Raw genomic sequence first — 268936 nt, forward strand, 5'->3', positions numbered from 1 at the left:
TTTGTCAGTTTTTCTAGTGGTGACTGTGGTAACAAAGGAAAGCCTTAGATCCACAGTGATAAGACAGAGTGGTTATTTTTCTTTCTTGACAGTCAGCATGGACATTTACACTGAGCGTTCACTAAGAAGCATTTTCATTATCTGTGTAATGAAACTCCTCTGTAATGGTGTTTGGAGGCAGAACTAGCTCTCACTGAGACATCCAATCATTCATCCCACCAACACTTTTCCGTCATCTAGAATGTGCCAAATAATTGCTGGACCCTGGACAGTAAGAGGTGAGGAAGGCTTAGTCCAGGCCCTTGAATTCACACAGAAGCTTATTGTATAGGTAACAAATTTCCTATAATTTGGCATTCTGTGGTTAACACCCATAAGCCTATATCTTCATTTCTCCATTTAATAAATATGTCCGGAATTACATCTAAGTACCAAAAACTGTTCTACGTAAGATAGTTGTAAAAACAGACATAACCCCTGTTCTAAGAGTACATAGTTTGTTTGGGACAGACTGAGACAAAAATTGTTAGTTTCCTACACAATTTCCATTCTCCCTTCTTCCTCTTTAAAAGAAACCTGATTCTTGTTGGGGGAGCAGTATGTCCAGTCGCAGACGATGGATCACGATTCGTCTAAGTCCGTGATTTCCAAACGGTGTGCCCAGTCTCCAAGGGTGCCAAAGTAAACTCACTGGGGGGCCATGGCATAGTTTAATTTTCAAGAGAAGCAGTGCAACTCAACATCTGTTGGATAGTGTACAAATTACTAGCTTAGGGTATTAAATCCTTCAGACTGTGCCATACCATTGCAAAGCTGGATTTTCAGTGGTTGCTGTGATTAAAAAACAAACAAATAAACAGGTATGGCATGAAAAGCATGGAGAACAACAAATCGTACTGTCCAATCTGATTCCAATGTTGCAAAGTTGCAGAGTGCCCAATGGGTGTATCTATCCCATTGTAACTCGTGGTTATTTAAACACAGAAAAAGTATTACTTTCTTTCAATTTATGTGTATAATCTATTCAAATGACCACTAAGTTGTAAATAGAGCTTTTATGTATTTCTTTCTTTTGAGAAAATTACTGAGACCCCAAGGGAGCTGTGTACCAAGAAAGTCTGGGATCCTTTGATCAAAGCTAATCATGTTTTTTCAATCCTGCTTCCTGCTTCCCTAGCTTCCTTGCATCTAAAGGTGACTGTATGATCCAATTCCAGGCTAAGCATAAATGCACATGGAGGTGAGAGAGGAAGGACAGTGCTGAGAGAGCATTTGCATTCCAGATTAAAGGGGACAATGCGGGGCGCCTGGGTGGCTCAGTTGGTTAAGCAACTGCCTTCGGCTCAGGTCATGATCCTGGAGTCCCGGGATCGAGTCCCGCATCGGGCTCCCTGCTCGGCAGGGAGTCTGCTTCTCCCTCTGACCCTCCTCCCTCTCATGCTCTCTGTCTCTCATTCTCTCTGTCTCAAATAAATAAATAAAATCTTTAAAAAAAAAAAAGGGGGACAATGCAACAACTCTTAGTTGTCCTTCAAGAGTCCAATTCCTTTAGTAATACAATCCTACAAGTTACGGGTACAGACCACATATTCTAGCCTCCTTTCCAGCTACATGTGACCAACTGACTAAGCTCTGACCAAAGGTACATGAGCAGAAGAGATACATGCAAATTCTGGATCATACTCCTAAAAAGAATGGGCATGCCTTCTACTTCTGTCCCCTTTCTTGCCAGGGCCCAGGAAATTAAACAATTATCCCCAAATGCACATGGATAATATCAAGCAGCATTCTGAGATAAGAATTTTAGGCCTCCTTATTTCTAATCCACTGCTTTTTCTGTATACTATACTCATTGAGGCCTTAGAAATCTGTTATAATTCTATCTGCTATATTTTATATGTTAATATGAAGTCTTTTTGATATATTTTTTATTCAAAATAACAAGATAAATTCACATTATTATAAATGCATAGACCATAGCATTTTGGTTAATAAGTAAGATTTAGTTAGTGGGTCAGCCAAGTTTCTTAACCTGTACAGCTAAGAACTAGACCCTAACTCATGCATGGTAGGTTCCCTCTAGAAGGGGCAGGTCACATGGGATTTGGACAGCTCCTATGGCTAGGAAGATCTGCAAGGCAGAAGTTTAGCCATTGCTTTGTGAATTAGGATTTCTTTCAATCAGGGGTGGGAAGATGAAAAAGTGATTGCTTTTTATTCTATAGAATGCAGGGAGTCCTAGTTCTAGTTTATGTAAACTAGCTGAAGTAAACATGACAAACAGAGACACAAAGACAAATGGACACTTAAGGACAGACATGAATCACAAGATAGTAAAATAGCAAAAGAATTCATTAAAAGATTAGCAAGAGCTCAGACATGACATCTGAGACAGTTGACTTTGTAACTGTAACTAAGTCATTGGGAGTTTTTTAAGAAAGCACCTAGAGGGATTTCAAAACATAATAAAATTCTATTTCTTTAAAAACATGTAACTATTTCTTTTACCATCTGCCATGCTCAGATTCACACCACATACAAAATTATTTAATTCCTCAAGATATAAAAAAATAATGGTTGAGTTCCTAAAAAGATGGTAACGACTGAAGATATCTACAAAGCATACCTATGTCCAAACTACTCCAGGTCGTCTACAAGACCTCAGACAGAACTTTAGAGTGCCTGCAAAGCCATAGTCACTGACTTATAATATTGTGGTGACCCAGGGATCCTTATGTTTCATGGCACCGTCCGTGATGGCTTCTCCCATGAGACCCAACACCCATAGCTTTTGGCTGTGCCAGTGTGATGAGCATTGCATTCTTTCAGTGCATATACCGCAGCTTTGTTGGACTAACCACCCTTAGGAAGAACCTAGGAGAATATAAAGAGGAAGATGATGATCACCAACATTTTAGAAGGGGTATGTTCTTAATATCGTTTTCCACAAACTTTGGGTCCCTAATATCATGTGTGGATGACTTCTTTGTGTAATTAAAACTTTAAAAAAAAAATAAGGTTGAAAATGAATGTATGGTGAGTTTATCTAACATCTAACTGAAGAAACAGGGACATCCTGCCTGTATCTGTGTAAGATAAACATACAAAGAAAATACACATCAGGCTCAATGAAGCCAATGTAGGAAAAATACAAAGGCGCATTAAAAAGAGACACTTCAAGCAAAAAGTGGCTCATTTGTTTAGGTTGTAATAGTCTTAGTGACTCATTTCTGAAAATGGCTTAGTGCATGTGCATTCACTCTCCCAAGTGTGAAGCAACCCCACTAGAATGGAAAAAGGAAGAAAAGTTCAGTAATTAGGTTAAGCAGCAAGAGTATTAAGAAGCTGGAAATCTGATCTACTGAACCTTAATTTTCTGCACTGTCTTTAGTCGTCATTCTCTTTCCAATCCTGTGGATGGGCCTAGACATACTAACACTTCCTATGTTTTGAGAGAGGGGATTCCAGAAGATGGCCTCATTTGTTAATTTAAAAAATTATTTTGTAGTGGGGCGCCTGGGTAGCTCAGTTGGTTAAACGACTGCCTTCGGCTCAGGTCATGATCCTGGAGTCCCAGGATCAAGTCCCGCATCAGGATCCCTGCTCAGCGGGGAGTCTGCTTCTCCCTCTGACCCTCCTCCCTCTCATGCTCTCTGTCTCTCATTCTCTCTCTCTCAAATAAATAAATAAAATCTTTAAAAAAAATTATTTTGTAGCATGTAATAATTCTTAGGTGCCTTTCTTTATGCTTGCTAAACTGTGGCAATCAGTATTTGACAAATGACATATAAGATGAATTCAGAAATGAGATAGAGAAAAAAAACCCATTTAATGATCAAAGAATAAATAAGTACAGCCACAAAGACTTCTTTACTTGTAAATACTGGCTCACATTATTAATAATAATATAATTATTAACTAGTATCCAGGCAACTTATAATTTAGTATTAACAATAGGACAATTATGTAGATAAATATAAAATACGACAAAATATAGGAAGTGAGTATGTATTACAAGGTTTAATGAGAAATGAGATATGGGACTCACCAACCAAAATGTTCTCCCCTTGAGCTCCCATTATCATCCTTTTTCTTCAAACTCATTAGTCTCCAGGCATTGTTTCTTCTACTCTCTCCCTGTTTTTGTCTATCCTCACTCCTTACTTTATTCAGTTCCAACCCATTTTAGATCCTACGGATCATCAATCCAAGTTTTGCTAATATCTCAATTTCCCCTGTCCCATTATTCATGTTACATCCCGTCTGGCTGCCCATACTGGCTTTCTCTCAGTTCTTCATATCTGCTATGCTCATTTCACTTTGGGGCCTTTGCATATATTGTTCCCTATGCCTAAAATACTCTTTCTTGTCCGCAAATGCCTTTAACCCCCTGCTACTTCACCTAGCTAAGACCTCTTCATTCTCCAGATCTCTGCCTATGCTGTGCATCAGAGAAGCCATATTTGATTCCCAGCCTAAGTTTTACCTTTTTAAATAAACATGTACAGATCCTTTTTAAAACATGACAAGTGAAATTAGCTGTCAAGTCTTCTTTTTCGTTAGATTATAACCTCTGCATTGGCGGAGGGGGGGGTGCATTTCTGTTTTAGCCATTGTTAAATCCCCAGGGCTAATTTATCATTTGATCATGTTAGGCATGAATATTTATTCCAACAAATAAATGAAAGGAGAAACGACTCTAGAAACTCAGCTGAGATGATCAAGGAAGGATTTATGGGGAAGGAAGCATGTGAGATAGATTTTGACACACAGTGAGAGGCAGCGGGATTGGTTGGTGCTGAGGCTTGGAACAAGAGAGTTAGTGGGTGCTCAGAGAAGAGTGGGCAGTTCATTTTGTAGAGTGTGGGTCACGTAAGAGAGTAGGAAAGATTAGGCTGGAAAGGAAGGTCAACATAATATGGTGGGGGAAGCCCTGACTTGAAAATCAATACTTAATTTCATAGTTGATAAAGAGACAATGAAGGAATATGGTATACAAGCTAAGTGAAAGGGGACAGAGAGCGCATGTAGGAAACTTGTTCATGACCTCAGTGATAGTCCAGGCAAGAAATAATAAACAACTGAGCTGTTGACTGCAAAAAATAGATGGAAACGAAAACTGCAGTGATAGAAAGAATTATATGTTTAAGGTGGATTGTGTGGAGAAAGACTAAAATATTTAACTAAAATATTCGGGAGAGACAAGGAAAAGAGATAAGCCAGTGTGCCTCCTGATGTTGCGGTGAGAATAACTAGAAACATGGTGAATCCAGGAACGTTGGGATAATCTGGCTTTAGGGATAGTGAGGGGAGGGAAGTGATGGGTTTATTTTGTAACATTATTGAGCTGGATTTTTTTTTTTAATCATCTAGAATAAAGTATTCTTAGGGTGTACACTGTGATCAATGGCTGAAGATTAATGCAGAATTTCTGCTCTAATGAGATTTTATATTTACATTTCTGGTAATTCCCTTAGTCACTTCATAAGCTTTTGTACTGGGGGGTTGTGCTTCAAATAATAAGATAAACACAGTGTGTCTTCTTGGAGAAATAATTGTACAGGAAATTTGAGACAATAAACCACCAACCAACTCAATCCCCTTCCCCAACTTAAAAATATTTTTTTCTTAGAAGTACATTATGGATGAGAATACAAGATCCACATGGATTTTTAGACACTCTCAAATTCAAAGAAATGTCATGCTTGGCAAACTGCTTTAGTGTCTATATTCCTTGTCCCAATCTCCACACCCCTTGGTTGGAGTTTATTTTGCTAAGTAAGTTGTCAAAATAGTTTGTCCACATTCATACACCTGGTAAGTGGCAGAGGAAGAATTTTAAACCAGAACTCCATAGAGCCTGCTCTCTCACCTATTTCATTAAGTTAAATATATACTATTTATATATGATATTCAGCTAATATTATATTTAGCATCACTAACCAAGTAAATGACAACATAAAGCCAAATACTGTCAGCTGGTATTTTTCAATTATGAATTTGCAGGGTCTCCAAGAAGGCGATCAGAGCAAATGATTTTTCACAGTGCTTGGGGGAGAGCGGAAGATGGGATCATCAAAAGCATTAGTGTGGTGTTTCCTAGTTCACTGATGATTAATCAGACGGGTATGTTAAACATTCTTTTAAGGCTCAATCCATCCATCCTTCAAACTTTTAAAACAATGAACTGACATCACCTTCCTATTCAAAACCTTGAAAGCACAGTTTAGAAAGTCCTTCACAATCTGTGCCTAATTATCCTTCAACAATGAATCTCCATACAATTAGCCCCCAATACCCTAGATTTTAAACCATGAGTTAATACAACTAGAAGTCTTCCTAAAAAGGTAACCTTAAGGTTAAGACTTCAAGAATAAGTAAAAGTTGGTCAGATGAAGGGGTGGGGGCACAGCGTTGGGAGGTAGAGAATTCTTGGCAGCAACATGCAGAAACTGCATTATGCAGTAAGAGAAAGCCAGGCCCACTGAAGAAAGCAGTGGGAAACAGTGAAGGGTTGTGAGCAAGGAGTGACATGCTCAGATCTGTCTGCACTTAAGAAAACTCACTCTAGGGGCTCCTGGGTGGCTCTGTGGGTCGAGCACCTATCTAACTCTTGATATCAGCTCAGGTCTTGATCTCAGGGTCGTGAGTTCGAGCCCCGCATTGGGCTCCATATGTGGAGCCTACTTAAAAAATTACCCTAGACGCCACTGGAAATGGTATTGACACACATGGGATTGTTGCTACTCCCTCCAGATATACATGTTCCACTGATGTAGAACCACCTGTTCGACAGGTAAATGTGGAAACTGATTAATGAATTTACCTAACAAAACTGTAGTTTTGAAATTTCATCAGATTTTAAGGTACAGTAATTAAACACAAAGGCTTTCCTCTTAAAGCCTCACAGTGCATGTTACTGTGCTTTTATAAACTTTAGTAGCCATAATAAGCAAATGACTTTGGAGCCTTATATTTTTAAAATGTTGTTCAATGCGCGAAATGTGATATTAACGGCATTCCCAAACCACTTTATAATCTTTTTAAAAAGTGCTTATTTAAATACACAAATATGATCAATGAATACAGAATTACATAATCACCAAGAGAAGTTGCTAATTTTCATAATGGTCTCTTGGCTTTTCCTCTGCTGATATTGGCGCCAAAGAAATTGGGTTATAACTATTGTTTCTCTGTGGCTGAAGAGACATTTCCAAGTACAGAATGAATGGAGTTCATTCAGAGGCCTTGCAAATGGGCTGTGGCCCCTTTTTATGCATGATGGGCCCCAGCAAGGATATTTAGAACGAAACCAACTTTTACTTTTTAACGCATTGACAAGGTCCTCCAATTTTAAAGGAGCTCCGCACAGTGGATTTACTCAGGTTTACCTCTTATGTCATCACAATTTCTACAGAAGAATATTAAGGATGCCAGACAGTCTTCCATTCAGGGAAGGCAGCTGAATGTTCTGTTTTAATAACAGGGTAAATCATATGTTGTTTAAAACTTAAATTACAGAGGACGTAGGAATTTCCAATAGATTAAGCTTGACACAATGACATGAAATAATAACATTTGAGAAAAAAAAAAAAGAGAGAGAGAGAGAGCCTGGTGGAGAGAGCGAGTCCCTGTGGAAGGGAAAAAGGTGAAAAAGTCATGCATCTTTCAATAAACCTATTTTTTTTTTTTTTTTTTTTGTGGTTACTATTGTTCCTGAATACATCAGGGCTGCTTGTATTTTTTTTGAACTGATTTTTTTTTAAAGGCAAGATGAGACTCTACAGTTGGGAGAATAAGAGGTTATAACCCACTTCCTCCACACCCTCTTGATACTTACCATCCACCCTTTGTGTGGTCTTTGGCTTATGCAGTATCCTGTCTCATTATGACTGGACTATAAAGAGTCAAATAACTGTCATCAACAATATAGTATCAAATTGAAGGTCTCATTTTTTAAAAATGTGTCCATTTTGTCAATTTACCTTTTTTTCCCCCTGTTTAAACCACAGAACCATCTCCTGCCAAGTTCACAACTGGCCAAGTAACAGAGAAGTAAACTGTAATCTAATGCTATGGTTTTAGAACAACACGGTCCAAAGATTTTAATATGAGAGGAAAGTAATTTCCAATTATTTGACCCATGAGTTCAATATTTAAAGGTTCACTAGTACTTTTTCCTATCTTAGCAAGGGAACTAATTTATTCCTAAGTTGGCCCAAGGGCGGATCTCTCCTTCTCAAAGTAATTTGTGGGTTGGCCTACAAAGGGCACACAGAAGTCCAATGAAAAAAGAGTAACGAGGAGGAAAGAACAGGGGTTCTTGGCATCTGCTCGCACTGCAGCCTGCATTTCTGCCAAATGGATTGGAGTTTGATGGAGCGCAGAATCCAATGGCTGGCTGAGGAACCTGTCTCCTCCTCACTGCACTCAGCAGCGGGGGACCAGTAAATGCTCCTTCACATCGAGTCCTTGTGAAGCCCTTGTAAGAAACTCTTCTTAATGGAGATATTAACGATTAAAGAACAGTCCTGAGACTGAATCATTCTGAGAGAGAAAAACATCTATCTAAGTCAAGTGACATTATCTCTGACCTAAGTTCTGCTAAAGACAAGACAGCTCCTCTGCGAGAAAGAAGACACACACTCTTCAGGGGTTAAAAGCAGCAGAGAGATAATTGCTAATTAATACTTCCATGGTTTCATTAAGGAAATATTTAACTTACCACCTATCCCGAGCTGCATTTTTATTAGAGAAATATTGTATAATGGCTCTGCATGTACTCTAAGCATTTTATTATATAACAATATTACATAATTACAGCAGAAATAACAGTACTATCTATCTTACCAGGTTGTGGAGAGGATAAAATGAGATAATAAGTATAAAGTGCTCATAAGCCATATTCCTAGTGCCTTGTAATTGCTCAGTAAATGGTCAGTATTATTACTGCTGTTACGGAAACTTTTAATGTAAAGCTTCATTTCTTGGTCCGGCTAGAAACACCTATTAATGGAGATACAAGGGGCTAAATAGTAACTCTGAGTTTAAGCAGGATCTGGGAAAAAAAAGAAATTTTTGATCCAGAGGCATTTATAAGATTTTGAAGCACCCCAACAGTCAGGTTTTCTGTAGTTTCCATAATTCCTGAAGTTTCTAAAGAGATATGCACTTTTAAGAAGTTAGGCTTTCACATTAAATGAGGGAATTTGAATCCTGGCTCCATGACTTAATCTCTCTATATTTTAGTTTTCTCCCGTGCAAAATGGAATAATTCTACCTACCCCTCGGGGCCGTGGTGAGGATTAAAGAAGACCATAAGGGTAAATGCTTCAGGCAGTGCTAGGAATTTAGGAAGTGCTAAACAGATCTTAAATCACTACCATCATTATCACCAAATGGCAGAATAGGCAAATGGGATTTGTGTCTCTTTGCCTAAGATTATCTTTGATTTTCTATTCTCTTTGGTGTGTAGGAGAATTCTAATTTCAATTATTCTGTAGCTGAGCATTCCAAAATACAAGGTCATTACTAACCTTCCTGTTTATAAACTGGGGGGATATCTTAGAACACAAGGGCGGCAAGGAAAATAATCACGCATTGGTAAGCTAAAGAAAAGGAGGAGAACCCAGCAGGAAATGAAGTCACCTTGTTCATCCCTCAGGGACTACCAGGCCAGGCTTGTCCTCATCTTTGCTTTTCTCTCTCAGTGCCCTTAGTTTCCCTGCTTCCTCAGCAAGGCTCCAGTCTTGGTCTACATGACTTTTAAGCCCAAAGTCACTCATCCATTTGTCTGGGGGGTTTTGTCTCTAAATTCACATTCTTTTTTTTTTTTTTAAGATTTCATTTATTTGACAGAGAGACACAGTGAGAGAGGGAACACAAGTAGGGAGAGTGGGAGAGGGAGAAGCAGGCTTCCCGCTGAGCAGGGAGCAGGATGCGGGGCTGGATCCCAGGACCCTGGGATCATGACCTGAGCTGAAGGCAGACACCTAAAGACTGAGCCACCCAGGTGCCCCTCTAAATTCACATTCTTGAGAGAGAATCTTGGTATCTTAGTCTGCCCTTGGACAGATTCCTGTAGTAATACTTGGTTTGGTCTGTTTGCCTCTTTGTTACCTCTCTTTCTACAGCTCTTAATTTCCAATTTCTGATTTTAAAAAAACCCCAAAGAACCTGTTTCCTAATTACACGATTGAACTCTTCAATCAAACTGGTTTAAACATATTCTTAAGAATTTGAACCTTGAGTGGGGGTGCCTGGGACAAAGTGTTCCTGAGCTCCTGATCTGGAGTCCTCAGAATTGCCCTGGTTTCTCACCTCCCTGAAGCTTGCTTGGATACCTTCAAATCTGTGAGCTACTCTAGTAGTTCTCCTTTTTAAAGATGATCTCTGTTTCTTAAGCACTTTTCTGTTTTTTTAGAACTAAAAGACCTTCCATGGCTGAGTTCTCTCTGGGGAGTCTAATCAGCCTCAGTCAGTTAGGGACTTGGGCAAGCCAAATTAAGCTAGAGGAGATGGCAGGTGTAGTAGGCAATTTGACATATCCATCACAGGGAAAAATGGGTTATAACAAAAGAGTCACATTTGTATCAATATCTACCATAGCCCTAGCAGGGTATAAAAAGCCTCATTTAACTAAATTCTATTTAAGTCAATAGGCATTCACTAAATATGGGGGGAGATTTAAGTGGGTAAATCTAAGTCTTTGCTCTCAAGGAATGCCTAGTCTGGCAGGAAGAATATATCCACACATATAACTGTAATATAAGGCAAGGTATCCTGACTACTCTGCTAGATGAAATAAGAATACAGAGAAAAGAATAATTAATTTGGGGTATGGAATTAGTCAAACAGAACAAACCTGTTGAGAGACTCAAATATGTTGCAAGCCGATAGGAGGCAGAGAAGGAGTCCTTTTCAGGAGCCATGGCTCTTTGACATCTAAAGCAATATACAAAAGGAAAAAGACTCCCCAGGCTTATAGGCATTTGGGAGGTTTTATTGCTTTCCCACTCTCAACCTCACTTAGGCACAGGTCTAAGTAAAGGCCTATAGTGTCAGAACTTCTTTCTCCCCAACAAAGTGCTTCTCTCCTTCCTAACCCTAGCCCTAGGTTGGAAGGAATTATTGCAATCCAAGGCTGTTCTCCATGTCCAAGTTACCTCAACAGGGAGAAAATCTGAATTTATGGTCCCCGCACCTTTGAAGTGGAGGTAAATAAGACATTTTTCTCAGATCTTAAATCTGGTATCTCAGCACAAAGTCATCCCCCAACCAGACAGTATCCATTGCGTCAAGGATGAGTTCTGGACACCAGTGTAACCTCTGCCTCCTTACCTTCTCTTCTACACTGGCCCTGCAGGACTGAGATTCTGCCCTGAATGCGGCCCTTTTTACCTGAGAACTGATTTTCCTAATTATTAACAATCATCTCTCTGGTTTATGATTCTGGAGCCTGGGCATTGTATTCTAAACCCTAGTTCAATGAGCAATCCTTTTAGAACCCAAACCCTCCTCCATACTTGAGAGCAGGGGATGACAGACTTTTTCTATCAAGGGCTGGACAGTAAATATCCTGTGCTTTGAGGGCCAGAGATTCTCTATCATAAGCACTCCATGTGCCAGTGTAACACTTAAGCAGCCACAGGTAATACTTGAGTAAATGGGTCGGGGCTGTGTTCTAATAAAACTTTTACAGAAAGAGGCAGTGATTTGGTCTCTGACAGTAATTTGCAGACCCCTGGCTCTTAAGCATCATTACCTATGCATTCAGGATTCCTTAATACCATGATCCATCTGTTGGAGAGATAACTCACCTCATCTTTCCCAATTCCCCCTTTATTTGTAAAGGTCTAGGATAATCCCCCCATAGTTACAACACCCAAGATGTCCATACACTTTACTTCAGTTCCTAGGATACTCCAGAGCCCACAATTAATATTTGTGTGTACTCCATCTTTCCCTCTAGAGTCAAAATGAAAAAAGAGAAACCAGAAATGGAATGGAATGGTGTGTGTATATATATGGATATATATATCTATATATGGCCTAAAAATACATACAATAATAGTAACAACTGCCATTTAGTTAAATGCCAGTGTAGTGGACATTTTTCTGATTTTGCCATCCAACGTCCATTCTCCTTTCTCTTGATAATACTCTCTATATTTTCCTCTGGGGAACCACACTTCCTGTGCTTTCAGTCCTTATGCTTTGAATGCTGCTGAAATTGTCCCTGATTCAAGAGTTGGGTGTGTGATCTAGGTCTGGACAATCAGAACACTGAATTTCCCTGGACCTACAGTTGTTTCAGGGATGGAAACATGCGAAAGTTGATTTAATCAAAGTGAGGCCAGAACTTTTTTAGGTGTTTCTGAGGAGAGTTGCTCTTTTTTTTCTGTTAGATTATCTAGGAAACCTACAAGATGTAAATATGGAGTTGGTAGGAGTCGGCATTAAGAAAGAACTTCTTTCGGGGCGCCTGGGTGGCTCAGTTGGTTAAGCAACTGCCTTCGGCTCAGGTCATGATCCTGGAGTCCCGGGATCGAGTCCCACATTGGGCTCCCTGCTCGGCGGGGAGCCTGCTTCTCCCTCTGACCCTCACCCCTCTCATGTGCTCTCTCTCTCTCATTCTCTCTGTCTCAAATAAATAAATAAAATCTTTAAAAAAAAAAAAAAAGAAAGAACTTCTTTCATAATAAAGCAAATATCAAGAAAAGTAAACCAGAGAAATGCAGGGAGATCAGGTCCTGAGAATAGAGTTGAATGCATAATATTTTAGTAATGAAACCAAAGCTAATTTTTAAAAAAGATTTTATTTATTTATTTGACAGAGAGAGAGAGCGAGAGCAGGAAGACAAACAGGGGGAGTGGGAGAGGGAGAAACAGGCTTCCCGCTGAGCAAGAAGCCGGATGTGGGGCTCCATCCCAGGACCCTGGGGCCATGACCTGAGCCGAAGGCAGACGCTTAACGACTGAGCCACTCAGGAGCCCCCAAAGCTAATTTTTAAAATTATAACCAATTTTCTTTTTTTCTCCCTCCATTACTCCCTTTATTTTTCCTTCTCTCTCTCTCTCTTCCTTCCTTCCTTCCTTTTCCTTTATGCCTGCAACTGAGAGTGCTAATACAGTCTATATTATGTTAGTCAGTATGTATACATTTTCTTTAACTGACAAAATAATCTTACGGTGAACCTAATTATTCTCATCTTCAGGTCAATCAACTGAGGAATTGCATAGTATGCCCATGGTCATGCACTTAATATGCCTCAAAGCTATGATTCAACCTCAGGCCAGTCTGACTCCAAAGGAGTTCTCAGGGGACAGGGCTGTTCTCAGGGGACAGGGCTCCTAAGTGACCAAGCCTTAAGGTTTCAGCAACTCACATCTGCTTATAATTTAGGGGTCATATCTATATTAGAGGCATGATGATAACACATTTGCTCTGGCCTGTGATGTGAAAATAAATGATTTACTTTTGAAAATGTAGTGATCCCTTGACCAAGCCACAGGTGACTTTTAGAATATTCATGAAACAATTATTACAGACAAGTCATTTATAAAAGGTATTTCTTTAAAGCAAATTGCACTTTCCACTTTTAGCCCAATGTCAGATGTATGTCCAAAACAAAACTTTTATACTCATTCATCCTACAACAGACATTGAGAGATGTTGAGACATTTAGAACATACTAGGCACTAAGTCTAGCAATGGAGTAATGATACTAGGATGCCCAGAACAAAAATATGGTAGAGAAAGGACATCTTAAATTAATAAGGCATCTTATGTTCCCAGCATCTGCCTGAAATAGTCACATCCTGAGAGTCTGGCAATGTAACACTTTCCCAGACATGTGAAACTTCATAGGGAACCACTCTTTCTAAACAAAGCATAAGAGTCTGAGATGCAGGGGGCACTTCGTGGCTCAGGATTAAGCAGTGACTCTTGATTTCGGCTCAGGTCATAATGTCAGGGTCCTGGGATTGACCCTGACATTCCCAGGGTCAATCCCAAATTGGGCTCCGCGGGGAGGCTGCTTGAGGATTCTCTCCTCCCTCTCCCTCTGTCCCTCCCCTTGCTCACCCTCTCTTACTAAAATAAACAAATCTTAAAAAAAAAAAAAAAAGAGTCTGAGATGCAGTACTGAACAAACCTCTCCATGCTTCAGTTTCCTCATCTGTAAAATGAGGATGCTCATAATAGCACTATTATTATTTGTACCCAGCCTCTCCTAAGTTCCTCAATTAAATGAACTACTGACTTCCTTTCTACTTTTTAGGCTTAAATATTTATAGATTTTTCATAGAATATGATTCACTTTTGTCTCTTTTGTGCTCTCTCTCTCTCTCACACACACACACATGCTACATAAATCCCCTTCAGAAATGAGGAAGTTGTAATACATGCCAACAGTTGTAATTTAAGTTAAATACTATTTTGTCAGGAAACAACCAAAGATTATTACTCTATAGTACAGAATAAGGAAATATATCAAGAGAGTTTTCATTATAAAAATATATTCTTTTAGGGTGCCTGGGTGGCTCAGTCGTTAAGCGTCTGCCTTTGGCTCAGGTCATGATCCCAGGGTCCTGGGATCAAGTCCCATATTGGACTCCCTGCTCGGCGGGAAGCTGGCTTCTCCCACTCCCCCTCCCTCTGCTTGTGTTCCTGCTCTTGCTGTGTCTCTCTCTGTCAAATAAATACAATCTTTAATATATATATTTTCTTTTAAAATACATCCCTTCTCAAATTTTCTCTTAATGTTAATGTAGCCACATGGCTTATATAAATTGTAACAACATGGAAGCCAATTACCTTGAACCATCTAATGTATGGTTACGTCCGGAGCACTGATATGATTCTCATTTAAATAATGCTATATTTTGTACACACATTCTGTCTTTACAGCTATTTAGAAAAGAAGGAGTAGGCTGAGGCAATAGGAAAATTTTTCAAATAAGTTTGGAAATCAGAGAAATTTCCCTTTATTCCTTTTACCATAATACATTAAGATAGGTCATTGGAATCTAGTTCAAACAAATCAAAAGTCTCCTAGTGTTTTTGAATTGCAAAGACCAAAATGTTGGGGCACCTGGGTGGCTCAGTTGGTTAAGTGTCTGACTTCGGCTCAGGTCATGATCCCAGGGTCCTAGGATGGAGCCCCGCATCGGGCTCCCTGCTCAGCGAGGAGCCTGCTTCTCCCCCTCCTCCCTGTTCATGCTCTTTCTTGCTATCTCTGTCTCTCTCTCTCTCTCTCTCTCAAATAAATAAATAAAAATCTTAAAAAAAAAAAAAGACCAGTGGAGCCTGGGTGGCTCAGTCGTTAAGTGTCTGCCTTCAGCTCAGGTCATGATCCCAGGGTCCTGGGATCGAGCCCCATATCGGGCTCCCTGCTCCACAGGAAGCCTGCTTCTCCCTCTCCCACTCCCCCTGCTTGTGTTCCCTCTCTCACTGTGTCTCTCTCTGTCAAATAAACAAATAAAATCTTAAAAAAATAAAAATTTAAAAAAGACGAAAATGTCTAAATTGTCATCTCAGCAGCAGATAGCTAGATAGCTGAGACAACAAACACACATTTCTTTCTTTTCCCCAGCTTTACTGAGGTATGATTGATAAATAAAAATTGTATATATTTGGGTTGTACAATATGATTTTTTAAGGTATACAGTGTGATGATTTCATATAATATACATTGTGAAATAGTTGTGGTAATCAAGATAATCAACACATCTATCACCTCACATAGTTACCTTTGTGGTATGCATGGTGAGAATGCTTTAAGATCTACTTTCTTGGGGCGCCTGGGTGGCTCAGTCGTTAAGCGTCTGCCTTTGGCTCAGGTCATGATCCCAGGGTCCCGGGATTGAGCCCCCAAATAAACAGGACGATCTGTCCAAGATTGCACGTTAGTCTGGTTCACTCAAGGAGCATTGTGCCTTGGGGAAAATGAAGAGAGACCTTGAAACCCTCTATTGCCATTGGGTCTCCTACCTTCATTCCCCAGTGAGGAATCAAATTGTTCCCTGCTCACCAGGAAGCCTGCTTCTCCCTCTCCCACTCCATGCTTGTGTTCCTGCTCTCGCTGTCTCTTTGTCTGTCAAATAAATAAAATCTTTAAAAAAAAAAAATCTACTTTCTTAGCAAATCAAGTATACAATATGGTATCATTGACTATACTCACCATGATGTACAACTGATCCCCAGAACTTATTCATCTTATAACTGAAAGTTTGTACCCTTGGCCAACATCTCCCATTTCCCCCAGCCCCTGGCAACCACCATTCTATTCTCTGGTTCTACAAGTTCAACTGTTTTTTAGACTCCATGTATAAGTGAGATCATACAGTATTTGTCTTTCTGCATCTGGCTTATCTCAATTAGCATAATGTCCTCTAGGCTTATCCATGTTGTTGCAAATGGCAGAATTTCCTTCTATTTCTATGGCTGAATAATATTTAAATATATAGTATATATGTAATATATGTGTGTGTATAATATATATTTTATATATTATATTTTCTTTATCCATTTATCTGTTGATGGGCACTTAGGTTGTTTCCATATCTTGGCTATTGTGAATAATGTTGCAATGAACATGATAGTGCAGATATCTCTCTGAGAGACTGATTTCATTTCCTTTGGATTTAAACCCAGAAGCGGAATTGTGGATCATGTGGTTGTTCTATTTTTAATTTTTTGAGGAAGATCCAAACTGTTTTCCATAATGGCTGCACCAATTTACTATTTCCAAGAACAGTGCACAAGGACTCCCTTTTCTCCACATTCTCACCAACACTTATCTCTTGTCCTTTTGATAATAGCTATCCTAACACCTGTGAGGGGCTATCTCATCATGTTGTTTTTTTTTTATTTGCTTTACCCTGAGGATTAGTGATATTGAGCACCTTTTCACACACCTGTTATTCATTTGTATGTCTTCTTTGGGAAAATGTCTATTCAGGTCCTTTGCCCATTTTTAAATTGGGTTTTTAGTTTTTTGCTATATTGAGTTGTATGATTTCCTTCAATATTTTGGATATTAACCCCTTATTAGATATATGGTTCGCAAATATTTTTTTCCTATTTTTGTAGGTTGCCTTTTCATTTTTTGATTGTTTCCTTTGCTTTACAGAAGCTTTTTAGTTTGAGGTAGTCTCAATTGTTTATTTTTGCTTTGTTGCTGTGCTTTCTGTGTCATATATATATAAAAACAACAACAACAAAAAAACATTCTCCAGACCAATGCCAACAAACTTTTTCCCCTGTGTTTTCTTCTAGTTTTCTCTATGTTTTATGGTTTCAGGTGTTAGATGTAAGTTTTTCATCCATATTGAGTTGATTTTTGTAGAAGGTCCAATTTCATTCTTTTGCATAAAATATACATTTCTTTTAGTGCCCGTACAATGCTGAATGAAGCCATGTGGTGTAGTTAAAGAACAAGAACATTGGTGCCAGACAACTGTGGGTTCAGATTCGGGTTCTGGATGAGGTTCTTAGATTAAATGCATTGTTGTGTGTAAAGTACTTAGCATGGATACTGGCATTTTGTAAGCACATGCATATGTATAGTAATGTTAGATGTACAAAATAAAAATCTTCATAGAAAAGCTTTCAGTAATAAAGGAAATATTAAAAGCAAAAACCACTACATATCTTTGAGGTTTCTTTACTAGTAACATATAAAAAAAACCATTAAAATAAAATTCTTAATATAGCTTTATGAATTAAGAGTTAAATCACTTGGGCATATACAAAGGTCTAGTTAAATGCCAGGGAGATGCTGTACTAATAGAGAATAATTTTTTTGGATGAGAAATGGTTTATTAAGGGGACTCATAGATAGAAGCATGCCTTGGGTAGCCACAAGACAAAAAGGTTTCCACAACCCCATGACCCCAGCATGAGTCCTAGAGGCTGGGAGTACATGCTAGGGTACCACACAAGGGGAGAATGTTTCAGAATGGATGTGTACCATAGTCATATCTCCAGGGCAGGTCAAGGACATTAGGCACTGAAGGCATACTTAAGGGTGTGGTTAAATAAATGAGAAATAATTTGGAGGTTCCTGTGCTCAAAAAGAGCTGAAGTCACAGAAAGGTCCTCAAGGAAGATTTGTCCAAGGGGTATCTGGGTGGCTCAGTAGGTTGGGCATCTGCCTGCAGCTCAAGTCATGATCCCAGGGTCCTGGGATTGAGCCCTGCATCAGGCTCCCTGCTCAGCAGGGAGTCTGCTTCTCCCCCTGCCTCTCCCCTTCTTCATGCTCACACACATACTCCCTCAAATGAAATCTTAAAAAAAAATAAACAGGACGATTTGTCCAAGATTGCACGTTAGTCTGGTTCACTCAAGGAGCATTGTGCCTTGGGGAAAATGAAGAGAGACCTTGAAACCCTCTATTGCCATTGGGTCTCCTACCTTCATTCCCCAGTGAAGATTGATGGAAATGTTACTTTATTAAAGCCAACACGTATGTGATAGTTTAGAAATCAGTGACCTTCAATGATGTGCCTGTGGATTTCACCAAAGAGGAGTAGACTTTACTACACCATCAGAGAAACCTATACAGAGATGTGATCTGGAAAGTCATGGTTTCATTTCACTGGTACATACCATTAAACCTCGAGTAATGTGATTCTTCCTTTGTGAAGGCCATAAAATTAATGAAATTATGCAGCAACTCTACCCCATGTACACATAACGGAAGCTGACAAACAGAAGAGCATTCTCTGGCCCACTCTGGCTCCTCTTAGATGAACCAGAAGCACAACTGCTCAGGTTCTGACCTCAGGGCTCTATATTGCGCAGGCAGAACCTAAAGCAGAATCTTTAAAAAAGGGCATTAACAAGGACTTATCATGGGACATATCCCAGGCCACCATCCTGCAAAGCTGAGGTTGAAATCTGCTTGAATGTTGCACTGCGTGAACCAAGGTCATTTCAGAGCAGCTTAGGAATGTAAGTGAATAGGGCCATCTCCATCCCTCGGGAGATCAGGTTATTTAAAGTTGGGTTCATATTAATTAATCAAAAATATTGATTAGTAATGGAAAATAATTCTTTTATTACTATGTAACTGTTTTAACTATATTTAACTATATTGCCCAACATCTTATTAGTTCAAATGCAATGTGAAATGCTATATTGTATGTTATTCTACACTTGATTTGCTTAGTTATAGAATTTGGGGTTGTTACTTTTTATGGTTTTTTATATACTTGATAGTGAGCTGAACACTTAATTTAGCTTCAGTTACACAATTACAAGATCTTTTTCATCACACAATTATTCTTTTAAAATTGAATGTGGAAGTACAAATGTCCAGAGTGTAGACAGCTGTTCAAACAATAAGAACTTTATGTATCAGGACAGGTGCTGTTATTATCCTTCAAATCCTTAACACAAGTGTTGGGTTTATAAAAAATTTGGAGGAAAAAGACACAATAAACAAAAAGAGATAAGAGGGAGAGAATAGGGCGCCTGGGTGGCTCAGTTGGTTAAGCGACTGCCTTCGACTCAGGTCATGATCCTGGAGTCCCGGGATCAAGTCCCGCATCGGGCTCCCTGCTTGGCAGGGAGTCTGCTTCTCCCTCTGACCCTCCTCCCTCTCGTGCTCTCTGTCTCTCATTCTCTCGCTCTCAAATAAATAAATAAAATCTTTAAAAAAAAAAAAAAAGAGGGAGAGAGTAGTAAAAGTAACAGATTTCAACTTATTCCATGCACAAGCATCAAAGAATAGTCAATGACAAGTTCACTGAAAAGTATAGGGGATTGTCCACTACTTTGGATACCACATAATAAAACCGAATTGGAATATTTATTGTAGCTAGCAAGCCCAAGGCATGGCTTCAAAGTGTTACTAAGAATCATCTGGCATACTTACAAAACCTGAAGAATCAACTTAATTTACAAATTATTAGACTATGAGTTACTTCAGGGCAAAGTCCAGCTTACTCACCACGGTTTTACCAGTACCTCACACAAACTGGGTAATGACTAAACGAAGGAACACGGCCAACTGAAGGCCACACCTACTGGAAGAAAAGCCATACCGTAGTCAAATGGCACTATCCCATAGGCTGAAATCAAAGGCCAGATGATCAAAAGCTGTGGTTCTCAATTAGGGGAGTTATTACCTCCAGAGGACAATTGGCCATGTCTAGAGTCATTTTTAGCTGTCAATGTGGGGATGATGTCATCTGGAGGGTAGAGGCCAGGGATGCTGCCAAACATCCTATAGGGCACAGGACAGCCCCCCACAACAAAGAATTATCTGGCCCACAATGTCAATAGCGCTAAGGTTAAGAAGTCCTGATCTAAAAGTTAACTGACTATTCACAATAGCATCAGTCCTCCAGAGAGACTCCACTAAACCCTACCTTGTTTAAATAAAACACCTCATTATACAATTCACTACTCATTTTCCAAAAAAGAAAAGCTGCTGAAATGGATGGAAATGTGGAAGTAGAATGAAAAGCCTTCCATTTTCTCTCAGCTAGGAGACAATTTTTCATACAGTAGTATTTATCACTACAGGTGATCTTTAGGAACCAGGGATGAACATGAGTGACAAGGGTATGCTTGCAATAAGCTGTTGCTTTTCTCCTAGAAAATATATTGACTTTTATCAGTGAGACATTTAGAGAGGTCAAATATGGAAGGGCTAGCTTGGTGCTCGATATTGTCATGAGAATACTGAAACAGAAAAGGTAAAGGCAATAATGATAAAGAAGATAATTAACATCTTTTGAGTGCTTTCAATCTGCCAGGTACCATACTAAGCACTTTACACGTGTTTTCATTTAACTGGCAAGATCTATCAATTTCAGAAATGGAAGGTTCCAGAGAGAATATTATTTTCTCATTTACATAAAAATTGTTTCATAATTTCTCTTTAACATGTCCCTTTCCTCCCCTAGACAAAGACCTTCTGGAGGATAGGGTCTCTTGTCTTATTCATCATTTTTCATCATTTTAACCCAAGAACCTGACACTTTACCACAAAACAGGGCATTCGTTACAAGTTTGTTACATGAACAAGGGTATCGCTGCTCAGTGAGACATAAATCTAGAGAAACTATCTGAAACCCTCCAGAGTCTGAGAAGAGAGGTTATCACAAGTCTAGTCTGTGAGCTCCTCCATGAGTAGGATATCTCATTTATCTTTGCATTCACAGTTACTAGAGAAGAGTGTAGCAAATAATAGGCACTTGGAATATTTTGAATTGAATTGATCTGGAGACTGTAACTATTTTCAGAAGCTCTTCCAAGACAGGGAAATGTGATCCACCCCTTTACTCGGATCTTGACTCAGCAAGTACAGTTACTCCTGTTTTTCACATGTGCTTGTTTACCGCTCTTGTGTGGTTCCTGCTTCTTACAGGTTCAGCTCTGATAAAAACAATTAATGGCACTCAGACGAGGGCAAAGGGAGGAAGTATTTCACTTGGGCAACTTCTTCACCCAGCTATATATTCGTCAGTGTGAGGTGCAGAGTGTTTACATAAGTATAAACAAAGGCAAATATTCCTTTCTGAGTCTAACACAGAGCGCTCCGGCTGCCCAATTAGATTGCGGCCGTATGTGGGGAGCCATCCTGTGGTGCTGTGGTGGATACTGTGGGAAAGGGAGGAAGAAAAGAAGTAGAAACAAGCTGAATGTGCTGGGGCAGAAACTCTATCTCTATTTTGGGCATATCCCACCGTTAATCTTACCCTCCTGATGTTTTATCGACAACAGACAAGAATGACATGTCTTCTGTTTCTCAGCCACTCAAGAAAGCTTTCACTAAAGCTCAAAAATCAAGCACACTGGCGTAACAACAACTATAAAGTATTTGTTTGTTGTTCTTTTGTTTTAGAAAAGACTTTTCTTCTCATTCTCTTCGTGAATGATGTTTATGAAATGCTCTCTTATACATGCTTATCTGTCATTAATTGCACAGAGAAAGAAGTTTCTGCCCTCTGAGTTTCTGTATTGCAGGGAATAAGGGAGAGCTGAAAAGGTCAGAGTCCTCTCCTCTAAAATGTCATAACCCCAAATAATATATAAATAAATGTTTATTGTACCCAGGCAAATTGGCAGTAGTATAGATCCCAGCAACCTGAATGGAGACTGTATGCCCTCAGAGCTTGGAGTGGACAAGTAAACATGAAAATATAACACCTTCCAACTGCCCTCAACACAACTTCTGCATTTTGTTGGTTCTGAGATGAGAAAATGAGATTATCTCTTGGATGATCTCTGATCGCTTCCTGTCCGCCTCCAACAGCGGCAGATCCTTTCTCAGTCTCATCCTCAAGGGCTGGGAAGACCCCACCGTGGGGCACCACACACGCACAGCACTTGCAATCCTTCTTGTTTTCTTAGTGTTCCTGTTTCCACTGGCAGAATTCCGCGCCCCCGCCCCTCCAGCCCAAGGCAGGGCTGCAAATGAAAGCAGCTGCCCGAAGTGGAGGAAGTTCAAAGACCAGAGAAGAAAGAGAAGGGAGGTGGGGGTCAAATGAGGAAAACAACTGAGGACAGCAAGAAGACTCTTGGCAACTCTGCCTTGTACAAAAGTCTAAAACATACGGGGGACAGATGGACTGGTGGCAGCCCGTGGGCAAAGTGATGCACCCATAGGCTTTCAAGTGACAACTGAGTATTGTATTTTACACAGACTCGCAAACTTTTAATGCTCCCAGGGCAAGAAATATTTCAAAATATCTTCCTGTGAGCTTCTGGTGGCCACTTTTCAGGTTCCTGTCATATATTCACTCATTTATGTTTCTGAATCGTGCTACAGATGAAAACCTATTTACAATTATTGCATGAATTTCTCCTTTTGATTTCATTACTTAGGGGTTATGGAGAAAATATTGGTATGGTTATTTTGGAATCTGATTTCAGAAGGTCCATTTAGAGGGATTAGTGTATCTCTAGCATTTATTTTTTAACTACAAGGTTTTAGTGCTTCATTAGATATTAATATTTAATCTCAAAATTATTATAAAAGGATTAGTTAAAACATTTCAGTCAGTTGCTTTCTTTTGAAGAACTTAAAAGAAGTAAAATAATTACAACTTATGAGACCTTTTGGAATACATTTTAAAGACAGATTTAAAGAATATAGAAATAAATACCCTACTGTATTTTAGGATTTTTAGAAAACTTTTTTGCAACTTAATTTTATATAGTTATGATTCAGTGTTAATAATATATGAATTCTAGCATGTTGGAATTCCAAAACAGATTGGGAAACTCAATGGACTGCAGATTCTGGGAGACTTGTTTGAATATATTCACAAGTTCAAGCATCTACATTTTTAGCGCATTTTCTATTGCTTATTTATAAAATATATTTACAAAGCAAGGATAACTGTGAAATAGGACCTGGAATGTTTGATCTATGTAGAAATTTCAGGAACGTAACTGCAGAACAGTAAACACTTTCTACAGACAGACTGCCAAATCTACAAGTCTTTTCTTTCAGTAAACACTTTCCCACCATCGTGAGAACCATTTCTCATTAACAACCAAATTGTTTTCAGATGCTGTGCTATAAGGGGTTTCCTTAGAAACCATTTGGTAAAAGACTGTGGCTTTCTTCCATAGAATCTCAAGCAGTGAAAAGGCAGATTTTCTGGCATAAATCAAACCCAATTTCTAGGGTTCACTAAACCCTTTCTCCTCAAAATAATGTTTTGTGACTTGATCTTAGCAGTTAATAGTACATGCAGGAGAGCTGGTGTGAACCAGTTTTGAATGAATTTTATTCCATTTCTTTTGTCATTCAACTGAAATCACTTCCAGGGCTTGTTATACCTTGATGAAGGTTTAACTGTACAATGGATGGACAAAATAGTACATTTTATTGTATAGCAAAATCTGTACATTTTTTCCTACTAAGTCTGCCCAGGTGAATTAATCTTTTTATTGATAGGATAATACCATCTGTTCTGACTTCAGAGTTGTTCTTGCTTATAAATATACTTTTTTAAAAAAAAGTTGGGCAACAAGGACGTTTTTGTACTAAAAATATAGATACTTCATCTGGCCAATATATGCAAACATACATACCAATAATGTTTTAGGGAGTTCCTAGATGCATACAAACTCATAAGAAATACACTGAAAAAAAGCATTTCCATCAATAATTATGTCTCAAGTGTGGACTTGGCAGAATACCTTAAATGGAAATCTAAACTATTACTGGGACGGGATCATGATTTTCCATAACTCCATACCTTTTGCACACATTGTTCTTTCTGCCGGCAATGTGCATCTGCCTCCCAGACAAATCTTATTCCTCCTTCAGACTCTGCTCAACCATCTCCTCATTCATTCATGCAGTAATTTTTTACTGAGCACCTACTATATGCTAGATGCTGGAGAGAACAAGATAATACCCTTTCCTCATGGAGCTGATGGTTGAATCTGAATTGGTCATCTTTCCCTAACTTCAGACAGTTACTACCAGCCATTTAACAAGTATCTAAGAGCACTTACTAAGTACTAGTTCTAGGCACTTGGCATACATATTGCAATCCTTTATTTGTGAATCTACTTCACCTATTTGACTATGAGCTCTTGGATGAAAGAACTTTTACATATTTTTGTATTCCCAATACCTAGCACAGTTTCTGGAACATAGTAGGAAAAAAGTAAATTTTTGTTGAATAAATGACTAAAATAAATGAAAATATTCTAGCTAATAAAACAGGCTTTCTTTTACTTGAAAACTATCAGTAACATACCATAGGTTTATAGAAGTATTGGTCCTGATTTGCTAAAAACTTCAGCCAAGCATTTTAGAGACGTGAAAGATGGAAATCTGAAAAAGGGTCAAGCTGCTCTAAGAAATTTGGCAACAAAGATCCTGTCATATTACCAGGTGAGTCTTTCCCAAGATTGAATTAAAAAGCTTATATGGTGATCCATCTAAGTTCAAAAAATAATTCAAACTAGACTTTGTTTTCTTAATTAGATGACACAAGTCTTGTGGCAATTTCGTTTGATGGTATTTGAATTAAAAAATTCAACTCTTGGGACGCCTGGGTGACTCAGTCTGGTAAGCGTCTGCCTTCGGCTCAGGTCATGATCCCAGGGTCCTGGGATCGAGCCCCGCATCGGGCTCCCTGCTCGGCAGGAAGCCTGCTTCTCCCTCTCCCACTCCCCCTGCTTGTGTTCCCTCTCTCGCTGTGTCTCTCTCTGTCAAATAAATAAAAAAATCTTAAAAAAAAAAAGATCTGGCACCCTGCCCCCACCTCTCCAACCTCATCTCCTACCACTCCCCCTTTTCTACATGCTCTTACCAGACTAACTAACACAACTTGCTATTCTTTGACATCCAAGCAATTTTGCCTCAGTAACTTGGCACTTGCTTCTCCTCCTGTCTGGACAGCTCTTCCTCACATACCTTGAAAGGTCACTTTCTCCTTCTTGCAAGTCTTTGCTCAAATGTCACCTTTTCAGTGAGACCTTCCTTGACATCACATCTCAAACAGCAGGCTTACCTTCTCCACTCCCAAGCACTCCCTAATCCCCTTACCTGCTTTAATGTCTTCATAATATTTACCACCATGTAACATACTACATATTTACTCTTTTTTTTCTTTTGGTCTGTCTTCCCTAGTAAAATGTAAACCCTACAAAGCTAGGTATTTTAACTATATCCTTAGTGATTTAGTAGTGTGCCTTACATACAGACAATACCCTACAAATACTTATTGGGTGAACGGATTTGATTAACCTATCAAAAACTGTGTCTTTAGCATTAACTCTCTATGTTGTACTGTGCTAATAACTGTGGACCACAAATATGGTAAGAGAAACCTCCTGAATTTGTGGATTCAGAATTTACTATTTTGATCTGATATGTACCCTGAAACTGATTCAAAAGCCCAAATGTACCTAGCACAACTGTACCACTGCATTTTCTGCCCCCCAAATCTTCTTGCCTCAAAATCACTACCCTGGAAAAGGCAGTTTCGTGAACACCAACAGATTGATAAGCATTTCCTACCTGTCTATGTGAAAATGGGGATGGAAGTAGGGACATGAGCCCTCCCACAAAGTAGTTTTAATCTAGTTGGGAACCTCAAATTGAAAGTACCATTTCCTCTACAGTGAAATTCTTGTAAGAAAGTTTCAAGCACAGCTAATTATTTCTAAGTGGAAAGAAAAAGCTTTAAATTAGGAATCTAATTTCATTGACTACTGAGGGATCTATTCCCATTATAAAACCATTTATGGAAATGAATCAGTGGTGGTAGTGTGTTTAGTCAAAGTCATCAAATGTAAGAAAAGACTAATTATCATAAAGTTGTCCAGAAAAAGAATATCAAAATTTCTAAGACATTGAAGATGCATTAAAAAAGGCAACTGTCCACATGTTCTAAATAAAAATACCTATTCACCTTTCTTTCCCTATTTCTGATAATTATCTAATACATCTCAAAATTCCCTGTAAAATATTAATGTATTAAGTTAAAAGTAACCAATTATCTGATTTGGGTTTATATCAGATATTATCTTATCCTAGATTCTTCCAGAGATGTAATAAAAAGCATCAAGGGCTTAAGAATATTCTATTAAGTAATTCTCCTAGTTATTAAGCTATTCCTTACTTATTATTATCCAGTTACTACCTTAGTTCTACTGATTTTTCCAAAAATTTTTCATAGCATTTAAGCCTCCTAAAAAAACATACACATATATGTATGTATAGGCATGCAAACACACACAGAAAGAAATCTTGGTCAGACCCTACTTTTCAGCTTTACCTATGACATCATATAACCTTTCACTCAAGTTATTTGGCTTTCTTTCCTGGTGCCCATTTTTTTTTAAGTGGCAGAATGTTTTAATTTACCATCTAGTATTGCTTTTAATTTGAAACTGGCTTGGCATTCTCCCTCGGTACTCATTAATACACTTCAGGAACTCAGCTCTCACATACATTATATCTTTTAACTCTCAAAATATTGAGGAGACCATTAAACTTGGATAAGGTTAACAGCAGATATGTTGAGTCTTCAGCAACAAAGGCTAGAGGTATAGGGGAGAGGTCTGGACTAAGCCAGTGGTAGGATGACCAATTCATTCTGCTTTAGCTGGGATTTTCCCAGTTTACCACTGAGATTCCCATGTCCCAGTAATCCCCTCAGTCCTAGGCAAGCCAAGACAACTGGTCCCACCCTCATGGATGACAGGCTGAAGGAAACTGAACTGACAGGAGCCTGATCTCTTAGTGCGGCCCAGTGAGCTACTTTGAAAGGAATAGTAAGTGTGGATGTGGCTCTGAGAAGAGTCAGGCCAATGGAATCTAATTCAGTTGGTAAGGCAGGAACAGTGATGCCTGTAGACAGACAGCAAGAACTGGAATCTAATAATCTGGTATTGGGTTAGCGTTAACTTATGGGTATTTATGGAGCACAAAATACAAAGCCTGTGGTAGGAAAGCTAGCCTAGGCTCTGATAATCTGGTAATGCTGATGGTAGTAAAATGCTCCCTGACCCGCTGGGAATGAGTTTGCTGGTGGAGAACTTCCAATTACATCTGCCAAATCAGGGGCGCCTTGGTGGCTCAGTCGTTAAGCGTCTGCCTTCGGCTCAGGTCATGATCCCGGGGTCCTGGGATCGAGCCCCGCATCGGGCTCCCTGCTCCGTGGGAAGCCTGCTTCTCCTTCTCCCACTCCCCCTGCTTGTGTTCCCTCTCTCGCTGTCTCTCTCTGTCAAATAAATAAAATCTTAAAAAAAATAATAATAAATAAATAAATAATAAAATAAAAATACATCTGCCAAATCAATGAAACACAGACATGGATGAAATTAAGACTCAAATGTGCACAAGGTTGCATAGCTAGGAAGAGTCACAGCTAAATTTTAAACTTAGATCTTTCTGCCCCCAGGTCTGCTGCTTAGGCATTTAAATAAAGGTTATAATATAAATTTTATTCATAGAAATCCATTTTCTTATAGCAGTTGTGTCCATGCCATTCTCTGTTTTCCAGATTGTTAAATTCTATGAGGGTAAAGACTAGTCTTCATTTACCTTTGTATCCTTTAATTATAAAAAATACTCAGGAGAGAATAAACTTTTGTTAAATGTGGTTAAATTAGGTAAAATTAAATGAGACTTGCACATTCCTACATGTTACCTTTACTCTTCTTGGGTGTTTTTGCTCGCCTTGTGGAATGTCCTTTAAATTCTATTCAACTGTCAAAGTCCAACTTAAGTTCTAGAATCTTTATTTGAGGTCTTGGGGACCTCTCCCTTTTCTGAACTCTATCCCAGCATTTTATCTTTTCATGTATGTAATTCTTACTATTCTCAAAGGTGTCAGTAGCTCATTTGTACCCTTCACTATTATGCTTACAGCAGACAGTCAATCAACACCGGTTACTTGAAATCCAGAAGAAAAAGTCTGTCAATAAATCTGTTCTCCTAATCAACAATTCAAAACAGGAATGAACATTCAAAACAGGAAAAGAATTCTAAACTTCCTAACAGCAGCCAGACTTTACTATAGTCTGGGTGTTGCTATTTAGTGTACAAAAGAATTCCTTTTATCCTTCATGAGGAACTTAGCTTTACCACATCAGAAACCTGGAGACTGTCAGTATATTGATAAGGTTGTTTTAAAAAAGAAGAAATCATTTCCTTATGAAAAGACATTCTCAGTATTTTCTAAAAGAGAAAAATATTAATATATAGTTTGTATAAATGCTGTTAAAAACAGAATGCTTGCAATAAAAACTAATAAAAGGGGGCGCCTGGGTGGCTCAGTCGTTATGCGTCTGCCTTCGGTTCAGGTCATGATCCCAGGGTCCTGGGATGGAGCCCCACATCGGGCTCACTGCTTGGCGGGGAGCCTGCTTCTCTCTCTCCCACTCCCCCTGCTTGTGTTCTCTCTCTCGCTGTCTCTCTCGCTGTCAAATAAATAAATAAAATCTTAAAAAAAAAAAACTAATAAAAGCCCAATTACTGTTGAGGAGCTACATTGCAACAAACCTAGTTGTGAAAGTCAAGTTTATAGCCTCATTATGTCTAAGTGATCAACTGGGGGAAACAGATGAGACCACAAACATATGAGAACTATACCACTTATTAAGTGTAAAAGTAAAAACAATACTTTCTACTTTGAATCCAGACTTTTGCTTACATATTTTTGTTTTGTAATCATTAAGATTCAGTATTACAAAAAGGCTGGATTTTTTTCCTCAACCCAAATCTTTAGTAAATCCATTTTTTCCCCCTCTGGGGCTGGGGAAGCTTAGTTTATATAATTGATTTTTGGCAGCATCAGGTAACTATGAGGTAGGAGTCACACCAAAAACATGTTTCCTGATTCCCATTTTTAGCACCTAAAAATATATATATATATTTTTTTCCAGTTCAAGATTATAGTTCTGAGTGAATAATTCCAAAACCTCATAATTTATCTGTGATATAGAATGATCATACGTTTAAAACACTGGTGGTAAAATCGGAGACTGAATTACTGTGAAGCTAAGGAAGTACAGCTCCAAGGCTCCTTTGCACAGTCCCATTCCAAGGCATTGAGAGGGACTCCAACAATGAATTTAATGATCATATAGTTTTGTACAATTTTTTAAGTGAAATACATTAATTACAATTAGTTAAGACCAGTGTTTCTTTTCATTATGATTTCTGCAGCACCTTTCCTCATGTTAGGGTGTGAGAGTGGCCACATGCATCTTGGGATCCAGCTAAGAGGAGAGTGGCTTAAGAATATGTGTAGCTTGGATTTAGTGGGATAGGCTTATATGGTCTTCAGGGTTTTATGTATAGGTAGATTAGAACTAGCCAAGCAAGTTCAAGACTGGCTTCTAGCAATATGCTACCACTCTGTGAACTGATTCATCCATAAGCAGGACATAATGATGAGTCCAGAGGTCAGATAATGGCATGAATGTATCTTATGATGCCTGGTACTGGAAGTATGCAGCTGAGTCCAAAAGACATTTGAGAGAAGTTTTCTCAAATTAGACAACAATATTAAAAATTTAGAAGAATAGGGGTGCCTGTGTGGCTTAGTCAGTTAAGTGCCTGACTCCTGATTTCAGCTCAGGTCATGATCTCAGAATTGTGGGATTGAGCCCCACATTGGGTTCAGTGCAGAGTCTGCTTGAGATTCTTTCCCTCTGCTACCCTCCCCCCCAAATAAATAAGTAAAATAAATCTTTAAAAAATTTATAAGAACATTATTAATACCAAATTTAATAGTGAGTTGTAAACTAAAAAAAAAAGCTTTTCTTCTAACAATAATAAAAAAATAGGACTTCTAACTCTACTCATGAAGGATTATGCCTTCCCACTGTAGACAACTAAAAAAAGCAGACAAAATATATGAAATGTGGCTTTCAAAAATTGCACAAAAGGCAATGTAGAATTGTGATCTCTGAAAGAAGGGTCATGAATTAGCAGTAGTGCGAAACTATTTCCAGAATAGAGGCCTACAATAACAAGGTTTAAAGGCAAGCCTTGAAAGGATAAAGCCAATGTACTTAATTGCACACTGGAACAAGTCCAATACTCTTTAAAGAAATGCAACAACATCTAGTAACCAACCATAAAATCCAGTACTCAATAGTAAAATTGACAAGGTCTAGCATCTTGTAAAAGTATTAGGCATGCAAAGGAGTGAGAGATTATTACCCATATTCAGTAGAAAAATTAATCAGTTAGAAACAACAGAGACATAGCCATAGACTAGGAGAAAATATTTACAAAAGACATATCAGATGGAAGACTGTTATCCAAAATGTACAAAGAATTTTTTTTTTTTTTTTTTACTTATTTGACAGAGAGAGACACAGCGAGAGAAGGAACACAAGTAGGGGGAGTGGGAGAGGGAGAAGCAGGCCTCCTGCTGAGCAAGGAGCCCAACATGGGGCCCGATCCCAGGACCCTGGGATCATGACCTGAGCCGAAGGCAGACGCCTAACGACTGAGCCACCCAGGTGCCCCTATACAAAGAATTCTTAAAACTCAACAATAAGAATACAAACAACCCAATTTAAAAATTGGCCAAAGATCTAAATAGACACCTTGCTAAATAAAATAGACAGATATCAAATAAACATGTGAAAAGATGTTCCACATGATATGTTATCAGGAAAATGCAAATTAAAACAACGAGATACCACTACATACCTATGAGAATGGCTGAAATACAGAACACTGACAACACCAAATGCTGGTGAGGATTGGGACTCACCAAGAGAGCAACAGGAACTCTCATTTATTGCTTGTAGAAATGCAAAACAATACTGCCATTCCAAAAGACAGTTTGAAGGCTTCTTACGAAACTAAACATACTCTTACCATATGATCAGTAATTGTGCTTTCAACGGAATGAAAATTTATGTCTACAAAGAAATTCTGCCCACAAATGATTACTGCAGTTTTATTCATAATTGCCAAAACTTGGAAGCAACCAAGATGTGCTTCAGTAGGTGAATGGATAAATAAACTGTGATACACCCAGACAGTGGAATGAATTTTTCAGCACTTAAAAGATATGAGCTATCAAGCCATGAAAAAACATGGAAGGAACTTAAATGCCGATTACTAACTGAAAGAAACCAATCTGAAACAACTACATACTGCATGATTCCAACTATATGACCTTCCAGAAAGGCAAAACTATGGAGATGATAAAAACCTAGTTGCCAGGAGTTAGGGTTTAGGGAAGGATAAATGGGCGGAGCACAGAATCTACACTAAATAGTGATACATGTTATTATACGTTTGTCCAAACCTAAACAATGTATAACACCAAGAATGTACCCTAATGTAAACTATGGACTCTAAGTGATAATGATGTATCAGTGTAGGCTCACTGATTATAACAAATGTACCACTCTAGTGGGGTATGTTGATAATGGGGAGGCTATCCATGTTTGGGGACATGAGGTATATGGGAAATCTCTCTATCTTCCACTCAATTTTGCTATGAACCTAAAACCACTCTAAAAAGTAAAGTCCATTTAAGAAAAAACAATTAAACCTAAGTAAACAAACAAACAGAGAACATCAGTAACCTGTGGGACAATATCAAGCAATCTAACCTATATACAATTGTAATCCTAGAAGAAAGTGTGGGACACAAAAATATTTGATGAAATAATGGCTGAAATGTGCCTAAATTTGATGAAACTATAAACCAACAGATCCAAGAATCTCAGTAAGTTCAAATAAAAGAAACATGAAGAAAATCAAACTAAGGTACATCACAGTCAAATTGCTGAAAGACACTGATAAAAAGAAAATCTTAAATGCCCAGCAGAAAAAGACACATTGTATTCAGAGGGACAAAGAGAAAAGAGTCAATTTCTTATCAGAAGCCATTCAAACCAGAAGACAATGGAAAGACCACTTTAAAGTACTGAAAGAAACTCGACATACAATTCTAAACCCAGCAAAAATGTTTTAAAAATGAAACAGACTTTTTTAAATAAACAAAAGCTGAGAGAATTAATCACTAATAGGCCAGTACAAAACTAAATTGACAAAAACAGAAATAAATGAGAACTATTCTGTGCTCATGGCTGGAAAAAAAATATCGTTAAAATGTCCATACCACCCAAAGCAATCTACAGATTCAATGCAATCCCTATCAAAATTCCAATTTTTCACAGGAATAGAACCAAAAAATCCTAAAATTCATTTGGAAACACAAAGGACCCCAAATAACCAAACCAATCTTGAGAAAGAAGAACAAAGCTGGAAACATCACACTTCCAGATTTCAAACTATATTACAAAGCCATTGTAATCAAAACAGTATGGTATTGTCATAAAAGCAGACACATAGATTAATGGACTAGAGTAGAAACTTCAGAAATGAACTCATGCATAGACGGCCAATTAATTAACTACAAAAGAGTTAAGAATATACAATGGGGAAAGGATAGTCTCTTCAATAAATGAGAACCAGACAGCCACATGCAAAAGAATAAAACTGGACACCTATACCAAAAAACAAATAATCCCATTAAGGAATGGCTAGAAGACATAAATATACACTTTTCCAGAGAAGACATCCAGATGACTAACAGACATACGAAAAGATGCTCAACATCACTCATCATCAAGGAAATACAAATCAAAACCATGATGAAATACCACCTCACACATGTCAGAATGGCTAAAATTAACAACACAGGAAACAATAGTTGTTGGTGAGGATTCCCACTGTTGGTGGGAATGCAAACTGATGCAGCCACTGTGGAGAACAGTATGGAGGTTCCTCAAAAAGTTAAAAATATAACTACCTTACGATCCAGCAATTGCACTACTAGGTATTTATCCAAAGGATACAAAAATACAGATTCAAAGGGGAACACATCCTGATGTTTATAGCAACATTATCAACAATAGTCAAACTATGGGGAGAGCCCAAATGTTTATCAATTGATGAATGGATAAAGAAGATGTGGCATATATACACATATATGTATATATATGTGTGTGTGTGTATATATACATATATATATAATGGAATATTACTCAGCCACCAAAAAGAATGAACTCTTGCCATTTACAACAATGTGGATGGAGCTAGAGTGCATTGTGCTAAGTGAAATAAGTCAGAGAAAGACAAATACCATATGATTTCATATTGCCTCATATGCAGCATTAAGAAACGAAACAGATGAACATATAGGAATGGGGGGGAGGAAAAAAAAAAGAGAGAGAGAGGGAAACAAACCATAAGAGAATCTTAATAGAGAACAAACTAAGCATTAATGGAGGGATGTGCATGGGGAATGGGCTAGATGGGTGATGGGTATTAAGGAGGGCACTTGTGATGAGCACTGGGTGTTGTATGTAAGGGATGAATCACTGAATTCTACTCCTGAAACCAGTATTTCACTGTATGCTAACTAACTAGAATTCAAATAAAAATTAAAAAACAAAGAACATGGAATTCATAGAAGGGAGAACATGTCTTGGGGGTCAAGATTTGGGAAATGACCTGCTTGAAGCACAGACCAAGACCTTGAGTGGTGGAAAGATGTGCTAAGCAAAGCTTGGAGGGTGGGGTGACATATGAACTAGGCAGTGGAGAATACCTATGATTTAGACATTGGTGAGTAAAGAATGCTCCAGAAGGAGGTAACTGCTAGAACAGAAGTAAGGGGGGAGCAAGGTGAGAACACTTACAGGGAAATCTAGAGCAGCAATTTTCAGTTACCAAGTAGGGGGGGGCCAACATCAATGCATTCCTGGTCTTCCTGTCTCAGAGAAGAAAGTTCATGAAAGGGGTGCCTGGGTGGCTCAGGTCATGATCCCAGGGTCCTGGGATCGAGCCCCACATCAGGCTCCCTGCTCAGCGGGAAGCCTGCTTCTCCCTCTCTTACTCCCTCCTGCTTGTGTTCCCTCTCTCGCTGTGTCTCTCTCTGTCAAATAAATTAAAAAATCTTAAAAAAGAAAAAAAGAAAGTTCATGAAATATATTTTCAACATACCCTTTCTTGATGAACTGAAATTGCAGACATCTTGAAAGATAACTATGAGATTGTTAAAGCCAAGGCAAGTAAAGTAGTACATTATATTTCCTATTCTGTACCTTATACTTATTTCTAAGGCATCTATTACTTTGGGCTGTTAATAATAGAAGCTATAAAACTATAATAAAACCAATACAATGGAACAACAACTGTACACCTATATTACACTGTACACAAAAATAAACTCAAAATGGATTAAAGACTTGACCATAAGACCTGAAACTTTGTAAAAGTGTCCTCCAAGAAGAAAACATGCCTCTTGACATTGGTCTTGGCAATGATTTTTTAGATTTGACACCAAAAGCAAAGGCAAAGAAAATAAAAATAAATGAGTGTGGCTATATCAAACTAAAAACTTCTGCACAGCAAAGGAAACCATCAACAAAATGAAAAGGCAACCTAGAGATGGGAGAAAATATTTGCAAATCATGTATCTTATAAGGAGTTAATATCCAAACTATATAAAGAACTCATACAACTCAATAGCAAATGAACAATCTGATTTAAAAATGGGCAGAGGAACTGAACAGACATTTTCCCAAAGAAGACCTACAAATAGCTAGTAAGTATATGAAAAGGTTCTCAACATCACTAATCATCAGGGAAATGCAAATCAAAACCACAATGAGCTATCACCTCACACCTGTTAGAATGGCTGTCATCAAAAAGGAAAGAGATAACAAGTGCTGGCAAGAATGTGGAGAAAAAGTCAGAGGGAAGGTGAGTGGGAGGATGGGCAAGATGGGCAAAGGGGAGTGGAAGATACAGGCTTCCAGTTGTGGAATGAATAAGTCACCAGAAGAAAAGGCCCAGCATACGCAATATAGTCAATGATATTGTAACAGCCTCATATGGTGACTGATGGGAGTCACACTTGTGGTGAGCATAGCATAAGTAGAGAGAAGTTGAATCACTATGTTGTACACCTGAAACTAATGTAACACTGCATGTCAACTATACTAAAAAAGAGAAAGTGGAGAAAAAAGAACGCTTTTGCATTGTTGGTGGGAATGTAAATTGGTGCAGCCACTATGGAAAACAATATGGGAAAAAAAAAACCAAAACAACAACTCAAAATAAAATCCAGCAGCCCTATTTCTGGGTATATATGCAAAGGAAATGAAAAAAGGATCCCAAAGAGATATCTGCACTATCATGTTCATTGCAGCATTATTTCCAATAGCCAAGATATGGAAACAACCTGAGTCTCCATCAACAGATGAATAGATAAAGAAGATATGGGGGCGCCTGGGTGGCTCAGATGGTTAAGCGTCTGCCTTCGGCTCGGGTCATGGTCTCAGGGTCCTGGGATCGAGCCCCGCATCGGGCTCCCTGCTTGGCGGGGAGCCTGCTTCTCCCTCTCCCTGTACTGTTCTCCCTGCTTGTGCTCTCTCGCTCTCTCTGTCAAATAAATAAATAAAATCTTTAAAAAAAAAAAAAAAAAGAAGATATGGTATGTATATACCATGGAGTATTATTCAGCCATAAGAAAAAAAAGATTCCTGCCATTTGAGACAACATAGATGTACTGTGAGGGCATTATGCTATGCGAAACAAGATAAAGAAATACAAATACTGCATGGTTTCACTTGTATGTGGAATCTTAAAAAAAAAAGTCAAACTCATAGAAAAAGTGGTTGCTGGGGATAGAGGATGGGGAAAATAGGTAGAGGCTGGGAAAAGGGTACAAACTTTTGGGGCACCTGAGTGGCTCAGTCGTTAAGCATCTGCCTTCGGCTCAGGTCATGGTCCCTGCATTGGGCTCCTTGCTCAGCGGGAACCCTGCTTCTCCCTCTCCCACTCCTCCTGCTTATGTTCCCTCTCTTGCTGTCTCTCTCTCTCTCCATCAAAATAAATAAATAAAATGTTTAAAAAAAAAGAGTACAAACTTTCAGCTATAAGATAAATGAGGTCTGAGGAGCAAATGTGTAACATGGTGACTATAGTTGGTAACACTGTATTATAAAGTTGAAATGTGCTAGGAAAGGAGAACTTAAATTTTCTCACCAAAAAAATTTTAAAAGAGAAATATTTGATGGGATGGATGTGTTAATTACCTAGCTGGTGGAATCACTTCAAAATGTCTATGTATACCAAATCACCACAATGCATACTTTAAATATCTTATAATTTTATAAGTCTATGATACCTCAATAAAGCTGAAATTTAAAAATTATTATAGGTTAACACAAAAAATATGCATGTTATCTTTTTAGAAAAGAGCCTGGCATAAAGGATCCACTATATAATAAGAGTTATTATTGTTGTTCACTCTGGGTAACCTGCTGCTTTTTCCTGAGCTGTCATTTCTTAATCAGAAAAAGGGCACAAATAGATGGCCTTGAAGGTCCCTAAAACTCTAAATGCCAATGTTTATGAGCCATAATATGAAATATAACCATATGTTATCTCAAGATATTGTACTCTATTAAATTTTTATTTAAATCTATTGTTGTTTAACAAAGCCCAAAAGGGTAAACAGTGTAAAAATATTCTAATGAGAAAGTGTTTTATTAAATTCTATTCACTAAACACACACACACACACACACAAAGTTGGGCAACTCTGTACAATAAAAAACTAGAAAGGAAATTTTTACAAATAAATGTATACTATGAATACATTTAGTCTCCAGAGATGTTTATTTATTCATTGCTCTGCATAAAGGAATAAAACCAAATCAAGATCCACAGAAACAAAGTTATTTTATTCTCAGGAACCTTCATTTATTTAAGCTCTCCCCACCTTAGAAGATTCCCGCAAAAGGTGATGTCACACCGAATCCAACCATGCAGAGGCAGAACCTGAAATAACACTTTAATATCATCAAAGCTTTGAACTCCACGTTCCATCACAGACATACACCTCTTGTTATTGGCCAGGATTGAACATAGACACCTTTATTACAAGAACTATTTTTTAGTATGCTTACTCAATATAGTAGGAAATTATAGGTTCTAATCCTGGTGTCCCTAAAAAGATAATCTCTGTAAGAAAACTAAAAAGAAAATTTGAATTCAAACTTGTTGGTTACATTCAATTTTAACTATAGGCGATTCTTTTAGGATTTGTTTTGAAAACAGAAAAGAATCTCTTTGAGAAGTACATGACATCTACAATGTGAAATCAGACAGAACAAAAAACAATGTAAAATAGTGGATACTATTTTAAAGAATGTATGATAAATAACAGTCATTTGTTTCTCAGGCTGTTACTGCAACTGCAAAACAGAGTCTGTCCTCTTATCTCAGAGGAACAGTTGTCCTGTCTCCCTTCCAGCTAACCCCCCACCACTGTCCTTGGTGACCTTCCCTAAAAACTACACTTAAGCTTTAGAGCTCTATCTGTATCTGTGTCTGTTTCTTCATTTCTGAATCTATCTCTATTTCTCTGTAATTTATCACCATATCTATTTTTCTCAATGCAGTTTTGCCTCAAACTACAATCCTGTTTTTCTTTTACTAACAAATTTTCCAGGAATAAAAAAAAGCAGTTTCCACTTTAAATGCTCACTAACTCATTCCTTAGGGCCTTGCCGTATAGCTTCCTACCTCGCTGCATCTCTCAAGTAACTAAAATCCTTTGTACTGGGTTGAATAGTATCCCTTCCCCCTCAAATGTATGCCCACCCAGAACATGTGAGTGTAACCATATTTGGAAATGGGTCTTTGCAGATGTAACCAAGTTATGATGAGACCATACTAGAATAGAGTGGGTCTTAATCCAACAGCTGATGTCCTAATAAGAGGGAAATTTGGGCATAGAGACATAGACCCTCAGAGGGAAGATGGCCATGTGAAGAAGGAGTCAGAAATTGAAGTGATGCAGTTATAAGTGAAGGAATGCCAAGGACTGCCAATAACCACCAGAAACTAGAAGAGGCAAGGAAGGATTCTTCTTTAGAGCCTTGGGAGGGAGCTCGGCTCCACTGACACCTTGACTTTGGGCTTCTGTCCTGCAAAACAGTGAGAGAGTAAATTTCTGTTGTGTGGAGCCACCCAGTTTGCAGGATGTTGTTACTATGAAACTAATACACCCTCCTAATCACAAAATCCAATTGTCCCTTCCTAGTCCTCATTTCCCTTGGTTTAAGAAAGGCTTAACTGTATCTTTTATAGTAAAATTCCTTCACTGGATTTGAAGAGTCCACTAACATCCTCATGAGCTCCTTTCCCTCCTTTTTCACCTTTTTGTGGGCTTTCTCCAAAACTCTGTTCTTTTCATTCCTTCTCCTCTAAGCCCACTCCTACTCTCATGATTTCAACCACTGCTTCAGTATAGATAACTTCCAAACCAAAATCTTCAACTCTGACCTATCTTTAGAGCTTTAAGTCCTATGTTTTCAACAACGGTGATTTTTAAATTCTGTACTCTTCTTTTCTTTTTATTTTTACAGGCAATTTTCTAGTAAAAGTGCATAGCCACCTAATATGTGCTAAGCACTTTACATATGTTAACTTGCTAATATTCACAACAACCTTATGAAGCCATTACTATTATTAAGATGAGAAAGCTGTGTGAGGCACTGAATGGTTACATAACTTGTCCAAGGCCCTGCAGTAAGTTGTGGAGCTGGGAGCCAGACCTACACAATTTTACACAGTGCGGTGACTCTTAGGCATCTTCTTTGAGAATTTGCTGAAAACCGTGGTCATTCTCCACAGAAAAATTGTTTCCCATAAAATTTTAGAGAGTTCAAACATCTCTTAGAAGTCTACTTATTGGGGCGCCTGGGTGGCTCAGTTGGTTAAGTGTCTGACTCTTGATTTCCGCTCAGATCATGATCTCAGGTTGTGAGAAAGAGCCCTGTATTGGGCTCCGTGCTAAGTGTGGAACCTGCTTAAGATTCCCTCTCTCCTTCCCCCTCTGCCTCTCCCCCCGCCACTTGCTCTCTCTCTCTCTAAAAAAAAGAAGTCCACTTATGGATCTCAAGTTAAGAACACCTGTATTGGAAAAAACCAAATTATCACAAACATTAGGAATGAGAAAAAATAACTGGATTCAACAGTCTAATTTGATTCATTAATTTGATTCCCTAGGAAAACAGCAAATTAGTAGATCTTTATCAGAAAGCAAATATTCGGGGCGCCTGGGTGGCTCAGTTGGTTAAGCGACTGCCTTCAGCTTAGGTCATGATCCTGGAGTCCCGGGATCGAGTCCCACATCGGGCTCCCTGCTCAGCGGGGGGTCTGCTTCTCCCTCTGACCCTCTTCCCGCTCGTGCTCTCTCTCATTCTCTTTCTCAAATAAATAAATAAAATCTTAAAAAAAAAAAGAAAGCAAATATTCAACATCATGCTTATTAATTCAACACAAATTAATGAATGGCTCCCAGTCTAGAAGACAAAAACATGTAAACAAATAATCACAATAAAATGCAATAGTTATGACAAGAAAAATAGCTTTTGTGGATCTGTGGAGAATAATATAAAAGGATGGTGGTGAACAAGAAGATCAGATTAAAGAAATCATTTTAATTAGGTTAAAAATCCATGCAGGAGATGATTAAAGAGATTCTATCCTAATGCAGTGGAAATAATCTTTTTCAATGGGCAAAAAGGAATAGATTCAAGGATTACCAATGAGAAAAAACTGTCCAGGTAAGGGGCCAATTAGACACACAGGACGACAGAGACAGAGGAGAATCAAAGACAACTGAGATTGCTAAATAGGATGATTGGGCATAGAGATGCCATTACCTGAGACAGGAAATAAGAGAAGAGAGTTGGGGTGAGGAGAAAAAAATTCCATTTGGACATGCTGGGTTTAAGATTAGATTCAGGTGTCAATGTAGAGATGTCAGTAACTAGAATACAATGAAGAGTTCAGATAAGAGATGGGGTAAATATTCTGGAATCAAAGATATATTACAGACATAGATGAAGAAATGAAATAGATGAATTATTCAAAGCATGATGAATTATTCAAAGCATGATGAATAAATAGCAAAGGGATATGTAATCCATCGGAGTTCCACAGAGAAACAGAATAGGGGATGTGTGTGTGTGTGTGCACATATTTTAAAGAGATTTATTTCAAGAACTGGCTCACATGATTGTGGGGGCTTGGCATTCTGAAACCTGAAGGGTACATAAGTTTGAAATTTTTAGGATGGGCTGGCCAGCAGGCTAGAAACTCAGAAACTCAGGCAGAGGTTGATGTGACAGTCTTGAGGCAGAATTTCTTTTTCTCCAGAAAACCTGTTTTTGCTCTTAAGGTCTTCCAACATTGGATGAGGCCCGCCCACATTATCTTCTTAAAGTGAACTGATTTTAGGTGTTAACCAATATCCAGTAAATACTTTGCATTAGTGCTTGATTAAATAACCAGATACTATAGCCTAGCCGAGTTCACATATACAACCAACCATCACAGGATTGAAGACAGCACCCAACAGTCAATGGGAAAATGAAAGTATAATGACAAGTAGTTAGAGAGGTAGAGAACTTGAAGACAGGGATCACAGAAACCAAAAATAAAAGAGAGTCAAGATGATCAAAAGTATCAAGCACTATGCAGGAGTCACATGAGATAAGACCTGAAATCTGTTCCTCAACTTTGACACTTAGTAGTTAATTGTGACCCCAGTGAGATCTATTTTGATGGAGTTTGGGGGAAGGGGAGAATATTGCAGTGGACTGAAAAGTGAAAGGGATTTGAGGAAGTAAAAGCCTAATTGCAACATAGTAGGAATAATAATTGCAGTGTTCCAAAAAGCATTTTCCCTTCTTCAGCTGGGGCCTCCCCACCACCAAATTATTTGGGTCTTCCCCAAGGCTAGAACCAGTCCCTGTGGGGCCACCCCAGCAACAGGTGCAGACACAGCTGTTTAGATGCCAAGCATTATGGAAATTAGCTTCATGTCACGGATGACAAAGTAGACATTACAATGGAAATTCTGGTAATATTTTTAAGAGATATAAGAGAATCCCTAAGAAGTTCTAATTTTGTGTGTGTGTGGAAAGAAATGCAAATATATTCACTAATAAATATTACTTTAAAAAACCATGGATAATCTAAATACTTTTCTGGTATCAGAAGAGATTCCAAAATCTGTTACATGTCCAGTTTTATTAAGTGGTCATACTTAAAGTTTGGATGACTACAGACAAGCACACTTAATAAAGAGGGCATTTATAAGAAATGGGTGCATAGAATCATTTCATCATGATAGTTAAGTAGAACTTAGGTTGATGTTTATCCAGGTAAGTCTTAGTCTGTCTCAAATAAAGTCAAGGAGAGGTATTACTTGAAATGAAAAGGCCTTCTAAAATATTTGAACTTCACAACTGGTAGAAATTTGTTTGACATATAATCATAATACTTATTTGATAAAACAATAATCTTAATGTGTGATTCTTAACCAAAAACATATATACAAATTATATGGGCCCCCCAAGGCTAAAACCACTCTCTTAAGAGCTTCTCCCAGCATTCAGTAGAAAGACCATTGGATCTATGAATTAAAAACAAAATTCTATAAAATACTTTTTTTAATACTGGTATTGGGGTAGAGGTCCTATACTTAATTTATAGGCTAATCATGATACATATGGTTTTATTGTCAATGAAGACTTTACCTAATTCATAAATATTTCTGCAGACCCAATACGTTCAAATACTTTGATAAATGAGCTGCCTCTTCTATTTCCCATTTAAAAGTAAAAGATAAAAGGCTAAATAAAATAAAATTACTGAAAAAAGAAGAGAACTATTTTTAAAAGGCAACAGTGAAAACAAATTATCCAGAAGCACAACCAAGGGCCAGGCAAGTGCTCCTTAATAAAGAACAGGACACCTTATCAAGTGGGAAGCTGGAGAGATGACACAGGGAGGGCTTTTTTTTTCATTATTCAAAAAAAATTTATTATAAAATTTTAAATTCCATACATCACCCAGTGCTCATTCCAACAAGTGCACTCCTTAATCTCTGTCATTCATTTCACCCGTTCCCCACCCCCACCTTCCCTCTGGTAACCATCAGTTTGTTCTCTATAGTTAAGAGTCTGTTTCTTGGTCTCTCTCTTTTTCCTTTGGTTGTTTCTTTTGTTTAAATTTCACATATAAGTGATATGGTATTTGTCTTTCTCTAACTTATTTCACTTAGCATTATACTCTCTAGTTCCATCCATGTCATTGCAAACAGCAAGATTTCACTCTTTTGTGGCTGCGTAATATTCCTGTGTGTGTGTGTGTTTGTGTGTGTGTTTATCACACTTTCTTTATTCATTCATCTATCAATGGACACTTGGGCTGTTTCCATATTTTGGCTATTGTAAATAAGGCTGCAATTAACAGGGTGCATGTATCCCTTTGAATTAGTGTTTTTGTATTTTGTGGGTAAATATCCAGCAGAGCAATTGCTGGACCGTAAGGTAGTTCTTTTTTTTTTTTTTTTTTTAAGATTTTATTTATTTATTTGAGAGAGAGAGAGTGAGCACAAGAAGAGGAGCAGAGGGGCGCCTGGGTGGCTCATTCGGTTAAGCGGCTGCCTTCGGCTCAGGTCATGATCCCAGGGTCCTGGGATCAAGCCCCGCGTCGGGCTCCCTGCTCAGTGAAGAGCCTGTTTCTCCCTCTCCCTCTGCCTGCCTCTCTGCCTACTTGTGTTCTCTCTCTCTCTGTCAAATAAATAAATAAAATCTTTAAAATAAAAATATTAAAAGAAAAAAAAAAGAAGAGGAGCAGAGGGAGAGGGACAAGCAAACTGCACTGAGCACCGAGCCTGATGCAGGGTTCGATCCCATGACCCTGAGATCACAGCCTGAGCCAAAATCAAATCAGATGCCCAACCAACAGAGCCACTTAGGCACTCCATAAGGTAGTTCTATTCTTAACTTTTTGAGGAATCTCCATATTGTTTGCCAGAGTGGCTGCACCAGTTTATATTCCTACCAGCAGTGCAAGAGAGTTTGTAGTTCTCCACATCCTTGCCAACATTTGTTGTCTCTTGTATTTTGATTTTAGCCATTCTGACAAGAGTGAGGTGATATCTCATTGTAGTTTTGATTTGTATTTCCTTGATGATGAGTGATGTTGAGCATCTTTTCATGTGTCTATCGGCCATCTGTATGTCTTCTTTGGAAAAATGTCTGTTCGTGTCTTTTGTTCATTTTTTAATTGGATTATTTGGGGGGGTTTTTGGTATTGAGTTATATCAGTTCTCTATTTTGGATACTAATTCTTTATGGGATATGTCAGGTGCAAATATCTGACACAGGAAGGACTTCTTTTTTTTTTTTTTTTAAAGATTTTATTTATTTATTTGACAGAGAGAGAGAGCACAAACAGGGGGAGAGGGAGGCAGAGGGAGAGGGAAAAGCAGGCTCCCCGCGGAGCAGGGAGCTCAATGTTATGCTCGATCCCAGAACCCTGGCATCATTACCTAAGCCGAAGGCAAATGCTTAACCAACTGAGCTACCCAGGGACCCCCCCTCCTTTTTTAAGTAGGCTCTATGCCCAGTGTGGAGCCCAACGTGGCACTGGAACTCATGACCCTGAGATCAAGACCTGAGCTGAGATCAGCAACCAACTCTTGATCTCAGGGTCGTGAGTTCAAGTGCTGAGCTGAGATCAAGAGTCAGTTGCTTAACCAACTGAGCCACCCAAGCGCCCTAGGAAGGACTTCTTAATCATAGCTCAAAGTGTCTGAAGATTTCACTATCACAGAGACTAAGACTTGGCCTCCAAAGGAGGAATGTGCGATTTGTTTTTACTGCAGGCCCATGCATTGGCAGGCAAAATGAACTGTTCTTCCTCCCATTCTTCTCTTCGTCCGTGTATGGACACACACACACACACACACACACACATAATTTTTTTATCAAGCAGAATTGACTATTTTTGAACCTTTTCTATCTGTAGTGAGTTAAATATTACTGAATGTGTATCATGTGCAAAATACCATGCTAAATATGGTGGAAAGAGGGAAGAGTGGTTTACCAGGATGAAAAACTAAAATATACTTCTTCTCCTTAAGATATTTTTAATTTATTTTTGTTCCTTTTACTTGAATTCAACCAGGCTTAAAATGTGCTTGGCATTGGAAGTTAAAGAGAAAATTAAGACACTCATCAAGTCCTCTGACTTTCAAGGATTCACACCTAACAACAACTGTTTGTTGATCTGATGCAAGGGAATAGAATCTTAGCATATTGAAGTTGAGGACCCATAGATAGGATAACATAATGGTTTAAAGTTTTGGAATCAAATGCAGCCAGGTCCAATCCCAGATATAAACACTCTGAATTTTAGTTTCCTCATTTATAAGATAGGCAATGTTAAATATATCTCAATTATACGAGAAAATTTATTTCAAAGCATCTTGTATGGTTCCTAGCATATGGCAGATTTTTAAAAGATAGGGATTATTATTAAAATATATAGTCTAAATCTCTGATTTAATAGATAAAACACCAAGACTCCAAAAGACTATCTAAGGCTAGTAAGCAGATCTGCTATGTCTAAAACTAGTGACCAGACAAATTAGGACTAAACCCCAGAATGATTTAACTGTGAGAACCAGAATTTACTCTGAGAACTAAGTATTTCCAGAAACTGTGCTAAGTTTTCACATATTTTACAATAGTCTAAGTATTCAAAAATTTTAATCAGATGATACTACTTTTACTAAGTTAACAATAAGCCACAATTTTCTTTACTGCTTTTTCAAGAACTGCACAATCATAATTCTTTTCTTTGCTTTTCACTGTAATATAGGTTTCATATTTTTTGAAGTTAAACTTTGTAGGAAAATACACCTGGTTCAATATGCTTTCAGTTGCATTTGATTTACTTCCTCTTTTGGCCTTTCTCTGCTTCTCTCCTCTGCTGTATTTTACTGCAATATAGGGACATAGTACGTTGCCCTGCTTTTGAGGACTTTCATTGCACTAACTTATATTCACTCTTCCCCTTGGCCCTTCTCTATTTCAGTATTGATGACTCACACTGGCAGCACTATAACTGAACTACCGATTAATGGGCCAGCCCTTGACTTTCATAGCACTCACAGGGGACGGAGGAGCTACAGAGATTACTCAGAGGCCCAGGTCAGGTGGTGGAAGAGACACCTGAAGGGGCAGCCACGTAGTCAAGATGTCGGGCCTCCCTGGAGTGACTGATCCACCAGACTACTGTATTTCAGCCTGCAAATCTTAACTATGCTGCTTGCCATCCCTTCCTCACTGACCTCTGAAGCAGTGGGTGCTATGCAAGAAGCTTAAATTTTGGAGTCCGTTGAACTAAGTTCAAGTCTGGTTTCCACCACTTCCTAGCTTTGTGCCTTTGATTAAGGTTCTTAACCTTCCTAAATCTTAACACGCTCATCTATAAAACGGGCCTTATCCCTATCATAGGGATTGTGGTAAGGGGTAGCTGAAACAATGAACATAAAACACAACTCACAGCAAAGCTCCTAGCAAGATTTTGATTTGACAGTTAGATGCTGATCTTTATCTGATCTGCTATTCTTTATTTTTTATTACACATTAAAGACAGGTATTTAATTTATGATGAAGGTACATTGGAGAGAATATGATTGGGTTACTGAGAAGTTATTTTTAGATAAGTGCCTTTCCATTAGGAAAAGAAATTATCTTAGATCCTACCACATAACATAAAATGTCACTTTGAAAAATAATGCATAATGTGTAATGGTATATACAGAGGTATTAGTAACTGAAGTGTTAAATAAAAAATTTTGCTTGGGTTAGTTCTAGGGATGTTTTCATTGTAAGTTATGGGTGTGTTGGGTTTTTGTTTTGTTTAGTAAATTTATATCCAGTGAAATACACAGATTTTACATGTAAAATTACATAGGTTTGACAAATATATACACCCATGTAATCCATGTAACCTACTACCAATTAAGGTATCACCCCAGGAAGTTCCCTAGAGCACCTTTCCCATCCAATCCTCATGAGCTCATATCACCAAAATAGGTTTATTTTGCCTCTTTTAAAGTTCCACATAAATGGGATCAAGCAGTATGTATTCCTTTGTGTCTGGCTTCTTTTGGTCAATATGTTTCTGATATTCACCTATCTTGCTGTATGTACCAGCAGTTCATTTTTGAATTGCTTACAGTGTAGTATTCGATTGTATAACACAATTATAAAAATCCATTCTCCTTTTGATGGGCACTTGGGCTGTTTCCAGTGTGAGCTGTTATGAATAGAACTGCTACAACAATTCCTGTACAAGTCCTTTTGTGGGCATATGTATTCATTTCTCTTGGATAAATACTAGGAGCCGAATGGGTAGGTCATAGCATAACCACAAACAGGCCTCTAAAGTCCCCGCACCACTTCACACTCTACTGGCAGCGTAAGAGAATCCAGATGCTCCACATCATTGCCAACATTTGCTGGTGTTAATCTTTTCACTTTTAGCCATTCTAATAGGTGTAAAGTGGAATCGCATTGTTAATATTAGTTTGCATTTCTCTAGTAACTAATGACATTTATACCTTTTCCTGTGTTTAGTAGTCATTAATAAATCTTGGGTGAAGTGTCATCCAAGACATTTTTTTAAAATCGAGTTTTCTTATTTTTGAGTAGTGTGAAATAATAAGGAATATATATGTTGGTTACTGCCCCCAATTCCTGACATAGAGCTCCTAAAACCGTTGTAAAATAGGGATGCTAGGAGAATATTTTGTTCTAATAATTAGTCAAATTTGACTGGGCTTCCTGACACAGACCTCCTAAGACCTTTGTAGTTTCCTGAGTGACAGGGGCATCTAACACTGAGGTCCTAACTCCCTTAGAATTTCATGAGTGATGGGAACATCTTTTGTTCTTTTTTTTTTTAAGATTTTATTTATTTATTTGAGAGAGAGATTGACAGCGAGAGAGGGAACACAAGCAGGGGGTAGTGGGAGAGGGAGAAGCAGGCTTCCCACTGAGCAGGGAGCCCGATGCGGGGCTCGATCCCAGGATCCTAGGATCATGACCTGAGCCGAAGGCAGACGCTTAACAACTGAGCCACCCAGGCGCCCTGGGAACATCTTTTGTTCTAATGAGGTGACACTTGGTGGGCTCCTGGATGGGGGCTGGTCACTAGAAAGATAGCCATGATTAGAAGCTTGGAACATTCAGTCCTACCACCCCCATCTCGGGAGAGGAGACAGGGGCTGGAAATGGAGTTAATAATCCATCATGTCTATGTGATGAAGCCTGCACAGAAATTCTAACAGTTCAGGGTTTGGGGAATTTTCAGGTTGGTGAAGACATCTATGTGCCAGGAGAGTAGCACTCCCTAGTTCCACAGGGCAGAAGTTCTTGAGCTTGGGACCATTCCAGACATCAACCTATGTGTCTCATCATCTAGCTATTCATGTGTAACTTTTATCATATCCTTCACTATACAACACACCAGTAAACGTAAGTGTTTCCCTGAATTCTGTGAGCTGTTCTGGCAGATGACTGAATCCAAGGAAGGAGTCATGGAAACCTTCAATTTGTAGCTAAACTGGACAGAAATTGTGAGTAACCTCGTATGATATTATGATTTATAACAAGAAATATATTTGGTCTTCATCCACTGTTTCTGGCAAATAGCTCCTAAAACTTGTAATTTGCTATACAGTAGTTCCCCCCTTATCCACGGTTTTACTTTCCATGGTTTCAGTTATCCATGGTCAACCTCCATCTGGAAGCAGATGATCCTTCTGACATACTGTCAGGTCAATAGTAGCCCAATGCTATATCACAGTGCCTATGTCATTCCTCACTTCATCTCATCCCCCAGGCATTTTATCATTTGATATCACAAGAAGAAGGGTGAGCACAGTACAATAAGATATTTTGAGAGAGAGACCACATTCACATAACTTTTATTACAGTATATTGTTATAATTGTTCTATTATTGTTGTTACTCTCTTACTGTGCCTCATTTATAAATCAAACTTTACTATAGGTATGCATGTATAGGAAAAAACATACTACATATAAGGTTCAGTACTATCTGCAGTTTCAGGCATCCACTGGGGGTCTTGGAACGTAACCCCTCCTGATAAGGGGGCGCGAGGAACTACTGTATAAGACCCACGGACATCTTTTGTTATACTATTTGCCCTTTAGTCATCAGTTCCTGAAATTCAAGCTCCAAAGCCATAAAGGTAAAAGGAGTGTCTTGTCATTCACAACAAGCCCCCTTCAATCACACCTGAGTTAATGTTTAGGAGCTAACTTTGTAAATCCGAAAGGATGAGGGCCACTTGCCAGGGGGACCAACCATGATTAGAGGGTTGGAACTTTCAATCCCATCCCCCAACCTCCAATCTCCAAAACGGGAGAGGGGCTGGAGGTTGAGTCAGTCATAGCGGCCAGTGATTTCATCAATCACCCCCAAAGTAGACGCTTCAGAGAGTTCCCAGGTTGGTGAACACCTGGAGATGGTAAGAGGTAAGCCCAGACAGCATGGAAGCTCTGTGTCCCTACCCTTGTATGTTGCCCTATGCATCACTTCCATCTGGCCATTCCTGAGCTATTACCGGTTATAACAAACCAATAATCTAGTAAGTATAATGTTTCTCTGAGTTCTGTGAGCTGCTCCAGCAGAGCAATCTAACCCAAATACAGGGTGGTGGGAACTTATCTACAGTTAGTTGGTCAGAAGCACAGGTAGTAACCTGGACTTGCAATTGGCATGTGAAGTGGGGACAGTCTTTTTGGGACTGAGCCCTTAATCTGTGAGATCTGACATTATTTCCAGGTAGATAGATTTCCAGGAGTTAAATTGTAGGACACTCGGTTGATATCCACTGAGAACTGGAAAACTGCTTGGTGAGGGGGAAAAACATGCATCATATCTGGGGACCTACTGCTTGTGATTGGCCTTTAAAGTGCTTGTGATTGGCCTACTGCTTGTGATTGGACTGAGCCCTTAACGTGTAGAATTTGTGCTAACTCTGGTGTCAGAATTTAACTGAATTGTAGGACACACAGCTGGTACTGGAGAACTGGTTGATGTGGGAAAATCCCACACATCTAATGATCGAGCCCCGCATCGGGCTCCCGGCTCCTCGGGAAGCCTGCTTCTCCCTCTCCCACTCCCCCTGCTTGTGTTCCCTCTCGCTGTGTCTTTCTCTGTCAAAAAATAAATAAAATCTTTAAAAAAATAAAAAAGATACTCTTTGTGCCTTTTATAAGAAATTATTTTCTTAAAAATTTTCTTGATTCTTCAGTTTCAAAAAACTTAACTGTTAATGAATGAGAATATATTTCAATTTTAAAGATGGTAAAGGTCAGTAAAATATTGTCTCACAGTTTGCATCGTTTCATTGTTTTAAGATTTAAACACAAGTGGTCAGAACTGAAGGAATTTAAGTTCTATTTCTTTGCCTTTATTTTATTTATTTTTAAATATTTATTCATTTAAGTAATCTCTACACCCAACGTGGGACTCAAACTCACAACCCTGAGATCAAGAGTCGCACGCTCCTCCGAGTGAGCCAGCCAGGTGCCCTTTCTTTTGCCTTTAAATTACTGTCCTATCAAATATTTCAAATCTACTATTTTAACAAAAGACTGTGCTGTCCCTCATGGATTAGAGATACGAGCTACACGTGAAGAAAGCTCAAATGATTTCTAACCATTATGAATCCTAAACTTCTTCTGTAAAGGGCCAGATAGTAAATACTTGTTTGGAGGCCATGCATGGTCTCTATTGCAACTACTCAACTCACCTGTGCTGTGTGAAAACAACCACAGACAATATGTAAAGGAATAAGCGTGGCTGTATGCCAATAAACTTCACTTTGGGACACTACAACTTGAATTTCACATATCATTTTCATGTCATGCAATACTGTTCTTCTCTTGACTTTTTTCAGCCATTTAAAAATGTAAAAACCATTCTTAGCTCACAGGCTGTACAAAACAGGCAGCAGGCAGATTTAGGTATGTGGTTTACTGACCCCTAGTCAAGGGAATGTTTAATTTTTGTTAATATTCCTTGCTGTCCCCCTTTGTAGGACAGGTTTGCATGTAGTTCATCCTTACATTGAAGGTATAACCCTTGGAGTAGAGATCTCTTTACAACAGAGGTCTCTTACTAGGCTGGCCAACTTTGGTAGGCTGTAGATTGTCTCCCACCCTTGGTACCCTGTGTTGTGGAAATAGGGCTCAGGGTCTGAATGCTTTTGCACAAATCCCTGGGGCAAAAGGCAGCTTGAGTGCTACTTTATCTCTCTGATTTCAGGATTTGTACTGCTTTTGGCCTTTGAATTTTTAAAATTTCTTGCCAGCTCAGTTAAACATTTTACCTATCATCGATTGCAGTTTTGAGTAGGAGGGTTAGAGGATTTTGCTTCTGCAGAAAGAGAGATCCTCTAATCACAAATCATTTTTATTCACATTAGCTAAAAGCACTGTGTCATTTTACCCTCTTTCCTTACTTTATCATTTTTTTAAAGTTTTGGAAGCTAAAGTCCTAGGGAAACTTTTAGATTTCTTCCTAGGAGTTATACTTTACTCCAGGCTAAGATCTCTTAATAATAAAGAGTGTCAATATTGGTACAATAAATGTAATATTATTTGACTAAGGTACCTTAGTCAAATGTAGGCAGAAACTTTAACCAAAATTTAATTACTGTTTATAAACAAACCCTGGATCTATTATTAAGTGGCAAATAGAATTTTAAGTTAAATCATTAAGGAATACCAAATGGAGAAAATAACATTTCTAAGTAATGTACATTACTTTGTCTATTCAATCTAACTTAAAAGATACAGGACCCTAACGAAATTTTACAGGCCATCAGCTTTATAAGAGGGATTATTCAAGTTTGATTGTTTATATGCTCTGAACTGTCCACATCAGTGCAATTGCTGAAACATATTCTCTAAATGAAGTTGGTGTAATCTAATTCGGAAGTATATCCTGATTCTGATAAAATTGTTTTGTATGGATAGCCTCTAACAGACCTTGCCAAATGAAAATTTATGCTGTCAATTCAGTTTTTAAGTGTCATCCAATCAGTACATGAATTCCAAATTCCTTGCCCCCCTCCTTTTTTGGTGAGAACATTATAAAGTTGATTGTCTTAGCAAATTTCAATTATACAATACAGTATTATTAACTATAGTCATCATGCTGTATATTAGATTCTTAGACTTTATCTTGTATCTGAAAGTGTGTACCCTTTTATGTACTATTAGCCACCCCTGCCAGCCCCGGGCAACCACTATTTTAGTGTTTCTATGAGCTTGGCTTTTTTTTTCTATTGAACACATGCAGTATTTGTCTTTCTGTTTAGCTTTTCACTTAGTACAATGGCCTCAAGCTCTATCCATGTCGTTGCAAATGCTAGAATTTCCTTCCTTCTTGTGGCTGAACATCATTCCATTACATATATATGTGTGTATATATATCACATCTTCTTTATCCATTTATCCATTGATGGACACTTGGGTTGTTTCCGTATCTTGGCTTTTGGAAATAATGCTGCAATGGACATAGAAGTACAAATATCTCTTCAATATCCTGCTTTCATTTCCTTTGGACCATGGCCCTTTCTTGATATGATTAAAACAAATTCTGGACTACCAACATAATTCATGTTTTGTACGCGTGTTAGTTTTGGGATCCAGGCTTATTTTATTTTAGAGGGCCTAAGGCTGTTGGATTAAGAATGTGGCTGGCCTTTGTCCCTGTCCTGTAAGGTAGCCTCTAAATCCTTGGAATTTCCCTAGTGATAGAAGTGTTGTTGTCAGTCATGGTGGACTCCAAGAGTTTGTTAGTGAGATCAATCGGGATAGGGGCTGGACAAGCCAGAAAGACCAGTCATGTGATTAGAAGGTTGGGACTTTTGAGCCACATAATATCAGCTCAACCACCAGGAAGGAGCGGTGGGGACAGAGACTGAATTGAACCTCATGGCCAATGATTCAATCATGCTTATGTAATGACATCCCAGTAAAAATTCTGGACACTGAGGCACAGATGAGCTTCCCTGGTTAGCGACATTCTATGCACTGTCATACACCAATGAGGAGGAATGTTCTGACTACATGGGGAGAGGACATGGAAACTTCATATTTGGGGCCCTCCAGACTTCACTCTAAGTGTCTCTTCTTTTGGCTGACATGACACGTATCATTTTTTATATAATAAAACTATAATCTAAGTATAGTGCTTTCCTGAGTTCTGTGAGTTGTTCTAGTGAATGATCAAACCTGAGGGATCATGAAAACCTCCCAAATTTGTAACCAGCTGGTCAAAAGTGAGGGTAGCCCTAGGAATTCTCAAGTTTGCAGCTGGTACCTGAAACAAGGGTAGTCTTGTGAAGCACTGTATCCTTAACCTATGAAGTCTGGCCTAACTCTAGGTAGTTAGCATCAGAAGTGCATTACAAAGGCTGGCTTTACTATATTTACTGAGCTACTTTCTGTCTTTAAGTTCTTTGGTTCATATAGGAGTTGTGACCATTTTTAAAGAGTAAACCTATTTTGCATTATAAAAAATTTTTTAAAGCACTGTAATGGTAGATAGTAATGCATATTTCTTAAGTAATCAGAAATCAGACATATTTTTATCCAGCAAATTTTTATTAAGTATATCCCATAGGTAAATTCTAGTTAGCAGGATTCAAAGATAAAATACATAATTTCTGCTGCCAGGGAGCTTACAGTCTAGGGAAGACTCAGACAAACCATTATAGTAGAATTAATCAGTGCTATAAAAGAAACATGAAATAACAAATATGGAATGCCAAATGAGCAGATGAAAAAGAGAAGCAAGAGGCTTGGAAGAAGTGACATCAAGACCGAAGTATGAGAGCTGAGCAGGGAATAGCCAGGAGGAAGAGGTTAGAAGGGGAAAAGAGGGTGGCATGGAAGGTGGAGAGTGGAGTGCTCCCTGGGACTGAGACAAATTTGAACTGCACATAGGAGGTGAGAGTTGTTTTCAGAGAGAAACACAGGGCCAGAACACAAGATGCCTATGCACACTGTGCTAAGAAGTTTGGATTTTATCTTGAATTTGGTGGGGAAGCATTGAAGAATTTCAAGCAGGAGAATAAATTCGTAAGAGATGTGTTTCAGAAAAAAATTTTTGGAGCAGTGTTATGAATGGATTATATATCAGAAGAGACTGGAATCAGTCTTAGGAGGTGATGAAATAGTTCTGGAGGAAAGCAGTAAGGCCTTGGAATTAGGACAGAAAAAAGGAATTAGAACCAAGAGACATAAGATAAAATTGTACTTGATTCAACTGAATTTGTGGGGATAAGCACTGGGGAGACATCAGGGCTTGGTTTCAATGGTGCTTCTCCTCACTAAAGGGAATTCTGGAAGAAAAGCATCTTTGGTGGGAAAAAGGAGAGAGTTTTGCACATTTGAGATTCTGTAGAACAACTAAGTATAGCAGAAACACAGTTGAATGGAGGAGAAGGTAGCTCAGGAGAGAAACTACAAGTGAAAATAAAGGTAAGAGAGTCATAACTTTAAAAGTGATCTTGGAGCCATGGGAAGCAAATAAGATCATTAAGTAGGAGTCTGTAAAGAAAGGGTAAGACCAAGAAAGGAATCCCGAGAACACCAGTATTTGAGTAGACAGAATTAGAACGTATAGGAATTCAAGAGAAAATCATGTCTGCATCCAGTAGCAGACTGTTCCCTGGTTTAATAACATGCAGGTCGTTAGAGACCATGGCAAGAATAGTTTCATTGAAATAGGGATGGAAGTCAGATAACATGGATTAAGAAAATAGAGGGGACAAGGAATCTGAGATGACCTCTGATAATATTTTCAATATGCTTGTGTGTGAAAGGAAGGAAAAGTATAGGGAAATAGCTAGATGGGGGCAACAATTAGAGGAAAGCTGTTCTGATTATTTTTAAGATGTATACATTCTCATAGGCTAAAGGGAAAAAGCCAGCAGGGAGAGAGAAATTAAAATTATGAAAAAGGATAACAGACGAAGCAAGGTCTCTGTGAATGTGGGAGAAGAGATTCAAAGCAATTCAGACAAGGGGTAGAGTGATATACGTTCATCAAACAAGATGAGGAATACTTTATTCTGTGTGGGGGTGGTGAAGAAACAATGGTAGGGAAAGCACTATAAAGAGAAAACTTAAGTTACAACTCAAAGATAAACTATTTACAGCACAAGAAATTCAGGGACAATGGAATTCCAGTGAAATAGCCTGCTAATCTTTGAAAATGATACACAAGTAACAATTTATGTACACTCTCTACAGAGGAGTACCATGCAAAATATCAGGCCTAAAGAATAAGTATTTCCGTGCCATGTTTCCTTTTCCTGAGGATGCCAGGAATTAGCTATTAAAATGAATACCTACGTGGAGATTCCTGTTTCTGCTGAGTACACAGAAAGCATGGCCATACTGTGGAGGGGTATTTACAACATTTTAAACTAGTAATTACTATTCATTTTTCTAGGAAAACAGTTTCATAAAAACAGCCCACAAAAACTGAATTCATCCTCTAACTAAAATTTTACAATAGAACTTTGGCAGTTTGCATAAAGAAAAAAAAAAAAAAAAGCCATACTGAAGTGATGATGTTAGGTAGCTGGCTAGAATCCTCACAAGGTGAGTGACTCATTCCTACACACCAACCCCACTGGGCACCTGATTCACATTTATGCCTCTGCAAAGTACATATTACTTCATGTGATGGACCATTAAGATAGCTTGCAAATTAGAAAATCAAATCCAGAATCTCAAGTATCTATTTCATTCATTTAATAAGGAAATCATTTTGTCCCAGTTGCAAAAATGAAGAGAACACGGCCTCCGCCTTCCAGGAGTACAAACTCTATTGGTGGACCTGAAAACAATGAATTACTGTAACAGGTTATATGCTACTAGGCGTAGGAATGAGAACACAAAAAAGGCAGTGCTTTAGATCTGAGAGTATAAGAAGGGTTTCCTGGAACTCAGAATATATAAACTGACTCTTGACAATGAAGTGGAGTCTACCTGGAGGATGGCTGTAGGGGTTCTCCAGAGAATGGGAATAGCAGCAAAATGGTGACGGCAAGAAAAACCTGACTTCTAGAAAGTGGGTTTAGCATGGCTGGAGTAAAGGATATATAAAACAGGAGAATGGAATAGGATTGGAAAAATAGGGAAAACCTAAATTAGAAAGTCTATATATTAATCTAAGGAATTTGGACTTTTCTATGTAGATATGGCAGAAGGATTGAGCAATTTTAAAGAGATTACTATGAAATTTCTTTTTAGAGAGCACCCTACTGCAGTGTAAAAGATGGGTTGGGGCAATATTTGAGATAGGGAGTCCAGTTAGGAGGCTACTCCATGTGCAGGTGAGAAATAACAAAAGCTAGCATTAAAGTTTGAGCAGTGGACATGGAGAGTACTGGAAAGATATACGAGTTATTTAGCAGCCAAAACTAACAAGACATGAAGAGCAATTAATTAGGGAGTAAGAGAGAGCATTCTTAGTGTTAGTCTATTGCTAAGAAACTGGCATTCTGGGTAACGTGGAACCTCCAGTCTGTAAGGCTGAAGTCCACCTGCAATGCTGTCCCATCTGCAACAAGCTGGGATCCCTGGACAATACCCCATCAAAACAGTCCCCCAAACTGTGACATAAATAAACTGTGGTTATCTGGTGAGCATTCAAACATCCAAAAAGAGCTTCAATGTATTACCTAAATATTGTAAAAAGAACAGCATTAGACCAAGCTATTAGAGCAGTAACCAGTATAATTACTCTCCCCCACCCCGCTCTCCCACTGTACTACTTATACCTCTATTATAGTATGTATCACTGTATATTATCAAGTTGTCCCTATGGAGCACAGCTATTTACACTGTTTTCCCCACTTGAATATAATCTCTAGAGGGTACAGATAGTAACTTACACTTCTCTTTATCCCCGAGAGTACAGAACACATAGCCTTATGCATGAGAGGCATGTAAATATTTTTTGTATTGGAACAGGCACAATTACAGCCAATTAGGTATTACAGGGCTTCAAATTAGTTCTGGAAGGAATTAAGCTCAATCTTTGCATATGATGAACACTCATGAGCGTGCAGAAATCTGTCAAAAATATGATCCTCCAGAAATAAGTCTAGCTCTCAGGAGGCTTTCTGGGAGAGGGGTGTAAAAAATTGCCCAAAGATCTGCAGAAATGAGTAATAACCTCAGCTCCCTTCATGCCTATTCATTCCTGTGTCCAGCTGGTTACAAGGGGGGAGAAAAATCCCCAACTCATTCTAGTTCTGTTGAAATCTCACCATAAAGTGGGGTTTTTGTTTGTAATAATCCAATGTGACGAATCTACAGTCTAACTAGAGAAATAACCTAAGAAATTAAAAGAAATCAAAGGAGGAAGGAAAAAAATTGCAGATTAGGTGAGGTGGGAAGATACCATAGATGAGGGGCTTCTAAACCACAATGTAAAGAGTAAGATTCCTATGGGATAGAGTAGGAAAGGAATATTCCAGGTGAAGGCAACAATACTGAATAGTGGGAGGCCATTAAAGTTGAGACATGGTATCAAATAATTAAAGAAGACTATAAACACTGGGGCATGAATCGCAGCACATGTTGTCCAGAGAATACCATTCTTTAAAGTGCTATTTCAGCATGTAATCATATGGCATGTATCATTTAAAACAAACAAAAAGTTAAGTAACAGCAGATTCAGGGTATCTATCCAAGCAGAAACATGGCAGGTGAAAAAGTTTAAGAAATAGGCAATTGGTCACTGGGCCACCATGATCATTTGAGCAGGCTGTATGGAGTCCATGTGAATGGCACCTCCTAAAGTTGCTCAGTGCCCAACCTGTTCAAAAGTACTCATTGACCCTGACAGTTTCAGACAGGTAAGTACTTAGCTTTTTGGAGGTCTTGCTTTGCAAAAGGAACTCACTTAAGGTGAGATGGAGCTGAGGGCAAGAAATCAAGTCTCTCTCAGAAGACTGAAATCAGTTTTACAGTTTGATCTCCTGAAGTAACAAGACAGAAATGCATGTAGTGATGAACTAATTACAAGAATGCTTTCCATTCTAACCCACTGCTTCCACAGAACAGATACGGAACTCTATCACCAAGAAACACAGGGAACAGAAAGTGAGTAACACACAGAAACACAGATGAACAGAAAGTGAATAAAACATGTTGAGAGATGCCAGTATCAAGATCAGTGTGAATCTGAGTGTAATTTCTATGGCCCCAGAGTATTACCAAGCCATGCCCCCCAAACCAACAATCTACCAATGGAGTTTAACTGGCCATACAACAAAATTATTAGAAACTAAAAAATGTCATCACATCATTATTCAAGAAAAAAATGTTCAAAACTTATTTTTTTTATTAATACCACTTTCTTCTTCCATTACAAATAACATTTCAGCTACATTATAATTTTTAAGAGCTTCAAGCATTATCCCGGAAACCCATGTTTCTGAGTACCAAATATTCTCATTGCAAGTTCACTTTTTTTTTTATGGGGAGGGAGAATGGTTCTGAAGTGTAATTTTACCCGAACACATGGAATTGTGTAAAACCAACTGACCAGAGAAAATCTTTGTTCGGTAGTAATATTAACCAATGTTAATTGGTTACTAAATTGCAGGCCTTTTGACATACACGTTACTCATATATTAATTCCTCACAAAAACCTAAAGACAGGAATATTTATAATGGTAGCTAACATTTACTGAGTGACTACCGAGTACAAGACACTGTTAAACATACTTTATATGGACTATTTCCTCATTTAATCCACATGACAGCCCTATGAGAGAAGAACCTTTATTATCTACATTTTACACATAATGTAATTGAAAATTTGGGAACTTCCCTAAGGTCACTAGTGCTAGTAAGAGAAGCCAGAATTCAAGCCCTATAGTCTGACTCCAAAGCCCAGGCTCCTGACCACAGCTTTTTACTGCTTCTGCAATTGGTATACTTGGAATAAACAATATTTTTGACACTACTGTTAGAATTCCATCAAATATTATTTAATGAATACCTCAAGAGGAACAACAGCCAGAAGAAAAGATATGATTAAAATTGATTCTATATGAGCCCGGGTCCCAATAAGCCATTATTTTCAGAAAATTTTTTTGAATTTTTTTAAAAGATTTTATTGATTTGAGAGAGAGAGAGAGAGAGGGAGGGCGAGGGAGCAGGAGCTGGGGGAAGGGCAGAGGGAGAAGCAGACTCCCGCTGAGCAGGGAGCCTGATGTGAGGTTTGTTCCTAGGCAGAGGCCTTAGGATCATGACCAGGAGCCAAAGACAGCTGCTTAACCAACTGAGCCACCCAGGCGCCCCTATTTTCGGAAAATTTAATGAGCTCTGACAGTGAGTTTAAAAATGCTAAAAAGAAACAATGCTAGGGCGCCTGGGTGGCTCAGTTGGTTAAGCGACTGCCTTCGGCTCAGGTCACGATCCTGGAGTCCCTGGATCGCGTCCCGCATCGGGCTCCCTGCTCGGCAGGGAGCCTGCTTCTGCCTCTGACCCTCCCCCCTCTCATGTGCTCTCTCTCTCTCATTCTCTCTGTCTCAAATAAATAAATAAAATCTTTTAAAAAAAAGAAAAAGAAAAAGAAACAATGCTATTCAAATAAACAACAGAAAATATTACTACAAAACAAACCAAAACCAAATAAAGTCAAGTAAAAATCCAAGGAAATAAGATTAGGGTAAATCATATCCTATGCCTGCCTAGGATTTAAAAAACGCAAATGAAACCCACTCCAAGGAAATTAAGTTTGTGGAACTTCTGCAATTTCACATAGACAGCGGTTTAATTTAGGGTGAAAATGTTTCTAGATTTATTATGGAAAAAAAACCACTCTCTATAAGTATGGTAAGTGACCATACTGCTAAATTTGAATAACTCAAGGTCTACACAGTTTATTAGTATACATATTTAATCACAATTTATGTGGTTTAAAAAATTATATTCTGGTTATGTTAATTTCCAGGCTTAAGGAATTATTATATTGCTCCTTTTCATATCAAATTGTTTAAAAGAGGGAAAGTAGGGAAGGAGGAGGAAGAGGAAGAGACTTACTGTTGGGGTATAGAATAAGTAAAGCAAAGGCCACAAAGTGCAAAGAGCCCAGGTTGATTCCTGATGTAGAATGCTTTCCATTCTAACCCACTTCTTCCACAGAAGGAAGTTTCTGAATCCCATAATATGTGTTAGAAACCATTTAGCTTAAAGCATTCATTTTACCAATAGCAAAATTAGTTCAATTTACATAGTTACTGGTAACAGAGCCAGAAGTGGGCATCCTGACCATGGGCATTCTCTTTGGGGATAACTATATTCTTTAAGCACATGGTCATTGTTGCACACATATTAAGGCCCGTTTAGAAAATGGGTTTAACTTACTTACAAGTACAGATTCAGCAGTTAAGTAACACTGTGGTGCAGGAAATAAATACTTCTCCTTTTAAAAAATAAATTTACTTAGAAATGTTTTCAATTAATACTACTTTTTTCATCAGAACTGCAAATTAAAACCATGAGCTATCACTACATCCCCACTAAAATTCAAAAAACTCACAATACCAAGTGTTGGCAAGGACATGGAGAAACTAGAGCCACCAACAGTTGGCAGAAATGTAAATTGTACAAGTACTCTGGAAAATTGTCTGGCACTATCTACTAAAGTAAAAACATGTATCTTATAACCTAGCAATTCCAATTCCTGCATAATGTTCCAACAGAAATGAGTGTTTGTGTCCAACAAAAGACAGATACAATATTCATAGATTTATTCATATTGGCCCCAAACTAAAACAACTTAAATGTCCATCAACAATAAAAAAAGAGTGATACGTTCATAAATGGAATACTATTCAGCAAAGAAAAAGAATGAACTATGCAACACCAAACGACATGGATGAATCTCTCAGAAATAAAGGTGAGCCAAAGAAGCCAGACATGAAAGAGAACATAATACATGATTCCATTCATAAGAACAGAAAAACTGATTTATGGGACTAGAAGTCAACTAATGGTTACCTTGGCAGGGGGAAGACATTTCCTGGGAAGGGACAAAGGGAACCTTCTGGGATGCTGGAAATGTCCCCTATCCTGAACTGGGTAATGTGTACATGGTTGTACACAAATGTAAGAATTTATCCAATTGTACACTTACGATTTTGAGGACTTTGCTGTATGTAAGGTATATCCCATCTCCACAGCACTCTTTTGCTCAACTTTCTGTAAGATTCATCTGTTCTGTGTTAACAGTAGCACATTCTTTCTCTTTACCACATAGTATTGTATGAATGTACCACAACTATCCTTTTTATTGTTGTTGGACATCTAAAAGTTTTTATAAAAAGACTAATTTTTATTTATTTTATTTTATTTTATTTTTTTAAAGATTTTATTTATTTATTCATGAGAGATAGAGAGAGAGAGGCAGAGGCAGAGGGAGAAGCAGGCTCCCCGCAGAGCGGGGAGCCCGATGCAGGACTCGATCCCAGGACCCCAGGATCATGACCTGAGCTGAAGGCAGACACTTAACCGACTGAGCCACCCAGGTGTCCCTAAAAAGACTAATTTTTAGATACCAAATGAACATCTTCTCTGCTCACTACATTTCATTTACTAAAATATTATTTGCATATTAACCATCTTATACTTTAAGTATCAACAAATTGCCAGGCAACACTTATTTGGTGCTGACCAAGTCTACAATGCTGAACTCTGTGACAGAATGATAAAACCAAAGACAGGTTTTCTCAGAAAGAGCACCTCAGAGTATAACAATGTTTGCTTAAGATGACCTTTTGTGAATCAGTAAAATATGGTATCTAATGGACTGGTCTTAAAAGTAATGAACTCATGGGCGCCTGGGTGGCTCAGTCGTTAAGCGTCTGCCTTCGGCTCAGGTCATGATCCCAGGGTCCTGGGATCGAGTCCCACATCGGGTTCCCTCCTTGGCGGGAAGCCTGCTCTCCCTCTCCCACTCCCGCTGCTTGTGTTCCTGCTCTCGCTATCTCTGTCTCTGTCAAATAAATAAATAAAATCTTTAAAAAAAAAAAAAAGTAATGAACTCATGTAATTATTTCATCGAACTATTGTGAAAAAGGAAAAAGAATAAGAACCAATCTAAGTGGGATGGAGAAGGCTAATTCTCATAATCTGATAGACTCTGTAGATAATGATAAAATTAATTCCAAACTCTATTATTAGTCAACATTTATTGAATCTTTACCAATTGCTGGGCACTATGCTAAGCCCTTTATATGTATTCTTTCATTTATCCTCACAACAATCCAATGAGAGGTGGTACTATTATCTCTATTTCATAGATGAAGCAGCTTGAGATTTAGAAAGGCAAAAAGGAAACTACTGAGTGGAAACTCCTGGACTTAAGCCAAGGTCTCAATGACACGGAAATCTTAATTTTTTTCTTTTTTCTTGTTTTTTAGAGGGAGGGGCAGAGGGAAAGGGAGAGAATCTCAAGCACACTCCCCATTGAGTGTGGAGCCTGATGTGGGGCTCAATCACAACGCTGAGATCATGACCTGAGCCGAAATCAAGAGTCGGATACTTAACTAAGCCACCCAGGCGCCCCTAAAACCTTAATTTTTAACCATTAAGCAAACTTCCCTCTGCAGAGTCATTCCCTTATAAAAAGTTTATTTGTAATTTATTTACGTTATGTAATTAATTTACATATGTAGATGTTCATTCATTCATTCAACATATATCTACTGAGCATATGCCAAAACACTGTTCACATTAGTAAACCAAATGGACCAAAAAAAAAATCCCTGCCTTTATGGTGTTTATATTCTAGTAGAAGGACACTGACAATAAAAATGGACACAATAAATAAGTAAATCACACAGTTATGTTTGAAGGGGAACAGTGCCAAGGGGGAAAAGAGCAGATGAAGAATTGGAAGTGTATAGTTCTTTGTTTCTTTATTTTACCCCCCACCCTAGCAAAACTCAGCTCTGGATGCGTACAGTCTTACAGTTTTTCTAAGAAGTGAGTTCAGAGAAGCAGGGCAGTGGTACAGTAAGTGGGAGCATGTGGCTAATATAGAGCCTGGTAGGTCCTTTTTAAAAATTTTGCCTTTGAGTGAAGGGGAAACCACCCTCCTTCTCCAACTAAGTCTTGGCTAATTGTCATATGCTTCCCTGAATAGATCTTAAAAGGGCACTGTGTAATTGTTTAAACATAGGAAGAGTGAAACTATGCACCCCCAATTCTACCTTTTTATCAACAGACTTTGGAGGAAGGAATCAACAAATATAAATTCTCCCAAAGCAATGCTATCTTTAATTTTCACTATTTGTGAACTGATATAAAATAATGACTATCAATCAATTTGGGGTCCCTAAGCTCTAAGAATATTAATCAAGATTTCCTCTAACAATGAGACAATCTCTGGGAACATGCAGGTTAAAAGGCCAGCTTCAGAGTAAAATAATATTCTCTATTCACAATGAGGTCAGATGGAGTTTACCCAGTAGCCCTGATGTCTTCTTTTCAATAGACAAACAATGAACTCAAATAGGAAAATTGAAGGATGACTTCTTTTAGATGTAAGTTAATTACAATTTGTTCATAATGTAATGCAGTATCTCAACTGTTTTCACTTTAAAATATAACTACTATATGATGTGTTTATGACAATGGAATGGAAAAGCCATCAGTATTAACTTCTTATGACTATCTACATCTTTCACATTTTATGACTACTGCCTGAAGGTCACAGATTAGATATAAGGAAGAATTTCTGACAGTGTGGGTACTAAAAATGAGTTACTGACAAAGGTTATGAAAACAGCTTAAAGATCTTTCAGGAAAAGCATAAATGTTCACCCTCAGGGATAATTTGGTACTCTCCTACCTGCAAGCAGGAATATAAAGAAGAAAACTCTTTAGGCCTCATTTATCCTTGTTATTCTTTAAAATAAAAAGGCTTTCACTTCATCTTTTTTTTTTTTTTTTGGCTCTAGAATCACATTTCTTTATAACCATCCCCCTCTTTTCTGTTAGATGTGAGATTCAAATTTGCTATGACATTTTAAATATGTATTCTGACTAACTGCTTTCATTATCATCAAAATAATGCTACCATATTGATTAAAAACTGAAACTGTTTTAAAGAGAAATTCTCCAAGCTCTGCCTAAATTAGGTGAAGAAATGATATCATTTAATCAGCTATATACTTAGCTATGTTTTGTTAATCTGTTACCTAGATGAGGGGTTTATCTTTCATGCAAAATGCACTCAATATGTCTACTTATGTCTGCAACTCTCTTGGAAATGCATCAAAAAATAAGATGGGTTGATGGCTGGGTGAATGGATAAACATGTGATAAAGCAAACACAGCACAATGTTAACAACTATAGAACTTAAGAGGTGACGGGCGCCTGGGTGGCTCAGTTGGTTAAGCGACTGCCTTCGGCTCAGGTCATGATCCTGGAGTCCCAGGATCGAGTCCCGCATCGGGCTCCCTGCTCAGTGGAGAGCCTGCTTCTGCCTCTCTCTCTGCCTCCCTCTCTGCCTACTTGTGCTTTCTCTCTGTGTGTCAAATAAATAAATAAAATCTTTAAAAAAAAAAAAAAAGAACTTAAGAGGTGACTATATGGATGTTTACTGTAAAACTGTTTCAACTTTTCTAGGTGTTTGAAATTTTTAATAATAAATGATTGGAAAAAATGCAATCATATTTGAAACTGTTTTAAATGGGATGGGAGAAATGTCCAAATCACAAAGAATAATTCCACAAAAAAAGACTATGCAAGACGTTGCTGATTATATTTATTGAGTTGCGGGAGAAAAAGATTTCCACAACACCTTTATCTATCTCCAGAAAAGTCCCCCAAATTTACACTTCTATTGAGAAATGAAGGCAGGTAGAAAGATTTAAGAACTCTATAGGGAAAGTAGTTCCTTTGACTGAATTCTGAAGAGTAAAAACTGAAATTGCTTCTGTGTCTAAAAAGAATGTTACCTTACCTACCCAGAATAACTTCATTTTCAATACAGACTTCCTGAAAGAAGATAAATTACACCTTCTTTTCAATTAATTACTCCTTTGGCACTGTCCTTTCACTGTAAATCTACCTGGAATTACTCAAAACAAATCTGACAAAAACACATAAAAAATGACCAGTATGCTGGAAAATTTACCTACTCAACAGGGTGTATATGAGGTATATGTGAACTGTGTCATAAATCTTTTAACATAATTAACTTTCTGAAGTGGCATGAACAAGGCATGTTTTTGTTTGACATTCCATCAATGACTTTTGGTAGTCATCTAAAACACACCACACCCTGCATTTCATAAAGATAGAAAAATACATCATAACTCAAAGAAATTGCTGAGCTACCAGTGTATACATAATGATTTATTTAACAAACATTTACTGAATACTATGTGCCAGACACTGTGCTAAACCTTAGGGATGAGAATATAAGATATAGGACCTAACTGTATGAAACTGAAGGTTTGGTAAGGAAGATATATAAACAGACAATTACAAAACACTTAAGTTGACTGATAAGTATATGCACAGAGTAGTACTATAATTAAAAGGAGATACCTAACCTAGCATATGGATCTCTGGAAAGGCTTCCTAAACTTAGTCTTTTTTTTTTTTTTTTTTTTTTAAGATTTTATTTGAGAGAGAGCATGCTTGCATGCATGAGCAGGGTGGGGGCAGGGGTAGGGGCAGAGGGAGAGGGAAAGGGAGAAGCAGCCTCCCGACTAAGCGCAGAGCCCAACATGGGGCTCGATCTCAGGACCCCAAGATCATGATCTGAGCCAAAATCAGATGCTTAACTGACTGAGCCACCCAGACGCCCCCTAAACTTAAGTCTTAAAGAATGAGTAACAGTGATCTAGATAGGAGATAATGGGAGAGAGTATTCTATGCTGAGATGGCAGCCTGACTAAAGTCATAGAGACACAAAGGAGAATGTTGTGGGCACAGAAGAGTACTGCTAAAGAAGCTCATGGTATGGAGTGGAGAGACATGAGGCTAGAGAGAGGTCACTCCAGGAATGATCCTGTGGGATATGTTAAAGAGCCTGGACTTTCCCTTGGCCTCAAAAGGATTTTTAGAAGGGAATGACATCAAAGAAATGGAACAAATAATCCTAAAATTTGTATGGAACCAGAAAAGACCCCGAATAGCCAGAGGAATACTGAAAAAGAAAAGCAAAGCTGGTGGCATCACAATTCCGGACTTCAAGCTCTATTACAAAGCTGTCATCATCAAGACAGTATGGTACTGGCACAAAAACAGACACATCGGTCAATGGAACAGAATAAAGAGTCCAGAAATGGACCTTCAACTCTATGGTCAACTAATCTTTGACGAAGCAGGAAAAAATGTCCAATGGAAAAAAGACAGCCTTTTCAACAAATGGTGTTGGGAAAATTGGACAGCCACATGCAGAAGAATGAAACTGGACCATTTCCTTACACCACACACAAAAATAGACTCAAAATGGTTGAAAGAACTAAATGTGAGACAGGAGTCCATCAAAATCCTAGAGGAGAACACAGGCAGCAACCTCTTCGACCTCAGCCTCAGCAACTTCTTCCTAGAAACATTGCCAAAGGCAAGGGAAGCAAGGGCAAAAATGAACTATTGGGACTTCATCGAGATAAAAAGCTTTTGCACAGCAAAAGAAACAGTCAACAAAACCAAAAGACAACAGACAGAACAGGAGAAGATACTTGCAAATGACATATCAGATAAAGGGCTAGTATCCAAAATCTACAAAGAACTTATCAAACTCAACACCCAAAAACAAATGATCCAATCAAGAAATGGGCAGAAGACATGAACAGACATTTTTCCAAAGAAGACATCCAAATGGCCAACAGACACATGAACAAGTGCTCAACATCGCTCGGCACCAGGGAAGTCCAAATCAAAACCTCAATGAGATATCACCTCACACCAGTCAGAATGGCTAAAATTAACAAGTCAGGAAATGACAGATGTTGGCAGGGATGCAGAGAAAGGGGAACCCTCCTACACTGTTGGTGGGAATGCAAGCTGGTGCAGCCACTCTGGAAAACAGTATGGAGGTTCCTCAAAAAGTTGAAAATAGAGCTACCATACAACCCAGCAATTGACTACTGGGTATTTACCCCAAAGATACAAATGTAGGGATCTGAAGGGGTACGTGCACCCCAATGTTTATAGCAGCAATGTCCACAATAGCCAAACTATGGAAAGAGCCAAGATGTCCATCGACCGATGAATGGATAAAGAAGATGTGGTATATATATACAATGGAATATTATGCAGCCATCAAAAGGAATGAAATCTTGCCATTTGCAACAACGTGGATGGAACTGAAGGGTATTATACTGAGTGAAATAAGTCAAACAGAGAAAGACATGTATCATATGACCTCACTGATATGAGGAATTCTTAATTTCAGGAAACAAACTGAGGGTTGCTGGAGTGGTGGGGGGTGGGAGGGATGGGGTGGCTGGGTGATAGACATTGGGGAGTGTATGTGCTATGGTGAGTGCTGTGAATTGTGTAAGACTGTTGAATTACAGACCTGTACCTCTGAAACAAATAATACATTATATGTTAAAAAAAAAAAAAAAGAAGAAGAATATAGCAGGAAGGGAAAAATGAAGGGGGGGAAATCGGAGGGGGAGACGAACCATGAAAGACTATGGACTCTGAGAAACAAACTGAGGGTTCTAGAGGGGAGGGGGTGGAGGGATGGGTTAGCCTGGTGATGGGTATTAAAGAGGGCACGTACTGAATGGAGCACGGGGTGTTATATGCAAACAATGACTCATGGAACACTACATCAAAAACAGATGATGTAATGTATGGTGATTAACATAACATAATAATATAAAAAAAAAAGGAATTGACATTTTCAGACTGCATCTTAGCGAGGTCTCTCCAGCCCCTGAAAGAAATATAAATGTGAGGGAGACATGGTGACCAGCTGTGGGAGTGACATGAGGACCTAAAAGTCTGTGATAGTAGGTATAGTTTCTATTAAGAAAGGCAGATACATCAGATTGGATGCGGGGTAACTTCCAAGAGTCTGGTTAAAGATGATAATGCCTTCCATCCAAAGTAGGTAATATAGAAGGAAAAGCCAAGTTGAAAGGGAAGATGATGGATTCAGCTTTTGATGTGAATGTGATATGCCTCTGGGTTATCTAGGTAATTTCCAGAAGGAAGTTAAATATAGAAGGCTGAAGGGGAGGTCTGAAATGGGAGGCTAAAATTTGAGTCAGCAAAATACTAGAGATAGCCAAAATTATGAGTGAATATTCCCGGTATTATTTTGTTATTGCTTTCAATTTCAGCCATTCTAATAGGTAAGTACTAGTATCTCATTGTGGTTTTAATCTTTATTTCCCTAATGTCTAATGATGTTTAGCATCTTTTCAAAGCTTCTTTGATATTAGTGTATCTTCTTTGGGGATTTATTTATCTTATTCTCTGTGAGATTCTTATTCAAATTCTTTGCCTATTTAAAAAACTGTTTTCTTATTTTTGCCTTTTGAGAGTTATTTATGTATTCTTGATACAAGTCCTTTATCAAATATATGCTTTGCAAATATTTTCTCCCCGTGTGTGGCTTCAACAATGTCTTTTGAAGAGCATATGTTTTATCTCGTTGAACTTCAATTTCTCAATTTTTTCTTTCCTACATCATGCTTTTGATGTTGCACCTGAGAAATCTTTACCTAAGTAAAATCACATGTATTTTCTGTCTAGGAAATTTTATAGTTTTTTGTTTTCCATTTACATCTATGATCCATTTTGAGTTAATTTTGTTTATGGTATGAAGAATGTATGGATGTAATGATACTAGATAGAATCAGTCATGAAGAGTGTATTGAATGAGAAGTGCAAAGGGTAGATGGAACCTAAGAAAAAGCATAAAATTAAGGCATAAGAAACAGGTGTTGGGCAAAAAGGACTCAAGGCATTGTCTTAAAAGCAGCAGGAAAATTCTGAATAATCAACACTGCCTACTAAGATAAACAATGGAAATTGTCTTTTTAATTTGGATGAGGTCACTAGGGACCTTACCAAGAGCATTTACAGTCAAAACAAACCATTCCGATATCAGAACTATATCTAACCAACCACTTTATAGGAATTCCCCCTGTGGAAGCAACTGAAGTTTGAAATTCCTGAGCACTCTTAAAGGTCACTTTTCTAGGCACGGGATCATTGTGGGGGGGAGGGGGGAAAGGGCTGTCTGGGCTTCCCGACATTGAGGATGACTGAGGCATATCCCAGTCACACCCCTTGGGGCACTCCCAAATGACGTCTTGGGGTTGGGACCCAAGCAGCATCGCCCCGCTGGGAAATCAGAATCATCATGATGGCCAGATTTGCTAACCTGACACCTCACCAGGGAGGCAGCTGGTTAAACTGCAGCAGAATGCAAAAGCGAGGGTGGAAATACCTGCGCTCGGGCAACCCCGGGCAAATTAGAAAAGCCCCTCCCACCCTCCACCCGTTCGTGTGACTGGAGTCAAGGCGCAAGGCGTCAGGCTGCGCGGCCCAACCTCGGGTCCAGCTCCTCCCGGGCGAAGAGTTCCTGCACTTACCCTGTCCTAGGATGGGGATATGTAAAGCCACGGGCTAAGGGGATCGCGGGTACTCCTCGTCCTTTCCCAGAAGGCATGCTGGAGGGCTGTGGATGGACTCCCCTAGCCAGCTGACCTCTCCCCACCCCGCCCCAGCAGCCGGCGGGTCACTTCAGGGCCAGTTCTCCCCAACCCCACCCTCAGTGCTCGCCCGCTCCTCCAGCTAGTCGTAAAGTGCAGTAAAGGCACCAGCGTTTTGCGGCACCGTAGGTGAGGGCGGCGGCGTGCGTATTCGCTCCGCGTGAATCCGCCCTTTCGGTACCCGCTTTTTCGGAAAGGCTTCAGTTAGCAACTTGGGGACCCAACTACAGTTTTCAGAGGGTAATTGACTGCTCTTGGTTTGGTGTAACGAGGAAAAGCGGGGTAGGGTTGTTTAAGAACACTCAGTCCAATCCTTATTTAAGAGGCGTGAAGTGAAGTAAGGTTCTCAGGCCTCGTTTGTGACTTGCCGTCCCTGCTTGTGCTATCTTGGTTTTCATTTTCATGTTCGTCGCTAGATTTTACGTATCTTCGGTGTAGTTGACACGTGTTTTTCTTGTTCGCTTCGTCCTGCAGTCTCCCTCCCCCTGGACTTTGAAATGCTTTACCTGGTCGGCTTGGGCCTGGGCGATGCCAAGGACATCACAGTCAAGGGCCTGGAAGTTGTAAGACGCTGCAGTCGAGTGTATCTAGAAGCCTATACCTCAATCCTGACTGTAGGGAAGGAAGTGCTGGTAGGTGCTTAAGGTTCTTCAGTCCCTGGGAAGAAAACTGTCTAACAGCTGATTTTCAGTATACTAAGCTGAACCCCATTTTCAGGTCTGCTTGTTTAAATCCTTTAAAACGCATCCCCTGCTCATTTTGGATCACCAGAATGGGAATAATACAACAACCAAGTGACTTGGAAAATGAAAGGGTGCTTTGTCTTACTTTACACGTCTAATTCTGTGGCTTTCTCCAGTAAATAGAAGAGTTATTTTACACTCCTGGGGATAGTTATCAAAATCCTTTATTTCATGAGCTACTCAAATTTTTTCTGAGTTGAGTGCTAATGAGGTACCGACGTAGCCTTGATGATTTGGTTATATATTCAGAAACCAAGCTGAAAGCTTCTTCCTTTGAAGTGTTTCCATAGGGAATGGTAATTGCCTTTCTGTCAGTATCCTATCCAGAGAGGTCTTAACTTTAAAAAGATTGCCAGTAAGGCTAATAATACACATACTCTTGTGTATATTGAGTGAGCCTGGAACTTAATAACCTTAGGGTTTGTAAATGTATCATACATTTAGCTTGCTCTTGTTAAGGGCTCTACATTTTGGAGGAAGGGTTAAGTAGTTCAGGTTCTTTGTCAGACTCCAACTAGAATGTAAATTAAGATGTAGAGAGTGGTGGACATGTTACAGGAGAAGGGAGAGGATTTTAGAATTGCCTGGTCTACCAAGGCTTCTGAACAAAAAGGTGACCTAGAGAATTTCAGGTCTTCCGTTCTCTCATATTCACAGCCCAGAGAATTCTGGTCTCAGAGTTACTTTAAAAGCTTAAGGAATTAAAGACTGCTACTTGAATTGGCCATGCACTAATGTGGAAGTTGTGGCTAATGGCCAGCTTGGATTTGTTGACTCTGATTTGTTGGGTTGGAATCAAAGTATTTCAGCTCAAGATAATAAATATTCCTCCTCAAGGAAAACTAGAATGAATTTAAATTTGTCTAAGAGAGTAGAGACAAATAACAAATCAGCGTTTTTATAGGATAAGATGTCAGGGCATGGCATAGAGGAAAGTTGGACCTGTCTTTACGCCTTCTCTGTTACATGTTACCATGTCACCTTGGACAAGTCCTTTAACTTTAGTTTTATACTTTGTGAAATGGGGATAATAATGCCTACCTCATAGGTTCTTAATGTAGTGCCTGTAGGAAAAATGTTGAGAAATGGTACTTGTTAATGGACACATTTCCAGATTTCTTTAAACCTTAGTAGCTTCATTTGTGAAAAAGGAGATAGTAACCAATTGGAGGGTTATGTAGGATTTTATTAAGATGATGTATTGGTTGCTATAATTTTTACAAGTTTTTTTTTTTTTCAAAAACGTATTGTTGGGGCTGGGCCCAGCCTCACCTACAGGTAAATTTTGTGTACTTTGTTAAGGTGCTGGAATATCTGTTCCTCCACAATAATAAGTGCTAATATTTATAGAATACTTACTATGCACTGTGCTAAGTGTTTTACATGTAGAACAGGAGTATTACTCTACAATTACTATTCACATTTTACAGGCACAGAGAAACTTGCCCAAGGTCATACAGATAGTAAGTGATATGAGCCAAGACAGAGTTGAGAAGCACCAGTCTTAACATTTATACCATGCAGTGTCTGTCTTAATACTCAGGGATAGATAATAGCTTTACAAAATAATGATTTCAGAGAATGTCCACAGAGAAGGTAGGATTCAAACAAAATGCTTTGTGTATCACAGGTTCCATTGGTCTGCTCTTCATGACCTCCTCCAGGTCCTTAGTTCATGTTTTTCCCTGAGCAAATTGGTGTGCAACATCAGCCACCTTTAATGACTCTTTTCTGGAATAAAGTAAGGTATAAATAAATAAATTCATGCCTTATATTGCCTAGTAAAATCTCAGAGCCACTTTCTCTTCAGTGACTTCCTTTCTATTTCCTTTCATTTCTCTTTTCTTTTTTTATAAACAAATTGATTTTTAAAAATTGTTGACATGTGCTCACACCTATATATACAGTCTGGTCTCAATAACTAGATAATTGTATATAGAGAAAAAAGATTGGAAAAATCTGTTTTCCTCAGTGAATATGTGCTTGTTTTTATCAATAATCACACAAAATAGTATTTTATAAATGGCACACATGGATGTTGCTAAAGAAATCTGGAATTTGGGGCACCTGGGTGGCTCAGTCGGTTAAGCATCAGACTCTTTGTTTTAGCTCAGGTCGTGATCTCATAGGTCCTGAGATGGAGCCCCAGTCATTCTTCACACTCCATGGGGAGTCTGCTTGAAGATTCTCTCCCACTGCCCCCCCACCCACCCATGCTATCTCTCTCTCTAATAAATCTTTTTTTATTTTATTTTTTTTAAGATTTTATTTATCAGAGAGAGAGAGAGAGCACAGCCAGGGGAGGGGCAGAGAGAGGAGGAGGAGCAGACTCCCCGCTGAGCAGGGAGCCTGATGATGTGGGACTCAATCTCAGGACCCTGGGATCATGACCCAAGCCCAAGGCAGATGCTTAACTGACAGAGCCACCCAGGCACCCTCAAATAAATAAATCTTCAGGGGCGCCTGGGTAGCTCAGTTGTTAAGCGTCTGCCTTCGGCTCAGGTCATGATCCCAGGGTTCTGGGATCGAGCCCTGCATCGGGCTCCCTGCTCAGCGGGAGGGCTGCTTCTCCCTCTCCCACTCCTCCTGCTTGTGTTCGCTCTCTCACTGTGTCTCTCTCTGTCAAATAAATAAATAAAATCTAAAAAAAAAAAAAATCTTCAAAAAAAAATTATGGAATTTATTTGTGCTTACATTGAAAACTAGTATTATTTATATGTGCTGTATTATTCAAAAGTTAATTAAAATAGAGACAGTGAAACCAGCAAAGAGTTTTAGTATTACACTTTGAATTTTTTTTTTAGACACTTTCTGTGAATAAATTATGATTTTATGTGCCGTTTTGGTGTAATACACCTGTACTGCCTTATACAAAGAGGTATAAGCTATGATCTTTGTTCTCAAGTGGTTCATGATTCATCTGTGTTATACTCAGGAAAACTTAATAATGGAAGATTTAAGTAACAATTCATGGCAACAGTGGCAGGAAGAAACTATAAAATTATATTGCTGGGAAGAACTTAGATCTTATTTAAGCCAATGTTGTTTTCATGAATTAAATAGTAGAAGCTGTCTCAAATATTAAATAATTACTAGTTATTAATTCCAGTTGAAATACATATAAGAAGATCACTTCAGGTTGTGGTGGCCAGAGAATACTATGGAATAGATGGAATTTGAGCTCTCTCTTAAAATAATGCATCCCAATCTTTTTGTTTTGTTTCTTTTGTTTTCATGGTCTAAATAGAAAATGGTAATATTTATACAGCTCTGGAGGGTAAATAGAGGAAGCTGTTTTGGCCAAAGGGGGCTAACTTTGGGGCTCTAGTTATCCTGTAGAAAGCAGAGATCACTAAGCTCTGCCTGTCTGTGCCTCATTTGGTTTTTTTTTGGTCTTCTTGGTTTTTTAAGTACGCTCCATGCCCAACGTGGGGCTTGAACTCACAGGCCCTGCAACCCTGAGATCAAGAGTCGCATGCTCTACCGTTTGAGCCAGCCAGGCACCCCTATGCATCATCTGTAGTACATGTAAAGTTTTGCGGTCAACCAATCAATCACTTGTTGGTTGTGACTTTGGGCAGTCACTTAACTTTGTGTTCTTTTTCTTATCTCTTAAACAGGGATAAAAATAGAGAGTATCTCATAGATTGTGATGAAGATCAAATGAATTCATATGCATAAGTTCTTAGAACTACACCTGACTCCAGAGTGATCTAATGTAATGTATTATATATATATATATATATTTTTTTTTTTTTTTTTAACAATTGTATTTATTTGACAGAGAGAGCACAAGCAGAGGGAGAGAGGGAGAAGCGGGCTCCCTGCTGAGCAAGGAGCCCAATGTGGGACTCGATCGCAGGACCCTGGGATCATGACCCAGGCCGAAGGCAGCCACTTAACCGACACCCAGGTGTCCCTAATGTAAATGTATTATAAATATTGTTATTATAGATAAGACTTGGTAAAGGGAAGAGAAAGAGATAGTTACTATAGATAAGATTTGGTAAAGGTAAGAGAAAGAGTATTCCTTACTGAAGAAAAAAATAATTGTGAGCAAAACCATGGAGGAGATAAGCACAATAATTTGCTATACTTGTTCTTGGGCATCATGAAAATAACTTTCGTTTTCTCCCAGTGTATCCGTTTCCCTTTCTTTTCTTCCTAATCTGCTTCATCTGGATACCAGCTCACTCTACTTGTCTTCCTATCCAGCTGCAGCTCGCTAGTGGAGGGACAGACTTCCCCCTGAGAAAGATGAGGCAATCATCTGTGACCTTTATTAACTTACCATTTGTCTTTCCCTTAAATCTGAATCTGTCTTCCCCCAAGTCTTAGAAAATGACTTGTTAGATGAGGTTCTCAGCCTGTTGAAGACAACTCTACTAGGTGTGTTTTCTCCAAACCTCTTCCTCTCCCTTCCTCTGAAACCTTATTCCCATCGTTTATTCTTTCTTCGTTATGTTTGATGTATATTAACTTCCTTCTCCCCTCAACCTGAAACCATATTCAAATTTTGTCCATTCTGAAATCTCTCCCCTTTTAAACCTCTTTTCTCCATAGTTATTATTGTTTTTGTCTCTTCTTTATCCAAAGCTTTTTGAAAAAGCAGTGTACATTTATTATCCCCACTTCACTCATAGCTCGGACTCCTGCAAGCTGACTTCCGTTCCTCTGAAATATTTCTGTTTGTTGAACAGTTACTTAGTAGCTGAGAATGCCACAGGATAGTTTTCAATTCTTACTTGTTTTACTTCTTCTGACATAGTTGATCACTCCTTGAAACTGGCTTTCATGACATTACTTTCTCTTGGTTTTACTTGTATTTTTCCATTTTTTTCAGTCCCTTTCGTAAGCCCTTATTTCTCTGTTCCTTCCTTCAATGTTACTGTGGTTGGGGTTTTCTTTAGGTTTTGTTTTCTTGTTTATGTATCCTACTTCTAGGCTCTACTTTTTATTTTTTTACTAGGTAATACATTAAATGGTATAAAATTCAAAAGATACTAAATGATATATACATTGAAAGATTTCTATCGTGGTTCCCCTTCCTGGAGGCAGTTATTGCTAATTTCTTATGTATCCTTCCAGAAATACTCAAAAGTAATTTTAATTTTGATTTTTTTACCCTGTCCCCCTTACAAAACCTGCCTACCTAAAGCAGGAATGAATTTTGAGTTTTGCCTTCATTTTCATGAATGGAGAAGATTAGGGCTGATACTGTACAAAAACTGGCTAATCAGTCATTGAATAATAAATAATATAAATGTAAAATTATTTGTTAAATAACACTGCCTTTTTTAACCCCTCTTCCCTGACTCTTACTAGGTTCCATGCTCTTGTAGCACTTAATGATATGGTAGATAATTCCCCACTAAACATTATAAGCCACAGGACAGGGGCCACATATGTCTCATTTACCATTGTTTCCCAACATCAAGCATAGAATTTGGTGTGGAGATTGTGCACAAGAAGTGTTCTTCAAGTGAGTGAATTTACCAAGTCGGTAAATTAAAAAGAATGTAATACCAGTTTCTTACTGCTTTTGCTCTTTCTTCCCCTTTTTAAGCGCCCCCCCCCGCCCCAAGAGCATCAGCCATTTAGTTATACTGGACTGTTTGGCTATGTGTGCACAGGTCTGCATATGTGGATAAGTTTGTTTGTTTGTTTTTAATAAATGTGTGTTTCAATTAAATAATGAAATGTTTCTTAGGATAAGTGATAAATATAGAGTGATACATGATAGGTCTTGAGGAGAGTGGGGTTTTCTTTTTTAAATCATTTATAAAATATTGGCTAGGATTTAGGATTACTGCTAGCATTAAGCTAGTAACATGTGACTTTTTGATCTTAAGAAATGTTAGTTCAGGAAAAAATATCATTTTCTTCAGTTTTCTATAATCATACGTTTGTCCTCTTAGATATATGTGAATATACATGTTCTACCACTAATAAGTTTTCTGGACTCATGAAATTAAAGTAAGTTATATACAAATTAATGATTAAGAAAAAATTACGGTAAAGGTGAAAATAAAAACATTTTTCATCTGTAAAAACATTGTCATTGGGAACTTCTGGAGCATTATCTCTGAGAAGATATGCAGAAAAAGGGAAGAGATCTTTTTTCACATTTCAGGGACAGATTTTAGTTAAGTATTAGGCAATAATTATCAGAGTTGGAACTATGGCCTTTATCTTCAAGTGCTTAATCATTTGCTTATTTACTCTTTTGCTTGACAGATAAATTATTGAGTACAGCAGTCCTTGTAATGTTTGACATCTGATATAATCCTTAAAACTCAAACTTCTCAGCATGTAAGAAATAGTATTTGTCTATGCATTCACTTTTACTATATTGGAATTACATATTACTCCACAGGAAATCAGTTAATAAGATTCATGACCTTTCATAATAGTTTGTAACCACCACCACATGACCATTAGCACACTAGTTCACTCTCTGTACTTACATGCTGCCACCCCAGTTAAGGTAAACCTCCTGGGTTTATTTGCTAGAGTTGAACTTCAGGGGATTGGTTCACAAAGCACTTTATATGGAGACTTCCTATATGATTAGAATTTTTTTCTTTCCTCTGCAACTCTGCCTTTTTAGCAGGAACTAGGAAATACAGTTTTAAATTAATCTTTCCTGCAATTATATAGGAATGTTTGCTGGCTCTATAGATAACTAAATCCTAATTTTCTATTGTTTCTCATTGAAATTACCTTTTATTTTAGCCAGGGTCCTGTAGGTTTTCCTATGGAAAATTTAATAAAACCCAAATTACCATGTATGTTTATAATTATTATTTAACATATTCTGTATTACTGTGTTTCTGAAATAAAGCTCATGCATACGTGTTCTCTGTTCATTCTACGGTGTTCTGCCTGATCTATTAGACTCAAATTTAGAGGTAAATTTAAAATGCAGAAAGCCTCAGATGTTAGGAGGTCTACCTTCTCTTGGGATATTAAGATAGCCCCAAAGACAGAGTTTAATTGCAACATGATATAGAGTGCTGGCTCACTGAGGAGTCCTATTCAATGATCTGTGTTTGGATGGTTGCCAAGATTTGCACCAGCCCAGACAAAAATTGGTGTGTGTGTGTGTGTGTACATGTGTTGAAATGGTCACCTGCTGTTTCATTTTGATATTGGACTTAAATCTATAGGAAGAGTTTTATGGAAGAAAATTGATTCTTGCTGATAGAGAAGAAGTGGAACAAGAAGCTGATAATATTTTAAAGGATGCTGATATCAGTGATGTTGCATTCCTTGTGGTTGGTGATCCATTTGGGTAAGTCAAAGCAGGTATTTTGAGTTTTAATTTATTTGCTTTTTAAAAAAAAAAATCAGTAAGAATTATTCTGTTATATTTAAAACCTTTTACTTGCCAGGTCCTAATAAAGGACTGTGTTACCTAGGTTCTAAAATTTCATTAACTTTCATTATCTTTGAGATTAATGAAGAAAATCTGTTTGATAAGGATGTCGTCATATGTATCACTTACATTGGTTATTAATTGTCAGTTCTAAAGTTTGTATCATTGCTCCTGCTATTCTTTTAGAAGGTAGCTTAGGGCATCAAATGACTTAACTAGTATGTCATTATTAATAAGTGTATTACATTATCAAGAGTCATACCTACCATTTATTTTGCAGGCAGATCGCAAGCATCTTCTACTTCCTTTGTCCTAGGCTTTTTTTTTCCTTTTTTAATCACCTCATATTTAGCAATATTGTCACTTTACTTGCCTTGAATTTAAAATCTGTCCAGCTTCAAATTTCAATTTCTTATATCCATTGGGAGCACTGTTCTTCCCCATTACTAAAAAGATGGGTTTCTACTTGTCTAGTTAAGTATCATCAATCTCTAATGTCAAGCCAAACAGAGGAGTTCTTTGTTTCCAGCTGGTGACCCAAGATTTATGTCACAGATTTAAGGAACATAAGGACAATTAAATCACTATGAAATCACCACCAAGGATTTTTTTCAAAAGAATGGAGTTACATGTGCATGTGTCTGTCAAAAAAAAAAAAAAGTAATTTACATCAATGTGGTGTGCCAAAGATTGTGTTTCATTATACTTGGTTGCAAATGACATTGTGCAATCACATATTTTAAAATATCCAAATTGTTTTAGCCTCTGACATTGTTTTCTGTAAAAGTAAGTCTTCCTTGAAATTAGCAGTACCTATTTTCCTTTTTTTTTTTAAGATTTTATTTATTTATTTGACAGAGGAGAGAGAGAGCATAAGCAGGGGGAGCGATAAGCAGAGGGAGAGGGAGAAGCAGGCTCCCCACTGAGCAGAAAGCCCAATGTGGGGCTCCATCCCAGAACCCTGGGATCATGACCTGAGCCGAAGTCAGATGCTTAACCAATTGAGCCACCCAGGCGCCCCTCCTTTTTTTTTTTTTTTAAGCCACAAAATAGTAAAGTAAAGGTAATGAAAAATCCTATATATAAAATGTCTTGGAACTCTTGTAGGATTTTCTCATTGCGCTGGATTCTGGCCAAAGTCCCATATTTTTTATAGTGACATCTTCTGAACTCTCCAAATTTCCTTACTTGATGGTATCGCAATTCTTAGAGTTACCTGAAAGAGTAATCTCAGAGTCACTTTTGACTTTCATGGCATCCAGTCACTGACGAAGTCCAATAAACCAGTACTACTCAGTGCGGGGTTTACAGACTGGTGCCAGCCCACAAACTTACTAGTCCATGATGAGAACTACAGAAATTGAGAGTAAGCATTTAGGAATTTTTTTTTTTTTTAAAGATTTTATTTATTTATTTGAGACAGAGAGGATGAGAGACAGAGAGCATGAGAGGGAGGAGGGTCAGAGGGAGAAGCAGACTCCCTGCCGAGCAGGGAGCCCGATGTGGGACTCGATCCAGGGACTCCAGGATCATGACCTGAGCCGAAGGCAGTCGCTTAACCAACTGAGCCACCCAGGTGCCCAGCATTTAGAAATTTTATAGCAGTTTTTAAAAGTAATTTTGTTTCTGCTGTATCTCATAATAAAAATTTGGAGCTTATATTTTCTATTACTTTATATTTTATTTTTCTAATCACTAATTTTACAAAACTATTGTTCCATGACAATTTAGAACTTAAAGTATTAGCTTTTCACTAGTTTGAGAAGCACTGCTTTTGACTTTTTTTTTTACTTATAGTTATTGGTTTATTATATAATAAAGGATATGATAAAGGATACAGGGGCGCCTGGGTGGCTCAGTCGTTAAGCGTCTGCCTTCGGCTCAGGTCGTGATCCCAGGGTCCTGGGATCAAGCCCCACGTGGGGCTCCCTGCTCGGCGGGAAGCCTGCTTCTCCCTCTCCCGCTCCCCCTGCTTGTGTTCCCTCTCTGGCTGTGTCTCTCTCTCTGTCAAATAAATAAATAAAATCTTTAAAAAAAAAAAAAAAAGGATACAGAGGAACAACCAGATGAAGAGGTACATGAAGAGAGATCCAGAAGAGTCCCAAGCATGGGAGCTTCTGTCCTGGAGTTGAAGTAGGCCATTCTCTCAGCACATAGATGTGTTCACCAACCCAGATGCTCTTTAAATGCTGTAGTTCAAGGACTTTTATGGAGGCTTCATTGTGTAGGCATGATTGATTTTTAACTCAATTTCCAGCCCCAATTTTTATATTGTTTTATTCCCTAGTTTAATATAGTAGCCTTTTGCCTGGTCCCAATGCAGACTCTTACTTCATTACCTACGTTGTGGTCAAATTTATATTTGTGAAACCACAATTTGAAAATCTTAGTTGAGCTCAGAATGAGAGTTACTAGGTCCATCCATTGGCCAGATATGAAAAATACTGTTCAACCTTCCCTTCTACCTGTCCTTGTCCTAAAGCCCACACTCATGGCAACCAGTTTGCCCTTCCCTGATCATCTTGCTTTGTCATTCTGTACATCTGGTCAAACTCTTCATCTATAATGCCCTTTGCTATATATCTGATTGTCACAAGTCCAGCCATCTTTTGAAGCCTAACTCAAATACCACATTCTCAGTGATGCAGTCCTTTATTACCCTGATTAGGGTAATAACGTCATTCATACGTTTTCATACATTGCCTCACAATGTATTTTTTTTTTTTATAAATGTACATATCTACTCTCTAGGTTTGTAGGCTGTCCTTCACACTTTTATCTCCCTAGCTTCCTTCACAGTGTAGTAGATATCAATTAAATATTAAGGGAAAGAGTTGTTTAATATTTTGCCTGAGGTCACAAGAGAAGACCAAGCATATCTTGGACTGACGTTTATCCATTCAACAAATATCTTTGGAACACCTATCTCATGACAGACACTCCTACATGCTGGATATATGTTAGATGATAAAACACGGGGTTTATCGTTTAGTAGAGGAGGTTGACATCAGTCAAAGAGAAAATAACAAATTTAAAATTTTGGTAGGCCTGTAAGGGGAAAAAAAAGGACTAACAGGAATAGGCTAATTTCTGTGGGGTTATATGGGAAATCCTTTTTGTTGAGGTAAGATTTAAGTAGGTATCTGAAAAATAAAAGGAATAGCAGAAGGGAAGAGCAGCATTGTAAGCAGAGGGAACTGCAAGAATGTATTCAGGGACCTGGAAGAGCATGGTGAGTGGGCGGGGGGAGGGAGTGAGAAGGAGTTCAAGAGGTAGGCAGGACCCAGATCATGTAAGACCTAGGAGGGGATAGGGATTTTGTTTGAAGTACTCTGGTAGGGACACCTGGGTGGCTCAGTCGGGTTAAGCATCTGCCTTTGGCTCAGGTCATGATCCCAGGGTCCTGAGATCGAGTCCTGCATTGGGCTCCTTGCTCAGCAGGAAGCCTGCTTCTCCCCCTGCCTGCAGCTCCCTCTGCTTGTGCACACGTTCTCTCTCTCTCTCTCTCTCTGACAAATAAATAAAATCTTAAAAAAGATGAAGTACTCTGGTAAATCTTTGAAGGATTTTAAGCAGGAAAGAATCACAATCTGATTGACATTCTTAAATGATCACTCTGAATGCTCCCATGAGTGGATTTTAGGGAGACCAGGTGGCTTTGGTAGAAGAGAGAAAAAGGCTAAGTGGGAAAAGTCAAGGAAGAATGCCAGCATGTATGTAGGTGAGGAAAAGGAAAGAAGCAAGTTTTCCAGAATTCCAGCTTTAGGAACTGAGTAATTGATGGTGCCAGTTCTTGAAAAGATGAAAACTTGTGGGGAAAATAATTGGGGAAGACACGAATTGGTTCTGGAAATGTTTTAAATTTGGGATGTCATGTAGGCAATTTGATATCTGCTGCTGGAGCTCAAGGGAGAGTTACCCTGGATATATGGTTTTTGAAGTTACGAGTATTTATCGGGGGAGAGGGAGAGCTAGGATGTTTAAAGCCAGAGAAATGGATGAAATCACTAGGAAAGAACAAGGGGAAGAGAAGATAAAGCCTTAGGAAACTTGCATTTCATGGTCTGTCAAGAGCCAGAGGAAGAAGAAAACCAAGATAATGTGTTGTCACAGAAGCCCAGAAAAAAAGAAGACTTTAGAGAGGAAAGAGTGGTTAACTCTAATACACTGCTGAAAGTTTGGGCCGAGGATGAGGATAGAACTAAGTGTAAATTTAAAGGCATGGAGTTTGGAGTTTTTCATTTGTGGCTTTATGGAGGAGTTGGTGCTTGAGCTGGGTCAGATTTGTTCTTTTCTCTTTGATTGATGTCGACCTCCTCTACTAAACTATAAACCCCTTATTTTATCATATAACATAGGTGGAAATTGTAGAGGAGGTCAGCAGGGGGTGGGAGGGGGAAGGGGGGGAGAATTCCACATAAATGAAGAATTGAGGCCTGAAAAAGTGCTTCCATGATGTTACTACCCTGCTCAAAAACCTTAAATGACTTTTTCATGGCCTAAATCTTTTAACAAAATCTATCTGCTTTCTCCTTTGGCTACTCTTCTTTTTGACTATGCTAGAGCCCAATTGTACTACTTTGCCATTTCATAAGTGTTTTTGGAGTATTCATCTTCCGTGTCTTTGATCATACTTTTTTTTTTTTTTTTAAGATTTTATTTATTTATTTGAGACAGAGAATGAGAGGGAGGAGGGTCAGAGGGAGAAGCAGACTCCCTGCCGAGCAGGGAGCCCGATGCGGGACTCGATCCCGGGACTCCAGGATCATGACCTGAGCCAAAGGCAGTCGCTTAACCAACTGAGTCACCCAGGCGCCCCTGATCATACTTTTTTCTTAAAATAGACTTTTCTTACCAGCTAACTTACATATATTGTGAAATGATTACCTCAGTAAGTTTAGTTAACATCCATCATACAAAAAAAAGGAAGAAAAAAACTGTTTTTTTCTTGTCATGAGCAATCTTAGGATCTACTCTCGTTAATGACTTTCAAATATACCATACAGCAATGTTAAGTCTAATCCTCCCCAGTTTCTATTTAGTAAAATAGTAGATTCTTTAAGACCCTGTTCAGATGCTACCTCTTCCATGAATCCTCCACTATTTTATTCAGGAGTGAGTGCCTTTTTTTTTTCTTTTCTTTTTTTTTTTTTTTTTTAACTCCTAGGCAATTAATTTGCTCTATGTCATTAACTAATCGTGTGTAATCTTATATTCAGATTTGTGTAATAATTATTATACTATAGTTATTCTTCATTTACTCACTGGATTACTATTGAGATACAGTCGTTGGGGATATAGTAGTTGGAGACGGGATGGTAGGGAATATGTACATTTTAATTGGGCTGGGAATTATGATTTCTATGCATTAAATGGATAAACCAGGAGGAGAATACAGAATGCAGCAAAGCACTAAAATTCTTCCTTACATACAACAACAAAAAGTTATTTGTTTAATTTTAAGCCCCTTTCCACTTACTTGAATAAAAACTTTAAAAAGAAAATTACTTAAATTCTTTATTCTCATATTTTTAAAATTATAGTATATGTCACGTAATATTTACCACATTAGCCATTTTTAAGTGTGCAGTTCAGTGGCATTAAGTAGTGTAACTATCACCATCATTCACTCTTAAATTCCTGAAGAAGGTAATTGAAAGTCAGTTAAGGGCTGACCCTCCTCCCTCTCATGCTCTCTGTCTCTCATTCTCTCTGTCTCAAATAAATAAATAAAATCTTTAAAAAAAAAAAAAAAAAAAAGAAAGTCAATTAAGTCAGTTGATGTAGTTCTCATCTTTTTCCTCTTGTCCAAGTTATTGATGGGAATGTGGACGTTAATCACATAAAGAATGTAAATGACTTTTTAAAAAATACTACATTAATAGATCTGACCCGGTCATGTGAGAGATGACAGTCTTAAGCTTTCTGTCCCCGTAAAGAATAGTTGGACAGAGTCATCATTAAACAAATTTTAATGATGGTTCCATTTTGTTATTCCATTCCTTATTTTAATATGCTCTGTAACTATATATATTTTATAATCATTGAACACATAATTTTTTATCCTTAATGTTGTGTGCCTTTTCCTTCATGGCATACACATACATAAAAATATATCTTTATTCAGTTGTCTTTGTGCTTTTATGTAGGTCATTTGATCGTTTCCATTCCAAGAACTGCATTTGAACAGTACTTGGCACCTAGTAATTACCTAATAAATGTCAGCATTATTATCATTAGTCCATTTATTTTTCCAATATAAGTAAAGCTGCCATGTTTGGATTAATGTATATGATCCTTTTTCCCCTCCTTCCGTTCTCCCTTCCCCACATTTTGGATTTTTTTCCCTCCTTTAAAATCAGTTTATAATACCCAAAAAATCAAAAGTTTTGAATATGGGTATTTTCAAGCGTGTATTGTCAAATTACTTTTCAGAAGGACTGTACCAGGGTGTCTGGGTGACTAAATTGGTTAAGCATCTGACTTTAGCTCAGGTCATGATCTCAGGGTCCTGGGATTGAGCCCCGCATTGTATCAGGCTCCATGCTCAGCAGGGACTCTGTTTGTCCCTCTCCCTCTCCCTCTGCTCCCCCACCCCGCTTGTGCTCTCTCTGTCTTTCTCTCTCAAATAAATAAATAAAATGTTTAAAAAAAAAAAAAGTACTGTACCAATTTATAGGGCTTCCTATCACTTTTACCATATCCTTCCAAATATTAGTGAATTTTCAGATCATAAGCCATACATTGTCGAATATGGCAGTACTATATCTGCAAACTAATGTTATTATAAAATAAAGTTTATTTCATACACACACACACACACACACTTTTCCAGTCACCATAACTGAAGCGTTTTCATGACCCTGGACCAGAAGGAATGCCCAGTATAATGGTTTAAGCTTGTGTTTCAAACCAATTTTTTCTTTTTCATGAAGCAATATACTTTGGGTAATCATGATGATAAAATACCAGTTTTTCATAGCAGAAATCTGAGGGGCTTATTTAATCACATTTATGGCAGCATCACAAAATCAAATCACTTTGCCAGGTCATTAAATCTCCATAGTATACCAACCACATCTGGTCATTTTAAATGAAGTTGTGATAAAGAGAGAGAGAATTTTAAAGCAGGTTTTCTTCCTGCTTATCTATTCAAATAACTCAGCAAGTAACTAATTCAGTTTTCCTTAATCTTAGTGTTAAGTAGTAAAAGTCTATTGAAGATGATATTGAAAACATTCTTTATAACTGGCATTTATATTATTTTTTTTAAAAGCTTACTCTAAATCAAATTAATGATTGTTTTTCATACTAGTTTTTATTTTATGTGTGATTAAAAACAGCCTTCCCTGGTGGGCATTTGTTAATCTGTTTCTGACTGCCTCATGGGGTGAAAGCCCTTGATCTTCCTACTTGGTATGCATTGACCAGTTGACAGGTTCTGCTGGTTTGTATGTAGTTTCTCAAACATGCTAATGTTGTTTTCCCCAACAGGGCCTGGAGTTTTCATCAAGGGGAAAAAAGGCCTTTAATAATGCAGTTCTAAATTGATGGGGGGCTACATTTCACAGTATCCGTATTTATTTTTACATATATTCTCTCTCCTCACAGTCTATCTAATTATAATCATTAGATTTATCTCAAAAAAGGAAAGGCAATAGGCAGGATATGCACGCACATACACATGCACACATACCAATTATATATACAGTAACCAGACTGAAAACAGTTATAAATAAAATCACTGCTAGACAGATGTAAAATCCAACTAGGATTGTATCAGATAGAACCCTAATATAAAGGCAAAGAAGGACAGGCTACAGAAATGTTCTGTACCATCTGCCTTGTATTTCAAAACACAAAAAAGAAACCTTCAAAATAGAGCAGAAATCAAAGAGTAGGTCTATCTGTGCTGTCATTTAGAACTCAGAGCAGTCATTTTAAGAGTTTAAAGGGCCTGTTAGGCCAAAAAGTTTGAGAATTGCTACTCAGGAGTTCACTTGCTGAGCTTACATTCCACAGATGTCTTTGCAGGTATTATCAGGACAAAAGAGCAAGTAAAACTTCCCTTTCTCTGTAGCTGCCAAGGCTGCTTTAGGAGTGTGACAAGTGCAGTTCAGCATTATGAAGGGCATGTGGAGACTTAACACTTTTCATGTCAGAAAGCCCGGAAATTGAGGAAAAGCAGCCCCCATAACCCTTTGATTGGCTAGAACTCATGAAATACTACACCTTTACTGTCTTAAAAAGTCAGTGTTAGGGTGCCTGAGTGGCTCAGTTGGTTAAGCGTCTGCCTTCGGTTCAGGCCATGATCCCAGGGTCCTGGGATGGAGCCCCGCATGGGCTCCCTGCTCAGCGGGAAGCCTGCTTCTCCTTCTCCCTCTCCTGCTCCCCCTGTTTGTGCTCCCTCTCTCGCTGTGTCTCTCTGTCAAATAAATAAAATCTTAAAAAAAAAAAAAAGTCTGCGTTGGTTACTTTAATCCAACTTGACCTTTTCTCACTACAGGGCTACCACACACAGCGATCTTATTCTGAGAGCAACAAAACTAGGAATCTCTTACCGAGTTATTCACAATGCTTCCATAATGAATGCTGTAGGCTGCTGTGGTTTACAGGTAATACTACAAAGAAGGTATTTTTTTAATGGTAGTTAGCAAAAATGTTTTGGAAAACTATAAACTGCAGGTAGATTTTGTTCTATATCATGAATTTTAAGATGTTACTATTTTATATACATTAGTGGGTATGAAATTTTTTAATACTGAATTTTCTGTACTATTTTCCTATAACTTACATCTTTTTTCTCATTGGAATGGACCACTGGAATTTAGCTACAGAAAGATTTTAATCTTATATCCAACTTTTGCATACAAAAACAGGGAAATTTAATCTAATGAAATTGGCTAAGTTTTCCTAAAGCCTTTTCACATTTCTTCCAAATAGCTTATTCTGCATTGCTGAAGCATATTTTTCTACACAGTTGTTATTTGCTGTGCCATCAACAGCATTGTGATGCAGCATTTCTTAAAAGAATCTGTAAAAAGAACCAAAAGCCAGTCATATTAGGCTTTTAAGCCACCTTTGTAATTATTGCTGTATAAAGTTGGTTAATTTTAACCCAACAGTCTTGATTCTGAGGGGTTAAAAGAGTGCACCGTAACTGTTTCCAGGGTTTTCTTCCAAGCTTGAGATTTGTGTTCTAATGTTCGTATGTATATGATCTATGACAACTATGACTGCTCATGGCCAACATTGGTTTAAGACTTAATTGCTTGTTGGACACGTTCCTATTTTAGATACATCATAATAGAAAAAAATGTGCATCCTAGAATCTATGAAATGAAGTGTTCCCCACTATGTCTTCTGGAATGCAGAATTTAAAATTGATATTTATAACACTAAGATACATTAGCATCGGACACCAGTGCTGTGTCTGTAGCTTTAGAGGTTTCTATATTTTCTGCATTACCCAGGAAGAGTATCTCAATTTAATTGACATCCTGGCCAGTCATCTCAGAAATAACTGCCTTTGGTTCTGAAGAATCAGAGAAAAGGTATAAATGATTCACCTTTTAGTATTTGTTACTTGCTCTTAGTTATTAATTTAAATTGGCAAAAAACTTTGCTGTCTCTTTTGTCTTCTAATAAAATGCATACTTTAAAAAACCTTGCCAGTTCAAGTCTGCTTTATACTTTAAAGCCCTTCTGAGCACTTCTGGGTTGGAGTAAGTGAATGGAGTTTCTTCATTCTCAGTCCAGTATTCTTTTTTGTAGACAATGTACTTCTTAAGAACTGATGGTTGCCATGAAAAAGGAAAAAAAGAGAGGAATAAATTAATCTTGTGATAGACAAAGATGTGTAATAAACCTTAAGCTAATGGAATATATATATTTTTCATGTTGGTTTTATTTTTATTTCTGGTAGGGAAAGTTAACCTAGCCCCTTTCCATCATATTTTGGTCTAAATTATCATAACTTATCATTTAGAGGTTTTTGCTTCTTTTTAAGCATAACATTTTTTAAAAGATCCTTGTCTTCATCACATGTATATCTATCATTCATACTGGGAAGAACTAAACTAGAGTGACCCTGTCCTCCTGATCCTCTAGAGTGGTAGAGGGGTACAGTGTTATTGTTCTCATGTTTAAAATAGATGAAGGTATTTGAGAGGAAATTTACTGTGAGAATTGGCAGTCTCCATATAAGCCCTTAAGATCATATCCACATGGTACATAGATTTTTTTTTTTTTTTTAATTTAGCTTTCTCTCAGTCTTATTATATAGGATTTTTCTAGGCAGCCACAAAGCATTGTTTCCCCATCTGGGTTCTTTTCTCTAATCTGGGTATGAAAATGACTTACTACTTGTGTGAAAAACAGGAAGTGCCCTTTTAGGTTCTGTCTTATGTATTTGATGAAGTCTCTGTGAAGGTATACTTTTTGTACCACCCAAGTTATTTATATTCCAGGAGAAAGAGGTAATTATTGATACCTTTTATATACTTTTCTAAGATAAAAGGCATTAAAAATACAGTCATTATATTTATGGCACTTTTAAATTTTAAAACAAATGTTTTGACATTTGACATTTGTTTATGACATCCTGCATAATACATAAACTTTGGCGAAGTTCTCTTCCTTATAATGGCTGCTCTTTTTCTCTTGAGTATTTGGATCCACATTTATGGGAAAAACAATAATCTACACCAGTGGTTCTCAGACTTTAGTATTCAACAGAATTACTTAGAGGGCTTATAAAAGAAATGGCTGGCCTTCCCCTCAGATTTTCAGATAATAGTAGATACGGGGTGGTGGCCTAAAAATTTGCATTGCTAGCAAATTCTCAGGTGATCCTGAAGCTGCTAGTATAGGTACCCATTTTGAAAACCACCAACCTAGACAGATAAAAAATTTCTTAGAAAGTTATAGAACTGTACTTTCTTTTAGCATGGCAGAATTGGAAAAGTAGATTTTAGTTCCCAGAAATAGGCTTGCTAAATGTAGAATGTATTACCTTCCCATGTTCTCTTTCTCAATTTTTGAAAGGGAAGTGGGCACCACTTTCGAAAGACATTCTGTCATCTCTGTGAACACTTTCCCATGAGTTATTAGGAAAACAGCCATCAAGTTATTGAACAGAAGTGCTGTTTTGGGTACTGTGACAGACCTGAACAGTACATGCTTTGTAACTTTTTTTTTTTTTTTAAGATTTTATTTATTTATTTGAGACAGAAAGAGAGAGCATGAGCAAGGGTGGGGGGAGCAGAGGGAGAGGGAGAAGCAGACTCCCCACTGAGCCCAATGCAGGGCTTGATCCCAGGACCCTGAGATCATGACTTGAGCTGAAGGCAGATGCTTAACAAACTGAGCCACCCAAGCGCCCCTGCAACATTTTTACATTAGGTTGAAGAGTAGTAGTTTGAAATTCCTAACCTGGAAATGGGCACAGCTTTTTTTTTTTTTAACTTATCAATTTGTTAGCCCTTCTGAATTTTCTTATTGTTGTTTTCTAAAGCAGCACAGAGAGCTCAGAATTGACTGTTGAGTATTTTTCATTCACTTTGTAGTTTATTAACTAGCAAAAGACTCCTTATTATCACTATTAATGAAGATAACTAGTTGCATAGACTAACACTTCTAAATACACAAAACCAGTTGATATGCATTCTTTTATAGGTATGCCATAAAATAGAATTTTTTATTGCAAACGCCATATTCCTGTGAAAATTTTCCTTGTTAAATGGAATGTGTATTAGTGATTGCCAAGTTAGACATCATTAAGAGGAATAGTGATCCATTTATTCAACAAATATTGTTTGCCTTATTGTTTCCCTACTAAGTGCCTTTGGATACACTGATAAACCTGTCTGAGAAGGTCCGTGCTCTCAAAGAGCTTACATTCTAGTAGGAAGGAGAGGCAATAACACCAACAACAGAATAATGTCAGGTAGTGGGAAGTATAAGAAATTCAAGTACACTGATAAATGTTAGAGAGTTGGCTTTACTGTTGTAGTTGGGTTGTCAGGGGAGGTCTCACTAAGGTGGTGTTATTTAAGATTAGATATGAACCAAGAAGAAACTAGCATATTCTAGTCACAGGGAATGGTTTATGCAAAGACTCTAAAATGGAAATGACCTTGGCTCCTTGAAGGAACCAAAGAAGGGCTTATTGGAGAGTAGTAGGCAGGGAAAAAGCAATCTGAGGTCAGATAGGTAGATAGGATTGGATCACTAGGCTCTCTAATCCAATGTCAGGCGTTTGAATTTTATTCTTAGTGAATTGATCATGTAGAAGAGTATGATTAGGTTTAATTTACTTCCAGACTCTGAAGTCTCTCCTTTTGTCTTGTGAAGAATTAGTAGTCCTGGCATAGATACTAAGTATATGTATGTAAGTGAAAGAAGCATGACACAGAAGACCATATATTGTAGGATTCCGTTTATATGAAATGTCCAGAGAAAGCAAATTTATGAAGACAGTAATTAGTGGTTGGCTGGGAGTGAGAACAGATACTACTTACTAAATGTACATATGGGATCTGATTGGAGTGATAAAAATTTTCTAAAACTACATATGGTAGTGGTTGCACAATTTGGTAAATTTACTAAAAATCACTGAATATACACTTAAAATGGGTGAATGTTGTGGTATGTAAATTTATCTCAGTAAAGTGGTTTAAAAAATAAATTACAAGAGGTTTGCTAGATGAACAATAAGGTTAAATACATCCCCAACAGAGAGAAATGTTCAGTTAAAGAAGAGAGTCATGGAAGCACTTTGGAGCATCTGCATGGTATTACACACACACACCAGTGAATACATACATATGTACCACAAAACCTTGGCTTCCTAGAGATTAGTTAACACAAGATTGTGAATATGTGTGTTGGATAAAAACTGACTATGTATTGGGTAGAACTGGCAAAGGAAAAGTAATAATGGGAAAAGTTCAGAGTTGAACTGCAATTTAAAAGGTCTTGGTTTTACTTTTGCTCAGGCAGTTAACTAAGGAGTCCTCTAACTTTCCTGGATCTGGATAGTCAGGTTTCCTAACTGTTAAGGGGATGAGATGGGGACAGGGAGGAATGCTGGACAAGATCAGTGGTTTTCATATTGTATCAGGATCTATGAAGATGTTTTCAGCAGTTCTGCAGAAAATGAAGTACTTGAGACCCAATAGCAAAGAATAAATCCCGAAGGAGCCCAGTCTTTACCTTTACCCCTATTGATGTGCTGTTTAAGAATTTATTTGGAAAAAAAGATTCGGCAGTAAAAAGTATGAAGAATACTAAACTAGATAAACTTTAATATCCTCTAGAATTAGAAGCCAAAAAGCTGGCCTGTTTTCTAACTTTAGGCAAAGGTTACCTTGACCAAGATACATTAAATACTCAAATTTTCATTAAGTAAATCTTTGGAAGTTTTACGATTTAAATATTAGTTATAAACATGTATACTTTAAAATCACGTTCTTTGAAATTCCTAAGTAACAGATATTTCTGACACTTGTGTAATTTGTATTTTGAAGATTTCTCTAGTCAAAGAAAAATCAATCTGTTTGTGAAGAGCTAGGTAAGTTGGTTGTATTTAGGCATTCCCAATAATGAAAAATCAGGGTTTTTTGTCAGTACACAAAAGGCAAGAAGAACAAAGTCCTTTTCTGGAATTCTTCAAGTTAAGCATTTAGCACCTTAGTCATGCAGAATCAGAATTGCTTTCATTTACCATTGTTTCTGCTTTAGAAGAATTGTTTTAAAAAATAACTTTATTTTCCTTGATAATAAGTGACATATATACTCATAGAAAATTGGGAAAATACAGTAAGTGTAAAGAACATGCAAGCATCTATATAGTTCCACTACCTAGAAGTAACCAAAGTTAGTTACTAGTTTGGTATATTTTTTTTCAGTCTTCAGCTCTTATCTGTGTACATTGACCTGAAGGTGACAAGCCTAATAAAGAAGAAATTACAAATTCTAGCATATTTTCTTTGTGTGGTATTTATCATTTCTTGTTATCATTTGTGTAATAGAACAGATTCTTTTTTTAAACTGTGGTGACTAAAATGTGACTAAAATTGTGTTTGAGGCATTTTAAAGGACAGATAAATGAGACAGTTCAGTGAAACCAGGTAGCAGTGATTTCTGCATAAAAATGGCATTATCAGTTGTAGCTGATTTCAGGGAAAAGGTTGTATAATTTTCTCATCATTATGAAGTGCTTCCACTTTCTCTGTTGCGTGAGTGACCTTAATTATTGCCATATGTTCCTCTGTTTATAGAATACATTTCTACTTTGGAAAAAATGTATATTACTTTTTAAAAAGTAACAACTCATTTCCTTCCCTTTTTTCATAATACAACACTCACTATGATAAACAGCATTGTTTTGGCCTTGTGGTAGTTCTTTTTTTTTTTTTTTTTCTTTTAAAAAGGTTTTATTGTGATCTCTTCTTTTTACACCTAACAACTTTCCCCGAAGGGATGATACATAATCTTTATTCCAAAAGGACATATAGATGATGTACTGATAGCATCTGACCAGGGGTATCATTGATTGTTTCAAGTAAAAATTAAGAAGCTCTTTTTTTCCTTTTCATCCTTGGTGCTGATACCAGCTCAGCCCTTCACTCCTACTTCTTATCATTACTGACGTGATCTGGCTGTACATACGCTCTGATGTCTCTCAAGAACAAGACAGAGGGACTTGTTTGGGATTCCCTTGGACAGGTGCAGCTGGAATATCCAACAGGCTGGGCCTCGATTTATAGAGGTTTTTTTCATCATTTTTTCCCCTTAAATTTAGACTGTTAGAGCCAGATTACTAATCCAAGATCTGTGTTTACCTTCGGGGCTGACAAGCCCCACAGCCTGAGGATCACCTCAGCTAAGCCAAGGCTTCACCATAACAGGGCTCCTGAGCAGAGGTCGGCCTCAGACTTTCCTTCCACAAAGGAAGGGGTCAGTCATCCAGGAGGTCAAAGTCATTTCAAAAGCAAACAGCATCATGTGCCCTGCTGGCTCTTGGAGCTACAAACACAGAGCCATGAGCCTTGCACTTAATTCTTAAAGGACCTGTCTGGGCTCTCTCCTATCTCTGGGCTGACGGGGCTAACGGTAGGCTCCTTGCAATCATCATAACACTTATGCGTCCCCTGGTGCCCAGGGAACACACTGGCCACCTTGCTGCCTGTGTCACATGACCTTTCCTAACCTGCTACATCCTCACCAAAGAAACCCCGACTCCGGGGTCATCCTACTCCTGTTTTTCTCTTATTTGTGCTGATGCTTCAGCTGGGTGTGCTTCCGCAGTGGGCTCTGGCTCCAGAGGCAGAGATGGTGGCTTTGTGAGCTGGGATGTCCCTCCAGCACCTGAGGGGAGCTTCCTGTGTGCAGCTGCTGAAGACCTCGCCTGTCCCAGAGCTTGATTAGAGCCCAGAGGCTGCTGGACACCGGCAGCTTTGCTTGTTGAAGTGGTCCGGTGCTTTGACTTGGCATCTTTAACTGGTTTCGTCCAGACCAGTGCCTCCCCGACCTGGCGGGCAGCTCCCAGTTTCCGGGCCATCTCTACCCTTTGTCCAGGCGGGCGACTTCTGTGTAGGCTCTCTTGGCGTTCTCTGGATCTTCCAGATTGGTCAGGGCCACAGCCAAGAGCATGTAGAGCCCCCCCCATCTTTGGCGGAGGTTGATGGCTGCGTTGAGGGAATGGAAAGCCAACGCATATTGCTGCATGGTCAGGTGGACAAGGCCCGAATTACACAGAATCTTGCAATCGAAGGGAGCCAAGTAGTTGGCTTGCTTCAGGCAGTTGATAGCTGCCATGTATTTCTTCCCGAAGAAACACATTCCAATGTTACTCCAGAGCGGAGGACTTTCTGGAACAGCACAAGCTACAACTCTGTATTTGGTGAGGGCAACATCAAAGTCCCCATGGGTCTGCATCATGCTGCCTGCTGCCAAGATGGCCTTGTAGATGATAGGGTCGTAAGTCAGTGCATTTCCAAGGTGTTCAAATGCCTTCTGGTAAATACCGAGCTGTAAGTAGAGTAGTCCTAAAGTTGTAAGAAGTTCCATATTTTCTGGCGAGAACTCCACTGCTTTCTTGTAGATTTCGATGGCCTTGTCCAAGTCTCTCTCCAGCAAGTGGATCTTCCCTAGCATTATGTAAGTCAAATCATGCCTGTTAAGATGGAGGACATTGTGCAGCTGGTCTTGTGCCTTACTGAACTGTTTCAGATAAATGTAGCAGACTCCCAAGTTGTGACAGATCTCCCAATCTTTCTGGTTAAGTTTAGCTGCTTCATTATATACTTCAATGGCAGCTTTATGTTTTCCCAAAAGAAATAAAGATCTGGCCACCTGCTTGAGGTTATCAGCACACCAAGGGCTGAGAACAGCACACGTCTGAAAGAGTTCTAGGGATTCTTGGATATTTCCTTCCAGGCGAAATATTAATGCTTGGACATAGATAGTATATTCACATAAGCCCGGAGTCTCCGAAGCTGCTCCTTGATAATAGCCTTGTATACCTCATAATCCTTCTGGATATAGTGGAGATGTATCAACCAGTTCTGCTTCTCCAAAATCGGAAACTCTTGAGGTTAAGAAACTGGAAAAATTCCTCATAGCAGCTGGAGTGGTGGGGGGTGGGAGGCATGGGTGAGTGCTGTGAATTGTGTAAGACTGTCGAATCACAGACCTGTACCTCTTTTTTCAGCAGGGGTTTCTGAGATTCAGCAGATGCAGGAAACGGAGTTCTCGTCATGAGTCTCTCCTCAGCCATCTTGGCTCCGCCCACCGCTTTGCGGCCGGCCTTGTAGTAGTTCTTACTGGTAGTTTTCAAAAGCATTGAATTGATTTCATTGTTGTACAGGAACTAATGTGGAAATGATAAAACCTAACCTAGTACAGAGAACACTAAACTAGGTAATAAAGAGATCTGTGCTCTACATTGCTTCGTAACCTTAGAAGAACTCATCTAAGTAAGCTCCCTGTTCTTTTAGTAACTTCAGAATTATTTTGACCACCTGCTGATCATGGGCGTATTAAGAATGCTTTTCTTTCTATTTCCACTGTAACTGTTTTTTGGGGTTTTTTTTTTTGTCTTTTAGATTTTATTTATTAGAGTGCATGAGCAGGGGGAGGGGCAGAGGGAGAGGGACAAGCAGACTCCCTGCTGAGTGGGGTCTGCGCTCACGGGGCTCGATCCCAGGACCCTGAGAGCATGACCTGAGCTGAGGTCAGACGCTTAACCGACTGAGCCACGCAGGAGCCTCTCAACTGTAACTGTTTTTAGTCAATATTTTAATAGCCACCTTACCATCATTCTCTTCCACCTAATAGTTCTCTTTTTATCCCACAGTCCTGGCAAATCCTCATCCTGTACACAATATTCAGTTACTTTATATGTTTATGTGTTGGGCATATTATAAACTTGTTGGTTTACTCATCTTCACATCTTCCATTGCACTTTATCACAGTGCCATGCTAAAAATCAGTATGTGACAAATACTTGCTGAGTTGAATTGCTTATTTATTTACTTATCTTTTCCACCCCACCCCAAGCTGATTTATCTTTAGAATTATGTGCTTTAAAGCTTTGCACAGTGGCAGTATCATAGCCAATGAGGTTTATCTGAGGCGTGATTATTACTAATAGAATTATGTGCTTTAAATTAAAATTCTTTCATTTAATTCATATGTGGATTCTCTCATATGTGATAATATAAATTTTGTGGCTCTTTTGTCTTCAGCTTTATCTGTGTACCTAGTATGTGGCCATGTGCATAATCTTTCTTAGTGTCAGCAATATCAGTGTTACATCAGTGTTAAGAAAAGTGCATGTGGGAATTAAAAAAAAAAACAACTGTAAGACCAGTGTTTTGTATAGAAAACTAGTAACTCTTGAACATGTGGTTTTGTGGTACATTTTTTGACAACTCTACTGGGTCAGCTTTCTTTTACTTAACAGATTTAACTGATCTGATTTAGGATTTATGTTTATATGTAAAAGGTACATGTAGGGCTTCACAAAGTTCTTATAAGTAAGTTAAATTTTCTAATTTTTCTATGTGTGATGAAGATTTTTTTTTAAGATTTATTTTATATTAGAAAGAGTGCACAAATGGTGGGGAGGGGCAGAGGCAGAGGGAGAGGGAGAGAATCCTCAAGCAAACTCCCTGCTGAGCACAGAGTCTGATGCAGGGCTCAATCCCAGGACCCTGAGATCATGACCTGAGCCAAAATCAAGACTCAGATGCTTAACCGACTGAGCTACCCAGGCCCCCCAAGATGTTTTTTAACTTAAAAATCACAAACTATTTTTTATTTGAATATAAATGACAAAAGCATTAAATCCTAATTATAGGGGCGCCTGGGTGGCTCAGTCGTTAAGCGTCTGCCTTCGGCTCAGGTCATGATCCCAGGGTCTTGGGATCGAGCCCCACATCGGGCTCCCTGCTCAGCGGGAGCCTGCTTCTCCCTCTCCTGCTCCCCTTCCTTGTGCTCCCTCTCTTGCTGTGTCTCTTTCTGTCAAATAAATAAATAAAATCTTAAAAAAAAAAAACCTAATTATAAAATGGATTTTACAAAACATCTGTACTTCTGAAAGGACGTATTGGTGGCAGTGAGATGAATTAGAGGTTATTAATATTCAGGCAAGTGGCAATGAGGACTCAAAGTAGTGGTAAAAGAAGTCAGTTCTAGATAAATTATAGAGCTGGCATTGACAGGAATTGTCACATGGTAAGCTTTCAGGAATTAGATACTTGTTAAAAGCAAGTCAGGCAATGGCCATTTCTAGATAATTGCTTAATGCCATGCTAAATATTGCCCAAGGGTTCCCAACCTCTGGTAGGTTGTTCATACCATCGTGCTCTTTCCCCATGATTAACTTCCCCCGTTTTATCCACCCTTTGAGATTGAGCTTATATCCTATTTTCAGAAGTCCTCTTCAGGTGCTTTCCAAGTGGGACTAATGCTCAACTCTTTCAATACAGTCTATATCTCATTTTTTATAATTATTATTTACTACCTAATATTTGTCTTTTTGTGCATTTTCTTGCTTTAGATATTGCCTTATCTGTAATTAAATGGGTCATTTTGAGTTTTTATCTTCAATAGATGAAAACATAATCCACTATCAATTTAGATAAACTGCTTTCTTTATAACTTCAGGTTAAAACCAAAAAAGACCCTGTATTTATCTGCATTCTTAGAAAACAGCTCTTTTTGTGGTCTCTAAATTTAGATTTGCATCAATAATGTTTTGGGGGTAAAATGATCACAGCACAAAGGCTAACATTTATAAGACCGTGCTTAGACTTCTGCGGCCTCATTCTCGTCACTGTATGATTTTACTTCAGTTTCTTTATGGTTTACTGGTATGTCCTTGGATTGTGAAACACAAAGGACTGATCTTTCTGTTCTTTGAGGGACTGACATCTTAAATGGTGAAACTGTTTGCATAATGTTCCAGAATTCATTGAAGTTTGCAGCACAGCCATGAGAATGGTTACAGTCTATAAATCAGGGTCCTAGAAAGCAGTGCTTATGTGAGGCTTTCTTTAATCCCCCCAATTAGACCACTCCAAGAAGCTTTTCCACAGCATGCTGCAGCTAGTGTTTATATGTGACTAGCATCTCAATTTGCTCTTAAATAGAATTTACCTTCATGAGTATATTTCCATGACTCTTAATATATTGAAGACCTATTTAAAGGGTTTATTTATGGTTGCATATGTAATTTTCTTTAATCTCAGTAGTTTTTTATAGAGTAATGCTAATGTTTCAAAATCTGATCAGAGATGCCAAAAATCCTTTTTAGAATGTAAACAGTTAAACTTTTCAGAATCAAATCATACAACAATAAACATCAGCAACAACTATGTCGTTTCAAATATTTGGTAATATTTTTGAGCTCAGTCCAGTAAGGAAAGCGGTTGGATAATAGCAAGACACAGCATTTTAGAAAATTTTCATATTACCATTATAAACATCATTGTTATTATATCATCAAATCCCTAACATTTATTGTTTTTATTATGTGCAGTGTACTAGGCACTCTACACACTTTATGTCATTTAATCCTTTTTAAAAAAGCACATTATTAGGTTTATAGTTATACAGATTTTGCAGGGGAATATCTCTCGAAAGTCAGGAAGGTTACTTGTCCATGATCACCAAGCTAGTAAGAACCAGAGCCATGACTCCAGAGCTTTTGCCTGCTCTGTGAGATATAAGCAAGACTACATTCTACGTGAAGGCCAGAGCTCTGGTTTGCTTCTCACTTTCACACCTGTGCATAGCATAATGCCTGGCACCTAGTGGATGATGTATAATAAGTATTTTTTAGATAAATTTACTTCTCATAGAATAATAACAATGGCAGAACCCTCCAGCAAGGCTAGGTCTCATCCTTGTAGCTTGGGTGAATATATTCCAGGAATCCCACATTAGAACACATTGGAACTCATCAGTTGGATGTATTTTTCACAGAGGAACATTTTATGTGGCAAGAAGACTCAAGACTGAATTCTTGTAGTTACATGGGTCCTTCTACACTGATCTGACAATTCGACTGCCACTGGATGGCGTGGCTTCCATAGACTTTTTAGACAGTTTTCAAGTGGACTTTGGGAGTAAAGCTCATTGGTAGGTAAGTTGGAAGTTGTGGCCATGAAAGGGACATGATGAGCTTTCCCTTGGGAACTCAAAGTCACCATTAAGAGTATTGGCTATAGTTTCTAGGACCTCAGTGTACAAAAAATGAGAAAAGTTGAGCTTTTCTAGGGATGGAAAGATGGAGGACCCTGAATGCCCCAGCTTTTCTGTTTCTTTCTTCCTCCCCCTTACCTCTTTTTTTTTTTTTAAGATTTTATTTATTTATTTGAGAGAGAGAGAATGAGAGATAGAGAGCACGAGAGGGAAGAGGGTCAGAGGGAGAAGCAGGCTCCCTGCTCAGCAGGGAGCCCGATGTGGGACTCGATCCCAGGACTCCAGGATCATGACCTGAGCCGAAGGCAGTTGCTTAACCAACTGAGCCACCCAGGCGCCCTTCTCCCCCTTACCTCTTATAACAGCTTCTTAAAAGTGATTTGAGAAACCTTAGGATGATAATCCCTTCCACAGGCTTAGAAAAGTTCATTGACGTCCTGCAGTCGCACAGCTATTCCAATCACAGTTTGTGGCAGGGGACTAGATTTGATTTCCATGTCTAGAGCTTTCCAGCTCTATTATAAATTCTTTCAAGCACTGTTTAAATTGGATAATTAAATCTTTATGTAACAACTTTATTACTTCTGAATAACTTTTTACATGTTCACAACCTTATGAGTAGGAAGGACAGTATCTTTTTACTCTTCCTGTTTTGGAGATCAAGACTTAGAAAGAGCCATGTCACACAGCTAACAAGTTGCAGAACCAGGACGCAAAACTGGATTTTCTTACCATGAGATCTGGAGTTGGGCTCACTTTAAGTGAACTGTGCAGCCAGACTAGAAGCCAGCTGGAACCAAGCAAGCCTCTTGGTTGTGTGATGGTCAAGTGGGATGAGTGGGCCACTTGGGAAAGGAGGAGGTTTGGGCAAAGGCCCTTTTTACTGAGCTCTCAATGGAGGAAACAAATAGTGGGTAAAGTAAGGGGGTGGGTTTTGAGAACTAGCTGCAATGAGTGTACAACGTGTGAATTTTACTGAGCTGGCAAGGTGGAAAGGAGCACTTCCTTGGACCTGGGTTTGAGTCTTTTTCATTACTCACTAGCTGTGCAACCCTAGGCAAATCAGCTTGATCTTTCTGAGCCTTGGTAGTCTTATCTGTAAAGCGAGGATAACAATATTAATCTAGGGAACCCTGCTCTGACTGCCCAGAAGTCTTTCTTTCTTTGTTTCCTTCTGGGTTCTGTGTCAATCATTTTAGCAGCTACATAGCTGAATCATGACCTGGTTACATACGTTGCGATACTGAATGCTGAAACCCTGGATGCACTACTGGAAGGGCACCAGAGAGACAGACACCAGCTGCCAGGGACCCAAGAGAACATTTATTACTTCCGTGACAGATTTGATCCCCAACCCATCTCAAGTCTCGTTCTCACTTTCTGTTTTGGTGGTTATCTTTGAAATAGTAAGTAGTAAATTGTTCCATTGTTAATTAATGTTTTTATTTTTTCTAGTTGTATAAATTTGGAGAGACGGTTTCTATTGTTTTTTGGACAGACACTTGGAGACCAGAAAGCTTCTTTGACAAAGTGAAGAAGAACAGACAAAACGGCATGCACACATTATGCTTACTAGGTAAGGGTTTGGGAATTGCCTTGAAGTCACAATATGGAGTTGTCATATTCTCATTTTGTTCTGCAGATAACTCGCTAGAGGTAAGAAAGGACCCAGTCTAGCCACTCTGCACGCTACATGTTTTCCCATATTCTCTGGGAGATACGCATTTTCTGCTCCAAACACTGCACGGGTATTTCTTCATGCATACCATAGTGCATGCTCCCCCTTCTTATGTCCTAATGGATCCTCTCTAGCATTCTGTATCTTACCCATTTATCCATCAGGATGCTGTTGTCAGTTTACTGCCATTCAGCAGACCTGTAGTAAGCATTTATTCTTACCAGGTACCATCCTGTATCTTCCTAGAGTTCTTTCAATACTACAGTATTGGTGCTATCAGAATTACAGATCTGAAGAGACTCTGGAGATCATCTTATTGAAGCCCATTTTATAGATGAAGTTGAGGCCCAGAGATATTAAATCATTTGCCCACTGTGTTACCCAGTTTTATCGATGGCACAATTGGTAGAATCAAGATAGCCTGTCATTCAGTTTTTTACTATATCTTGCTGTACTTTATGTTCTTTGTAGAGTTAGGTTTTTTTGGAAACTAAGGAAGTATTAGACATGGGTCCTGCCCTCAGGGTTTTGAAATCTAGTTGCTAAGTACACTAAAGTTTAAGGAACAATTAAGTTCTGTTATATGGAGAGGCAGGAAGGACAAACCAGAACTTCGGCTCTTGAATTCTCTAAGAGCTGCCCCTTTTCTTGGCTTTCCTGGGAAAAGGCAAACAAGATTAAACAATATATCTTCCTTGCTCCATGAACAAAAGCAGGAACAACGTGTGAAGTATAAGATATCATGATTCCAGATCCTCAAACCATAGATCTCGTCATTTAATCATCTGGAATTCTCATCATTTAAATTAGTATATATTTATTGGATGCCTGTTATGGTCCAGACCCTGTAGGGATTAGTGAGAATATACCATGTTAGGAAACTACAGAGAATTTAAAATGTACTTGGAAAGACAAGATATATGTGATACAATTAGAGATTAACAAAATATAGTAATAACTATATAGGTATTTCAAAGAACAAGGGGCTTTTGAGGGGAAGTTAACATAGGTTTTATGAAGGAGTTGGGACGTTTGCTACTTAAGGGGTACTTTAAGATGGGCTGGTGGGTGGGTGGTAGTAGAGCCACATGAATAAATTTATTCAGTAGACATTTATGGAGTATCTACTGGTATTTTGCATTATTCTAGGTGCTCCTAAGGTGAATAGGAGATGCTTATCTTCTAGCAAGTAGAAGTAGAAAGGGAAAAATATTAAGACTGGTCTGGCTTGATTTTTAAATGCAGTTCATTTAAAAAGCATTTATCTGTAAAAATTCTCCCCAACACTCCTCATTTTTAAAACTAGGTTCTGTGGAACATACCATTTAAAAAGTTAAAACATTAAACTAAAAACTTTATTATCACAACATTTCAGAAGCTCAAGGTGAATAAACTAATAAATGTGTTGAATTTTAAAAGATCTTAATAGATTTTTTAGACTTCCGTGTAAAGGAAGTCTTAAGTTGACATACACTTTTAATTGTACTGCAGGCCATTTGCAGTAACCAATATGCATTTTTTCTATGTGCTAGACAAGTAGAAATATTAAATAATTGGTATTTTGAACCTGAAAAGTACATTCACTGCTGGTTCCAAGAACATTTACAAATACTTAGAAGGGATTAACCTCTGCTATATTTTCGTAGGAAACTCTTTTAGTCTCCTTTATAAGAACAACTTTGATAATCACTTAGGAAAGCTGTAGAAGTCTTTCAGAAAGACCCTACAGTTGCACTGTATTTATTTATTTTTGCAAAAGCAAACTTTGGCTGAACCATTTGTTTTTAGCATGTAGAACAGGAAGCAGCTGTTGCTCTTGCTGTTGTATACTGAGTTCCTGTGAGGATGTAGAGCGCCTGTGCTTTCTTACCTTTTACCAGATTGTTCGGCTGAGCATCAGTGGTTAACAAGTGTAAAGAATCAAATATTTGTTACGCTTGCATTTCAAGCGTTAGGGGAACAGAGATTACGTGCCTTCTGGCCCCTGTGGTAGCCCCGTCCCTGGCAGTCAGTGCTCGGGAAAGCCCTTTCATTGAAAGTATGAATGATACTAAAGTGCTTATTTATAAGTTGTTCGTCCTGTCTTACCCATTTGCAAGAAAGTAAAGGTTTCTTTTCAAAATGTGGTGAGAATTTTCTTATTACGTCACATGCATTAAAGCTTACATCCTACTGCCTGAAAAATAGGTAAAGAATAGGAACATAACAAGATTTCTCAGTTGAGTCTATGTGGTTACCAGCTAGTAGAAATGAACACAATGATTTTGATGACCTGTTAGGTAGTGTATATGCCAATATTTATCAAACTCTTTCCTGTGTCTTCTTTTCCAAGAGGAAATTGGATCCTTTCAGGATGGTCTCAGGGCCAACTTCATGTTTGTTTTCTAATGATCTTTGCACACCACAAGCTTCCATTCTTCTCTGTATTTCCATAAAAAAGTGGCTAGATACAAGTGTGAGGGAAGATTGTCATAAGCTCTCAAATGAGCATTTGGGAGATTTGAGAAGAATGTTTCCCAAAAATTTAGGTGACTCAACTGAAGTTTACACACAGGGTTTTGGATAGTTAATTAAAAGAGAACTGTTTTTTGCTTCCTACAGACATCAAAGTAAAGGAGCAATCTTTGGAAAATCTGATCAAGTAAGTTCTTATTCTGAGAATGTTTACATCTATTTTTAATTCCTTAAACAATAAATTCTACTTAAACGACATGAGTTCTAAAGATTGTTGAAAATCAGCTTTCAGGGACGCCTGGGTGTCTCAGTCTGTTAAGTGTCTGCCTTCGGCTCAGGTCATGACCCCAGAGTCCTGGAATCGAGTCCCGCATCGGTCACCTTGCTCAGTGAGGAGCCTGCTTCTCCCTCTGCCTGCCGCTCCCCCTGCTTGTGCTCTGTCTCTCTCGCTCTCTGACAAATAAATAAAATCTTTTTTAAAAAATCAGCTTTCATTAACCGTTAAAAATTAAACACTTAATCCTATGAAATGAGAAAGCAGTGTGATAGGGCAGAAATAGCAGTAGATCTCACAGATTCGGTATTGAGACTGGTGGTTGGCACCTAATAGGCACTCTGTAAATACTTCTGGGATGAATTAATGAATTGGAAGTCAGAAGACATGGATTTGAGTCCTGAGTCTGTCTCTGGTTATGTGCCCTTAGACAAGTTACTTCGGTTTCTGAGTCATGTTTTTTTCATATGTATAATGAGAATTATAATTGCCTATAGGGGCAATGTGGAATAGTAGCCATTACCCACATTTGACTAATGAGCACTTGAAATATGGCTAATGTAACTGAGGAACTGAATTTATAATTTAATTTTTTAAAGATTTTATTTATTTGTCAGAGAGAGCACAAGCAGGGGGAGTGGCAGGCAGAGGGAGAAGCACGTTCCCCGCTGAGCAGGGAGCCCGATGCGGAGCTCAATCCCAGGACCCTGGGACCATGACCTGAGCTGAAGGCAGATGCTTAACTGACTGAGCCACCCAGATGTCCCTATAATTTGAGTATTATTACTACTCAACTTAGTTATTGGAAAAGTATATTTAGGATAACTTTAATATGTAAATCTATGTTTATAACCATGAATTTTATGGAATTTAAATGCAGATTAGGTATGCTAATGAAAATTTAATACTTGAATTAATATGTGCTGCAAGTATGAAATAGCAGATGTTAAAAACTTAGTACAAAAACAGTCTCTTTAATAATTTTTATAGGAGTAAATGTTGAAATATATTTTGGATATATTGGGTAAAAGTTAATTTTGCCTTTTTTTTTTTTTACCTTTTTTAATATGGCTACTAGGAAATTTAAAATTATGTTTGTGGTTTGCATTACATTTCTCTTGGACAGTGCTGACTTTAGAGAATTGTTTTGAGAGTCAGTAAAATATATGAACTGTTTTGTAAGCTACAAAAGCAGTATTTTTATTATGCTTATTGGGCAGACATGGTAGGCTTCAAGCCATCAGAAGTAACACATCCAACCCTCCAAGATTTTCAGATATTTATCGCTTTAGTTTACTTTTCTTAGAGGAATAAGTGAAAAGAGGAATATGTGGCTTAAACATGGTAATAAAAGTGAACACTATAGAACCTGATTAAGCAAGGATCTAGAACAAATTGCCACTTAACTTGAACTGTTTTTGCCTAGGATATCACTTAAATAACAGTAACTTTGACTTGAACATTTATCATTAAGTTGTTGGGCTTTTATTTCTGCCAGCATTTCAGTGAGATGAGAGGATAGTTGAAGTAGAAAAATGAAAAAAGCTTAAACTTAGAAAATTATGGTATTCATGCTTTAGTATGCTTAAAGTGGGTAATGTGCAAATGCTTCAGACAGAATATGGACTGTGGTACTTGACTATACCTGGAGGAATAATTGCATTAAAAATGTATTATGTAAGTTCATGGCTAAGAACAGTGGCATCTAGTTTTATACTTACAGAGGAAGGAAGATCTATGAACCTCCTCGGTATATGAGCGTAAACCAAGCAGCCCAGCAACTTCTGGAGATTGTTCAGAATCAACGAATACGAGGAGAAGAACCAGGTACTCAAGGCCCTAAAAGGGTTCTCATATTCCCTACTGCTGCATTAAGATATGTACCTGATACAAGTTCACATACACACACCCACCCCACCGCCACCGCCACCACCAATGAAGCAAGAGTCAGTGTGTTTGCATTGTACTCTTTCTTGTCATTTTTTAAATCAATTTTAACTTAAATTTCATAGGCTGAAAGTTGTACTGAAGGAAAAATAATGGAGTTCTTCCTAGGAAAATTAATACCATTCCAGAAAGTGAGGATTTTTCACAAATTAACTGTAAATCAGATTTTATGTAAATATGTTAATATGTAAGTATTTAGGTAAAATGCAGAACTTCCTTTTTAGCCTAAATCTGTGTATGGTGAGATCTGTCCTGCAAAAAATACACTTATTCTGCTTTTTCTCTTTCACAACACTGAGACCGAGGATAGTTTTCTTCAGGATAAAAAGAGAATTTATCCTTATACTCTTAACACTTTGCCACAAATGTGTACTGTGGACTTGGGAGGACCATTACGCTCCTTAATTATCACAGGAGACAGCATGCATCCACTGGAGATGGAGATACTAAGTATGTTTTCTGTACCAGACTGTATGTGGTATATAATGAAGTGTTGGTCATCAGTAAATCTTTATTGAGAGGTTCTTTAATGAAACTGTCATATTCTGTTATAAGGTGCTGACTGCCTTTGAGTACCTATCTCTTGATGGAAAAAGATACATGAAGAGATTCTTGAATGACTGTTGCTGATTTTTTCTCGTTAGTAGGCCTTGTTAAAGTCATGAAACAAATAATGTGCAGGGGTGTTCCGTATTCATAATTCCGTACACTTAGGCCTAAACTTGCATGCCTGCTTGTCCTTGTAATATCATTTGCCCCATTTTGATCATGTTCCATTGGGACAGCTTTCCCAAGTAAACAAAACCATCAGAAGGTTGGTACTTAAAAGCATAAGTAATGTCATAATGCCTGTTATTTGTTCAGGGCTCTGTAGTTTACTAAATTCTTTCATGTCTGTTATCTTATCCCTTACAACCACCATTTAAGAAAGATAGTATTCTTGTTTTAAAAATGAAAAAACTAAAGTTTGACATAGCTGATTAGGTGGCCAAGCAAAAAATCAAATCTGTGTATTTATCTCATAATCCCCTTGTTTTTCTAGTATATCTTGGTCAGTGTGAACATATCTCAAGCAACTTATTGAAAATACAGGCAGGTAGTAAACACTGTTCACTCAGAAGCTATTTAAAGACAAATGCTATGCAATCATAAAGAGTATGGATATACATAATTATTTATCAAGTCCTGAAAACTTAAACAAGGGCAAGCCTTTAGAATTCTGAAAGAGGGGGCGCCTGGGTGGCTCAGTCGTTAAGCGTCTGCCTTCGGCTCAGGTCATGATCCCAGGGTCCTGGGATTGAGCCCCACATCGGGCTCCCTGCTCTGCGGGAGGCCTGCTTCTCCCTCTCCTGCTCCCCCTGCTTGTGTTCCCTCTCTCGCTATGTCTCTCTCTGTCAAATAAATAAATAAAATCTTAAAAAAAAAAAAAAAAAAAAGAATTCTGAAAGAGTAAAGTTAGGAAGTACCACTTTACATGTCAGGTAGTTCATATAATTTAGAAAAGCTTTAGATAAATCAATAGGTAATTGGTCTGTAATGAGTGACTCAGGAGATTTAAGATATTTGGGGCTTCTTTAAATGTACTTTTGGTACTAATGTTAGTTTAAATGTCGGGCGGGATAATGCATTTGCTGAATTGAATGGCAGTATTTTTTTCTTCTCTTAATAGCAGTCACCGAGAAGACACTCTGTGTTGGCTTAGCCAGGGTTGGAGCCGAAGACCAGAAAGTTGCAGCGGGCACTTTGCAGCAAATGTGTGCTGTGGACTTGGGAGGACCATTACACTCCTTAATTATCACAGGCGACAACATGCATCCACTGGAGATGGAGATGCTAAGTTTGTTTTCCATACCAGAAAATAGCTCAGAATCCTGTTGATGAACTTCATGAACTTAGACATTTTCTATTGTTAGATACTAATTTCAGTCGTATATGCATATACACATATTTGTAAAATGAACAGTTCTTTTGGTTTACCTAATAATTATAAAGCAAGTGACCAAGAAGAAAGATGTTGATTCAACAATACTTGGTTTCCTGTGGCAGTGAGTTTTTTTTCCCTATAACATCATCAGTTGTTTCTATTTTAGTAGTTTTTCAGGATATACACACATGGAGCAGACCAAGCCTGAAAAGTTGCAGAGACATTCATAAACCGAGTTGTTTAAAAGCAGTTTTTACTTATGAAATGAGTTTATACAACGTGGAACTTTCTTCTTTCTTAAAAAGTCAGCTGTCCTGACGATAAGATGAGTTGTCCTTACAGCAGTTGGTATTAGTGCATATAAGCAGAGGTGGGAAGAATAAGTCCCACCCAACAGTCCTACTTACTTAAAGCTCAGCTGAGCACATGCCACAAAATGACATCCTTCTGAATTGCCTTGTCTTGTTTAGCTGACATCCTAATTATGTGGTTCATATTCTGCTGTATTTTGGAGGTTATATAATTGTTGAATTATAAATGTTCAGCCAGCCATGTACAGTTGCTGTTTGGTTTTAAATAACATCTTTCACATCCAAGTTGACAAATGGAAAACTTACTACAAAATACAGTTTTAAAAAATTTAAATTTGGAGGCAGTGGGTTAGTCAAGATTTGTCATATCACTTAGCTCAGTTGATATGGCACTGTATGTATGTATGTAGTCACATTCTTTCTCCCAGTTATAAATAGCACTCCATTTATTATATTTCATGACTGTAGAGCCTTGTACTTTTTGGTAGTTCATAACAGAAATAGCTTTGCTATATGCTAGTTTAGTTGGTCTAACTTTAACTATTTCCGAGGCTTAATCAACCATAGCTTAACTTTCGTTAAATTCATTGGAAGTTGAATGTACACTTTCCTACTTCCGGGGAGCAGTGATTAACAAGAAATCATTTTGACATTTTTCTTTTCTTAAGTAGTCTCCATGCCCAGCATGAAGCCCAACACAGGGCTTGAACTAACGACCCTGAGATCAAGAGCTGAGCTGAAATTAAGAGTCGGACGCTCAACTAGGGGCCCCTGACTTATTTCATTTGAGATAAAAGATATTTCATATATATATGAAATATTCCATTTTTAGTCTGTTACACAAAAGGGGAGAGAGCCAAGGACATTTAAATGCTAATTCTGTGTTGTTTTCTTCTGAAGCATTAAAGCAAGCATTGAATAAATATTATAAAAGGAAAGATTTCTACCTTTGGTAATGGTGGAATAGCTTGTAATATATAAGCCCTCCCAATTAATAAACGCTGGACAAAATATAACTGTCTAAAGACCCTGAGGGGAATGACCAAAAGCAGGCTGAGACTTATGCTTATATACAGCTTTTTCCCTCAGGACATTTCCCAAGTCTGTCCGGTAAGGGACAGAGAGAAGGTTGCAGTCTTACTGGTTTGAGGGGTCAGAGAAATTGGGGGCTGCTAGAGGACCTCTATATTGAGGAGGAAATTCTAGAAATGAAGGTGGCACTAAAGGAGAAAGAAGCCAGCCTTCCAATCTACATATAAATCTCTTAACTCTTTGGCTAACTCCTGAATTGTGCTTGTACAGGGAAGTCTCCATGAACCTGGTGGAAAGCCAGAGCTGGAAGGCTGAAAAATCTGAGCAGAGCTTGTTGCTCTGTATTGCAAGAGAAAACAGAATTTCGAGTTTGAATCCTGACAAGTTAGAAGGCTTGGTAAGCATCTTAGGCTTTCTGTCAAATCCCTAGAATGGCCATGTATTAGAAAAGACTATGCCCAGGGCTAAGGATTTGCACTGAATCTAAAAAGAAAACCTTTAATGTAATATAAAATCAAGGTGAGTAGTCAGTAATTTAACTGCCTGTTGGAACATATCATAACACTTCCAGGGTGTGATAACAAAATGAGTCTCTTTAGGATATCAACAATGACTAGAATATAAGATAACACATTGAAAGAAACAGGAAAACGTGATCTTTGGTCAAAAGCGGGGAGGGGGAGGGGGGAAGTAGAAAGAGATCCTAACATAATCCAGATCTTGGAATTAGCAGATGGGGATTTTAAAGCAGTTAGCAGAACTAGGCTCAAAGATGAAAAGGATAAATGGTTGTAATGAAGTGCAGATGGATAGAAATTATCCTATCTGAAGAATAAAGAATAAAAAAAGGTTGGAGGGAAGAAAGAAAGCACAGAGCCGCAAAGCCACGTGGGGTGATATGCAGCAGTTCAGTGCATATGTAACTGGATTTCCAGAAGGAGAAGAGAGAGAAAATAGGGCAGAAAAAAGATGAGTTAAGTAAAGGTCAAAATTTTTCCCAAGTTTGTTGAAACTATAAATACGCAGATCCAGTAAGCTCAGTGAACTCTAAGCAGAATAAATACAGAGAAAACACCTAAGACATCGTAGTTAAAACTGATGAGAACCAAAGATAGGAGAAAATCTTAAAAGCCACCATGAGTGGTAGTAGGGAACCCACTACGTACAGGGGAGCAATAAATGTTGCCTGCTTCACCTCAGAAACAATGGAGGTCATGAGACAACAGGAAGAGATCTATAAAGTACTGAAGTTAAAAAACAAAGCCAACCAAACCCTACCAGTCTATATCCAGTAAAAACGTCCTTCAAAAATGAAAGCAAAATAAAGCAGTCTTCATAAAAATAGAATTTGTCACTAGCAGACCTATAAGGAAAGCTGAGGGAGGATTTTTAGGCTGAACATAAATGACATTAGATGGAAGGAAATAGTATGTGAGTATAAAAGACTCAATTTTTTCTTTTTTTCTTTTTTTTTTTTAAAGAGTTTATTTATTTATTCATGAGAGACAGAGAGAGGGAGAGAGAGGCAGAGGGAGAAGCAGGCTCCCAAGGAGCAGAGAGCCCGATGCGGGACTCGATCCCAGGACCCTGAGATCATGACCTGAGCCGAAGGCAGACGCTTAACCATCTGAGCCACCCAGGCTCCCGTGGACTCAATTTTTTCTTAATGTTTTTAAAAGATAACTGAATTTAGCATGGTATACTGGTGTATAGTTAGATTTCAACAGTAATACAAGTTACAGGGGTTAAAGGGTATTACACAGTGGCAGTTCTTACATTTTACTTAAACTGGTAGAATACTGGGATGCCTGGGTGGCTCAGTCGGTTACCAAGCGGCTCCCTTCGGCTCAGGTCACAATCCCAAAGTCCTGGGATGGAGCCCCACATCAGGCTCCCTGCTCAGCGGGAAGTCTGCTTCTCCCTCTCCCTCTGCCTGCTGCTTCCCCTGCTTGTGCTCGCTCTCTCTGTCAAATAAATAAAATCTTAAAAAAATAAAGTGGTGGAATACTAACTATAGACTGATAAGGTTATGTATGTTATGTATTGAAATCCCTTGGCAACTGCTATAAAAAAATAAGGCAGAAGTAAAAAAAAAAAATTAGAGGAATTAAAATTGGATACTGAAGGAGATTTATCCAAAAGCAGGAAATATAGGTAAAAAATATATAGGACAGATAGCAAAATGGTAGACCTAAATGCAACCCAACTAGTAATTACTTAAATGTAAATCAAACACTCCAATTAAAAACTAGATTTTTTTAAAGGCCCAACTATATGTTGTCTACAAGAGTTAAACTTTAAAGACACAAGATGAGGAAAAATAGAACATGCAAACTGTAAGCATAAGAAAACAAGTGGCTATATTAATATAAGACAAAATAGACTTTAAAAGAAGGAGTACACTGGAGATAGACTTTTCATAAAAAAGGGGTAGTTCATCAAGAAGATATAATCCTAAATGTGTCTTCATTGAATACCAGCTTCAAAATACACAAGGCAAAAACTGACAAAGGAGGTACAGACAAGTCTACAATCAGTTGAGGATTTTAATGAACCTCTTAGCAACTGATAAACTAACAAAAATATTGATGATTTGAACAAAAAGCATTTGGACCAAACTGATAACTGCTAGATCACTACATGCAATAGTGGTAGAATAGACATTATTTTCAAGCATGTATGAAACGTTCAGCAAAGTAGACCATATGCTTGGCTATTAACCACAATGGAGTTAAAAATCACTAACAAAAAGGTGTCTAGAAAAGTCTTAAATATTTGGAAATAAAACATCTAACTGAATAAAAACAAAAACAAAATGTGAAAATTTGTAGGATGCAGATGAAGCAGTGCTTAGAAATGTATATCAATTATCTGGGCGCCTGGGTGGCTCAGTGGTTAAGAGTCTGCCTTTGGCTCAGGTCGTGATCCCAGGGTCCTGGGATTGAGCCCCACATCAGGTTCCCTTTTCCACGGGAAGCCTGCTTCTCCCTCTCCCACTCTCCCTGCTTGTATTCCTTCTCTCGCTGTGTCTCTCTGTCAAATAAATGAATAAAATCGTTTTTTTTTTTAATTTTTATTTTTTAAAGATTTTATTCATTTATTTGACAGAGACAGAGACAGCGAGAGCAGGAACACAAGCAGGGGGAGAGGGAGAAGCAGACTCCCCGCCGAGCAGGGAGCCCGATGTGGGACTCGATCCCAGGACCCTGGGACCATGACCTGAGCCGAAGGCAGTCGCTTAACCAACTGAGCCACCCAGGCGCCCCGAATAAAATCTTTTTAAAAAAATAAAATCAATGATCTGTTTCCATCTTAGCTAGAAAAAAAAGAAAAGCGTATAAAAATTAAGAAGGAAGGAAATACTGAACATCACAGCAGAAATCAGTGAAATAGAAAATGGACAATAAAATTAACAAAGCCAATGGAATGTCGAAAATTTTAAAGACTAACAATGGTAACATTTGCAAGGATATGGAGTAACTGAAATTTGCCTGCTGTTGGTAGGAATATAAATTGGCACAACTACTTTGGAAAGTAGTTTTAGTTTCCTATAAATTAAATCCTGTGAACTAGCAAGATCAGTTCTAGGTATTTACCCAAAAGAAATGAAGACCTTGACAAAAATTGTACAAGAATGTTTATAACTGTATATATTTATTCATTCATAGCCCCAAACTAGAACCAAGGATTGTGTCTATCAATAGAATGGATTTTAAAATTTTGCTATATTTTACAATGGAACATTACTTAGCAATAAAACGGAATGAACCACTGACTCCTACATGAATTTAAAAAAAAGTGAAAGAAGCCAGACACGGAAGCGGACTATACAATTCCATTTATATGAAGTTTAGCAATAGGCAGAAATAATTAAACAGGCCTTGCCTGTGGTGGAGAGAATGAAGATTGGCAAGGGACAAAAGGGAACCTGAAAGTAATGGAAATGTTCTCTATCTTGATTGGGTATTGGTTGTATGGATATAAACATTTACCAAAATTCATTCAAATATATAGATTTAGGATCTGTGCATTTTTCTGTATAAGGATTGCCAGATAAAATAGGGTACCCAGTTAAATTGAATTACAGATAAATAATGAATATATATATTCATTATATATATATATGTATTATATATATATGTATTATATATATATACATATATATCCCATTCCATAATTGGGACACATTTATACTAAAGATGGTTATTTATTTGAACTGAAATTTAACAGGGCGCCTTTATTTGCTAATTCTGATGACACTATTCTGTGTATAATTTAACCTCAAGTTAAATGAAATTGTAGGGGTGCCTGGGTGGTTCAGTTGTCCGATTCTTGATTTCAGCTTAGGTCATGGTCTCAGGTCGTGAGATCAAGCCCCACTCTGCACTGAGCATGAAGCCTGCTTAAGATTCTCTCTCTCTCCTTCTGCCCCTCCCCCAGTCCCATGCTCTGTAAATAAATAAATGAAATTGTAAAATGAAAAGTGTGCATTATTCATCAGAAAAAGGAACACTCTTATTTTTGGTCTACTATCATGAAATCCTGGTGTTTGGTAGTTAAATACTCCATTTATTTGTTTAGTAGTTTCTAGCTCTTTAATAGTAAATTCTCAGTCAGTGAAACCACGCCTATAATCTAGACACAAATAGTTTCATCACCAAAAAAACTCCCTCCCACTATCCCTTTATATTCAAGCCTCTACCCATCCACTTTTTAGCAATTATATAGAGTTAAAAGATTCACATTCAGGTTTTTATATGACATGAGTTTTTTTTTTTTTAATTTTATTCTATTATGTTAGTCACCATACAGTACATCATTAGTTTTTGATATAGTGTTCCATGATTCATTGTTTTCGTATAACACCCAGTGCTCCATGCAGTTCCTGGGTTCCTGGGTCATGTGGTAAATGCATATTTGTAAGAAACCCCTGAAACGATTTGCAGAGTAACTCTATCATTTTGCAATCCCACCAGTATTGTGAAAGAATTGCCATTGCTCTGTGTCTTTGCCAGTATTTCATATTGGCAGTATTTTTTATTTTAGCTATTCTGATAAGCATGTTGTGGTATATGTCATCATAGTTTTGATTTGCACTGTCCTAGTGCAATGATGTTAACATCTTTCACATGCTTATTTATCATTTTTAATATCCTATTTAATGAAGCATTCATTCATGTCTTTTAATTTGGATTGTTTTCTTATGCTTAAGTTTTGGGCATTCTTTGCATATTCTGGATACACATTCTTTGTCAGATAGATATGTGATTTGCAAATATTTTCTCCCAATCCATAGTTTGTCCTTTTATTCCCTTAACCATGTCTTTTGGTAAAGCAAAAGTTTTTCATTTTGATGAAATACAGATTATGAGTTTTTTCTTGTGTGGATTATGTTTTGTTACTATGTCTAAGAACCCATCATCGAACTGAAAGACATGTAGATTTTATCCTGTGTTTTCTTGTAAAATTTTTATAGTTTTGCATTTTACATTTAGATCGTTTTAGAGTTTATTTTTGTATGAAGTGTGAGTTTTAATATCAAGGTTCTTTTTTTGCATATAGATGTCCAATTGCTCCAACACCATTAGTTTTTATTTATTTATCTTTATTTTTTCACCATTAGTTTTTAAAAAGACTACCCTTTCTCCATTGAATTGTTTTTGCACCATTGTCAAAAATCAGTTGGCCATATTTGTATGGATCTTTTTGCTGTTTTGTTGATTTATGTTTCCCTTCTGTGATACCACACTATCTTGATTACTTTGGGTTTATGGTAAATCTTTAAAAAAGGTAGTTTGATTCCTCTAATTTTATTCTTTTTTCAAAATTGTTTTATCTATTCTAGTTCTTTTGCTTTTCCATATAAATATTAGAATGGACTAGTTGATATCTATAATAAAGCTCGTGAGATTTTGATTGAAATTAATTATGATGCATTTAGGTGTGGATATTTCGGGGTTTGTCCTTTTTGGAGTTGGCTTATAGCCTCTTGAACCTGTAGGTTTATTTGCCAGGTTGGGAAGTTTTCAGCCATTATTTCAAACATTTTTCCAGCACTGTCCGGTTCAGCATGGTATGCAGAGTCCTTTCTTTCCAGGACTCTGATACCAAATGTTAGACATTTCTTATTATGCCCCAGGTCTCTCAGATCTGTTCTTTCTTTTTTCCCCCAGTCTATTTTCTCTGCCATTCAGAGTGGATAACTTTATTGATCTAGCTCCAAGTTCATTGACTCTTTCCCCTGCTCCATTTTCTGTTGAATCCATTCTGTATGGTTTGGGTTTATATTGTTTGTTTTTTAGTTGCTGATATAAAATTTCTATTTGTTCTTTTTATATCTTCTATTTTCTGTTTTAATATTTGTTGCAAGATTATTTCTGATGGCTTGTTCAAGTATTTTTATAATGGCTGCTTTAAAGTCTTTGTCAGGTAATTCCAATATTGATGTCATCTCAGCCTCATCTGTTGATTGTTTTTCTTCCACAAGTTGAAATTTTTGTGGCACTTTATAGAATAATTTTTTATTGTAGTGTGGACATTGTGAGTATTATGAGATTCTGGGTCTTGTTCAGATTCTATGGAGAATGGCAATCTATTTGTTCCAATAGGGAGTCAACCTGGTTAGGTTCAGAATGTAATTACTAATCTACCTTCTGTGGGCTGTGTCCGTTCAGTTTTCAAGGATTGCAGTTTTCTTTGGATCTATTTCAGGTTGTGCCCCTCAGTAGGGGACCTAGACAGTCTGGGACCTAGCTGATTGGCTAGTTTAGTTCTGAAGATGTTTTGGTATGCTGAGTAGGATCAGATCCAAACATTAGTGACTTGAGGGTTCATAAACAACTTCATGAGGTTGCTTTCCTTTGCCCCTCCCATTCCATGATCTCTCTGCTGCTTCCTGGTTCCCTAGGCTCCCCTTTTCAGTCCTCTGGCCATAAACTTGGGGTTCTTGTTACTCTACACAGTTGCTCTGTCTCATATCTTCATGATTGAGCCTACATCCTGACCCATGTGGAGGGACAGAAAGAAAAAAAGCAGAGGGGCTGGTTCTACCCTTTTTAAACCATAGCTCCACTAAAGAGAGAAAAATTTCCTCCTCTTGTATGTAGCTCTTGTGGGTTTCCATAGTTTTTGGCCACCACTGCAGAATTGCTTGGGGGAAGTCTTTGCTCCAACTAATAGAACTACAAATGTAGTAACTTTGTCTTGTTTTGAAGTTCTGTAGAAATCTATGGCCTGTGTACAAATTATTGCTCAAGGGGAAGTAGTATGACACACATACAGGACAGATAACCCCTGTAAAGTTGAACAACAGTTTGATCTAACTTAATGCCTATCGTGGGAAAACAGTGATGGCTTATCAGACAGATATTATTTTACTTATCATTTTGGAAGTGGTATGATATTTTCAAAAGTCCAAGCCAAATGTTAGGGTTTTAATTGCTGTGAAACTGTAGTATGATTAGATGTGAAACTGAATTTCATGTTTATACAATGTCACCCTTTTAAAATACTATTATCTGCCTACATTCAGGAGATACTCTTTGAATGCTTTTGTTTTTGTATTTTTTGTTTTAGCAGTGGCTGTCTTACAAAAAGAATGCAGTTTACTTTAACAATGCATACAGAACCATTTTCCGAGGAATTAAACTTTATATTAAATTCATCCATTTTTTCCAATAAATTTTGATTGCCTAAAGTGTGCCAGACTCAAAGCATTTGAGTATTATCTTACTGTTACCTTTATTACTTCTCTTGGTTATGGGAATTTAGGAGATAAAGTTGAAATGTACATTTAAATGTTAGTAGCATGTGCTAAGCCTACCTTATGGTAGAGTTGTTTTGTTTTGTTTTTTAAACCTGGAAATAGGGCTGGATGAGCTAATAGATTGTTTGAATGAACTGGAATCCCACTGAAATGCTGTTTTCGTTTTTTTCATTTCCTTCCTTCCTTTTTACAGAATGGAAAATACTAAATTGCTGTCATTCTGTCTGCATCTGTTGGACCAGTTGGTCTCTCCCTGTCTGCTCTTTCTGTGGTCTAGAGTAATGATAAGTTTATTGTCATACTGTAGGTAATGAGATTGGATAAGGAGGAGAGGAAAAGCATTACGAGTTTCTAAAGTTGTTCAGGGGAATTTGTATTTGATGAGCATTATGGAGCTGTTCCAGATTCCTGAGCTGGAGGACTGCAAGTGAAAACTGAGAAGCTTACCTAGTCTGTCAGTACAACATAGGGTGGCTTCTGTGGGGGAGGAAACAAAACTCTAGATAAAGATTAGGTAGTGAAGTATTATAATACATCACTTGCTTAAACCAGACTGTAAACAGAAGAGGCTGCTCTAAGGGGACTGGTGATGGGCCACTGTAGAGTTCCTTAGGCCAGAGGCTAATTCTAGAGAACACAGGAAAGGCAGGTAGTCCCTGGCAGGTGCTCTAGATCTAGCAGGTCAAAGTCCAGTGTGCAGAAGGGCCAGCAGAAGATAATCAGGAAGCCAAGATAGAGGAAATGTTTTCAGAGTGCCTGGGCAAAAGTCTGATTCAGCAGAAATTCCTTGTACTTCCTGCCTAAGGCCAGAATTGTTTGTGCTGATGGTTAGGGGAGGGGGTGCCATGGAGGTGGCTCAAGCCAGGCATGGGAAGCTAGATAGTTCCACATAGTGACTGCGTGCAGTCATCAATGACATCCAGGAATAAGGCAGTGGGAATGCAAAAGGTGAATGTAAAAGATTTCGAAGGAATGAAGAAGGGAAGGACTTTGCAATAGGGAATTTAGGAAATGAAGGGGACAAAGGCAATGTTTAGATTTCCAAGAATTATGTAAGGGATTCTGACAGAAGCTATTTGAGTGGGAAAAAATAATTTTCTCTTTGTTGATTTTGAGATGTTAGTAGTTCTGCCATGGATGTGACAAGAAGTAAGGCACTAAGGGCCTTTAATTAACTTCTATAAAATAAAGAGGACTGAAGCCATATTAGCAGGAGTTATGGAAATGGTTAGAAAGGACACATTCAGACCACATATAAGGTATTCAGCAGCAGACACACCGAATATAAAGCCCTTACCGTGTGGCAGAGATTGATAGTGAAGCGGCTGCTTTGATAGAAGAATATGTTTGAGAAGGTGGGATGAATGGGATCTGGGGTTTTTGTGGAGAAGTTATTTTTTTATTGCTTCTGATTAGAGGGAAAAAAACATCTGGAAAGATAACAGATGCTCATGTTGGTTTTGGTCTTTATTTCCTGTAAGTTGAGGTCATGCATAGAGAATAACGTGAAAGAACAATTTGGGGTTAATGTAAATATCTGGAAGTAAATACTGTGAGATGTGTTTATAAGGTATAATAACGGGTAAGAGCCACAAGGAGGACCTTTCCAATCTCCCAGCATCTCCTCCCTCTGGTGAGTTTTCCCGTTTTCTGGTCCTGAACACCATTCTTTCCCTTTCATTCCTTAAGTCCTCTAGCATTGATTCCAGTAATTGTTAGGTTCACAATGTTCCTTTCAGTTTATCAAACTGATAGACACAATTCAGGTGAAGATTTTGAAACAAATTTTATTGGAAGAATTTTGATACAAGGTTTATTATTTTTAAATACATCTGAAGTTAAAATATATACATGAATGTCTTCAAGTAGAAAAAAAATGAAATATACATGAAGGATTTGTTGTATTATATTAGGCAAATCATAATTGCTCACTTCAGCACATTCAAATCAAATTACAATATAGTCCTTGAAATTTGACGTTCCAATCTAGCCTTGTACTCAAACGTTTGTTTAGAAATGTTTTGGTGCCATAATCTTCATATAGGAATCAAACCCAAATCCAAACATGGCCATGTGTTTAGAAACCATTAAAGACAGGGAGGTAAAGTGTTGTAGGGGTGCTTGGAATATACTGAAAAGGGATTTGGCAATTTTTAACTCACAGTATTTCCGATATAAAAGATCATTCTGTTTCTTGATCAAACTCACAAGTATTGGGGCAAAATATCACTTGTGAAGAAATATCACTGAATTTTTGCTCTTAGAGGAAGCAATGGGATTACTTGGCAAACTCTTGACAGGATACATCTAGTTCAAAACAGAATCTTCATTGAGGCTAACTGATACATGATATGTGGTACCTAAACAAAATTCAAAATAAAGCTTTTTTTTTTTTACTAGTAAAGGGAAATTTTACCGTGGCAGCAGCAATTAAAAGATGAAAAATAAGAAATATAGAGAAGCTCCATTAAAATTTGGTATTTAGAGGGGGGAAAAAAGAAAAAAAACTATTCTAGGAATATTTAAATCACTAAATGAATACATGTAGTGTTTGTTTTTATAGAAGCACCTTCAGGATATACCACTGAAAGAGTTTTGGATAATTATACATCTGGAGATAAATGAAACAAGGTATGTTATACACAGATCCTTAAAGTAATATGAATATGGCAATTTTCCACAGAAACCAAGGAGGCAATGTGGTTTCTCATTTGGTAATACATAATGTAAAAATTCAAGTGACCCAGCTTCCACAGTCTCAGTTCTGCCAAATTTCTATCCAACAACATGGATAGCATCTCTTTGTCTACTGTTCCTGGATTAAAATCGAGAAGCAGCTCACAGGGCTCCTAGAAAAAAATGGCCGAAGTGGATACAAAGTCACTTATTTGTGCAAAAATGCCAAAGAAAAGCTGAGGTGTCTTCTGTAATAATAAATTACTGGTTCTATCTGTCCCCAACTGTTACTTTTGTATCCACTACGACCTACAATATTTACTCACTAGTTAACCAAACATTTACTGAGCATATAAATTCATACTAAGTTTGGGAATAATGGGATAGATGATGAGACAAAGACATTCTTTTTTACAAACTTTCCAACATCATCAGAATTGCAAATACTAAATTTTCAAAGCCATGGGAAGACTTCAAAGTTCAATACTTTTATTAAGCATAGATTGCTACTAATTATGAAAAAGATTTCTTCTTGAAAAGGTGTCTGTAAAATGTAATGTTGTACATCCTCAGATCCCTCTCAAGCAGCAAAAATTATTTGTACTTCTTGGAAGATAATTCCTTCATCAATTATGTTAACCTCTCTTAGCCAGGATGAATTCAGTTTCTCTTTACTTAACACACTGGCAAGGACTCTCTTCTGAGTCAATCCCTTTTTTAAGCAGCTTACTCTGAGCATCAATAAAACTTTTTAAAAAGGTTTTAAAAATACTTAAAGGAGTTCTGATTATTCTTTTTAGACTGCACAGTTTAAATTCAATGGCAAATGTAGGAAATAAGTGTGAGAGAACTGAATGAAGGAATGAGTTTAAGCAATGTATATGTAACAACTATTAACCCCATAATCAATTTTGTCATAATTGTTCACTGATTTTATTAGAGAATCTGTTCAAATCTGCTAAAACTTCTTGGATCTTTAAACCACTGTAGAATGATATACATAAAACAGAGCAGTCATCAGAAAAAGCACTGGATTTAAGGTCAGTGCATTACCACCGGCTATCCCTCAGGCAAGTCATTTAAATTCTCCCACAACAGCTTCCTCATCTGGAAAATACAGTTACGAATTCCTTCCCCAGGGAGGGAATTTGAAAATGCTCTGTCAGTCATAAAAGCATGCAAAATTTCTTCCTTTATTGAAATGTGAGGCTTTCAAATGTGACACCATGGAAAAGGCCACACAAAGACACCCTTTCCGTATAATTTGTAGTTGGGAAATGGTTAAACACAAACCAAAGATGCCCTCATCAAAAAGACTCACATCTATTTGGCCTTTAAATATAACTATACTTCTCTGCAGATACTTGTTTCGATAATTTTTCACTGTATGTAAGTCTGCCTCGATGGTAGAGATCTGGATCACTAAGGCTTCTGGTGGGTCATGTCTTGAAATAATCTTCTTCCATTAATAAAACTTTTAATGAGTGTTCTTCAAAAAATAAAATTTTTTCTTTTTTTTGCCAAAGTTCTCGTGAACTGGAAAATAATTTGTTTTGAAGATGGTGACAGAAAAAAAAGTTTAATTTTATCAAGGTAATGCTTTTATGTTGAGAGTAAGCAATTTAACATTTGGGGTTCTGGTAAGACTTCAAAATTTCACCCTACTGAATTAAAAGACCTGTTTTGTTCTATATTTAATTTAATGCCCAATTTTGTGTGGCTCTGAGAATAAATGTTAAAAATCCAAAAAGCTCCCCAGTAAGTGAAAACTAAAGTATCAAGAGTGAAATGATACGACCTGTAAGAATTGGCCTGGTTTCTAAAAAGTACCAGCTCACAGAATATAAACAAAATAAAGAAACTAAGCAATCCTTAAATTGGATTTAGCCTTGGGCAATTAACAGAAAAATTCACAAGTTAAAAGTATCCAAAGCACAGATGTCATCATATTTTAAAAATCAGGAACTGGTTTCATAAGAGTAAAAAAGTAAGAGTACAAAAATTATATTTTCCATAAAGAATATTCTAAACCTCATAATGGAAGTATGGAAATAATATTCTAAACCTCATAATTACTTATGAAAAATAAGACAATAAAACTCCATTTATAAAGTGCCTTAATGTACCAAAAATGGAGGTCAGCTTTCCTTTATTTACAAATGCTTTTTCATCACATTTACAGAAAGGCAAATATTACACTGGAGAGGCAGGCAGCACAGTAGAGGAGAAAGAACTTGACCTGGAGTCACAAGACCTGGACTCTAGTCTTGGCTTTGCCACTAATTATCTCTGCGACTGTGAGTAAATGACAGCATTTCTGGGCTTCAGTGTTCTCATCTGTAAAATGAGAGGTAGAACGAGACTGCTTTTAAGGACAGTCCCTTAGATGTAAAATTCTATGTTGAGCAATGACATATTTTTGTTCTTAAATCCCAGCATTATATGAGGATGCTACCATAATAATCTCTATAGAATTGATTCTTCCATAGCAGGTAAAAACATTATAGAACTCTGATCAATTGCATCTGGAGTCACTGATTGGGCTGCTTTACAAAGGTGCACAAGTCACAGTATTTTGGTTACTGGGGTCTACACGGAGGCTTTGAAGAACGCTGAAGCACCCGGAGACAAAGGTAGATGCCACTAACATCTGCTGCTACTTCCTTATGCCTCTGCAGAAGACCGCTTGGCGACGACAAGAGGAATACAGAGCTACAGATAAACTACACACTGTCCTTCACAAAAGTGCACAGGGAGTCAGCAAAATAAAGTCACACATATGGTAAGCCCTTTGAGTAATACAATCTAGATTTTAAAACACAAAACTAACATAGGTATATTTCTGTTTGGGGAAATTTACTTAGCAAGGTAAACTTTCCCAGAGCGAAACAAATTTGTTCTCCAGGGAATATTTTGATTTTTAAAATACTAGCAAAGTTATACTCAAAGACGCCCTGCCCTCCCCCTCACCCACCCCAAGAGTTAACCATAGAGACATCTCAAATCTATTACAACAATCAGGTAGTGTTTCTCAGTGAAATTATCTACTTTAGCAATAAATAGGTCTGTGCCAGAAACACAGGTGAGACCGAATATTTGTTAGAACAAGATTGCTTTTTCTCACACTGATTTGTCCACTGCTGCACACACAGGTTTAAGGACATTTAATTAAAGCATAAATGTTAATGCCAACCCACCAAATGATATGAGCTGGAAATCTCTTGTAATAGGTGCAAAATTAGAGTTCCATATCAGTCTAATAATCTGTATGCTCAATGCCTTATCAAGGAAAAAACACATATGCATGCACTTGTGTATTCAGAGTATAGTTAAAATGATGCCAATTTTGACAAAAACTTTACTTGGAATGGAGGGCCTGAGGAAAGGCAGAACTGGACCTTCAAAATGCACTGCTCAAGTTTCCATGCCAGTGCAAATACTGTCTCCATATGTGAACAATCAGTACAATTACATATAACATTAGCTTTTAAAGGCACACATCCAAAATTCCCACCTTCATCTAGATCTGACATTTTCCACAATATGCCAAAACCCACAGAATATCCCAGGCTTCTATCAGGCTCGGAGTGGATGCAAACTTCCAAATAGTCACTTACACTTATAATGAAAAAGTAGTATGTTATCAGGACATTTCCTTTTATACTTTCCCTCCTAAAACATCTCAACAACTGTTTTAGTTAAACACATTCTACTGCAGGAATTCTTAGCTTTAGAACTGCCTGGCAGTAAGTAAAAATGTTTTGAAAATACTGCTTAATCTGCAAAAAGGAGACTGTCAACAGCTCATAGCAATCTGCAGCATTTTAGGAAAGCATTAAGAAAGTAGTCCAGTTTTCCTAATACACTTTAGTTCATAAATTGTAGATCAGAAATAGGGAGAAAGCTACTCTAAAACGTAGACAAAATCAACAGCGATTTCTGCCCCATCTGTGAAAAAGTGCTTATTATTGGTCTACATTCTAAACAATCATTTCCATCCTGCAGAGTTATTTTCCCCAAGAATTTTCAGTTTTTTAAAGTTAAAAGGGAACATACATTGTGATAAAATGAAGAACAATGGGTAAATGTCTATCCAGATCAATATTTCTTCAAAAACACAGAATATTTGAGTGTTCAAGCACTTGTCCTCTCAAATCACAATTTTATTTTTCAAATACACAAAAACCTAGAAATCAACTTGTTTATTAACTTCTAAGACACCTGTTTTATCACAATTGATCTGTATCTTCAATAGTTTAAACTCAATAAAATGCTGCTTTTAGGTTTCTGAAAGCAACTGTATTTGTGCAATGCTTGCACCGGAAAACAAATTGTATGACTTGGCATTTGAAGAATGAAAAAACAAAGTAACATTGTCACAACCATTTCTGCCTTCCCTCTACATTGCCTTTCATTAATAAAATCCATAGGGGCACCTGGGTGGTTCAGTGGGTTAAGCATCCGACTCTTGATTTCGGCTCAGGTCACGGTCACAGGGTTGTGAGATTGAGCCTGGTGTCGGGTTCCATGCTGGGCGTGGAGCCCGCCTAAGAGTCTCTCTCTCCCTCTGCCCCTTCTCCCTCAACTCTCTAAAAAAAGAAAAAATAAAAATAAAACCCATAAAAACAGCAAGGAGACACATAGGGAAGTTTTCACAGACACAGTAGCTTTCAGAGAAATATGGGATTTAGCAGATGTTTTAAGTAAGTCAAAACAATCGTCTATATAACAGATGCATTTGCAAAGTTTTGAAAACACAGTCCACAGAATAATGTGATAATTGAATTTGATTTAAAAAGCAAAATAACACCTTCTATTTTTCGATGAGATAGAGCAATAAGAGGAAACTTTTCATATCTTTAAACCTAGGCTGGAAGTACACACAAAGACAATCTGTATACATCACTTTTAAGAGTCTTACTTCATACAGATTATAGAATTATCCATTAAAAAAACCCATATGCATGACCTTTGATGGTACATTATTATGCTGGCAAATACATTTTCTGATACAAAGGCACTTTGAAAACCCAATATGGTTTGGTTCATAAGTTTGCAAGGTACAAACAATTTTACAAACATATGATTATACTGAAGAATGTCAACCATTGTGACATTACATATAAAATGATTTCTTTTTTTTTTTTTAATAACACTAGTTTTGTGGAAATGAAAGCAGTGGTTTCCAGCAGCTTCAGTGAAGACTGTGCAGATGACTGGAAGCCCAGCATCTGAATTCGGACTCGCTAGGATGACCACTAGGGCTGAGGGCATTTTTGAAAATGGGAAAAAAAAAAAAAAAAAGGTACACAAACAAAAAATAACATCCTGGGACAAAACTACAAACATCAGAAATTAAAATGGTTTGGAGGGAAGAGCACAAAAGACACGACCAAAAGTCCAGGAGAGCTCCTCCTAGTTCTGCTCCCTTAGCTATGAGCTCCTTCCTGGCAGAGCACAAACTGCTGACGCTACCTGGTCTACTTGGCGCTGGGCAATTGTAGTGACAATTTTTCTGTCCTAAAAAGCTAGGTACAACATTTGGGATTGTACAGTACCGGAAATATTAGGTCCCCCAAAAAGGATAATTTCTTTTCATTCGTTACATGGCCGCGAAGTCAATCTGTACATAAAGCTGTCTCACTCCAGCCTGAAAAGTTAAAAAAAAAAAAAAAATCAGAAAATCAATCTAATAGCAGACTATACATTTCAGAAAAGTAATAGAAAAAAAAAAATCTCATTTTTTTGAAAAAGGAAAGCATTGTTTTTCTTTTTTGCCTCTGGAAAATAATTCTCCATTCTTCATCAGAAAGGGCCAGTAATTTTATCTTAGAAATAAGTATTTTCATAATTGCAAAAAGGTCCCCCATTTACCTCTACAGAAGAAAGCCATGCTATTGATTACAAACCATGTCCAAGTGAAATCTGGAACAATGAGGTTACCCATCTACTGTTATTCTACTAAAGACAGCAAAGTGCTTGCCTAACTGGCTACTAAAATCATAAAGCGATCCGGTCTCAATATTCCTGTGACGGACGATGAGCAAATACTTAAGTAGGACCATCTGTTGATTATTTAATTACATTCTAACGCCTCTCTTCAATTCTGGAGATGAACCCGCTATTTAAGGACTGCCTCTCAAAATTGCTCCCAACTCTCCTATTTTATCAATTGTTGTATATATGCTGTCTACAACTCCTTTTCTCTATTCTCTCTTGAATGCATTTCTTTTTTTTTTAAAGATTTTTTATTTATGTGACAGAGAGAGACACAGCGAGACAGGGAACACAAGCAGGGGGCGTGGGAGAGGGAGAAGCAGGCTTCCCGCCGAGCAGGGAGCCCGATGCAGGGCTCGATCCCAGGACCCTGGGATCATGACCTCAGCTGAAGGCAGACGCTTAACGACTGAGCCACCCAGGTGCCCCTCTCTTGAACGCATTTCAACTGAACTTTTGCCACCCACCACTTTGCAAAGGTGTTTGTCAGGGTCACCTCCAAGTTGCTCAGACCAGTACTCACCTGTCAGTCCTCTTAGTACTTACTCTAACAGTGAGGACAAAGGTGCGCACTCTTTCCTACTGAAACAGTTTTTCTCGCTTTGCTTTCAGAGAATACTCACTGGTGACCTTTTACTTCAATTATCAGTCTTCCTCAATCTCCTTTGCTGGTTCTTCCTCCTACCTTTGAGCACTAAGCACTGAAATATGCAAAGGCTCAGTCCTCAGATTCCTTCTTTTTCTCCATTTGTTCCCTAGCTGATCTCATCTAGTATCCAGACTTTTAGTACCATCTACATGCTCACACCTCCCACACTTGTATTCCCCACTGGAACCTACCTACCATCTACTTCACAGTTCTACCTGGACGTCTGACAAGTATTAAAACACTACTTCCTCCCCCCAAGCCTGGTGATCTTGTATCATCTACAACTCAATGCCATCCTCGATGTTACAACTTAAAGACCCTTCTTTCTCTCACACTCAACCCATTAGGAAAACCTGTCTGCCTTACTTTCAAAGTAGCCCAATCCCGAAACCTGACCATTTCACATCACCTCCATTGCTGTGTTTGCTGATGCTCACCTGTTATAATGTTATCTCTACAAAACAAGGATTTTGTCTTTGTTTTTTCATTGCTGATTCCTAGTACCTCAAATAGTGCCTGGCACATGGTAAGTGATCAATAAATGCTTGTTGGATGAACAGAAATTCTACTACTAAATTCCTTCTTTCAAGTAAAAATAACTTTTTAACATTAAAGTATACATAGCTATAATAAGCATCTTTGGTCAGTATCAAAGAATGAAAGGCAAATTAGAGTATTAATGGAAAGGGAAAAAAAATCAGAGTGGGGGATAACACTACAGTGATTTCTAGCATGGCTTTTTTTCCTACCATTCAAATAGGTGGGCTCTGTATAACACTAATGAATGGGTGAGAGGAGCAGGGACCACTCAAATGGGATAAAAAGCTGGGTAGACCCTAGAAACTTATCAGCACAGAAAAGGTTTTAGCTTTCTTGCCTCATTAAAAATAATAATAGTAATAATAATAATAGTAATAATAAAATAAAAAAATCCTTGCTGTGGGCAAGTTAAAGCTCTATAATTCAAAATTGTTATTCCAATTTATGGAAACTACATTTAATAGCAGCCTTTCCTTAAAGAGGCTTATGGCAGAAAAAAGACAGAACTTAATATCTGCATGATTTTGAGCTAAGATTTAAAACCAAACCTCAGTTTTTCTCATTTTAAAAGCACTGATAAATACCAAGTCTACTTATCTCACAAAATTGTTATATGTTCATCCAATATTTGAAAGTATTTAATAAGCCCTTGTTACATCTGAGGTACCACTGTAAGGATTATATGTGAATATATGAGAAAGGATTTCATATGCTATAAAAGGCTAAAGGCTATTAAAATAAATTATTATGATTTGTTGTAAATATATCTGATTTACTCAACCCAGATGGTCTCTGAAATAACTAAGGAACTCTTCTGCAAAATTCTTGTATATCTAACCTTAAGAAAAAAACAACTACTGCCCAAGTAAACTGGCTTAATTCCTTTTCTAACAAAATTGTTAATGAAAGTAAAATGGTCAAAGTAAGTTGGGCTCCTATTACTACCCCTACCACTTCCCTCAGCCCCAGCCCTAATACAGTGAGGATGGTAATAAGAAATGAGGTTAGCCCAAGGCAATAAAAAAAGAGGAAAAACAAAAAGGCTAGGTAAATGGATCTTTGCATAATCATGAGTTAATTACTCAAGCTTATATCTTTCCCCTGAGGGGCTACAGCTTTACATAAAAGCTGTCTAACGGAAAAAGTCATTTTGCTTCATCCCGCTGTCCTGACGGGGACGGCTTCGTTTTCCAACTTCCCATGTTCCTTTCTCAATTTCCTTCAAAGCAGAGAGAAAAGAAGAATTTCCAAAGACTCCTAGGGAGTCAGCTTCTCCCTGAATACAAACCAGGTTTTCTCTACAGTTTATCCACACCATAAAGACAAGACAAATACTCTAGCAGATCAAAACAGGGCTCAGTTGCATCAGACATTCTACCACTGGGATGGCACCGGGAGTCGGAGCCTAGCCTTTAAAAGCCTTGTCTTAAACAAGGGAAAACCATATAATATTCATTGTGTCTTATATCATGAGTCATGTAAACCATAATTCAGTCAACACTTTTTTAAATCGTTAAGACTTGTTTTTAACACATGCGCTCCTAAGAAAATAAATGTTAACCTGGTGCCATAGACTTAGAATATCCTCATTATCAATATTCATTTTGTGGAAAGGAAAACAAATCAGGGGTGAAAAAAAAAGAGAGAGAGAAAAATACACAGGAATATGGCTATAGAAAATTATTGGTTTGTGTTCTCTACCAATTCCACAGAAACTTTCTACTTTAGTTTTTGACTGAACATAGAACATTAATCTTTATCCTTTTAAAATGAAGTCTTGAGGGCGCCTGGGTGGCTCAGTTGGTTAAGCGACTGCCTTCAGCTCAGGTCATGATCCTGGAGTCCCGGGATCGAGTCCCGCATCGGGCTCCCTGCTAGGCGGGGAGCCTGCTTCTCCCTCTGACCCTCCCCCCTCTCATGTGCTCTCTCTCTCTCATTCTCTCTGTCTCAAATAAATAAATAAAATCTTTAAAAAAAAAAAAATGAAGTCTTGAAAACTGCCTTAGTCTTCCATGTGAAACCTAAATCCTCTCAGAATTAGTGAACAGTGAGTGAATATGACATTATAAGTCATGAGCAGTAACTTGGGCCTGGGTTCCTTTTTCCATAAATTGCGAAGAACAGCCCTTGTTTATAAGGAGGCTGGAGTGATGCGTTAAGCAGCTGTTACAGCGCCTTGTGCGCAGTGGGCTCTCACTGAAGGCCCAGCTGCTGTTGCTGCTGCAGTTTCTGCCCTCTACCAGCCAACCAGTGAGGGCTTAACCCTTGTGGGTTAATTACAAACAATGAACCCAGGGCCCTGTTGGCCTCCCATCCCATGGCTGTTTACTCCAACCTCTGAGGAGGTTAGGTTCTGGTACGCATCAAGCACATAGATGAAGAAAATGGAAAGCTGGCTAAGGAGAGTTGCAGAGTTGGCAAGCAGAACTGACGCTTGTGACAGATGAAAACCTTCTACAGACAGGAAAACAAACAAAGAGGGTAGAAACTAGCTAGTCCCCTGGAGAGGGGTAAGTAGCTTCTCCCACTGGCTCCCCCTACCCTTCAGCAGACAGGAGGCTGGGTGGCGTCAGCGGTCAGGCAGGAAGGTATCAGGAGCATGGAGGCTGGGGAGGTTCCTGAAACTTGGGGAACTCCCATTTGCGCATGTGAGGAGGCTTTCTGGTTCCTTCCTGGGTATCAGAGTGAACTGCTATTTTGAGGCTAGAGGCTAGAGCACAAAGAGGTGAAGCAGGAAGCTGGGGGTTCTGGACTTAACATGCATAACAGAAATAGGCAGGAGAGGAGAAAAGATGAAAGAAATCAAGATAGAAGTTCTATCAGGGGGGTGCCTGGGTGGCTCAGATGGTTAAGCGCCTGCCTTCAGCTCAGGTCATGATCCCAGGGTCCTGGGATCGAGCCCCACATTGGGCTCCCTGCTCCACGGGGAGCCTGTTTCTCCCTCTCCTTCTACTGCTCCCTCTGCTTGTGCTCTCTCACACTCTCTGTCAAATAAATAAAATCTTAAAAAAAAAAAAAAAGTTCTATCAGGGAGTAGATAGCATGTTTTAGGTGATTGCCTTCTGTGCTTTGTGGAACCGAAGAGCACAACGAAACAAGCATATTCTAGATTTTTCTTCAAACATTATTTCTAACAAAACAGTATATTAAAAAAATTAACATATCAGCAAGTTTAAAAGACACATAAAATGTTAAATTGCCATCTTAATCTTCTTGTTCATACACTAAATATAAAAAATAAGTTGTCTATTTCATCAGTTCTCAAATGATAACTCATTTTTTAAAGGTAGTGCAGGGGAGAATGGGAGAGAAAACTTTTTCTATGCCAACAGAAAACCTTGTAGTTTAAAAATTGGATTAGCCCTTACCTAATAATTCCTATAGAATCTAAGTTCACCAATTCACTTATTTTACTCTCTATTCAGGCACAGCTTTAGCTGGCTGTTAAAGACTGATACCATGGAAAATGCAAATAAAACGGACATGCCTAATATACAGTTCTAAAGTAGTCATGAAGCTTACAGTTTTATCAATAGAATAGAAAGTTGTAATTCTCAAGCTGACGTTTTCAGTTTAAAGTTGTCTTCATAGATATTTTGACAAGAACTTTTTTAACCAAAAGCTATCACTTAAATTCTGATTTAAGGTCAGTTATAACGGACGCCTGGGTGGCTCAGTCAGGTAAGCGGCTGCCTTTGGCTCAGGTCATGATCCCAGGGTCCTGGGATTGAGCCCCACATCGGGCTCCCTGCTCAGTGGGGAGCCTGCTTCTCCCTCACCCTCTGCCTACTGCTCTGCCCACTTGTGCTCTCTCTGTGTCAAATAAATAAATAAAATCTTAAAAAAAAAAAAAAGATCAGTTATAAGAAAGACACCTGAAAATGTCCTAAAACCAAAAAGTATAACTTATTACTGAGGAAATCCTTCTTTTAGTCTTCTGGAACTTCAATTCTGCATATGTCAGAACTAAAACAATGATCACTAAGAAACTTTAAAATCATTAAAGGTATGGAATAGAAGTCATTAGTAGGGTGGTTCCCCCTCCCCTCTGGAAAAAAATGTATTGAACCATCTTCACTGCAAGGTCCTGCTCTGCAAGGAATGAAATAGAGTGGGCTTGATTGACCTTGGCTGATGAAAAGGCTGAAAATATTTTTCAGAGCTTAAAAATTTTCAAAAAAAATTTCAAAACCCAAATACAGTTTCCAAAACCAAAGAAGCAGCTGAATAAACTTTCAGCTTCAGCCATTTTAAAAGCCAAGATGTCTAAGGTTACCAGAAGAAGCCATCTCCACCTACTTCAGTTACAACTTCAGCAGTTCCTAAGAATGGACACAGCTGCTTGTGCATTTCTAAACCTAGAAACTGCATTCCTTCAGAGGGAAAACCGTGACTAAGTGCCCAAGTCTTAGGAGAGTACTGCGGCATGTCCTGGAGGTCAACAGAAGCTCACATTAGGAGGGTGAAGGACGCAGTATAACTAGGAGAGAGGGTAAAGGAAAGAACGATGATCTAGAAATGACAGTGAAAAAGCAAGGTTATTGCAGCCACATAAGAGCCACTTTTGCCTCTAAAACACCCCCTGTTTAGAATGGGAGAAGATATTTGCAAATGACACTACAGATAAAGGGCTGGTATCCAAAATCTATAAAGAATTTCTCAAAATCAACACCCAAAAAAACAAATAATCAAGTCAAAAATGGGCAGTAGACATGAACAGACACTTCTCCAAAGAGGACATACAAATGGCTAACAGACACATGAAAAATGTTCATCATCATTAGCCATCAGGGAAATTCAAATCAAAACCACACTGAGATACCACCTTACACCAGTTAGAATGGCAAAAATTGACAAGGCAAGAAACAACAAATGTTGGCAAAGTTGGAGAAAGGGGAACCCTCTTACACTGTTGGTGGGAATGCAAGTTGGTACAGCCATTTTCGAAAACAGTGTGGAGGTGCCTCAAAAAATTAAAAATAGAGCTACCCTATGACCCAGCAATTGCACTACTGGGTATTTACCCCAAAGACACAAATGTAGTGAAAAGAAGGGCCATATGCACCCCAATGTTCATAGCAGCAATGTCCGCAATAAGCAAACTGTGGAAAGAGCCGAGATGCCCTTCAACAGATGAGTGGATAAAGACGATGTGGTCCATATATACAATGGACTATTATTACTCAGCCATCAGAAAGGATGAATACCCAACTTTTACATCAACATGGATGGGACTGGAGGAGATTATGCTAAGTGAAATAAGTAGAGAAAGTCAATTATCATATGGTTTCACTTATTTGTGGAACATAAGGAATAGCATGAAGGACATTAAGAGAAGGAAGGGAAAAATGAAGGGGGGGAATAGGAGGGAGAGACGAACCATGAGAGACTATGGACTCTGAGAAACAAACAGAAGGTTTTAGAGGGGAGGGGGGTGGGGGGATGGGTTAGCCCGGCAATGGGTATTTAAGGAGGGCACATACTGCATGGAGCACTGGGTGTTATATGAAAACAGTAACTCGTGGATCACTACATCAAAAAGCAATGATGTATTGTATGGTGACTAACATAACATTAAAAAAAAAAGAATAATCACCAATGGAAAACAAAAATAAAACACCCCCTGTTGAGAGATGTGAGAAGGATTCAGACATACTGTGAAGGTCTTGCATGCCTCATTACAAGAAAGTCATACAGACTTAAGAGTGTCTGTTAAAGAAGGGACCTAGTTATTAAAATTCTGGAGTAAGTGGTACCAGCACAGTGCTTCATAGTAGAGTAAGTCTTGCTGTTGACTACACATAAAATTATTTCATTACTTATTCCCAAAGGAACATAACCATACATTTCTCATTATTAGAGAAGAGAGACATTTAATTTATGCTAAGATCCTGAATTTAAACTGCATATTATATTCTGTTGTCCGTGTCTGAAGATATGATGTATCTGTTTCTCTTCCTCTTCTCCTTTTTCTCTCCTTCTTTCCCTGTGTGTGTGTATCTCTGTCTATATCTCTAATTCTTTATACCATTACCATCTTTTTGTGCTGTGGTTAAAAAGACCAATGGGAACCCAACCATATTTTTCCATACTTAGCACACATAAAGATGGTGTTGGTCAAATACAGATTTAAGAATTTGTTTGTTCAACAAATTTATTATACACGTACATTTTTCTAAGCATTGAGAATGCAAAATCATATTTGGAAGAAACCTGCAGATAAATATGTATATCAAAAGATAAAGTTATGCAGCTTAGAGGGGTCTTTCTGCTTCAGAGAGAAAGTAACAACTGAATTGGACCTTTACATTAGAGTAGGATCTTTGTCCCACACAGAAAAGTAAACAGTCTAGAGGGGTATGAAGTATATGGGAATGAATAGCAGAGGCTTGAAAAGTTAATGGGGTCATGCTAGAAAGTTTGGGTTTTATCCTGGTGGCAATGAGGAGCCTCCAAAGTTTTTGTTTTTTAACTTTTTTTAAAAAATAAAATCACCTATATTCACCAATTTCTAATATTTTGCCACATTTGCTTTATTTCTAAGTATATTTATTTATAATCTTTTTACTTCTGTTGAAACATCTGAAAATTAGATATCCTGATCCTTCGCCACTGAATCCTTCAGCATGGATCTGCTAAGAATGGAGCATTCTTCGGTAACCACAATCCATTATTGCACCCAAGAAATCTAACACCTACACAATTATTATGAACTATTATGCAGTCCATATTCAAATTTCCCAGTTACCCAATAGTTTCCTCTATGCCTGTTTTTTTTTTTCCCCCCAATCTAAGATTCAATCAAGGTAAGACACTGCATTCAACTGTGAAGTTAACTCCACACTGTTTTTCCCCCCTTTTCATGACACTAACACTTGGTAAGAATCTAGGCTAACAGTCTTTTTTTTTTTTTTTAAGATTTTATTTATTTATTTGAGAGAGAGAGACACAGAGAGAGAGGGAACACAAGCAGGGGGAGTGGGAGAAGGAGAAGCAGGCTCTCCGCTGAGCAGGAAGCCCAATGCGGGGCTTGATCCCAGGATCATGACCTGAGCTGAAGGCAGATGCTTAACGACTGAGCCACCCAGGCGCCCCCAGGCTAACAGTCTTATAGAAGTTTCTACAAGCTGGGTTTGTTCTGCTAGTGACTAGAGTCACATTAACCATTTCGGGCAAAAGTACCCCACACTCTCACTGTATCACACCAGGAGGCACAGGCCAGTTTTTAAGCACACATTTTTAAGGCATGGAAACAGTTCCTCATTAGATCTATGTGTTAGGTAATTTTAGCAGCAGTGTCGACATCTAGATTTTTCGCCAAATATTTCCAGCAAACTAGAATGAAAAAAAATTTGTATTCTCTCACTCTTTCCTTAGATGTTCTTGACATGATGTTCTTATTCTCCCAGCAGATACAGAATCATATATATCACTCTTACATTATCAGTCACATGACTATGTCAACTCAAGACAGAATAAGCATCAAGTCAAATGATTTGGCTGCAGGCATGCAGTGACTAATTTATGATTCCAAATACAACAGAATATTAAGCTTTAAACCACACAGAACTATGGCTTTGCTATCACACAAAAACATTAACATAGTCTACTTTTAGTTAAAGCCACTGACAAGGCATTATTCTTATTCCAAATGCTATTTTAGTTCTTGGCTTTAAACAGCATTTAACATGTCTTATATAAGGAGTATATGGTAAAGGAGAATCTACTTTTTCTTAAGAATTCAAATCAGTATAATGAGAGAACAGGACTATCTTCCTTAAGAGTATTAACTAAAATAAGATCTCCCAATTTTGCCTGTATGGTTGAAAAAAAGTACTTTTATGCTTTCCTCATAGTATTGCATGTGTGTGTGTGTGTATATATATATTTATTTACGTACATATTTAACATGTTAAGTAGTAAATATTTTTTAAACTAGTAGATAAGATAAATTCAAAGATCTTTAAGAAGTTAATGAAAAAGTCATACCTGAGTAAAAATATTATGTGTTTGGCTTAAAATCCACCTGGCATCAGCATCAGGGGCTACTACTAATTTCAAGGTCCCAACATAAACATCAGAACATAAGGTCCAGAAGTGCTGCTCTTGTAAACTGTAAACTCCTTGCAACTGCTGCACCTGAAACAGAAAGGGCAAATATTAACATCATAGGGCTCCCTTATTTTATTATGTATGCTGTTTTATTATTATTATTATGCTGCAGTTCACTAAACTGCTATTTAGATTATTAACTGTAATACTATTATTATGCAACATATTCAGTAAACATGGATTCTGTTCTCTAGTTCATTATGTGCCATGGCAGGTGTTTGGGAAATGTGAACGATCACATGCCAAAATTTGTAGGGCACAGCTGAGAGAGCACCTAGATGGAAATTTACACTTTCAAGTACTTTGATCAGAAAACAAGTATAAATTCATTTGCGTTTAGAAACTAGAAGAACAACAAAGTAAACTCAAAGAAATAGGAAGGAAGGAAATAAAGGACAGAAATCAATGGTCCAGAGACTTAGAAACTACTAGAATTCACAGTATCAAAAAACTAGTTCTTTAAAAGATTACTTAAGTAGAGAAGTCAGTGTTTCCCAAAGGGGGCATATTTTGGACAGGACGGTTTTTCCCTGTGTCAGAAACTATAGGACCCTTTGCATCCCCAAGCTCCCCCAAGGAGCTAAATGCCAACATATACTCTTCTCTAAATCATGTGACAACAAAAAAGAGAAGGACGTCTCTCAGTTTTTACAATGGCTCCTTAAGGTTTCCATAGCCTAAGGCTGACAACCACTGGCAAGACAAACTCTGAAGGAGGTTTGGAAAAGAAAAAAAAACAAACAGGAACTGTTTCCATGCCTTTTTCCATGAAAAAGAACAACTACAAATAACAGATTTTAAAAACCATAAAAGGGAATACTATATGAATGTGTAGCTTGTGAATACACAAAGTATTACCACTGAGTGGAATCCAAACATTCTCACCATCTACTACTATCAGCCTAGCTGAAGACAGCATTATCTCTAGTCTGGATTATTATAATAGTATAAGTGTAATAATATAATATTATAGTAACTGGTCCATTTCTGGCCTTGCATCTTTTCCATCTATTCTCATCATAGTATTCCAACTGCGATCCTGTTACTTTAGGTCAGATGCTGCCACTTGGCTGTTTAAAATCCTCCAATGGCTTCCCACCTTACTCTGAATAAAAATCAAAGCTTTCACAATAACTTATATGGGCCCATGTCACATGGCCCACTTGTTACCTAATCACCTCCTCTCCTACTAGGCGTCCCCTTGCTCTCTCTTCCTCAGCTAAACCAGCCTCCTCACCATTGGCTGAAAAGTCTGGCACACTCCTGCCGCAGGGTACTTGCTATTCCCTCTGTCTGAAGTGTACCTTCCTTCCAGATTTCTACTTGGTCCACTTTGTTTGGGTTTTTACTCAGATGTCATCTTCTCAGTAAGCTACTATAACTCCTGTACTCTTGGTCTCCTGTCACTCTATGTAAAATAATAATGTTTTCACTTTTATGTTTCTCTGCTATGTTTTACTTTTTGGAGCATAATATCATACACTGCATTATTCATTCATATTATTTATATTTTTTATTGCCTGTCTCTCCAGCAGAACTTAAGCTCAAAAGGGCAGGGAATTTTTTTCTTTTCTTTTCATGTTTTGTATCCTTAGCATCTAAAACAGTGCCTGGCCCAAGTAAGTGCTTAGTAAATTGTGTGTGTATGTGTGTGTATGATAAATATACATAAACGCACACAAAATAAAAACACAACTTTGAAACAGACAAAAGGGATAAGTTTCTGGAAATATAGAAAATGCCATAATTAAAAAAAAAAAGAAAATGCCACAAGAGAAAAAAATAGAAAATGTGAAAGGACAATTAAAAATTGAGAAGGTAGAGGTTAATGTCCAAAATATAAAAAGAACTCATACAACTCAATAGCAAAAAACCAAACTGATTAAAAAATGGACAGAGGATGGGAACAGACATTTTTCCAGAGAAGACATACAGATGGCCAACAGTGAAACATGCTCAACTCACTAATCATCAGGGAAATGCAGACCAAAACCAAATGAAATACCACCTCACACCTGTTAGAATGCCTATTATCAAAAAGTCAACATCCTTTTCAATTCTGAGATCCTCTGATTTTTAAGTAACCTATTTGGGATATTAATTAAGAAAAAGTTGAACCGAGAACTATCAAAAATTTTCATTTTTTATCAGAATTTGATCAATGTAGGCATTATTTTCTATAAACTCCAAAACAGTTGGTAGGAAATTTGAGACAATACCAACTGTGGCCTTTTTAAAAACTGCTTTTACTGGGAAAAGAGGTCAAGGTGGACTCTTCCTCTTTCGGGATTCTGATGACATAGTGGCTTGAACCTGGTATCACTCTACATGTTTCTGAATGGCATCCTCACGGGATGGTCTACTGTGAATGAAACAACCGAATGAATAGATCTCTTCTACCTACAAGTACTCTTGTAGCTAAGACTAAGGAATGTTCCTATACAAACTGGCTTTAACTCTCCTCAAGTTAAACAATTTGGGGAAAGCGTAGTCACAGATGCTTTTCCTACTCTAACAGTGTGGTATAATAGAAAGGGAATGAGCTCTGGAATCAGAAAGATATGGATTAGAATTCTGGTTCAGCCACTAGCATTTGTGACCTTGGATGAATTACTTAAATTCTCTGAGCCTCAATTTTACCTATGGAAAGGAAGACAAAACTTACCCTGTATGGATATGGTGAAGACCAGAAACTGTATATGTAAAACAATTAGTACAGGGACCAGCTTATAGTAAGCATTCAATAAATTGCCCTTTCCCTTCACAGTTATGATGACTACCCTACCTTAAAATGATAACCACAAATGATAAATGGGCAACACTTCACTTTCCTATCTAAAAAAACCTTTTTACAGCTTCTCCTCCCCCCTCCCTCCCTCCCTTCCTCCCTTCCTTCCTTCCTTCAAGGTTTTATTTATTTGACAGAGCACAAGCAGGCAGAGGGAGAGGCAGAGGGACAACCAATGTGGGGCCCGATCCCAGGACCCTGGGATTATGACCTGAGCTGAAGGCAGACGCTTAACTGACTGAGCCACCCAGGCGCCCCCCCTCCTCCCCTTTTAAAAGATTTAGAGAGCACAAGCAGAGAGGGAGACAGAGTGGGAGGAAGAAGTAGGCTTCCCGCTGAGCTGGGAGGACACAAGGCTTGATCCCAGGACCTGGGGATCACGACCCGGACTGAAGGCGGACGCTTAACCAACTGAGCCACCCAGGTGCCCCTCCTCTGGCGTTCTGCGCCAAAGGAGTGTTTGATTATACTGCCTTATAAATGATAAAATAGAAGCACATAAAAATCCCTTATCCTGTACCACCAAATCCACCAGTTGACCCTCATCTATGTCAGCACTTTCTGCCTCCCCTCCAGGAATACAGTACCCCTGGCTCCCCTCTACACTGAATTCCTCCATACTGCTACTGGTTCTATCCCTTTCTTTTTTTTCTTGAGAGAGAGAGAGAGAGAGCACAAGCAGGGAGGGAAGGTAGGAGGGAGGGGTAGAGGGGGAATCTTAAAGGCTCTGTGCCAACACAGGGCTCGAACCCACCACCCTGAGATCATGACCTGAGCTGAAATCAAGAGTCTGACTCTTAACCAACTGAGCCACCCAGGCATCCATGGTTCAATCCTTCTTCATCTTCTCAAGAACTTCCTTCTTGTAATGACCACCTTTATTACCATATCATTGATTTCTTCCTCTAGGATGGCCTGTTCCTATCAATAACAAACATGCTCTAGAACTGCACTGTGTAATACAGAAATCACCAGACACATGTGGCTATTTAAATAAGGAGAATTAAACTACACTAAAAAATCAATTGTTCTAGCCATACATCAGGTGCTCATTTTGCTTGTGATTTCCATACTGAGCATTGCAGATTATATAGTATTTCCATTATAGGAGAAAGTTCTATGGGACAGCACTATTCCAGAATATCCTATTTTAAAAACAAACAAACAGCCCTGCCCTGATACTATATCCATACTCAGGCTGTCAACTCATTTCTTTGCTCCCTTTAACAGCCACACTTCTTAAAAGAGTTGTCTGTAGCTACTGTCTTTACTTCCGTAATTCATTTTCTCCTTAATCTACTCAAATCATGCTCTCCTCCCCAAACTCCTCTGAAACTGGTCTCATCCAGGTTATTAGCGCTGTTCACGATGCCAACCAATGATCACTTCTCTGTTCCTACCTTGCTTGCCCCACAGAAAGTGGATCACTGCTTCCTTCTTCAGCTCTGAGAGACTATGCTCTTTTGGTTTTCCAGCTCCCTTCCTAACCACTCCCTTTTCTGGCTTCCCACCACCTGTGCTGTAAACCTGGAGCTGAAAGTAAAGCTAAAAAGAATAGAGCTTAATTCTCCCAAGGGAATCTCACATAATCCCAATGTTTATTTTATTTTATTTATTTTATTTTTTTAAAGATTTTATTTATTTGACAGAGAAAGAGAGAGCAAGCGAGAAAGGGAACATGAGCAGGGGGAGTGGGAGAGGGAGAAGCAGGCTTCCCACTGAGCAGGGAGCCCGATGTGGGGCTCGAGCCCAGCACCCTGGGATCAGGACCTGAGCCGAAGGCAGACGCTTAACAACTGAGCCACCCAGGCACCCCCCCCCAATATTTTATTATTCATATATCAATGACTCAGAACTTTTCCTAGGCCTAATCTTTCCTTAAAACACCAGATTTTCATGTCCAACTACTTCACTGACATTTCCCCTAAGAGTATAGAAGGCATCTCAATTTTAACATACCCAGATTAGAACTCTTGATTTGGAGGGGGGGGGGGTGTGGATTTTCCATCCTCAAACCTGCATCAACACAGCCTTAATCTTAACAAATGGTACCAGCATCTACCTAGTTGAGAGTGAACATTTTTTCTCCCCTCCACTAATATAATCCATCTCCAAAAATTTATCCCAAATGTGTCCTTACCTCCATCTTCACTGCTCCCTCGGTAGTCCTAACCACCATTTTGCCCCACTTAAATGACAAGAACCTCATAACTGGTTTTCTTTGCTTTCATTCTCTCTAGAATTTGTTCTCCAATAGCAAGCAGAATAATCTTTTAAAAACACAAGTTTTATGACACTCTTCCTCCCTAAAAACTTTCTAATACTTCCCACTGGATTAAAATTAAATCAAAACCTCTTAGTAAGACCAAAAATCTCTGTATGATCTGGCCCCTACTATTCTCTCCCCTTTCCAGCCAATCCCTTTATTGACTATGCTTTAGCCACAGGGACCTTTTCTTCTGGTCTTCACAACTCTAAATTAGTTCCAGCCGTAGAACTTCTGCATTAGCATAAAGTGTTCCTTTGCCTAAAACACTCTTCTCCAGGATTTTCATAAGGCTGGCTCCTTCTTGTCATCAAGGTTTCAATTTCCTTGAATATGACCTCCTTCGTGAATCTAAGGTAATCATCCATGTCTACTACATCACTTTTTAAAATTTCTGTTATAGTAACTATTATGGATATTTTCTTATTTATCAATTTATTATTTAGTACCTGTTTTTCCCCACTAAACCACAATCTCTTTGAGCACAGACACTGTCTGTCTTGCTTACCCTTATATCCTTAGTACCTTATTAGAATTTCTGGCACAAAGTAGGAACTCAAAAAATATACTGAATAAATGTTTATATCATCTGCTATTTGTATCTATATTTTAAAAGAACTGCTCAAATTCTACATGAGGACAATTTCTACCACATTTTCTTTAGTATAGTTCAATATTTTCCAATGATTTTATTCTGGTTTGTATAAATGGCATTCATGGTTAGCATTCAATCTTGGAAGAAATACTAAATTACACATATGCTACCCATATTTGTAAAAGTTAAAAACCCTAACAGCTTGGAAACAATATAAAATCTAATGGTTTGGAAGCTTTGAAACTTACCCTCTGGTAGCACTGAGGCAGAGCATTTTCTAACACCGGAGGAGTTCTCTGCATTAATATTCCAACAGACTCTCTTAAAAGAGGAATAACACTAAAGAAAAGGAAGAAAAAATTTATTAAAGCCACATTCTGACAATCCCATTCTGTAAGAAAGTAATAATATAACTCTCTATACTAGAATGTATCAAGATTTATCAGAATAATATGAGGAAAAAGAATCTAGTCGTTCTTAAATTTTTCATGTGATCAGTAAGTTATTATCTAAAATAAAAGAGCTAGATAAAATGTACCAATGTATGAAACACTAAACTATACTACTGAATAGTACTGGAGCATCTAAAAATCTAAACATAGCAGTCATTCAACTACTATTTAAAATATGATTTCAACTGGCCAGAATCTTCCAAAGTAATCTCTAAGACATATCATGGTCAATTGGTCCTTAATGTTTATCAAATATTTACATGTATGTATCTGAATAGTACTGTAAAGGAATATACAAAAAAATTAATATGGTAAATTAGTCCATTCATCCAATATTTTTATAACCCAATTATATATCGGTCTTCTTTCATTATTTAAAAAATACAGAAGCCTGGATATAACCACAGATCTAGTGTATCAACACTGTTAGTGATAGGGCCCAAATGTCTGTGTGTGTTGATGTAGCTAGCTCTCCACCAGTATTTGGAAATTACTGCTTTAAGCTATTTGGATGATTAAATGTACAGAAACAACAGTATAATGATAAGGGTGACTCTAATGCAATAGTTCTCTTATTTAGACATCAAATTCACCTTACAGTCTTATTTTCATTTCTGACATATTAAATCAGAATCTTTGAGGGAAGGTCAAGACCATGTTTTTTTTTGTTTTTTTTTTTAAGGCATCTCTTTTTAAAAAGCTCTCCACACGATTCCAGTGAATCAGGGTGGCAAGGCACTGCTCCACAGGCAGACGGAGAGAGAGCTTCATTACACTTAATAGCTTAAGCCAGTGCTCTCTTTTAAACTTGGAGAATCTCAAAATTTCCAAAGACCCCTCCTAATTATAGCTGTCGGAGACAGAGATAAAAGGAACATATATACATTTCAAGAAAGGTAGAAGTTGAAATGTACCTCAAAAATTAGTGATATTTCTTTTTCAAGTTTTATTGTTACTTAAGTAATCACTACACCCAACATGGGGCTTGAACTCAGGACCCCAAGATCAAGAGTACATGCTCCTCTAACTGAGCCAGCCAGGCACTCCCAAAATTAGTGGTATTTCTGACAGGTGGAAAGGAAGAAAAGACATTAAAATAACAAAGACATAGGAAATGGCCACAGGGAAGCAATGACAAGTCCACTCCCACACTTTATGTGCACAGTGATAAGTACTTGGATAATGAGAATAAGACAGGAACAGAGACAACTAGGAAAATTAAACAGATAACTGAGAGAAATAACCCGTGTCTAATTGGATATAGTGAAGAAACAGTGCAGCGACTTGTGTAATCCCCTAACTCTTCTCTTGAGTATGGGCTGGATCTAGTGACTTGCTGCTAATGAATAAAGTACAGCAAAAATGACAAGATGGTACTTCTAAATTTCTAAAATTAGATTAGAAGACTCCGCCTTCCATCTTGTTCACCCTGCTCTCTTGCTCTCTCACTTCTTTGCTCATGGCTGTCAGGCTGTGAGCTGTTCTATGGAGAGGCTCAAGTGACAAAGCACTGAGGGATACCTCTGGAGAGGAACTGAGACCCTCAGTCCAAGAGTACGGAAGGAACTGACTACTTTCAATAACCACTTCAGTGAGCTTAGAAGTGGATTCTCCCCCAAATGAACCTGGGAATAACTGTAGCCCTGGCTGACACCTTGACTGGCATCTTGTGAATGAGCCTGAGCCAGAGAGCCTGAACCAAAGTAAACTATAAGATAATGCCTGTTATTTTAGCTACTAGGTTTCTGTATAATTTGTTATGTATCCTTAGATAACTAATACAACCATTCTTCATAAAACTATTAGACTAATTTATCTAAAATCAGTATCTGATCCTATCCCTTCCCCATTAAAAAAATCCCTTAAAAGCTCCCCAATATCTTGGGGATTAAATGTAAGCTCTTTAACATGGTATATTTTTAGATCTGCCCCACCTAGCTTCGCCTTCTATCCTTGCTTCACATTTTCAGCCCTCTAAATAAACATACTTGCACTTTACTTTTGTTTTTTTAAAGATATTTATTTATTTATTTATTTATTTATTTATTTATTTATGAGAGAGAGAGAGAGAGAGAGACAGAGAGAGCACACAAGCAGGCAGAGTAGCAGGTATAGGGAGAGGGAGAAGCAGACTCCCTGCAAGGAGCCTGATGCGGGGCTCGATCCCAGGAGTCTAGGATCATGACCTGAGCCGAAGGCAGTTGCTTAACTGACTGAGCCACCCAGGCGCCCCTGCACTTTACTTTTGGCTGTTCCTTCTTTTCATGCTTTGCTCATGCTGTTACCTCTGCCTAGAGTGTCCCTAAACTGCCCTGTAGTCTGGCTTCTAGTTCTTCTCTAAAATCTCAAGTGTCGGGGCACCTGGGTGTCTCAGTTGGTTAAGCAACTGCCTTCAGCTCAGGTCATGATCCCAGGGTCCTGGGATGGAGCCCCACGTCGGGCTCCCTGCTCAGCGGGAAGCCTGCTTCTCCCTCTTCCACTCCCCCTGCTTGTGTTGCCTCTCTTGCTGTGTCTCTCTCTGTCAAATAAATAAATAAAATCTTTAAAAATAAATAAATAAAAAATAAAATCTCAAGTGTCACCCCTTCTAGGGTATATTTCCTGATCCCAAATTGTTTTCCAACCTGTATGAAATGTCCTCTCTGGGCTCCTATTAAAAAAAAAAAAACAAAAAAACTGATACCTGTGGTAAGGTTAAAGGGGGAAAAAGCAACTGGAAGTGGGGTTAAGGATTCTGACAGTAAAAGAATATTGGTTATCCCTTCATCTAACCTGAAGAGCAGTGTCTGTTTCTATCTACTGTGCTGGTACTATAAGGTGAGGATTCCCTGGGTTATAAAAAAGGCAAAGAGAAACAAGATGGTAGACTCATAAGGTACAATTCAACCATTATGACACTTTTCTTTCCTCTCTCCATCATTTTTAGGGAAAAGGGAAGGATCAGGAAGGAATATTTTTATATACCTAACTTTACAATTTTCCTACTTTCCTTACTACTATTCAGAAAGTGAGGCACCAAAAGGTCCTCCTAGAATATGAAAAAACTCTGAGAATAAAAAAAGAGGTTTTTTTTAATGCCTCCTCTAGGAGGCACATAGAAAAATTTAGCTCTTTTCATCATTTCTTCTTCAATCTTTATCCTAGGAACTCTAATAATGCCTAAAGATATCTGAGGTTGAAAATGCACTCAACTAGAAACCATGATACCTGGTTTCTAATTCTGCCATTAAATAACTTTGGACAAATTGTATAGCCTTCCAGAGCATCAGTTTTCTCATCTGTAAAATGAGGACGTGGATTAAATAGGCAATTTCTTCCATCTTCGCTTTTCATTCAATAAGAAAAAAATGGTCAAATTACAAAGAATACTAGTGCAAGAATTATTTGGAAATGAAAGAAAATGTTATTTGTATACATCCAAAAAAAAAAAAAAGCGTCACCAAATGAGATGAGATATACTTGGCAAACTGATTTACTCCATCACTAATTAGGTAATCCCACAAATGAATTTTATTAAGCAATTGCTATGAATAAGCAATTATTAAGCACTACTGTATACTCTGCTTGGCATCAGATTTTCTAGAACCAGATGGAATCTAACTCTAGAGTCGGAAATGAAGGTCTAGAACACCAAAGTAACTTGCCTAAGGACACAGCTAGTGAGTAGGAGCGCCAGAACAATAAGACCAAGTCTTTGGACTCTAACTTCAATTTTGGAAAGTTCAAGTCAACAAACATTTATTATATGCCTACTATTTGCCAAGCATGTACTAGGCACTGAAAATAAAAAGATAAATAATATAAAATAGCTACTTTAAAGGGATTCACAACTTTTGAAAAAGCCTATAGAAAGGTGACTAGAAATCAGGCAACAAGCACTTGTTCAGGGCCTACCATTTGGAAGAAGGCACATATGAATGCAAAACAACTAGAGATGACACCTGTACCCATTTTCATTTCCCATGAACTTCTGGTGACGGTTTCCTTTATTATTATGTTGATAACTTACTTTTAAATCTACCTTTAAAATAAAGTGGAAAACTGGAAAAGAACCTGACTCTACTGTAACAGAAGGCATACAATATGAACAATGATACTATTTTTTTTTTAAAAGATTTTATTTATTTATTTCATGGAGAGAGAGGGAACACAAGCAGGGGGAGTGGGAGAGGGAGAAGCAGGCCTCCCGCAGAGCAGGGAGCCCGATGCAGGGCTTGATCCCAGGACCCTGAGATCATGACCTGAGCTGAAGGCAGTCGCTTAACCGACTGAGCCACCCAGGCGCCCTTGAACAATGATACTATTAAGCAACAGGTGTGAGACAGCTTTTTGCAAACAACTTTAAAATACTTAATGTTTTAGAATACCCTAGGCATAGTCTAATTTTTCTAATTTGTGTGTGAGTTAAAACACAATGAAGAGATGACTGAGTCCAAGCTATAATAATCCTTGAAGAGATCAGTCTTCAAACCTGAAGGGCATTCCCTAATACAGTCTCTTAATAAGCCACCCAGAATCATCTACAAATTTATCCAAACCTTTGTTCAAATTTTTGTGTCTATAGTCCATGTATGTTGCCTCCCAAAGCCAGCTACTCCTTGCCACATTTGTTAAAAAAAAAAAAAGAAAGAAAGAAAAAAAAAACACCCAGTATTTTCCCTTTATCCCGTAACATTTATTTTCACATGTGGCCCTTAGTTTGAAGACTGTAGAATTGGTGAAGAATTTCCATGATCACAGATAACAAACTATTAAAAGTAACAGGGAATTTAGAGATCACTCATTTTAACACTCAATTCAAGAACTATAATGCATAATCGTGATGGGCTCAGCTGGTTAAGCCTCCGACTCTTGATTTCAGCTCAGGTCATGATTTCAGGGTGGTGAGATCAAGTCTAGCTGGGGCGTCGTGCTCAGCAAGTGCAGGGAGTCTGCTTAAGATTCTCTCCCTTTGTCCCTCCCCTTTGTGCAAGCATGTGCATGTGTGCTCTCTCTCAAAAACAAAAAAGAATCATAATGCAAATAAACATTTTAATAAAATTAATTTTAAAATAACTTAAATAGGGCGCCTGGGTGGATCAGTCATTAAGCGTCTGCCTTCGGCTCAGGTCATGATCCCAGGGTCCTGGGATTGAGTCCCACATCGGGCTCCCTCCTCGGGGGGAAGCCTGCTTCTCCCTCTCCCGCTCCCGCTGCTTGTGTTCCTGCTCTCGCTATCTCTGTCTCTGTCAAATAAATAAATAAAATCTTTAAAAAAAAAAAATAAAATAAAATAAAATAAAATAACTTAAATAAAAGGTATCATAATTGATATAAGGAAATAATTAGAACAGTGTATTTTTTTGGTAAGGGTCAATGACGTATTTACTGATTTTGCTAGATTATAAAATTCAAAATGGTTGCCTGCTTCAGTGGAATTTTAATAAAATGCTTACATTCAACAGCAGCAAACATTTCACCAAAGCACACTGATGTGTCACACTAATTTTGTCTAACAGTAACTCTGAAATTATGTAAGGATTTCAGCTATATCTGTAAGAGGGTTATGAAACTGTGGTGGAAGGAGAAAGGTGCTTGCTAAGTCGCATGGTGATACAGCAATTTAGAACCAAGGTCAATTTCTATAACAATTTCAAAGATCATAAAATGTAAAAGAAACCTGCAGAAACTTTATTTTTGCCTTTTAAAATTGTGTTTAGCTTAGGAGTTTGTGTCCATATTTTTCTGATTAACTATCGTAATGGGAAATCATAAAAGAGATTTTAGCATGGATCTATCTACCCATAATGAAAGGATATGGGGAAAAAGACAAGCTTAGCAAATTCCTGACTGAGCTAACACTTAGAGTTGCATCCAAACCCAAAAAGTATGCATCTGGAAACAATTAGAGGTTCCCGCTTCTGGTTGACTAACTCAATTCTAACTTTAACAATGAACACCATTTTCCTAGCATATATAAAAGGCATGCGTCATTAGTATATGAATTTACCAGTAAAACAGGGTTATGGTTTTATTCTTCAAAAGCTGAAGGTAAATCAAATTTATAATCATACAGTCATAAACATAAACTTAATGTAGGCTTAAATGCTAACAGATTAAATAAGCAATAGTTATTACTCTTTATTGCCAGTAACTTTGCAAATGAAAATATATTCAGAATTTTACTTGAGAAACAGCTTTTAGTGAAAGTCTCACCATTTCAACACTAAATTATCTAGCAGTAATTATAAACAAGCCAAACAAAAGATAAGGGTATACATTATGAAAACTTGTGAAGAACAGACAAGTGATAATCGTAATGCTTAGCAATAAAAAATTTCAGCGAGCTGAAACTATTACTTAGATCTGAGAATAAACATCTATAATAATAATTAAAACATAATTACTGATTCAACTTTTTGAATTGGCTTATGGGCTCAGTCCTTCTGCCTATTATCAGGGGTTCTTACAATCTACGAACCTAGAAAAAGATAGGTATACTTTTTAAAGAACCCATAAAATTTGAAGGTCCAGTATATGTCATATACTTGAAAGTATAGTGGACAAAAAGCCAAAGAAAACTGACCCAAAGTTGACATATACTCTACGTTTAAACACAGCAGTCCTAGGGCAAGCTGTAAATATGCAGTCATATTTGCATAAATACAATTATTTCATAGTGATGAACAATTACCTATTAACCCAGAATTTCAAGAATCATAATGCAGGGGCACCTGGATGGCTCAGTCGGTTAAGCCTCCGACTCTTGATTTCAGCTCAGGTCATAATCTCAGGGTCCTGAGATCAAGCCCTGTGTGGGGCTAATATGGAAGAGATAACTCCAAACTACAGGAATTGTGATTTACCTTATAATTACACTGAGTTTCAAAACCTATGGTTTAAATCAATGCACATTTACAGAGTACCTACTTTAGTCAATAATGGTGATAATTACATACCCTTAAATAACCCTAGAACTCAGAGCCAAAATCATGAAAAGGTCACCCTTTTCCTTAAACATCTGGAACTTATTTATAACACCTAATACATCTGGTCTTTGGGCCAAAAGCATTAGTAAATAATGTCAAATTAGTAAGTAATTAGTAATGTCTTTGTTTAGACAACACTTAATAGTTTTTAAAGTGCTTTCATAATTTTTTTTCTTATTTGATCCTCACACCAGCCTTAAGTAACCTTAAAACATTCCATTCTGCAATGACAGAAAGTCAGATGTAGGCAAGATTTTAAGAGATATTTAGGCCAACTCCCTCATTTTACAAAAGAGAAAACCATCTCAGAGAGATTAAGACAACTTGCTCTTTGTTATATTCTAGTAAGAGGCAGAGTTGGATGTGCTGATTCCAAAGCTAAGACTCTCTGCATCACACTACAGTGTCTCATCATGATTAAGTCCTCTAGAGTCAGAGGTCATGTCATATTCTTTTTATTCCCAGTGCCTAGCACAGTACTTGGAATACAATAAGCACTTGGCATATGTCTGCTGAATGTATAATCTATTTTAAAATTTCAAACACTCTGGTGCGTTTGAAAGGGTGTTTGAAAGGGTGACTTTCAACCCTTCAAAGTAATAGCTAAATAGCAAAACAATAAAGGTCCCCTCAATTTAGTCACTCCCCAAAAGAATTTTTTTTGAAGATTTATTTATTTGACAGAGAGGGAGATAGCGAGAGAGAGAGAGAGCGCGCGCACAAGCAGGGGGAGCAGCAGGCAGAGAAGGAGAAGAAGGCTCCCCACCAAGCAAGGAGCCAGATACGGGGCTCAATTCCAGGACCCTGGGATCATGACCTGAGCCGAAGGCAGATGCTTAACCTACTGAGCCACTCAGGTGCCTCTCCCAAAAGAATTTCTAATAAATAGAAGCAAAAGTATCTTATCCTCTATTCAAGTACAGGTGAGAAAGAATTAAACTCAGGCAGGAGCAATCATCACTCCCAATTCTTGATTTGAAATTTATTATCTTAATGAAAGCTCTTTTCTTCATTCTCATGAATAAGAAACTAAAATCACACCAGCAATATAGGAAAAAATTATTAAATGATCTATTATGTAGCCATAAAGAACAAAGGTGTAGATAAAGAAGAAAAATTAGTGCAAATTCACACTGATATCCTGTCAAGAGGTAGGGAATTGGGAAGAGACAATGGAATCAATGAAGGAAGAGGGCAAAAAGCTCCATAAAATATATAGTTTTGAGAAGACGGGGCAGGAACAAATTCACATTTGTATTAAATATGGTAACATTTGTATTGAAAAGATAACGAGACCTGGAAGAACCTCCCCACTAGTTCTGTAACCCATTTGAAAGCAGTAGCTAGAAGTAAGATAGACAAAAGCAGGAGATAAAGTTCTTTAAGGAGATCTGCATTTTGAAAACAGTATAGAAGTGAAGACACGGGATCTTGTTTAGAAAAACCAGATAAGATGGCAAGAAATATTTGTCATGACTATCAAAATCAAATCAATTATCATTCAGATAGCTTCAGCGATCACAGGTTTTAACTCAGAACAAAAAGGCCTTGAGGTCAGCAAGAAAAATCCAAAAGGAATGGAACCAAAGTACTGACTAATCTCTAGGTTGAACAAGGTTATTAGGAATCTGGGCTAAACTGTGTCTGTCTGGTGAAAGTTAAAAAATGGTATACGTGGGGCACCTGGGTGGCTCAGTTGGTTAAGCGGCTGCTTTCAGCTCAGGTCATCATCCTGGAGTCCCGGGATCAAGTCCCACATCAGGCTCCCTGCTCAGCAGGGAGTCTGCTTCTCTCTCTGACCCTCCTCCCTCTGATGCTCTCTGTCTCTCATTCTCTCTCTCTCTCAAATAAATAAATAAATAAATAAAAATCTTTAAAAAAAAATGGTATACGTGTAACTGATTCAATCTATGTGGTATTTAAACCATAACATTTCCCCACCATATAGTAACAGAGCTTTGCCTCTAGATGGCTGAGTGTGTTCCTGTGAAGAAATCCAGGATCCAGGAAGGAGAGCAGAGACAAGTAGCAAAGGGGCACTGTTAACATGCAGCAGCTCCTCTGCCCTCCGAAATGGTGGAGGCAGTCACCAACTGACTGTATTTCTTTTATTCTTTCCCTCCTTTCTCTCGCCCTCTTTCTCCCCACTTGATAATGAATGAATGAGGGTCAGTTAATGGGGGGGGAGGGGCATGTGAGAAATCATTTAAGCGAATGGTGCCTGCCTGCCAAAAGCATTCCTTTTGGGAAGGAAGGTAGGCAAGCAATTAACGCTTACACAATGCTTCCCAATCTTTTGCCAATTTGTGCTAGACTTTATGTATCTTAACCCATTTAATCCATACATAACAAATTATGAGGTAGGCATTACTGTTAGCCCCACTCTAAAGTTGTAAAAGTGAGGCATAGAGAGGCTAAGTGACTTGCCCAAGGTCACACAGCTAAATGGTGAAACTGGGATTTGAACCCAGGCACTTTGGCTCCCTAGCAAATGCTCTTAACCACACTGCAATATTTCTTCCAATGAAGTAATCAACATGGCTTTGCTAGTGCTCACAAAGCACCTTTGCCTACAAGAGAGGTCTGACTTTTAGGAAAAGCTGATCTTCAAAGTGTATAGGAAGCCTGAACCACAAAAAGCAATTTAAAAGCTCAGTAACGATATAAATGTTTTCCATCATCTGAGAGCTGACTGGTATTGTCAAGACTTGAATAGAAGCAAATCCCTGACACCTAGTTACCATTGTGGGCCCATCCTCAATGATAACTTCCAAAGAAAGTCACATGTTGGGTGCCTTCGTGGCTTAGTTGGTTAAGCGACTGCCTTCGGCTCAGGTCATGATCCTGGAGTCCTAGGATCAAGTCCCACATCGGACTCCCCGCTCGGCTGGGAGTCTGCTTCTCCCTCTGACCCTCCCCCCTCTCATGCTCTCTCTGTCTCATTCTTTCTCTCTCAAATGAATAAAAAAAATAAAAATAAAAAAAAAAAATAAAAAAAGAAAGAAAGTCACATGTTATGTGAGAAGTAAACCAAACATGGGAAATACAAAGCAAAGGCAAAAGGACCCTTATTAAATTGTTTACCCAAATCAAACTTTTAAAATACCACTGTGAGAACAGACTTTTTACTGAGTATCTGAAGGTAGGTTTCTAATTGCTACGTTACATTGGATGCTGACTATATGAAAATGCTTAGTTGCTGAGATACGGGTAGAAATTATGTTTTTCAAGGATTAATCAAGCAAGAGAACAGAGTAACTTAAGAGCAGGCTATAGCTAGTGGAAGAGTTTGAAATTAATTACACACAACAATGAATATTAAAACTGAAGAACCAAGAGGGACTAATTTTTTTTCTTGTGCAAACAAGTGAAAAAAAGTGAAAAAAAAAAAAGTGAGTCAAAGTTGAAAAAACTTAATATGGTTTCCACCTTTAAAAATTTACATTACTTTTTATTGTATTTTTTAAAAGATTTTTATTTATTTGTCAGAGTGAGAGAGTGTGCACACAAGTCTATTTTTAACTTTCTTAAGAACATCCATATTTTCCATAATGGCTGTACCATGCCATGCCTACCAACACTGCACAAAAGTTCCAAATTCTCCATATCCTCATGAACACGTATTATCTATTCTTTTGATAATGGCCATCCTAATGGAGTCATATCTCATTGTAGGAATTTGCATTTCCCTAATGATTAGTGCTGTTTGAACATCTCTTCATATGTTTATTGGCCAGTTGTATATATTCTTGGGAGAAATGTCTGTTCAAATCTTTTGCCTGTTTTTTAATGAGATTATTTGTTGTTATTGTTGCTTGAGTTGTAGATTTTCCTTATACATTCTGCATATTAACCCCATATCAGATATATAACTTACAATTATTTGCTCCCATTCCAGAGGCTGCCTTTTTACTCTGCTGATTGTTTCATATGACGCACCAATACCTTTTAAGTTCGGTAAAGTCCCATTTATCTATTTTTTATTTTGTTGCCTATCCTTTGGGGTCATAGCCAAGAAATCACTGCTAAATCCAATGTCCTGAAGCTTGCCCCCTATGTTTTCATCTAGAAGTTTAAGAGTTTTAGATCATATATTTAGGTCTTTAATCCATTTTGAGTTAATTTTTGCATGCAGTTATAAGGTAAGGGTCTAACTTTATTCTTTTGCATGTAGGTATCCAGTTTTCCTAAAACCATTTGCTGAAGAGAGACTGTACTTTCCCCAATGTATATAGTCTTGGCACTCTTGTCAAAAATCATTTGGCTATATATGCAAGGGTTTATTCCTGGGCCATTTGTTCCGTTGGTCTATATGCCTATCTTTATGCCAGGACCACACCATCTTTATTACTGTTGCTTTGTAGTATGTTTTGAAATCAGGAAGTGAGGCCTCCTTCTTTCTCAAGATTGTATTGGCTATTCATCGTCCTTTGAGATTCCATACAAATCTTAGGATATTTTTTTAACCAAAAAATGTCATTGGGATTTTGATAGAGATTGCACTGAACCTGCAGATCACTTTGGATAGTATACACATTTAAACAATATTAAGTTCTGATCCATCCCTTTATTCATATCTTCTTTGATTTCCTTTAGCAGTGTTTTGTAGTTTTCAGTGTACAAGTCTTTCACTTCCTTGGTGAAGTTTATTCCTAAGTATTTTATCCTTTTTGATGCTATAGTAAATGGAATTATTTTTTAAATTTCATTTTTAGATTGGTCATTGTTAGTATATAGAAACACAACTGAGTTTTGAGTGTAGATTTTGTATTCTGCAACTTTGCTAAATTCTTTTATTAGTCCTAATAGCTTTTTAATGGCATCTTTAGGGTTTTCTACATTTAAGAACATGTCATGTGTGAACAGGAAATTTTAATTCCTCTTTGTATGCCTTTCTTTTTCTTGTCTGATTGCTCTGGCTAGAATTTTCAGTACTATGGTGAACAGTAGTGGTGGAATTGGGCATGCCTGCGTTGTTCTTGATCTTAGAGGAGAAGTTTTGAGTCTTTCCCCACTGAGTATGATGTTAACTCTGGGTTTTTCATACATGGCTTTTATTATGTTGAGGTAGTTTCCTTCTTTTCTTAATTTGTTAAGTGTTTTACCATTTCATGGCTGTTGAATTTTGTCACATGATTTTTCTGAGCTGATTGAGATAATCATGTCTTTTTTCCTTCACTTTCCATTTGGTATATAACATCAATTGATTTTCATATGACGAACCATCCTTACATTCTAAGTGTAAATTCCACCTAGTCATGATGCAAGATCCTTTTAATGTGCTGTTGAATTCATTTTGCCTCATATTTTGTTTAGGACTTTTATGTCAATATTCATGAGGAATATTGGTCTATAGTGTGTGTGTGTGTGTGTGTGTGTGTGTTTAAGATTTTATTTATTTACTTGTCAGAGAGAGAGAGAGCACAAGCAGGGGGAGCAACAGGCAGAGAGAGAGAAGCAGGCTCCCCACTGAGCAAGAAGCTCACTGCGGGACTTGATCCCAGGACGCTGGGATCATGGCTTGAGCCAAAGGCAGCTGCTTAACTGACTGAGCCACCTAGATGTCCCTTGGTCTATAGTTTTCTTTTCCTGTCATGTTTTTGTCTGGTTTCAGTATACCTGGGTCATTCTTGCCTCACAGAATGATTGGAAGTCTCTTCTCCTCCTTAATTCTTTGGAAGAGTTTGAAAAAGAATTGATGTTAATTCTTCTCTAAATGCTTGGTAGAACTCACCAATAAATTCATCTGGTTCTGTGCTTTTTTGTTGTTGAAAAGTATTTGATTAGTGCTTCAATTCTTTAATTACTGGCTCCTCACTTGTTATAGGTTTGTTCAGATTTTTTTATTTCTTCATGATTCAGTCTTGGTAGGTTGGATGTTTCTAGAAATACATCCATCTCTTCTAAGTTTTCTAATTTGTTGGCATATAATCGTTCATTGTAGTTCCTTTTATTTCTTATTTCTGCGACATCAGTTGTAATGTCTCCTCTTTCACTGTTAACTTTAGATATTTGAATCTTCTGTTTTCTTCGTTTATCTAGCTAAGGGTTTGTCAGTTTTGTTAATCTTTTCAAGAAAACCAACTCTAGGTTTTGTTGTTTTCTATTGTTTTTCTATTCTGTCATTTATCTCTGCTCCAATCTTTATTATTTCTTCTTTCTGCTAACTTTTTAGTTTTTTAGTTTCCTTTTTCTAGTTCCTTAAGGTATAAAGTTAGGTCATTGATTGTTTTTTTTTTTCTTCACAAAACTAAAATGAGATAAAATAAAGTCATGTGAATATGCTGAGATTTTTTTAAAGTCTAGGTACTTGTCACTATGAACTTCCCTCTTAGTACTGCTTTCACTGTACCCCGTAAGTTTTGGTATGTTGTGTTTTTGTTTTCATTTGTCTCTGGATATTTCCTAAATTCCTTTGTAATTTCTTCTTTGACCCACTGGTTGTTAAAGAATAGGTTATTTAATTTCCACATGATTTTGGATTTTCATGTTTTCCTTCTGCTAGTTATTTCCAGTTTCATTCCATTTTGATCATAGAAGATATATAATTTAAATCTTCTAAAATTTGTTACAAATTCTGTTGTTACCTAACATGTAGTCTATTTGGGATATTGTTTTATGTTTGCTTGAGAAGAATGTGTATTCTGCTGTTATTGGGTGGAGTGGTATACATATTTCTGTTAAGCCCAGTTGGTCTACAGTATTGTTGAAGACTACTCTTTTCTTATGGATCCTCTACTTGGTTGTTCTATCCATAAGTGAAAACAAGGTACAATGTCCTTCTTTGTCTCTTGTGGCAGTTTTTGTCTTAAAGTCTCTTTTGTTTAATATATCTATTTTGTCTGATATAAGTATGGCCACTTCGATCTCTTTAGATTCCTGTTTGTATAGAATATCTTTTTTCACCTTTTCACTTTTAGTCTGTTTATATCTGGATCTAATGTCCATCTCTTATAGGCAGAACAAAACTGGATCATGTTTTGTTTGTTTTTTTAGGGGCAAGGGGCAGAGGGAGAGAGAGAGTCGTAAGCAGGCTCCACACCCAGCACAGAGTTGGACATGGGCCTCAGTCTCACAACTCTGAGATCATGACCTGAGCCAAAATCAAGAGTCAGACATTTGACCAACTGAGTCACCCAGCCACCCCATGCTTTTTTTTTTTTTAATCCACTCAGCCAGTCGATGTCTTTTAATAGGTATGTTTAATCTGTTTACATTTAAAGTAATTACTGGTATGAAAAGACTTACTATTCCTATTCATTGTTTTCTAATAGCTTTTTGTTCCTCTTTTCCTCTCTTGCTTTGTGTTTCATTGATTTTTCTGTAGTGACATGTTTTGATTCACTTCCCATTTCCCTTTGTGTATATTCTATAGACATTTTCTTTGTGGTCTTCATAGCATGTGACAAGTTAATCGTGCTGCTTTCAAGATTCTCACTTTACATGTGACATTTTACAGTTTATGATGTGTCTCAGTGTACGCCTCTTTAGATTTATCCTACTTCTTTAAGTTTCTTGAATTTGTATGTCCATTTCTTTTCTCAAATTTGAGTAAGTTTTGGCCATTATTTCTTCAACAGGTTCTCTGCTCCTTTCTTTCTTCACTTTCTGAGACTCCCATATTTGTATGTTGTTGTTCTTGTCCATAAATAACCTTGGGCTCTCTTCATTTTTCATTTTTGCCTTCTCTGCTTCAGTAATTTTTGTAAGTCTGTGTTCAGGTTCACTGACTCTATCTTCTATCTGGTCAAATTCACTGAGTCCTGCCAATAAATTTTCAATTTAGTACTGTTATTCTTCAGTTCCAGAATTTCTGTTTGGCCATTCTTCCTAGTTTCTATCTCTTTGTTCATATTCTCATTTTGTTCATGCATCATATTCCTAATTTTGTTTGTCTATCTATGCTTTCTTTTTAGTTAATTAAGTATCCTTATGATGGTAATTTTGAATTCTTTATCTGGCAATTCATATCTCCTTTTTTTTAGGATTTGATTTCTATAGATCTAATTTATTAGTTTAAATGTATCACAGTTGGCTGTTTCTTCATATGTCTTATTTTTTGTTGTTGGGATTTGGCATCTGAAGCAATCAACCAACTCTCCAAACTTTGTGGTCTAGTTTCATACAAGGATGACTTTCTCTACTAGGCCTGGCTAGAGATTCTGGGGACCTCAAAAGTCTTTTCTGGGTATGTGTCCTCTATGTGCTTTTTGTAGGTAATCTGCCCTGTTTGAAGAGGGTTGCTGGCTTCTACTCAGGAGCTCCTGAGCTTCTACTCAGGAGTTTGTGTCTATAATATTGCAGCCAGCTAGGCTATAGTAAATCCAGTCCTGGGGTTCCATCTAGTGTCAGTCTGTGGTACTGCAGACTCTAATGCAGGCCATTCTTCTCAGGGATGCCCAACCTGGCATTCTGTTTCTATCAGTACTTGGATACAAGCAAAAAAGACACTATCTCTCAGGCAGCAGCCCCCAAAAGTCAGTTGGAGGTATATTCAACTCCTTTCCCTCTCTAGGGATAATGTGGGAGTTGGGGTTTTCCTCCCAAACATTCCACCCTGGGCAGGGGTGGGGGTGGGAGTGGCTCTAATGAGAGAGTAAAAAGTGTCACACATTTCCTATCAAGCCTCCACATGGTTGGCTTCCCGCTAGCCTGGGGTGCAGGAACCTTTGAACTGGTTTCAGGATTTCTACAGATCTATTTTGTAAGTTTGTTGTGTTAAATTTCTATACTCCATGAAGGAAAGAAATCTAGGGCTTCCTAGTCTGCCATCTTGCTGATGTCACCTCTCCTCCCCCAACTGAATTCTTTTTTTTAGGGCTGCACAGAATTCCCTTTCTGATGGACATTTGTGTTCTTTCCAATTTTGGGCTATAGCAAATAAAGCCACAAAGAATAAATGTATTCTTTTATATTTTTGCCAGTTCATCTTTAGGATACAAATATTTCTAGAAGTAGGACTCCTTAATCAAAGATAAATACACAATTAATTATGCTAGATACTGTCAACATTCTTTCTGCAGAGCTGGTACCATTCTCATTTCTGTCAGCAATGTTCTGCCTATTTTACCTGTAGCCTTGACAAAAAAATTATGCAAACTTTTGGATATTTATCCACCTGATAGATGAGAGGTGGTGTCTCAATGTAGTTTTAATTTGCATTTCTTTTTTTATGAGTGAGGCTGAACTACTTTTATATGTTTAAATGTAACTTGTATTTCTTCTCCTGTAAACTAAATGAACTTACACTTTTGCCCATTTGTTTATCAGGCTGTTAGTCTTTTTTCTTTTGGGGAGCTCTATGTTAGGGAGGTTAGCCTTTCATGTTCTAAGTGACAAATATTTATCAGTTTATTATGTCTGTGACTTCCCTTTTAATTTTGCTTGTTTTTTAAAGTCAGAAAACCAATGTTTTATTTCTAAAACTCTGCCATATATTTCTAGGGGGTGCCCATGGTCACCTGCCACCTTCCCACCAGGTTTTCTGTGTAGCTGGCAAACAGAGTCTGGCCATCAGCAGACCAGGCCAGAGAGGTATACTAGCAGGGCTCTGCCTTGCTGCTGGTACCGATAACGTCCTACTTCAGTTCCTCTATAATGATCCTGCCTCCCAAGTCCCAGATCTTGATGCTGGTGCCTGGGGCAGCACAGAGACAGTATCAGTTAAGACTGAAGTGCAGGGCATTGATGATGTTCCCACCATCTAGCAGATAAAGGTGCTTGCCTTCATTGAGGTCCCACAGCACGGCTTGGCCATCCTTGTCTCCAGAAGCACAGAGGGATCCATCTGGAGAGACAGTCACAGTGTTCAGGTAGCCCGTGTGGCCGATGTGACTGGTCTTCAGCTTGCAGTTTGCCAGCTTCCATACCTTGACCAGCTTGTTCCAGCCACAGGAGACAATGATGGGATTGCTGCTACCGGGTGGAAAGCAGACACAAGACACCCACTCCGAATGGCTCTCATCTTGGACAGTGTATTTGCATACACTCCAAGTATTATTCATAGCTTGATGTTTTTATCTCAGGAGCTACTGACAACTTGTCAGTTGTCAGAGAAGGCCATACTCAGCACATCCTTGGTATGGCCTACAAATCTGCGTGTGGTGGTACCGTGGTACCTGTTGTGAGATCCCCGAGATGAAGGGCTCCATCCCAGGAGACTGAGAGGGTGAACTGGCCATCTGAGGAGATGACCACATCACCAACAAAGTGGGAATGACCCTAAAGGGCACACTGAGGGATGCCATCATCAGTCTCATCCCTGGGCAGCTTCCACATGATGATGGTCTTCTCTCAAGAGAAAGACAGTATCATGTCCGGGAACTGGGGAGTGGTGGTGATCTGGGTTACCCAGCTGTTGTGGCCCTTGAGGATACGACCAAGTATCTGCTCAGTTATGGTGGCGGCGAGTGCAGGTGTCGCTGCGGCGACAAGAATGGAGTTGGACAGCTCAAAGAGACTAGCACCACAGCTGCTCCTGCTGAGGTCCTGCTGAGGAAAAGAGCTTGACTTCCCTTTTGATGTTTTCTTTTCTATGCCAAAGTTTTTTCATGTACCTTAATTCATCAATCTTTTTTCTTATTGATTCTAGGTTTTGAGCCATAGTTATTCCCCTAATATTCTCATATTACAAAATAATTCAGACATGCTTTCTCCTAGTATTAGCATGGTCTCATGTTTTACTTTGAGAGCTCTCATCAATTTGGAATTCATCCAGGTATACATAGTATTAGCTTCAGTTCCAAATTTATCTTTCTCCAAATAGCTGTCCAGTTATTAGAAAGCTCATCTTTCCCCCACTGATTTGAAATGCTACCTTTATCCTTACTAAATTTGTATTTGCACAAAAATCTATTTCTGGGGGTGCCTGGGTGTTTCAGTCCGTTCAGTGTCTGCCTTCAACTCAGGTCATGATCTCAGGGTCCTGGGATCAAGCCCCGCACCAGGCTCCCTGATCATCTTTAATTTAAAGAAAATCTTTAATCTATTTCTGGACTTTTTTTTTTTTTTAAGGATTTTATTTATTTATTTGACAGAGAGAGACACAGCAAGAGAGGGAACACAAGCAGGGGGAGTGGGAGAGGGAGAAGCAGGCTTCCCACGGAGCAGGGAGCCTGATGTGGGGCTCAATCCCAGGACCCTGGAACCATGACCTGAGCCGAAGGTAGACGCTTAATGACTGAGCCACCCAGGCGCCCCTATTTCTGGACTTTCTAATCTGCTCCATAGATTTGATTCTTCAGGCACCTCACTATTTTAACTATAAAGGCTTTCTTTACATTTTATATTTTATTTTCCAGGGTTTTCTTGGGCATTCCTCCTGCTTGTTTTTCCTCTTTATAAGCTTTAAAATCAACTTTTACTACCACCCTCCAGAAAAAAAAAATCTGTTGGTATTTTTATTAGAATAGTTTTAATTTTTTAAATAAATCTAAGAATTGACATGTTTATGATGTTGATTCTTCAAAGAGGCTCTGTTCAAGTCCATTTGTGTTTTTTAGAAGCATTTAAAAACTTTTCCTCACACAAGTTTTCCACATTTTATCTACAGGCTGGATTTTGCTTATATATAAAGGGTATTAATTTTGTACATCAATTTTGTATCTGTAACTGTACTAAATTATGCTTGTCAGTTTTTCCATTATTTTCATGAGTTTTACAGAAATAAATTAGTAGGTTTTACATAAAATAACCTCTTCTTTCAAATTTTTAAGTCTCAAACACTCTCTTGTCTAAAGTAGTCTCAAACACTCTCTTGTCCAATAAGCTAATGATCACTAATACATTACCATGCTTGCTCTGCTCTTTCAATATATTTTTTTAAGATTTTATTTATTTGAGAGAGAGAGAGAGAGAGAGTGCGCATGAGCGGGGCTGGGGGTGAGGGGGAGGGCAGAGGGAGAGGGAGAAGCAGACTCTCCGTTGAGCAGGGAGCCTGACGGCGGGATCATGAGCTGAGCCAAAGGTAGATGCTTAACGTACTGAGCCACCCAGAAGCCCCCTTTCCAATACTTCTAAGACTGTCTGCCACCCTTTCTTAACTAGGATTCATGCTCTGAACTACCAAACACACAAAATAATTTGAGTGACTATTTCTGAATTTCCCCAAGGACAGTAACATAACCAGTACTTTTCTAGATGCATAGGTGAGAGGTTAATACTTAAAAACAAATGAATGCCTTAGGGATTCTCTCCCAGAATGCTCACTGAGAAAGGCTGTTAGACTAATCAGTATTTATAAATGCTCTCACTATGATGGTTTTATATATATTTAAAAATAGTTATTATATGATGATGTTCCCATTTATTCAGTTTTACAATATAGACACATACAAACAAGGTAAAATCTTAAGAAACTGCTTGCCTTACCCCAGAAGTATAGTTCATAAATTATAACCACTTGAAAGATGAGTCACAAAGGAAATTATTAGGCAAAACCATATTTGAAAAAAAAAACCCGTTATTTCTTACATATATGACTATTTGAAGATATGGCAGCTTCTTACATGTTTAAAAAAATGCTACTTTTTAATTAATAATTATTTATCTATTTAGTTAATAATTATCTATTATCACAAATAATTATTTAACCAAAGAATCAACAAGGTTTATCAAAATCAGTATCTGGTTCAAATCCTGTATTCATTAACAATGATGATCACCTATGATTTAGAATTTCAAGTATATAATTTTGTTTTCATTAGTGCATATTCTTTCCATTTCATATCTCTATTTATGACCATTACTCTCATTTCTAAAGTCTGTACTTTAGTTTGCCTCTGCAAGTTGGGCTATTTTGTTCTTCAAAACGATAAGAAATAAATATATTTCTTGAAAAACTTTTACACCTAACAAAAAGACGATTTCTTTTGTTTAAAAGTTTTTCTTTGTATTTACAAATGATTACGGTAAAACGGTACAAAGCACCACAAGGTGGTAACTGGTGAGTTGTAGAAGACCGATTTTAAAAAAAATTGCAGCACAGCTTCAAAAATACCACACCAGAAACAAAGCTTATTTCTGCATCCTGTTTATGTATTTTTTCCCATCATGCATAGGTACCTCTTTTATTTCAGTGAATCAAAAATCAAGCTACAGATCTATATAAAGGGCATCCCTTTTAAATAAATCACAATGTGATTCAAAGCTACAACTAACTGTTCAGATTTCTGTATGCTAAGTTATGAATCCACTTTCCATTCCAACTCAACTACTAAGGAAAAAAGGAGCAAAACAACTCTGAAATCTCTTAAAAGAAGTGTATTTTCAGAAGATAAAAAAATGACACTCTCACTGTTGTACTGGATCTCCTGCTTTTCATTTGGAAACAAAATTCATCACAGCACAACTCAGTTTTACTGAGCAATTTAAAGCATCCTTTGCCTGTGTTAGAAAATGTTGAGAGAAAAACTTTTTCTAAGAAATCACTTTCACTGTGAAAGTGAAAATGGGACACTGGGCAGCCTACAAGGGAGAGACGTCTATTTTCATGGCATGTTCCCAATCGTGGAACATTTAGGTCCAGAAAACATATACAGTCCTATTATTTCTTTTGCTCTTGGTGAACTGCAAATACATATAAAATTAAGGGTAAGGAAAATTACTTCTTTATACTCTATTTTATTGAGTTGGTAAGAGTTTCCATGTATTTCCTAAAATCAGTTTTGGCTAACCAGGCAAACTCTTACACAATTTGAAAAACATCTCGAGTGATCTGCTTACAAATATTTCATTATCATATGAACATTTAGTAAATTAAGTTTGCTCTCTTAACATAAAAATAGACAACTGGAATGTCTTTATTTTTGTCCTCTGGAGCTATTACTTTTTTTATTGCCCTCTATTAAAAAAATTATGTTTATGAGGTAAAGTCAGAAATGTTGATTTGCCTTAGAGACATTAGGAAAGAAGCACAATTTTAAAAATGCATCACCCCACCCAAAATAAATATAAAATACAATGGCACCACCCAGAGAGACCTAAATAACATATATGTATATATATGCAATCTGATATTTTCCCGATACATGTAAAGTGAAATATGTATTTTAGATATAGACTCTTTATAATAATGAATCATTCTATGTGTTGCCCTGTACCTTGTTTTATTTATTATCATTGCATGAAAGACTTACTCATGCTCTACCTGAAAACTGGCTATTGCCTGAGGACACTGTTGTCCCTACAGCACTCTTTTCTCTCCCACACTCCACGTACTAGTGGAGTTTGTGATGAGGTAAACGTCCTCACTACTATTTCCAGATCTTAGCTCCACCTACTCCCTCCCCCCCACAAAAAAAGTTCCTTTAAGTTCCCGGCCATCAGATTATTCCACCCTCTACCCATCTTGACTCCCAGTGCTATGACTCTGGATAGCTCCCCTCAGTCACTAAAGAGCATAGCCCTGGGCTTCTCTTTTCACCTCTACCTTTTTCATGACTCTTAGTTTCAACACCCATGTGGGCAGTCCATCCAGCACACAGGCCTCTATCTGACAAGTTTATCTTGGATCCACCCCTACAGCCACACTTGAGACCTGCAGATGCCAAGTTCAAGCCTCTCACAGCCTGCGTATCCCCTACTTGCTGCACTCACCCTCCTGCCAGAGCTCCGACCTACTAACCTTCTCACTTTTCTCCTCTTTTTCAGCCTCTATTACCACCTTTAAATCTTCATTTCCCACCGCGAAAACCCTGCTGTGCTCCTTTCTCACTGTCAGTATTCCTCTGACAACACCCCAAACGGCTCAATCTGTCTATTCCCTACCTTTTATCAAGTAGCTGAGCAAGACTAGAAAAAAATACACAGCGGTGCTGGTGGTTTTCACTTTAAATTAATGACTGCAGACTTCAAAGGGGCCCTCGGCACTGGCAGGCGATCACACTGCTCCCCTTTACAGCAAAAGGCCTTCAAGCAGAGTTGACTATGGTTGCTACTCCCATTTCTTTCCTTCCCATTCTCTCCTGAAGCTCCTCCAAACAGGCTTTCCTCCTCATTACCCTTCTGAGTGTCTTGGCTCAGTTACCAACTATCAGTCATAGCAGCATTTAACAGAGTGGATCACTCCTTCCTGTCTGAAATGCTTTCTTCACGCAGCTCCTAAGACAGTGTGTGTTTGCGTCTCTCCTCCCATCCCACAGGCCACCCTCCTCAGCTGGAGCTACGCCCTGTGCCCTGCCTTTCAGGGTTCAGTCGTCAGACCTCTTCTCCTCTCCACCAGGTCTCCCTCTCCGGGAAAACTCATCCAATCTCATGGCTTTAAGTACCATACATAAGCAGATGACACCCACAGTTTATCTTCCACCCCAACCTCCTCCCAAACTCTAGATACTCTACACTCTGCCCTGTATATTGCACTTCTGTCCTTCTCCCTGCTCCTTACACATGTCAGGCAGCTTCCCATCTGATGTGTTTACCTGATGTTCTCTCTACCAGGAATAATCTTCTTTTGAACAGTCCCCTGCCCCTCTCCTTCACTATTAAGGGCTCTGTCACCTTATGCAGAGGACTTTGCAAGCCCTTCTAAAATAGCACCCCCTTACCCTGCTTCATAGCATTCACCACCCTAAGACATTATGTCATCTATCTGTATGTTCATCTGCTTTATTGACTGTAACCCCTATTTGAATATAAGCTCCGCAGGGGCTGGGTATTTGCCTATGTTGTTTACTGTCTAGCACAGAGTATGCACTAAAACATTTATTGAATGATTTTTTAAAAAGATTTTATTTATTTATTTGACAGAGACAGAGAGGGAACACAAGCTGGAAGAGCAGCAGGCAGAGGGAGAGGGAGAAGCGGGCTCCCTGGAAGGAGCCTGATGCGGGGCTCGATCTCAGGACCCTGGGCTCATGAGCCGAGCCGAAGGCAGACGCTTAACCGACTGAGCCACCCAGGTGCCCCATTATTCAATGATTTTTAGATATGTTAAAGTTTCCTGGTTTATCTTCAAGAGGTGAGATTATGAGAACATTTCCAAGATAAGTTGTACATTTCAGTAATGTTTGAGTTTTTTTTACAATCAAATGTATTACTTTTGTTATCAGAACAATGGAAAAGAACACATAAAAATGTTAAAATTTAACAATAATGAGAAAGAATCAAATTATATGAATTTGAGACTATATATTTATGTAAACTAGTGAGAAGAAGTTTTATAAATAGACTGGTAAGACTTAATAAGGATGATATATAGGTTTTATCTTGAAAGTCAACTGTAGTTGATTGGTTGTGGCTGCTTGAAACACTATACTGAAAGGAACCCTGAAGCTAAACTGGGTCCTGCAGAAAAGAAGGATGTTTTCCAGGAAAATGGAAGGGGTGGGAATTGTGATTCATGCCAAATAAATGCCACTCCATGACTTTAAATCTACATGTGTACTATTTCCAATCCTTTGTACTCAGCTGAGTTCTCCCAAGACTTCCATATTTGTACCTCCCTGCCTATGTGAGATCTCTATAAAAATGTCTAATGAGAGATCTCAAACTTACTCATAAACAAAACAGACCTTTTGATCTGCAGTGCTCTTCAAAAAGAAACAAACATTATTCTTCCTCTAATCCTTCCTCTTTAATAAGGACACCTTCATTCACTAGGTTGCTCACATAAAAACTCTAGGAATTATCCTTGATTCCTTTCTTTTACTCAACCCTGATCTAAACATTCATATCCATAAGCAAATCTTATTAGCTCTAAGCCCAAAGCATTTTCTAACTTTATCTATATCTCTCCAGGCTCTAGGTAAGTACCTCAGACCAAGCCACCATGGCCTCCCATTTCATCGACTCTAATAACTTTCTAGCTACTCTGCCTTTTTGTACTCTTGCCCCCTTATAATTCATTACCTACATATCAGCCATAAGTAATTTTTAAAAATACAAATCAAATAATGTCACTTCCCTATGGTTTCTCACTGCAGTAAAAATAAAACCCATACTCCTAATTCTGGCTCATTTTCCCAGGCCTATCTCTCCAACTTTACCTCAAACCACTCTCCTCTTACTCCCTACACTTCAGCCATATTGGCCAACATTATCTTCTCTAGAGGGTTTTGATACTAGCTGTTCCTTACAGAATGCTCTTCCTCTGACATTCCTGTGACATTCAGGTCAGTTTAAATGCCCCCCTCTCCAGAAAACTTCCCTTATCACTCAGTCTAAAGTAGCAACCCAATCACTATATCCTATGTTAACTCTCTGCATACTACAAATAACTATTTGATATTTGTGTAGTTTATTTATTAATTTGTTTGTTATGTCTCTCTCTCTCCTACTATAATGTAAGATTGTTAAAACAGTATTGTATCACCACTCTGGTGAGAGGGTCTATTTAATAAATATTTGTTGAAAATATTTTGTTAAAAACAAATGTGTAATATTTCAGTAAAAAAGTTGTGGGTATGTATTTATTTATTCATATTTGTGGACTAACTGAATGGGAATAGAACTAAGTAAAAATTCCCTATTTGGGAACAGAGAAAGAAATTCTCCAAGGTTGAAAAAACATGAATTTATTTTGATTCAAATCCAAAATACACAAACTTTTTGCCTGGCAGAGTCCGGTGCTGACTTACAACAATGAAAAAACAACTTGCCCTCATGGAGCATAAGAGAGAAGAAACGGGCTATTTCAATTTGGTAAGTAAATGCCATGAAAGGAATAGTAAAAAGTGCTATAAGTATATTTAACCCAGCCTGAGAGGTGGACGATCAAGAAATGCTTCCTGAAGAAAGGGCTGTTTAAACTGAAATCTGATCTGAAGGATGAGCAGTTATGATGGACATACTCGGAGGAGGAGGAGACAGGCACTCAGTGTAAGAGTACTTTGGGGAAAGGAAATATGGCCCAGAATCCAGACAGCTCATAACATATTTTCAGGAAACTTAATTTATTTTTTATTTTTTAAAGATTTTATTTATTTATTTGACAGAGAAGGAGCGAGAGAGCACACAAGCAGAGGCAGAAGGAGAGGGAGAAGCAGACTCCCCACCGAGCAGGGAGCCTGATGCGGGACTCGATCCCAGGACCCTCGGATCATGACCTGAGCCGAAGGCAGACGCTTAACGACTGAGTCACCCAGGTGCCCCTAAAGTAATTTAATATGGCTGGAGAGAATATAAATTGAGAAGGGATGAGAGAAAGACTGAGAAGTAAACAAGTAACATCATAACGCCCCATTGAGCAGTTTATTCTTTTCCTGAGGGTAAGAAAGTGCCACTGAAGAATTTAAAGCAATATAATATTTCCATGTACCATAATCTTCCTTTAAGAAAGATCACTGTGGCCACAGGGTGGAGAAGAGTTTAGAGAGAGACAGAGAAGCCAAGCTCTTCCAAGCAACAATTGATAGGATAATTAGGATAGTAATAGTGGAGCCAAGGAAAAAAAAAAAAAGCAATAATTAAGATCCAACTCTAAGTATAAGAAGCAACTAAAACTTATAATACAAAACAAAATAAACACTGAACATGCAAATAGAGAGATACACAAGTTACCAAATCTTTCAGGAGTTAAGTTTTATAGAATTCTGTGACATGTAAGCTGAACTTTCAAGGAAGTATAGTTAAGATTTCCAAAGATGGGGGCGCCTGGGTGGCTCAGTCGTTAAGCGTCTACCTTCGGCTCAGGTCACGATCCCAGAGTCCTGGAATCAAGCCCCGCATCGGGCTCCCTGCTCTGCGGGAAGCCTGCTTCTCCCCCTCCCACTCTCCCTGCTTGTCTTCCCTCTCTTGCTGTGTCTCTCTCTGTCAAATAAATAAAATCTTAAAAAAAAAAAAAAAGATTTCCAAAGATGGGGGTGCCTGAGTGGCTCAGGTGGTTAAGCATCCGACTCATGATTTCAGCTCAGGTCATGTTCTCAGGGTCATGAGATCGAGCCCCATATCAGGCTTCAGGCTGTGCCTGGAGCCTGCTTAAGATTCTCTCTCTCGGTGCGCTCAGTCAGTTAAGAGTCTGCCTTTGGCTCAGGTCATGATCCCAGGGTCCTGGGACCAATGACCACGGCAGGCTCTCTGATCAGGGGGGCACTCCGCTTCTCCCTCTTCCTTTGCCCCTCCCCCTGCTCATGGGCATGCTCCCTCTCTCAAATAAATAAAATTTTAAACAAGATTCTCTCCCTCCCTCTCCCCACCACTCACATGCTCTATCTCAAAACAAAGATTTCCAAAGATGAAGAAACTTCCAAACTTTATAAGACTTTTACATAGCAGAGCTGCTTCCTAGTACAAATAATTTGAAGAAACTTAAAAAATAATCTGCATGTTTAAAATGTATAACCATTTTTAAAGGTAAGAACTTCAAAATCTATATTTATGACTATTTTATATAAGATTATAATTCCTCATAATTAAGTATACTCTATTCAAACATAAGCTGTAAAAATCATCATAATCTGCCCTCTAGTTACCATTAGAAAGCAAGTTTTGCTGACAGTAAAATCATTATGGATAAATAAAACAAAAACAGTCAAATCAAGACATATGTATATATACTTAACATTAAATAATTAAGACTGTGAAAGAAAGGCAATATATTATTTCATTATTCTGATAAAAATTAAATCAATAAAAAATGTATTTCAGAGTGTGATAAATATGAGATACTATATAATCTAATGCAGCAAATATTTATTGAGAATTTACACACACACACACACACACTTTACATACATGTTCGCACAATAGAGATAAACTATACTAAAAGACAGACCCTTCCTCAAGAATTTTATAAAACTAGATAGGGAGACAGACACTTATATACCTCAATAATCATTTTTATAAGACTTTTGCAATGATAATGTAACTTTATAAATTAAATAGCTGTAGAAGAGACTTTAACATTTTTTTGCATTTGATAGTGTAAGATATAGAATAAGATTCTAACTATAGTTAATACATTTTACATTATTAGTGTTCTACTCTACAGATAGAATGTTGGATTAAAAAAGATCCTATTAATTTGGATTACAATCCCAAAAGATTAATTGCTAAATACCAAAAAGAAACCTCAAAACCTAGACGAGAAATAAATGGCAAACAGAAAAAAATAGGAAGATGAAAAGAGAAATAATCTACATAGGAATTTGTTAAAGGCCAAAGGAAAGCCAACACAATCATAATTTGTATTATAGATCTGTAATTTAAGTAGCACATTTCTCACTTCTCATTTTAATACCTGAAAGTAACATATAACACTTACCTTACAACTATAAGCATGGCTATCAGGATCGAACAAATAGGATCTGCTATCATTAGACCAAAATTTTGCATCATGATGGCAGAGGCAATTACACCAATACTTCCAAGTGTATCTGCCAGAATGTGTAAAAATACACCTGGAAACAAAGCATAATCAGAATCAAAATAGTATCTTCTGATCAATGAAAAATACAAATATTTCTTAAAACTATATTCTTGACTTTATATATAAAAAACTAAATACCAATCTGGAAATCAGGAAGAATATAGATTCATTGTTTAGTAATGAAGTAAGAGTACTACTTCTGGGAATGGAAATAATCTTTCCTTTTTCAAATCAGCAGGGTTCAAAATATCTGATTCATAAATTATACTTGTTCTTAATGATCCTTAATATTTTGGTATAACATAGATGAGGAAGTAAGTACAGAAATAAGTTGATTTTAAGCACATTCATCTCTGGTTAAAGGCTCCATAAGTTAATTAATAATTTGTTGAAAGAAAATGGCATTAGGCTGAAAGAACTGTTCAAGAAACATTGTAACTACAAATATTTGTACACACAGAGCCCTCTGCTGGTAATTAAAATTATTACTACTTGAGACTAAATTTCCTATGGACTCTAACTCTATAAATCCTGGTATACTTATTAATTATCCTGAAGGTTTTGTTACCTAAATTATACACTAAGCTCAAACCTGATAAGGAAGAAAGTAGAGATCTGAATATTTAAAAGCAAATATAAAATATTTTTAAAACTTCTAATAAATAAATATTAAATTGTTAGGATACTGATATTCTGTCTTGAAACCTAGATACAATATTGTGATACTGTGATTTATAATAAGAAATACATATTTGGTCTTCATCCTGGTTTCTGGAAAACCCTGGGAACTTCCTAAGTGACAGTGACAAAGGTGTCTCTGGTTAATGTTAATATACTTTTGGACCCCACCTAAGGATGGGATACCAGGAGAACCAATCATATGATTAGAGGGTTGGAACTTTCAGTCCCAGCCCCCTCTGACCTCCAGGTATCAGAGAACTGCTTGCTTATGAGAGTACATTCTTCACGCCCCGCATTGGATTTGGGCACAGAATCTTAATTTGTGGTCAGAAGTGAGATCAGAACCAGAACCCGTTAAATATTAACATTTAATAATTGACTGGAAAACCATTAAAAAAATCAAGAAGTTTAAAATATATTATTTCTTAAACAGACTTAAGACAACAAATTATTCAACATTTAGATCTTTAATAGGTAAAATTTACTGTATACAGACATTGTCTTTGAAACAAACTTAAACCACGTTACTAAAAATAGAATATTTTAAAATAGCATTTATTCTATCTGAAAAGAAATAATACATAAAAAGCACATACCTACTTTAGAAATACTTATTCTACTTTATTATTCACTGGACTATTAAAGGCAAACCATTTTTCTAGGTGTAAAACACAGATTTACTAAAACTTGAAAACACTTTCTAATAATTTAAAAACAGACTATTACTGAGTCCAGTCAAATCTTAATGTGCTCTAGGAAAATATGCTTCGATTCATCTTCTACTGTATAATTTTATATCAAGTATTATACCAAATATAATTCATCCTGCAGTACTTAATATACTTTTTCATTCGTATAGATTACTGACATTTATAACTATTCTTCAAAAAGCTAATGGCTCTATTTCCTGTAACAAAAATATTATGCCAAAGCATACTTAGAGGAAACAACTCTTCCTCTAGGGTATTTCAAATAGCAAAGAATTAAACAGACTAGTAAGTGTCAAGGCCACATTAAGTTTAAAAAACAAAACTGAAGAAAAATACCCATCAAAGTAGACTGAAGGGACCTACGCTTCAAAACTCTTAAGTGAAATGTGATTTTAAGCCCTTATATTCTTTAATCAGTGTTTTAGTAGGATCAGACATAAAAACAGCTCTAAATAATCGAAAGGAAAAAGAATCATTTGTTCTTGATTTTTCTTTGACTGAAAAGTCCCTGACTACATCTTATGTGCCAACCTGAAAAGTGGCTTTATTAGCAAATGTCATTAATTACCTAAGCCCTTCTCACTTTCTAGTTAACTGTTTCAAGAAGAAAAATCACTAAAGAAAGAAGTTAAACTAGTATGTTTAACTTACATAAAAGTTGAAAGCCTTAGAAGACTTGGAAGGATACGAATATTTTAACTGCCCAAGAACACTCCAGCCAGAGACTATATATATATATAAAACAAATGTACTACTCTGCTAAGGGATTCTGACAATTTGGAATGCTATCCCCAGGACAGGGGTATATGGGAAATCTCTGTACCTTCTGCTCAGTTTTGCTATGAATGTAAAATTGCTCTAAAAAGTTAACTCTGTTATATTAATATTAAAAGATATATATATAATGCAAAGTGTGACCTTTGTCATATCCATAGGCATCAAATGATGATGGCTAAACAGGAGCTTACATGTCATGTAAAATGATACATTATAAAATTTTACAAAGCAGAGAAAATCAGTTTTGTCTGTGAATTATGATAGTTTCTTTGGGGTAGGAGCCAATCTTTGGCTCTGAATTTCTTTTTTTTTTTTTTTCTAAAGATTTTATTTATTTATTTGAGACAGAGAGAATGAGAGAGACAGAGAGCACATGAGAGGGGGGAGGGTCAGAGGGAGGAGCAGACTCCCTGCAGAGCAGGGAGCCCGATGCGGGACTTGATCCCGGGACTCCAGGATCATGACCTGAGCCGAAGGCAGTCGCTTAACCAACTGAGCCACCCAGGCGCCCCTGGCTCTGAATTTCTATTTAGACTTCATCATCAAAGTTTCCTAACTCCCAGCTCCCCACCTTCCTGCTTTTATTAGATTTTGACTTCAATCTGACTTTCTCAATAGCTTGTGATCCAATCTCTACTGCGCCTATTTTTCTCCACTATTTCTTGATATAGCTCTTGTTTTTTTTTTTCCCCCACTATGAATGTGCTCCTCCATACTGAGGAGTTTATTTCAGGAGGCTTAAATGTGTCCTCCAGTTCCTAGTTTTCCATTTGCAAAATATATAGAATTGGTTTAGAACAGCATTTGCTGAAATAGCTTATAATCATGCATATGTAATGCATCTATATCCAATGCTATAAATTAGCCTTGATAATAGGAGTTTATTTTTAGTTTTGGAAATCATCACAAGTTGAGGGAAGGGAGGTTAGAGCTGCCTTCCTAATTATCTTTTATATGAGCGTTATGAAAATTACTTTATATTTTCTGAGTATCCATCAATTTATGGTGGCTGCAGCAGCCCAGTAGTTAGCTCAAGGATAGGGAAATCTGTCTGGTATTCAAAGTTTCCATGTGGGTACTCACACATGAAAACTGAGTTAACTGAATTTTTCAGTTATTTGCAGCATCTTCAATATGACCTCTGGCTAGAGGAAAGGATCAATAACAACAAAGCAAAGATTTAGAACCCAAATGACTCACATATTAAAATTATCAGATGCAAAATAAGAAAAATAAATTATATATATATATTCTTATTTAGTAATCCTATGGAGGCAAATATATTACTATGGTGTTACTATAGTCATTGGCATGGCTATTATTTATAGTTAAGCAGTACAGTTTTTAACTACCGTAATCTTATTAAATCTAAGGAAATAGCCAAGTGATAGTTAAAAGAATGTATGCTAATATAACTAATAGTATATATTTAAAAAGTCACAAAGAAAGATAATATTTTAGACACAAATACTGTTACATATTTTTCTTAAAGGAAAACTTCAGCTAGCTCAACACAATGAAACCTGTTTCATAAAACTGAGAAATACACAAATTACTTGTCATACCTTGTAAAATCTGTCTGCTGGGTCCTGCTGTTTCTTTTAAGGAGGGACCATCTGTAGAGAGTTAAGTTTAATTATTTTAAAATATATCTTCAATTACCGATTCAATTTTTGCAATTCAGAGAATTTTTCATTCAAATATATCATGAAGGATGCATGACTATACAGCCACATCAGATTTACAAAATTCTTTTTTAAATTTAATACAATAATTTAATGGAGACAGACACGGGCAATTTCAAAATGGTATACAGTACTTAGGAAATTATTATATCAAGCATACTGGTAAAAATAGTAAATTAAAAACATTGTGAAAGTCTTCTACTATTCATAACATACCTTATACTACAGTTTGCTACACTAATTTTACAACTGGAAAACTCAGACAAAACAAATCTACTGTTGAAAGTTACAAGAAATCCAAGAAATAAAGCCAGGACAGCATCCAGGATAACAGACTATGGCAAACAAGAGCTTTCCAATAGCTTCTAGATGGATGTGGCAAGCTTTTCAAACAGAAGAGATAAAAATACTTTTCATTTTGCCTTTATGATGAAAAAAATTTAAAAATACTGCAATTTCTATACTGACTCTGAAGATACTATCAGCTTTAACATAAAGGCAGAAAACATAGGTAAACAAGGTAAAAGATCAGCAATATTGAGATCATCAGGAGGCCTGACAAGCTTTCTGAACATGTCTAACAGAAAGCCTGCCTGGGGTCATGGTTCTTGGCCCATAGTACCGAAGAGCTGACATATCCTTACTACAACTTTGATAGAGCTCATAACAATGCCAGAAGAGGCATAAAAGCCTAAGGCTGCACAGTGATTTCTGTCTGGATATGGCACTGCTATGGTGGGGAGAAAGACATAGTCACCTTAAAAATCATGCTAATTGTCAAAAGTGTTAACTGTTCTAAAAATTCAGCTCCTGATCAAGGGAGGAGATTTGTCTATAAGTAGTAGGTCCAGATAATGACGGTAATTTTGACATAATTATTTGGAAAGGTGTATTCTGCTATATTAATATAATGGTTATGTAAAATAATATAATTCCCACCTATGTAAAATCTGAAAAGTCCTTCTGGATATAAAATTTGTTATCTGTGGTAGACACTAGCTAGTTGTTTATCACCCATTTCTTCTTCTTCTTCTTTGGTAAACAAATAAACTACATTTCCCAGGCTCTCTTGAGTTATATGATATATTTAACAGTATTAAGCAAAGAAATATGACAGGTAGGGCATCTGGGTGTCTCAGTCGGTTAAGCGTCTGCCTTTGGCTTGGGTCATAATCCCAGGGTCCTGGGATCAAACCCTGCATCAGGCTCCCTGTATCAGGCTCCCTACAACAGGTTCCCTGCTCTGCGGGGAGCCTGCTTCTCTCTCTGCCTGTCGCTCCCCCTGCTTGTGCTCTCTCTCTGTTAAATAAATAAATTAAATTAAAAAAAAATAATTATGACAAGTAAACCACTTCTAGGCTCATAAAAATGTCCCATATGATCTTCTATGTACTCTATCTCCGGGTAGATGCAGGGAATCCAGTGGAGGTTCCAAGGGTCAAGAATCCCAGGGATGAAAGGAACCTAGATCCCTAAATTGAATGAAAAACAGCACCCACCCTCCTTTACCCCATCAACCCAAGAGCAAGATATAAACTTTTACTGCTTGAGTCACTGAGATATGAGCAGTTAAACCAAGCAAACAAAAACCAGCTAGCTTTACTGACAGTGTAGCATTTCAATAAATATAGAGCTCACAGCATTTCCCAGTGAGACTATGATGTCTCTTAAGAGCAAAATGGAATCATGGCCCTATTACTTTTGTATCCTCATACTGGCTAATATATACTGAAGGCAGAAATAATAGTAAAGAGAAGATTCTGGAGTCGGATTTCCTTTTTTTATTTATTTTAGATAGAGTGCAGGGGGGAGGGGCAGAGAGTGGAGGAAGAATCTCCAGCAGACTCCCCGCTGAGCAAGGAACCCTATGCAGGGCTCAATCCCATGACCCAGAGATCATGACCCGAGCCAAAATCAAGAGTGGGACACTCAACCAACATAAAAAACTAAGAGGCAGATGCTTCAACGACTAAACCACCCAGGCACCCCTGGAGTCAGATTTCCTTGTGTTTGAAGCCTAACATTTCCTTTTACTAGTTACTATGATCTCCATGTGCCCTGATGTCATATAAATTCTTCCTTGCCACTTATCCTTCTCCCCCTTGGCCAAAAAGAAAAGCTACCTTTCACCTATTTAGAATCTTACTACAGTGCATTGCTCAAGGTATAAAAAAAATTCTAGGGCAACAAACAAGGGGTCAGTTGCAAATATTGGTGGTAATGCTACAAAAGCAACGACTCTACTGACTAGCTGGCAAATCCTTTTGTAAGCAACAGTTTCCAACTGTTTTTAATAGAATGCAAGGATTAGCTAATGAAGCTGCCAATTTATAGATTATCAAAAATAATTTTTGATAACAGATCACTAAGTAATTTTTGGAATGTAATTCTGAAGGTGTTCAAAGAATTCACCGAAACTGCTATAAACAGAATTTCTTCTATTTAAGGTTTCTTAGCACTTGCATTATAAAGCTAGAAAATAGGAACAGAATTATTGCCAAAACCTTTTTTATGCTGATAAGTGTCAGTGTCATTTTTCCATACACTAATTGAGAAAAAAAGAGCTCAAATTATTGCATTAATATATGTATCTTAAGTAAAACGTTGCCTTTTATGATTATACATGCATCAACATTTTAAAAATAGAATTACTTTGACTTTTAGTAATAACTACAATAACTCCAGGGGCGCCTGGGTGGCTCAATCATTAAGCGTCTACCTTCAGCTCAGGTCATGATCCCAGGGTCCTGGGATCGAGCCCCCGCATCGGGCTCCCTGCTCAGCGGGAAGCCTGCTTCTCCCTCTCCCACTCCCCCTGCTGTGTTCCCTCTCTCGCTGTGTCTCTGTCAAATAAATAAATAAAATCTTAAAAAAAAAAAAATAACTACAATAACTCCATCCAAAAGAAATGTTTAAACACTAAGTCTTATGTTTCTAGATAAAAAATTTAAATTTATATACCTATTTTATTGCTAAGAAGTAGAACACATGATCAATTAATAACTTAACCCAAATATAATCCCTTATTATAAAATTCTGTAATGAAAATAAAAATTCAAGGAGAAACAGGATGTTGTTAAATTTATAACTATTTACAAGTTTTGAATGGGTGAGAGTGGGTCTCAAACCACTAAGTTCTTTGGAGTCTAATGAATATATTTCAGAGTAATATAGAACTTTCATTCTAGGGGTACCTGGGTGGTTCAGTCGGTTAAGAATTTGACTCTTGGTTTTTTACAGTATGTTTTTTACAGTTCCTCTAAAGTTTAAAATAGAACTACCATATAATCCAGTAATCACACTACTAGGTATTTACCCAAAAAATACAAAACACTAATTTGAAAGGATATATGCACCACTCTTTACTGCAGCATTATTTACAACAGCCAAATTATGGAAGCAGCCCAAGTGTCCATCGACAGATGGATAAAGATGTGGTGTGTGTGAACACACACACACACACACACACACACGTTGGAATATTATTCAGCCATCAAAAAGACTGAAATCTTGCCATTTGCAATGACGTGGATGGAGCTAGAGTGTATTGTGCTAAGTGAAATAAGTCAGTCAGAGAAAGACAAATACCACAGGATTTCACTCATTCATAGAATTTAAGAAACAAAACAAATGGGAGCACGTGGGTGGCTCAGTTGGTAAAGCATCCGACTCTTGATTTCAGCTCAGGTCATGATTTCACGGTCATGAGGCCAAGCCCCACATCAGGCTCCATGTGCTGGGCATGGAGCCTGCTTATGATTCTCTCTCTCTCTCATTCTCTCTCTCTATGCCCCTCTCCCCCACTCACCCATGCTCTCTCTCAAAAAAACAAAACAAAACAAACGAACAAAGGGAAAAAAAAGAAGACAAACCAAAAAACAGACTCTTAACTAGAGAACAAACTGATGGTTACCAGAGGGGAGGCAGGTGGGAGGATGAGTGAAACAGGTGAAGAGGATTAAGAGTCCACTTATCTTGATGAGCACTGAGTAATGTATATAATTGTTGAATCGCTATATTGTACACCTGAAACTAATGTAATATGGTATGTTAAGTATACTGGAATTAAAAATAAATAAGAAGTAATAAATAAAACATACCAGTATAATAGTTACAAAAATATAGCAAATTTTAGAGACTGATAAATTAGGGACTTAATATTCAATTCCCTTTTCAATTTTCAAATCAAAAGTCTGAGGATTCTATTTGGCAGGTATAGACAATACTTGAGAATATAATTTATTTAAAGATAATCTGACTGTGGTATCTAAGTAACTTCTATTAATCTATACTCTGAGCAGTGGGGAGGGGCAGAGAAAGAGGGAGAAGTAGACTCCCCTGCTGAGGAGGGCCTCAATCCCAGAAGCCTGAGATCATGACCTGAGACAACAGCAGATGCTTAACCAACTGAGCCACCCAGGTACTCCAGCATACAAAGATTTCTAAGGGCACAAGGAAGTATCGGGTGATATTCACCAAAAATTACAATGAAAATATGCAAAACTGAAAACCCCTATTGTATTTTTATAAGCCTATGTAGGACAAAAGGCCTTATTGTACTTAAAAAACGCACCCAATCTTGTCTGTACTTAAAAAATTATAATTTTCATTTGCTAAAATGCAATTGTTTCTCATTCACTGAAGCTCATTTAAAATAGTAGCACATAGTATAATATACTCACTGAAAAACAGCTATATCCTTGGCATTATACTGAGTTAATTTCATTATATACTAAAAATGAACAAGCCCTGCGAACCATTTAGTCTGATTCATTAGAAAGGAAGTTGATTACAAAACCTTTTGAAGAAATTATCTCAACTAAAAGAGTAATCTATACAAAATTTCTGTATATTTGGAAGGCTGTCCATTTGAAAGTATTTTGGCTGTACTTACCATGAGAGTGAAATTGTCCATGTCCATGAGCATGATCATGACTATGTGCAGCACCATGTTTCAGTTCATGACTGTGGCAGTGATCTCCATGGCCATGTGCCTGATCCAGAACACCATTAAAAAGGGAATGACTGTGTCCATGGCCTAAAAAGTAGTTAGAACAAAAAGTATGTAAAACTATATTATATAAATGGTTACAATAATACTGATATCAGTGAAAAGAATTAGCTCTAAAAAGAGATTCAATTAAGTAAAGATCTACTTGTAAAAAGTATTATAGATTCATTAAAACTGATTGAGTTCCTACCATGGAGTATGGGAAGGAAATGAAATATGGAGGGAAGTGGTAGACTTTACTGGAGATGAAAATAAGTGAGAGGTACACAGAAATATTTAGAGATTAGACAATGCCATTCATTCATTCATTCATTCATTCATTCAGGAAATACTTATTTGAAACACACTATGTTAGAGGCACTATTCTAGGCACTGGGGATAACGCAGTGAAGACCACAGACAAAAATCTTAGCTAAAACTTTGCAAAGTACTATTACATATACTATCAAAGTAAAACAAAATGTATGCATACGGTCACTTTGAGGCAGTGGCAGGGAAGGCACTGTATTTGATAAAAGATCAGCAGAATTACATTATAGCAGGTAGAATCCTTAGAAAAAACAAAAACAAAATAATGCAACAAACTTTGAAGGGAGAGGTAAAGTAATGATACCAGAGTCATTATAATATAAAATGTCCAGTTTTCAACAACGACAAAAATTGTAAGACATGCAAAGAAAGATGAAAGTATGCTACATACATAGAAAAAAAAAGCAACCCACAGAAAATGTTCCTGAAGGAGACCCAGATTTTGGACAAAGACTTTATTTAAATCAGCCATTAGAATATGTTCAAAGAAATAAAGAAATCCATGTCTAAAGAATTAAAGTATAACAACAATAACTCACCAAATAGAGAATATCAATAAAGAGAAATTATAAAAAAAGAACCAAACAAAAAATTACGGAATTAAAGAAATATAGTAACTGAAGTAAAATATTTACTAGAAGTGCTCAACAACAGATCTGAGCTACAATTATGCAAACTTGGAAGATGGATCACTAGAGACTGTCCACTCTGAGGAGCAGAAAAGAAGAAAATTAAGAAAAATAAACATAGCCTTAGAGACCTGTGGAAACATCAAATGTACCAAATTAAGCATTAAGGAGTCCCCAAAAAAAGAAGAGACAGAAAAAATATTTGAAGAAATAATGGCTAGAAACCCCAACTTTGATGAAAAATATTAATCTACACATTCAAGAAACTTAGGAAAATCCAAGAATTAACTCAAACAGAGCCATATCTAGAAACACCATAGTCAAACTGATGAATGTCAGAGACACTGGAAGTTGTACACCAAGATAAAAATAACTTAGCATGTATAACAGAACTTGAGTAAGATTAACTGGTGACTTCTCCACAAAAACCATGGAGGCCAAAAGCCAATGGGATGACAAAATCAAAATGTTAGAAAAAGACTCAACTAAGAATGCTAAACTCAACTCTCTCCCTTAAAAATAAAGGAGAAATAAGACATTATCACATAAACAAAAACACTACCTGCAAATGAAATGAAAGAACACCAAACAGTAACAAAAATCCACACAGAGAAATAAAGAGCACTGGTAAAGGCAATTATGACAGAGGATAAATATATTTTAAATTTATGACTCGTTTCTTTTCCTGTATGTTTCAAGAGACAATTGTATTAAGTAATAATTATAAAACTGTATTGATGGACATCATAAAAGCATGAAATTTGTATGACAATAATAGTATGAAGAAGAGAGGTAAACATGGCGGTATATTGGAGCAAAGGTTTTGTGTATTACTAAATTACTATTAATCTGAACTAAACTGTTTTAAATTAAGATGCTACTTGTAAAAGAAACAAGAGAAGTAGAAGTACACTAGAAAGTATTATATTTAAAAAACAGGAATCAGGGAATAGAGTAACAAAAAGGACAGAAGATATAGAAAACAAGTATTATAATGGCAGATGTAAATCCTACCTTAGTAGTAATTACATGAGATGTAAATTGTTTAAATATCCCAATCAAAAGACAGAGATTGTCAGAATGGATAAAAAAAAATATGATCCAGTTACATTCTGTCTACAAGAGACACACTTTAGAGTCAAAGACACAAACAGGTTGAAAGCAAAAAGATAGGAAGAAAAATACACCATGCAAGTAGTTAAAAAAAAAAAAAAAAGCTGGAATGGTTATCATAATGTCAGACAAAATAAACTGTAAGCCAAAAATTACTGTAAGAAAAAAAGATCATATAATAACATATTCAATCTATCTGGAAGATATGACGATTATAAACATATTGCACTGAACAACACAGCTCCAAAATACATGAAGCAAAACCTAAAATAATTGACTGAAAAAATATATAATTCAACAATAATAGTTGGAGACTTCAATACCTACTTTCAATAACAAATAGATAACTTGGCAGAACATCAACAAAAAACTAGAAGATTGAACAACTACGAACAAATTAGACCTAACAGACATCTATAGAACAAAGAGTACATATTCTTCTCAAGTGTACATTTATCCATGCAGACCAAATGCTAGGTCATAAAATAAGACTCAATAAATTGAAAAGAACCTGAAATCCTAAAAAGTGTGTCATCTGATCACAATGGAATTAAATTAGATTATTAACGACAGAAGAAAAATGAAGGACACACTCTTAAATAACTAATGGTTCAAAGAAGAAATCACAAGGAAACTGAAAAATACTTTGAGATGACAAAAATGATATGAAAAAACATGACATACAAAACTTACAGATTATATTTCAGCAGGGCTTAGAAAAATATTTCCCTATGGTAAAAAAAAATCTCAAATCAATAATCTAATTTTCCACCTTAAGAAACTAAAAAAAGAAGAACTAAAGGCAAAGCAAGGAGAAGAAAGGACATAAAAAATATTAAAGCAGAAATAAAATTAAATAGAGAAGAGAAAAACAATGGGAAAAAAATCAATAAAACCAAAAGGGCATTCTTTAAAAAAAAATAAACAAAATTGATAAACTTTTAACTAAATTAACCAAGAAAAAAAATGACAGAAAGCACAAATTACTAACACTGGGAAAAGAGAGGTCTTCACTACTGACCTTATGGAAATAAAATAAATTTTTAAAAAGACATACCATAAACAAGTAAACAAGGTAATTTAGATGGGATGGACAAATGGACAAACAAACATTCCTAGAAATACACAAACTATTGAAACTGACTCCAAAGGAAACAGGAATCTGAACAGACCTATAATACGCAAAAAAAAAAAAAAAGAAAGAAAAATTTAAAAACTTCCAAAAAAGAAAAGCCCAGGCCCAGATAACTTCATACTGAACTCTGCCAAACATTTAAAAATACCAATACTTCACACTCTTCCGCACCTACCCCCTTAAAAAAAATAAATAGAAGAAAAGAGAACACTTCCCAACTTATTACAAAAGGCCAATATTATCTTGATACCAATGTCAACCAAAGACATCAAAAGAAAAGTACAGGCCAAAATTCCTTAAGAATACAGACACAAAAGTTTTCAACAAAATACTAACAAACCAAATGAAACCATATATAAAAAAGATAAACCATGGCCAAATGGGATTTATCCTAAGAATGAAAAGGTGGTTTAATATCCAAAAATCAAGCAATGTAATACATCATATTAATAGAATAAAGGATAAAAACCAACTGATCATCTCAAAAAATGAAGGAGAAAGTTGTGACAAAACCCAGTACCCTTTCATGATAAAAACACCTAGTAGGCTAGGAATAGAAATGAACTCTCTCAATCCGATAAAGGGCATTTCTGAAAAACACATGGCTAACACAGCTAACATCATATTTTTTTTTTTTTAAGATTTTATTTATTTATTTGAGAGAGAGAGAATGAGAGATAGAGAGCATGAGAGGGAGGAGGGTCAGAGGGAGAAGCAGACTCCGCCAAGCAGGGAGCCCGATGCGGGACTCGATCCCGGGACTCCAGGATCATGACCTGAGCCGAAGGCAGTCGCCCAACCAACTGAGCCACCCAGGTACCCGCTAACATCATATTTAATGAAGAAAGACTGAATGCCTTCATCATAAAATCAGGGAAAAAAAGTAAGGATGTCCTCTCTCACCACTTCTATTTAACACTGTACTGAAGCAGGGCGCCTGGGTGTATTGGTTAAGTGTAGGACTCTTGGTTTCAGCTCAGGTCATGATCTCAGCGTCGTGGGATGGAGCTCTACCTTGGTCTTCACGCTCAGCAGGGAGTCTGCTGGAGATTCTCTTTCTCCCTCTTCCTCTGCCCTTTCCCCCACTCACGTGTGTGCGTTCTCTCTCTCTCTCTCACAGTAAAATAAATAAATCTTTAATACTGTGCTGAAGCATACGATCAGGGCAATTAAGGAAGGGGAAAAAAGGGCATTCAGATGGGAAGGGAAGAAGTAAAATCATCTCTATTTGCAGATGACATGATACTAAAAAATTCTACAGAATCCACTGAAGATATATTAGAATATTGAACAACTTCAGCAATGTGGCAAAACACAAGATCAGTATCCAAAAATGAACTGTATCCCTAAACATTAGTAAAGAACAATCAAAAAATGAAATTAAGAAAACAATCACATTTACAATAGTAACAAAAAAAAAGAAAGCCTAATTGTAAAGTTAAGAAGTGTGAAACATGTACACTAATAACTTATAAAACATGCTGAAAGGAATTAAAAAAGCTATAAATAAATGGGAAGGCATCCCATGTTCATGGATCAGAAGACTTAACATTGTTAACATGACAATACTTCCCAAATTGATCTACAGGTTCAACACAATTTCTATCAAAATCCCAACTGCCTTTTTTCTGCAGAAATTGACAAGCGGATCTTAAAAAAATTTTTTAAAGATTTATTTGAGAGAGAGAGAGAGCATGCACACATGGGAGTGAGCAGAAGGAGGGGCAGAGGGAGAGGGAGAGAGAAACTAATGCAGACTGCACTGAGCAGAGCACAGGGCTTGATCTCATGACCCCGAGATCACGACCTGAGCCTAAACCAAGAGTCGGATGCTTAGCCAGATGCACCACCCACGAGCCCATATATGGAAATATAAATATGTAAAATAATCTTAAATTAGTCAGTAATAGGTAAAATAATCTTAAAAAAGAAGAAAGTTGGATAACTCACATGTTCCAATTTGAAACTGCCTTAAAGGTACATTACTTTTTTTTTTTTAAGATTTTATTTATTTGACAGAGAGAGACACAGCAAGAGAGGGAACACAAGCAGGGGGAGCGGGAGAGGGAGAAGCAGGCTTCCTGTGGAGCAGGGAGCCCCACGTGGGGCTCAATCCCAGGACCCTGGGATCATGACCTGAGCCGAAGGCAGACACTTAATGACTGAGCCACCCAGGCACCCCTCAAAGGTACATTAAACAAGTAGGGTACTGGCATAAGGATAAACACAGAGATCAATGAAACAGAGTTGAGAGTCCAGAATAAACTCTCACATTTTTTTTTTTAAAGATTTTATTTACTTATTTGAGAGAGAGCATGAGAGCGGGGAGGGTCAGAGGAAGAAGCAGACTCCCTGCTGAGCAGGGCACCCAATGTGGGACTCGATCCCAGGACTCCAGGATCATGACCTGAGCCAAAGGCAGTCGCTTAACCAACTGAGCCACCCAGCCACCCCTAAACTCTCACATTTATGGTCAACTGATTGTTGACAAGAGTGCCAAGACAATTCAGAGGGGTGAAAATAATCTTTTTAACAAATGGTGCTGAGACAACCAAAATCTATATACAATAAAATATTGGGCCCATACCTCACACCATATACAAAAATGGACTGAAAATGGATCACACACCTAAATGCAGACCTAAATGGATACATTTTAACCATAAAATTTAAGGATGGTTCCTTATAAGAAATCTATCAATGTAATTACAAATTTTAAATTAACTAAGGAGGAAAAAAATGATTACTTCAATAGATTCAGGAAGAAAAGTAATATCCTTAACTTGATAAAATAGTTTCATCAGAAACAGACCATAAACATCAGACCAAATGGTAAAACTTTAGTAACATTCTTCATTGACTTAATGAAGAATGCACATTAATGTCACCTGGAGAGCTTTAAAACATGCTGATGTTTGGGGCTTCCTCCAGGGATTCTGATAAAATGTTAAGTTACTCAGGTGATCATCCAGGTTGACACAAGGATACAAACTAAGTATTTCCAATCAACACTGTGCTAGAGATCCTGGTTATGCAATAAGACAAGCAGGAATAATAGTTTTTATTCTTAATAGTAATAAAAACATCCAACTACCTAAAAATGAACTGACCAAAAAATACGAAGATCTTTATCAAAATAGCAAAGACAATTTAGTAAAAGACATAAAAATTCTTTTATGCATTCCCAGTCAAAATCTCCAAAAGATTTTTCATACAACTTGACAAGCTGATGAAAAAACCAATTGAGCAAGAGAGGCCCAAACAACTTTGAAAGGCAATTTAATATAGGCTAAAAGTGTTCTTTTACCTCAATGGGGTAAAAGGCAGGTTAATAATTGGTGCTTGGAATACTGCTTATTCACACTGAAAAAAAAAAATTAAGTCGTAACTCACTCCATTATGAAAACAAATTACATATAGATGAAGGAACAAATGGATGAGGGAAAAAACCCTGACATTTTAACAGCATTAAAATATAGGAGTATACGTTTATGACTCAGGTACAGGAAACATCTCAAACGTAGAAAACACGCCAGAAAAAATGTAAGAAACAGTAAGACTATATCCAAATTAGAACCCCTATATAAAAGTTTAAAGATAAGCCATAGATTGGGAAAAGTTGTTTGCCACACATAAAACAATTAGTATACAAAACATATAAAAATTATTATAAATGGATTAACAGGAAGACCATAGAAAAACAAGCAAAAATAAATAGACAATTCTAGGAGAGGAAAAACCTGAGTGGCCTAAAAACATACAGAAAGATTTTCAACCTCACTACTAATCAGAGAAATAATAAATAAAATGAGATAACATATTTATCAAAGTATTAGCAAAACAGTTTTAAACCCATAATAATAAGTTTTGATGTAAGTGGGATGAAATTAGTACTGGCATTCATTGCTGGGATAAATGTGGATGAGTCATTTCGGAGGGCAATTTGCCATTGTCTATTGAAACTAAAAACTGTACTTCCTGTGTTCCAGCAACTCTACTTATATTCCAGCACAGTGAAATTCAAAGCACTTTCTGTGATGGACATGTTCTATATCTGCTGTCCAATATGATAGCCCTATGTGGCTACAGAGCACTGGAAACATCGCTAATATAACTGAAGAAGTGAATTTTTAATTTTATTAAATTCAATTAACCATAATTTAAACTTAAATAGCCACATGTGACTAATGGCTACCAAATGGGATGGCACAGCTTAGGAAAAACACTTGCATATATTCACAAGGATATGCTTCATGTGGAAAGGACTTAAAGTCTATACACAGAAGACCAGTTTAAATAAGCATAGTATCTCACACCGTGGAGTTTTATGTTAACAAGAGAAGGCGGACTGACGTATACCAAACAGAAGGATCTCAAAAACAGATGGTAGAATAAATTTCATACCCACATACACTATAGTTTTTAGTAACTAGATTTGTTTTGTGGTTTTTAATGTTTATTTGTTGGTTTTATATAAATGGTGTCATACTAAACAGATAAGCTACAGAGGTCTGGAAGGATCCACACCAAACTGAGAACATGTATAATCTTGAGATGGCACTTGGATGGAGGAACATGGAGAAGTGGGAGTGATAGCTCAGAAAGACATTAGTAAGAGTCTATTAACATATTATTTCTGTTATTAAAAATCAACCCAGGCTTTAATTTTAAAATTTATTAGTTGTTAGAAGTGATAATTATGATGGAAAAGAGAAAAATGAAGAAACAAAGGGTTCTAACCATCATACCAGAGCCATGAGAATGTCCATGACCTCCATGCTTGAAAACAAATATTCCTACTAGGTTTACCACAAACCCAAGAATTGAAACAAGAAGCAGTCTCTCATGGTGTACATCAGGAGGGGCTAATGCTCTCTAGAAAACACATAATACAAACAAAGAGCATTGATATAATTTCTGATTGATCAACTGGTAAAAACAAAAAGCAATCTTTAAAATTTTTTGATTATTTTCAAAATTAAAAGCATTCTAAAAATATATGCCAAAACAGTTTATAGGAAAAAATTAAAAAAAATAGTGCTCACTTACTGCAGACAAGATAAAATTACTATTTTTAAAGAAACACAAATATTTAATAGCATGACTGTTTGGTCTAAAACCTATCCCTCTTTGATATCTTAAATAATATTGCCATTCATTTAAGGTTCATTGATCTTTCAATCTTCTCTTTATTTTTTTTATTATACCAAATATTAAAGTTCAATGGCAAAACTCTCAGATTCTATTTTAAGAACCCTTCCCGACAGACCTCACTCCCAGATCGTGCTTTTACTTTTCACAGAGTCAACACTTCATTCATAACCTTATAAAGCACTTTCATTTAGTTGTTTTCAATTTCAAGTAGTTTCACGTATATTTAATTTTTTTCAACTGTTTTGTAAAGTCCTCTTACATAAGATTTTATCTGACCCAAGATTGTCCTCAATACTTAATAGCGTGAAAGCAGCTCTGTACATGTATCTTTAGTTCATAAACATTTTCATTACAGAAATGTAATTTACTGAGTCTAATCATTATTTACAATACCTCAACTCCTTCTGAGAAAATAAAAAAAGCAGTGAAGATCAAAAATAGGCCATTGACAAAGCCAGCCAGAACTTCCGCTCTAACATACCTAAAGAAGAGCAAAGTAAAAAACTGAATTATTATTTCTTAAAAATCAAATCATTAATTTATACACATTCAGAGATTCTAAACCATATTGTATGGTTATAAGCAGCCAGCAAAGTCCTAGTATTTATAGTATAATTAATGTGTTTTATTCTACATATATTGTAGAAACGAGGAAATGAATTTAATCATAATGAATTATATGTAATAGCACAATACTGCGAAATACATCCATTTCTACAAGCCAATAAAGACCTTCTTAGAGTAAGTAGATTTAGAAAGACCTTTCACAGAAATGTAAATCTCAAGTTGCCCCTGGAGAAGGAATAACTGGACTAGACAAGTAGGCAAAGAAGGAAGGATCTAAAGATAAAAAGTAGAAGAAAAGGACTTGAAAGAGGGGTTTTTCTAACTTATTAATTGCTTCTTTTCTAAGAATTCCTTACATTTTTTTGTTTTGTACCTTTCTGCTTTCAAATATTTGGAAAATGGAGCTTTGAAGGAAAATAAAATTATTTCTGAAGTACCTCAGAGACAACTTGAAATTTATATTTCTATCACTCTTTTCTAAGATTAAGAAATTTAACAAAACTTTTCAATTACCTATTTTTAGAATCAATTCTAGCTTCACATAATACTAATTAAACTATTTTTTAAAATACCTGTCTTTTTCTCCATGGACTTCTGAAGCTTTCTGTTTCCTACCTGTGTGAAGCATGGGGAAAGATTTTATTTTTTCCATAAGGTACTATTTGGCTTAGTTAAAGTTATTAGAAACAACTTTAACTTGGCAGTTTTACATGTCCTAACATTATTCAAAGGGTGCTGACAGCAGTTAATCACTCTGGTCCTTAAACAATATAATAGGAGCATCAAAAACACTGCTTTTTCTAGCTTTCTATGTCAACTTCTAGATAATACAATTTTTACTATAAGAACTGTGTTTAAAGTAAAGAGAACAAACTCTTGAAAATGCACTCTCTTCCGTCATGTTGGAGTTTGCTCTGTCAGTACATTCCAACATAGTACATATTTCTGCACTCAGAAATAATGCATACTTCTACCTTCTAACACATACAAATGAATTAAATTTACATAATATTTGTCAAAGCATATGCCTTTTTATTTTTCACGAGAGAACATTCATTGAATTCAGCTGGCTTTCCATAGTAAACACTTAGGAATTTATCTAATATATCAGCAGGGTTACTAACCTCAAAACGAAAAGCATTTTCTTTTAGCCCACTCTTCTACTCCCATAGCTAATGCTTGATTGAAAGTCCTTTGTCCTTGAGTTCCATTAGATTTCAAGATCAAAGGTAGGAATGTTTTTCAGGCGTCTTTTTGTCTCTAATGCCTAGCTTAGTAGGTGCTCCATAAATTCTGATAAACTGCTGGACTAAAGTGATTTAATTAGGTTAATATATTTGCTAAACTTGGTTGCAGAATTCAAGTGAAAAACTTGTGAAAACTAGATATACTTGCCTTTACAAATGACTACGTTTACTTGAACACAGTGAGTCTTGGAATTAATATACAGCACATTCATGAATGTGCTATTGCCTAATTCAGATGGTATCTGAATTCTTTAGCCAAGGCAAAAAAAAAAAAAAGATACAAGGGTATATACATACATATAAAGGTGTGTACATATGCATGTATCTACCTATCAGACATATATTACTTTTATGCTGGCATTGCTATTTCAAAAAGAGGAGTGTGACCAGACACAAAGATGACTTTTCTATAAAGAAATACTGAGAAGTCTTCTGCTTCTCAGATTCCTCCTTATTTTTCTGCTGCGGTCAGTCTGCTGTTGCGATCATACTGAACTGAGGGGTTAGGGATTCATCCCCTGGCTTAGCCTATTCGGTGTCACTTTGATGTACTGGTATCTACATTTTACTACTGCTGCTACTTATTACTATAGCAACTATTAATAGTTTCAAATGCTGCATCAGATTTTACTCCCTAATTTTTCCCTTCTCAAAAGAAAAAAGCAAACAAGGAGAAAACAAAACAGGAAACATAAAGGTGGCAAGAGTATCACTCCCTTATATAAACTAGTTAAAGTTGAATAGTTAAAACCTAATATGGTACTGAGGTATTCAAAGCTGTTCCTAAAAATCGTATGGTGGGAAACTGTGCATTCTAAATAGGAAACAACAGATACCCTAAGATTTAACAAACTGAGAATTTTTATAGTCACCTACTGTTTATCCTGAAAAATTGGCTTTAAAAAAATTTTTTTCTGAAAAATTGTAGAGTAAAATATCCTAATCAGATTTCTGATGTACAGTATATATGAATTACTAATTTTCCAACACAAGATTAGAACTTTACATGCAATCTTTCTTTAATGATTCAAAATACACTTAAGAATCTTTTGTCTGCATAATGCCATGGAAAATGTTCTCTTCTGAGCTGTTTGGGTTTATAGATAAAGAGATCCCTCGCTGTAGTCAATAAAAACAGTATAATTAGTGTTTTTTGTCTCACTTTTTATAATCTTACAAATAACCACATCACTTCAGTTATACCCCAAATCAGCAAGTTCTGTCACAGAATTTCATCTATCTTTCTTTTGGCACTTGTCACAATGTATAGTTTTATGGTACTTTTATAGCAGTGTTTCCTCATCAGAGCACAAGTTCCTCCAACGCAGAAGCCATATCTTATTCATCCTTATAAGTAGCAAAGAATTAGACTCATAGTGGGCCCTCAATAAATATCTGAAGAGAACAAGAGCACGTACAAGAGAAAGTGCATGCGTGTTGGCTCGAGAACAAAGGCGAAGGTGGAGAGAAAGAAGAAGCAGTGAGGGAACAAGAGTAAAAGAGAGAACAGGAGGCAGTGTGCATAAGACAGCGGATGTGAGCAGGCAGGACATAAGGAGAGACACTATAAAGGAAAGGGAACCTTCCGGGAGGAGGATCAGTGAGAGAAGGAAAGAGACTGGGAAAGGGAGAGAAGAAAGAACTAGGACTAAGAGGTTCAGAGAGAAGGAGGGGGAATAAGAAAGAGCCTGAGAGATACAGCAGTGGAGGGTAGAGAGAGAGAGCAGGAGAAAAGAAAGATAAAAGATGTGTGGAAGAGAGAAAGAGGAAGAGGGGAGTGGAAGGCTGAGGAATAGGGAGAGACCATGAGCACAGGCACAAGGAGCTGAAAAGAAAAACAAGAGAGGGGAGAAGGGAGTTCAGGAGAGATGGCAGAGAGGATGAGGATGGAGATGAGAGTGAGAAAGAGAACAGGTAAGAGTGAAGAAAGGAGAGAATGTGAGAAAGCACTCACAAGGGAGGGGGACAGACAGGAAAGACAGGAAAGTCAACACGTAAGAGGCGAGAGAGGGGAACAGGAAAGAGAAAGAAGGTGGAGAAGACAGAGAAAGAGGATATTACCCAAGTGCTGCTTATACATAAATATAATTACACTGCAAAATACTCTATGAACTCAAAAAGGAAAACACTCAGGCAGAGCCAGTCAAACACTGGACACTCCACTGCTTCTCCCAATCAGAGATGGCAAAAGGCAAACTGCCTCTAAATAGTACTAGGCTCAGAAGTGAGACCAAATGGTCCAATATAGTCTCTCCAGCATAAAAACACTCTCCAATATGAGCAAGAGTATGAAATTTTTCATAAAAGCAGAGCTTGAAGAGGGTAAGTAATATAAAATCGTATTAGGAAATAGTGATTTTAAATAAATTAATAGCAAAATATCCCTCTAAAAAAGAAACATGACCATTTTTGTATACTGAAACTTTCTTCTTCTTCCAAAAAAAAAAAAGTTAAAAGTTCAGAAAGTCCCCTATCTAGCAAAAAATTTCACTTAAAATTTTTTGGTAAAACCAGGATGTCCTACCTCTAAGCAAAAGAACTTAGATACCAAAAAAAAGTACATGTTGTAGATTCCAATTAAATACTGTTCAAAAACAGGTAAAACAAATCCGAGTTAGGGAGGTGGTTATTACTCTTGGAAGCACAGGAAGGAACCAGGAGGAGGCATGGTGGGGGGGGTTTAGGGTTCAAGTTACACAAATGTGTTCAATTTGTGAAAATTCATGTGCTTAAGATTTGTATATTTTCTGTATTTCTTATACTTTAATAAAAAGGTTTTTAAAAAGTCTTACCCATAAGAGAAAGCATCATTATCTCTCCATTTTGAAATAACAGACGCTGCCAATCCAGCCAAAATGGCAGTGCTATCGAAAAACATGTGAAAAGAGTCGGAAATCAAGCCTAAGCTGTAAAAGAACAGACATATTGGTATATTATAATAGTAACCAAATAGTAAACATCCTTCTCTAAATTCTCTCAATGTCCTTCTGCTTATCAGGAACTAATCTTCTAAAAAGACAACCTTGAAATATGATATATAGAAAAATATTAAGGATAAGTTTTAAACACCTGAGAAGGAAACCCTAACACCCCTTGCCCAAGAAAAAAACCCAGCTTCTACTGAAAGAGGGGTAGAAATAAAGCTAGCTGCTACTAGATAAAGGGCAGGAATCTGCCCACCCTCTGGTACTGGCAAAGGTCAGCTGCCACTGAAAGAGAGAAAAAACAACCATCTACCGCTGGGGGCAAGTCTGAAGCCAGGTTGGGCCCAAGATCTTACATTGATACAAAGCAAAGGTCTGCTGCTGTTGGAAGAGGAGTAAGACAATTGTTCCTTCTCTTGATAAAAGGCTGTGGGGAGAGGTAGGAGAAGGGGCAGGAACATTAACAATATCCACCCTGGCTCTCAGGTGTGAAGGGACTGCCTAAAAATAAGGCTCCAGCAGGAGAACCAAATTCTCTCTCCCCCACAACCAAAGCCTTGACTAGAGTACAAAACAATAGCAATCTATCTCTGAGAGCTGAGCAAGAGCACAGGGACTCCCCTGTGGCGAGGTGTGCAGGGCTTGCTGAAAGCTGAGAGGAGAGCAAGATCACTGAAAAAAACCTCCAGGGCCCCAAACCCTACACTAAATAGAAGGTGGTAAAAGCCACTAAAAAAATTTGAAGTCAGTGCCTTGAAATTAACTAGCAACAACAAAACACAAAACCCAGCTAGTCAACTATTGATCAGAGACTCAAAATTCCCACACTAATGGCCTGACAAAATAACAGGTGTGCACATTTCTAGGCATCAGTACTATTAACCTTGGTCCCTATTATTTTTTTAAACATAAATTCTACCAAACATTTAAAGAACAATAAATATCAATCCCTTACAAACTCTTCCAAAGAACAGATGATAAAGAAATGCTACCCAATTCACTGTATAAGAGCAGTTATTACTCTCATACCAAAATGAGACAAAAGACATCACAAGAGATGAAAGAGACTAATCTTTCACAAATATACATACAAAAATCATCAACAAATACTAGCAAATGGAATCTAAGGATATATATTTTAAAAAGTACACACCATGACCAAGTGGGATTAATCCCAACAATGCAAGGTTGGTTCAATATATGAAAATCAATCAATCTAAGACATCATATCGATAGGATAAAAGACAAAAACCACATGATCATCTCAGTAAGTGCCAAAAGAGTTTGACAAAATTTAGCATGCCCCTTTATAACAAAAACACTCAACACACTTGGAATAAAAAGAACTTCCTCAATTCTTAAATGGCATCTACAAAAAACCCACAGCGCCATTAATGGCCAATGACTGAATGTTTTCCCCGAAGATCAGGTAAAAGGTAAGGATGTCCCCTCTCGCTACTTCTATTTAACATTATACTGGAGGATCTAACAATGGAAGTTAGGCAGGACATAAAATAAAAGACACCCAGACTGGAAGTGAAGGAGTAAAACTATCACTATTTGCAGATGACAGGATCTTTTTTTCTTTTTTTAAAGATTTTGTTTATTTATTTATTTGACAGAGAGACACAGCAAGAGAGGGAACACAAGCAGTGGGAGTGGGAGAGGGAGAAGCAGACTTCCCGCAGATCAGGGAGTCCAATGCAGGGCTCGATCCCGGGACCCTGGGATCATGACCTGAGCTGAAGGCAGAAGCTTAACGACTGAGCCACCCAGGCACCCCGACAGGATCTTATATACATAAAATCTTAAGGACCTATTAGAATAAATGAGTTTGCCAAGGTTGCAGGATACAATATCAACATACAAAAATGAACTGTAGTCCTATATAGTAGTGATATAAAAAAATAAAAAACATTTCCATTTGCAATAGCATCAAAAAAAAATACAAACACATTTAACAAAAAAATGTAAAATTTATACTCTAAAACTATAAAATATTATTGAAAAAATTAAAAAGACCTAAATAAATGGAAAGACACCCATGTTTATGGATCAGAAGACAATACTGTTAAGATGCCAATACTCCCACAATTGATCTACAGATTCAACTCACTCCTATCAAAATCCCAGCTGACTTCTTTGAAGAAACTGACAAGCTGATCTTAAAATTCATATGGAAAAGCAAAGTTGGAGGACTCACACTTCCCAATTTCAAAGTTTACTATAGAGTTACAGTAATCAAAACAGTATGGTGCTGGAACAAAAGTGAACCTATAGAGCAATGGAATAGAATTTAGAATCTAGAAATAAATCCTCACATTTATGGTCAACTGACTTTTGACAAGGATGCCAAGATGGAATGAACAGTGTTTTCAACAAATGTATTGATACAACTGGATACCCACATGCAAAAAATGATTTTTGCCCTTATTTCACACCATATACAAAAATTAACCCAAAATAGATCAAAGACCTAAACATAAAAGCTAAAATATTCACTACCTTGGATTAGGCAATAGTTTCTTTTATAAATAAGACATCAAAAGCACAAGTAACAAAAGCAAAAACAGAAAACAGACTGGACATCACTGGAATTTTAAAACTTATGTTCTTCAAAGGACACTATTAAGGAAGTTAAAAGCCAATGCACACATGGTAGAAAATATTTGCCAATCATATATTTGAAAAGGGGCTTGTATCCAGAATATATGAAGAACTCTTCTTCTGTTTTTTAAAGATTTTATTTTTAAGTAATCTCTACACGCAACATGGGGCTCAAACACAACCCCGAGATCAAGAGTTGCATGTTCCACCATCTGAGCCAGCCTGGTGCCCCTATATGAAAAACTCTTAAAACACTTCAAAAAGATAAATAATCCATTTTTTTTTAAAGATTCATTTATTCATTTGAAAGAGAGAGCGAGTGAGCACTGGAGGGAGGGGCAGAGGGAGAGAGAATCTCAAGCTGACTCCACACTGAGCGTGGAGCCCAACGCAGTACCGGATCTCATGACCCTGAGATCATGACCTGAGCTGAAACCAAGTCATTGCTTAACCTACTATGCCATCCAGACGCCCCAAGATAAATAATCCAATTTTTTAAATGAACAAAGAACCCGAATAAACATTTCTCCAAAAAAGACATACAAATGGCCAATAAGCACATAAAAGATACTCAACATCATTAACTACCTTTCAGGGAAATGCAAATCAAAACAATGAGAAACAACTTCATACCCACACTATGACAACTAAATCAAAAAAATCAATAACAAGTGTTGGTGAGGATGTAAATAAAGCAAAATTCTCACACACTGCTGGAATATTATTTGGCAATAAAAATAAATGAATGCTAACACACGCAGAATATGGATGACCCTTGAAAACACTATGCTAAGTGTAACAAACCAGTCACAAAGGATCATACACTATATGATTCCATTTAGATGAAAAGCCCAGAGTAGGCAAATACATAAACAAAGTAGATTAGTGGTTGCCTAGAATTAGGAAAAGTCAGGGGATAAGGGAATTAGAGGGCAATGGGTACAAGTGCAAGGCTTCTTTCAGGGTAATAAAACTGTTCTAAAATTGATTGTTGTGATGGTTTTACAACTCTGTGAATATCCTAAAAGTCATTCAATTATATACCTTAAATGGGTGAATTGTATGGTATATGAATTATCTCAATAAAGCTGTTTTTTTTTGTTTTTGTTTTTTTTTAATGATAACTATCTAAAGCAGGGATCAGCAAGCCATGGCCCGGATCACCATCTATTTTTGTGAATAAAGTTTTCCTGGAACACAGTTACACTCATCTGTTTATATACTGTCTATGGTTGCTTCTATGCTATAACAGTAGACTAGAGAAGTTGTGACAGAGACCTTATGGCCCTCTAAGCGTAAAATATTCAACATCTGCTGTTTAGAGAAAGTTTGCTGATCTCTGGTATAAAGCAAACACAGGTGCACTGTATTGTGGAGTTTAAAACATGTAAAAGTGAAATGTATGACAATAATAGCACACAGGACAGAAGAAAATAGAAGTATATTATTTTAAGATAAACATATTTGTGGTAAGTAAAAAATTCATATTACGCATGCTAAAGCAACCACTAAGAGAGTCACTAAAGGAGGGACACAGAATTCTGCATCAACACAAAGCAGATGTTCTGCTACCACTGGAAAAAGAGCAGGAAACTCACCCTCACCCTAGACTATCCACATGTACACAGCAGAGTTTTGCTTTAACAGAAGGGGCAAAAATGTTGAAAACAACACAAACATACTCCCAAGGCCCAGGCTCACAGGACCTGCCTAAGACTGAGGCTGGGTTAAGTTACTGAACGCCCCTCTGCCCTCACCACAAATCCAGCACTGAGTAACAAGAAACAGCAGTCTACAGCTTAGGGGGGAGTAGTGGGTGGAGGAATGCCATGAATATGAAGAGAGAGCTTCTGTGACGCATGCAAAAACCTAACCCAATAATGGCGTGACAGAAGAGACAGGCCTCTTTCTAGTTACAAATACTATTACCTTAATAACCACAGCTCTTTATTCACAATGTCCAGCCTTTGATAAAAAATTTCAAGATACACAAAAAAGAGCAAGAGAAAGAACTCATTGTGAAGAGATAAAGCAGTCAACAGAACCAGACTGAGATACTGGCTCAGATACTGGAACTATCATAACTATAATTATTATGTTAAAGGATCTATGGAAAAAGGTGAACAAAATGTATGAATTACCAGGGAATTTCAGCAGAAAAATATGAAAATTTTTAAAAAGACTCATTTATTTGAGAGAGAAAGCATGAATGGGATGGGCAGAGGGAGAGGGAGAGAGAATTCCAAGCAGACGCTGAGCTGAGCAGAGAGCCTGACATGAGGCTCCATCCCACGACCCTAAGATCACAACCTGAGCTGAAACCAAGAGTCCCACGCTCAATGAGTGTGCCATCCAGGAGCCCCTGAAATATTTTTTAAAAAATTAAATGGAAGGGCACTGGTTGTTTGAGCATCCAACTCTTGGTTTTAGCTCAGATCATGATCTCATGGTCATGGATCCAGCACCCATGAGGGGCTCTGTGCTCAGTGAGGAGTCTGCTGTGAATTCTCTCTCTCCCTCTCCCTCCCCCTCTGCCCCTTCTCCTGCTTCCACATGCACGCATGTGCACGCTCTCTCTCAAATAAATAAAATCCTTATAAGAAAAAATTTAAAAAAATAAGAATTAAATGGAAATGGGAGAAACAAAAAACAAGGTATCAGTGCTGAAGAATTCTTCCCATTGGTTTATGAGAAGACCAGACACAGCTAAGGAAAGAATTCAGTGAATTTGAAGATAGCTCAATAGAAATGTCCTGAAAGCAAGCATATCAACAGCTCAGTATTTAAAACCAAGGAGTATCACAGTGGTTAAGAGCACTACATCTGAAGTCAGAGTACCTGGGTTCAAATCTCAGCTCCATAATTTACTAGTTCTGTCAATCTTAAATTGCTTAACTACTTTGTACCTCAATTTAGCCATCTCTTAAACAGGGTAATAATAAAAAGTGTCATAAATATTATAATGATTGACTTAATATATTTGAAACGCTTATCACAGTGCTTGCCACATTAAAGCTACATCAATATTCCTATTATTACCATTATTAATAAGTCACTATATTAATTATTAATACCTCATAATATTTAGTGTTCCCAGCATGACCTATAGCTCTTGACAATTTGGCTAGATGCCAGAGCCTTCATCAATTATAAGTGCTACAAACTAAAGTGAAAAACATTCCTCACCTAAGTAGAAAACACAGTTTTAAAATCTTCTCATAATTTGGAATAATTATAAAATTAGAAACTGAAATAAAACAATACAATAAAAAATACAATTCATTTTTTCAAAAAGATTTTATTTATTTATTCTAGAGAGACAGAGAGAGAGAGAGAGTGAGGGCACGCAGGGGGAGAAGCAGAGGGGCAGAGATAAGCAGACTCCGTGCTGAGCATGGAGCCCCACTTCAGGGCTTGATCTTAGGTCCTGAGATCATGACCTCAGCCAAAACTGAGAGTTGGGCACTTAACTAACTGAGCCACCCAGGCGCCCCCCAAAAATACAATTATTTATAAATCTCTTTCAAGTCATCACGAGGTATTTTGGAAAATGTCTTAAATTTTATCATGAACTTTGTATACCTTATTCAAATATAGACGCATAATACAGTTTAAGCGCTGTCTGTCTGTACTCCTCTAACACCCAACTCAAAGCAGAATGAGAATAAAGGAATAAATAAAAAGACTAAATGAGAAAACTGATGCCTGAGGAGGACACAGTAAAGGTCCTATTATTCATAAAATTCTCTCAGATCTGTTATTTTAAAACTTTTTCCTTTCCTAACTGGATCTCTACAACTCTACACACTTGAACCTTAATAGTCATGTAACACTGAAAATAAACTTTATTGTATTTTCAAGTATGAAAGACCCACTTGAAGAATATCTCTGCACTGTGTTATAAAACCACCAATAAAGACATTGTTTATGATTTTGTTTTCTATGCTGTGACAAAGGACTAATATGGTAAGTTACTTTTAAAATTTGGTTTCAGAAAATGATCTATTCTGATAAAACAATGCAGTTGTGTTGTAGTAAAATCTGACAATGAGAATTGTTATCCATCCTGCCTTAACTTTATGGAACTTTACAACTAAATTTAAAAGTCAATTTCAGTAACTACATTAATTTACATATTTAGTAGGCTTATTTTTTCCACTCTATACATGGTTCTTAACATTTTATTTCTTAAGGATTTTATTATATATGCGACTTCTATTTTAAATGGCCATAAATTAGTTGTAGAAGGCAGGGTATTCATTCTAAATAAATACAAATAAAAAAATATTTACTGATATACTTATGTACATATATATTTAGTAAAACTTGCTACAGGTTAAATTGTGTCCTCTTCCAAATTCTTAATTTGAATCCTATATCTCCAGTACCTCAGAATGTGAGGTAATTTGGAAACAGGGTCACTGCAGACATGATTCATTAAGATTAGGTCAGTAAGGTGGGCCCCAATCCAATATGACTGTTGTCCTTATAACAAGGGGAAACCTGGAGACAAACATGCACCCACAGAGACCACTGAGTAAAAATAAGGTATCAGATGAGACTTCTATAAGCCAAGGAATGTGAAAGATTGCCAGCAAAGCAACTGAAGCTAAGGGAAAGCATGAACAGATTCTTCCTGGCAGACCTCAGAAAGAACTAACATGGCCAATACCCTGATCTTAGAATTTCAGTCTGCAAACCACAAGACAGTAACTTTCTACTGTGGTACTTTGTGACAGCAGCCCTAGCAAATTAATACACACTATTTTTTTATGACAAATTTATCTTAAATATACTTAGTGGACATCAAACATTGCCCTAATGGGGGGAAGATGGTAAACCTCTTCTGTATGTTACAGCAATTAAGTTCTCTTTTCAAGAGGTTTAAAGATAGCTTGGGAATTTTAATACTCATCAAAATGAGATTTTAATTTTATTTAAATTTTAAGTAACTTTAATTTTCATTAAAATGTTATTTCATTTTCAGTATATTATAAAATGATTCTACCCGAAAAACCACTCCTTCTTCTAAAGTGGAAGAACATCATGTTCTCTCTCTTTTTTTTTTTTTTAAAGATTTTTTATTTATTTGACAGAGAGAGACACAGCGAGAGAGGGAACACAAGCAAGGGGAGTGGGAGAGGGAGAAGCAGGCCCCGCACCAAGCAGGGAGCCCGATGCCGGGCTCGATCCCAGGAGCTGGGATCATGACCGGAGCTGGGATCATGACCCGAGCTGAAGGCAGATGTTTAATGACTGAGCCACCCAGGCACCCCAGAACATCATGTTCTCTTAAAGCACTGCAATATGGTCTTTTTATTTAAATCTGGTATCATGATTTGAAAATTACTCAGCTGCACCTATGTAGGCAAACTTACATGAAAAAGAGTCTACTTCTAGTTCTCTGTTCACCTACCATGTATCAAAATACTACTCATGAGGAATTCCTATTTTACTGTTCATCTTCAATATTAGCAAATGTTTCTTATTTTGAATTATCATTTAAACCACATGGCATAAATTTCCTTATAAATAAAGACAGCATGAGAATATTTCAGGTTATCTGATTTATATACCAAATGTAACCTGATGAAGAAAAATTAGTTGCTAAAAGCAGCATTCTTTTTTTAGGCTCCCATCTTTAAACACTGTCAGTTTCCCTATGATTAATTTTTAAACTTTTTTTAAGTGACTACTTTCTAAAGATATTTTAATAATGAAAACTTCTTAGGATACAAAAGAGAAACCTGATCATTGAAGCAAAATATAATAAACATGAATAGAACATTTAGCAAAAGAAACTTTTGGAAAAGATTTTAAGGTCTAGTGGAGGCAAAAACAAAGAAAGGGAGAAAAGAGCCCATAAACTGAAACTTAAGAGACATATCCACCAAATACTATAGATCTTGTTGGGATTAGATCTTGTTTGGATTCTGATTTATTAAAACAACTGTAAAAAGAAATTATGAGATAATAAGGGTCACCTGAACACTCACTAACTAGACAGTTGATATTAATAAATTGCTAATTTTTAAAGATGAGAATGGCATTGGGTAATGTTTAAAAAAGGGGGTGGGCTCTTATTTTTTAGAGACTCATACTGAAGTATAAGTATTTCTTTTAAAAGGAATTATAGTTGGTATCTGTGTTAAAATAATCCAGTGGTGGGGCAGGTAAAAGCATAAGGAAGGTAAAAGCAAGAGGAAATGGAATAGGGTACATGTTGATAAATGTTAAATCTGGGTGATGGGAAGGGACCTGAGGTTCATTAAACTCTCTACTTTTACTTACGTTTAAAATTTTCCATAATAAAAATTTTTTAAAAAGTGTATTGATAACTAAGATAACAGTATATTTATAGTGGTTGTTAAAGATTAACTCAAAACTGAAGCTAGGGAGTAATCAAGATAGGTTTTCATGAGATAGAAAGGAGAAAAGAAACTACTAACTGTCAATTTATTACCAAGAAATTAGAATCCTGACATTTGTATAAGTTGTTAAGCTAACGAGAGTTACGATGAAAAACCCTCAACTCCACTACATTCCATTATATAATCCCTTACTTTAAAAAATTCTCAGCAAAATTGAATATTTATCTGCATTTCTATGGTGAAAAGTAATGCTGTAGGAAAGCAAAAGTCATCACCATGGACTGATAAGTAATGTTGTCTTTTGAGAGGGGAAAAGCTTTATAAAAGACTAAGATATACATGTTTTAATTCTATAGAAAAATGTGATTAATGGAAGCACATTCTTTACCAAGGAGTTACTTTACAAACATATGCTATGACATATTATACAAAGTAGGAACAAATCAGTGTCCGGTATGGCCTAAAACATTTCCTGAACAGGGGCGCCTGGGTGGCTCAGATAGTTAAACGTCTGCCTTCGGCTCAGGTCATGATTCCAGGGTCCTGGGATCAAGTCCCACATCGGGCTCCCTGCTCAGCAGGCAGCCTGCTTCTCTCTCTGCCTCTCATGAATAAATAAATAAAAAAAAAATTAAAAAAAAAAACATTTCCTGAACAAATATTTACTTTGGTAATACAAAGACATTTACTTTAGAGTTATATGACTTCCCTCTATGTCTAAAGGCAAAATGATTGTAATAGCCTTGGTAAAAAATATTACTGAAATTAAATTTCAGTACACATAAAATAAAAGAGCATAAGAACAAAGGAAACTATACTGAGATACTAGAAAAAAAATCATGGTGTAGTGGAAAAAAACAAAAACAAAAAAACAAAAAACCTTGGATGACAGGTGCTTTTAGGCTCTGCTGTTACTCTGGGGAAAAAAACCCTGGGCCTTGGTTTTCTATCTATAGAAGAAGTCAAACTAGCTTATCTCTTTCTAGTCCCACTTCCTGAGCCTACAGTATCTTTCTTAGAAAGAATCTCTGACTTTCAGCAGAATACCTGTTTGACTGGAACAAAGACCACATTTGCAACTAGGCATGACCAAAATGATAAAGGTTTAGCCACTGAAATATAAGTCAAAGTGCTCTATGTCTGTCCAGATAAATCTCCTTAAAAGAGACTATATATATACTTTTTATCTCTTTTTCCCTCCACTCTAGACAATCTGCTGCTAGGGATGGCTGGAACTCTAACAACCATCTTGGAAATAAAGTTTTGTCTTATTTAAGAAATCATTATTTGGAATTTTTCTGTAATTTCAAAAAGAACTTAATCCTAGATGGTACAAAACCACATACTTATACTATATTAACTTGAGATTAAGTAGTTATTCAACAATAAATAGCAATGAAAATAAAATGCTAGAAGGAAAAAGAACCCTAGAAGGAAAGATCACATATGGTATTCCTACCATTTTCCTACTAACTTCAAAGAATAAGAGAAAAGAGGGGTTTAATGATTTTCCTCCCCTCTAATAGGGGTAGTTAGTATGTTTACTGTAGGTAGATTAATTCCATACATTCATTATTCCCTCATTCTTCATTCAGCAAATATGTATTAAGCACACTATGTGCCATGTACTAAGGTGCCTGAATAAGACAGAAAAGATTCCTATTTTAATGAAGTTTACATTCTAGTGGAAAAGTGAAAAGCAGTGGATATTTAATACGGTGGAAAAATACACAGAAGCTTAGCTATTCTTCCACTGATGACACATTCTCACCATCAAAAATATAAACTAATTATAACTAAGTTCTTCCTTTATTTTTTTTAAAGATTTTATTTATTTATTTGAGAGCGCAAACACATGGAGAGAAAAAAGCAGACTCCCCACTGAGCAGGGAGCCTGACTTGGAGCTCGATCCCAGGACCCTGAGATCAGGACCTGAGCCGAAGGCAGACGCCTAACCGAATGAGCCGCCTAACCAAATGAGCCTAAGTTCTTCCTTTAGATAATGAAGGCTCTAAACAAGAAGCAGAACTATTTAATATTCTTTGCAACTAGATCAACTGTTTCTATAAACCTTTATTTGTGAAGAGAGAGCATGTTTTATCCATCTTTTAATTTCATAATGGAAAAAAATTCTTGACATTTCAATATTCATAACATCTTGAAACTTAATTTTTATAGAATGAAAATGAACACAGAAATGAATATGATAAACAAAAAAATTTTGGTAAGGCATTTTTTCAAGGAACTTAAAATCTAATTGAAACTTTAGGAACAGAGATAATCCAGTCATATAAAGAAATTGTTGATCACTCAACAAAAGGGACTAAAAACTGTAATATCTAAATAAGACATAGAAACCCAGATTATGAAAAGGCCCAAGCAATTTTTAAATATGCCAAGGCTTCAAAAGCAATGTGTTTGTACTCCCAATCCTCTGATAAAAATTAATATTAGGGAATAAGTGGTTGTGGATATGGAGGTTAACCTGCTGATGAATACCTACTAAATGATTTAGGTATGACAGACATTAGTTCACAGCCGGATTTCAAATGTGGAAGATATAATAACACAATCAAAGAGAGTAAATGGAGGAAAAGAGATCCTAAAGTCAGGAGAACAAGCCACCAAAGGGCAGAAGAAAAAGTCATGTACCACTGATGTTTTCCTTATGTACTGTGCATACTGACAAATGGCTTGGAAAACAGTGGTTTTAGTACAGTTGACCCTTGCACAACACAGGCTTGAACTGCATGAGTCCACTTATATGCAGATATTTTTCAATACACTAAGGTACCATAAATGTATTTTCTTCCTTATGATTTTCTTTTTTTTTTTTAAGATTTTATTTATTTATTTGACAGAGGGAGACACAGCGAGAGAGGGAACACCAGCAGGGGGAGTGGGAGAGGGAGAAGCAGGCTTCCCGCCGAGCAGGAAGCCCAATGCGGGGCTCGATCCCAGGACCCTGAGATCATGACCTGAGCTGAAGGCAGACGCTTAACGACTGAGCCACCCAGGCGCCCCCTTCCTTATGATTTTCTTAATAACATTTCCTTTTCTTTAGCTTACTTTATTGTAAGAATACAGTGTATAGTACATATAACATACAAAATATGTGTTAATCAACTGTTCATGTTATCGCTTAGGCTTATGGCCCATAGTAGGCTATCTGAAGTTAAGTTTTTGGGGGAGTCAAAAGTAATATACAGATTTTTGACTGCACAGGGTTCATGCTCCTAATCCCCATGTTGTTCAAAGGTCAACTGTAATTTCCTCAATAGATCTCTACAGGTCAAAAAATTTACTTTATACCTAACTTTCCATGAAAGAAGTGGTCTAGGCACTTCAAATATAATTCCCTTGAACGAGACATTGCACATAGTAATTTATGCAATGGAAGGCCATATTGAAAGATAGTGTATTGTAATATAAAGTAACTGTAGCTAAAGTGTACATACGCAAACCAAGTTATAGTCTTGATACAGTCAAGTACATATGCCACAATATGGCATAATTTAAGAAGAGCAAAATATAAATACTGTATATTTATAATAAAGCATGATTATTACAATACAACATAATGCTTTTAATATACAAAACACATTGAAGGATAGTCCTATTATGGGATACGTATATCTACTTCCCGGAGGATTCAAAATGGTTATTATATATGCTAAAATTTTATTATGTTTCAATATGCCTTTTAAAGGGGTGACTAAATCAATAACCTATTTTTTATAAAATTGAGTTGACATCTGAACTGAAAAGAAGTCCACTTTTTCACATAAAAATGTAAATGTCACAAAAAATGGTGATCTTATTTCATGTCATTTTTCAATCTCAATAGAGATAAAGATCAAGGACAGCAATTCTCTCTGAAAATGGACTATAAAGGAAAGAGACTAACTCTAAATAATAGAAAATAAACTATAAATGGCATAGGTTCTTAAGCTGGGGTTCAAGATGTATTTCAAGGAACACAGTGTCACCCTGAATGAAGTTTTATATAAAATTTTGAGTGTTGGTTTTTATCAGGTTCTCAAATGAGTGTGAGATTTAAAGAGCATTCAACACACTTAGAAGTGTAATGATCTTATTGTTAGCTGAAGAATTTTACAAGCCCCTAAGTTATTCAACAGCAAATACCCAGATAATAGTACTTCATTTCCAGAGTCCCTGAATTTACCTCTTCGCAAAGCAGTTTCAAAACCAACCAAACAAACCCAAAGATGGCACAGAAACCCATCAACTCAAGAGATACAAGTTTGTAGAAAACTATATGGGATTTTCTACTGCAGTCAAGATCAGAGGAAAATCATCCGACAGTTGCAGCATAAAATTCAAGAGAAGAGAATGACACATATTTCTCCGGATATCCCCTTTATAAAGCTCCTTCCCATTCCAAGACCTAATAAATTAAGTTGAACATCTCAGATATTCCCTCTCGGGATCTTAAGGGTGAAATCCAAATGCCACTCCCCCACAAGAGAAGCAAGGAACACTCCCACCCCAAAGAGGCAGGAAACCGGTTTCTCCCAATTCCAAGAAAGTGAGCAAAGCGAAGGTTTGTCGTCAAGGATGACTATCAGACAAAATGAAAGAGACTTGTCACTCTTGTTTGACGGGAGGGGTGGGAAGGCGGGACCCCAACCTTAATGCTGCCGCACACGATGGGGCCCGGATCTTCAACGTAGCCTTGCCAGATTGGTGTGGAACTGAGAAAGCAACTCAGCAGCAGAGCTGAATGGCAAAGGCAAGACCTGAACCTCCTGGTGAGGAGCTACGTGGCACTAAGCAAACAGTGCTTCGTCTCCCCCACGCCCTGCTTCCGCCCTGCCTTTCCCCCTTTGGTTACCAGTTGCTCCAGATGCCGTAGAGTAATTCAACAAAAGCGAAAGAGAGGTTCAGGCACAGGAAGAAAAACAGGTTCCGGGACGTCTTGTCCGACAGGATAGACCTGGGGGAGTGATAAAAGTGGAGAAGAGGCGGGAGTCAAAGGGGTGCCAGGACCCGGAGGTTGGGTCCCCTTTCAAGACCCTCCCGGTCCAAACCTCCTTTCCTCACAGGGAAGGAAGGTGTCCCTGACGCTCCCTCCCTGTACCTCGGGCTATCCTTAGGTCTGGGCCTTCTCCCCTTCGGCCGGATACCCCTTCCCGCAAAAATAGCACCCGCACCTAAACCAGCCCGAAATCTTGCCGAACAGATTGAACTTGGGTGGTTTGTATTCATCGTCCTTGATGGACAGGGGCAACATCTTCTCTGCCCGGCGAAGCGCCGGGTCTACTCCCCTCTAGAAGTGGCTCCGTGGGTGATGGTAGTGACAGTGGTGACGCCTCAGATGGGATTCCCCAGCGTTTGTCCCGGGCCGCGCGCCGCTTCGAGACACAGACAGACACAGACACACACCCGGGAACTCGCCGACTTCCGGCCCGGGCCGCGCAACGCGTCCTGGGACGCGAAAGGGGGAGGCGGGCCCGGGGGCGGGGCTTGCGCGGCGGAGGGCGGGGCTTACGGCGGGAGCGAGGTGGGACCTGCGGGGCGGCAGTAGGGGGCAGAAAAAAGTGGCAACTGCTGGGTAGTTAATGCGCCGGCCTGGGATGTAGGCACGAAGAAAATCCTGAAGTGACGGCCCACAGACTGGGGTGGCTGGGAGGTTGAGGGCCCGCTCTCGCCCACCCAGACCGCCTACCACTGATGTTCCCGGATGCGCTGGGGTCCAGCGCCTGCCCTTTCGCCATTTCCCCCTATTAGCATTAAATCCCGGTGTTGGGGATGGCAATGCTTTAGAACCCAGGCGGCAACGTGCTCTGTAGCCGCCAGTCCGCGGGAAGCGCAAGGGATAGTTTTGCTGGGTGAACTCGGTGGTCCCCCAAATCCTAGTAATCCAGTCCCGGAGAACAGCGCCTGGCCTTCCGTACTGCCAAGTGTGAGGCAGTCAACACATGCCTTTCGAAAGAACGTTAAATGAATCCAGAAGAAGCCCTTTAAAGGAACCCCCTACGAGACCATGTTGGAAATGAGGTTTGGGTAAGGCACTGCTTCCCGGACAATCTCAACCCGCCGAAGCCCCCCAAACTCTCGAGTTCGTGCAGGTCCCCTTCACTTCCAGGTCATCCCGGGGGCCGCAGCCGCGGCTGTAATTCTTGTCAGAACCTCCCTGCGCATTTGAGGGAGGTGCTGGAGGAGCTGACTGGTCGGTGGGGCGCGAAGACGCGCGGGGCGCAGAGAGAGGAGCTCTCGGGCTTGTCCTGGGCGCCCACAGTCGTTGGAACGCTCCTGCGGGCGCCTTTCCGGAAAACTGTTTGGATAAGGTCAGGTGGTCCATCACGTGAATGATTAAAAGTTGTTAGTCTGGGGAAGAAATGGGGGAAAAGGAGGATTGGCTTTTGGAAGTGGGCTGGAAACTACAAAACCGAGCTTCTTGGGAGCTGCCTTTGAGCCTCACAGGAAGTGGAGCGTCACCGGGAAGGAGGGGCGGCCACCCGGGGACTGTCCCTGCTTCAGGCGCTCACTTTGCGGGCGGTGTTTTTTCCAGGTTATCATTCAGCGAATGAGGCAGGGTAGATGCACGCTGCTGGGTTTAGAAACAAACAAACAACAAACAAACAACAACAACAACAAATGAGCAAGCGAGACGCCCCTTCCGTTTTATGAGAACTAGGCTGCAAGCAAATAAGTCGGCTGGCCCCACTGCAATCTTCTGCACTCGAGGTAAGGAAATAGCAAATGCTCTCGTGTTAAAAAATTTTTGCAGTGAGGATGTATGCATGTTTTGCTCTCGTTCTTGGAACTTTGTGCGTGAGTGGGGTAGTGATTTGTTGTCTTTATTTTTGAAAATGTATTTTTTTCATTGTTCATGTTAATTAAAACTGCTGTGTAAAACAGCTAGATTCCAGAAATTAAGTTCTGTAAAGAGTATTTTCTCTTTGCCTTTCTTGGCCTATGTCTCATTATTTTAACTTAAACATAGAAATATTTTCAATTAGTAGAATTTACTTATATTTTTTAGGAAGCTTTTATATGAGCCATAGACTTTAAATTTTACTCTACTGCACTGCTGGGGAAATATTAAGTGGTTGCAAACTAGGTTAAAGATAAATATTTCCATGGTAATTGGGTTTTTCTCCAAAACGGCTTTATTTCAATATGATGTAACTGGGGAGTGGGGGGGGGGAGATATATAGAAATAACCAAATTTCAGTAACTGATTTCCCGTATTCTCTTAATTCATCAAGGTCAGCTGCAATTTGAGCCTGTATTTTTGCATTCCATTTTTGAAAATGAATTCTGCATTTTATCCTATATTGCTGTGAACGAGAAATTGCTCAGCTGGTTTATGGAGAAATCTGCATTACCCCATTACTCCTTTCAAATACTGAAATAAGTTGGAGAAATTGAAGTTTAATTTCAGTTATATTGGTTTCCTGGGACTCCCAAATTGCAGCCTAACTGCAATACTAAAGGCATTTTAATGGAAATAGAAATTGGACACTAGTTAAATGAGGAAAAGTTCTGTGAGTGGAAAATGTTTGCATCTCACTTCTTTTGTCATTCTGAAATAATGTTTCTTCGATATATGTTGACCAATATATATTGTCATATCAAAGTTAAAGTTAGTTTCTTTCATTCAGCGGTCATTTAATGAGTGAGTGTCTACTATCTGCTAGGCTCTGTGCCGGGCACAGGGTGGAAAATAATTATAAAGCCAGTTAAGTCCAGGTTCTTTCCCTGGAAGAATTTTATGGGATGAAGTTGATGTGAGGAGAGAGGGTGACAGGATTTTAGAATTGTGTGATGTTTAAGATGTGCACAAGGTATGCCCTTGGTGTATCAAAGGGAGACAACTGTCACTCAGTGAGCCTTGTGATATATACCAAGCCTTTTGTCTCAGCCATCCTGTTGCCCCTTCAATAACTTGTTTAATGAAAGAACATTATTTTGGAAAATCAAAAATGATTCTTCTGCTCAATTCAGGTGGTCATTACAGATGCAGGATTTTGAAAGATTCCAATCATAACTCTTAATTCCTTCATGTCTTAAAAGATTAAATGGGGTTTTTAAGATTATAAAATAGATACAGTAATGAACATTTTAAGATTAATAAATGGATTTCTACCCTGAACTTTGAAATATTTGTTTAGATCATCTTCTACTAATTAATTGCATTAGATTAACTAGGCAGACTATACGACAGGAAAAAACCAGCTTCTCAGACATGTGCTTGAGGACTGTGAGAAATGAATGCAGAGAGAATGAAGGGGCAGATGCTTATCTCCAGTCAGAGTTCCAGCTCCTTTCAGTCAGTAGTCAGTAAGGAATAGGAAGGATGCCATCTGTCATTCCTCAGTAATCAACCCTGGCATTTAGCTGCAGCCCTATTTTAGACCCCATGCTTTTTTAGATGCTTCAAATTGAATGCCCCGTGAACGTCGACTGGATAAAGAAGCTGTGATGATGGTGGATAAAACTACAGATTCTTGAAAATCTAGAAATTGAATATAAGTGTAAATTGCTAATGTGTTCCAAGGTTTTGCTCCATGGCACATATCTATAGCGTATAGGTTTCAAATGTATAAACACATTAGATAGGGGGATGATATGAGTTTATTCTGCTTCTGCATATTTCCCAAAGGTGAAAACACAAATATAGCAGGGTTAGCTCCAACCTCACGGGAAGATGTTATCTATCTCTCTGTCTAAATGCGATTTTTAGAACACGGAATAGCTCATTTTAATTTCTAAAAATAATCTGAAGCCTATAGGCAATGGCATTAAAAGCATTTTTAAAAATTTTCTGATGATTGACAAAAACATCACAGAAGAATCTTTGATTTCCCCTAATAGCACCAAGAGATCCTGTTCCTATCAATTACAGAAGCCATAAAGAAAAGTTTTAAGAAGTTAAAACTTTACCATAATGAGGTAAGTACCAATATGGGCTTTTTTGTTTGTTTTTTTTATTTTATTTTTTTTTTATTTTTTTTATTTTTTATTTTATTTTTATTTTTATTTTTTTTATTTTTTATTTTATTTTTATTTTTTTAAAGATTTTATTTATTTATTTGAGAGAGAGAGCATGAGAGGGAGGAGGGTCAGAGGGAGAAGCAGACTCCCTGCCGAGCAGGGAGCCCGATGCGGGACTCGATCCCGGGACTCCAGGATCATGACCTGAGCCGAAGGCAGTCGCTTAACCAACTGAGCCACCCAGGCGCCCTTTGTTTTTTAAAAATTGTGGTAAAATACATATAACATAATATTTGCTATCTTAACCATTTTTAAGTGTATAGTTTAGTAGTATTAAGAATATTTACATTGTTGGGATGCCTGGGTAGCTCAGTCGGTTAAGTGTCTGCCTTCGGCTCAGGTCATGATCCAGGATCCTGGGATCGAGTCCCACATTGGGCTCCTTGCTCATCGGGGAGCCTGCTTCTCCCTCTGCCTGCTGCTTCCCCTGCTTGTGGTCTCTCTCTCTCTGACAAATAAATAAATAAAATCTAAAAAAAAAAAAAAAAAGAAGACTATTTACATTGTTGAGCAACCATTCCCCAGAACTTTTTCATTTTGCAGAACTGAAATGCTATGTTCATTAACCAACTCTCCATTTCCCCCTTCCCCCAGTCCCTTGTAACTACCATTCTACTTTTTGGTCTCTATGAATCTGACTCCTCTAGATATCTCCTATAAGGTCTTTTTGTGACTGGTTTATTTCACTTAGCATAATATCCTCAAGGTTCATCCATGGTGTAGCATGTGATAGAATCTCCTTCCTTTTAAAGGCTAAATAGTATTTCATGTATAAATCACATTTTGTTTAGCCATTTTTCTGTTAATGGATATTGGATTGCTTCTGCCTTTTGACTCTTGTGAACAATGCTGCTGTGCACATGAGTGTTGTACCAATATTTTTATCTGAGAAGAATTATTTCCTCTAGAGGTACTCTTGTTTCCTTGGAAATAAAAGTTCCTACTTGAGCCAGGGTCTGTTCGAAAATACTGTAAGGCCTCCCTTAGTCTAACCCATCAAAATAATTCAGCTTACGGAATAAAGCCAATACCCATAAAGTTGAAATATTCTTGTAGACTAGAACAAAGCTGAAGATAAGAGACTACACAAGACACTGAAAATACGAAGTGGCACAAATGTGGAGTTTGGTGTGACCTACCACTCTTTCTGTGGCTCAGGGAAAATCGTTTCATATTCTCAGTCTCCGCTATCCCATCTCTCAAATGGGGTGGATATATTTTAATTTCCTTGTCTCTAAAGATTTGAAACCTTACTGATTTGAGATATTATATAACACACAGATGGCAGAGGTCTGACAGTTTTCATTACTATTGCTGAGCTCTGTGAGGGCAGGAACTGGGTGCTCTTTGCATTACCATCCCTAGTGCCTGACAGTGCTGGGCACGGGGTAAGTACCTGTAAGTGTTTGTTGACTGATGGATATTTACCATGGGGATTCGGACCTTCCTCTAATAAAGTTAGAAAGCTTGTATGAGCCAGGATTGCTTTGATGTTAGGTTTGATATCTGAAACTATTTATAAATTATAATTCATATGTATGAAATCTCTTTCTCTTAGCGATTTTGGAATGTGAGTTTATTGCTGAACACCACTGTTTTCTAAAAGAGAGAAGTTTCCATAGAATATTCCAGAGATCCGTTGCCTAACAATCTTGCCTTCTCTCCGTTTTCCTGTGACTGAAACAGAAGTTCAAATGAAAAGCTCTATTATGCTAGAATGGTAAAAGCAATATATTTGCAGATGTACTTGGTTTCTTTTTGACCCATTTCTGGAACTAATTTTGCATGGCACTGTACTGAGCTAAAAATGCTTTTCTATTTCTAGGCTTTCTTCTTAGGATGCATTGACTCCTTGGATCCTTACAAGTCGTGGATGTTCCTCTTAGAAATAAGGCCATTCCTACTCCTGTCCAATACATGTCCATGGAATTGGTCATCTCCAAACATCATCATCATTATCTTCATCATAGCTACAATGAATTGGCAATTCCAGGAGAAAGATGCAAGGCTAAAGCGAACTTTTATCTAGCATAGTTTTATGTAGCATAACCTGGGCACTTCGAGGGTAGAGAGGAGCTCACTCTCTGCCTCAGTAACAAATGGCTGAATTAAAGGAGGAGGTACTTTAAAAAAATGTCCCACATGATACTTATACATCATTTCCTCTTAAATCAGCGATAATGAAGCAAATCCAGCTAATTGATAGTAGCTGTCTGAGGAAGTATAGAAAAGGAATCTGATGTTTTGTTCAGGCTTAGGAGGAAAAAAAAGTGCCAGGACTGTTGGGCAGCTTCTGCTATGAATAAAGGGGTGGGAGTGGGCAGGCAAGTGGAAACACAGGTACTTACTGTCTGTTATCCCTGCTTTAAATGCTGCCCTTGGTGTTCCCTCTAACTGGATTTACCTATAAAGGAATGGCTCACTCTGCCTGGCTGCCAACAGGAGGACTTGATCTTGAATGTGCCCAGTACGGAAATTCTTTCCTTACAGCCTGCAGTGAGAAATGACCTGTCACAGCATCTATCTATTCAAATGCAATATTGCAGTAAATGTAGCTATTTATCAACCTGCTTTAGCAATACTGTTTCGGAACTACAATTTCAAAATGCAGTGAGGGCCAGAACTAAGCCTTCTAAAGAACAAGCTTTAAATTGGCTATCAGTGATCTTATATATGTAACCAGTTATACTGTGACTAGAAAAGACTGATTGCATTCATCCTAATAGCCAATCCACGACCCAGTTGATCCAGATTGTGGTCATCTAAATGGTCCATTCTGAACACTGTACAATCGATCCTAAGTACAGCAGAACCACAAGATGAATCCCACGCTATGGACAATTTTATTATTTATTATTACTATAAGTGTATTCCTACTCCTGTTTTTCCTATTCCTAAATAATGTCCTATTCCTAAATACGAATAATAAAGAATATTTATTGGTAACACAAAATCATTTAACTTATTTTGATGTATTTAGACCTGTGAAGAAAGTAATGGGAGTTAGGAAGAGCCTTGTAAGAACAGATGGGTTCCTCAGGAGGAAGAGTGAGGGAAAATCACTTAGGAAGCAGAAGATAGCAGTTGGTAAAGGATGAGAAAAGTGGTATGGCACTTCTAAAATAACAGTGAAAAGAATGAATTTCTTGAATATGTGGAAAATAACGAAAGGCAAAACTCTTCCCAGAATACCAGATAGCACCTGGAAAAGACTTGTAAAGAAAAGTGACCTTTCATGTGCTATTTCTGGCATTTTGTGTTTAGTCATGAAGTAAATTCTAGTGTATGTGGCTTGAAATTTTAATGGAAGAGGCTTACTATGGGCAATAGTGAATGACACTTGGTAGCAGTGTTTTCTCACTTAGTTTTCTTTTTCTGCCAATCGTCCTGAAGTCTAAGGGGTTTTTTGGGTCAGTTCCTGGACCCAAACTAAAATTTCATTTCTCAACTAGGTAAGATTTTATTTTCTGTTGGTTTAAATCCTGTATGCTGCCTGCCAGATTAAGTCATCTAGCTTCTAATTTTTGTTAGCTCCTAAAAGTTTGGGGAAATTCACAAGGACAATATTATCTAAGAAGTGATGATTTCCCCCCAAGGCAAATCAGCTCATTCTTCAAGAGCTTCCATAGAAACAAAGATGTGCAAAGGTATTTTAATGCAGAATATCTTTGAAAAGATGCAAAAAAAAAGAGTTCTGGGATGTCTTTTATTTATCAAGTAGCTTGACCACAGAACTGAAAGTAGAAAAGTGGCTTGTGCTTAAGACCACATTTCTGACTGGCTGTGCTAGTCACCAAATGGGGGATAACTCAGGTCTTTCACATAGGGATTGGTTTCTTGGGTACTGTCTAGTCTTAATTGGGCCTTCGCATTTAATTTAAGTTTGTTCTGTTAGTTTCAAGCATTTCTTATCCTTTGTGGAGTTGAAGACCATTTAAACAGAGATTCCCTCACCCCATTTAACCACAAAGAGCTGGGAGCACTTACTCAAAAAATGGGCCAGGCACTGTTCTGGATGACAAAGACTAATGGAAACTGCCTTCCAAATACAGTTAGACTCAAAAAGGAGCATAGTCAATGGTTGTAATACCTGGAAACAAAGGCTAGTGACACTATGTTCTGAGTTCCCAAGAGCACTGAGGATGGAGAGTGTGAGGCATGTTCGCAGGGGAGGGGATGTTTGAAAGAGACTTGGGAGGGGCCCGGGAGTAAGAGTTTGTCAGGTGGGGACAGGAAAGGGCTTTGTCGGTGGAGAAAATAGCATGTACTAACACATGGAGTCCTAGGCCAGAACACTGGCTGTCGGTACCATAAGAGAAAAGTCCTTCTGAAATTTGGCACTACGTGTCCCTTTGCCGTGGATTGAGCAGTGTGTGTCATCTGCATGCTAGAAACCTGGTCAGAAACTGCTCATCAGTTGCATAGCTGTCTCTTCCAACTCTTGCATGTTCACGGAAGGAAAGCCCAGGTTCTGAATTGGCCTCTGCATGCCCTTCCAGAGGTGATTTTACGTCTTGGCAGCTGAGGGCCCTTTTCTGAGCATCTGTATTCTATAATCATCAGTTTTTAGGCAAGTACTAAAGTACTTAGGATGAACCAGAGGAGAAAACAATCTGTACAACATGAGACAAATCTAGTAGTGAAATGGCAGAATAGTGATCGTTCCTCCACCATCTGTGGCATCAAAATGAAAATGACAGCTTCTCCGTGTACGACGTCAGGCTGCTCCCTGCTTTTCTACTTTATGAGTCAGAGGACATAACTAATCTTTGTTCGTACTATGCTCTGGCATATTTGTTTTCAGCTTCAGTCTGGATAATTGCTGCTTTTTCAGTCTGAAGGAACTAGCCCTGAGAAAAGAATTATTCATTCAGCAGCATTCCTTCTAGGGAATATGGAGAGATGATATAAGTAAATAACTGACTAGTGTGTCTTTGAAAATTCAAATTGCCTGGTCCATTTAGAGACACCCATTAGAGAATTTGCAACTGTTGCTTTATAGACTATGCATTATTTACTTTCTTACTCTTATACCCACATTTAAGAAAAATTTTTTAACATTTCAAATAATGCTCTTCCAAAAGCTATTCAATTATCAGATATTAAAAAATTTCTGACCTAGTGACCCCCGCAGTTCCACTCCTAATTACATACCTAAGAGAAATGAAAACATACGGTCACATATAAACATGTCCATGAATGTTCATAGCAGCATTACTCATAATAGCAAAATGTGGAAACAACCCAAAGTCCAGCAACTGATAGATATACAAAATGTGTTATATCTATGTAGGAATGGAATACTATGTGGCAATAAAAAAAAATTAGCGAGGTACTGATATATATATACAATGACATGGATGAACCTTGAAGACATTCTGCTAAGGGAAAAAAACCCAGACACAACGACCACATGTTGTATGATTCCATTTATATGCAATATCCAGAATAGGCAAATCTATGGAGACAGAAAGTAGATTAGAGATTGCCTGGTTGGAGGGGGGGTGAGGTTGGGGGAGATGAGAAAAGGGGGGAATGACTGCTAATGAATGGGTCTGGGGTTTCTTTTTGGGATGTTGAAAATGTTTTAAAATTAGATTGTGGTGATGGTTGCACAATTCTGTGAACATACTGAAAGCCACTGAAGTGTTTAGTTGACCCTCAAACAACATGGGTTTAAACCGCGCGGGTCCACTTACGTGCAGGTATTTTTCGGTAAATATGGTACAGTGCTATAAATGGATTTTCTTTTCCTTATGATTTTCTTAATAACATTTCCTTTTCTCTCGCTTACTTTAAGAATGCAGTATATAATACATATAACATACAAAATGTGTTAATCTACTGTTCATGTTACACTAAAGCTTCTGGTCAACAGTAGGCTACTAGTAGTTAAGTCTTGGGGAAGTTAAAAGTGATACAAGGGGTTTTGACTGTGCAGAGTGGAGTGGTTGGTGCCCCTAATACCTGTGTTATTCAAGAGTCGATTGTACTTTAAGTGGGTGAAATTTAGGATATATGAAATAAATCTTAATGAAGTTGTAAAATATACCCCAGCATACCAAGTATAAATATTTATATTATTGGACAGATAGTGACAGTTTTGTGTACTGATACTTTGATACATCCTTGCAGAATTTAGCACAACACAGTGGAAAGAGTCCTGGACTGCCTTCAGGAGAGCTAGATTCTTGCACTGGTTCTGCTGCTAGTGTGCTGCATGCGTGAGCCTAGGCAAGTTCCTTATGCCTGGACCTTGAGTTCTTTATGAAGTAAGGAAGTGACTTAGAGCTCTGAGCTGTCTTTCAGTTTATGTGTTTGTACAGCAAAGCATATAAATACTGGGGCAGTTTTGGAGCCCTGGCTTTATCCCTGACTGTTTGAGTATAACCAAAGTAGTGGGGTTTTCAGAAGCCACCTGGCTAGCAGTCCTTCCCCCGATCATGTTCAGGTACGTCGTGTCAGGTAAAGTATATGTAGAGCAGGGTTTTCAACCTCAGCATCACTGGCATGTTAAGCTGGATAATTCTTCCCTTTGGAGGGGTGTCCTGTCCATTGCAGGATTTTAGCAGCAACTCTGACATCTGCCCACTCGATAGCATCTCTTCCTCAATCAAAATGTCTCCAGTCTTTGCCACGTATCACCTGGAGAACAGAGTCGTCCCCCGTTGAAAACCCCTGGTATAGAAGATGCTAGAATAACAATATGAAAATAACTAAAAGGATATGCTGTCTACCTATGAAGAACTAATAAGTTAACGTATCTGCAAAAAATACCATTTGGGGGTCTTTGATTTTTCAGATGATCAGGAGACGAGAAAGGAAGACCTTTTGTTTTGTTTTGCTGACATTTACTGTGTTTATTAAAAGTCACATTTAATCGACGGTAGTCATGGATTGGAGAAAAGCAGAGAAGGATTAGTCTAAGAGCTGTCAGATCCTCTTTAGAATAAGACAGGGTGTCAGTAAATACATACAGACATTAAAAAGAAATAAGAAAAAAAAATCTAAGAAGAAGGTGTAGGAATTGAGGGCAAGAGAACTGGGAGTTACCTCTACTAACTTCTCGGTTCTATGTAAGATGTAGACTATCCTAGATGTGTTCTTCCTTGTATCTCCTGTTCAAAGCTCAAAGCTGTGAATTAGATGATAAGTTCTTTCTCTAGAGAGAGAATAGAAGGGTGCCTGGGTGGCTCAGTTGGTTAAGCGACTGCCTTCAGCTCAGGTCATGATCCTGGAGTCCCGGAATCGAGTCCCGCATCGGGCTCCCTGCTCAGCAGGGAGTCTGCTTCTCCCTCTGACCCTCCCCCTCTCATGCTCTCTCTCTATCTCATTCTCTCTCTCAAATAAATAACATCTTTAAAAAAAAAAAAAAGATTTAGAGAGAGAATAGAAGAAAGCTAGAGACTGAAATCCAGACAGCCAGTGAAGTCATCGTTCTTCTCCAAACTGATCTGAAACTGTTTCTAGCGGGTCTACAGTGGGAGTTCCGAACTTCACCTGTTCTCAAAGTATAAATGTGCCGCTTGCCCTGCAGTCTCTGAAATTCTTGCTCTTCTTGCTTTTCTATACAGACTAAAAATTTTACATAATTGTATTGGGTTGCCTTATTTAATAAATACATGAAATATTTACACTGTGTTTCTAAAGATAAATTATTCACATCTCCCAACACATTTTTGGAACAGGTAAAATAGGAGATTAGAAGTTATCTGAAAGAGGAAATTTCTATGATGGGCATAGGGCTAAATCCTACTTAAAAGTATAGGTGAAAGTGAAATACTCGTGAGTGTCTTTGACAAAGTATATTTATAGTAGGGTATATAATTATCATATAATTATATGTAAATATAATTACATAATTATATTTATAGTAGGCTATAGTAATTAATTTCATTACTTTTCTACACTAAAATTGCCAGATAATTACCTGTGTCTGCTTTAGAAACTAGAAACACCTCTGTGTGAGTTTTGCGATATGCTGTTCCTACTCAGCTGTGGAAAATGAACACAAAGATTTTAATCAGGGTGTATTTTAATGCAATTGTTGGATGATTCTTTGCTCTGAGTGCTTATAGCTAGCCATTTTTATGCAGAACTGAAAATATGTTTTATGAGACCTGCTTTTGATTCAATATATTAGAAGGATTTTCAAGGCCTTTGAACCAAGATTATTAATTCATAATGGTTTTTCCTTGGTTGGCTACATTAACAGTATGTGTTGTTTTAGTAAGAGGGTATATGCAATGAAAACACTGTATTCTAATGCCTTAAATTACTGTCCTTGAAGAATAATCATAGTAAGCTGGGGTTACTTCAAAAATAATTCATTTTATTCATATCTTGAGTGAGGCCACGATAAAAGGAGAGACACAAAATTGCTTTTCTTAACAGAACACAAAATTGCTTTTCTTAACAGAACAAGCCAGAGAGAAAGTCCAGGAGAGAATATTCTTTGCAAATTCTCTGAAAAGGTTACTACAAGGTAACATTGCTTTCCAAATCTGGACTATTGAAAAGTGAGAGTTGCTGAATGGCAACGACCATCTCCTTGATCTTATGAATAAGCTCTTCTTTGCTTGCACAGGCCTCAATGCACTCTCCAATCATGGAGTGGATGTCCCTAGCCCCATTAGACTTCTCCATTCCCCATTCTTGTACACTTCAAAGGGAGATGTTAAAGGCATGGTCTATATGGTCTCTCTGTGTCCTTGCTGAACTATATATGGAGAAACCGTTTCTACAATTGCAAAGCACGCCTTCCCCCATGAAACAAGATCACAGGAGTGGGATTGTCACTTGAATTCCACCCCTGCTAAATCTCCTCCATGAAAAACAAAAGGCTGACCGAACATCATCATTTGGACATTAAAGTGAGATTTTATTGGGAATGTAAGCTGTGAGATGGGAAGATTTAGACTACAGTCTTAGGATTGCCTGTGGAACGGTGGTCTGGCAGCACGTGCCCAGTTAAACCACAGGCTGTGGAGTCCAGAGTCTAGGCATCCACACACAGTGCTTTTCTAAGGAGATGGCGACAACCAAAACTAAACTGTACGGTCGCAATGGTACTACACAGGACTGCGATAGTGGCTTAGCGCGGTTGGCCTACCACAGCTGGGAGGGAGCAGTAAGAAGTCTCCTCCAGCTTTATCCCATTTGTCGATATCGTGGAATAGATGAGAGTATTTTTTTATTGTATCACCTAAGAAGAGAAATTGTTTGTTTTTTTTTAAGATTTTAAAAATTTATTTGAGAGAGGAGAGAGAGCACACATGCTGGGGAAGAGGCAGAGGGAGAGGGAGAAGCAGGCTCCCCACTGAGCAGGGAGCCCGATGCGGGACTTGATCCCAGGACCCTGGGATCATGACCTGAGCCGAAGGCAGTCGCTTAACCGACTAAGCCACCCAGGCGTCCCTAAAAAGAGGAATTGTATGAAAAATAATAAGAGAGGGCAAATGATGGATCCATTAAAGTCATCAAGAATAATATCCTTTCCAGTTCTAAGATCTATTTTTTTCTTAAAGGTATTTTCTAAATGTTTAGAAACTTCTGGTTGATTTTTGTTTTCAGTCTTTTTATAAGTAAGTATATCTTTGAATATTCTTTTTCCTCACTTCTGGCTTTCATACTTGAACAGAGCAGTTGAATAGATCTAGGATATATATGCTAAGATGTGTGTGAAGGCTCAGCTGCCAAAATACAAAATAAGGACTTACCTAGAAAGCTTATGGAAGCTTGTAGAGGAGTAAGTAAAGTCTGGAATCAGAAACAGAACCAGCAGAATAAAAAAAAGAAAAAGAAAAAACAAAAAAAAGCCAGCAATAACTGAAAGTCAACAGTGCTTCAGAAGGAGGCAGCAGGGGTGATAATGAACTCTATCGGAGGCTAGGAAATCGGAGCTCTGGGTCTCTGTAAAACTGCCTGTGTGATTCAGTCTTTTCTTACATACGTGACTGAGAGGTCTGATCCACCAGGAATGTTTGACCCGTGAATGTCCAGACCACATTCATCGGGTGTTTGTTCACCTAGTATTCTGTAGCCATATTGCAGGTGGAGCCTTTAGGTATAGTGAGGAATAGGAGAGTACATAGCTGATTACAGTACCTTCTGATCCTCCTGTACTATCAGAGATGGTGACTTGGAAGCTCCAGAGCCCTACCTCAGTTCAACCTGAATTTAAATCTGGCAGTACATCCCTTAGCCCATAATGAGGGACAGCCTGGCTCTGGCAGCAGATTTTCTTGGGTATAGATTCCAGATCCATTACTTAGTTGCCTCCTAATCCTGAGAAAGATATTTAACCTCTGTAAGTATTCAAGCTCTAGTAAAAGATCCTGTCCCTGCCCTGATCAAAACCTTCTAAGAGCTTCCTATCTCAAGTAAAATAAAATCTATCCTCCTTTTTCAGCTGATAAGGACCCTGGTGATCTGGCCCTTGCTTATGTCACTCTGATGTATTCTCTTCGTTACCGCTATGCTAACTTATCTTTGAGTTTACTTTTCGTCTGCCTCTCTCTACTATTCCCTCTGCATCAAACAGCAGAGACTGAGTCTTTTATTTGTTGCTGTAGCCACAGATCCTAGAACAGTGCCTGGTACAAGTAAGCACTCATAACCACTTGTTTATTCTATTGAGTGAGTAAGTACATACCATGACGTGCAAAGCACGTCGTACAGGGCCTAATGAGTGGTAAACCCACTGTAACTGTTGCTGCTGCTGCCATTATTATCTGTTTCTTATATTAGGCTTCCGCCTATGATTTCAATTAGCAATAATCACGCCTCGGATAAAGCTCATTGGCTACCACCTATGATCTCATTTGGAGAAAAGGTTGCTACCAAAAAGTACTTTTAAATTTTGTATACTGGAGTATAATTGACCTTTGAACAACGTGAGGCCAACGCCCCACACAGTCGAAAATCCACATTTTTGACTTTTGACTCCGCCAGAACTTAACAACTAATAGCCTACTGTTGACCAGAAGCCTTACCTATAACATAGTCGATTAACACGTATTTGGTGTCTGTATTATATACTGCATTCTTACAATAAAGTAAGAAAAGTGGAAATATTGTTAAGAAAATCATAAGGAAAAGAAAATCCACTGATAGTTCTGGACTGTATTTACTGAAAAAAAAATCCACATATTAAGTGGGTCCACGCGGTTCAAACCTGTGCTGTTCAAGGTCCTGCCGTATACATGTATCAGAACATCATGTTGTGCACTTTAAATATATGCAATTTTTATGTCAATGATCTCTCAGTAAAGTTGTTTAAAGAATTAGTACACTACTGAGAGAAATGTAATCCCATTTGAAAAAATAGTCTCCGTTCCAAATTCTTCATAGTAAAATGAGGGCAGATTTTAAAATACACTGCTTACTTCTTCTGGCTTGTGTGTAGATGAGCTTTTGTCCACAACTGCAAAAGCAAGCAGGCCCAGAAGGGGAGGTCCATTCACTGCACTTTTCATTTTTACCTTAGGCCAAGTCGCCCTATCAAAGAGGCAGGGAGAACTGAATTTAATCAACTCAAATAAGATTTACCTCCGTCCTCCTTAGAAAGGCAAAGCCAAAAACGTGGTAACTAGTAAGAATGCTAACACTGTATTTTATTGCCGTTTGTATTCCAGGTGTTGCCACATCTGCAAACTTCCCGGACGAGTGATGGGCATTCGAGTGCTTCGTTTCTCTTTGGTGGTCATCCTTGTGCTGCTCCTCGTAGCCGGGGCTTTGACCACTTTACTGCCAAATATCAAGGAAGACAAGATGCTCACTTTGCGTAGGGAAATAAAATCCCAGGGCAAATCCGCCCTGGATTCCTTTACTCTAATAATGCAGACATACAACAGAACAGATCTCTTACTGAGACTCTTAAATCATTATCAGGCTGTGCCGTATCTGCATAAAGTGATTGTGGTGTGGAACAACGTTGGGGAGAAGGGGCCAGAAGAGTTATGGAACTCTCTAGGGCCTCACCCTGTCCCTGTGATCTTCAAACTCCAGGCAACAAACAGGATGAGAAATCGACTCCAGGTCTTTCCCGAACTGGAAACCAATGGTGAGTTGCTGCGGGGGTCCTAGCTGGCATGGGCTGCCACTCCCCAGAGCTCGGGGGGTGGGTGTGTGTCTTTCCCACCTTCTGCTTGTCTTACTGATGTGGAGAAAGCAGGGAGAGGGAATCAAAAAGAAACATAAGGGGCAATTTTCAAGATGTCAAGAAGCAGTTTAGTGGGGAAGAAATCACATACATCTTGCAACGGTGACAAAGAGGTTAATGTGAACAAAGATCGACTATAATTACACAGTATGGTATCACAGAAAGTAGTAAAATGCCGTTCGGCTTACGCTTAATGTATTTTTTTTTTTTTTTTGCCACCTTCCTTTTCCTCCCGTTCAGAGCAGTTTCGTGAGCATTGTAATTTGCTTAGAAGACCCTCGGTTTTATTTATTTATAGGTTCATTCATTTCTAGGATAATGGATGAGAGCTGCATAATAATTTTCCCCTCAGGCAATTATAAGTATCAATTACAATTCAAATAAACACTTTTTCTACCAGACAAATCTCTCCGAGAGTACATTTCTTGTTTACTAATTTTGTTCAGGAAATTATTCATTTGAATGTTCTATCTGGGCACCATTGTTTATTACTAGTTTTGTTTCCATTTCTAAACTGTTGGATATAATTCTTTTTCCTTTCGTTGCAGCGGTGTTAATGGTAGACGATGATACGCTAATTAGCGCCCAAGACCTTGTCTTTGCTTTCTCAGTTTGGCAGGTAATGTTGCTCTGTCCTTTATGAATTCATCAGTATAAAGTTTTATCTCTGATTTAGTTGGGCAGCGTCGTGGTTTAATGTGGGAGTCATCTCAAACAGTGTAGACAGTATTTTTCTAAGAGACATAGATATTTGTTGCATGGTAATCAACATGTCTCGTGTTCATTTAATCCAGCCTGCAAGTTATGGTATCTTTTATCTATATTTGATTTATATTTGATATGCTGGGGAGAAGAGCTAGAACTATCTTCCAGAGAACAATGAGGAGATGATCTGGTATGGCAAAGACTAGAATCGAGAGATATTTTTCTACGAGGCCACAGATACATGTCTCAAATGAGAAGTGTATTTCTGTATTAATGTTATATATAACTTTCTTTAAAAGAAAGCATTTATTACACCCACAAAATTTAATCCTAATGCTGGGACAACTTTTTAGGAATTAGGAATAGTAATAATTCCACATGCATCATTGTGGTGATAGTTTTATTTATTTATTTATTTTGGTTGTTTTTTTTTCTCCCCCCTAAATCCTAGCTGGAATAAACAGGCATAAATTGTTCGCTATTCTATAAACACAATTCTTTGCTATTGAATATGTGTTAATTAATAGTAGCTTGCTTTTACAAGTTGCAGAAATCAGGACTGCACACCAGTATTCTGAAGCTGTGTCAAATAATGAAACACTGTGCTACCCAATAAATGGTCTAATTTGCACTATAGTAACACTCCTTAATTAGCTACGTGGGATATAAGAACATTAGATATTAATGGTAAGTGGTCACAGTACTCTGCAGGTATCAGCACTCTCAAAACTTCAGTTTCTAACTTTATACCAAGTTCAACAAGTTTTTTTCCCGTATAGCAGTTTTTCCAGCCCTGTAAATAAAGCTTCTTAGGCAAAAAATTCTAATGTAATATTTCGGCTGTGAAATTTCTATTTCAGGTAAAAAAAAATCAATTTACCTAAAATGTCAGTGGTGGTGGGGGTGGAATAGGAGAACTGTGCTTATTTAGAACAATCCAAGTAAGCCACAATTAAAAATGGATAAATATGATTTTTAGGTTTTATTCGTAGAAGAATAACCAAGAACAGTTTCAATCCATTGCACAAGGTAACTTGACTCCTACAGTTCAGTCCCATCAATGCCGGGCATAGTGTAATGATTTGGGGTATAGAGGCAGGCAAGGCTGGAGTGGACATCTAGCGTGCTTTTGTGCTCACCTGTTACCGCTAATTAGTGCTATGACTTTTCCTTCTCTAGCCGTCTATGGAACCTCATTCATCCTCCTAAATGATGTCAATGGTACTTGCTCTCTGAAGCCCCCCAGGGTTTATCCTCGACTCCCTGCCCTTCCCCTTTGCCTCCCAGTAACAAAGCTGTCACCCTGTCCTCAGTGCTTCCAACAGGCTTACCCAGCTGCACGTACAACCGTCTCACAGTATGGGAATTCCTTGTTCACATAGCTGAATCATACCCTTCCCAGATGATGACTTTTTTGAAATGGGATTTAACCCAGGCTGATTTAGATGTGTGTGTGGATGTGTGTGTGTGTGTGTGTGTGTATGTGTCCCTAGTTTAATGTCTGTTCAGTAAATGAGTGAAACGCAAATTACTTATGAGATTGAACTAAACCTTTTAACTCTATAAATTCTTACTCTTTTCCATGCTTCACTGGTTTTCTCTTGTTTGCTGGTTTTTGTTTCATTTTTAGTTACTCTCATCTTACTTCTATGGTTTTACTACTATCCTTTCTTCAAAGAGTCTGACAGTGCGTTGGTGGTGTAGTGGTGAGCATAGCTGCCTTCCAAAGAGTCTGACAGCGTCTCATTATATATTTTTTACTCATGTTTTTAAAAAGGAAACACCCAAGCTGAGAAGGGGGAAAATATAACATTGTTTAAAATCAACAGTGACTTTCAAGAACATTGAAATCAACATGGAAAAACAGAATCATACATGTAGATCCACAATTTTATGTGCTCCTTAGAGATTGAAACAGATTTTCAAAATTATGCTATATCTTCTTATCTCCCGTAATAAATAGCATTCGTACAGTCAGCTTCTTTTGAAGCAAACTTTGAAGAACCAGACTCTTTGGTGACTAGATTTTGTTAATATCAGAGAACATTTGAATTCAGAGAACATTTGTAAGGTTAGAAATTTTGTTAGCAATTTGGGTTGCGATGGAATTTTGACCTGCAAACGTATCAGAATGTAGATTTATGAAGTTGCCTGGAGTTAGATGAAATTGAGATGTGGAAGCCAAGAATAAAATAAAGTTGATAAATCCGTTTAATTCTCTCTATAATGAATCATTGCCTTTCTCACCATGTCTGCTCTCAAGAAATGCCACCCTTAATTGTTGCTTTTCCATCTTTTCAGCAATTTCCTGATCAAATTGTAGGATTTGTTCCTAGAAAGCATGTCTCTACTTCATCAGGTGTCTACAGTTATGGAGGTTTTGAACTGCAAACACCGGGGTTTGGAAATGGCGACCAGTACTCTATGGTGCTGATTGGAGCCTCATTCTTCAATAGCAAATACCTTGACCTGTTTCAGAGGCAACCTGCAGCTGTCCATGCTTTGATAGATGAAATCCAGAACTGTGATGATATTGCCATGAATTTTATCATTGCCAAGAACACCGGGAAGACTTCAGGGGTATTTGTGAAACCTGTAAACATGGGCAATTTAGAAAAAGAGTCCAACGGTGGCTATCCTGGAATGTGGCACCGAGCTGAGCACTTTCTGCAGAGGTCTTATTGTATAAATAAGCTTGTTAGTATCTACGATAGCATGCCCTTAAAATACTCCAACATCATGATTTCTCAGTTTGGTTTTCCCTATGCCAACCACAAAAGTAAAATATGAAACTAAAACAAACAAAAACAAACCTCAAAACTGCTTAGTATCTGAGTAGCTTCTCTTTGCTAGGGTTGGTGTTTTGTTTTGTTTTTTGGGGTTTGTTTGTTTTTTTAAGCAACATCACGAACTTTTATCCACTACAGAAGTCTCTACAAAGGAAAAAATGTACCATGCTTCTAGGACATAGAATTTACAGGAACTTCAAAAACCAAGAAGCTGGTACTCTCTAGATAGGTTTTTTTTGCGAGGAATTTTCATACACGGATAGAACTTCTTGGTCAGCGATTTTATTGTTTACATTCTGAGACAGTTCTACAATTTCTTGGATTCCTGGCGTTTGCCTTAAGGACCTATAGCAAGTTGTCTCCAGGATCAGAAACTTCAGAAAAGCATTTCTCAGCTTTTTCCCTAAAGGATGATTGTTTTCATTTGAAGCTTGAAATGCGTCATTAGCAAAAGCCTATGGCATAGAGAAAAGCCATGTGAGGGGAGAATAGTCTCAATCCCTTATAAAAACAAGTGGAAAACTCATGACTCTCAGTGCTTTCATTGTGGTCTTTCCAACCAGCCCTTTCCAGCACTAACTCGGCCCAGCATGGTTTTGATGCAACCGTCAGTGCTTTGATTTTCGTGGATAAGTCTGTTGTGACTGGGAGAGTTCATTTTAGTAGCTGAAGGATGTCTAGTTGTTTGCTTGATTTTTGTGAATATTTACTGCATGGATCACAAAAAAATGCAACCTGTGTTTCTTATGTGCAACTTCTATGCAGCAGGGAGCAAATGTGATACTGGATTCAGGTAGTGCATTTTGTCCCTGAATCTGACCTTGAGAAGTGTACGTTAATTCCTATATTTTACAGAAACTGTGTGTTGTTTAAGAAACATAAAATAATCTTCTGAAAGAATGATTAATTAGGAACTGAGGAAAGTTACAACCTTTGGTATGGAAAGACCTTTACTGTTAGGGCATAGGCTTATCTCATGGATACTAAAGAGTTACGTGTATTATACACAAAGTTAAACTCTCGTATTCAGAGCTGCTGCAGCTTTCTTTTTCTTTTCTTTTTTTTTTTCAAAAAGACCCAATGCATTCATCATGATGATATTTTGGTTACATACGAGAAAAATAACTGAATCATAGCAGAGGAATTTTATAGGGAGTCTGCATCGTAATTGAGCAAGTAAATTGTTAACTTGCTCACTCTGTTACATGAATTAGTATCTGTGTTCCATATAGTGTCTGTGTTTGGTCCTTGTTTACAAGAGTAGCAAGGAATAATTAAGCTCCTGTATATCACCTTCTCCTCTTCCTCTTCCCCCTCCTCCTCCCATAATGTCACTGTATTCTCACATTTGCAAAGCTGTGAAAATATTATAATAATCATGGTTAATGTTCCAACAATGAGGTCTATGTGCAGTTAGTTCAGTATATGTTGTTTCTTTACATTGGCATGTGTATGTGTCTTAATGCAGTCAGATAAAACCAGTAGAACCCAGAACCTCACTAAAAACCTATAATGTTCATTATCTGCTTTGGCCAACCTTGGTAGTGATTTTTAGCCTCTTGGAATTCACCTGGCAGATAAATAAAATAAACTTCTACCATGCAGATGTTCTCTTAATTAAGCAGACTCACGTTTTTGTGGTCCGTGTTTTTACAAATTTCTAAATATTCTAATATATTGCTCAGGGTAAAGCAGAGGCATTAGCTACGTTCCCCGGGGTTGGGGGGAGTTCTCCAGTGGGAAAATATTCTGAGATTTTATTTCCCATTTTGTGTTCTCAAACTTGTCTTAAGCATCACATAAGTTAATCGTATCATGTTTTACAGACATTATAGAGCAAATATGATCACAAAGTGAAGTTCAATCTGTGATACAGAGACCTTTGCATTGCGGCTGTGATTCTACTAAAACTATTTTCCTCTGTACACCTCTTATTCTTGCTCCAAATGATTGGGAGAAGAGATGCTGCTCAGGTTTGAAACTGCATGAGGAAAGCAATGAACTTAGAGGCTAGGTGTGCCAGGAGAGTATTTGGACTCAAATCCTTCCTAGATCTCACATTTACTTAACTTCTTGGAGCATCGGTTTCCTCATCTGCAAAAATGAGAGTCCTATCTACCTAGTGGTTTGCATTAAGAAATAGAAGAGCTGTTGGAGTGTGTGACTGCTAATAAGCGCAGTTAATTCTACAACTCAATACCTAGGTATTAGAAAGCCTCTGGGCCCACCAGGTGAGATATTCAAGAAATTATTCCTATGTAACAATGGGCAGAGAACCATGGCAATTTTCAGGTCTTTATTTCAAACGCCCCTTTTCTTATTCTTAAAACCCTACATACTCATTCTAGCAATTTTGGCTTATTCAGAACAGCGTAAAGGAGAAATGAAAAGCACACCACCACATTAACAATGGCTAGGCGTATTTGTGTCTATTCCTCCTGACTTTCTGAAGCATATATTTTAATAGCATGATTTATTTGGTATTTCATTGGATAGATAAACTATAATTTATATAATCAATCCTACTACCATTTTGTTTGATTTCTTCCTATTAGGACAACATTTGGGTAAATGCCCTTGCCTTTGAGCACATCTATAATGATTCCTTTAAGGCCAAGAATTTCAATACTTGGACCCATCCAGTAGTATGCATGTTTTTAGAGTTTTTGGTACATATTGCTAGGTGTCTCCAGAGGCATTGCCATCGCTGCACTGTTAGTATCACATCCGAGGGCACCTGCTTCCCATCAGACTTCCCAACATTGCATATTTAACGTTTTCTTTCCTTTTTCCATGTACAAAATTCGCAAAGGATTTGGAAGGACTTGGCTATGTTAAGAACTCTGTTAAGGGGCGCCTGGGTGGCTCAGTTGGTTAAGCGACTGCCTTCGGCTCAGGTCATGATCCTGGAGTCCCTGGATCGAGTCCCGCATCGGGCTCCCTGCTCGGCAGGGAGCCTGCTTCTCCCTCTGACCCTCCCCCCTCTCATGTGCTCTCTCTCTCTCATTCTCTCTCTCTCAAATAAATAAATAAAATCTTTAAAAAAAAAAAAAAAGAACTCTGTTAAGAAGGCTAAAAAACAGGAAGCCCAACTGTCAAATAAAAGATTCAAAGGCAGTATAAGCTTTAGGAAGCTTTTGAAGTACTTCTAGAAACTCTTTGTTCCCAGGCTTGAAGTATAGGCAATGAATTGCTGACCCTTTGCTTGTCCCAGCAATAAAAAAATTTCGGGGTGGGGGAGCGGTGGCTCAGTCGGTTAAGCGTCCAACTCTTGGTTTCTGCTCAGGTCATGATCTCAAGGGTCGTGGGATTGAGCCCTGTGTGGGGCTGCACGCTCAGCTCAGAGTCCGCTTGGAATTCTTTCTTCTCTCCCTCTGCCCCGTCCCCCCCCCCCAAATAAATAATCTTTTTTTTAAGATTTATTTTTAAATTTATTTATTTGACAGAGAGAGAGACAGCGAGAGAGGGAACAGAAGCAAAGGGAGTGGGAGAGGGAGAAGCAGGCTTCCCGCGGAGCAGGGAGCCCAATATGGGGCTCGATCCCAGGACCCTGGGATCATGAACTGAGCCGAAGGCAGACGCTTAACAACTGAGCCACCCAGGTGCCCCAAATAAATAAATCTTTAAAAAAAAATGCTCATATTCGTTCCTCTTGGAAAGAACCAAGGCTTTGACCCAAAGGTGTGTGTGCCTGCTTCTATGTGTGCACTTACATGCTCTATGGATGCAAGGGAGGGCAGGAGGTAGAGGGACTCAGGAGGAAATGGAGTGGAGGATCAAGCTTTGATGGAGGAGGGTTGGGGAGGTGCCAAATCTCACTGGCTGCTAGGGCTTCAGTGGTGAGATGTGATCATCCTTTACCCCATGCTATATCATAAACCAGTATTTATTGTCCTGCTAGGGATCTCCCGACTTGGCTCTCTCTCTCTCTACTCCCTTCCTCCTCACTTCCATGCCTCCTTTTCTTCTTTCATGAAGGTTCTCTCACTATAAAACCTGAAAATATACTTACTGTAGATGAAATAAAAAGAACATTTGATACATTGGAAACATGCACCGAGTCCTGGCTCCACTTAATTTCCTTCTCTGGAGAATGGGGATGAAAATGCCTGCCCGAAAATTTCCCTGGTTGCTTTTGGTTTCAAAGGGCATAATGTGTAGAGAGAACTTTGTAGCATCAGGAAAGCACACAATTTTTTCCAAAGCTATTACAGATAAAGAAAGAGCAGCTTGCCCAAGAATTAAAGAGACTTGGTCGTGAGTTAGTAACTGTGTCAAAATTATACCTTGGAGCATAAAAAGAAGCAAGAATGAATATGCAAGTACTGAAAACAATTTAAGGAACCCGCTTTATTAACTCTGGCTCAGAATGGAATATTCAGATGAAGTGTTTATCTAAACTAGAGATGACTCAAGGCTTCTCCTCTTTTTATATGTCAATATTTTATTTAAAAAGAAAATCAAATTCTTGATCAGAATATTTTAAGTAGTTTACAAAAATAAACCTGAAAGAAACAGCTTTAATTTACAGCAGTGATTCTTAACTTGGGCTGACTTTACCCCCAGGGTTTGCACAGCAAGGTCTGGACACATTTGGTTTATTACAACTGGGGGCATGCTACTGGCTTTGAGGATGCAGCAGCCCCCCAACACTAAGCACCCCAAAATGTCAGTAGTGCTGACGTTGAGGAAAAATGTGCCTGACATTGTATTATAGAATATCTGGTTGGTAATTTATCTATATAGCACATATTTTATCACAATGCAAGTTGCAATGTTAAAGTTTTATGCCATATAACGGTGCCTATTGGGACAGAAAACTAAAGGGGCAGGGAATGTACATATATTACTGATAAGACATCTGGTGCATAATTCTGTTACCCCCAAATCTGATCAAAGAGCCAGAAATTTTTCTGGTTAAGGTTTATTCCTGCCTCTTTTTTTTTCTTTTTCTTTTTTTCCCCATTCTGCATGTCTTTATTTTCACATCTGAAGAAATAGAGCTTTAGTTTCTGGGAAGGACAGATACCTAATAGGATAGATACCTATTTCTGAATCAGTACTGAGCAGTATTACATAATACAGTGTATATTTTAGTAACACATCTCTAGTTAAAGTCAGGATGATTGACTTAATGTAAGCTAAATATAAATTCTCAAATAATCATATTTGAGTGTTCAAGTATTTTTGGTTTAAGCAATAAACTTAATAGCTAGTGAAGACAATTTACATAGGAAAGAATGCTGCAATGGGAGAATTAAGAAATATCTTTCTCGTTATCAGCTAGGTAATGATTTAGGTTATGTAAATTTATCTGGGTCTCAGTTTTCACATCTACAAAAGGAGAAATGAACTAAATGATTGGTAAATTTCTCTCCAGCTGCAAAATTTGGTGACCCTAAATCAGTGTTGAATTGGTAGGTTTTTAAAGGAACCAGATTAGGGGCACCTGGGTGGCTCAGTCAGTTGAGCATCCACCTCTTGGTTTCCACTCAGGTCACGGTCTCAGGGTCATGGTCTCAGCGGTGGGATCAATCCTGGAGTTGGGCTCCATGCTAAGTGCGGAGTCTGCTTGAGATTCTCTCTCTCTCCCTCTGCCCCTGCCCTCACGGGCTCATGCACTCTCTCAAATAAATAAATCAATCTTAAAAAATAAATAAATAAAGGAACCAGGTTATACTTCCTGACAAGAAAAAATAATCCCTTAGAGTTTAGCTCTGTTGGAGCTTACTATCTTCCCCACACCCTCAGCCTATCTCCCCAGGAGTCCTTTCTCAAAGTGAATACTAATACAATTAATATGAATTCAATTAATACACATCACTACTGTTGTACTGTTTTTGAACCAAAAGACATAATGATTATGATGTGACAATGATGAGGAAGAAGACAATGCCATCGGTCAGTGATAAACACTGACTGGAAGAGATTATGATTTATTTAAAAGGTGTGTTACTTCTCAACCAAGCTTCTGTTGCTGCTGGGCCTTTATGAAGATCCCAAAGAGACACGCAACAGGGTAACAAGCCACTTGATTCAAACTGAACTCTGAATCAGAAATGATCGTGCACAGCCCCTAATCTCATAAACCCAGAATGCAAATACAAGTTTTGAAGACTCAAACTTAAAAAAAATAAAAAAAAAAGACTAAATTAAACTATTGATTCTATTGAAGTTTATAAAACACTATTTTTATGGAATTTACTGTGTTACCAGCAGATGTCAGTGCAACCTAATTAACATTTTTAGCAGCTCAAATACCTGCCAGTAAACTGAGTGAAAAGAGTCTTAAAATAGCAAAGTTAACAACCGACTGTCAGTGTTTTTGATTAAGAATATCTTCTTCAGTGGAGCTACAGGATGATATCAGTCCTTCAGAAGTTACTTAGCTAAGTGGGCCCTGGCCTAGGTAAATCATATTACATAAGTTGTAACACATTGGTAATTGTCATCATAATTTACGTGACAATAGCATTTCTCAGTGACCTATAAAAAACATGATCTTAATTAAGTACAAAATGCTAATCTGTGGTTAAGCATAAGAATAACAGTATTTTAAAAACCCACACATCATAGACACTAGCACCAAACAAAACTCATTTGTGTCTGTGTGGCATATTTACAACCCCTGAAGAAACACATTAATTCCTAATGAATCCTAAAATATCTATAGTGTGATACCATTTGTTTTGTAGAATGTAGACTTTAGCTTTTAGCAAAAGTTGTTAATCTAATGGCAGTAACAGCAGTGCCTATTATGTGAGGAACACTCACCTTATCCCATGTAATTTTTGTAATTTTGATACCTGTATCTCCCACATTCAAGGGTTCAGTAAGTGACATTCAGGGAGGTTAAGTAATTTGCCTAATAAATAAAGGTTTCACAGCAAGTCAAAGTGACAGACTGCAGCTGGTTCCAAGGCTATACTCTTCTCTTAATGCAATATTCTTACCTCTAGAAATACTATTTCATGAGCCTCATGAACTAGCCTTTCGTTGTTGCTTTCTCATCACGCTTAGAGTTGAAGCTATATTTTGCACAAGAGTTCTACGACAATATGGGACACAATTAGAATTAGTCTAAGATAAGGTAGAATAAAGAAATACTTACAAAATTACTTTTAAAAAGCAAAAGCCAGCTTCTTATAAAGTTAAATATGCACTTTCCATATAACCTAACAATCCCATGCCTGGATACTTACTGAAGAGATATGAAAATTTATATCCACACAAAGGCCTATAGACAAATGTTTACTGCAACTTTATTCATAACCATCAAAAGCAGAAAACAACTCAAATTTCCAACTAGTTAAAGGATAAACATAATTTGGTTTATCCACATATTAGAATGCTTTTCAGCAATAAAAAGGAACAGACTACTGATATATGCAGCAACATGGCTGAATCTCAAAATCAGTTAAGCCAAGTGAAAGAAGACAGACACAAAAGATTCCATGTATATGACATTCTGGAAAAGGCAAAACTATAGAAACAGGAAACAGATTGGTGGTTGTCAGGGCCTGGGGGTTGGAGGGGGGAATTGACTATACAAAGGGCATGAAGAAAATTTGGGGGCTGATAGGAACATTCTAGATCTTGTTTGTGGTGGTGGTGGTGGTGGTGTGACAAAATATATTTATCAAAACTCATAAAACCATACCCTTAAAATTGGTGAATTTTATTTCATGTAAATTTTGCCTCAATAAACCGGGCTTTTTTTTTTTTTAAGTAAACAATATTTGACAAAATTCAACATACATTTATGACAAAAACTCTCAACAAAGTGCGTATAGAGGGAATGTATCTCAGCATAATAAAGGCCATAGATGACAGGTTCACAGCTAACATCATACGCAGTGGTGAAAGGTTTAAAGCTTTTCCTCTAAGATCAGAAATAAGAAAAGGATGCCCACTCTCCCCACTTTTATTCAATGTACTATTGGAAGTCCTAACCACAACAATTAGTCAAGGAGAAGAAATAAAAGACTCATACAAAATATTAGTAATGTCATTAGCAGGAAAATTTATGAAAAGTTGAGTCCAATAACGAGAGATAGAAGAGAAGTTAACAACCTAAACTCTTGCCCTGGAATATCTTGCCTAGTCTGGGAACGCAGGAGAACAGAAACCAGGGCTCTAGTAGCAAATGGCCAACCCACTTGCATGTGACCTTGAGTGAGGCATGACTTCTCTCCAAATCTTATCTAACTCACCGGTAAAGAAATTGCAATAAATATTTAAATTCTTTGAACTTTTTGAACTTCTCAAGCCAGAAAAACAAAACAAGGACTGCATTTGCCATTCGGAAAAAATCTCCCCCTTGCAGGTCTAATATGTAATTCCTTTGGTAGAGAAACGGAGTTAATAAAACTAGCTTTATTACTCACCATTTCTTTGGAGAGGGAAATTTTATAATTTGGCCAGCAGGGGTCATGCATTCATCTAGGAAAAACTGACAATTCTTCATATCAAAATGCTTTTCAAATTAATGTTTCCCTAATATTTTCGTCTGTGTTGATTATGAATATTGTTTGTACAAATGCGTAGAGGAAGGAAAATGTCCTAAATATTCAACCATTTTCTCGGTTCTAATAAAATATGGTAATTAAATCTATATACCAAGATGGAAATCTCTTTTATTTCATTATGTTTAATATTCCAAGATTTTTAGAAAACAGAGTAACGGCTCATGGACATTCCTTGCCCAGTCTTGGCAAATTCAGCCCTTTAATGGCATTTTCTTTACTTTCAACGTCATCTCCTGCATGAAGCCTTCCCCTGGCAACTCATTTACCATAAACCTGTATATATCCTAATAAAGCAACTACCACATTGTGTAGTAACTCTTTGTGCATAGGTCTGTCTCTCTGCTTTTTTTTTTTAAGATTTATTTATTCATTTGAGAGAGCGAGAATGAGAGCACATGAGAGTGGGGAGGGTCAGAGGGAGAAGCAGGCTCCTCGCTGAGCAGGGAGCCCGATGCGGGACTCGATCCTGGGACTCCAGGATCACGACCTGAGCTGAAGGCAGTTGCTTAACCAACTGAGCCACCCAGGCGCCCTCTGCTTTTTTTTGACCATTCCCCAAACTATAAATTCCCAGGAGGTACCCATGCTGCATCCCCAAGTACCTTGTGCTCAATAATGCTTGTTGATGATAAGTGAACAAGTGAACAAATAACTTGAAACCAATTTTACCTCCTCCAAAAAAAGTGGTTTTTTGATGACCAGGTGAAAAGAGAAAGGACCAATAGGTGGTCAGATCAACAGAAAAGCGCAGACACATGGCTACTTTCCCTGGAGGAACATTTGGGACAATTACAGCTTATCAAACAAAATAAGAGCAGCGCCATATAGAAACCAAAAATTTGGTATAATGGAGTCGGTACATGGCTATGTAATGGATTAGCTATCTTTTTGTGTTGAAGACATCTGGGGAAGCCTAAGGATACCTTCTCAGAATCTTTTTTTTTTTTTTAAGATTTTATTTATTTATTTAAGACAGAGAGAATGAGAGACAGAGAGCATGAGAGGGAGGAGGGTCAGAGGGAGAAGCAGACTCCCTGCCGAGCAGGGAGCCCGATGTGGGACTCGATCCAGGGACTCCAGGATCAGGGATTCCAGGAGCCGAAGGCAGTCGCTTAACCGACTGAGCCACCCAGGCGCCCGAGAATCATGTTTTTAAAAGACAAAGTAAAATACCTAGGATTACAAAGAAAACTAATTACATTTAAATACAGTTTTCAAAATATGTTTAAATGATTTGTTAATGAGATCTAGCAGTAGGTTTGATAACTACCATAGTTTCATAAAAGTGATGAGTGTAAATGATATTTTGAGAAATCTGTGACAACTGTAATATGATATGAAAATATGTTTTTGACAGTCACAGGTACTGCTAATCTTTTGTAGTTTTGCCTATATTCATAATTGATAAAAATGCTAAATTTCAGACTAGCGAGATTAAAGTTGTACCTTTTCCTCCTTTCTAAATACATAGACCCCTTGAATTCTATTTATGGACCACTTGAGGGGGGTCTATGGACCCAAGGTTAAGAACCCTGGCATCAAAGGAAGTTAAAATGACAGAAATTTCAGAGTTATGAAATCTGCAGGAGCAAAAGGATTTTCCTTCTACCGGTAGTCTTCTCTCTCTTTTCCTTCATGAAGTTCACAGTATTCACTTCCTCACTTCTCATTTACTCTTTGCCCCATCACAGTAGGGTTGTATCCCTGTTGTTCCATGAAACAATCCCTTTCCAAGTCTTGCCTGATGTCTAGACATAACGCAGTCCCATGGGTATGTCTAGATCCTTAACTTGTTTGATATCTCTTTGGCTTTTATACTGTTGACTAATGTCTTATAAAACTTCTTTCCTCTTTTGTCTTAATTCTGTTTTTCTCATACCTCTTTGGCTTTTTTTTCAACCTCCTATCCCATCTCCTCTCCTGCCTGTGGCCGTGTCCTGGGAGTTCTATCTACCTTCTGCTCCTCTTCTCACTCTGCATACTTTCTCTGGATAGTCTCATCCACCTACTCTACATCTTTAGGCCAAGCCTCTTTCTTGAACCTAAGACCCTATGTCCAACTATCTATGACACAACTCTTCTTAAATGTACCAGGGATCCCTCAAACACTACACATCCAAAATTAAACTTATCCTCATCTCCTCCCTGCTTCTTCCCTATGTTCCCTATTTGGGTGAATTGACACTGTAATGCAAAGCTTCCCCGGTCAAAAGTCTGGAAACTTTTTGATTTCATCTTTTCCCTTACTCCCAGACTTAAAATTAATCGCCATATTTTCCAGATTATCTACCTTAAGATCTCTTAAGTTTGTCCATTTTTTTCCAGGTCTACTATAACCACATTAGACATTTTAATAGCTACCAATCATTGCTTATGATGTGTCAAGTACTATGCTAAGTGTTTTAAATACGCTGTTTTATTTAATCCTCATAAATGGGGTAAAATTACTATGGGGTAAAAATTACTATGCCTAAAATAACAAGTGGGGAGATAGAAGCAAAGGGAGGGGAAGAACTAGCCCAAGGTTATAGGGCTTTTAAATAGCAGAGTCAGGATCAGAGTGTTGGTTTGTTGGACTCCAAAGCTGTAGGCCTCCTTGTTGCCCTCAGGGTCTCTGGGATTGCCTTCCTGAAATCTATTTGTTATGGTACCGCTAAAGTTCTTTTTCTCACAGGCAAATCTGACCGCCTTACTCTGCGGCCTGTAGTTTTGCAGTGTTCTGGAGATCCCTCACCACAGCACTGAAATTCCTCCCCTGGGCTTCATGAACTCACCCTTGCTTACCTCTCCAGCTTCCTCTCTTGCCAGCACCCAGCTTGCACTCCACACTCAGCTGCTTTTCATTCCTTCAGCACACTTCCCTCTCCTACCCCACTGTACTGGTCTGCTCGGGCTGCCTTAACAAAGTACCACACACAACAGAAACTGATTTTCTCACAGATCCAGAGTCTAGAAGTGTGAGATTCAAGGTAACAGCAGGGTTGCTTCTTCTGAGGCTTCTCTCCTTGGCTTGCAGATGGCCGCCTCCTCTGTGAGTCCTCACGCAGTCTCTCTGTGTGCATGCATCCCAGCTGCCGCTCTGTGTGTCCAAACTTCTTTCTTATAACACCAATCAGATCGGATTAGGGCCACCCTCATTTTAACTTAATCACCTCTTGGAAGGCCCTATCTCCAAACAGTCATATTCTGAGGTACTGGAGGTTAAGGCTTCACCACATGAACTGAGGAGAGGACACAATTCAGTCCCTAACACCCACTCACCCAGCTAACTCCAACTTACCCCTCTTGACTCACTCGTTCATGCCACCCTCTCTGGGAAGTCTTCTCTGGCTGCCCCAGGTCTGACTTGAGGGCTTCTGCCATGAATACTGTTACCACCCCTAGGCTTCTCCATTACAGCACTTACCATTCTGTATTGGGATTACTTTTTCACTTCTCTGAAGCCTCCACTGGACCAAGCTCCTTGAGGGCAGAAACCACGTCTCAATATTCATTTTTCTAGCGTAGCTCCAAACCCAGGAGGAGGATCACATAGTGTTTAATCAGCCAATTAGCTAACAATTTGTCAGTTAATCATTTCCAAACGTTTATTCTGGTCAGGGACTTTTCAACAAATTAAAGATACAGTGGGGAACAAGACCAGATAAAGCCTCTCCTCTCATGGAGTTGGCATGTTAGCAGGCAGACGGTAAGTAGGTAAAAACAAACAAACAAAATAAAAACAGAATTTTAGTACTGATGAATAAAATAAAATAGAGTAATTGATGGAGAGCAGCTTTAGGGGATTTCTTTGGCGGGGGGTCCAGGAAAAGCTGGAGGAGACATTTGAGATGTTACTTGAATGATGAAATGTAACTATGTGTGATCTGTGGGAAGAGAAGAATTTCAAGCAGAGGGAAACATCAGAGGCACAGGCCCTGAAATGGGAACGAGCCTGGCAAGTCTGGCAGACAATAAGAACGCCAGAGTGAGTAAAGGGCAGAGACAGATGGTGAGAGTAGAAGGAAAGAAGGTCAGAAGCTTGAACTGTGTTCAAAGGAAGCCACTGAAATGTTTAAGCTGGGGCTGGAGATGTTATGATTTATGTCCTTAATAAGATCGCTCTGGGGTGCAGATTTTAGAAGGGCAATGGTGGAGCTGGGAGACCAGCGAAGAGATTGCTGGCACTGACCTAGACCAGTGGTTCTCAGTCAGGAGTGTTTTTGCACCCCTAGCCCCCCAGAAGGCATTTGGCACAGTTGGGAGAGATTTTTGGTTGTCACAGCTGTGGAGTGGGCACATAGTGGCTAGAGGTCAAGGATGCTACTCAACAGCCTACCCCGCACAGGACAGCCCCTCATGACAAAGACTTATCTGGTCAATGTGCTGTGCCAAGGTTGAGAAACCCTGATCAAGAGAGAAATGGTGGGTTTGATCGGGTGGTAGTATTGGAGTTGTGAGAAGGTAGTTAGCCTTGAGATGCATCTGGAGATTGCTGTGAGCTATACAGGACTTGTGGACTCCTAGGTTTGGGGCCTGAGCAATAAGGGGGATACTGGTAATAGATACTGTGATGAGGAACACTGGGGATGAGTCATTAAAGCATAGGTGATATTTAAAGCTATGAAGCTGGGTGAAATCATCCAGGGGGATAATGTAAACAGAGAAGGGAGGAGGGCCTGGCAGAACCATGGGCCACAGTGAGATTGGAATCATGTGAGAGGCGACACAGCCAACACACAAGGCAAGAGTAAGGTCCTTAGGAAGGCCAGGGAGGATGTGTGCTAAGCTCAGGGGAGGGGGGCCTGCGGAGCAGGGACATTTCTTCTCCTGAAAAAGGAGAGAAGGCAAAGTCCATGAACAGAGATGTAGGCAAGTTATGGATTTCATGGTGGAAAGGAGAGCAGTTCCCGTCTGATCACTCTGTTGTCTCTATAAACTAAGGTCTGAGTATGAGTACCAGTTGGGTGTGAGTGTGAGTGTGTGTGTGAGAGAGAGAGAGGGAGATACTAGAGATGTGAGAAGAGAGGATGTTATGGAATAGCTAACTTGGAGGAGGGTAATGAAGTCTGCATGGAAATGAGTTAGAATGGTCTAACAGTGTTTTGAACCATTTGAGATTTGCAGTCACAAATTTTTTTTTTAGATATTATTTATTTGACAGAGAGACAGAGAGAGAGCACAAGCAGGCAGAGTGGCAGGCAGAGGGAGAGGGAAAAGCAGGCTCTCGCTGAGCAGAGAGCCTGACGTGGGGCTCGATCCCAGGACCCCAGGATCATGACCTGAGCTGGAGGCAGCCGCTTAACCAACTGAGCCACCCAGGCGCCCCGTGCAATCACAAATTTAAAGTGAGTACAGTCAGTACAACTTCTGGATTAAAAATTAATAACCTCTATTGAATGAATTAAATGTCATGGTAACAATAATATTAACATCTACCATTTCTTGACCATTTACAATAGAGCATGCATCATCTTTTACGGAACACTCTTTATATATATTTTAAACAACCCTATGTGATAGGTATTATTATCCTCAATTAACTGATAAAGAAGCTAGAACTCAGTGAGATTAAGTAATTTCTTCAAAGCCACACAGTAAAAGGACAATATTCAATGCTGGGTCAGTGGACTCCAAAGCTCATATTCTTAACTAGTGTTTTCTATCCTACTCAGAAAAACACTGCCCTGTGCAGGGCTTTGTAATTTCCCTATTCTTTTCAGAAGGCCAAAGATGCCAGTAATTCCAAGAGGAGTTGTGGGAGTAAATGGAAGTAATGCTGGGGGAAAAAAATCACCTGAGATTTATTAAAAATGCATATAATTGATTGGTATAATTTGCTCCTTTGTGATTTTTCTCTTTCAATATTCTCCTTAAGGCTTACTTAAACCCAATTTTACCTTTTTATCCGAATGGGTGACGGAGGGCATGTGGAGAGGGACTAAGATACTGGAAAGGGAACAGGGTACAGCATGTGATTTGCCCTCAGCCTCCAACCCCCAGTGGGACAGTATGGAGTTCTGAAAAGGGATGAAAATTACTTCTAACAAGGAAACATTCTACTTCTCCCCCCGCCCCCCACTCTGGTCACAATGGAGATGTGAGGGTTGAGAAAGAGGTTATGGAAGACCTCAGGAGATTATCTGAAGAGAATGCAGATTTTCTTTTGCAATTTGACTCTGACCATACATTCAGCTCACTACCATTCTTGGCAGCAGTGCGGTTCACAACAGGACTGCAGTTACAGATTACATGCAAATATGATGGGTCCTTCTAGTCAGACCCACTGCAGCAAAATGCTCCATTGAGGGTCCCTCATTTAAAATAGCTGTCAGCTATATTCTTTTTTTTTTTTTTTTAAAGATTTTATTTATTTATTTGACAGAGAGAGACATAGCAAGAGAAGGAACACAAGCAGGGGGAGAAGGAGGGGAGAAGCAGGCTTCCTGCCAAGCAGAGAGCCTGATGCGGGGCTCGATCCCAGGACCCTGGGATCACAACCTGAGCCGAAGGCAGACGCTTAACGACTGAGCCACCCAGGCGCCCCTGTCAGCCATATTCTTGACTCTTCTCCCCCCAACAAAAAAAATTAGGGCCTGTTGATTTCCTCCTTCTTCTTCTCCTTCTCCTTCTCCTTCTCCTTCTTCTTCTTCTTCTTCTTCTTCTTCCTCTTCCTCTTCCTCTTCTTCTTCTTTTTCGAGGATACTGGGTAGAAGGGAACAAGGACTGGGCAATCTCTAGACCTGAGGAATTTCCATATAGCATTGCTGATAAAATGTTTATCACGTGGAAAGTTAGGTTTGTTCTGGATCTGTTTCAGTAATATTTACCTACCACATTGGGCACCTGGGTGGCTCAGTTGGTTAAGCGACTGCCTTCGGCTCAGGTCATGATCCTGGAGTCCCTGGATCGAGTCCCGCATCGGGCTCCCTGCTCGGCGAGGAGCCTGCTTCTCCCTCTAACCCTCCCCCCTCTCATGTACTCTCTCTCTCTCTCTCATTCTCGCTCTCTCAAATAAATAAATAAATCTTTAAAAAAAAAATATTTACCTACCACTTGCCATTAGCCACCCTAATGCTGCCCTATTATTAAAAAGCTATTTAAAAAAAAAATCACTTCCAACTTTCCTGACACCTTTGTTTATCTTTTTTTCAGAAACTAAACAATAATCCTAATTTATTTTTGTTGGAATAATAATCCCATATTATTCTTTTTCTTTTATTTTTTTTATTATGTTACATTAATCACCATACATTACATCATTAGTTTTTGATGTAGTGTTCCATGATTCACTGTTTGCGTATAACACCCAGTGCTCCATGCAGAACGTGCCCTCTTTAATACCCATCACCGGGCTAACCCATCCTCCCACCCCCTCCCCTCTAGAACCCTCAGTTTGTTTCTCAGAGTCCATAGTCTCTCATGGTTCGTCTCCCCCTGTGATTGCCCCCCCTTCATTTTTCCCTTCCTGCTATCTTGTTGTTGTTGTTGTTGTTGTTGTTTTAACATATCTGACACCTTTGTTTAAATACTTATGAAAGACTGAGGCTCCTGGATGGCTCAGTTGGTTAAACACCTGACTCTTGATTTCGGCTCAGGTCATGACCTCCCCGTGTGGGACTTCACACTCAGTGGGGAGTTTACTTGAAGATTCTCTCCCTCTGCCCCTCGCCCCACTTGCACACTCTCTTTCTCTCTCTCTCTCTTTCTCAAATAAATAAATAAATCTTTAAAAATACTTATGAAAGATCAGTAAATTTCAGCATCTTAGAGCTACTTATTTAACTTATTTTTTTCTCTGAGCCTCGTTTTGAGTAATTTGTATATTCTCGCCACATATTTTCTCAGCTTCTCAGTGATTATGAAATATGTTGACGAAGACAGGCACTCTACTTGACACTTGGTGAGTTAGCATCTTTCTTTCACATGCAGTAGGTTAAGCTCCTATGTATTTGGTTCGTCTTCTCTAGGAAGGAGTTTAAGCAATCATTTAGCCTTCCACAAACATTTATTAAGCACCTTCTGCCTAGCACTGTGTTAGATGCTCGAGATACAAAAGAGGAGAAGAAATGTCCACTGTTCTTAAGGAATGGAAAAAGGCAAGCATATCAAGTGTGACAGAGTACAGAGAGTGATACCCAAAGGGTAGCATGAAACAAAACGGAAGAACACACAACCAACAGAATGTTCTAACCTTTCTATCCTAAGGTGATGCCACTGACCATTTCTCACTCTGACCCCTCATGACCAACAGGGCTTTGCAGAGAGGCTATGGGCTGGTACCATTTATCACCGGGGAACCTGGGTCCAGGAGTCAGATAGACCTGGGTTCCAATTACGGATCCATCACTCAGTAGAATGTGAAGTTGGCAAGTTTGTTAATCTCAGTGAGGTTATCACAAGGGAGGTCATATTATGCAGTGGCTGCGAGACAAAGCTCTGCAGCTAAGCTATCTGGGCTCAGCCAGCTGACCTTGGGTGAGTGATTTCATCTTTCCATTCCTCAGCTCCCCAAATGTGTGATATAGGGACAATAATTTTATCTCTCTCATTGGTTCTGGGGTGGATTAAATGATTAAAGTGCCCAGAACAGTGCCTGGCATATTATAAGTGGTCAATAAATGTTAGCTATTACTATTATGGTTATTTATTATGATGATGATCTCCTTCAGAGCAATTGAAAATTAAATGAAATAATGAATACAAACTAGCTAGCATAGTTCTTAACACCCAATAATCACATACTAAATGAAGTAAATAAAACTAAATGAATGAAATGCCACATTCTCACCTTTCTCTCATCAAACCTCTAGCCATGATCTCAACAGAGGGAGATTTTATTTTATTTACTTATTTTTTTGAAAGAGAGCACAAGCAGAGGTAGGGGCAGAGGGAGAGAGAGAATCTTTTTTTTATTAACATATAACGTATGATTCATCAGTCTTATATAAAACCCAGTGCTCATTATATCACATGCCCTCCTTAATGGAGAAGAGAAACTTAAGCAGTTTCCATGCCCAGCACATGGAGCCTGACATGGGGCTTGGCCTCATGACCCTTAGACCATGATCTGAACCAAAATCAAGAGTCCAACACTTAACCGACTGAGCCACCCAGGTGCCCCAACAGAGGGAGCTTTTAAAATGTTAAGTCAGACAGGGGCGCCTGGGTGGCTCAGTTGGTTAAGCGTCTGCCTTCAGCTCAGGTCATGATCCCAGGGTTCTGGGATGGAGCCCCACCCGCATCAGGCTCCCTGCTCATCGGGAGTCTGCTTCTTCCTCTCCCTCTGTGTGTGCCCACGCTTTCTCTCTTTCTCCCAAATAAATAAATAAATAAATAAATAAAATCTTTAAAAAAATGTTAAAATCAGACCTATCACAGTTCTTCTCACAGTTTCCAGACTCACTCAAAAAGAAAAGGCAAAATCCTTTGGGTGTCTCATAAGTCCCTAAATGATCTGGTCCTGCCCTCCCTCCCCCACCTCAAAACCTACTATTCTATGCCTCACTAACTCTGCCTTAGCCCCATGGGATCTGGGCTGTTCTTTGAACACACCAAGCCGACTTCCATCTCCTACCTTGGCTATTCCTTCTCCCAGGAAGGCTTTTCTTCCCTCAGATATGGGCATGGCTGGCATCCTCCAGTTTCTCAGGGCTCTGCTCACATATTTCCTTACCAGTGAGGCTGTCCCCTTATTCTGCTTCACGTTTCTGCTTAGGACACTGTTATGTGATACACCCTATATTTTACCTGTCTCTTTATCTAGCTCTTGTCTTCCTTCACTAAAAGGTAAGGTAACTTTTGTAACTTTTAATTTACTAGACATATCTATTTAAATACCTATCAATGATCAGTTACAAAAACTGACTACAATCTAGGCCTTGAAGCAAAGGTTGACAAATTTCAAATTATTTTCAGAACATGTTTACTGGATACAACTTAGCTAAATTAAAAGTCAACCATAAAAGACAAGCAAAAAAATTCTTATATACTTGGAAAGGAGAAATTAAGATGTGTATTATAAGTGTTTATAACTAAAAATAATAAAAATATTCCATATCAAAACATAAGAGGCCAGCAAAAGTAGTTTTTAGAGAAAAATATATAGCTTTAAATGCTTATATTAAGAAAGAATAAATAAGCTGTACTTACAACCTAAAAAATTAGAAGAACAGAAGAAAAACAAACATTTGAAGAAAGAATATAATAAAGTTAGGGAAAAAATTAATGGTTTAGAAAACAGAAGGTACAGTAAAATAGGATCTACAAAGTCAAAAGTCGGTTCTTTGAAAAGACTATTAAAATGGACAAACCTCGGGGCGCCTGGGTGGCTCAGTCGTTAAGCGTCTGCCTTCAGCTCAGGTCATGATCCCAGGGTCCTGGGATCGAGTCCCATATCGGGCTCCCTGCTTGGCGGGGAGCCTGCTTCTCCCTCTCCCACTCCCCCTGCTTGTGTTCCCTCTCTCGCTATGTCTCTCTCTGTCAAAAAATAAATTTAAAAAAAAAAAAAATTAAAAAAAAAAAAAAAGGACAAACCTCTAGAAAGGTTGATAAAGGAAACTAAAGTTGGCACAAATAAATAAGGTTAGCAATGGAGAAAGAAGATAACTTCATATCCAGCAAAATTTTTAAAAGATAATAAAATGATACTTCAGTTGATTTATGCTAATAAGTTGAAAATTTAGAAAAAATATATAAACCTTTAGAAATAGTTCAATAACCATTAAAAACACTAATTTACAAGGTAATTGTGCATCTCCCTAAAGAAAACAGCAATCTCAGATGATTTTATTGGAATGTTTGACCAAATTTTCAAGGCAAAGATTATTCTATCTTTTGCAAACTCTTATAGAAAATTTAAAAAAAGGAACATTCCCTACTCTATTCTTTGAGTTTAATATAACCTTGATAACAACCAGACAAGGATTGTATGAGAAAGGAAAATTACAGGCCAATTTTACTTAATGTAGATTTAAGAATTCTACACAAAATTAGTAAACTAAAACTGGCAATGTACAATGTAAAAAATGATCACGATACATCATGATCAAGTTAGATTATCTCAAGAATGCAAGGCTGATATAACTTTAGAAAAATTCTAGAATGTTATTCATCAGAAGAATTAATTATAGTAGGTATATCCTATAAATTCTTTTGGAAATTTGAAGTTATCCCAAGGACTATTCGGGAAAGAAAAAAAATGAGTTGTTTGAATTTAAACCCAAAGTTCCTAAGCCTGCGTGGCTCTGGTTAAACTGTTTTTTTTTTTTTTTTTTTTTTTTAACACCTGGCAGAATGAAGGAGTTAAAAATGAAAGCAAATTAGTCTTTCATATCTGAGCTTTGTCCTTAAAACATCATATTTCATATCATAAGCCTGCCACTGGATAGACCTTTATTTTCTCTTATTGTGAGCTTTTCTATCCAAATTCATGCCAACTTTACAAGAAAACTTTTGAGAGGCATTATTTTATTAATAAGTTTGGTAATCAACCTCTACTCCAATCTTTTACTTTGCAGTTCATAATTTTAAAATTTAAAAAGAAACTGTTGGGGCACTGGGGTGGCTCAGTGGTTAAGCATCTGCCTTCGGCTCAGGTCATGATCCCAGGGTCCTGGGATCAAGCCCCGCATCGGGCTCCCTGCTCAGGGGGAAGCCTGCTTCTCCCTCTCCCACTCCCCCTGCTTGTGTTCCTTCTCTCGCTTTGTCTCTCTCTGTCAAATAAATAAATAAAATCTTTAAAAAAATAAAAAATAAAAAGAAACTGTTACTTGTGGAACATGACCTGTGTTTTTAAAAAATCACTAGAATAGTCTATGATCAAGTTTCTTTTGCCAGGAATTTAATGAAATATTTATTGAGCCTAACATAGGACAGACACTGGGCAAAGTGCTCTACAAACATGAACTTGTACACTCCTAGAAGGTTATTCCTGCTTAGAGAATTAAAGAAACTGACCCATGTTGACAGTTTCCAAAATATCTGACTTTAAAGATCAACCTTTTTCTGCCAGATTTGGAAAATGAAGTAGCAGACTGAGACATTTTTCTTGATAGTTACAGAAATTCTTTACTTCCTTTCTTACATATAGTTTTGCTTTTCTCAGTTAGGTATTTTTGTATGGGGACCTTAGCCAGATGACTTCTTCAATTTCACTGGACACTATTGATATACCAAAGTTTTTTCATTGAGTTTTATATAAATAAATTCTCATTTTGATAAGCTCACTTAGCATCCTTCACATATTATAGTAATTTGTGGTAGGAACTTGTTTGATATCAAAAGTTACTGGTGGTTTTTTTGTACAAGAGGGTACTTCCATGACCTCTATGTTTGAACTGTGGGAAGGATAAAAGGGAAGAGAATTCATGTTTGACTTCATGGAATCTTCCAGGTCTTTAAGACTCCACTCATTGTATTCTATTACCTCTTGACCTTTCATACTCAGCCTGGATTTTATCATTAATGATTTAAAGTTTATCTTAATAACTTATGCAACTCTTCTGCCTCTTTGCCAGGGACCCACCCTACCTGAGAAAGCCCCAACGCTGGAAACCCTAAAAAATACTTCTGCTGCTATTCTATTCAGGCAGCTAAATTCTAAAGGAAAAAAGTTCCCCAATCATACAATTATCCCTCTGTAATTTTATTTTCTCTAAATCTGCTGGGCACTCAATACTGCTTACCAAACTATTCCTTGTTGGAGCTAAGGTTAGCTGTATTTCTCTTTTTTCTTCAGAAACTGTCTAGTATCTTCATTTTTTCTGCTCAAGCCTTTAGTTTATTTCTTCTCCACTCACTAACAGAAAAGAATTTCTCTTTCTCCTTTGTGGAAAATACTGAAGTCATTAGACCATCATTAGAGCTGTGCTTTAAAAGATTTACTTCCTGGGGTGCCTGGGTGGCACAGTCGGTTGAGCATCTGCCTTCGGCTCAGGTCATTTTCCTGGGGTCCTGGGATAGAGTCTTGCACGGAGCCTGGTTCCCTACTCGGGGGGAGAGGGTCTGCTTCCTCCTCTCCCTCTGCTCCCCTCTCTCTGTCTCTTGCAAATAAATAAATAATCTTTTAAAAAAATAAAATGAAAGATCTACTTTCCTATATTGTTCGTTTCCATTCCCAGTTAGCCGCTTATATTTGTTGTTGTTTTAAATGACATATCCCAAATACAATATCATCCACAGAAGAAAAGTAGTTACTAAATGCGTTTTCTTTCTTTTTTAGGAAGCTATCTTACTGTTTTTAGTCATCTGGATAATCCCCAGTTCTCGGTGAATATTCAAAACCAATTTTAACTGGATTAGAAAATATGTACACAAAGTCCCTTAATATATTATAATTAAGAGCAGCTAGACTGAAGAATCTGGCTACATTCCAATTATTTTACTTACTATTATTTTATAATATTTAGAAAATATTTATTATTTTTCAAGTGTCTTTTTTTGCTAATATGTTTGGTTGAGTATAGGTAAATAAATTTAACTATTTATTATGATTGGCATGATTCTTTTTATAAGACCATATTGAATAGGTCCAAAATAAATTGAGTGGATCTCTATTGCTATAATTGATCTATTCAGTCTTGTGCTGGGATCTTCACTGGTCTTATTTCACGAACACCACTAAGATGGCCTTAGGTAATCACAGTAATGGAATTTTGGGGCATCAGAATAATTACACACACACACACACACGTATTTCAAAGGTAGACTAAACCAGATAGTTTAATTTATAAGCTGTGGTAAAGACTACATCTTGTACTTTTCTCTGTGCCTCAGAGGGCATAATGCAGACAAATGTATACAGTAGACTTGGATGAATGAGTAAGAGAGGCTGGGGGCATCAGTAATGTATCTAGGACTCTGAAACCAGTTGCTTGAGGTCACATCCTGACTCCATTACTTTCTAGCTGTGTGACTTTGAGCAAATGATACAAACTCTCTGAGCCCCAGGTTCTCAGTCATTAACTGTGCATAATAATTATATCCCCCTCACAGGACTTTTGTGATTCATTCAAATGAATCCATACATACAAGTATTCAAAATAGTACCCAACACATAATAAGCATTCAGTTAGTCTTAGCTATTATGACTCAGAATAGATAGCCAAAGTGGAGCACTTTCCTTTTGATACTTTGCATATACATATTTTCTAAAACTGTTACTCCAGAACGATCTGCACAGAATAATTGGTCAATGAGATCCTTCCTGCTGTGACGGTTAGATGAATATTATGGCTCTAGATCAGTTCCTGATTCAGTCCACTGAATCTGTCTTTTTTTTTTTTTTTTTATCATCTGCAACAAGAGGATCATTTAATCTATTTCACAGGGTTGTTGAGAGGGTTAGGGTGATTATATGTCGTGTTCTTATTACAATGCTTGGCACATAGTGGGTGATCAAAATCTGTCAGTTCCTTCCCTCCATAAAATGATTTCCCTCACTTTGTATTTTTCTGCATGAATTTATTTCTCTAAAGGATGGAGATAAAATTCTTAATTGACTTTGAGCCATCTTTTTCACAGCATTGCAAATTTTTATTTTCCACAAGAACTTGAAGTAGTTTTGAATCCTCCAGCCTCTTTTAAGGAGAGGGCAAGGGCCTATATGAAATATAGAACTTTAGAAAACATCACGTCTCCCCTCAAAATAAACCTGTAATTTATTGGTTGTTGTAATTTTCATTTAAATTATTATTTGGGGGCATTAACCATCAAATTTCTCATACATACTGAGAGCTGAGTGTGAAGTTCTCAGATCACAAATCTGAAATTTTAAGAAGATAATTTTATTTTCCTGTAGCAACTGAGTTTCTATTGCAAAAATCCCCTCAGGAGGACGAGCTCAGGCTGTAACTGCTCTTCTCCATTTATACAACCACCTCTGCTAGTTAGCCTGCCAAGAATTTGATGTCCTTATTTTCTGGTTGTGCTGCAACTCCCTCGCCTACCCTTCTTACTTGCCCCTCTCTTTGGAGGCAGTGGAACAATCCAGTCTAGCAGCCTGGATAGGGGAGATGCAGGATAAAGGTAATATGGGGGGAAAACGATTAATACTTCACACTATCATCCCACTACATAAGGATATTATCTAGATTTTTAAATATTTCAGTCTCAATTGGATTTAGGTTTCCTGTGAACCCAAAACACGTGTCTGAGACTGCAGTTTACATTGTCATATTAAAAGACCTTCTAGAAGGCTTTGACTTCTGACAGTAGACTTAACTATAGAATTTTTGTGTTCAGATAGTGCATGCTGAACAAGTATACTCATGGAAGTAACTTAAGACTCCTCTGTCTTCAACAATCTGGTTCAGTGTAATATTTGATGTTTCTGACTATATGTTGTTTACTCTTAAAGTCTTCTTTGACCCATCAAGAGGGAACTTTGCACTCCCAGAGATCCAAGTATTACTTCTATGGTAGCATTTAACACTCTGTTTGCCTTATCCCTTAATAGACGACTCACTGAAGCCTTGATCAGTGTCTATTTCACTGTTGCATCCCTAGGGCCTAGCCCAGTGCCTAGCTCATACGAAGAGTACAGACACTGCTTAGATGGATAAATGAACAAATTCACTGGTATTATTTAAACCTTTTCTCACCTACTCTCAATACTTTAGAGGAAGGGAATAAGTATAAGAAGTGTTGTACAGGTCTTTCAGTCCAATCATCTACTCAAAGTAAGAATCCTATATATAGAATCTCTACAGAGTCAGGCATTTGCTAAAATATTTCCAGAAGAGGGAATATAATTAGCTTTTTCCATTTATGGGTAGTTCACAGTTTTAGAAAGTGCTTTTTTTTAATTGAATCAAAATCTGCCTCTGATTCTATCTGCCCTTTGGAGTTTTGTAGATTTGCACTTCTATAGTAGAATTCTCCAATTTTGTTCAAAAGACACATAATCAAAAAGATTCAGAAGGTGGTAACAACAGTTCATCTTTGATAGACACCACCATCAGCTGGAATATCTGCCTTTTTCCTCCAATAAAATACACAAGTCTTGCTTTTGGACTAGTCATAGAAATGTCAGAAATGGATACTGGTGGGCATGGCTATCATATTCAAGGAGGGGAAATTACCTTGAGTTTTAGCCTTATCTTCGATGTGAGAGAAGCACTGCTTAGGTACTTTGTGATAGATTATATAACACAAGATGTGGATTCATTTCTGGTTGTTGTGGTATCTTATACTAGAAAACGCTCACCAAAATTTCTCTAGGTGCTTCTGATCTGCCCCAGGATCTCTACTGCCTAGCTGTCATTCTCACCTCAAATTCTATGTTCGAAAGCCTAAAATTACCTCCTCTTCGTAACCAACTACTTCTACCAACCACTCTGTCATTGGCACCATCATTTCCCTGGCTTTGTAAAATATGAGGTTAACTTAACCTGCCTGTCCCCTCATCTTGTCAGCTGCCCAGTGGTAGACATGCCTCCCCTGCCGTGTTTGTCACATGTACTTCTGCCTCTCCAGTGAGACAGACGGGTGGCCCTCACCATTGGTGTGATTCAACTTCTGCTTCCCTTCCTCACTCCAGCTTCCATCCCGTTTTCATCCAAAAGGCAGGCCACAGCCGTACTAAGTGTTTCTTAAATTCTTCTGTCATCAGTCTGTCACCTAATTTAAAACCCATGACGTATGGATGTCCTACTGCACCAGAGGCTAACCTCCTCTGCCTCCATCTCATGGTCCTCTCCTCTAACCCTCTACCCTGACTCTTACACTGCACAGCTTTATTTTAGCCACTGCACCTCCCAACCACCTCCCCACCCCACACTCCAGGTTCTCTCTGGTGGGGACCCTCTCTCCCTGCCATATACCTGTACCCAACCCACCCACGACCATGCTCCATTTGCATTTGTATGATCGCTCTCTCCTGTGGGCCTGTTCTAAAGCCCACCTTAAGTCCTATTTCTTTCACAAATTTTTGTCCCAGTGATTCCAGGCTCTATTCATTTCCTTCCCCTTCTCTCCTTTACCATTTTTATTGTGAATTATAAGCAAAAGTAAACAAAACATATGTGTACAGTTTAACAAATGGTTCTAAAGAGAACACCCAGGTGATCACCACATGGATGGGAAAGAATATTACTGGAATATACTGGAATATCCTGAGACCCTGCCCTCTGCTTCCATGTATCTCTTCCCACTCAATTTGACAGTACTAATAGTCTGTACCTCATAATTTAGCCCTTATAGTAATTAAGTACCATCTTGCTTTGCCTTGTGGCTTAAGTGTGTTGATTTTATTCCTCCTACTCAGTTGTAGGCTCTTGAAGGGCAGGGTCCATATTGACTATTCTTTTTTTTTTTCTTAAGATTTTATTTATTTATTTGACAGAGAGAGACACAGCGAGAGAGGGAACACAAGCAGAGGGAGTGGGAGAGGGAGAAGCAGGCTTCCCGCTGAGCAGGGAACCCTATGTGGGGCTCAATCCCAGGACCCTGGGATCGTGACCTGAGCCTAAGGCAGACGCTTAACCACTGAACCACCCAGGCGTCCTCCATATTGACTATTCTTTAGAATACCCCACAGTGTCTGAAGCAGTGCTAAGTAAACATGAGTATTCAACAGATACTTGCTCATTGATTATAGACTAAGAAAAAGCAACAATGAGAACAAACAATATGTATGTTTATGTCCAAACATAAAAGTCTTTCAAACTCATGTGAACCTTTAGAAAATGGCACAGTTCTACTTTGCTAGGTTCTTTTCCCACATATTATGCTCCCTGGTTTCAGTTTTGTTTTTTTTTTCCCTTTAGATGGCATTCAGCTTTCCTGGAGATTCCTCAGGGAATTTCCAGTTTTGCAAAGCACAGTGTACCAGAACACCTTGCCAATGAATAGAAGTCCACGACAACACTACAAAAAACACCAGAGATTCTTTCCCTTATTTCAGTAAAAAAACAAAACAAAACAAAACAAAAAACCCTGCTATAATCATGAAACAGCCTTCCTCCTCTACTGCACAATTCCCTCACAAAACAACTTTGCATGGTATCCAAATGTCTTTAGAGTTAAATGCCTTAGCAAATGTTGGTAACATTCTATATATGGTAAGTTTTATCACACGGGACTTCCAGCAAAGACTTCATGCCAGTAAAAGGGAAGAAAAATTAAATGTATAATAAACAAATAAAGAAAAGTAAACATAGGAAATACATATTAACCAAAAAAAAAAAAATCTCTGAAGGTGATTTCTGTGTAAGTAAAAATGGGACTCAAGGAAATTATGCGGTGTATATTACATAAAGATGTATAAAGTATACCAATGATGGCATATCAAAATACAGTGTATAGGGCGCCTGGGTGGCTCAGTTGGTTAAGCGACTGCCTTCGGCTCAGGTCATGATCCTGGAGTCCCAGGATCGAGTCCCGCATCGGGCTCCCTGCTCGGCAGGGAGCCTGCTTCTCCCTCTGACCCTCCTCCCTCTCATGCTCTCTGTCTCTCATTCTCTCTGTCTCAAATAAATAAATAAAATCTTTAAAAAAAATACAGTGTATATATTATAAGGCCCTTATAATTCTAAAATTTGGTCACATCTCAGAAACACTGCAAAATTCTTCTTGCATAGGAGAATCTGAGATTTAGCAGCAGAAGGAAGGAAATCCATATTTTTGTCTTATCCTGAAAACTTCAGTGACTAGGGCAAAATTCATTATACTGAAGAATTATTTCTGGCTTGGGATAATTATAATGAAACAGCAGGGATAAGCAGGAAGAAAATCCACACTTATTGAAATAGGTTTATTTACAACAGCTTACATCACACACAGACCACTGAAACCTATATGAGGGAGGACAATAAGCTACTCAACATGGCATCTGACAGTCAGCACCCAATCCATTCAACAACTAAACTTAACTGTCAAACTTCAGATAGGAAAAGAAGGATGGAAATGATTCAGAAGAGTCACACTTTTGTTTATTCAGTTAACAAATACTTGTTGAGCTTCTACCACGTGCCAGGCCCTGTTGTGGCCACTTGTGATATATCAGTGATCAAAACAGATGAATGTCCTTGCTCTCACGGAGCCTACATTCTAGTAAGGATATGGTGATAATGATTTGTACAGTGTGATATGCCACTTTTATGAATTTCAAAAACAAAAACAAATTGATATATATTTGTGTATATATTTATTTGTGTATATATATATATACATATATATATATATATAGTGGTGAAACCATAAAAAGACTACAAGTAAACACAAGCCTCAAGATCATGGTTAACTTTATCTAGATAAGAAAGAGACAGGTCAATAGGGTCAGGAAGGGAAAAACAGGTACCTTCCATGACATTGGTAATATTAAAATTCTGAGGGTGGGTAATGGATTAACAACTGTTTATTTTATTATTTTGCTTTCCAATTGAAATACATGTTGCATAATTTATTTTGTACATATAAAATATGACATCATGAGGGTTTTTTGTTTTAATGAAAGAATAAATTTTTTAAAAAAAGAACAAGAGTGTGGAGTGTGGGACAAGGAAGTTAACCCATGTAATTATAAAATGGCAAAGAAAGACTTTTATTGTTTCTTTAAATTATTTTATTTCATATAAGGTATAATTACTTTTGTTACTATTTTTACTAGTTTATTCTATTTAGAAAAGCAAGACTTATAATACCAAGTGGGTATATCCTAGATAGCGCTGTCTGGAAACAGACCCTACATTAGTCATCTTGGGCTGCCATACCAAAATACCATAAACTCAGTGGCTTAAACAACAGAAATTTATTTTCTCACAGTTCAGGAGACAGGAAGTTTGAGATCAGGGGTGACAGCATAATCGGGTTCTGGTGGGAGTTTTCTCCCTGGCTTTCCCACTATGTCCTCCCATAGGGAAAGAGAGTGAAAGAGAGAGCACACACGCTCTCTGGTGTCTCACTTTATAAGGGCACTAATCCCATCATGAGGGTCCCACACTTCATGACTGCAGCTAAATCTAATTATTTTCCAAAGGCCCACCTCCAGATACCATTACATTGGGGGTTAGATCTTCAACATGAATTTTGGAGGGACACAAACATTCAATCCATAACAGATTCTGTGCAGAGGGTTTTTTGGGGGGTGTTCTCAGGAGACTTACTTACGAGGCAGAGAAGAAGAGTCAGGACTCAGCAGAAGGAAAAACTGACCAGGAATGTGGTTGAACTGAGGCCTCAGCCAATTTTATGAGGAGCTTTGGAACTGGGATAGCCCTTCAGAAATGTAGTGGATTAGGGTGAGGGGGTAGTCATTGGTCCTTGGCCACTCCTTGAGGGGCAGAACCCTGGGCAAGACAGTACTCAGAGAAAGAGGCAGTTATGAGCAATCAGTAGCTGATTGTTCTAGCGGCTGGAAGATGAGTGTGTAGGCCCTGAAGAAATGATTTGGAAAATCACCACCATGTCTCCTAAATGTTTAGAAGCTAGAACATCATGATGGTTAAAACAGACTGAGGTTAAAATTTGAGGTCTGGGTGGCCTTAAGAAAGTTAGTTGAAATCTATTAGAAAATTTTTCATCTGTATATAGTGGTTGTAATGATACTAAAACAAGATTATTATAAGGATTATATAAATTTTAAAATAAGTAAAGAAACTTGTATAGTGCTTGATCCATGATTTCGATAAATGGGAGCTTTTACGACTACTGTATTAAGAGCTTACGTTCTTTCAATGAGATTGGGCATGTGCAAATAAACAATCAGGTGTCTCTGATATCGCATAATTTGAGAAGTTTTCAGTACCTATTGATGTCAGTGCCTAAGAAGTGTTCTGAGTTGTAGTCACAATTATCAGACAAGTGTCTGAGATAGCAAATGGATTTAATCTCAAATTCCAACCAAGAGAATCAGTAGTAGAAGAGTGCTGAAGAGTGTGGTGTTAGGAAACTTTCTGAGGAGACATTCACTTGCAGTTAGGATTCAACTGGATGTGAAAGAACTTTGTGCAAGGATAAGTTAATAGAATTTATCTAAACCAAGGAAGACAGACAAAAATGATTTTAGAAAATGAAAAAAGCATAAGGAATTGTGGTATAATATCAGATGGTCTAATATACAAGCAATTGGAGATCCAGAAAGGGAGGGGAAGGACAAGGGGACATACAAACATGTTTGAAGCAAGAATGGTCTAAGATTTTCCAAAAACAATGAACGAATTCATGTTCATTTTAGGTAGTTGGCATATAGGTATTCGTTATATCAATCTACATTTTTACTTAATTTTTAACTTTCTTTCTTTTTTTAAAAAGATTTTATTTATTTATTTGACAGAGAGAGAGATAGCGAGAGCAGGAACACAAGCAGAGGGAGTGGGAGAAGGAGAAGCAGGCTTCCCACGGAGCAGGGAGCCTGATGTGGGGCTCGATCCCAGGATCCTGGGATCATGACCTGAGCTGAAGGCAGACGTTTAACAACTGAGCCACCCAGGTGCCCCTTAATTTTTAACTTTCAGTATTGAAAAGATCAAGGTCTAAGAGAACAGGTTTTGGAATCAGGCTACATGTGTTTGAGTCTGTTCCATAATTATTAATGTGTCACCTTAAGCAGGTTTCTTCAGCTCTCTAAGCTCTGCCTACTCATCTGTAAACTGGATGTAATCACACACATGCCTTATAGAGAACATTATAAAATAATAAATGTTACATTTTTAGCATAGTTCCTGGCACCTAGAAAGAGCACAATAAGTATAAAATTTCTCCTCCCCCTCCTCTCCTCCTCCTCAATTTCCTCCTCATCTTCCTCCTCATCCTCCTCCTTTCTCTTCCTTCTCCATCACCTAGAAAAATTCTCAGCAGTGGCCATGCCTATGCCTAAACACCAAATTCTTATCTGATACAGAAAACTATAAGGCTATTCCCAGGCCACCATAGTTAAACAAAAAGTTGCTTCTAATGCATTATGAATGAGGTACCATACATGCCTCATCATGGAGAGGGTGAGCCAGCATGTACAGGGAAGAGACTGGAACAATCAGGTCTGTCCATATCTGAGGACGTATTCTCTGGTCAAGCATACCTTTCTGCTGAACATAGCACAAGGTCTGGAGAATAATGCCAAGCAGTCCACCACTCCTTGACTAAGCTTTTGTTCTGAAGAGAAAGCAAGACAATTCAAATAGCCCACCAACAACATTATGGTTTCCAACTTCCTTCCTAACCAAGCTTAGCATTTAGTTTGCTTTTCTGGCACAGCAATACACTAGAATGATATCTTGTTTGGTGAGTCTATACCAACTTTGGTTCCCTGTTTAATGGCCAGTGATCCTTTACGTTTGCACTGTTTTTCTCGATTGTACTATCTGGCATTTTTCCATACAGAAAAATAGTGCTGATTTTCTTGCATACACAGCATTAAAATTCTCATACTATTTATTTCCATTGGTTTTCAATTTCTTAGGAAGAGCTACATGTCTTCTAGAAATCCAGAAAATTTCTCTCTGTTCTCTTTTTTCCAGATTACTTCTAAAAATGATAAAGGAGAACAGTCCCAGTTTTTATCCCTGGAGAAGCACTGTATACAGTTGACCTTGAATAACACAGGTTTGAACTGCATGGGTCCACTTATATAAGAATTTTTTTACAATACAGTACTGTAAATGTATTTTCTCTTCTTTATGATTTTCTTCGTAACTATTTCTTTTCTCTAGCTTACTTTCTTGTAAGAATACATTATATAACGTATAACAGAAAATAAGTTAATCAACTATTTATGTTATCAGGAAGGCTTCTGGTCAATAGTAGGCTATTAGTAGTTAGGTTCTGGGGCAGTCAAAAGTCATATGTGGATTTTTGACTCGACCGGATCAGTGCCCCCTAACCCCCCCATTGTTCAAGGGTTGACTGTATACCCTTTTTCAGTTAGTGTTTATTTCTGCCTTGAGTTGTGATCTTCAAGGCAGTTTATCAAATCACACATTTTAACGCATTTAGTTAACAAATACTTATTTACCAGACATCTTTCTTGGTGATGGAGACACATTAATGAATATACCAAAAACATGGTGAAGATCTTGACTTTGTTGAGCTTACAGCTTAGTGAGGAAGAAAGACACAGTAATACATCACCCCTGATATGAGAACAACAGCCTTATGGTGACAGCCTAACGAGCATCCATGAGGTCAAATCTTTGTATAAGGTCAAATCCTTGTAACAAATGGAAATATCTATAAAACCTCCTGATGGTTCTTCTTCTCTGATTGAACCCTGACTGATACAAGTGTTGAGCAGGTTTGCATAGGCGTTCCATACCTGAGGGCGGCAGAGAAGCTCCAGGCAAGGCAGGTGGTGAGAGGCACACAGGGAGAGAGTTTGCTCTTGCGCTAAATTGGCTGAAGCCAACCTTAGACAGGTGGCTGCAGCGGTGGCTGGAACAGGAGGTGAGGCTGGAGGATCTGAAATGGGGCACAAGGAGGCGCCTGACACAGCATTCCATAAATAAGAGTGTTTATTGGATGCTCAGGAAATTCCCAGTGCAGTTAGGAGGGGATAACAAGGGGAGAATTTATGGTTCTCTATCCCCGCAGCACATTGCCCTCAAATAAATGTCATCACATTGGCTAGGGTAATTGTAACATTCCCTTTTTCTTATTAAAGTTTGTTCCTTACCTTAGTCTGGGATGATTTCAGATTTCAACTGAATATCCATATTTGGTAAGGAGGCCGATGCCTCTGCTGCTGTAAAAAGTGCAACTTGTCGCCATGAACTTGGAAAGAATTGTGAATGTTCTTCCTTTGGTGGTGTGAAGTACTGAGTCCATAAAGTCAACAACAGGGGGCCTTGGGGAGTCTCTAAAAATAGGACGGCTTCTTCGTGTTTGGACAGCTTCCCAGCACTTCTCTCCTAAATGCATTCTTTTTTTTTTTTTTTTTAAGATTTTATTTATTTACTTTTTTTGACAGAGAGAGACATAGCGAGAGCAGGAATACAAGCAGGGGGAGTGGGAGAGGGAGAAGCAGGCTTCCCGCTGAGCAGGGCAGGTTTTGACACTGCTCTTATCTTGTAACTCTCACCTCTTTCCCTTTCTTAACTCATCTTTAGCAAAAGGAGGGGATTATTGCAACTGTAACAGCAATGTGACAAAAAAAGGGGCCTGGGCTTGGTACATATTCACAGCATGTGTGCAATGTTTGCAAATTTCCTGCTATGTTTTGCCTGACTATAAATGTTTACAACGTAAACCCATGCCTATTGTAAACAGCTGTTTTTACACTACTGAACAGAAACTAGGAAATCAGGGCTTTTGTTAACTAGCTTTGTGTCTTTGGGTAAGAATGTAACCTCTCTGGGCTTCGGCTTCTTTTTTTTTACATATAAGGCATTTTGGTTAAATGAATTTCCTTCTCTTAAGAAAAGTTTATTCTTGGGGCGCCTGGGTGGCTCAGTCGGTTGAGCGACTGCCTTCGGCTCAGGTCATGATCCCGGAGTCCTGGGATCGAGCCCCACATTGGGCTCCCGGCTGGGCGGGGAGCCTATGTCTCCCTCTGACCTTCCCCCCTCTCATGCTGTTTCTCTCTCGCTCGCTCTCTAATAAATAAATAAATAAAATCTTTAAAAAAAAAAAAAAAAGAAAAGTTTATTCTTTAGGCTTTCATTTTGCAATGAAATTTCCAATCAACAAAGAAGCCCAGAAAATGTCAGGAAAAGTAACATGATATCAAGTCTTATTATTATTCAGTTTCAAATTCCATTGATATTAATAATTTAATTTAATGGCAGTTTGTGAATGGAGTTGTTTATTCTCTTAACAGAGGAAAAAGTAACACCCAAGTCCTTATTATACTGGGACACATTGTTTTTAGATATTTATCACTTGAAAGCGGCAGAAAAAAATTCCTTTTTGGATTTTCTAAAGGAAATGAAACAATTCACCTTAATAGTAATAAGTCAGCTAAATGAAGCTTTCGCACATCATATTCCCTGGGGAGTACCTTGAAGGAAAGATCAAAACCCTTTTAAAATCCCTGTGGCCTCCAAAGCTTTCATTTTTCTTGGGAAGTTCCCCTGATTCATGGAATTCAAAAAAATCTAAAGATTCAGATCTGATGAAAACTGAAAGAAAATTCCCTCCCACTTGTGTTTATCAACATTTTAGAAGAACGAAGTTTAAAATCTTGGTGGGTGAGCTGGTCCGGATATGAGACATTCTGAGACCATCTTCTTTGACCTGATTCCTATTGGATATAAAAATAAATCCAACCCAGCAGCCAGGAAGGACTACGCTTTTCTGCATAAGAATAAAATGGATCAAACTCTCTGACAATAATGAAACAAAAGCATGGTAAGTAAGGAAGGTGAGGAGGAGGAAAATAAGATCCTAAGTCTTAGAAACCAGAAAGAGAAACGTACCACCCAAGCCATTAGCTGTGACTGTCTGCACCATTGCAACATGGCTATTTCTTGCACGTCTGGTTCCCAGGGCTCCACTGGTTATCACGAACATGACACTCTGTGCGCGTGAGCGCGTAGCTCAGCTTGAGGCTAAGTGCTTCCACATGCGCAGTTCAGGTGTATCTGAATGGATTCAGGCAAATCTATTTTCACGACAGTGCCAAAGATCCTCCTGGAAAACAACTTATCCTAAGGGAAGAGAGAGCCAGATGTTATGTGCTGAACCAAATATCAAGGCTTGGTCATCAGAAAAGAGGAGAGAAGAGAGATTCTGAGTTCACTCCCTCAAGAGACTCCTGTGTCCCTTAGATTGATGTCTTGCCCAGGGACCCTTTCTGGGTTGGGGCGGGGAGAGCCAAGTGAGAGCGCAAGCACGAACAGAGCATTTCCACGAAAGCTCAGCAAGGTATTGGTAGTCCTCTGAATAGGGTAATGCAAAATGGGGAAAAGAGGCACACCTCTATTTAGCACAATCCAACAAATCGTTTTAGCACATCGAGGGAGAAGTGCACGGCAAGTGACTATAGTCCTCGGGTGGGATGTAGCAGATGCTTAAGAAGTAGCAGTGGGATCTGTTGGATGTCCCATGATAACTGACTGGATATGTTCATTAACACTCTTAGAAATCCACTATTACTGGGGCGCCTGGGTGGCTCAGTCAGTTGAGCATCTGCCTTTGGCTCGGGTTGTGATCTCAGGGTCCTGGGATCGAGCCCCGCATCAAGCTCCCTGCTCAGGGGGGAGTCTGCTCCACCCCCACCCCCCCGCCTCTTCCCTGCTCATGCTCTCTCTCTCCTTCCTTCTAAAATAAATAAAACCTTAAAAAAAAAAAAAAAGAAACCCACTATTACTTCCAGAAAGTTTATAGGCAAAAAGATGGGTGTATTGATCAAGAGAGGCGAGGTGATCATAACAAATGTGTCATCTCTGCTTACAAACCAATGATCAGAAGAAATCCTATATCCTTGCCTAATTGCAAGTGAGCCAGGGAATATGGAGGAACAGGTGGCATCTCTGCCACCTTAAAGAGTGGATGCTGTAAGGAGCAAACAGGTGGGGGCAAGAGCTAGTGAAATACACTCATCATTTGACCTCATTCATTCCTACATACCGATGAGACCAAGGAAAGTGGTCTATATACATACTTTTACATAATTCCCATGATAGTCAAAGGAAACAAATTCAGAGAAGTAACATACCAGAAGTCATACAGAAGTCATACAGCTGTTCAGTTCTCTTTGACTCCAAATACGTTCTTTTTTTTATTATTCAGTGTTTGCCATTATTTGCTTTAAAATAACCCCAAACATTTATTGAGTTCCTGTTCTGTTCTTTATTATCTCATTCAGTCTTTTCACCACAAACTAGTGAAGTAAGATCGGTGTTATTCTCAATGGGCACAGAGATTTTAAGTAACTTGATCTAAGTTACAAAGCCTATAAGAAGAAGAGATATGGCTGAGCTCAGATCTTCTGCCTTCAACTCTAGAGCTATTTCCATTCACTCTTTCAAACAATTGCACCCAGAAAGGTTGAGAATTTGCCCAAGGTCCCACCAAGAAGCAGCAGACTGGAATTTGAAATCAAACCACACAACTCCCACTCTGATGCTCTTCGCATTACAATGTCTCTCTTCAATTAGTGACACAGATACTTCAGTTATACCCATTATCAAAGTCATCAGTTGCGAGCTATACATTTGGTTCCCTGCAAACTATTGGTTCATACAGTGACTGCTACTCTGGAGAATAATGGATTCTCTCTAATCTAAAACTTTATTTTTCATTCGAACAAGTCATTGAGCATCTCTAAAGCATAGCTTCCTTTGCCGTTCACAGACTGAACACAAATAACTTATCCATGAATTGTTTTATACTTGAAGTATGTGGGACAGATGCTTAACTGTAACCCATAAGATGTTTTTGAGGCAGAACCTATGAAAAAAACTCAAACGATGTCAATTGATGTAAGCTGAGAAAGAAGACAGGTGAAAAGCTATCAGGAAAAAAGGGTTTAAGGGAAGTATACATTAAATAATGAATTAAGATTGAACACAATTATTTTTTTCTAAATGTAAGGGAAAATGTATGTTATGAAAAATGGTAAGAAACAGAGCCTATGGTGAGAATTATTAAGGTGTAGGTAGAATCAAAGCAGGGAAGAGAAAACTAAGAAAGCCAAGAGGCATTTGAATATCAACTAATGTCCAGGGTACTTCTCACAGGCAAAATCCAGCCCATTTGTGTATAGGGTTTGAGACTTCTTGCAAACAGACTAAACTGTGCTTATCTGCAAATAGACCGATTTTCGCATACAGGCTCGATTTAAAAAGTAGCCTTTATAATAGGACATGTTTGTAAGATGGCCCACAATCTCTATCTGCAAATTATTATGAAAACAAGGGATGTTAGATTGAGCTTTCACCATTTCCCCTAAAGGGCAAACAACCGACTCCAAGCACAGAGACTGTTCAAATGACTGCATTTAAATCCAAAGTTGATGCAGGGGGGTCTCATCTTGGGCTCCTCAGTAGAATCGCCTGAGGAGGAACTGTCAATAAACTCTGCCTTATGGGCCCACCCACAGTGATTCCAACTTAATTGGAGTAGAGGGGTCCAAGCAACAATATTTAAAAAAAAATTCTTCCCAGGTAATCTGATGTCTGTGGTATAACCTTCCACTGTCACTCCTGCTTGCATGTACATTTCCTTGAATAACTGCCCAGCCCCACCCAAGCAAACACAAGGAAAATCCCACCTCTCAGGAGATTAGCCACGTCAGGTTTTGACCAGTTGGAGTTATTAGTGTTATTTTTTAGTTTAGTTTAGTTTATTGAGTGTGTTCTTAGCAAACGCATGTCGTGGGTGGCACTGAATCACATTTTTAATAGGAGAAACCACATAACAAGTCAGTGAAAAGCCTTTTACTTTAATGAACATGGTAAAAACCTTTCCCACATCTTATTGTTAAATTTAAAACTTTATCTTGAGCAATTCTCTCAGTTCACTTCTGTGCCCTTCCTTGCATGTGGTATGATGCTCAGTGTGTCTGCTGTCTTTGTTCTCATATTCATCTATTCCTTTGTAATGTGGTAATTAGTTTTAAGTTGAAAGCCAATCCCAACTGTGAGGGCTGAGCTATTATTACTGCTGGCTAATGAACCACTAGAAGACCAGGCACAGTAAGAAAAAAAGTTATTCTTATGTTCTCTCGCTGGCTTGTTATTACCAATAATTAGGGAAACACTGGGCAAAATTTGTCACTTAAGCATAAATGAGAATAGAGATGGAAAAAAAGCAAAGATTATTAAAATGAGATACAGTGAGTTATCAGGGAGCGATCACTAAGCCTAAGTCATTTTATGTCCTAGAAAAACAGAGGTTCATCATCCAAACCCTGATCCACTGGTGGAAGGAGAGTCTCTGGAATTCTGGTTATCCTCTGAAAAGACAAGCAAAACTGTGTGTGTGTGTGTGTGTGTGTGTGTGTTCACGCGCGCGTGCGCGTCTATGCGTGCATGCACACGTGCGCAGTTTTTGGAGACAGATACCCATCACCTTTACCAGAAGTTTATGAGTGAGGCATCTACACATTGGTTTGAAGGAGTATTACCTCCTCAAATCTCCTCTTTCTTAGCAGGTACCAATACTGATTCTTCTGACTACAGTTGGCTCTTGAACAACTGTGCAGATCCACTTGAATGAGGATTTTTTTATAGTACAGAAACTGTAAGTGTATTTTCTCTTCCTTATGACTTTCTTAAGTAATATTTTCTTTTTTCTAGCTTACTTTATTGTAAGAATACAGCATATAACACACACAATCTGTGTTAATCAACTATGCTATTGATAAAGCTTCCTGTCAACATAGGCTATTAGTAGTTAAGTTTCTGAGGATTCAAAAGCTATATTAATACATAGATTTTTGACTATGTGGGGGTCAGTACTCCTAACCACCACATGGTTCAAGGATCAACTGTAGGTTCCAGGGTCAACTCTTCTTTTAGGATCTCTTTGTTGGTATAAGCCATAAGTACTTGATGCATTTCTTCAGTGTCCTTGCAAGGACTTTTAATTAATACATGCTGGGATCAGGCTTGCTTCTTATGTACGAAGCCCACTAGGGTCAGGATCTTAATTTCCTGAACAATAATTGCTTCATCTTCTCTTCCTTTTCCACTAATACTGCCTCTGATAATACCTTTTTCATCTTTTTTCTCTTACTTTGGCTTCCATGGCACCATCCTCTTCTGACTGTCCTCTTACCTCTCTGTTTACACATATTTGTCATTTTTTATAAACTCCCTATATTCCAAATATCGTTAAAATGTTGGTCTTCCCTCCACGTTTTTTGCTTGGGTCTCATCTCTCACTACACACACCTTGGCTGCTTTACCTCATGCACCACTCCTCCTCCATCCTCCTTATCTCTGATTTTTTATTTTATTTTATTTATTTATTTGACAGAGAGAGACAATGAGAGAGGGAACACAAGCAGGGGGAGTGGGAGAGAGAGTAGCAGGCTTCCTGCGGAGCAGGGAGCCCGACGCTGGGCTCGATGCGTGGCTCATGACCTGAGCCAAAGGCAGACGCTTAACGACTGAGCCACTCAGGTGCCCGCCCCCCCTTATCTCTGATTGTGATGCCTCTGAGGTCTAGCATTTTGTAATGATTTTTTGGCATTTCTATTGTAAGTAGCTCATAAATGCCTTAGACTTGTATTTCTGGAAACATGTCCTTCCCTGTTTTTCTCCACCTTGGTCAATGATACTCTTTTCCACATTGGTGTCTAACCCAGATATATGAAATTCGTTGCTGATTTCATTTTTCTGGCAGTGTCCATGGACATTTTGTCTTTTTTTTTTTTTAAATCCTCTTATTTCACCTAATTCCTTTTGTCCCTCTGCAGTAATTGCCACTCTTTAGTTTGGACCTCTTTTCTCCTAAATAGGCTCTTATGTGGTTGCTCTGTCTTTGGCCTTCTCTCCAACCTGTCCTCTACATTTCCTTCCCAAATATATATATCTGACCATACCATTTTCCTGCTTAAAATTCTAGTGTTCTCTAAAGGTATAGCATTCTTTTGCTGAACAGTTCTTTGGAGAGTCTATAGAAATGCAAGATGCCTTTTCCAATGTCAAAGTCCTAAGGAAAAGGCTGGAACTGAGAAATTTGGAAACATTGTTAACTATTTGGTGAATTACTAAAAGATATCTCTTAAGCATCATTATGTGCTTAGCTATATCCATTTTATCTTAGAATATGATATAAAAATTACCAAATGTCTCCTTTTTTTTAAAGTAATCTCTACACCCACTGTGGGTCTCAAACTCAGGACTCTGAGATCAAGAATTGCATGCTCGGGCGCCTGGGTGGCTCAGTTGCTTAAGAGACTGCCTTCGGCTCAGGTCCTGATCCTGGAGTCCCGGGATCGAGTCCCGCATCGGGCTCCCTGCTCGGCAGGGAGTCTGCTTCGTCTTCTGACCCTATCCCCTCTCATGTGCTCTCTGTCTCTCTCATTCTCTCTGTCTCAAATAAATAAAATCTTTAAAAAAAAAAAAAAAGAATTGCATGCTCTACTGACTGAGCCAGCCAGGTGCCCCTCCTTACTTTTTTTTTTTTTTTAAGATTTTATTTATTTATTTGACAGAAAGAGAGACACAGCGAGAAAGGGGACACAAGCAGGGGGAGTGGGAGAGGGAGTAGCAGGCTCCTGGCCAAGCAGGGAGCCCAATGTGGGGCTCGATCCCAGGACGCCAGGATCATGACCTGAGCCGAAGGCAGACGCTTAACGACTGAGCCACCCAGGCGCCCCCCCTTACTTTTTTATCCATAAACTCTATCTCGCATCTACCACCAGATTGCAAGCTTGATCTGTAGTCAGTAATGAGGATCTACCAGGTGCTAAAAAACTTTGCACTGATATTAATATTGTAATAATAACTCTCACTATTATGAACATTCAACAACTTTTTATTTTGCTTCTTATTTTTTGGTGTGTGCCAGCCACTATACAAGATAGAAGATAAAGACTTCATAATTTTTCTATAGCAAGTGAATGACAGAATTTTAGTGCCCCAAGAATATTTTCCAGAGATACCTGATAACCTAGTAAAGTTTATTTCAGGAACCATGCTATTACTGACCAAAGTAAGACATTTAATTACCCAACTAGCTTTACAATATCTAGAAAATCCTTACCACCTCTATTATCAGTAATTGACAGGAAAAAGGGAGAAATGACTTTGAAGTCTAAGTGATTTAAAAAGGGCATTAAGTAGTCTCTTAAGAAATCAAGGGGCTTGCCTTTTATATGAGTGATCTTGCTGATACATTAGTGACAGCACCCATTTCTTTCCTTGAAAAAATCATGTTTTCTTCAAATATACAAATCCTATACATCTTTTCATGTTCTAACTGATGATGCATAGGAAAATTAGAACAGAATCTCAGAGTCATTGTAAAATAAGGAACTCTTTTTTATGCTGTGATTCTTTAGCTTTTCGTGTTCCTACTTCATTAGAAGAATCCTTTTTTTTTTTTTTTTTTTTGAAGCTTACTTACAATTCCTCTTCTCATTTCATCCTGTTAGAATCCTCAAGGAGCACTTAGGGAGATCCTGACTACCCCACATGAACAGGGACCCATCAGTCCTGAATCACTGGAATTCCATCAAATTATACAAAATAACTCAGAAATTATAAGCCTAGAATAGAGCTATGGCTGCTCAGCCCTTAGTGACAGACTGATCACTGCCTTCACATTTCTGGAATAGACTCACAGCCTATATTCCTACAAATACCCAACAATTTAAATAATTAAGCCTATGAGCTTTTTTTGTGAAAGTTTGCCCCACAAGGCCTTTTCATAAGCATCAGCAATCTGTTGAAAATCCATGGTTTCTGCTCCTTGTTCTGTTGTTATAGCAACCATCATACCTAGACATATACAAAAAGACAAAAGACCACCACCTAACCAGTAATATCAAATTGTCATGACAATTTCTATTAAATACAAAATGACAAATCAATTTCTAACTGCTGAAGCATAAGATCAAGATAAAACCATCCTCTTTGATTTCTTTTAGCAAATATGGTAATGGTGGTGTTGGTGTTGGTAGTAGGTGATGAGATTGGAAAGGGGACATTGGAAGAGAGAGAACAACATTAGACACTCAGAAAACTGAGTTTAATTGGGCAAAGGTTAAAATTCAATGGTAACTGACACTGTCCAAACATTGAAACATTGAAGTGGCCAGCTCCTACGCAAGTGTAAAATATCAGATCCCTGTTTTACCCATCTAATAAAAAAGCTCACCGCATACGTTCATCTTTTGGCTTGAAAGAGCCACTTTAATCGGCTCCCTTGTGGCTATTCTGATGAGTTGTTGCGGCAAAGTTAGGAGAATCTTAATGTAGAGCCCTAGGGTTCTAGAGCAAAATCATGCCATGAGCAGGGCAAATTGTTCACCATTCAGAAAAGAGCTCCGACCATGTTACCAGGCACACTGAAGACAGGATCTGACCATGAGGTAACCAGTATCATGTGGCCAGAGCTGCTCATCATAAGTTGAATTTTGTCAAATACACGAAGTCATGAGATCAGGTGGGCCCAGGAACAATTCACTGCAAGGTAGAGATAGAATATCTGGAAGCAGCCATGAGAATGGGCCAGAGGGGACAAGTAAGTACATGATTAAGTGTCCCACACCCACATATCACCAAACACTGTTACATGGGCCTTAACCTTACCTTACATATATAGCCACAGTGGGTAGATGTTGCCCTTATGGATACTTGGTTCCAAGTGTGGGTATGAGCTGAGAAAGGACTGCTGCATCCCTACCGTCCTATGGGGGGATGGGGGGGGGCGGCTAACATTCAGTAACCAGGGGAAGCCCTCCCACTGGGCAGAGCTTTATGGAGTGCTTACTTTTCTTTGTGTAGAAGTGGCCCCAAACAAGAATACACATAGGACTCGTGGATAATGGTGAATAGCGTAGCTGCATATCTAAGGGCCTGGAAAAAGACATACTTGAAGATCAGGAATACGAAAGTCTCGAGGAGAGGCATGCGGATGACCTAAGGGAGGGAGTATGAAATTTAAAGATCTTTTTATCACGTATTAACACCTCACGGAGATCACCTATTATGGAAGAGGCACTAAACAACCGAGGAGACAGAATGACTCAGCTAGCAGACATCACCCAGCCTCTGTCAACAGCCACTCCTGGGCTAGCACAATGGAATAGACATGTTGAAAGTGATGAAGGCTTATGTGCAGGGCTGATGTGGCTCCCATTTGGTAGCTGATCCAGCTACTGTTGCTGTCAAATGCCCAACCTGCCATATTCAGCTCCAACCCTTGAAGAGACCAAGCAGCCACTTGGAATAAACTTAGAAGCAAGGGATCAGTTGAAAGATCGTAAAGTCTCTTTTAGAAACTCATCACAGGACCAAGCTATTACACTGGGTCTCTGCTTGGAAGTTTTGATTTCCACTTGATAGTCAGATGTTAGAGACATTTATTTTAATCTTCCCTATTAAAAATTAATATTTTAGTCTGATAATCTTCACCAAATAAAATGTTGCTGAGTCTCACTCACTAAAATGGAAACTGTCCAAATTGAAATCAGTCATCGATCCGTCGTCCTCAGCATGACTAACCCATTTAGGTTAGATCTGGGTATTAATGAAACCAAAGATGGAAGTCATTAACCTTTTTAAAATTTTTATTTTAAGAAGGCATATTTTATTCTTAGAATATCTATGCAGCAGAAGCTATCTGGTACAGACCATCCATCTGCTGCTTGCCATTCAGTCAAATTGATACAGTAGGTAGAATGCTGTGGCACTTCCCCCTCCTAGCCCTTGGTTCTGGAACTTCTTAGTGTTATTCTTTGGTGATTCATATTTCTGAGTGAACTCAAACTAGGTCAGTGGCCACTACTCTTAAGAAGGTTAGCTAATGTAATATCACCATGCTATGATAAACCCATGCCTTAGACGTATCAAACACTGAAAAGGTTTTGTTGAATAAATTAATATGAACGAATAATTTTATAAAACCTAAGTCTTTATTTTGTAGGAGCCTCAGAAAATATTTTTAGATCATCTATATCCCCTATCTTCCACAACCAATCAATTACTCTTTTACTTCTTGACTATGTCCTTCTATACTCCATCTACTTCTCTCCAGTTCCATAGCCACCACCCTGGTCTATATCACTATCATCTATTGCTTGTAGTGCTGCTAATTACTCTTATGTCCCCTCCAATGTATCTTCTGTAGGACTGTTAAGTGATATTAAAGTGAAAATGTGATCACTTTATACCCCTGTTTAAAACACTTTTTTTAAAGATTTTATTTATTTATTTGACAGAAAGAGAGAGACAGCAAGAGAGGGAACACAAGCAGAGGGATTGGGAGAGGGAGAAGCAGGCTTCCCGTGGAGCAGGGAGCCCGATGCTGGACTCGATGCGGGGCTCGATGCGTGGCTCGATCCCAGGACCCTGGGATCATGACCTGAGTCGAAGGCAGATGCTTAACAACTGAGCCACCCAGGCGCCTCTGTTTAAAACACTTTAATGATTGCTCATTGCTCTTAGTATAAAGACCTAAATACTCAGAAAACTTTTAATGGCAATGGCCTGATCGAATGATCTCATTACCATTTCTAGAAAACCCAATACTTATCCCATTATAGACTTTATTTTTGCTTACTAAGGCAGCATGAGCTTACAAAGATGAACATTTATTCATAATTTTGAGTGTAAACTATGTAATGACTAGATTTTTAGTTAACTTAATTTGAATAGAGTAACACCAGAGTGGGGTGAGATTCCGATTCTAGGAGGGAGACTATAATGTGGCATCCAATAAGAGGTGAGAGAAGAAAGCAATTCTCATGATTGGAGAGTTGGTCCTTGTGTCCTATATAAATTGGGAGTTGCGATGTCTTCTCCCAAATCCCTTTTGATAATATAGATGCCATGTGCAGTACAGTTGGTATACTTCACAGGAGAATACTCTAATCCTGTAGAAGTATGTTGAGACTGTAGGATGTGAGTCATGACAAAAATCTCAAGGATTACGATTTTTTTTCTTCTACCCCGGAGGGCTCAATTTTTGCATCTCTCCTATAGAAATTCATGTTATGAAGAACTAATAAGATGAAATAAGATAAAACCAGCTAGCCAAATATAAGATCAAGCATAGATCACAAAGTACTAATTTCTTCATTTAAATTATATGGTTCAACACTACATTTCATTCCTTTGAAATCAACTGGCGGCCTCAAAATTTGTCTGAGTACTTTCTTCTTGGATTCTAAATTTCCTTGATCATGGACTGCATATTTGAAATCTATTTGGTCTATTTGCCAGTTTATTTTGTTTTGACCTGATTTAGTTAGTAGATCATTGTTTTTTGCTTATTTAACTAGTTTTCAATACGTTACAAGGCAGAATACCCCCCAGTCAAATCTGCTACAAATATGGTTTTTACTTCTGTTTTATACAGAGGCTAGGTTTTTACCAAATTTATTCAATCCATCCATTTAAAAAATTGATCTAGTAAATACCAGTTATGGGACATTCTAAAATTATTTATATGTGTAGAAATAGCCTACTCCTATTTTTAATACATATTAGTAAGCTCCTATGAGTTGTTTTCTTTGTGACAATTATATGTGACTTCAGTCTTGCATATAAGGGTCAAAATTTCTTATTTTTCTATTCACTTTATTTTTTTATTTCTTATTTTCTATTTTTCTATTCTATTTTCCATCACTGTAACAATGGTAATTACTTTCTTGGGCGCATTTCCTTCCTTCTATTTCTTTTCCTTCACTTCATCTTCCTGTGTGGTCTATTTTTATTTGTTCTCCCCTGTTCATTTGAACTTTACAGACCTTGAACTTGGTTATATTTACCTCTCATATATATATACTTTCAATCTAGAAAAGGAGACTAGTTTCTAAAGATTGCATATGTTGGTATCTTTGTGTTCAGGCCTACTACAAGTAGGAGATGATTTTAAACACAAATTAGCTCATTATCACAAGTAATATAATTCTCACCAGTAACTATTTGGTCTTTATGATACTCCAGGGCTAATGTGCTTGCTCAGGAAAAACATTTAAATTAAATCCATAAATATAAATAATATGTTTAGGTAAAAATACAGTCATACAAATTAATTCACAAGCAGTGTGTTGTACTAGTTCCTGCACGAGGCTCTGTGTCACACAACTTTAGTTGTGTGGTACAACTGTTGTGTGGTCACAACTGTAGTGTGAGGTACCAACAAATACTGAGACTCCATAGCAATTCTGGCTCTGCAGAGTTTCCCTTCTATCTCCAGCTGTTCAATGGTTATTCAAATCTTCATTAGTTGAAAGGTGGGAGATGGCACAACATCATGTTGAGGCATCACTTCAGCAGTTGAGCTCAAGGTTTGCGGGACAAGTCTGTACACCTGTTCTGTTATGGTAGTCAAGTACCTAAGGATGACCTAGCTTCAAAATCAGGTCCATTTCATAGTGCTGTTGACTTGACTGACATGTCTTCTAAATTTCAGAACTTCTGCATCTCTGCCCCTAATATGTGATCATTCTCAACGTGTGTGTGTGTGTGTGTTAATGTTAATTACTCTGCTAGTTCTGACCTTCTTAACAATCCTCTCCTTCAGTCCTTCCCTTGGCAACTGATCATCTGAATATTCTGATAACAGTACATTCTCAATGTGCCTGATTCTTTATGACCTTAAAAATCTGACTCTTCTTTTTCTGAAAAAAACAAGGCTCCAGCTGACTCTGTATTTTTAATGAATCATACAGATAGTGTAAGTCATTTGGGAGGGAGAGGTAAAACTGTGTGCTTTGCTGCACATCCCCCTTCTTCTGCATCCATCCTTGTCCATATCCACCCCCACATCCCTGCCATGACTGGCTTTGCTTCTCGTCTCTCCTCTCATCTCCCAGTGGCCAGAGCAAGTTGGCCACTTGGAGGCAAAAGTGCTGAGCTTTCATAATTCTGCACTGGACAGTTATTGGCTTCAGGCTGCTGGGCACTTTCTGTTCTCAGGGAAGCTGGACGAGGGATCCTAGTAGCCCGAGGGTCGTTTCTCTGGAGAAGGGTTCCTATGCCAGACTTCAGGAGTAAAGCATGCAGAAACTGGGAAACAGATACCCAAAATTCATAAAAGGGATTTGAGGGCATCTGAGTGAAGTAACACAGTGACCATTATGCTAACTGTCCCTGTAGGTAGTGCGTGACATGTCCCTAGGTGCTATCTTTTGCATGAAAGCATCTACTCTCCCCTAGGAAAAGAAAAAAGGAACTGGCATTTCCTTATGCATTTGAACTTGTTAATACTTTATTTATTTTTTAAAAAAGACTTGTTTATTTTTTGAGAAAGTAGGAGTAGGGGCAGAAGGAGAAGGAGAGATAAAACCTCAAGCAGACTCCCTGCTGAGCACAGAGCCTGACGCAGGGGTCAATCCCAGGACCCTGAGACCATGACCCAAGACAAAACCAAGGGTCAGATGCTCAACCAAATGAGCCACCCAGGTGCCCCAAACTTGTCTTTTCTTTCTTTCTTTCTTTCTTTCTTTCTTTCTTTCTTTCTTTCTTTCTTTCTTTCTTTCTTTCTTTCTTTCTTTCTT

The 268936-nt window shown here is 38.0% G+C and overlaps 4 protein-coding genes and 2 pseudogenes across 10 annotated transcripts; 3 read left to right on the top strand and 3 right to left on the bottom strand.

Annotated features, from left to right (window-relative positions):
- The first annotated feature begins 69316 nt into the window (after positions 1 to 69316).
- DPH5 (diphthamide biosynthesis 5) lies at positions 69317 to 108136 on the top strand. 3 transcript variants are annotated; one of them, XM_035017915.1, is made up of 8 exons: positions 69317 to 69334; positions 69680 to 69837; positions 77118 to 77242; positions 85833 to 85941; positions 99497 to 99617; positions 102321 to 102360; positions 104171 to 104274; positions 106064 to 108136. In XM_035017915.1, the coding sequence occupies exons 2-8, from the start codon at positions 69703 to 69705 to the stop codon at positions 106270 to 106272; spliced, it is 843 nt and encodes a 280-aa protein (XP_034873806.1). In that variant the 5' UTR covers positions 69317 to 69334; positions 69680 to 69702; the 3' UTR covers positions 106273 to 108136. The 3 variants fall into 3 exon arrangements, with proteins under 3 accessions (XP_034873806.1, XP_034873805.1, XP_034873807.1); XM_035017914.1 differs by lacking the exon at positions 69317 to 69334 and adding an exon at positions 69341 to 69445 and having other exon boundaries at positions 106064 to 106942; XM_035017916.1 differs by lacking the exons at positions 69317 to 69334; positions 104171 to 104274 and adding an exon at positions 69341 to 69445.
- Positions 92432 to 94166, bottom strand: LOC118019080 (Bardet-Biedl syndrome 4 protein-like). The gene is given in 4 exon segments (XM_035017917.1): positions 92432 to 92899; positions 92902 to 93825; positions 93828 to 93918; positions 94026 to 94166. Coding segments are annotated over 4 exon segments (1416 nt in total). The 5' UTR covers positions 94110 to 94166; the 3' UTR covers positions 92432 to 92582.
- On the top strand, positions 94922 to 95046 carry LOC118020523 (annotated as a pseudogene).
- A 9693-nt stretch (positions 108137 to 117829) lies between the features above and the next one.
- Positions 117830 to 203144, bottom strand: SLC30A7 (solute carrier family 30 member 7). Of its 2 annotated transcripts, XM_035017909.1 has the most exons (12): positions 202867 to 203144; positions 202548 to 202649; positions 188582 to 188695; positions 184369 to 184456; positions 183570 to 183696; positions 175519 to 175662; positions 170505 to 170555; positions 166667 to 166802; positions 139298 to 139388; positions 133278 to 133427; positions 123661 to 123752; positions 117830 to 120439 (listed from the first exon to the last, which is right to left on the bottom strand). In XM_035017909.1, the coding sequence occupies exons 1-11, from the start codon at positions 202944 to 202946 to the stop codon at positions 123705 to 123707; spliced, it is 1131 nt and encodes a 376-aa protein (XP_034873800.1). In that variant the 5' UTR covers positions 202947 to 203144; the 3' UTR covers positions 117830 to 120439; positions 123661 to 123704. The 2 variants fall into 2 exon arrangements, with proteins under 2 accessions (XP_034873800.1, XP_034873799.1); XM_035017908.1 differs by having other exon boundaries at positions 118074 to 123752.
- LOC118020259 lies at positions 155241 to 160928 on the bottom strand (annotated as a pseudogene). Its single transcript, XR_004681842.1, has 2 exons — positions 160898 to 160928; positions 155241 to 157001 (listed from the first exon to the last, which is right to left on the bottom strand). The product of XR_004681842.1 is annotated as a receptor of activated protein C kinase 1-like (transcript).
- Positions 203145 to 203864: 720 nt separating the features above from the next.
- EXTL2 (exostosin like glycosyltransferase 2) lies at positions 203865 to 223990 on the top strand. 3 transcript variants are annotated; one of them, XM_035017911.1, is made up of 6 exons: positions 203865 to 204003; positions 204228 to 204403; positions 206537 to 206614; positions 218353 to 218780; positions 219428 to 219498; positions 221886 to 223990. In XM_035017911.1, the coding sequence occupies exons 3-6, from the start codon at positions 206610 to 206612 to the stop codon at positions 222372 to 222374; spliced, it is 993 nt and encodes a 330-aa protein (XP_034873802.1). In that variant the 5' UTR covers positions 203865 to 204003; positions 204228 to 204403; positions 206537 to 206609; the 3' UTR covers positions 222375 to 223990. The 3 variants fall into 3 exon arrangements, with proteins under 3 accessions (XP_034873802.1, XP_034873801.1, XP_034873803.1); XM_035017910.1 differs by lacking the exon at positions 203865 to 204003 and having other exon boundaries at positions 204130 to 204403; XM_035017912.1 differs by lacking the exons at positions 203865 to 204003; positions 221886 to 223990 and adding an exon at positions 220129 to 220389 and having other exon boundaries at positions 204138 to 204403.
- The last annotated feature ends 44946 nt before the right edge of the window (positions 223991 to 268936 follow it).

This window comes from Mirounga leonina, unplaced genomic scaffold (assembly GCF_011800145.1).
Source record: "Mirounga leonina isolate KUSES-001 unplaced genomic scaffold, KU_Mleo_1.0 Mir_173, whole genome shotgun sequence".
NCBI classification, from domain to species: Eukaryota; Metazoa; Chordata; class Mammalia; order Carnivora; family Phocidae; genus Mirounga; species Mirounga leonina.

Excerpts from the sequence above, each read along its gene's own strand:
- DPH5 (XM_035017915.1), top strand. The coding sequence starts at position 69,703 with ATGCTTTACCTGGTCGGCTTGGGCCTGGGCGATGCCAAGGACATCACA. Across the intron at positions 85,942-99,496 it reads TAGGCTGCTGTGGTTTACAG|TTGTATAAATTTGGAGAGAC; the intron begins GTAATACTACAA and ends TATTTTTTCTAG. Across the intron at positions 99,618-102,320 it reads GCACACATTATGCTTACTAG|ACATCAAAGTAAAGGAGCAA; the intron begins GTAAGGGTTTGG and ends TGCTTCCTACAG.
- SLC30A7 (XM_035017909.1), bottom strand. The coding sequence starts at position 202,946 with ATGTTGCCCCTGTCCATCAAGGACGATGAATACAAACCACCCAAGTTC. Across the intron at positions 183,697-184,368 it reads TTTTCTCAGAAGGAGTTGAG|AGAGCATTAGCCCCTCCTGA; the intron begins GTATTGTAAATA and ends TGTGTTTTCTAG. Across the intron at positions 139,389-166,666 it reads GCCATGCTTATAGTTGTAAG|TGTTATTCCTCTTTTAAGAG; the intron begins GTAAGTGTTATA and ends CCTTTTCTTTAG.
- EXTL2 (XM_035017911.1), top strand. Across the intron at positions 218,781-219,427 it reads TCCCGAACTGGAAACCAATG|CGGTGTTAATGGTAGACGAT; the intron begins GTGAGTTGCTGC and ends CTTTCGTTGCAG. Across the intron at positions 219,499-221,885 it reads TTGCTTTCTCAGTTTGGCAG|CAATTTCCTGATCAAATTGT; the intron begins GTAATGTTGCTC and ends CCATCTTTTCAG.